The following is a 243,793-nucleotide window of genomic DNA, read 5'->3' as shown; positions in this document are numbered from 1 at the left end:
AAGTCGTTTGTGAAAGTATTTGTATGGGGTGTAGCAATGTATGGAAGTGAAACATGGACAATAAACAGTTTGGACAGGAAGAGAATAGAAGCTTTCGAAATGTGGTGCTACAGAAGAATGCTGAAGATTAGATGGGTAGATCACATAACTAATGAGGAGGTATTGAATAGAATTGGGGAGAAGAGGAGATTGTGGCACAACTTGACGAGAAGAAGGGACCGGATGGCAGGACATGTTCTGAGGCATCAAGGGATCACAAATTTAGCATTGGAGGGCAGTGTGGGGGGTAAAAATCATAGAGGGAGACCAAGAGATGAATACACTAAGCAGATTCAGAAAGATGTAGGTTGTAGTAGGTACTGGGAGATGATGAAACTTGCACAGGATAGGGTAGCGTGGAGAGCTGCATCAAACCAGTCTCTGGACTGAAGACCACAACAACAACAACAACATGAAATTTGTTCTGACTCAGCATCCGGGATTTCCATTGTACGTTGGAATGACAACAATGTCGTTACTGTAGCCACCAACTTTGACAGAGTGCAACCACTACGGTCTGTAGCAAGATTTTCCAGGGAACAAAAGAAAGGGATTAGCGTACTTCAACCTAACTTATTACACTCCTACAATACCCATATGGGAGGCATAGATCGAACTGACCAAAATGAATCCCTATATAGATGCTCTATAAGAGGGAAAAAGTGGAATTTCCCGATCATTGCACATTTTATAGACATTGCAGAGCAAAATGCCTGGGATCTTTACGAGCACAACGAATAACCCATAGATCATGACATTTCGTCGTCGAATTGTCACTGCAATTCTTGAAAGTAACACAAGAGTCGCTACCAGCAGAGGACGTCCTAGTAAGAGGGCAAAACTAGATTCAAGATTTGATGGAAGAGAATATTATGTTGCTGAATTACCAACAGACGAGATAACAAAAAAGAAGAAACTACTACTAAGTGCGTAAATTGTGACGAACCACTTCATGTTTGTTGCTTTTTGTCTTATCATAATAGTGCATAATATGTGTGTATAGGTTATTTGTATTTATTAGCTGTTTTAGCCCATAATTCAAATTTATTTATGTTTATTTGAAAGTATAAAAACCAAAACAAGTTAATTGTGCAATGTCATATACTTTAAAAACATGTTCCTTTATTGTCCTGACGTCCTTCTGGAAGGACGCACATTTTTGGAAATACTAAATAAAAATAAATACTGAAAATTGTTTTTACTTTCCTCCTTACTACCTTGTGAATGAATGTAGATGAGATATAAATCAGTTTTGAAAAACAAATAATTTAGGACTATCTGGGTTAAGTAGATAGAACAGTGTGTACGTGGACTGGGAAGTTTTTCATCCAGGAGAAAACTGGGAATTTTTTTTAGAATTCCGTGAATTTTTCATTAGTTTAGTCTTCAGTTTTTTTTTTTTAAATTTTGACTGATAAGAGCTGATAAACAGCAAAATGGGAGACAAGCATTGAAGACTATGAAATATTTCACAACAATGAACTGCTGCCGATGACCGTGACATCACAACTGTTTACATTAAGTTCGTTTGAGCCGTTGCCAGTAGGGTCACGCGCATGCCCGGTTGAGTTGGGTATGGGCAGAGCCTTTCCCCACTAACGGCTGCTGGAAGTATGGCTGTTGCCTGTATCAGCAGTAGTAACAAGTAGCCAAATGCTACCGGGAAAAATTTTTCTCGCGGTCAAAGCTACCAGATTCGCGCATGCTCAGAGCAGTCTGGATTGTAGTGGGGAGTTCCCACGTGAGCCGTGTTTACGTTTAGCGATTTTGCTCTTTTCTCCTCGTTTATAGCTGTCATGTCAAATGAAAACAAAATGAATATTTGTGGCTGGAGCTGTCAACTGAATTAAAGTACATTTACATAATTACAGAAGGCTAAAATATGTTATTAGTTTGTTTTCCGATTCATTAATTGCCTTGCAAAGTGATGCTGTTTTTGTGGGTTTGCTAAAGAAATGCAACATTTATTAATCTTATCTGCAGAGGTAGTCAATTTATTAGAAACTAAATGTTTTATTCCACACTATTGGCTAGTTTCAACTGTCCCATGAATTTCAAGTGCACATTTTTCATCTTCTGCCACGTGTTTCATTATGCCATACCTAATTCAACATTTCGCGGGAAAATATTGTGAATGACGTTTTGAAAGGCGTTGCTTTCAAAGTAAATTTATTTTCATGCAAGATGAATTATACTACTTCTGAGAATGTGCAATGAATTTCTTAAATTACAGAACTTTTGACTCTCACTTAAAACTGAACACATTGAGGACCAGCCACATTAAAGAATTTCGAGCCCAGAAGACCAGACATTGCCATTATTTAAAATTTTACAGGCACAGTTGTGTGGTGCATCTTAAAGTGTAACACATACAAAAAGACCAATATTATAGTTGAGAGCTTAGCTTTTCTTGTAGCTACACTAGGGTCATTAATTTAAACCATTAACTTTTCCTATTTGTGTGTTAATGCTACTTAACAGTGATGGCTGACTACATCACGTGTCATATGCTCTGAATATCTGCTGTCATTGGCTGGTGAGATCACATGACATGAGCTATGATTGTCTTACAAAAACGCATTTCAATGCTTCCGAAATTAACGTGCTGGGTTTCGTGGAATTCGAATCTGTACTTTCGTAATACGAATATAAAAATATGCAGCGTAAATGTTACTGCACATCAAGGTTTTCAAGACTAATTTTGTTGTCTGAAGTGCCGGGAAGTTTCACACTGGTGTATGAAACCTTTACCATTCGAAGGACTGATATTTTTACAGCTCCGAGGGAAAGTATACTGTCACCTATCAAGGAAAAAGTGTATTTTCACGTGGGAAATTGCCTTTTTTAACCAGGAAATCCGGGAACTTTTTTTCCTTGTCCGCTTGTACACACTGTAGAATCGTTTTTCATCAGGATCTCTGACGTCATAATATCCGAGCTTCTCTTGGAGGATGGTATGAACAACACAGACACATACTTCTTACACAATATGATTGGTCTTAGACCCCTCCCCCAAATAATTGCTTCGATTCATGGTGATGGAAGACATTTTGATTGTCAGTAGTTAGGTATCAACGGGAGGAGAAGTGATAACATAAAATTCTTAGCAGCAGGTTGGTGTACCAATCTCCTCATTTACATCCATAACATCTCCTGAGCATCTCATAAAGCGAGGGCATGTGACACTATTCAGTGTACCATCCACTGGATGAGGACATTAAGCTCGGTCGATCCCGATGGTGCTACTTCAGAGGAGTAAGCTATGAGCTAACATCAGGTTTTGGGTTCTCACTTTGCTTATAATCAACACCACCACCAACTCATTTAGCAACACATTTACAGTTGACACATCTTCCAGAATGGTATGAACATTTCACCAGGCTGTTAGTCAGACAGAATCTGTAATCCCAAACTAAGAGCTCATTCTGCAGAGTTATGGACATCTAACTGGTGACCTCTGCTGATTAATATAGTCTGTCAGACATTACACTGCTGAGGACAATTCCTTTTTAATTTCATCTTCAAGCATTTTGTATGCTTTTGATGTTAATAGTTCGTACAAACTGAATAATATGTAATGATACATATAATAATAATAATGATAATAATAAAGAAATCAATTAAATCATGTAGATTTGCATACAAACATACAAGTTAAGGTTTTAGAACTTCTTTTGCACAGTCAAAAATATCCCTCTACAGCAAAAGAAAGCCTTTTAAAGCAAGTTTTGTTGAACATTCCTGAAGGTTTTAAATGGGATAGTGTGTTCTTCTGGTGGCAGTGCATTGAACAGTTTTACTCAAATGTACGTTTAGCTATTGTGAGTCTTATTCGGTCTTGTAATGCTTTGGTCAAACTTTTCTTTGTGACATGTATTGTGACAATGGACTGATTGTTTTAATTTGTAGCTCTCTTGATTTTATTGTGTGTAGTCTGGGCAACTATAGTAAATATAAATAACTATTATCTTCGGTCTATCATAATGCCCAGCAGCCTACAGGATATGTTGATTTTCAAAACACTCGCTACACATCTGATAGTCTTTTTCTGCCACATAAAAACTCTTTTTGCCCCAGTGGAGCTCGCCCAACGCAGTATGCATATTTTTTCAATCACACATGCTCTTATGTAACAGGTATATAACTCTTGGTAATTTAGTGCATACAGAATCCGTATGGAGATTCCAAGTTAATTTGTACACATACAATTTGCTGTTGGTTTTGCATAAACAAAAATTACATTTTCAGTTTTATTACAGTTGATTACTGTTTTTAAAACAAATACTCAAAATACTTAGGTCAGCTCTGCTTTGTTCCTTTAGGTCCTCTATGTCATTTCATTTGCAGTAAAAGTTGTATCATCAGCATACAGAACTGATTTCCGTGGCATGATTCTAGGTAGGTCATATTATACATTATAAACATCATAATTATGTCCCAGCTCAGAACCTTGAGGCACACCTCTTGAAACATCTAGCAACCCAGAGCACATATCTTTACAGTGTACCTTCTGTGTCCTACTGTCAAGATACATTTCGGTAAGAGTGAGTGTTGGATCTTGATTGCCATAGCACCTATGTTTATCCATTAGGATCCGATGACTCGAGTCAAATGCATTGCTCAGTAGGGCATCAACAGATGATTTTGCTTCAAAGGCACTGAGTACTGTTGAAACATTTTCAACAGCTTTCAGTGTAGATGAATTTTCGCAGAAGCCTTATACTGAGTTTTCCCTTGCAGGTGAAGTGTATATAAATTTGTTGACACATGCAATCTTACACTATTTTTGAAAGTATTGGTTCAAGAGAAATGGGATAGTATTTATCAACACATGAATTGTCTCCTTTTTTATATACAAGGACAACTGACTGCTATCTTTAAGCAGGCTGGAAAAGAGCAACTCACAAAAATCTAATTTACTGGTATACAATTTGTTTGCAGTATGTTGTTCGCCATCTTGTTAACAACAAAATTTGACAGACCATACAAGTCTTCTGATTCTGAGTTGCTGAATTGTGCTATAGCTACTGCAAATGTCAGTGACAGCAACTTGTGCCTGCTTGAATGTAGACGTTTCAGGTTTGTTGCACAGCATGAATAACTTTGTTGCTTCTAGATGTTTATTAATGCCTGATTTATAGACATCGCTTTTTAAGCTGGGTTCCTTTGTAAAAGGAATTAATAAAGAAATTATTCATTTCATCATGTGTGATATTAGTAGCAGTATCAAAAGTGATTCTGTTAGTATTTCCCAGTTCCGACTTGATAACTTTCCAAGCCAGTGGTGGATACAGATGGGGGTGTGCGCGCCCCTATTTGCGGGGCCACCCGTGCCTCTCCTGCCAGTTAGCCCGCATGCTATTTGTTTGTTTCTTTCATCAGTTGACTCAAATGAATCGAGTTGTTGTACTTTCCAATGCAGCACGCATGTTCATGTCATCGAATTTTATACATTTCTATCTGGCACATAGATAGCTAATACACACCTACGAGAAAAGTCGTAGACATTCTAGCGATCTTGATATGTTATTCTGTCTGGCATTTGTTTCAGAAAAGTCACGAATATTCTACTGTTTTCTTATACAGAGAACCTTCAATATGTAGCATTATAAATACAGACTATTCGCTGAGTAGGAAGCTAGTTTATATTCAGAAGCAGAAATATTAAGACTGAATAAGAAAACGTCCAAGTGCAAGTGTGAAGATTAGTCAAGAGTGAGTGTGATCAGTTGATTAAGAAGTATTAAGTCTCAAGTGACTTGATTGTTTTTTTAATACAGTAAAAGTAAAGGCAGCTCAAGATATATTTAGTGCCCCCTCCTTGAGGTTTTTCTGTACCTGTCAGTGGTCCAAGCAGCCTTACATTTGTTTTGTGATTGCTGAATACAGTTGTCATGTGCCATTCATTTCTGCTTTATAATTTCTGATCTGTACCTCTTCTTTAGATGAAGGCACTGAAGTCCATATTCTTCACTGTTTTTTGATCCGTTACTCAGAATGACAATCTGTATTCTTAATTTCTTGAGGTCAGGTGTGAACCATCAAAGTAAAGTTGTCTAATTACTTTTGCTTGTTTTCCGTTGTCTATGTATCAAAAAGTACAGCTAAGAGAATGGTGGAACAAAAAGTATTTATTTTACTCTATCAGGTTCTTAGATGCTAGATTGACAAAACTGCCAAAGATTCATCAACATTTGTGAATAGAGACGGGAAGCTGAACTATTCTATCACACACAACTGTAATTTGAAAGTAGTGATACGCATATCATAAACAATTCTAAAGTATATGCATCATACACATTGCTCTGTGGGATTTTTTTTATCATTAGTTTTAACCTTGTCCCTTCATGATCTGATAGATTTGTAGTATTTAAAATCCCTTTGTCACACACATTTCTTTCTATATTTATTATAACATTATCCAGGCATAACTGGCTTGTTATTTGCACGTAACATATTGTGTAACCCGAGGATGTTGTAACCCTGATGTCAATGTTAATAACCCCAAAGAGTAAAATTTAATTTTGAGTGTATTTTCGCAAGTGGGAGATTTTTCTATCTAGTACCTCTATACAGACATCAGTGTTGCTGTCAGAGGTACAGTACATAGGCACTACAATTAGTTTGGGACCAGGTAATAATACAGCAGCTGCCTCAAATACACTCTCAGTGCAGAAATTACTAATGTCAAGATTAGGGCATTTTGCTGAAAGAGCATTACTGAGATATATGTGTAGTTCATTCTCATTTAGCCACTGTTCACTACTACATAGAACAGAATTTTTGCTTTCTCCTAGTTGAACATTAAGATCTGATGCTGACATGCTACAGTACTTTGAAGTTCACGAGATAGAAGGAGATATGACCTGTTTGAATGCAGTTCACTTTGAACTTTGTCAACACCATCAGTCTCCACATTTAACCTAAAAAAGATTATTGGTGAGACTGTTGATCCCAACCTAACATTACTTTCTGAGTATTTAGTGTGTGAGACTTGTTTACTATTATCTAAAGCACTTGCTTGGTTACTAGATTACACCCAGTTCATTTAAATGTGAATCATGGCAAGTATGAAATCTGCTTCAAGTTAATTTACATTTGTCATGCTAACATTTTTTAAATTAATGGTATGAATATAATAGAGGGAAAAACTCCACGTGGGAAAAATATATATAAAAAACAACGATGCTGTGACTTACCAAACGAGAAAGCGCTGGTAGATAGACACAATAAAAAACACACAAACACACACACAAATTTCAAGCTTTCGCAATCCAAGGTTGCTTCATCAGGAAAGAGGGAAGGAGACGGAAAGACGAAAGGATGTGGGTTTTAAGAGAGAGGGTAAGGAGTCATTCCAATCCCGGGAGCGGAAAGACTTACCTTAGGATTCTGTATATGTGCGGATGGATGTGTGTGTGTGTGTGTGTGTGTGTGTGTGTGTGTGCGCGCGCGCGCATGCGCGCGAGAGTGTATACCTGTCCTTTTTTCCCCCAAGGTAAATCTTTCCGCTCCCTTAAAACCCACATCCTTTCGTCTTTCCCTCTCCTTCCCTCTTTCCTGATGAAGCAACCTTGGGTTGCGAAAGCTTGAAATTTGTGTGTGTGTGTTTTTTATTGTGTCTATCTACCAGCACTTTCTCGTTTGGTAAGTCACAGCATTTTTGTTTTTTATAACATTTTTTTAACGTTTACGTATATTTTCAAACTGTTGGTTAACAGAGGACTACCATGGCAGATCATAGCCATATGGAATGTTGAAAACTAGGACATTGGTGTGTGTCAGCAGACCCAAACATTGCTTCAAATCCTGAGTGGCTATGGAGATTTCATTCTTATAATCATCATGTGAGTCTCCAAAAAGTACAATGAAATCATTGGAAGACAACTTACCTGTTTCTGACAGTTCTGTAAGTTTATTAATTCCTGCAAGTGACACACCACGCTTAATAAATGCTGCTGCAGGCACAATAACATGTTGCAAGTATGCGGAAAGAATTGCTGCGATCACGGCTGTCCCCAAGGATGATTACTTAGTTCTGTAGTTTTGACTTATGGTTGGACTGAGACTGGGGAACAGAAGTAGTGTCCTGTTGTAATTACATACCTTCATTACCAAGCCATATGGGAACATTATTGAGAGTAGCGTCAATGAACATTTCAGCAAACCTTAAGGTCACCACATTTTGGTTGACCACATTCACATTTGATTTCTTATCTGTCTGTTTTTTGGAATGAGTTGAACTGGGCAACACCTACTAAGTGATTACAGTAAAAAACTATTTCCTTAACAGTATGACTAGAATGGAAAGCTATTTCTGTAAGAGTAACAAATGTTTGATATCTACCTAGTTTCACAGAGGAAAATTACATACATATTACTCCCTTTCATTTTTTGCCATTCAGCTGTCTTTATTATTTTCCCATTTAAATACTATCAATTTCAATATCACAAGCATTCATCTAAAGGCACAAGGACAAAGAAGATGGTGTATTTCAGGAACATATATTATATGATGACGAACACAAGGAAACTGCTAATTATCCATGTATCAAAAAGTACAGCAAAGAGAATGATGTAATAAAAAGTATTTATTTTACTCTAACAGATTCTTAGATATTTAGCTACAAGAATATCTAGTTAAGTATCTGAGGAAAAAAATGAAGGTGCAGATGGAAACCACAGTCTCCTGGAGACTACTCACCATCTAGAAGGTTGAGAAAATTGTTCACAAAAGCCATTACTATGAAAATGATTGCCTTTTAATGCAGATATGTTTGTCTTCAGGAGAGCATGCATAGTAGAAAACATTTAAATCACCTGGATACAGTGTACAATATTCCGAGCAAGGTTATAAAGATCAGGCAGCCCAAAGTGGCATCCCCATAGACTTAAATAGCATACTAGTCCAAAAACAGAATATCAATTGGGGGGACTTCTGCTAGGTAAGGAAAGTACTTAAATTCACATTGTGTATACTGTGCCAGGATAATATATACAAACATAAAAGAAATTGGCGTCATGTACAGTGATACAATACTTTTCTTTACATAGCTAAAATGACAGTTACTGTTTATGTTGCTATACTGACCACATTTTGTAAACAATAACAATGGAAATTAGTGACAGCAAACTTTTAAATTTTGATTGCACTGTTATCATTTTGCAGATCTAGATTAAAAGTAAGTCACTTGCAACACTCAGTTTTTTTCCCATAATTTCACTCTTATTTCTGAAATAAAAAAGTTCTTACATGTATTTACATTTTTGTACAAATGATTAACGTTTTTGGTGAATTGAGAAATTCACCAGCTAAACAGTTTATGTCAACCGAGGTGGTGCTCATCTTGTGGCACAGATGATTCAAGTTTCACAGACTGCTGACCTTGTGTCACGAACACAGATTTCACTCCAAGGTTTGAGCTAGCCTGAAATTAAACAACCAACTGTATTAGTAATAATAAGTCTGCAACAAAATAAAAATTAGAGAAAATTTGACATTTTCACATTAATTGAAAAATTCACCTCAGTTTTTTAATACATAAAAGTACTTCACAACTGTAAACAGAAAAAAGTAAAATCAATCTGACAGAATTGTTATGTCTTGGTTAAATAAATGCTACCTTGCTATAGAGTTGACATTGACAAATTAAGCTCACACATATGAGAACAAATTGAAGGAACAGCAACATCTCGAGACAAAGTTATTTCGACTCTTCAATGGAGTACAGACTGTGGTGAATATCTGTTACAGCTGAAAGAGAGTATTCCTGGCCAAGAGAAGTCTATTTAGGGGACTTTAACCTAGATCCTTGTTTTCACAGGCAGAGATAACAATTGTGCCATACATCTTGTGCATGACTAAAAGTGACAACTTGCTTTTTCCTTTTTGTTTTTTCTTCTGACTGGTTTGTTGCAGCCTGCAATAACCTCTTCAACTCATAATAGTAGCCTATGTGCACACTATGTCCAATTATTTGGTGGATGTGTTCCAATTTCTCTCTTCCCCTGCAATGTTTTCCTCTACAGCTGCATCTAGTACAATGACAGTTATTCCCTGATGTCTTAACACATATCCTCTCAAACTGCCCCTTCACCTTGTCAGTGTTTCCCATATGTTTTGTAGCACCACATCTCGAACACTTAGTTTCTCTTCACTTCTGGTTTTCCCAATGTCCATGATTCACTACCATATAATGCTATGTTCCAATCATACATTCTCAGAAACTTCTTCCTCAAATTGAGGCCCATATTTGATACAAGTAGACTTCTCTTGGCCAGGAATACTATCTTTTCCTGTGCTAGCCTGCTTTTAGTGTCACCCTTGCTGCATCTGTCATTGTTTATTTTGTTTGCAAGGTAGCCGAATTCCTTAGCTTCATCTACTCTGTGATCACCAATTCTGATGTTAAGTTTCTTGTAATTCTCATTACATTTCTTCCTTTTGTTTACTCTTAGTCCATACTCTGTACTCATTAGACTGTTCGTTCCACTCAACAAATCCTGTAACACTTCACTTTCACTGAGGATAGCAATGTGATCAGCAAATCCTACCACTGTTATCCTTTCACCACGAATTTTAGTCTCACTCTTGAATCTTTCTTTTATTTCTGTCATTGCTTCTTCAATGTACAGACTGAACAATATGTGCAAAAGATTGCATCCCTGTTTCACACCCCATTTTAATGTTAGCACTTCTTCCCTGATCTTCCAGTGTTACTTCCCTGATCTTCTGCCGTTATTGACCACCCTTGGTTCTTGTATGAGGGTTGTCTGAAAAGTAATGCCTCCACCTTCGTAACTCTTCAACAGCTGGCAGTATTGGTATGCAACAGGTACTGGCTTGTCCCGTAGCATCTTCTCTACAGCTCCAGTTGGCAGGAAGCCTTAGAATTGAACTGTTGTGATGTTACAGTGTAAAGTATGGAACCCTGCGCAGACGGTCGGTCAATGCGATTTAAGCAACATTCAGTCACTGAATTCTTGACAGCAGAAGGTGTCACCCCAAAGGAGATTCATCAGAGAATGAAAGCAGTTTATGGTGATTGTGTTGATGTGAGTACTGTGTGTCATTGGGTGAGTAAGTCTGTAGATGTTGAGGTGAGAACATCTGACCTGCATGACAAACAAAGAGTTGGACATCCTGTGACAGCAAGCACCAAGTTTCACAAGGAAAAATGTTGACAGATTGATTCAGGATGATTGTCGTATCACTCAGAGAGAAATTGCAAGCACAATCAGCATTTCACAAGAAGGTTTGGGTCACGTTATTGCTTTGTTTGGCTATTGGAAGATCTGTGCATGTTGGGTACTCCGGACGCTGACTCCTAAATGAAAGCGCACAGACTTGAAATTTGCCAGAAACTCCTCTCGAGTTATGAAAAAGGAGGTGACGCCTTTCTCCATTCAATTGTGACAGTAGACGAAACGTGGGTACACCATTACAACCTGGAGACGAAGAGTCAGTCTATGGAATATCGACACAAAGACTCGCCCCAGAAAAAGAAATTCAAGATGCAGCCCTCAGCAGGAAAAATCATAGCTACAGTGTCCTGGGACATAGATGGTGTCATCCATGTTGATTTCCTTGATCGTGGAACAACAATAAATTCAGAGTGTTACATGACAATGCTGCAAACTCTGAAATGATTGCTAACAAGGGTTCGAAAGGAAAAGGGCAATGTTTTCCTGTAGCATGACAATGCCAAACCACACACTTCACGTGCAAACCCAGCAAAACTGCAGAGACTGAATCTCACCAACGTACGGAATTCTCCATACAGTCCAGATTTAACACCATCTGGCTTCCATCTGTTCCTGATCATGAAAGACAATTTGCGGGGACATCATTATCCTTCTGGTGAAGACAGTGAGAGAACTGTGAGACTGTGGTTGCAGAAACAGTGTCGACTTCTTCCATGATGGCTTCAGAAAACTTGTTCATCGTTAGCAGAAATGTATCCAATTGGCTGCTGATTATGTGGAAAAGTGAATATTGTTAATTAAAGATCTCTTTCCAAGGATTATTTCTGCGTATGATTTATTAAAATATTTCCATCCAAACCCAATTAACAAAGGTGGAGGTATTACTTTTCATTCAACCTTCATATATGTTGTATATTACCCGTCTTTTCCTTTAGCTTACCCCTATTTTTCTCAGAATTTCAAACATCTTGCATCATTTTACATGTCAAATGCTTTTTCCAGTTCAACAAATCCTATGATTGTGTCTCAATTTTTCTTCAGTCTTGCTTCCACTACCAAGTGTGTGTGAGGACTGCCTCTCCGGTGTCCTTACCTTTCCTAGAGTGAAACTGATTGTCATCTAACAGAATCTCAATTTTCTTCCATTTTTCTGTATAGTATTGTTGTGAGAAGCTTGGATGCATGGGCTGTTAAGCTGATTGTGTATTTCTCACACTTATCTGCAATTGCTATCTTCAAAATTGTATGGATGATATTTTTCCAAAAGTTTGATGGTACGTTACCAGTCTCACAGATTCTACACAAGAAGTTGAATAGCTGTTTGTTTACCACTTCTCCTGACGATTTTAGAAATTCTAATAGAATGTTATACATCTATTCTGTCGTATATGACCTCACAGAGTCCTTTTAAATTCTGACTCTAATACTGGATCCCCTACGTCTTCCATATCAACTCCAATTTCTTCTTCTATCATGCCACCATAAAAGACCTCCCACTCACAGAGACCTTCAATGTACTCTCATTCCACCTATCCTCTCTTCAGCATTTAACAGTGGAATTCCAATTGCACTCTTAATGTTATTACCCTACCTGTTAATTTCATCGAAAGTTGTTTTGGCCTTTCTATATGATGAGTCAGTCCTCCTGACCATCATTTCTTTTCCGATTTCTCCACATCTGCCCTGCACTTCCCATTTATTTCATTTCTAAGGTGATCTATGAGGGTAATCCCACAAGTAAGGTCTCCTATTTTTTTTAAGTACATAGACCTGTTCATTTCTACAATGGTTTACATCAGTTTACAGCTTCAACATTTAGCTATTTTCCGACATAATCACCATTTCTGTCGATGCATTTTTGTAGATGCTGTGGCAGTTTTTGTATGCCCATGTCATACCAGCTCGCCGCTATGCTGTTCACAAAGTTATGAACCTCTTCTTTCACCTCGTCATTAGAGCTGAATCACTTTCCGGCCAAATGTTCTTTTAACCTAGGGAACAGGTGACAGTCCCTGGGCGCCAAGTCAGGACTATAGGGTAGGTGAGTGATTATGTTCCACTGAAACTGTTGCAGGAGAGCAACGGTTTACCAAGCGAAGTGTGGGCGAGTGTTGTCATGGAGAATGTGTACACCCTTGCTCAACATTCCTCTTCTCGGGTTCTGAATTGCCCATTTGAGTTTTTTCAGAGTCTCTCAGTACCTGTCACCGTTAATTGTGGTCCCAGCGAATCAGCTCCATTGATGAGGTGAAAGGAGAGGTTCATAACTTTCTGAACAGCATGGCGGCGAGCTGGTATGACATGGGCATATAGAACTGCCACAGCGTCTACAAAAATTCATCGACAGAAATTGTGATTATGTCGAAAAATAGCTAAATGTTCAAGCTGTAAACCATTGTAGAAATGAACAGGTATATGTACTTATATGACAGTTCATCCCTATGAAATCCCCAAACCACCTTCCCTACCCTCTGGCTCCTACCCTTGTAATCGTGCCCGGTGTAAAACCTGTCCCATGCACCCTCCCACCACCACCTACTCCAGTCCTGTAACCCGGAAGGTGTACACGATCAAAGGCAGAGCCACGTGTGAAAGCACCCACGTGATCTACCAACTGACCTGCCTACACTGTGACACATTCTATGTGGGAATGACCAGCAACAAACTGTCCATTTGCATGAATGGATGAATGGACACAGGCAGACCGTGTTTGTTGGTAATGAGGATCACCCTGTGGCTAAGCATGCCTTGGTGCATGGCCAGCACATCTTGGCACAGTGTTACACCGTCCGGGTTATCTGGATACTTCCCACTAACACCAACCTATCCGAACTCTGGAGATGGGAACTTGCTCTTCAATATATCCTCTCTTCCCGTTATCCACCAGGCCTCAATATCCGCTAATTTAAAGTTGCCGCCACTCATACCTCACCTGTCATTCAACAACATCATTGCCTCTGCACTTCCGTCTAGACTGACATCTCTGCCCAACCTCTTTGCCTCTGTATATGTCTGCTTGTGTCTGTATATGTGTGGATGGATATGTGTGTGTGTGTGTGTGTGCGCGAGTGTATACCCGTCCTTTTTGCCCCCTAAGGTAAGTCTTTCCGCTCCCGGGATTGGAATGACTCCTTACCCTCCCCCTTAAAACACAAATCCTTTCGTCTTTCCCTCTCCTTCCCTCTTTCCTGATGAGGCAACCGTTGTTCCACGTAGGAAAAATGTATCTAAAAACAAAGATGATGTGACTTACCAAATGAAAGTGCTGGCAGGTCGACAGACACACAAACAAACACAAACATACACACAAAATTCAAGCTTTCGCAACAAACTGTTGCCTCATCAGGAAAGAGGGAAGGAGAGGGAAAGACGAAAGGATGTGGGTTTTGAGGGAGAGGGTAAGGAGTCATTCCAATCCCGGGAGTGGAAAGACTTACCTTAGGGGGAAAAAAGGACGGGTATACACTCGCGCGCACACACACACACACACACACACATATCCATCCACACATATACAGACACAAGCAGACATATTTAGACAAAGAGTTTGGGCAGAGATGTCAGTCGAGGCAGAAGTGCAGAGGCAAAGATGTTGTTGAATGACACGTGAAGTGTGAGTGGCGGCAACTTGAAATTAGCAGAGATTGAGGCCTGGTGGATAACGGGAAGAGAGGATATACTGAAGAGCAAGTTCCCATCTTCGTAGCTCGGACAGGTTGGTGTTGGTGGGAAGTATCCAGATAACCCGGACGGTGTAACACTGTGCCAAGATGTGCTGGCCGTGCACCAAGGCATGTTTAGCCACAGGGTGATCCTCATTACCAACAAACACTGTCTGCCTGTGTCCATTCATGCAAATGGACAGTTTGTTGCTGGTCATTCCCACATAGAATGCGTCACAGTGTAGGCAGGTCAGTTGGTAAATCACGTGGGTGCTTTCACAAGTGGCTCTGCCTTTGATCGTGTACACCTTCCGGGTTACAGGACTGGAGTAGGTGGTGGTGGAAGGGTGCATGGGACAGGTTTTACACTGGGGGCAGTTACAAAGGTAGGAGCCAGAGGGTAGGGAAGGTGGTTTGGGGATTTCATAGGGATGAACTAAGAGGTTGCGAAGGTTAGGTGGACGGCGGAAAGACACTCTTGGTGGAGTGGGGAAGATTTCATGAAGGATGGATCTCATTTCAGGGCAGGATTTGAGGAAGTCGTATCCCTGCTGGAGAGCCACATTCAGAATCTGATCCAGTCCCGGAAAGTATCCTGTCACATGTGGGGCACTTTTGTGGTTCTTCTGTGGGAGGTTCTGGGTTTGAGAGGATGAGGAAGTGGCTCTGGTTATTTGCTTCTGTACCAGGTCGGGAGGGTAGTTGCGGGATGCGAAAGCTGTTGTCAGGTTGTTGGTGTAATGCTTCAGGGATTCCGGACTGGAGCAGATTCGTTTGCCATGAAGACCTAGGCTGTAGGGAAGGGACCGTTTGATGTGGAATGGGTGGCAGCTGTCGTAATGGAGGTACTGTTGCTTGTTGGTGGGTTTGATGTGGACGGACGTGTGAAGCTGGCCACACACACACACACACACACACACACACACACACACACACACACACACATATATATATGTGTGTAAAAACAAAGATGATGTGACTTACCGAACGAAAGCGCTGGCGGGTCGATAGACACACAAACAAACACAAACACACACAGACACAATTCAAGCTTTCGCAACAAACTGTTGCCTCATCAGGAAAGAGGGGAAGGAGAGGGAAAGACGAAAGGATGTGGGTTTTAAGGGAGAGGGTAAGGAGTCATTCCAATCCCGGGAGCGGAAAGACTTACCTTAGGGGGAAAAAAGGACGGGTATACACTCGCACACACACACATATCCATCCACACATATACAGACACAAGCAGACATCTCACAAGCAGACATATTTAAATATGTCTGCTTGTGTCTGTATATGTGTGGATGGATATGTGTGTGTGTGCGAGTGTATACCTGTCCGTCTTTCCCCCTAAGGTAAGTCTTTCCGCTCCCGGGATTGGAATGACTCCTTACCCTCTCCCTTAAAACCCACATCCTTTCGTCTTTCCCTCTCCTTCCCTCTTTCCTGATGAGGCAACAGTTTGTTGCGAAAGCTTGAATTTTGTGTGTATATTTGTGTTTGTTTGTGTGTCTATCGACCTGCCAGCGCTTTTGTTTGGTAAGTCTCATCATCTTTCTTTTTATATATATATATATATATATATATATATATATATATATATATATATAGAGGGAAACATATATATATAAAAGAGACCTTACTATTGGGATTACCCTCGTATATTGCTGTAATCCTGTTGTTCCATGAACATTTTTCTACTTCCTTCTTTCATTGATCAGTTAAAGAATATACAAAGATATTAATGATTAGTTTGTAGTTCTGATTCAGTTCATGGTGTGCCTACAAACCAGTGGCCGAACACCACAATGGCAATGTATATTTCATTTGCCAAAAGGCTAGTGCCTTCTGGGGAGCAAAAGAGGTTCTTCTAACCAGCTATTAATGCAAAGGTAAAACAATAGCTGGTAACTAGGTGGTACTTTGAGAGTGCATTCAGTCATTACTTACTTTCACGAGCGATATTTCATCTAAACATCTGCCTGACACTTTCAGGTGTGCTGTCAGTCTGACAGGAGCTACTCATATTGCAAAATTTATTAATGCCTTGTATGTAATTCATGCGAGGTCATGTTTGTAACTGAACATATTGATGGGATCACCATGGAAAGCCCAGTCGCTTCAACTTTTTGTGGTGGATTTTGAGGAATGGGGATGGGACAGTCTTAAAACAACTTTTCTATGTATGTTGATAAAACTTAGAGTGTGTAACCCCATGGAAAGGAAAGGACAAATTAATGGTGTTTTTGCACCATTTCAAATCCATTCATAAGAACATCAAAGTTATCACAGAAACAGGAAAGTTGTTTCTATCACTCTTGGGTGTTCTAGGTCATTAAGTTCATTGTAAGCCCACTCACTAGGATTTATATTTAGCGTCTTCAAGTTTTCATCACCTCTCACAAACCATGAGTATGCCTAAGACACTTGAACTCAGAGCTTGACATTCTGAGAGTAGGGTATTATCATCTAACACAAGAAGCTAGCCATTGGACACACAGAATTGTATACCTCTTTCAAGATAGGCAAGATCCTCAAGAAATTTTAAATTAAAGTGCTTTCCTGTCTGCCACCTAAAACTGTAGACTTCAATTGCTGAAGGATGATTTATTATACCAGAAGGCCGGAGTATATAAATGTCCTTGCCACTGTGGCATGCCTTATATAGGTCAAACTGCACACACACTGTGGGATGACTTTCCACATAAAATCAACACTGTATTCTCCTATTATAACTCATGAAGCCCACCATTTCTGAATATTTTGCATCCACCGGGCATTATTGAATACAACAACACAACAATTTTACTTACTTTTAATTCATTTTGGGATTCCATTATTAAAGAGTGCATGGAGATTTGCATGACAGAAAATCTTATTGACCAGGACAATACCTATAAAATGGATATTGCGTGGAATCCTATTATTTCCACAGTCTTTTCAGCAAAGACAACAGAGTATGCCAAAGACCACAGAAACTGACAACCCACCAGACAGCTAAGATAAGCAGTCTGCCATTGAGGTCTTGCACTTACATTAAGAGCACAAGCACAAAACCCATACTGCTCACTTACATATTGTGCGATGTTGGTAAAGAATGTCAGTCATTGACAGCTCAACTGGAACTGTCTCACAGGTGCCCAGAGCAAATATTGAGCACAGTAGAACAGTAAATGATGATCAGTTGCACTCCCATAAAATCAAGTATTCAGCACACTGGGAAAATTTCTAGAGTCACAATAACTGGTAAATAATACTCTCCTAGTCTTCTCTTAAATACATTTCTCATGTGTCAGTCAAGAAAATGATTGCATTACATTCCGTTAAGGGAATCACACATTAGAAAATCATATGTCTGTATCTATGAGAAGAATGTGTGAAAATTTCTTGACCCAACAGTGAAAAGATTTGTTTTGTCATACAAAAATGCACTTACTCAAATAGTATCTGAGAAGAGCCCTGAATTATGTACAAAGTGAAAAATTATATCTTTCTTCAGATCACTGCACCTAACCACAAATTGTTGAAATGTCTATACTCTTCACTAGATTTGGCACAACACATATTCCTACATCTGAAGAAATTGTCACTGGAAAACATTTGCCATGCAATGAAGAACATTTACCATACAATGAAGATGTGGCAGCTACAAATACGTATTTTTCAGACATGCAAGAATTTAATGTCAGTGGTGTAATCAAGTATCTGAAAAATTGTTGGACAAAGTTCAACACAAAAACCACAACTGCACTAAAAATTAAGTGCAGTTTTGTATGACAAAACAAATCTTTTCACTGTTGGGTCGAGAAATTTTCACACATTCTTCTCACAGATACACACATGATTTTCTAATGTGAGATTCCCTTAAGGGAATGTAATGCAATCATTTTCTTGACTGACACATGAGAAATGTATTTAATTGTAAAACTTCACATCTCTGTGCTTCAAGAATGTGGTAGTACCCCATAGTCAATTATTAGAGAACTGTTGTCAGTGCAAAGTGGAAGATATGCTAAAGAAGTGCACCAGATTAGAAGTGTGCACAGTAGCTGAATGATTTTGGTGGGACAAAGGACTATCCACAGAGGATATCCATTTTGAAATGCATACTGTATATGGTAAAAACTGGATTTTACAGAAAGATATAGTATGGGGAAGGGGCAATAAAAAGAGACTCAGTAGTAGTTCATGCAGCTTCCATCAACAGATAAAGTTATGGTTACTCTGTTTTGGGACATGCAGGGAGTCATATTGCTCAAATTCTGTCAGTATTCATCTTACTGTAACACTTTGTGGGAACTACAACCGGGCATACACTGCAATAAACCTGGTTCTACTAACAGCACGCCCTCACATAACAAGACAAAATCACGCTACTGCAAACATTCAATAGAGAACATTGGGAATGTCCACACCATACAGCCACAGTTTGGCTACCAGTGCTTTTCAGGTGTCTGGGGCCCCGAACAACCATCTAATAGAGTAACACTTTGAAGACAATGAGGTTATAGCCCAAGCGGTCACTGTTATGCAACAGGTGGTACAGCATAGGATTTCAAGGTTTTGTCAGATGATGGGATAACTGTTTACATGTGCAGGGGAGTGTGTTGAAAGAAAATATATTTCAGGCTGGTATCCTTAGTGCTGATGTCACTATCCCTGTAATCCAACTTATTTATTGAGTCACCTTTATACAAATAAGTTAATTACAATGAAGGCTTCCAACTTCTCAGTACTCTGACAGCTAAGGAAATGTGTTCAGATTTTAAGAGTTTAGATAATGTAACAAGGATTACCTGTGTCACAAGAGTTGAGCTGTTACTTGAAGTTTGTCCAGAATTTGTCATTGAAACTACAACCAACTTTGTCATCTGAGAACTTCCTGCTGATGCAGTAACCACCTTCTGTGTAGTTACTGCTTGTGCTGATGTCACAAACTTAACTACTGTGGCTCCAGGATTGGAAGGTGCTCCGCAGGTCTGTAAAGTCTATTGTGAAAAGAATAAAATCATTAAGCGAATCAGAGAGTGTGATTCCAAATGACAATATACTTGGTAACTGTGATGTCTGAAAAGTCAGTTATACAGTTTACCCATTTTTTAAAATATTGTACCAATACAGAACAATGAGAAACTTCAGTGAAAATCATTCACACAAGCACAGTTTACTGTTTGATGAAATAAAAAATAATTATTACAAGTGACGAGACAAGATGTAAGTTAAAGTAAAATCTAGAGAAAATGGAGTCTAAACTGTCAATAAAATGATTGTGTTCCATACGCTTGAAGGCCTCGGCTATAAACAAAGATAAGAGGCAAGTTGATTGTTTTGAGAAATTGTACAGTAAAGTTTCAATAAATTCTGATAAATGAGACATTTTAAGTGCATACTTTGTGATATTTTATTCGTATAAGTCATTGTTTTCAAATATTTATAGGGTAAAGATACATTTTTAAAATCATCAATCGATTAATATCTTCTTCAACATTCTTTATTTCTTCCTAAAATTTGGGATTGACATTCAGGGCTGATCTCTTGTGTACTCAGTCCAACATTTCTGGCTGCCATAAACTGCTGCATCTCTTCTCTTACCAACTTGTTTTCGAAGAGAGGCAAGGTCACGGTGATCTCCCACAACTGCATAGGGACCATACTCAGGAGTTGGTCATACCTCTTTTGACTATCTCTCCTTTTCTATTGTTGGATTTCCTCCATAAGCTGACAGCATTTGATGAATTCCTTTGTTGTAAGGAAGGAAGGTCAGGATTTAATGTCCTGTCAACAATGATGTCATTACAGATGGTCTGTAGTGTCATCATTTACCAGAAGAGCTTGCTACATGTTTTTTGTGACTCCTGTTATTAACCATGAGATCCTCTCAGCTTCTGTCATATTCAGATGCACAATGTGGCTTAGGGCCAAAACATGCTGCATGTACACCTGAATCCACAACTGAGGTCCCTAGAGTACTCCTGTGTGGTGGTACTCAACTCAGTGGCATGAAGTTCCTGATCACTAGTCTTTGTACTGAAACCATGGATTATATCCCAAACCGGTTCTCAGTCTTTCATAAAGTGAGGGCATGTGACACTGTTTATGTTGATCCATCCATCAGATGGGGACGTTAAGCTCAGCAGCTCAATTTATGTTCTTCAACAGCAGTAAGGTATGTGCCGGCACTGTATTTTACTCTCTCACTTCTCTCATTATCGTGTCGTCATCTGCATACCCATAAGGGAAAGGGACCAATGGGTGTCTCCCAAGGTGATGGGCCCTGCCAGTTCTTCTATTGTTATTCTTGTTGCTGCTGATTGTTACCAAATGTTTCCTTCAATTTAGCCTGGAATTTGTCCCAGATATCAAACTTCCCTTTGCTGTTCTTGAACCATTGCCAGCCTGTGCCATCCAAGAAAAAGTACAATTTGAAAAACACATCACGTCATCCCATATGCTATATTTGACGACTCAGTTGAATCCTTTCAGCCATTTCATCAGGTCCTGACTAGTGCCTCCAGAAAACCCTGATGGGTGCCTGACGTGCAGCCAACTTGCTGCTGTCTTAGAATCAACTGGTCTCCGACCTCCCACAATCAAGTCTAAATCCTAAAGCAGAGTCATCAATGAAGTTCACCATTTATGACTGAAAGCATGTTTATTGTGGGCACCACTGTAAAACATAACAGACCCGCCTCCTGGGGGAGAAGACTGCTATTTATACAAATGTCAAATATGCTACAGTACACAAACTTACGAAATACTGAGAACCTTCCAGAAATGATAAATATGAGATAAAAAATATTTCTTGGTGATTGTATTGGAGCTGGCAACATGCAGCCATCCAGCCAGTGATGCTAACTGCTATGTCATACTGCACGCAGCACAGCTCACAGTAATATTATCTGTGGATTAATGATGGTGCTCACAGGTGACAAGGAATTAGGTAGCTGCATTTCACTAAAAAAGTCAGGACACTGGGTGGTTGCTTGCTCTGTTACATATAAACAATACATTGTGGTCTGTGGTGCAACAGATGGCAGAGTGCAATGGTAGGGAGATACAAATGTGTTTAACTACAATGCTCATAATACACAGATATAATTACAAATGTTTCCTGGCAGATGACCCATGCATTTTGAACATTTAACTGCCAGTTTACGTGAAATTTAATATGTGTAATTTCTCTTTAGCCAATTATGACCAAATAAAAGTAATTCATTGACTGATTTCTACAATGAAGTTGTGCTGCAAAATGTCTACTTACGACTTCTGCTGAATAAGTGTATGACAGACGCGTATGGAGTATTATTTTTGAAGGCTTAGTAGTGTATCATATTTTTTTATAGCCACTTATATTTGGTTAGTAGTTATCTACCATCAAATACTTTAAGAGTTTAATTATGTCAATGATAACCCTCTTCATATTCCTCTTTTTAGATTGGTTTTAATGTTGATTACAATGTTACAAAATGTTACACTGTGTCGTATGAATCAGTCAACCAGAAATTAAATCATAGTGGCAGGTGACATGCTCTCCCCGTCTACAAAGATGTCATTCTGGTACATTTAGAATTAGTAAGAAACAAGTGGTGAGTCTCAAAGTACTCAACTGGAAGTGCTTCAAATGCCATCAATACCACTGGGCCATCACACGTACCAAACACATTGCCAGAAAGCATTGCCATTGGAAAAACTCTGATAAAGTATTAGAAGTGATGCTGGATATAAATGCCTCTTATCACAGAAATACCAGTCAGTTCAACCACGTCAATATTTTTCGTAGTCACAGGCATTGGGACCCTAGTCATGTTTACTTAAAGGCTATGCTGGACCAATTTTGGGAAGCTACTGGTTGAATGTCAATAGATGCATTTTCTAAATTTTCATACGTGATGCAGATGTCGTCTATAATGTCTCTGAAAACAATCCAAGCTTTGTCTAGAATATTCTTGATCAAAGGGTTGCTGAAATCATTAGTTACGGACAATGGCACTCAATTTTTGTGACAAGCGTTCCAACTTTTCTGTGCACAAAATGGGATATCACATTTCAAATTGCACCATTGCACCTTTGTCACATGACAAAGATAACACATCAGTACAATAGAGATAATGCGTTCTTAATTTTTCTTTCACAGTACAGCGGCACTCTGCATGATACAAAACCACCAGCCAAAAAATAGCAAGAAAGACTGTAATGTACATTACTGTAAATGTACTTCTGCATCCACAGACCAAACATACACAACATGCAAGAACGAAGTTTTGCAACCGTCAAGCTCTCATTACCATACTGTAAAGGTATCATGGGTTCCAGTCAAAGTGATACAACACTTAGAAACAAAGTACAGTCTCCAAATTAATAATAATGTCATAATGTGACACAGAAACCAAATGAAGCCACACTGTGCCCATGCATATATAGATGGAACTCCTGGGTTTCTTTCTTTTATAGGCTCATACGACTAAGATCTGCCAACGGTCTTGAGGACGTATAGTTGCAGCCAGCAGTTGCTCTTGATTTTGCGACATGCAGTGGGAGGGGGGGGGGGGGGGCAGCTGCAGCAAATAAATGATGTCACAGTGGAGATCCACTTCGCACCTCACCCTACAGACACAGACATGGGTGTCGATGTGGCAAATTAGTTTGACCAACTGCCCCATCACCCAAGTTTTGGGTATGGTTTTTCTTAGGCAAATGTCAGAGGGAGTAACATGAGTGCACCTACCGTAACTCACACTTTGACAACCACTGGGAAGCATGAAGCTAATGAAAAATGCCCAGGGTAGGGTTGGTGTGTCCTCCAGAAGGTATGAAATAGCTATATATGTGGACATACATCCTCAAATACAGATATGAGAAGATTCATGGCTCCACTCAGTCAATATACAACAGTACCACCAGTACCTCAAGACGGCATCAGAACCACATCTACAGAAGGGTCAAACTAGACATCCTACATGTGACAGTAGTTATCGATCACTGGAGTCACGGCTCGACCACGGTTGAAGACAGATCAATGCAAGTGAACAATGATTTCTTGCCAAACACTGTCTTCATACTACAGTTACAGTTTAAATTTTCTATTAATTATTGCTAATCTGTGTAGCCATCTTTTTGCCATAGATGTTGCCTAACCCTCTTTAGCCCTGTGCCGAGCAAGCCAACTCATAACTGCTGCTTTCAATGGTATATGAGTGTCTTCTAGCAGCATTTATGTTGACACAAAGTGTATTTGATGAATACAACAAATACCTTTTATTTATAATAAATAATTTTCTGCTACTGCAATGCACTCTTGGTAAGCAATCTCTAGATATCTAAAGCAGAACTTTGGCTCTCATCTTTCTCCGCTTGTCTAGTGGTTTATTGCCTTTTAAAAATTGAAAGTTATTTTAGAAGTTTCCATTCTTTTCTGGGACAATACTTGTAAGAAGATGTAAAGAAAAATTCCAAGCATAAACACTAGATAAAAAAATTGTGCGCAGAAATATGTTGCTATTTGACAAACTCATTTTCAAAGCAATAATATTGATTTGCAGTTGTCTTGGTAATGAAAGCAGTTTACAAAATTGACACAATATGATGAGAATACAAATAATGTTCTTTTCCAAGATGATGTATTAACATTCAGTTTGGATCACAAAAAAATTGCAGCACTGGCAAATGAAGGTGGAAAGCCACAGTGAAATAACTAAAAACAAAACTACGTGAACACAGATGCATACCAACAGGATAACCTACTACAGGTACATATTTTGTTTATAGTCTTTAAGGTATTTGCATCTTTTTAATGTCTTCAATTACCTGACTTGGTGTTGGTGGACGGGATGTCACAATGACATATTTTGAACCAGTGTTAGGAGTTACAACAGGTCTGTTTGCAGACGCTCCACCCACCACAAATGTTCTACCTTGCTGTGTGTTTCCTGAAACATTAAATGTAGTTATTGAATTAACAAATCACACACACAATATTGTGATAAGGTTAGATTGTTACACACAACATAGTGGAAATCTTGAGTTGCAGACAGGCACAACAAAAAGGCTGCTAAACATGCGACCTTTCAGCCAAAAGGCCTTTTTCTAAAGCACACACACACACACACACACACACACACACACACACACACACACAAAAGCACAACTCTCACACTTACACTACTGGTCATTAAAATTGCTACAACAAGAAGAAATGCGATGATAAACAGGTATTCATTGGACAAATATATTATACTAGAACTGACATGTGATTACATTTTCACGCAATTTGGGTGCAGAGATCCTGAGAAATCAGTACCCAGAACAACCACCTCTGGCCATAATAACGGCCTTGATACGCCTGGGCATTGAGTCAAACAGAGCTTGGACGGTGTGTACAGGTACAGCTGTCCATGCAGCTTCAACATGATACCACAGTTCATCAAGAGTAGTGACTGGCGTATTGTGATGAGCCAGTTGCTCGGCCACCATTGACCAGATGTTTTCAATTGGTGAGAGATCTGGAGAATGTGCTCTCTGAGCACTATGGGACTTAACATCTATGGTCATCAGTCGGAGAATGTGCTGGCCAGGGCAGCAGTCGAACATTTTCTGTATCCAGAAAGGCCCGTACAGGACCTGCAACATGCGGTTGTGCATTATCCTGCTGAAATGTAGGGTTTCGCACGGATCGAATGGAGGGTAGAGCCCCGGGTCGTAATACATCTGAAATGTAACATCCACTGTTCAAAGTGCCGTCAATGCGAACAAGAGGTGACCGAGATGTGTAACCAATGGCACCCCATACTATCATGCTGGGTGATGCGCCAGTATGGTGTTTTGCCATTCGTGCACCCAGGTTCATCGTTGAGTACACCATCGCAAGCGTTCCTGTCTGTGATGCACCGTCAAGGGTAACCACAGCCATGGTCTCCGATCAGATAGTCCGTGCTGCTGCAAACGTTGTCGAACTGTTCGTGCAGATGCTTGTTGTCTTGCAAACATCCCCATCTGTTGACTCAGGGATCGAGACGTGGCTGCACGATCCGTTACAGCCATGCGGATAAGATGCCTGTCATCTCGACTGCTAGTGATACGAGGCCGTTGGGATCCAGCACGGCGTTCCGTATTACCCTCCTGAACCCACCGATTCCATATTCTGCTAACAGTCATTGGATCTCGACCAACGTGAGCAGCAATGTCGCGATACGATAAACCGCAATCGCAATAGGCTACAATCCGACCTTTATCAAAGTCGGAAACATGATGGTACGCATTTCTCCTCCTTACACGAGGCATCACAACGTTTTGCCAGGCAACACCGGTCAACTGCTGTTTGTGTATGAGAAATCGGTTGGAAACTTTCCTCGTGTCAGCACATTGTAGGTGTCGTCACCAACACCAACCTTGTGTGAATGCTCTGAAAAGCTAATCATTTGCATATCACAACATCTTCTTCCTGTCGGTTAAATTTCGCATCTGTAGCACGTCATCTTCGTGTTGTAGCAATTTTAATGGCCAGTAGTGTATGACCATTGTCTCTGTTCACTGAGGCCAGAATGTGAGCAAACCAGAGTGCAAGCAACTGCGCATGATGGGAGAAGCAATCTGGGTGGGGGATAAGAAAGAGGCTGTGGGAGAGGAGAAAGAGGAATACCATGGTAGGTGTATGGGACAGTTAAGAGCTGTTGTGCTGTTTATAGGAGGAACATGCTGGGGACAGGGTAGTGCAGCAAGGTGCAGTCGGGATGTTAGACAGAGGGGGCATATGCACCTGACTGATTTGGGCAGAAAGCACATCCATAATGGTAACAAATTGTTGCTGCACTTAAATGTGATTGGCTGTAGCACAGAGTCTGTCCACTGATCACTAATGGACCTAAAGTAATGTATAATGTGTAATCTGTTATCACAAACTGTCTAGCTACATGATTTGCTCCCCCACCCCCATCCCCCCACTAAAAAAAAAAAATTATATATATATATATATATATAACAGAGGGAAACATTCCACGTGGAAAAATATATCTAAAAAGAAAGATGATGAGACTTACCAAACAAAAGCGCTGGCAGGTCGATAGACACACAAACAAACACAAATATACACACAAAATTCAAGCTTTCGCAACAAACTGTTGCCTCATCAGGAAAGAGGGGAAGGAGAGGGAAAGACGAAAGGATGTGGGTTTTAAGGGAGGGGGTAAGGAGTCATTCCAATCCCGGGAGCGGAAAGACTTACCTTAGGGGGAAAAAAGGACAGGTATACACTCGCACACACACACATATCCATCCACAAGTCTTTCCGCTCCCGGGATTGGAATGACTCCTTACCCCCTCCCTTAAAACCCACATCCTTTCGTCTTTCCCTCTCCTTCCCCTCTTTCCTGATGAGGCAACAGTTTGTTGCGAAAGCTTGAATTTTGTGTGTATATTTGTGTTTGTTTGTGTGTCTATCGACCTGCCAGCGCTTTTGTTTGGTAAGTCTCATCATCTTTCTTTTTAGATATATATATATATATATATATATATATATATATATATATATATATATATATATATATATATATATATATATATATATATATATATATATAAAAACAAAGATGATGTGACTTACCGAACGAGAGAGCTGGCAGGTCGATAGACACACAAACAAACACAAACTCACACACAAAATTCAAGCTTTCGCAACAAACTGTTGCCTCATCAGGAAAGAGGGAAGGAGAGGGAAAGACGAAAGGATGTGGGTTTTAAGGGAGAGGGTAAGGAGTCATTCCAATCTCAGGAGTGGAAAGACTTACCTTAGTGGGGAAAAAGGATGGGTATACACTCGCACGCACACACACACATATACAGACACAAGCAGACATATTTAAAGACATAGAGTTTGGGCAGAGATGTCAGTCGAGGCGGAAGTGAAGAGGCAAAGATGATGTTGAATGACAGGTGAGGTATGAGTGGCGGAAACTTGAAATTAGCGGAGATTGAGGCCTGGTGGGTAACGGGAAGAGAGGATATATTGAAGAGCAAGTTCCCATCTCCAGAGTTCGGATAGGTTGGTGTTGGTGGGAAGTATCCAGATAAGCCGGCCGGTGTAACACTGTGCCAAGGTGTGCTGGCCGTGCACAAAGGCATGTTTAGCCACAGGGTGATCCTCATTACCAACAAACACTGTCTGCCTGTGTCCATTCATGCGAATGGACAGTTTGTTGCTGGTCATTCCCACATAGAATGCATCACAGTGTAGGCAGGTCAGTTGGTAAATCACGTGGGTGCTTTCACATGTGACTCTGCCTTTGATCGTGTACACCTTCCGGGTTACAGGACTGGAGTAGGTGGTGGTGGGAGGGTGCATGGGACAGGTTTTACACCGGGGGCGGTTACAAGGATAGGAGCCAGATGGTAGGGAAGGGTGGTTTGGGGATTTCATAGGGATGAATTAACAGGTTACGAAGGTTAGGTGGACGGCGGAAAGACACTCTTGGTGGAGTGGGGAGGATTTCATGAACGATGGATCTCATTTCAGGGCAGGATTTGAGGAAGTCGTATCCCTGCTGGAGAGCCACATTCAGAGTCTGGTCCAGTCCCGAAAAGTATCCTGTCACATGTGGGGCACTTTTGTGGTTCTTCTGTGGGAGGTTCTGGGTTTGAGAGGATGAGGAAGTGGCTCTGGTTATTTGCTTCTGTACCAGGTCGGGAGGGTAGTTGCGGGATGCGAAAGCTGTTGTCAGGTTGTTGGTGTAATGGTTCAGGGATTCTGGACTGGAGCAGATTCGTTTGCCACGAAGACCTAGGCTGTAGGGAAGGGACCGTTTGATGTGGAATGGGTGGCAGCTGTCATAATGGAGGTACTGTTGCTTGTTGGTGGGTTTGATGTGGACGGACGTGTGAAGCTGGCCATTGGACAGGTGGAGGTCAACGTCAAGGAAAGTGGCATGGGATTTGGAGTAGGACCAGGTGAAACTGATGGAACCAAAGGAGTTGAGGTTGGAGAGGAAATTCTGAAGTTCTTCTTCACTGTGAGTCCAGATCATGAAGATGTCATCAATAAATCTGTACCAAACTTTGGGTTGGCAGGCCTGGTTAACCAAGAAGGCTACCTCTAAGCGACCCATGAATAGGTTGGCGTACGAGGGGGCCATCCTGGCACCCATGGCTGTTCCCTTTAATTGTTGGTATGTCTGGCCTTCAAAAGTGAAGAAGTTGTGGGTCAGGATGAAGCTGGCTAAGGTGATGAGGAAAGAGGTTTTAGGTAGGGTGGCAGGTGATCGGCATGAAAGGAAGTGCTCCATCGCAGCGAGGCCCTGGGCTTGCGGAATATTTGTGTATAAGGAAGTGGCATCAATGGTTACAAGGATGGTTTCCGGGGGTAACAGATTGGGTAAGGATTCCAGGCGTTCGAGAAAGTGGTTGGTGTCTTTGATGAAGGATGGGAGACTGCATGTAATGGGTTGAAGGTGTTGATCTACGTAGGCAGAGATCCGTTCTGTGGGGGCTTGGTAACCAGCTACAATGGGGCAGCCGGGATGATTGGGTTTGTGGATTTTAGGAAGAAGGTAGAAGGTAGGGGTGCGGGGTGTCGGTGGGGTCAGGAGGTTGATGGAGTCAGGTGAAAGGTTTTGCAGGGGGCCTAAGGTTCTGAGGATTCCTTGAAGCTCTGCCTGGACATCGGGAATGGGGTTACCTTGGCAACCTTTGGATGTTGTTTTGTCTGAAAGCTGACGCAGTCCCTCAGCCACATACTCCCGACGATCAAGTACCACGGTCGTGGAACTCTTGTCCGCCGGAAGAATGACGATGGATCGGTCAGCCTTCAGATTACGGATAGCCTGGGCTTCAGCAGTGGTGATGTTGGGAGTGGGATCAAGGTTTTTTAAGAAGGATTGAGATGCAAGGCTGGAAGTCAGAAATTCCTGGAAGGTTTGGAGAGGGTGATTTTGAGGAAGAGGAGGTGGGTCCCACTGTGACGGAGGACGGAACTGTTCCAGGCAGGGTTCAATATGGATGGTGTCTTGGGGAGTTGGATCATTAGGAGTAGGATTAGGATCATTTTTCTTCGTGGCAAAGTGATATTTCCAGCAGAGAGTACGAGTGTAGGACAGTAAATCTTTGACGAGGGCTGTTTGGTTGAATCTGGGAGTGGGGCTGAAGGTGAGGCCTTTGGATAGGACAGAGGTTTCGGATTGGGAGAGAGGTTTGGAGGAAAGGTTAACTACTGAATTAGGGTGTTGTGGTTCCAGGTTGTGTTGATTGGAATTTTGAGGTTTTGGAGGGAGTGGAGCTGGAAGTGGGAGACTGAGTAGATGGGAGAGACTGGGTTGGTGTGCAATGAGAGGAGGTTGAGGTTTGCTGGAAAGGTTGTGAAGGGTGAGTGAGTTGCCTTTCCGGAGGTGGGAAACCAGGAGATTGGATAGTTTTTTGAGGTGGAGGGTGGCATGCTGTTCTAATTTACGGTTGGCCTGTAGGAGGATGCTCTGAACAGCCGATGTGGATGTGGGAGAGGAAAGATTAAGGACTTTTATTAAGGATAGGAGTTGACAGGTGTGTTCTTTGGCTGAGTTGATGTGTAGGTGAAGGATTAGGTGGGTGAGGGCAATGGATTGTTCAGTTTGGAACTGGTATAGGGACTGATGGAAAGAAGGGTTGCAGCCAGAGATGGGAACTTTAAGTGTGAGGCCTTTGGGGGTAATGCCAAATGTCAGACAAGCCTGAGAAAATAGAATATGGGAGCGTAATCTGGATAGGGCGAAGGCATGTTTGCGGAGGGAATGTAAATAAAACTTAATGGGGTCGTTGTGGGGGTGTTGTGAGGGTGACATGGTATTAGAAGGTGGAAAGTGTAACATGAGGCTGAAATGAAAATAAAAATATATGGGGAGAGATAAAGGTGGACTGGAAAGTAACTGGAGATCTGGTGTGAAGAAAGGTGAGAAGGTGTTGGTTACAGCTGGGCTATGTTGGACTTGGGTTGGTAGATAAGAAGAACTTCAGAATTTCCTCTCCAACCTCAACTCCTTTGGTTCCCTCAGATTCACCTGGTCCTACTCCAAATCCCATGCCACTTTCCTTGACGTTGACCTCCACCTGTCCAATGGCCAGCTTCACACGTCCGTCCACATCAAACCCACCAACAAGCAACAGTACCTCCATTATGACAGCTGCCACCCATTCCACATCAAACGGTCCCTTCCCTACAGCCTAGGTCTTCGTGGCAAACGAATCTGCTCCAGTCCAGAATCCCTGAACCATTACACCAACAACCTGACAACAGCTTTCGCATCTTGCAACTACCCTCCCGACCTGGTACAGAAGCAAATAACCAGAGCCACTTCCTCATCCCCTCGAACCCAGAATCCCCCACAGAAGAACCACAAAAGTGGCCCACTTGTGACAGGATACTTTCCGGGACTGGACCAGCCTCTGAATGTGGCTCTCCAGCAGGGATACGACTTCCTCAAATCCTGCCCTGAAATGAGATCCATCGTTCATGAAATCCTCCCCACTCCACCAAGAGTGTCTTTTCGCCGTCCACCTAACCTTCGTAACCTGTTAGTTCATCCCTATGAAATCCCCAAACCACCTTCCCGACCCTCTGGCTCCTATCCTTGTAACCGCCCCCGGTGTAAAACCTGTCCCATGCACCCTCCCACCACCACCTACTCCAGTCCTGTAACCCGGAAGGTGTACACGATCAAAGGCAGAGCCACATGTGAAAGCACCCACGTGATTTACCAACTGACCTGCCTACACTGTGATGCATTCTATGTGGGAATGACCAGCAACAAACTGTCCATTCGCATGAATGGACACAGGCAGACAGTGTTTGTTGGTAATGAGGATCACCCTGTGGCTAAACATGCCTTGGTGCACGGCCAGCACACCTTGGCACAGTGTTACACCGGCCAGCTTATCTGGATACTTCCCACCAACACCAACCTATCCGAACTCCGGAGATGGGAACTTGCTCTTCAATATATCCTCTCTTCCCGTTACCCATCAGGCCTCAATCTCCGCTAATTTCAAGTTTCCGCCACTCATACCTCACCTGTCATTCAACATCATCTTTGCCTCTTCACTTCCGCCTCGACTGACATCTCTGCCCAAACTCTATGTCTTTAAATATGTCTGCTTGTGTCTGTATATGTTTGTTGCGAAAGCTTGAATTTTGTGTGTATGTTTGTGTTTGTTTGTGTGTCTGTCGACCTGCCAGGACTTTCATTTGGTAAGTCACATCATCTTTGTTTTTAGATATATTTTTCCTACGTGGAATGTTTCCCTCTACTATAACCATATATATATAGTTTTTTTGATGATGTGACTTACCAAACGAAAGCGCTGGCACGTCGATAGACACACAAACAAACACAAACATACACACAAAATTCAAGCTTTCGCAACAAACTGTTGCCTCATCAGAAAAGAGGGAAGGAGAGGGAAAGACGAAAGGATGTGGGTTTTAAGGGAGAGGGTAAGGAGTCATTCCAATCCCGGGAGCGGAAAGACTTACCTTAGGGGGAAAAAAGGACGGGTATACACTCGCACACACACACATATCCATCCACACATATCATGGGAAATTGAGTCACTTTCCTCCCAGATATGAGTATAGTAGTGAACTGTAATAGCTCCCAATAAGATGAGGGAACTGAACTTAAAAGGTACCAATGGTAATGGGTCTGTTTTGATGTCACAATGTTCACCTCATCCACAAGGCAGCATATTGTAAATGTTTTACACATCATGCATTATCTGGCTAATTTTGCACTGTGAGAATAGAAGCTTGTATATTTAAGTAACACACCTTTGCACAAGTTATCAAATCAGAACAATAGCAGCAACAACTTCATATACTATCAACAGGTACTAAACAAATGAAGTAATGTTTATAAAAATCAATAAACCGTACAATTTCAATGGAAAAGTATCTGATATTGTGTCAGTGTTGTATGTTTATGCGATTTTATCTAATTACTCAACAAAGCAAACCATAAACTTGGGTGTAGCAGGATAAAATTTGGTCATATGACCAGGTACAGCCGTATTACAGTTCAAAGTAATGCATGTTGTTATCTCACAGTGCAGCATTGAAATTGATCATGGAAAATGTCTTTTGAGGGCAGGGAAGGTGGCTTACTTTTACCATTTTTAAAGTAATTGACAATGAGAAGGAGCAAATCATTAATTGAAATGGCAATGGAATATGTCAGCAAACTGTGAAAGTAAGTTAATGTTGGGCATATTATGAAAGAAAGGACAAGATCCTTGACATTAATTTGTGTAGTATTTTAGAACATATTCTTAATTCAAACAATGAGAAATCTCGAAGAGAATGACCTCCTCCATGCCAACCAGCATGGATTTTGAAAACACTGACCATGTGATACCCAACTCACATTTTTCTCACATGACATCCTGAAAGCCATAGATCATGGCAGTCAGGTAGATGCAGTATTTCTTGATTTCTGAAAAGCATGTGACTCAGTACCATACCTATGCTCATTATCAAAAGTACAATCATATGGGGTATCAGACGAAATATGTGACTGCACTGAAGATTTCTTGGTAGCAAGGATGCAGCATGTTATCTTGGATGGAGAGCCATCAACAGATGTAGAGGTAACTTTGGGTCTATCCCATGGAAATGTGTTGGGTCACTTGCTGTTCATGTTGTACATTAAAGATGTTGCAGAAAACATTAACAGTAATGTCAGACTTTTTCCAAATGATTTAGTTATCTACAACAAAGTACAGTCTGAACAAAGCTGTCAAATATTCAGTCAGTCAGACGTTGAAAAGATTTCAAAGTGGTGCAATGACTGGCAGCTTGCTTTAAATGTTCAAAAATGTGAAATTGTGCACTTCACTGGAAGCAGCTTTGGTTTATTGATAGAATACTAGGGATATGCAATCAGTCTACAAAGGAGATTGCTTACACATCACTCAAGCGACCCATCCTAGAATATTGCTCATGTGTGTGGGACCCGTACCAAATAGGACTAGTGGGGGATATTGAACGTATACAGAGAATGGCAGCACAAATGGTCACAGTTTGTCTGACCTGCCAGAGTGTGTCACAGAGTCAAAAGAACTGAACTGGCAGACCCTTGAAGATAGATGGAAACTATCCTGAGAAAGTCTGCTAACAAAGTTTCAGGAACTGGCTTTAAATGATGACTGCTAGTAAATTACTAAAACCGGGTACATGCTGCTCCCAAATGGATCAAAAGGGTAAGATTAGATTAATTACAGCACACATTTAAACAATTGTTTTTCCCACACTCCATATGTGAGTGGAACATGAAAAAGACCTAATAACTGGTACAGTGGGACGTACCCTCTGCCATACACCTCACAGTGGTACAGATGTAAATGTAAATGAAGATGCCAAACAGAGTGGGATTCAGGTATCTACGTCAAAGAAGAATAAGCAAACTGCATATAATATATATTCCACTGATGATGTGAATAAATATAAGGCTGCAATATTTGAAAGATTATAAACAATACAATGACATTCTAACTTTGCAAAAATGTCACAGCTTTAGACACGCAGAAATGGACTTCCAAAGCTTGCAAGAAAACTGATCACAATGTTCTGTTTGTGGAATTTTGTTTCAAGAGGTGCCAGAATGCTAGTCCAAGTGAAAATTAGAGAAAATGTTTGCAAAAAAGGGCATATTACATTAGACTCTCATTTTAAAAAATAAGCACTAACATTAAAGCGGTCAGTGCTTAATTAAAAGAATTTTGGATTAATATACTTTACACAATGAATAAATGTTGGTAAAGTGACAGTCAGTGAAGCATATCGCTAAACTAAAGTGGTGGTCAACGTTTAATTATTGTGCATCCAGGTAGTGATACGCATTTTGTCCTGGAAGTCACACCTCACAAATGACTCAAAAATCAAAATTCCAGGCTATCATTCACAAATGGACAGCAATTTTTTTAAATACATAAAGATGTAACTTGTTCCAGGATTAACTCCTAAAAGTATAGCCTTTCCTGAAAATGTTCCGTATCACAACAAAGCAATAATAACATACATTATCACACAGGTTTAAGACAAACAAAACTTTTGTCATTGATTAAGGAGCACCAACATTTCGTTCCCCTCTGTCTGTCACTATACTCGTGCGCGCGCACCCACCCACCCACACACACACACACACACACACACACACACACACACACACACACACACACAAAAGGGAAATATAAACATTGTGTAAGAAACAGATATGATGCCTTTGTTGCTGTAACATTAAAAAACTGTCACATTAAAAAGTATTTGATGGATGAAAAAATTGAAAATATAATACTATCAGCTTGCACGGATTCAAATGAAGCAGTATCATATTCACCTGTGACTGAAATGGGAACTGACAATCAACAGACTCAGCAGAAGAAGGGAGCAATATCATTGTGGAAGATAGTTCTATGGATACTGTCAGAAAAGCATTGTGCAACAGCTGATATAAGAAAAATATACTGAACATCTGAAGCCTTTTCTAGCATGTATGACAGCATTCAACTTATAAGACTACTGGAGACTATTACCTCTTCCTCTCTTTTTCTCGGTCATAACATAAAAGTATTGCCACTCTGGTCACATCTTCAGTTTTCTTTGCCTGATAATACGGTCATCTTGGAACTGGTTTAACATTACCTGCTTGAACCAGTGCTGGTGTAGGACGAGGAGGCTGCAAACTACCAGGGGTTGCTGTAGTAACAGCAGTGGAAGTTGTGAGACATGGCTGTGGCTGCGTCCTCGCTTTGGTAACAGCTGCATGTAGGGCAGGCCCTAGGTATCCAAATTCTGCCCGATATTCATCTAGTACATCAGGAGGCTGCCTGAGTCCCTTAAGAAGTGGTGTCAGCACTTTCTGTACACACAAATTAAAATACTAGAGTATATGACACACACATGAAAGAAACAAGAGCTCATGTAAAACACAGACTATTAACTCTATCAGACTGCTTGAGCTTCGTAGAAAGTGACAATATAACTAAGAAAAGGAATGCTTTCTTGACATTCAGCAATTATTTACAGTTGAACCTGATTTATGCATAACTCTGTTCTGTGAAAGTCGTATTTATACATTAAGTTTTGTCAGTTCTGGCAAAATATAACTGAAAAAGGTATTACTTGAATCATTATATATATGAAATGCATTTTTACATAATTCATTATTATACGTATCAAATTCCAGTGAAATAAACTGAGTTTTGCCTAAATGTAATGAGCATTGTCATTTGAAAAGACAGGCGGCACCATAAAGACAAGGGACAGAGGCAAATTAGCCAAAGTGGGCAGCATGGAAACAAAGACAATCCTAGCACTGCTGTTTTCAATAGGAGAGTTCCTTTCATAATATCAATGATAAGTTAAAAGTTATCAGCTGATTTGTGTTGTTGAACAGTGTTTCTATCATTGAGTCACTTTCAATCAGCCATGGGGAACAGAAGAAGCAAAAGTTACTCGCTAGATCAGAAAGTAAAATTCATACAAGAGGTGGATGCTAATACACACAATACAAAATCTGAACTTGCTGCCAACTCAGGAACTGCCTACACCACACTATGTACAGACATCAGCCAAAAACACAGTATGAATGAATTTTTAAAATTCGGTGCAAAACTGATAAAACATAGCCATCAGCAAGAAGTGAGATACATAGATTTGGAAAATGCAATTTTTACATGGTTCCAGAAAAAATGCGCTGCAGCTCTACCGATCACTGGCGACTTGCTGAAAGCAAAAGTGATAGACTTAGCTAGAAATATGAACATCACAGCTGATTTCAAGGCTCCATCAGGATGGTTAAAAGTATTTCAAGATCATTGTGGTATAACAGGGAGAACAATTTCTGGTGAATCAAAAGCTGTGTACGAGGTTACAGTGCAACACTGGATTGAGGAGGTTCTGCCAGGTATCTTAAGGGATTATCAGCCTCAAATATTTCACAACTTTGACAAGGCCGGTCTATTCTACAATCTGCTTTCTAGTACAGCAGCTGAAAAGGGTGACACATGCCATGGAGAGAAGAAAGTTAAAATTCATATGACACTTCTCCTCGCCACACATACAGATGGACCTGATAAACCCCCCCCACTTGTGATGGGAAAATCTTAACAATCCGAGGTGTTTAAAAGGTGTAAATATGAAATCGATGGAATACAAACGCAATAAAAACTCTTGGATGACTATGATATTAATGGAACAATGGTTAAAAAACTGGTCATTGGAGGGGGGGAAAAAAAAAGAGGACCCATCTTCTTATGGATCGATGAGCAGTACATCCACCCACTAGCTTTTGGAAAATGTTTGAGTGGAATGTTTCCCTCTAAACTATGCCAGTGTTCTACAGCCAGTTGATTTGGGCATTAAAGAAAATTTTAAAGTTCATTATAGAAAAAAAAAAAAAACACTTGTTCAATATTTGATAGAACTGACTCATGCAGGAAACAAAAATCTCTCCATTAACTTACATCAAGCCATGGAATTTACTTTGGCTGCCTGGCAGCTGGTGTCATCCTCCGTAATCAACAACTGTTCCTGTGAAGCTGGTACCTTAGTGGAAGGGCCTGCCACTGATGATGATGATGATGATGATGATGATGATGATGCTGGTGGTGGTGGTGGTGGCAAAGTCTTGTCTGGTAATGGACTAGCTCTATTAAAGGGTGCATATTTCAACAGTTTTGAACATTTTGATCATAATCTCACCATATGTGCAGAACTACAGGATGTGCGTTAACAATGTGGTGATGATCAAGAAGGCGGGCCAACTTCAAGTGCCAGTGATGACTTGAATCTGAAAACATCTAAACTGAGTGAAGTGCAATTGATGTGTGCAGGCATTACATCAATGTGGAAACTTGCAGTGAAAAAGATCCGAAATCAAAAATAAGTTTGCAAAATGAGGTTTATACATTTAATGCACGAAAAGTGAAACAAGGCAAATTATCTGATTTTTTTAAAGCAGGGGCAAGTTCAAAATAATGTATTTTACCTTTAATACTGTGTCTTTGTTGTTTCTACAGTGCAAAGTACCAAATTACAATACAGTACTTAATTTTTCTAAAGCAGGATCAAATATTGTAATTTTTTTTTCTTTTAATACTGTTATCTTTCTTTGTCATTTATAAAATTAACACATGTACATCCACTGTACTTATTTTCCTAGCTCTAGTGAAAAATATCATGCCTATTACTGTATCTGTATCTGACTTCTAAGTAATTCTGAATTACATGTAATCTTTCTTCTTCTTCTTCTTCTTCTTTGATATACATATAAATCAGGTTCAACTGTATTTTCTCAAAAACTGGTTTTTGGCTTCTTACGCTATCAAAGAGTGACAATTGAGATATGGAGCTTGTCGTAGATGAAATTAAAAGACAAATGATCACAGAGGATTAAAACTAATATCATTTGACATCACTAGCTCATTTGCAACTGTTCCAATTGATGAGTGTAGAAACATATAAAGAGACCTTTTGCACAGAAGCTATGGGTTACCATCTCAGACCCCTACTATGTGAAATTTTCATGGTTAATTTTAAACAATTTTTCTTACATGAAGAGTCCCTATTCACAAAATTACATATTGTATCAGGTATGTGCTTTGTTTATCAACTGGTACTATTCGATATAGAGGATGTTTATAAATGAATGGTGCAGTTTTAAAAATTAATAACAAATCGATTTATTATTTTATAAGGGCAAACATTACAGTATAAGCAGCAGCTGTCCCAAGTTTTTAATGTGTTATCCGATTTTCACTTGTCATGCTTACTGCGCAGGTGTAGTATCTCTTTCCAAGATGGTGTCGCAACAGGAAAAGGCTTTCTGTGTGCTCTGTTTTGAGGTGTCCATATCTGGGGTTATAGTGCAGTATGAGTTTTGTACATGGGTTAGGAAAGACCTGCCACACAAGAATAACAAAGGTAGGTCGTACTGACAGTGTGTTGAAGCTGGATGCCTCAGTAAGAGGAATATTCCCAATCGACCTCATGCATCTGATGCAAACGTCAATAGAATGCACAGGGCATCTCAGCAAAGTCCTCGCAAGTCACTTAATAATGTAAGCAGCGAACTGTTCATGTCAAAGATTATGATGTGGAAAGTGTTGTGTAAGTGGCTTTTTTTTTTTTTTTTTCCGTACAGAGTGGGATTAGGATGAACCTTACATCAGCAGACAAAGTGAAAAGGAGTGACTTTATGAAGAGCTGCAGTTAGAAATGGAGGACGCTAGTTTTGTAGAAAGACTTATCTGCTGCGATGAAGGCAGTTTCCATGTACGTGGAGAGGTGAATACACACAATGTTTGTATCTGCAGAAGTGAGAAATCACATACCCTGATAGAACATCACTGTGACTCTCCAAGACTGAAAGTCAACAGCCCAATTTTCTTTAAACAACAAACGATGTTGAGTAGCTCATTCCTAGACAGGTTGTAAATTACCCTGGCTGAACACCACTTATGATGATTATATTTTGCAACTGGACAGTGCTCTGTCCCATTTTCACAGGAATGCATGAGAGCTTCTTAATTGTGTTCTTTACCAGCACTAGATTGGATATGCTGCAATAGCAGACAATTACCTTCTCCACTGGCCATCCAGTTCACCAGATCTGACACCCAGAGATTTCTTTCTGTGGGGATTTGTGAAAGACTGATTTTATGTACTGCTAATGCTCGTGTCTCTTGAGGATGTGTGTGATTGGATGAAGCATGCACTGCAGACAATCATGGAGGACATGCTTCAATGAGAAGGGGAAGAATTTGATTACTGTGTAGATGTGTGTTTTGTGACCAATCATGCATGTATTGAAGGAGTGTGATTTGGAAGAATGAGATTTCCGCTCAGAACATTACAGGGTTAATCAACACAAAATCAGATCTAAAACTATTCTCTGCAAACTATAGTGAAGGGCATGGCAGAGAGTACTCCCAATTGGACCGGTTATTAGGGATTTTTCCATGATCCATTCAGTTATGGATATCAGGATGAATGACAGCTTAAACACCCCTGTGCACAATGTAATTAGCTTAATCTCATCTTCTCGATCCTGTGGGAATAATATGAGGATGGTTTGGTAAGTCTGATAAATTTCCATAAAAGAATGGAACATTTTTGTTGCACCTTCATGGTTGGTATGCTTGATTATTCCACAGATCATATAAAGAATTTCAACAATGTACAGCATACACTTCATCATTGACAGCTGTCTGAATGGGGAAGTGTGTCAACTGCAACTGAAAATGGAGAAAACTCAGTTTCACTGCCTCGAAATATAACTGGATGCAGTTCATGCAAATTCTGCACCATCATTAACGACCATTTGCTTTGGGACTGATGAATTTAAACATTGTCAGAAAAGCGCCAAAGATGAAGCATGCTCCGGCTGTCCAATTGAGGTCACCACAAAGGAAGCCATTGACGAAATCTGTGGTGTGGTAATGTAAGACAGCTTAACAAAAATTTGTGAGATTGCTGAGACTGCAGGAATTTCAACTGAGCAAGTTGCATAGTATCATGCATGGAGAATTGGCTATGAAGAAGCTGTGTGCGAGGTGGGTGCAATTGCTCACAATCTACCAAAAGTGCTTCCAACAAATTTCATCATAATGTCTGATGATATTTAATCGCAATCCAGAAGGTTTTCTGCACTGATTTGTGACTGTTGATGAAACCTGGATCCATCACCACACACACCAGAGTCAAAATGACAGTCAAAACAAAAGACATTGGCTGCTGAAGGTAGACTAAAGAAGGCAAATACCATTTTGTCAGCTGGTAAGATGATGGCCATTATTTTTTGGTACTCTCAATGAGTAATCTTCTGAGATTAAGTGGAAAATGGCATAACCATAACTGGAGCCTATTATGCTTCATTGTTTGATCATTTGAAACTTGTGTTGGCTGAAAAAGAGACAAGGCTGGCACGCAAAAAAATGCTCTTTCACCAGGATAATGCACCATCCCACATATCAATGATAACAATGGCGAATGTGCATGGTTTGGGCTTTGATTTGGTTCCTCATCAACCCTGTTTACTGCATTAGCTGTAAGTGGCTTCTTCCTATTCCCCAACTTGAAACTTCGGCATGCTGGGAAAAAATTTTCATCAAATTAGGAAATTATAGTTACAATTATAGTTACAGTCAACGAATATTTTGCATAGTTTGACATAACATATTTTTCTGATGGGATGAAAATGCTGGATGATTGCTGGATCAAGTGTATATCCCAAACTGGAGACTATTTCAAGAAGTACGGTGAGTTGTTTATGAAACATACATTTTTTCTTGCTTCTTTACCAGACTTATCAAACCACACCTGTATATAAGAGGCTGTAATATATTGCTAGATTCATCACTTTTCTCTGCTCTTCTTTGCATAAGTTCAATACCCCTGTTAGTTCTAGTTCTATTTGGTACGGGTCCCACACACCTGAGCCTCATTCTAGCATGAGTCGCAAGAGAGTTTTGTAGGTAATCCTTAGTATTCTATTATTCTATCAATAAACTGTGTCTGTCACCTGCTTTACCTATGACTGAGCATTTGTGGTCATTCCATTTCATATTCCTAAAATTTGTAACACACAGGTATTTGTGGAGCTGACTGATTCCAACTATGCCTAATTTACACTGTAATCAAACAGAGGCAATAAAGAAGTAGATCTAATAATGAACAAGGGAACAGATAAGTGGGTGAATTACTATGAACAGCATAATGAATGGATCATCAAAGCCAAAATGAACACAAAACCATGACTGACTGCAGTAGTACAAGCATATATTGTCTGTAGTTCTGCAGAGTGAAAGTAAGTATGATAGGAAGAAAAAAAATCAGTTTGTTGAAGGAGAAGAAAATTTAATTATGATGTGGGACTGGAATATGGTAATAGGAAAAGGAAGAGACGATAAAACAGTAGGACAACATGCACTGGGGAAATGGCATGAAAAGGGAATCTACCAAGCAGAATTTTCCACAGAGCACAATTTAATCATTGCTAACATGTGGTTTGAATGCATGTGGTTTGAATGTCCAGAAAAAGATGTATACTTGAATGAGATCTGAAGACAACAAATCGTTTAAGATAGATTATATAATGGCAAAACAATGATTTAGAAATAGGTACCAAATCGCAAATCATTTCCATGAGCAAATGTGGACTCTGACTAATTTATTAGTCATGAACTTAAAAAGAGGAGATGTCAATAAGTTGAAGCAAATAGATCATTACACAACAACAGGACTGAAATACAACAAGAGATTAAAAGGTAGCTACAAGAGCTGTAGTAGTGAAGGCACAAAAGAAATGACTAAGCAAAAAGACAAGGCCCAGAAGAAACCCTTGGATAACATATGGGATATAATATTAAAGATGACAGACAAAAGGAGAAAATATAACAAAGCAGTGGGTGAAGCAATCAAAAAGTCTAAAAAATGAGTCTGACAGAAAGTGCAAAATGGCAAAGCAGAAATAGCTAGTGGTGAAATTTAAAGCCTTAGAAGCATACAAGAGAAGAGAAGAAAAAAGATGCCTATAGGAAAACTGAAGAAACTTTTTGAGATCACAAAATCAGCTGTGTGAACATGAAGAGCTTACATGGTAAGCTAAAACTAAGCAAAGAATAGAAGGCTGCAGTATGAAAGGAATATATAGAAGGGTTATATAAACTTCATGACAGTGTTTTAGCTTATTCTCTGTGGTATTCAATCTGTATATATAGCCACATCAGAAGAGAAACCAAGGAGTAATTCGATAAAGGAAATAAATTTCACTAATAATAAATTAATTTTTAAAGGTTTCAAGGCAACATTGGAATTATGTTGGAGATGGAAAAGGACTTCCAAGATCAGTCAAACAAAACAGTCAGTATCTTACAAATAAAAGACACTAGGAAATGAGAAAAACAACAAAAGTGAAACCATGGTAATCACATGTAGTCATATTGAATCAGGTATTGCTAAAGGAATTTAACCAGGAAATGAGACACTAATTGTAGTAGAAAAGTTTTGCTATTTGTGTAGAAAAATAATTGATGAAGACAGCAGCAAAAGGGATGTAAAATAAAGACTGGCAATAAGGCTGGATAATGGAAACAAAAGTTCTGAAACAGATTGCTCACATTTGCAGAGGACTTTTGCTATGCTTCCTGTAAATGTGACACCTGTTGCAACACAAGTGAAGTGTTTAGAAGAAATAGCCAGCAGTACTGGCATAAGAATTTCTGCAGAGTAAGAATTTATACATCTTGGGGAGACAATCCAAGAAAATGGTTGGAAAAAGCTGTTATTAAAGAAAGGATACATAGAATGAGAAGGGCGTGTGGTGTAACTTAAGAACTTTACAATAAAAATGACTGTCTAAAAATGTAAAAATGAGGTACTACAATACAATAGTTTAACCAGTATATTTAAAAGATCCCATGTCTACCATTAAATTACAATTTAGATAAATCAGAAATGTTAGAAAGGTGAATTGTTAGAATTAGAAAATACCGTATTAGGACTTTGAAAACTACAAAAGGTTGGAAACTGCGGAGTAGTGATGAAATTTATTGAAACATAGAAAACATATCAGAAGTAATGTGATAAAGAAGACTGGTATTTTTTAGACTTTATTCAAATCAAGACAGCAGATTAAACAAAAAGATCTTTAGATATGTCTTGTTGCATAAGAAGTCAACCATGCTGGTCCCACAAAGGAAAGAGAGAGAGAGAGAGAGAGAGAGAGAGAGAGAGAGAGAGAGAGAGAGAGACTGGCAATAGCAAGAAAGGCTTTTTCTGAAAAATAAATTGAAGATATAACAAATCAAAGCACAGAATAGAAATTTATGGCAAAACTTAACCAAAGTACGGTTAGATTTATAGGAAACCTCCTGAGATGTCAAGGAATATTTTATTTAGGAATGGAAGGAAGCATGAGGATTAAAAATTGTAAAGAGAGACCAAGCTTGGCTACAGTAAACAGGTTGAAGTGGGTTTCGTTTGAAGCAGTTACGCAAAGATGAAAATACTTGTGGAGGACTGTCTAGATGGAGAACTACATTGAACCAGTCTTCAGACTGAAAACCACAACCAGTCAATAATTAAATGCATTATTTGAACACTTTCACTTCCAATATAATAAAATTCCATTCACATTTGAGTTGAATTTCTTCAATAAATTTGTAGTGTCTTAATACAGTCATTAGCACTAACAGAAAGGCTGCAACTATCCGTACTGTGATCCCTACACAATTCTGGAACTCACACAGTCACAAATGTGTAGATTTTCACTCCAAAGTACATGGCTTTTTATCAGTTCCATTAACAGAATCTGCCTCTTACTTAAATTTAAACACAAGGAAATGCGTAAGTTACAACAATGACTATGTTTAACCTGACAGACACGTTCTATGGGGAAAAAATGGCATAAAATTATACTACTTATGTACAATGGGCATAAGGATGTCAGCAGTGACAAAAATTGGTCCATTATCCCATATGTTGGTAATACTTTATACAGCTTTTTAAAAAGTTAAAATCTCACAACTACAGTTCTTCATTTTCCAACAACAATAATAATATAGCTAAGATATTAATCATTACCAATGATACAATCAATCTTTTGGTATAAAATGACGTTTATAAGATTGCTGCAGGATCTGTGGAACAGTGTGCATTGGTCATTCAGGTAGAGTTGTGGCAATTAGGTTGTCAAAACCTTACATCAGCTGGAGACTAGAAAAACAGAGTCCATCTTTGCAGCACACATTTTAGTACAGAAAATCATCTGTATGTACACTAGTGGAAACACTTGAAATCAATAAATATATGGACTAGAATGATACTTAGTTTCAAATGAACAAACTTTGTGTTAAATTAAGTTTCAATTATGCCTGTTGTTGTTGTCTTCAGTCGTGAGACTGGTTTAATGCAGCTCTCCATGCTACTCTATCCTGTGCAAGTTTCTTCATCTCCCAGTACTTACTGCAACCTACGTCCTTCTGAATCTGCTTAGTGTATTCATCTCTTGGTCTTCCTCTACGATTTTTACCCTCCACGCTGCCCTCCAATGCTAAATTTGTGATTCCTTGATGCCTCAAAACATGTCCTACCAACCGATCCCTTCTTCTAGTCAAGTTGTGCCACAAACTTCTCTTCTCCCCAATCCTATTCAATACCTCCTCATTAGTTACGTGATCTACCCACCTTATCTTCAGCATTCTTCTGTAGCACCGCATTTCGAAAGCTTCTATTCTCTTCTTGTCCAAACTAGTTATTGTCCATGTTTCGCTTCCATACATGGCTACACTCCATACAAATACTTTCAGAAACAACTTCCTGACACTTAAATCTATACTCGATGTTAACAAATTTCTCTTCTTCAGAAACGCTTTCCTTGCCATTGACAGTCTACATTATATCCTCTCTACTTCGACCATCATCAGTTATTTTGCTCCGCAAATAGCAAAACTCCTTTACTACTTTAAGTGTCTCATTTCCTAATCTAATTCCCTCAGCATCACCCGACTTAATTCGACTACATTCCATTATCCTCATTTTGCTTTTGTTGATTTTCATCTTATATCCTCCTTTCAAGACACTGTCCATTCCGTTCAACTGCTCTTCCAAGTCCTTTGCTGTCTCTGACAGAATTACAATGTCATCGGCGAACCTCAACGTTTTTATTTCTTCTCCATGGACTTTAATACCTACTCCGAATTTTTCTTTTGTTTCCTTTACTGCTTGCTCAATACACAGATTGAATAACATCGGGGAGAGGCTACAACCCTGTCTCATTCCTTTCCCAACTGTTGCTTCCCTTTCATGCCCCTCGACTTTTATAACTGCCATCTGGTTTCTGTACAAATTGTAAATAGCCTTTTGCTCCCTGTATTTTACCCCTGCCACCTTTAGAATTTGAAAGAGAGTATCCCAGTCAACATTGTCAAAAGCTTTCTCTAAGTCTACAAAGCTAGAAATGTACGTTTGCCTTTCCTTAATCTATTTTCTAAGATAAGTCGTAGGGTCAGTATTGCCTCCCGTGTTCCAACATTTCTGCAGAATCCAAACTGATTTTCGCCGAGGTCAGCTTCTACCAGTTTTTCCATTCATCTGTAAAGAATTCGCTTTAGTATTTTCAGCTGTGACTTATTAAACTGATAGTTCGGTAATTTTCACATCTGTCAACACCTGCTTTCTTTGGGATTGGAATTATTATATTCTTCTTGAAGTCTGAGGGTATTTCACCTGTCTCATACATCTTGCTCACCAGATGGTAGAGTTTTGTCAGGACTGGCTCTCCCAAGGCCGTCAGTAGTTCCAATGGAATGTTGTCTACTCCCGGGGCCTTGTTTCGACTCAGGTCTTTCAGTGCTCTGTCAAACTCTTCACGCAGTATCGTATCTCCCATTTCATTTTCATCTACATCCTCTTCCATTTCCATAATATTGTCCTCAAGTACATCGCCCTTGTATAGACCCTCTATATACTCCTTCCACCTTTCTGCTTTCCCTTCTTTGCTTAGAACTGGGTTTCCATCTGAGCTCTTGATATTCATGCAAGTGGTTCTCCTTTCTCCAAAGGTCTCTTTAATTTTCCTGTAGGCAGCATCTATCTTACCCCTAGTGAGACAGGCCTCTACATCCTTACATTTGTCCTCTAGCCATCCCTGCTTATCCATTTTGCACTTCCTGTCGATCTCATTTTTGAGACGTTTGTATTCCGTTTTGCCTGCTTCATTTACTGCGTTTTTATATTTTCTCCTTTCATCAATTAAATTCAGTATTTCAATTATGCCTACATAATAGAATTTTTTACTGTAAGATCTCCTTAGTATTTTTTTTTTTTTAGTGTGATGCTTCCCTTTACAAGACCAGCTTATCTGCATCACTAATATCTCTGTAGCTTACACATCATTTTACCTGGTATTATAATGTTCAGTTGTTACCACCCGATGGCCCAAAAAGCCAACAACAAGTTTGTGAGCAAATAAGTGTGTCAGGTTCCAGGCCAATGTGGCAAAACATATATTGGACAAACAGTATGTACCATTGAAGATTGAAGTCGAGAACACCAACAGCAAAGCCAACTAACATATCCCAACAAATCAGCAGTCACAGAGCATTGTTTATCCTAGACTCATGCATACCAGGATTTTAGCACAAACTTCGAACTACTGGGACAGTCTCATTCTCTAATGCCTTCGAGGTGTGCACCAGAGACAATCTCATCAACTAGGACTGCAGCTATAATCTCAGCAAGATTTAGGTAAGTCAGCCATGCACTGTCAGGAGGTTAGTTCATCAGCACACCCGATGATGGAAATGTGTCTGAGAGCCAAATTATTGTGCCCGTTGGACACTAGGGACCAGTAGAACACAAGTGGACTATTCGCTACAAGATTTTAATTTAGTATAGAGTGTTAAATTCCATAGTTGCCTATTAGTAAAAGAGAATTTAATGTTTCCCATTTTAGAAGTAATGAAAAATGTAATTACGAAAACAAAGAGTGGAATGTAAGTACTTACCACTAACAGATGCTTTATGTGACCAGCAGCAATCTTATCAGTATTACTTAATACAGGCCCTTCCAAAGCAGCCTCTATGCGATCAGCTACTTGCTTGACTCGGGGCAATATAAACACCTTGCTAACCTCAGTCCCAAGTTCTGAAAGACCTGATTAAAAAACAGTACTATTTAAAAAGTAAGTTGGAAAAATGAGCACAGTATTTCATTTAGGATCTATTTTTCATGGGAGAAGATAATGTATAGAATGAGAGACTGCATAATTTGATTCCAATAAATCTCTGACAATTTTTATAAGCACTGTATGGAATTTTTGCAACAAATTTTGTTCCTCATCAAGTACTTAACTTCATACAGAAAGTGTCATAATTTACATGCATTCTGTTCTCTTAATGATTATCACATTCTGAAGAAGAGCAAGGATGACTGGCAATAGAGTTATACAATACTTTCGAGCCACCAAGAAGAAGAAAAGGATACAAAACTGTTACAGTTACATGTATTTGTGTGTTGTGGTGGAAGACTGACAGTTCTTATTTTATTTATTAGTCCTGCTTGTTCTTACCTGTTGATCCTATCATAGTAATTAACCATATAGTGGAGATGTTGTGTCGCTAAGCAAGTAAGGTTTTGGCCAGAAGGTCTTCTGAATTAGACAAAACACACACACACACACACACACACACACACACACACACACAACCACACACACACACACACACACACACCACATTGAGGGGGGGGGGGGGCAGGAGGGGAGTGTCTAATTCAAAAGAAGGCCTTTTGGCCAAAAGCTAACTTGTTCAGCATTCTTTTTGCTGTGCCTGTCTGTAATTCAACATCTCCACTATATGGTGAGCAGTAATCTATTCTTTTCATAATGCCGTCATTACTCCATCCTGGATTTTCCACTGTTTGATTTAGTCTTACTAATTCAAAATAACAAGGAGACAGAATGACTGACCAGTACTTCCATTCAAGAGGGAAAATTCCAAATACTATTGATAAAGACAGTTAAAAACAGAAGAAACTGTGTTTAGCTTTTGGAACTGTTAGAAATTAGTTTCTTCCTCAGGGAGGCAACAGAGATGTCATTATTTATTATATTATTATATATTTATTATTATTATATATTTATTAGTCAATAATAAAATATAAAAAGAAAGAAATATATATAATAAACAAACATACTTATATTAGTTTATCATTTTTATTAATTACTCATTCATTTATGATTATATCAATTATTTACTCTTCAGTTATTTTATCTTTATATATTCACTCTCACCCTATCTTTAGTTTTTCCTTGTCTTCTTTTCTGCTTTCTTAATTGCAGGTTTCATTCCATTTTTAAACCGTCTTTACATTCTTATATTATCTTTAGACTGAAGCAAGCACAGTGATTACCAACGCACTATGAATGGAAACTGTTGGGATGCGAGTCTATGATGCCAAAAGCTATGGTTTTGTCTCATAATCGTGAGAGGGAATTGGAATTGGAAGGTAAGTTTCTTGTGAAAGGCCATAGATATTCTGTGGTACAGCTCAGGTAGTGTGAAATACTGATATACAGTTGGAAATAATTCTTGTATTTAAAATGCCAATTTTTTTACATTACATTTTTAACAAAATTCTGAATTCTGTGTGATTTTTGTCACCAGTGTTTTGTCAAATTTCCACAATGTTCATTTGCACTGTTCTATCTTGAAGTTATTATCCTGGCTGGAGGATTCTCTGAATTAATTATGCATTATGAATGTGTCTGAGTCTGCATTATCCATTGGTTTTTAATTTAAACGATTGCCTCATTATTATGTGTGTGGCTCCAACATTAGGTTGACATTAATTATGGAGCAATTAGCCAGTTGTTGTACAAACAAAGTTTTCTATTTTGAAAAACGGTTCGTCTGCATATCCCTAAACACTACCATTGTGATACCAGACATGAGAGGGCCACAGGGAAAAGGGACATTATCATTTAATTTTTGCTGCATGGGGAAAGTGGAGTTCAAATTAATTATCTGATCTTGAGAGAGAACATTGACAGATTATTTTGGAAGTACATTGTCATATAAAAAAAATTATCCACACTGATTTTATAGCTTACACTACAGCTCTCCAAGAAAAGTGGTGTACTACATGCCAAGGAACCTTTTACAATACGTTAACATCTATAACTGTATTCCACATATCATATTACAGTGTATGGCAGAAGGTACATAGTGTAGTAGTATCATTGTTCTTATGAGCTATGTAAGCTCTTTGCTGCTGATTTAACAATGTTTTGCCAAAGCTGCTTTTCATTACAAAGTTATCCAAATAACCTAAATATTTCATTCTTGTATGGCCTGGTGGTCTTCTTCCTTCTGTGGATACCTCTACCACAATCACGAAGAATCTGTCACCTTCTGATCTTGGATCTTGATAGAAGACCAATCTCCTTAATTCTTTTAGATTTTACATTCATTACAATGTCAGGTATTTAATATAGGGTGTCCAAAAAAATGTGAAATACTTTGAGAGGTGGTAGTACTTAATGAAACGAGAAAAATACGTTCAATACACATGGGTCCGGAAATGAATACTTTCTGAGATAAGGTCAATAAACATGAGTCTGGAAATGATAACCTTCTGTGACAAACACGTTTACAGGAGGTGTTTAACATAGCATCTGCTCATGACAAAGCACCCCTCTGGTGTAAGGAATGATGCACCCTTTGAAGTATATCTGGTTATTGTTGTACCTGCTGGGACGCATTGAAGACATGACCCTGTAGTGTCTGCACACCATTGATTGGAGTGGCGTAGACAAATTCCTTCAAGTGTCCCCATGACCAAAAGTCTAGGGGATTGAGGTCTGGGGAACAAGCGGGCCAAGGTGTGCCTGCTCCCCCCCCCCCCCCCCCCCCCTCCCCCAAACAAGCCAGCGGTCCTAAAATGTCTGCGTCAAATGTTCGCGCACATTGTGATGAAAATGTGCTGGCACACCATCATAAATGAATAACATGTCTATTCATTGCTGCAATGGCACGACCTCCAGAAAGGTAGCCAATACATGAATGAGAAAGTCCTGATAATGCACCCCAGTTAACCTTGGTAGTTGCACGTATGGCCCTAGTAATCTATCACCAACAACGGCTGCCCATAGGTTAATTGAGAATCAGTGTTGATTGGCCCCCTTTCTTGAATTGCTTGGGGATTTATTTCTGCCCATACATGCTGGTTATGGAAGTTCACAACATCATCTCTTGTGAACCCTGCCTCATCGGTAGATAAAATCTTGTATGTGAACACAGGAACTGAGTGCTGCAGAGCGTTAAAATCACCTGATAGACCGCATTTGAAATTTAGGTATGCAGAGTTCTCTCTGTCACTGACCTAAAAGGCACTAGTTTCATATAAATCAGGAAGATCTGCTAATTGATTTAATAAAATCAGTTGTCAGTTGCACAATTGAAATATTTTATTGCACTTTACCGATTCTGACAGATTAATCTGTCATCTTTGAAAGTTCAGTAGACTTGTAACTTGTCCCCAAACCTAATTTGGCACTGCTTATTAATGTCATAAGCCAGTACTGAATTTCTGAAGATGACAGATTAATATGTTGAAATTGGTTAAGTGCAATAAAATATTTCAATTGTGCAGCTGGTGGCTGATTTTTTGATGGCTATGAAAAACAACAAATACCATGTTCCAATATGAAATTGTTCACCCTATGCTTAAACTTTAGCACAGGTTTGTCTCTAAACACTACTTGGTTCTTGCAACCCAGCAGATTAATGACAAGGGTTGGCGTGCAGGCCAGCCTGGATGTGGATTTTAGCATTTCCCACCTCCGACTAGGCAGATATCAGGTTTGCATCCAAGTCCTGCCTCAATTTTAAAACATTTAAAAAAATATTCACACACTTTCACATTATACACAGAGAGTTTACGGTATAAATATTCTGCCCCGGAGGTGGGGGTAATGGGATGGTGACAGGAGGGGCATTCAGCCAGCCCTTAAGCCGTCGAACGTCAACGTTGAGTGTGCTGAGTTCAACGTGCTGCTGAACGCTCAGGAACGATGCGACTTGTGCATACAGTACGTGGGCCCCAACTTGGTATACGTGATCGCAACGCACTCCAGCGGCAGTTGTGGGACGTTTCTAGTTCGTAAATCACACCATTCACGAAACTGGTGTGCGTACAATTTCCACGTTAGCTCTATTATAACACATATTTCCTCCACTGTCCGTATCCTAGTCACATTGTTCTATATGTAATGTACACAAATAAAAACTTCAATATCTATGTACGTGTTTTAAGACAAAAAGGAAAGTACCATATCATATGAATAAGGACACAGGCTTATAAAAGTTCCATTACAAACAGTAAAACACAAATTTACCATAGTTCTCCACATAAGATAAACATTATTTTATCATTTCCACATTTTAGTAAAACCTTAAGGTCATTCTAACTTGATCACTGTTCCTACCCAGTAGCAGAATCTTTACAACATGTGAATTACAAAATTTAAAAGAAAAAGGAACAAAATATCTTTATACAAGTAGCATAAGCTGTCTTGTGGATTAAGCCAATCGAACAAACTCACTCCCTAAAAAAAGGTGAACTTATATTTACACAACATCAAATATTGTAATACATACTTACTTTAAACTAATAATAAAGCATCAGAACCTATTAAAAACGCGAATGTTAGGGAAAAAAAATTTAAACATGAGGAGACGCGAACCCCCATCACAGCATGCGTCTCAGTGTGAATCCATAATACTACCCTCCCCCCCCCCCCCACCCCACCCCCCACCCAAGGCTAATCAGACAACAAATCAGGGACGGCCAATCCTAACATGTTACCACTTGATAAAAGCTTTAATGGTAGCTATGTTACTAATTGAAATTTAATTATAACAAATTGTACCAAGAACAATGTGTGTTTGGTGGATCCTCAGTGTGTCGCTGCCTTCAAATGGCATACTCTCATAATATGCAAGTTACAATAATTCTTTTGCTATGAATATGATGTTTCCCATTATTTTATTGCAACAAATCACACAGTTAACAATGTGTTTTCGAGCGATTCTCAATTTGCTGGTGTTCCGAAACAGCACATATACATATAGGCTTGAACTGAATGCCAATACGGTGCATCACAGTTCTGTGCTGAAGGGAGACGGCATGCATGTGACATAGGTGGCATTGTGCCATCTGACTGGTCAACGCTCAGACGCACACTCAGAATATCTGACATGCCAGATATCGCTCTGCACGTTCGGAAAGACTCCCAAATGTGCTATTCCACGCTATGACGTCAGAAACTCAGCACGCTCAACGTTTGGATGCAAGGTCTGTGTGCCAACGGCTTTAAAATTAAGCATGCCAAATTGAATAGTAACCTTGCTGACCTCATGTGGATGTAGAACAAAGACACCAGAAAAAGACTTTCAGGTTTTGAGTTCAGTCCTACAAAATAAAGTTCTAGCCCCAAAATACAGAAGATTAAAATATTGGAATGAGAATGGTTTATTATCAAAGAAATAGTTTCCCATAAATTGACATCAATAGTCTTTCCATTAATAATTTTCAACTCTTTTCCTACTATCACTCTATCACAACACGATTATTCATAGGAGGAAGAGACAACAAATCTGTTGTAAAAGTCTATTTATTTACGTAATTCTTGTAAGTGAGACAACATAATATTGAAACCCTATTTTCTTTTGTTCTTTTTATGTTATTTAGAATCGCACATGAAAAGATGGACACACTCAATAATGACTGTTGAGATTTGGTCCACATTCATTCTGTTCTTGGGAAACAGATGGCTCCAGTAACCTCCGTAAGATAGTGTATTAGGTATTTAGTAGCAAAGAGCTGTTAAGTGGGTATTAGGAAGACTTTTTATGTGTGATAATATGATGAATAAACTTTACAAGGAAGAGCAGTTTTTTTGTCAGTTTACTGTGGTGAATATAAGTTTAAATTTGGACGTGTGCAGTCCAATTGCTGAGCCCCACAGACAACGTTTGTCATTTCAGTGTGGATCAAAGTTAAAGGTTAAGTGAAAAGAGGCACTTATTATATTATTTCCTTTTCATTAGTTTCACATAGCATTTTGTTCAAACTATGACAATGTATGTGATTTGAACTGAGTAAGCTGGTCTGCCAAAAGATGAGAAATCTGTTAATTCTTTCTTTACTTATAAAGAATATGAAAAGTAATATTCCGATATTCTGATTAAAAAAAAAAATCTCCTATGAGAGAAGTGTATGTGCTTTGAAGGAAAGAATGATTACGGTTTGCTCATAGTTGGAGCCATTTGCATGTGATGCTGCTGTATTTTGATGAAAATAAAATAAAAGGAATTTCAATACAAAACATTTTGAGAGAGAACGATACTAGAAAATTTAAAGAACTGAAATCAGTGCAATCTGAGAGCATGCAGGTAACAGCCATAATTTTTGCTTAACTTTGGATTCAGTATGACCATCTGCTACACAGGTAAGTGATACATCCTGATTATTATTAGGTTTCTTACTGTACGTCTACCAACTATTTACCAAAAATTTATCTGAGACTTACAAACCATAAGCCAAAACATATAATGTTCCTGGTGTGTAAATGCAAGGCTTTAACCACAATATTACTGTTGTACTAGTTTTAAGACATTCTATCATTATTGCACTTTGGAACTCAAACCCATGAAAAAGGTGGGTGGGAAATTCACACATTGCAACAGTCAGGCAGCCTATGTTTACTCTCACTTGTTTTAAGCTCCTGGTTTTCAACAGACTATGGAACATCTGTCTGCAGGGAAGTGCATCCTGCATACAAGAGCTCAAAGACTTTCTCAAGTGCATGCGAAATATAAATGATCTAATGATCAAATACACTGTTAGATAAAAAAGCATATCACATTTAGAGGAATTATCCAAAGACACAGTCATAAGGTAGTTTTTCATACATTTCAGAAAAGTGGTTTTCATGCATCTCAAAACAGTCTCTCCTTATTAAAGCATGTTACTTGACAAACAAAACAATAATGAGAAATTGAAAAACTGACATAATGTAATGAGAACTTATGAGAAACATTTTTATGATGTGTTATCTGAAAACAAACACATATGCCTGACTGGTTGAAAAATGTACTTTAGGTGTCTGGTCCAAACCTTCAATGGCTCCATATAATGAAGACAGTTGAGTCTTCTCATTCCGCAGAGCTGTGCTGAACATACGAGTGACACGAGTTTGCACATTGTTGGTCGATGTATTGAAATTTTTACAGATTTGTGCCATTAGTCGTGATGCAAAGTCTCTGAGAGCCCAATGGTTATCAAGCTCTGGCCGCATACACAGCTGTTTGCTGACAATGCATGTCGCTACTGAAGGAATCAGCTCATGTAACTGCAACAAAATACAGATTGTTTCTGATCATTGACAATAAAGACACAACTTCTATTTATAAAGTTTAAATAGTAAATGCAAATTAAAAAAACAAAAATCAAACTATTGGGGAAAAACTGTACTTACTGGAGTGGCAAATTTTATTAAGTATGACAGAAAGTAGAATAAATATTGAGAATTTGAAAGTAGGCTTTTCTTTTTCAACTCAGGGAGAAGAGAAATGTAGGATATTAGTAAATATATTATATAAAAGTGGAGTACATTTGGCAAGTGGGACACTACAGAAAAGTGCCTGGCAATGAAAAATAAGTTTTTTTTTCTATATAAGTGGTAGCGTCCCCCCCATGAATCATAGACCTTGCCGTTGGTGGGGAGGCTTGCGTGCCTCAGCGATACAGATGGCCGTACCGTAGGTGCAACCACAACGGAGGGGTATCTGTTGAGAGGCCAGACAAACGTGTGGTTCCTGAAGAGGGGCAGCAGCCTTTTCAGTAGTTGCAGGGGCAACAGTCTGGATGATTGACTGATCTGGCCTTGTAACATTAACCAAAACGGCCTTGCTGTGCTGGTACTGCGAACGGCTGAAAGCAAGGGGAAACTACAGCCGTAATTTTTCCCGAGGACATGCAGCTTTACTGTATGATTAAATGATGATGGCGTCCTCTTGGGTAAAATATTCCGGAGGTAAAATAGTCCCCCATTCGGCTCTCCGGGAGGGGACTACTCAAGAGGACGTCGTTATCAGGAGAAAGAAAACTGGCATTCTACGGATCGGAGCGTGGAATGTCAGATCCCTTAATTGGGCAGGTAGGTTAGAAAATTTAAAAAGGGAAATGGATAGGTTAAAGTTAGATATAGTGGGAATTAGTGAAGTTCGGTGGCAGGAGGAACAAGACTTTTGGTCAGGTGATTACAGGGTTATAAATACAAAATCAAATAGGGGTAATGCAGGAGTAGGTTTAATAATGAATAAAAAAATAGGAGTGCGGGTTAGCTACTACAAACAGCATAGTGAACACATTATTGTGGCCAAGATAGACACAAAGCCCATGCCTACTACAGTAGTACAAGTTTATATGCCAACTAGCTCTGCAGAGATGAAGAAATTGATGAAATGTATGACGAGATAAAAGAAATTATTCAGATAGTGAAGGGAGACGAAAATTTAATAGTCATGGGTGACTGGAATTCGCCAGTAGGAAAAGGGAGAGAAGGAAACGTAGTAGGTGAATATGGATTGGGGGGAAGAAATGAAAGAGGAAGCCGCCTTGTAGAATTTTGCACAGAGCATAACTTAATCATAGCTAACACTTGGTTCAAGAATCATAAAAGAAGGTTGTATACCTGGAAGAACCCTGGAGATACTAAAAGGTATCAGATAGATTATATAATGGTAAGACAGAGATTTAGGAACCAGGTTTTAAATTGTAAGACATTTCCAGGGGCAGATATGGATTCTGACCACAATCTCTTGGTTATGAACTGCAGATTGAAACTGAAGAAACTGCAAAAAGGTGGGAATTTAAGGAGATGGGACTTGGATAAACTGAAAGAACGAGAGGTTGTAGAGAGTTTCAGGAAGAGCATAAGGGAACAATTGACAGGAATGGGGGAAAGAAATACAGTAGAAGAAGAATGGGTAGCTCTGAGGGATGAAGTAGTGAAAGCAGCAGACGATCAAGTAGGTAAAAAGACGAGGGCTAATAGAAATCCTTGGGTAACAGAAGAAATACTCAATTTAATTGATGAAAGGAGAAAATATAAAAATGCAGTAAATGAAGCAGGCAAAAAGGAATACAAACGTCTCAAAAATGAGATCGACAGGAAGTGCAAAATGGCTAAGCAGGGATGGCTAGAGGACAAATGTAAGGATGTAGAGGCTTGTCTCACTAGGGGTAAGATAGATACTGCCTACAGGAAAATTAAAGAGACCTTTGGAGAACAGAGAACCACTTGTATGAATATCAAGAGCTCAGATGGCAACCCAGTTCTAAGCAAAGAAGGGAAGGCAGAAAGGTGGAAGGAGTATATAGAGAGTTTATACAAGGGCGATGTACTTGAGGACAATATTATGGAAATGGAAGAGGATGTAGATGAAGATGAAATGGGAGATACGATACTGCGTGAAGAGTTTGACAGAGCACTGAAAGACCTGAGTCGAAACAAGGCCCCGGGAGTAGACAACATTCCATTAGAACTACTGACGGCCTTGGGAGAGCCAGTCCTGACAAAACTCAACCATCTGGTGAGCAAGATGTATGAGACAGGTGAAATACCCTCAGACTTCAAGAAGAATATAATAATTCCAATCCCAACGAAAGCAGGTATTGACAGATGTGAAAATTACCGAACTATCAGTTTAATAAGTCACAGCTGCAAAATACTAACGTGAATTCTTTACAGACGAATGGAAAAACTGGTAGAAGCGGACCTCGGGGAAGATCAGTTTGGATTCCGTAGAAATGTTGGAACATGTGAGGCAATACTAACCTTACGACTTATCTTAGAAGAAAGATTAAGAAAAGGCAAACCTACGTTTCTAGCATTTGTAGACTTAGAGAAAGCTTTTGACAATGTTGACTGGAATACTCTCTTTCGCATTTTAAAGGTGGCAGGGGTAAAATACAAGGAACGAAAGGCTATTTACAATTTGTACAGAAACCAGATGGCAGTTATAAGAGTCGAGGGGCATGAAAGGGAAGCAGTGGTTGGGAAAGGAGTGAAACAGGGTTGTAGCCTCTCCCCGATGTTATTCAATCTGTATATTGAGCAAGCAGTAAAGGAAACAAAAGAAAAATTCGGAGTAGGTATTAAAATTCATGGAGAAGAAGTAAAAACTTTGAGGTTCGCCGATGACATTGTAATTCTGTCAGAGACAGCAAAGGACTTGGAAGAGCAGTTGAACAGAATGGACAGTGTCTTGAAAGGAGGATATAAGATGAACATCAACAAAAGCAAAACGAGGATAATGGAATGTAGTCAAATTAAATCGGGTGATGCTGAGGGAATTAGATTAGGAAATGAGACACTTAAAGTAGTAAAGGAGTTTTGCTATTTGGGGAGTAAAATAACTGATGATGGTCGAAGGAGAGAGGATATAAAATGTAGACTGGCAATGGAAAGGAAATCGTTTCTGAAGAAGAGACATTTGTTAACATCGAGTATAGATTTAAGTGTCAGGAAGTCATTTCTGAAAGTATTTGTATGGAGTGTAGCCATGTATGGAAGTGAAACATGGACGATAACTAGTATGGACAAGAAGAGAATAGAAGCTTTCGAAATGTGGTGCTACAGAAGAATGCTGAAGATAAGGTGGGTAGATCACGTAACTAATGAGGAGGTATTGAATAGGATTGGGGAGAAGAGAAGTTTGTGGCACAACTTGACTAGAAGAAGGGATTGGTTGGTAGGACATGTTTTGTGGCATCAAGGGATCACAAATTTAGCATTGGAGGGCAGCGTGGAGGGTAAAAATCGTAGAGGGAGACCAAGAGATGAATACACTAAGCAGATTCAGAAGGATGTAGGTTGCAGTGGGTACTGGGAGATGAAGAAGCTTGTACAGGATAGAGTAGCATGGAGAGCTGCATCAAACCAGTCTCAGGACTGAAGACCACAGCAGCAGCAGCGGTAGTGTCCTAATATTAAAATGTGCAGAAGTTATGAATGCAATGTGGCAGCAATAGTATTGTGTCAGAAAGAAATACTGTAAGCAAGAAAAAATTAAACAAATATTTCATCCAACTCTCTTATATTTAACCCTAGTAATACAAAGGCACTTTCCATGGCGGCGCATACCTGGGGAGAAGGGGGGGGGGGGTGTACTTTATGTCCACCCTAAAGATTTTTTTTACTAAATTGGAATTTTTTAATTGTTGTTGAATTTTATTAACAACATACTTTTTAAACAGGTACTGATGTGCAAGTAGACTCCAGAACCTGAAAATACCTTTTAGCACACTCTTAGCAATATCAATGCACTTCCAATAACATGTACTGACTTTATGACAATGACTTGTTGTTGACGACTTTTATTCTCAACAAACTTCTTAAAGAGATATTGATGTGTATGTAAGGTCCTCAACCTGGAAGTATTGAATATGATATTCAATGGGGAAAGGGACACCTACTATTGAGACCTACATTTTTTGGTTAAGTTTAACTGAAAAATTTAAAACATAAATGGAATATGGTATAAGAATTCATTAGAAACAATAAATATTCAAAATATAAAGGGACTGATTACATTACAATATTTTCAGAATGGGGTATAAAGTATATTTATTTTATATTTTCATATACACTGCTACACATTGATCTTGCCAAAAGCCGAGAAGTGATTCTTCTTGGTGTTTTAGCTCACTGGGTCACCCTGGGATGTTCTCTGGGCTACTCTGGGATGTTCTCTGGGGCACTCCCCCTAGCCCAGTATTGTGAAGACTGAGATAAGTACCAGTTTAATAGAAAAACAAAAAGTCTTAATATTTTTGGGATTTTCATCATCAGACAGCTAATGTTTATGAGGCTGCAGCGAGATTTTCACTGACTGTCAATGAATGTTTCCCATTGCTTTTAAACAGTTAAACAGTCAAACAGTGATAACAAGATAAGCGATAAGAATCAGTAGTTCCTGCATCTGAAGTGGTCATCGACGACTTGAGTAATTCAAACACCAGGGGTATGAGGTAAAGGTATTTTGAAATCCATCTGGCCATTATTTGTGTTTTGTAACACTATCTCTATTGCAATGCCATCAAGGCAATGATACAGGGCAGTGCATTAAACCTGAACTACTTCAATGGATCATAATTTCCCTCTGAAAGCTTGTAGATGTTCTGACAAAAGGCAGCAGTTTTATAGACTGCAAAGAAGCTGGCGACAACAGGTGTACTAAACAGTGATACAGGTAAACATAGACCGTAACTAAGTGCACAGATTGTTGATAGTGTTCAACGATGCTTGGAGAACTCTCCAAGGAAATCTTGGCGACTGAGCCAGGAGACAGGCATTTCATATGGCACCTGTCTGAGGGCTGCACAGAAATCGGCAATGTGACATTACAGAGTGCACATGGTGCAAGCATTTCAAGAAACAGATCTGAGTAAAGAATGAGTTATATGTTATATCTCTTGTTTGTTGTGCTCAGTCTTGATGGGAGTGTCATTATAAATGGAGCTATTGTGCTTCTGTAGAACTGCTGAAGGCAGATGTATTTTGTGTTACTAGTTCACACTGTGAAATATTGCTGAAAATACCTATTTCAAAATTTAGAAACTTTATTTCAGCCAACAATCTTTGGAAGCCATCTGAATATCACAATGCTTTCATCATTTAATATTTCTTCCTACGAGGATGGGATCCACGACCAGCATCATGCCCTACAGAGCACAATAAGATAATCAGCTAAGTAATAACTTCAATAAATTTTACATGTGATGTGCAGTTTGATGCAGCTTACTTAAAAATAATGATCAACATCTGGTCTGAAGGCAGATCACTGAATATTAAGCACTGGAGAGGTGCACAACATTTATATTATGACTAAGAGCTCATTTTTTACAAAATTGTTTTTCTGTGAGAGCAGCAGCGAGAAACACATCTTTTGAAAAAGGGAAAACAGAGCTTATAGCACAACAAATGAAACTGATACATTTGGTACAGATTATGTGGCTTTTTTCATTTTTCTTTCATTTTTTGTTTCTTTCCCTACTTCATCAATTGGGTAAGTGCTTATGAGAAGAGAGAGAACAATTCTGCAATACGCCGGAAGAATTGAGAAAAACTATATGTAACTCTTTTACCAATTTCTTCCAAATGATGAATAGAGATATTTCACTTTAAGTTACTAATGAGACTGATATTGTATTTGGATGGTTTATGACTCGCCTGGAGACACAGCACTGTACCAGAATAAATTCTGAAGAATGTGTTATAGTGAATGACTTTATCAGGCTTATAGACTCCAGCTTTGAAATCAAGAATGTGGACTGAAAGATTGATGTACTATGCAAAGAAATGAACATTAAACTCTAATGTCTTGTTGACAATGAGTTCATTAAAGAAGAAGTACAAGCTTGGATTGGGGATGGATGGTAAAGGACATTGGTTGTATTCTTCTTAAGGGAATTATCTTGTAATCTTTCTTAAACAATTTAGCGAAATGATTGAAAACCTAAATCTGTATTGCCTGATGTGGACTTAAACTGCCATTCCCCCAAATACAAGTCACATGTCTTATCACTGGGCCACCTGTATGTTGATGATATGTGAAGGGTCATCTAGGAAAGCAAGAAGGTGTCAAGTGACTGTGGTAATATTTATTTGTCACAAGAAAGTCTTGCCATGACCATGGGAGTATGCATTTGTGTGTCTGTGTGAATGTGTGTGTGAATTTGTGTACTTTTGATATAATATAAGAACAAGAGCTCGAAAGATAGTGGTAATGCTGCTTCCTGTTATGAGTTTCTGCTCTCCAGGCATCAGTCCAGGAGGATGAATCATGAGGTCTTGAACCTCAATCTTCCACAGGATCTCTGTGGCAAGGGGTTGGCAGTGGGGCTGGCATAGGGATGGGCCAAGATCTTGTGTGGTTGTATGGGTGCCAGAATACAATTTTAGGAGTGGCTGGGTACGATGTCTCATTTCTGGGCATGATGATAGCTAATCAAAGCACGCTAGTGCCAGATATTTTGCAGTTGCTCCACTCCCAGATGATACTGGATGACAAAGTAATGTTCTTTTGCAGCTGATTATTGGGTGTTGTGTGATGATTAGGGATGTGTGAGGGGCAGGGAGAGCGCGTAATGCCTGTCTGTGAAGGTATTAGTGATTATACCGTCAGAATATTGGGAAAAGGAATTCTTGTCACTACAGATATGCCATCCATGGATGGCAAGGCTATAAGGGAGCAATTTTTGTTGTGGAAGGGGTGACAGCTGTCAAAATAAAGGTACTGTTGGTGGTTAGTGGATTTAATGCAGACAGAGGTGTGGATGGAGCCATTAAAGAGGTATAGGTCAACATGCTGCAAGGTGGAAGGTTGGTTTGAGGAGAATCGAGTACAGTAGTTGGGAGACAAGGTGTTGAGGTTGTGGAGGAATGAGGATAGGCTATCTTGGCCCTGAGTCGAGATAATGAAGATACCATCAATAAACCTGCACCAGACAAGATTTGGGTTTCGGTAGGCTGGGAAGATTTTCTCTAGATGACCCTTAAACTTGTGACAGAAGGACATTAGAAGAGGTAGTGTTTGAAAGCAGGAAGTTCATTGGCATGAGGGATACTGGTGTATAGGCAGGTAGCATTAACAGTGACGAGTAGGAAATAGAGTAATAATGGGGTGCTGGTTGAGAGTTGGTGAAGAAAGTGATTAATATCTTTGATATGAGAGGCTACGCTCAGGCAATTGGCTCATGGCACTGGTCAGCACGAGTAGTGATTCCTTCAATTGAGCATGGTAATTAGCTACAATATTATGTCAGGGATTCATTGTTATACAAACAAACCTGTGGCATAGCTGTGATCACCCGCTTGGCACCTGTCTATGCCAAATTTTTTATTGGTCATCTAAAGGAAATCTTTATAGCCTCTCAAAACCCCAAACCCATTGTCTGGTTCAGGTATATTGATGATATCTTCATGATCGGGACTCAAGGTCATGATATCCTATCATCACTCCTCCATAACCTCAACACATTCTCTCCCATTCACTTCAGCTGGTCCTCATCAGACAACATGCCATTTTCCTGGATGTTTACCTCTGACTTTCTGATGGCTCCATTCACAACTCTGTTGATATTAAAACTGTTAACGATCAACAGTACCTTATTTTGACAGCCATCACCCCTTCCACACCAGAAAATTCCTCCCATATAGACCAGCCATCAGTGGATTGTATATCTGAAGTGACCAGAATTACTTTTCTCGGTATGTTGAAGGCCTCACTAAGGCCTTCACAGACAGGCACTACTCTCACCCCCTAGCCAAACCTAGTTCGCAAATGGATCTTCCATGCAATATCTCCACGAACCCCTAATCCTCCGACCATTTCCTATTATCAGGAACATATGAATGCCCCAATATCTGAACAATATCCTTCATCAGGGTTTGATTATGAATTATCATGCCTCTTTATTAAGGATGTACTACCGAAAATCTTTTGAGCCCTCCTAAAATGGTATTCTGCTGACTGCCCAACCTACACAACATCCTGGTCCATCTCTATGCCACCCCCACTCCCAACCTCTTGTCACAGGAGCCCTATCCTGTGGAAGCACCAGGTGCACCACTTGTCCAATCCACCCATCCAGCACACCCTGCTCCAGTTGATGGCTGGAGTGCTGACATCACAGTTACAGATAGTCTGCATAAACCAGTTACGTTGGCCACTGATGCAACGTATATGTGGATCATGATAACCTCCTCAGCATCAACTAAGGCCTGAAATGGTACATTGAAGTGCCAAAACAGGGAGCTAAGGTTTCATTTTCTTACAATAGTGAACTGCTGTGGCCCCCAAGACCTCCAATTAAAAGGATGGACATGTAAAAACTGCCCCAGTCCTGTCACAGGCTTATACTGCCCCAGCAGAGGCAGAGCTGCAAAAGAGCTGTATCACATACCAGCTGTGCTGCACACACTGCACAGCATTCTATGTGGGTTTAGTATTTGTACGAGGTGTGATAATGCTGCAAACCGTAACTGTAAACATGAATGTAAACTATATGAACCAACGCTTGTTCAACAACAAGCTGAAAGTCCTGAAGACAGAACTAAACTTGACATATGGGTCAACCTACGGGAAAGTAGAGTGTCTGAACACCGTGTGGGGATGAAGCATGGAAATAAATACAATCTCAACCATTGTGAACAACTTATCACTAGCATTTGAAAAACAGATCATGGCGTGAGACAACGAACTGGCCTTTCACCACTGACAGCTAAACACCTGCGTCAGTGGTTCTGTCCATGCCACATGCCATCCAGACAGCCTTCTGTACTATTTTGCTTTGATAACCATGCCAGCTTATCTACATACATCTCAATTTCTGCTGGCGGGGATACTAAATAACCCCCCCCCCCCCAATAAAAAAGGCCATGCAGGACCAAAAATAGCCTTGATGCTTTTTCTGCAAACATTGTCACGTAATCAGTATGGGCGGGATATTCCTCAGCCGGACATCAATCACTGAAAGAGGCAACGCCGATGCAGCTAGCTCTGGCAGATGGGCACAAGATTGTGGATACTGGGGTGACTGTTGGTCCACCAGCATTGGTGGGGATAGACACTCAACCACTGGGGATTGGAAAAGAGGACAGAGGGCAGGTAAAATTCCATGGGCTCCACATCGGCAGTCACGGGAGTAATGCCTGCCACTGCCCCAGCTCTCTGTCGAAGGTAGGACGGCGGAAGACATGTAAGGAGGTATGCATGGTGTTGCAATTCAGGGCCTTCCACTGGGCCAATGCCACGACTGACCCCATCGCCCCACCAGCTCAGAAATCGCAACAGTGTGGCACTACAGGACACGAGTGTGAGGAATTTCCATGAGAGGTCCACTGTTCCCAATCAACATCCATCAGAAACAAATGCTGATCTTTGTGGGCCACCATTACATCCAGGGAATGTAACTCGTGTGTACCAAGTCCAAAAGACCTGTGGCAGCTTTCACATAAATGTTCCACCAGACTGTGCTGGTTAATTGTCATCACTCAGTAGGTAGCAAGAAAACTATGCAGTATTCAGTCACAAGATGAGACAAACATACACTTTCTCATTGGAATTTTAAATGTCCATGCGAAACACCTCACTTGCATGGTGGGTGAAATGGAGTGGTGGTGAGATGCTGGGTACCACTGTGTATGCAAAAATCAACAAACTCTTGAGACACGAATTGGCAACTGTTATCAGAGACGAGTGTCCGAGGACAGCCCTCGACGGCAAAAATGACCGATATTTGAACAATGGCTGTCAAGATGCAGGATAGTCTGTCAACAATAGAAAATTTACAATGCATTGAGCACCAGCAACCACATGCTACCCAAAAAAAACCTGCACAACTAATGTTCACCCTGTCCTGAGAGTGCTCCAGAACTAGCCAGGGAGAAAACTGAGATGGTGGCGCAGCTAGATCCCGTGCAAAGGCCATGCAAGCCTGTACATGGTGCTCAATAATGCAATAGATCACCAGCCAGTAGAAGACACCATGCCAAAGGCTTCAAGCAAGATGTAACCCAGTGCGACTTATGCTGCAACTGGAGTATGCAAGGATGAAACATCGGAGAGACGATCACTCGACAGCTTGGTGTCTCCATGCAAGCATGAGGGGTCCCTACACAACACTGAACCAATCCGTAGCAGAAAAACATATTCCACAGTGAATCTGTTCCTGAAGGACCATGCTTGAGCCAACCCGTCTGGACAGCTGAAACGATTTTCCAGAAAAGTCACTGTGGCAGCCACAACCTCCTGTGCTGTCAGAGGAAAATTCAGCAATGTTTGCTGTAGGGTGTCATCAAAGCAATAACTAGAGCCTCCTGTTGAATGAACTCTGGATTTGGACCAGTCGGCAACTTCAGCAGTGCATCTGCATCAGTTTGCTGGGCAGTGGAGCAGTAATGAGTGCCTAACCATAATTACTGGGGAAGAGGGTCCACCACTGTAAAATGTGAAACTTTTTAATGAAGTAAATTATAGCCAGGACTTCCTTTTCCATGTGGGTAGTTATGTTGCACCACAGAACGCGTCTTTGATGCATAAGTGATGGGTTGCTCATTGCCATCTTCATTTTGAAGGGACAGGACAGCACTAGTACCTTACCGGGATGCATCAGGGGCCAGGGTTAACTATTTACCAATATGAAGGAAGCCAAACAAGGAGCAGAATGCAAACACTGCTTGAGAGACTGAAAAGCATGTTGACAGGATGCAGACCACACAAACTTGGTGCCCTTTTGGCAAAGCTGATGACAGGGTGGCAAATGTGTACAGACCTCCTTCAAGATTTCGGCTTTGAAATTCTTATCCATAGGGTCAACGCCATCTTTGCTAAGTACATGTCCCAAAAGATGCATCTTCATGGGTGGGCAGGGGGTGGGGCAGGAGGTGGGGGGGGGGGGGGGAGGAGGAGGGAGAGGGAAGGACACTGCACTTTGTCAGCTTGCAACAAAGTGGTGGTGGTGTGGTGGTGGTTAGTGTTTAACGTCCCGTCGACAACGAGGTCATTAGAGACGGAGCGCAAGCTCGGGTTAGGGAAGGATTGGGAAGGAAATCGGCCGTGCCCTTTCAAAGGAACCATCCCGGCATTTGCCTGAAACGATTTAGGGAAATCACGGAAAACCTAAATCAGGATGGCCGGAGACGGGATTGAACCGTCGTCCTCCCGAATGCGAGTCCAGTGTGCTAACCACTGCGCCACCTCGCTCGGTGCCTTGCAACAAAGGTCTTTTCCAGAAGGCAGTGGAAAACTGCCTGCAGATTTCGTAAACACTCCTATTATGTAGAGCCCGTCACCCAGACATCATCAAGGTAGTTTAAGCAACAGGTATACATCATTGAGGTAGTTTTCGCAATAGGTAATGTCCTGAATCAACTGCTCCAAATATCATTGGTAAATTCCCAGATGAGCTTGCAAAAGGCAAGCAATTAAACTGATGAAGCCCAAAATACCAAGAAATTCGAAGAAGTTGCATCAAATAGCAACTGCAAGTACACATTGCCCAAGCAATGCATGAAAAACACTGGCCCCCTGGAAACTTCACCAAAAACGTCTCTCGGCACAGAATTGGATACGAATCTGTGATACATTACACGTTATATGTCTAAATTCACCACAATGGCACACAGCACTGTTTGGTTTCTAAACATTCCACGTGGGAAAAAAATATCTAAAAACAAAGATGATGTGACTTACCAAACGAAAGTGCTGGCAGGTCGATGGACACACAAACAAACACAAACATTCACACAAAATTCAAGCTTTCGCAACCAACAGTTGCTTCATCAGGAAAGAGGGAAGGAGAGGGGAAGATGAAAGGATGTGGGTTTTAAGGGAGAGGGTAAGGAGTCATTCCAATCCCGGGAGTGGAAAGACTTACCTTAGGGGGGAAAAAAGGACAGGTATACACTCGCCCACACACACATATCCATCTGCACATACACAGACACAAGCAGACATTTGTAAAGGCAAAGAGTTTGGGCAGAGATGTCAGTCGAGGCGGAAGTACAGAGGCAAAGATGTTGTTGAAAGACAGGTGAGGTATGAGCGGCGGCAAATTGAAATTAGCAGAGATTGAGGCCTGGCGGTAACGAGAAGAGAGGATATATTGAAGGCAAGTTCCCATCTCTGGAGTTCTGACCGGTTGGTGTTAGTGGGAAGTATCCAGATAACCCGGACAGTGTAACACTGTGCCAAGATGTGCTGGCCGTGCACCAAGGCATGTTTAGCCACAGGGTGATCCTCATTACCAACAAACACTGTCTGCCTGTGTCCATTCATGCGAATGGACAGTTTGTTGCTGGTCATTCCCACATAGAAAGCTTCACAGTGTAGGCAGGTCAGTTGGTAAATCACGTGGGTGCTTTCACACGTGGCTCTGCCTTTGATCGTGTTCACCTTCCGGGTTACAGGACTGGAGTAGGCGGTGGTGGGAGGGTGCATGGGACAGGTTTTACAGCGGGGGCGGTTACAAGGGTAGGAGCCAGAGGGTAGGGAAGGTGGTTTGGGCATTTCATAGGGACGAACTAAGAGGTTACGAAGGTTAGGTGGACAGTGGAAAGACACTCTTGGTGGAGTGGGGAGGATTTCATGAAGGATGGATCTCATTTCAGGGCAGGATTTGAGGAAGTCGTATCCCTGCTGGAGAGCCACATTCAGAGTCTGATCCAGTCCCGGAAAGTATCCTGGCACAAGTATCTTTCCGCCGTCCACTAACCTTCGTAACCTCTTAGTTCATCCCTATGAAATCCCCAAACCACCTTCCCTACCCTCTGGCTTCTACCCTTGTAACCGCCCCCGGTGTAAAACCTGTCCCATGCACCCTCCCACCACCACCTACTCCAGTCCTGTAACCCGGAAGGTGTACACGATCAAAGGCAGAGCCACGTGTGAAAGCACCCACGTGATTTACCAACTGACCTGCCTACACTGTGAAGCTTTCTATGTGGGAATGACCAGCAACAAACTGTCCATTCGCATGAATGGACACAGGCAGACAGTGTTTGTTGGTAATGAGGATCACCCTGTGGCTAAACATGCCTTGGTGCACGGCCAGCACATCTTGGCACAGTGTTACACCGTCCGGGTTATCTGGATACTTCCCACTAACACCAACCTGTCAGAACTCCGGAGATGGGAACTTGCCCTTCAGTATATCCTCTCTTCTCGTTATCCGCCAGGCCTCAATCTCCGCTAATTTCAAATTGCCGCCGCTCATACCTCACCTGTCTTTTAACAACATCTTTGCCTCTGTACTTCCACCTCGACTGACATCTCTGCCCAAACTCTTTGCCTTTACAAATGTCTGCTTGTGTCTGTGTATGTGCGGATGGATATGTGTGTGTGTGTGTGCGCGAGTGTATACCTGTCCTTTTTTCCCCCTAAGGTAAGTCTTTCCGCTCCCGGGATTGGAATGACTCCTTACCCTCTCCCTTAAAACCCACATCCTTTCGCCTTTCCCTCTCCTTCCCTCATTCCTGATGAAGCAACCGTTGGTTGCGAAAGCTTGAATTTTGTGTGTATGTTTGTGTGTCTATAGACCTGCCAGCGCTTTTGTTTGGTAAGTCACATCAACTTTGTTTTTAGATATATTTTTCCCACGTGGAATGTTTCCCTCTATTATATATATATAAACCAAAAATATTTTGCATCAACAATGAATTTACCACTAACAACATGAGTTGCGGTTCCACATTCTTATAATGTGCAGAGACGGAGAATTGCCCCTCTAAGGAATTCACTGTTTACTGTAAGGCACAACTTGACTTAGTGATTATGACAACACAGGGCAGCCCTAGAGCCTGTATGTATCAAGAACATGCATGTATCTAACTTAATTACATTGTCCATTGCTTCTGTGTCTGCCTGAAACAGGGTGTATATGAGGACAAGGGGAAAAAAATTCCCGGGGTTTTTCCTGGTTAAAAATAAATTTTTTCCCAGGTGGAAACACACATTTCTCCTGGCGAAAAGACAATTTTCCCCGGGTCAAAAAAACACTTGTTCCATGTTAAGTGACAGTATACTTTCCCTGAACTGTAAAACTTATCAATCCTTTGAATGGTAAACGTTTTACATCTGGCATAAAACTTCCAGGAACTTTAGGAAAAAGTGTTTTGGAAAGATCTTTGACTCGCAGCAACATGTACACAGCATATTTTTGTATTACAAAAGTATAAATACGAATTCCACAAACACATCACTTTAGTTTCTGAAGCACTGAAATCGAGATTGCAATGCAATTTTTTCAGCCATCATAGCTCACGTCATGTGATCTCACCAGCCAATGACAACAGATATTCAGAGTACAGGACATGTGATGTAATCAGTCAATAGCATCACTGTTAAATAGTAGAACACACAAATAAGAAAAGTTAATGGTTTAAATTAATGTACATATAGTACAACTACATATTGGTCTTTTTTGCATTTTTTACCCTTTACAATGTATCAAACACAAATTTGCCTGCAAAATTTTAAATAATGACATAAATGTCCGGTCTTCTGAGCCCGAAATTTTTCTAAGTGGCAGGTCCTCAGTGTGTTAAGTTGTGAATGAGAGTCAGAGACTCTGTGTTTTAAGAAATTCATCACGCATTCTCTTGTATAACATGATTCACCTTGTATAAAAGGAAATTTAGACTGAAACTAATGCTTCTTAATCCTCCATCTGCAATATTTTCCCAAGACCTGTTAAAAATTTAAAAGTTGTGACATCACGCTCACTGAAAGCAGTTTGTTGCTACAAAGTATGGCCTAGTCTTCAGCCTAAAGCTTTTGACACATTTTCTGTTGGCCGATGCTTGCATATCCACTGTGTTTGGTTATTGTAAATGGTGTATTTTCTTTGCAACTTAAGTTTTATTTAGGTGTTTTTCTCTCATTATATTTTATTTCTGCAGTAGAGGGCTAAAATTGAATTATTAGTAAGATTTCAGTTTTTACCAGTCAAAATTACAAAAATTTAACTGAAAACTAAAACAAAGAAAAATTCTCAGAATTTTAAAAAGGTCCTCCTGGTTTTCTCTCTGATGAAAAAAATTCCTGGGTTTTTCCTCCAAGTCCTAGGGCATATACATCCTGTGAAACAAAACTAGTTGCCCATCCACTATCAAAAAAAGCAGAATATGCTGGGGTAACCACAGAAAATATGAAGGTCTTTGATGATCATATGAGGCTCGCCGCCTAAATGTCCTACTTTGTGGTGAGCAGTCCTGTCGAACATGCACCATGTGACAATCGGGACAGAACCTCCAGCTCACCCACTGAGCAGGAACAGTTGTGGCAAGAAAGCGACCCAAAAACCCAAAAAATGTTGAGTGTGGGGATGACAATGCCTCAATTACGCATACCCACTGAGTCCAACGCAGGTGAAGATGAGAAATGCCATGATGTCACTTCACTAGAAACACAAAACACTGTGACTCAGTGGAAGGCAAGACTGCCTGGCTCACCACATGGGCCACCAAGAGCTATTACCACACACATCTAACTTTCCCCCCTGCCAATTCTCAAAAAGTACGACCCTTGCCACTGCGTAAGTTCATATGATTCAGTAATCTTAGTGACTTCAGCTAAAGAAGGTCAGCCCTAGTCTGGACCTCAGTGTTGGGTGTTAGCCTAATTAGCAAGTCCCCATATGATGGAGCACAATGCGGACACTCAAATTGACACTCGTGTGAGAGACCTTGCACATTAGTGATCCATACAACTACCATAGGTGCTTGTGATGTTGGTTAAAATGTTATCATGCCACTGTCGCATGGGTTTGATGACCAAAACACAGCGCCATCAACTGACAAAGCTCATCAAAATAAGCTTCTCAGAGTTGGTAGAGAGTTTCAAATTATGTTTGATTTCGTATAATCCTGTACTTCTGGCCAACAACAAGGCAGCCTTATCAGCTGCATCAATGATAAGCCCTACCTGGCAGTGAAGCAAGTACCGATGTAAGTATTTCTCCCACCTTTCTGTAGCCTCGTTGAAACCAGCAATCAGTGTCGAGCGAAAAAACTTCTCTGTCGGCACCTGGCCATCTGTCTGCACAGCACGCTTACAGAGCAATTTTGCATTTGTCTGAATGCATCTGCTTCTGCTGTAGCTTTTGTTGCTGTTCCAAAAGGCACAAGGGCTCCTTCCAGCATTGCAAAAATGATGGATCCATGGTGAGCACAATTTAATGTCATTAGAGGGGTGGGGGAGAGAGAAAAGAGCATCACACACCTAAGTATGTCTGGTGTCCCCACTTTAGTATCCACAAGGTGTGACAATGCTGCAAACTGTCACTGCCAGCATAAATATAAACTGACAACAAGCCAGGAGCCGAACCCTGGAAGACGGAAAGAAACAAGACACATGCTTAAGTCTATAAGGGAACAGTGTGTCATACACCATGTAGAGATGAAGCACAGAGATTAACACAAATTTGACCAATGCAAACAACTATCACTTGTATACGGAAAGCAGAGTACAGAGTGATGTGAGGAACTGATCCAAGATAGTTAAAATCAGCTTAAGAACTGCTGGGTCAGGCCTATTGCTGCCAACTGATAAAAACCTGAATCAGTGGCTCTGCCCAAACCACACTTCGCTTGCACCTTCTGTGACAGCATTCTGTACTATTCCACTTCAATAGCCACATCAGCTCATCCACATCCAACTTTAAGTCTGCTGGTGGGGATACTAAAGTGAGCATGACCATCAACCAATGTCCATCAGAACGCATGACAACTGCCAAACTGTGGCCACGAACAAAACATAGTTGACCACCCAGTGGCACAACAAGCAGATTATCACATGTTCAAGTCCTATGGCTGCTTCATAAGCTGCGCCATCTCGATCCTTTGTTCCAACACTAGCTCTTGTGAACTATGTAGATGGGAGTTATTCTTGAAACACATCCTTTGCTCCTGTAATCCTCCTTGTCTCAACCTTGACTAACTCACTGCCCCCACACCTTCTACCCACAATTTTCCCTCCTTCTGTTCTGTCACCCAATCCACCATTATCTTCATTGTTCACTGCACATCGCCAGCTCCAGCACCTGGTTGTCACATGGCTAGCACATGCACCTGCCACCCCTCCCTCCCACATTCCCATCTTGCACCCCTATTGCCTCCTCCCAAGCTGCTAGCTATCCATTCCCAACCCCTCTTCCTACTTCCCGCCTCTTTCTCCTTCTATCCTACCCGACACAACCCCAGCCCAGTCCACCTGCTGAACTGCAATCACAGCAGTGTGTATCCAGCTGGTACAATGTAGGAGGAATTTTTTATTCTCTTTTGTGTATGCCTCAACACCTCAGCTATATTCCCAATATGCAAGCTACAGTCATGGACAGTCCTTTACAAAATGTCAGTTAATAACACATTAACTAATTTATTTCATGCCACGAACTCATAACTCATAAAAATAAAATATGTATACTAACACAGTTAAACAAGTAAGGCACAAAACAATGGAAAGTCCATGATGGAATAACAACAATACGGAAAGGATAAACTGCTACTCACTACACATGGCCGCATGTGTATGTTGTGCTTGTGTTAAATGTTGAAGGACGACTTGGTCTGAATGCTTAAACATTTCTAGCTTTCTTTTTCACTACACGTGTCAGTGACTCAATGTCTCCTCAATGTGGAGAGCAGCACTACGTCCTTTCCATATTGTTGTCATGAAACATTACATAGTACAGTCCCATCCACAAACAATGGGGGTTCATGCAGCTCGAGAAACAGACGGGGACTGCATTGTTGCTGGTTACAAGCGACTTTTGTGGTAAGCCCACAAATGTGCATTGTGTTTGAATAAAATGTGTGTACTGCAAATTATGTCTCTTGCTTGCTTGTACATGGTTTGCTCCATACCATCACCATCCCATCATCAGCAGTGACAAATCACAACAAATGAAATAAAAATTCAATAAATGAATGCACAGAACAAACCTAAACTCGGCCACCATCATTCATGACTGCAACTATAGTAAACTTACTGACAAATTTATATAACAGAGATAGATAGATAATGTCAGCCAAGTATTTCGTAACATTGTATGTATTGTTTCCCACTGTTAGGCATTAGTTGAACATGTCGGCCCTAGGGGCAATTGTTGGAGAGGCACCCGTTTGGATTTTGCTGCAGTCACACATGTTGCTGCTATCAGTTTCAAGGAATCTCTATTTTATTATGATGCCTTTGCTTCACACCACTCTTTATCTGATTTGGCTGATACAACATCCGTGTCTTCCATTGCTCCTCTGCACCTCCTACTAGCTTTTCTTGAGGCTGGATCCACCCCTGAGTGTCATTCAAATGTGCAGCCTTGCTGTTTTGATTGTGGTAGTGATGTCAATGGCCTGATTCTACGATTTAATGCACTGTCTTGCTGGTTGTTTATGGCAGAGTAAACAGGTTGAGTTTTGGCACGGTTTTGTATACTCCATATCTGCTGTAGCCTCTCTGTGATATCTAGTGGTGCTATGACAGCCAGTATATATAAGCTGTCAAACGGAAAGGGGCGTAACCATGCTGTCACGATGCGGAAGGTAGAGTTAGTGCTGTGTCTAGTTGTTTGGCACATACAATGCAACTCCAAACCAGACTTGTGTTTTCTGCCACTGAACAGCATGAGGACAAGAGTGGACCTGCACAGGAAGGAAGGGGTCATGCCTCATGATGAGGTAGTTTTCTAAGGAGGTTGTTATGTGTCTGTTGTTCTGAAAACATGATTTGAAAGAGATATTTTATCTAGTGAACTCTTAGTTGGTGCATATTGTTGCATGGTTCCAAATCCATTCCATTATAGTTGATTTTTAGGAATGAAGGAACTCCAGATAGTGCCCCCTACACAACAATACAGAGTGCTCTTACATGACCTACCTCATTTGATGTATACATACACGCAATCACTTTCATTTGCCACTGGAACCCAGCAATGAGCAAGTTCTCCTTGTCAAAACCAACCATTACGTTGGTCATTGCGAACATTATAACTAGATTTCTCATAGTGGATGCTCATTTTTTGAAATGCTCCAATGCTGCTTCATTTCTGAAAAAAATCACCATGCACAGTTTATGGGCATGTTTTACTGCCTTGCTCTTTGCCATCTTCCATAGTGCATCCATCTCTGAAACTGGCAGCATATGCCAAGAACAATGACCCCACTCCACACTATACATAGCTTCCTGCACAGCTTATGTCCACGTTTTACTGCCTTGCTCTTTGCCATCATACATAGTGCATCCATTTCTAAACTGGCAGCATATACCAAAAACAATGAACCCCCTCCAGATGTTCCTCATGTATAACTAGACTATTATCCAACAACTATCCTGAATTACTATTTGTACTACAGCTGATCTAATTTCCAAGATCCCCCTTTCCTCTTCACTAAAGAAAACCTCATTTTATTTAGTTCAGTTTTTCAAATTGAACCTTCAAGTGTCTTAATTCTTTCAGAAAACCTCACATTCAATGTTCCAGATCATCAAACAATATATTTATTTACGGTTTATGTAATCCGTAGATCTGTATGTGCAAGCAATGTTCTCGGAAAAAAAGAAGCGAATACATATAAATGTCAACACACAGGACAAAAAATGATAATGATTACAACAATAATAATGGCACAGTATAATAATAAACAAGGAGTAGTGTGTTCCACTTTATTTTCCTTTTACCTCCTTAGATTAAAATACATCACTGAGGTGACAAAAGTTATGGGATTGCAATATGCACATATACACTTGGTATCATGTACACAAGGTATAAAAGGGCAGTGCATTGGCAGAGCTGTAATTTATGAACAGGTGATTAATGTGAAAATGATTACAATGTAATTATGACCATCACATGTGGTTGATGGCCTTCACTTAATGACTGATAGCAGTGGTGTTTGAGTAGAGGTGTAAGTGCTAACAGATAAACAGGACTGCATTAAATAACCATAGAAATCAATGTGGGATGTATGACGGACATATCCATTAGACAATGTGGTGAAATTTGGCATTAATAGGCTACAGCAGAAGATGACTGAAGCGAGTGCCTTTGCTAACAGCACGACACTGCCTGCAACACTTCTCCTGGGCTTGTGATTGTATCAATTGGATCCTAGACGACTAGAAAATCATAGTCTGGTCAGATGAGACCTGATTTCAGCTGGTAAGAGCTGATGGCAGAGTTCAAGTGTGTCATAGACCCCACAAAGCCATGGACCCATGTTTGTCAGGAAGGCACTACGCAAGCTGGCGTTGTCTCCATAATGGTTTGGGCTATGTTTACATGGAATGTACTGGGTCCCTTGGGCATTCCAGTACTTCGAGACATTTGCAGCCATTCATCGATGTCATGTTCCCAACAATGTCTGGATTTTTATGGATGACAATGCGCCATGTAACTGGGCAATAATTGTTCACGATTGTTTTGAAGACCGTTCTGGACAGTTCGAGTGAATGGTCTGGCCACCCAGATCACCCACTATAAATCCCATCGAACATTTATAAGACATAATTGAGAGGTCAGTTCGTATACAAAATCCTGCAACAGCAACACTTCCGCAATTGTGGATGAATAGAGACAGCATGTCTCAGTATTTATGCTGGGGATTTCCAATGACTTTTGAGCCCATGCCACATTGAGTTGCTCCACTATGCCAGGCAAAAGGAGGTCCGACACAATATTACGAGGTATCCCATGACTTTTGTCGTCTCAGGATATGTCACAGAAGGTTATCAATACAACTGATGCAGTATTGTAGTCAATGGGAATATATGTTTAGGACTTTATAATATTAACACAAAAAACTACTTCTGCAATTCTGAGTACAGATGAAAGGAGTCACATAACAGATTTTATTTATACAAAAGAAGTCTTCAACAGAATACAATTCTAATGACAAACAGGCACTTCCATAAGTTATTTTTAAATAATGACATATTATTTGTTGTGCATTCAATATTAGGCTGTAAAACAAATATTATAGCACCAGTGTACTATATCTCATTTTGTATAAGCACTACAAGTGTCATGGCAGAATAGAGTTCATCTTTCCTGATAGTGTTACACAGACAATTTGTTTTGCGGTAAACAGGTTTACTTACAAAATACGTGTACTAAGGTGCTGTAATCATTATGTGACTTTCATTTTGGTTTTGGGTGGGGGTGGGGGTGGGGAGGTGGTGGAAGGAGGGAGATGGCAGCTCAAACCTTTGTCCGACCATCAAGATATAGGTTTTCCGTGGTTCTCTAAATCAAATAACATAAATTTTGGGAGGGTTCCTTGCAAAGGGCATGGCCAATTACTTCCCCATTCTTCCTCTGTCAAAGCTTATCTCCCATCTATAACGACCTAACGAACAGTGGGACACTGTACCTGAACTTACTTTCTTTCATGTACAGAAGCTATCTGATGATAGCTGTACATGCTTATAAATGGTTCATAGATAACTGTTTAAGTATTAATCTCATGAAACAAGCAATAATGAGCTTTTAGCACCAGAAGTAGGCATTAATTGTCATACAGTGAACAAAGTACAGTGTGTGAAATTCCTTGGGGTCCAACAGGATAACAAGTTAAAATGGAGGCAACTCATGGATAAAGTAATCAAGAAGTATATTCCAGTGTTTGATGTCCTTAGAAGCATATCCCATTGTGTTGACTGAAAGAACAGTGGTGTCGTCTCATTTCTCATATCTGTACTCCTTGTTTTGAATGGAGCACTGCACTTAAAGTATAAAATGAACTGAGTAGTACCAATATTGTGAAAAATAGATAATTGTATATCTTCCAGAAGCCTTTTTCAAGGATCTTGGAATTCTTGCACTCACTCCTCGATAAATTTACTCCTCAATGTTTTTTATTGCTGACAATACAAATGAGTTTCAACTGAACTGTGACATACACAGTCATAATGGAAGAATAATTTTTCTGCAGGCTTTGCCTCATTGTCCAGTCTTCAGACTGAAGTTACTGTATATATTCTGGAGGAACGACATTCAACTAACTTCTGTCTAACATAAAAGAAGAAATTCTGAATCACTACTCATTCGAAAGAAAATTAAAAACATGTCTAATTAGCCACCCTTTCTACAAATTATTTGAACACTGAGATTCGCAAATTTAAAGGTTTAATTAGCTATGTAGGAAGTAGCAGTGTTTGCTCTAAAGTGTATTATAAATTAGTCCCTCAGCATGGTTTCTGTCTGTATGCTTGGGCTAATCTAAGGAACTGCAGTTGTGATTTTGAGAAAGTGATGACAATTACGTAACACTGTTCCCTGAATTTTAATCATAACTCTATGCAGTGGCCCATAAACAGACAACATTATGCCAGACAAGTCATCCAACTGTAAATGTTTAGTGTTACCCATATAAAATCGTGTACTATAAAATAGGACTTCGTACTTAAACATGTGAAAATATTTTCTTCGAGGGGGGGAAAAAAAACATTGTAATCTAGTACATGTTAAGCTACTAATCTACATAAATAAAAATTAATTGCCACATGTACGAAAGATCATCACTTGAGAACAGTTTGATCGATTTATAGATTGAGTTCATAGATACTTTGCTTCATGTTAATGTGTATCTTGAATTGTTCCACATCCCTGAAGATTCTCCTTCTTGATGGGAGTCACAGAACGTGATGACTGGATAGTTGAATGAATGAATGAATGAATGAATGAATGAATGAATGGGTGGATGGATGTATGAATGAAAAGATTCATAAGGAGGTAGCCACATATGAGTAAAACTGCTTCTTCTTGTGCAGGGAATATTTTTTTAATTGTTGTATACTGCCTCATAAGATTATGGCATAGCAGTTTGCTAAATAAATAGAGCCACAGTATGCTAAATCTGAGATACTGCTGTCACCAAGAGAATGTTGCTAATGACAACTGTTTTAATGTCTAAAGAACATACTGCTTACTGGTCAAGACTGCTGAGTACACCAGTATTGAACCTCCCAACCCCTTTCCTATTCCATTTCAGTAGCCCTCTGTAAGACTCAACTTATCATTAAGTTTAGCAGTGTGGTCATTATGTGAGATTTATGTTGCAGGAGGTACAATGGTGTTGTTGTTTTGGAATGTAGGCCCACGAAATTTTGCAAGGGCCCACGAAATTTTGCGAGTAAGGCTGATTGCAATATAAAATGTCTCTCTTGTAGCATCTTCCACTACAGTTTGTTCAATATCTCTGTTACATGTGCTGACTAAACAAATTCATGACAAATAGTGCAATTCGTCTTCAAATCTTTCCCATCTTTTTCATTAATGCAACTTGCTAAGGCTCCCACACAAACGAATAACACTCAAAAAATATTCAAACGAGAGTTCTGTAAGCAATCTCTTTAATGTGGGAAGATTTTTCAAAAAACTCTTAAGTCTGGCATTAACCTCCACAGTCGCTAGATCTATGTTATCACATCTTAATTCCCTCTGGACAGACACACCCAGACATTTGAAAGATGTTACTGATCACTGATGGCATAGTCAAATGAGATCAGATCTTTCAGTATATTTACAAGCACCATATTTATTTTTGTAACAAATTTCTAGCAATACCAAGTCCCTGTAAAGATATGCACTGTTTGTGAACAACCTTAAAGAAATACTGACATTATTCACCAATCGCTTATGTACATTACAAACAGCAGCAGCCCTCTTATATAACCATGGGGTATGGCACACATTGCCTTCACTTCTGTGAATGTCTACCCACTATGAATGGCATACCGAGTTTCGTTTGTTAGGATTTCCAACATAATCACAAGTCCGTTTAGAATTCCCTATGCATGTATTTTGTTTACTTGGCAAAAATTTGGTCTGTGATAAAGGCTCTCTGGAAGTCAAGCAATACAGCATCAATTTCATCTCTGTCATATACCGACTTCTGAATCTCATGCTTGGATGGAAACCATGTTGACTCCTTCACAGCAGTGACAACAAAATATGTTCCATAACTGTATAAGAAGTGTACTTAAGTGAGATTGGTCTATAGTTTTGTACATTGGTCTATGAACCTTCCAATTGATTCGCAAGTTTTGTACTTTTTCTGATGTGGTGTTCTATGTTGTTCAAACTAACTACAGTACACTGATGCTAGAATAGGGCCAGTTATATAGTACATCAACATAGAATCCAATAGGCATCCCACTTGATACTGTGGCCTTTCTTCTATCTAGTAATAAGAGCTGTTTTCAATTCTAAGCTTATTTCTAAATTTATATTTGTGCATGACGGCTGAATGTAGGAAATGAAGCACCCGCTTGCTGAAGCCTAGTGACCAGCACTCACTATCCACACAGAATGACATCGCTCACTTTCAGCAGGAAAACACTCGCCGAGGAAATATGGCAGTTAGCATGTCCACAATACGAAGCAAGGTATGCAGAAGAGCCAAAATGCAAAGTGAGGCATTCAGAAGAGCACTGAGTAACTTTGCACCCTATGTGCATCTACATGCTGTCCACGTATACACGCAAGCAGCTGTGTCATTAGGCGAGGTAGTATCATTTTTTTTTTTTTTTTTTTTTTTTTTTGACTAAAGTTCAGTCTTGATCACTCATGTATGTTTTAATGATATAGGTAACCGGTTTCGGTTCTTTCTACAAAACCATCATCAGACCTGTGGATAAATTTTAAGAAATACTAGATACCAATCTTTAAATAAAATGAAAGTGTCTAATGATGTCAAATTTAACAAGATAAAATAAAATTAATTATACCATGTAGGCGACTCGGTATAATCGATATATACCACAACGCCAAGGACTTTCACATCTTTGATGTAACCGGCACTGTAATAGTATTAAGGTTGCCCATAGAGGGCACAACTATTACACATCGTAGTTCACTGTTTTTATCCAAAATATAAATAAGCTGTAGACATACTATCTGTTAATCAGACATTTAAATGAATCAATTTTATGTTATTAGTGTATTTCCTACTTTTATACTTTGACGATGGCGTAATATTATGAACGCTGATTGGCAGTTGTGAAGTAGTGTGACAGGAAGTAGGCGGAGCCTCTGCATATTTAAGCTCGTGCTCAGCACTCATAACCATCAGTTGACTGCCTAGCAGCGAGAAGAGCTCCGCCTACCATCCTAAGGGAGCCATGGGTATAATTAATTTTATTTTATCTTGTTAAATTTGACATCATTAGACACTTTCATTTTATTTAAAGATTGGTATCTAGTATTTCTTAAAATTTATCCACAGGTCTGATGATGGTTTTGTAGAAAGAACCAAAACCGGTTACCTATATCATTAAAACATACATGAGTGATCAAGACTGAACTTTAGTCAAAATATAACAATTAATTGATCACTGCTTTCCAAAAATGTTTACCAAAGTTGAGGTAGTATCAGTCATCTTCGGCAACTGCCGCCAAGCTGCATTAAGTATACTTGCTCTCTCTTGCACATTCCAGCTGAGTGAACTCCATGCAGAAAGGATAGGCACTTGCTGTGCTCTAGTAGGCATAACATTGTGACTTAATTTGATGAAAGTTTCAAAAACAGAATTTAGTATTTCAGACTGCATTTTACCACCTTCCAGTTCAATACCTTATTGCGAAAGAGCATTTGATAAATGGCTTTATTAAACTGACTGATGTTAAGTAGAACCAAAACTTTTTAGGATTTTCTGACAATTCAATAAATTTTGCTTTTAAATTCACTGAGTTTTTCTTAAACAACTGTCCTTACACTTGTTTGAACTTTGTTCAAGTTTTTCTATGTCAACAAGTGTTTGTGTTCTCTTAAATATGCTATACAGTTCTTTCTGTTTTCATAGCAGTTTCCCAATACAAGGTACAGTAGTGTGATAGGGTGACTATTGATCACAACATACAGTATAGACTCATTAACATGAATCTGCAGGTACCGAAAAATCAAGAATTCATGTTAAAAAAATTCTTTTAAGTGAATAACACAGATTTTAATATGTATACATGTACAGCTGTACAGAATGTGTAATACACTACAGTAGCAGTCACTTTACATTACTGTAGTCTTGTAACACTATAAAGTGACTGTACAAGTACTCCTAAATTACACTATTTTCTTGGAAAAAATTCAAGCATGGTTTGCTGACATTTACGGGAATGAAAATATCTTGTAATTTCACAACCAACTGTAACTACAGCGTTTGTAAACCCAGCAGTGACATTGGCTGCTGAAGTAATTGTTCTAAACTGTCCATGGCTGCAAATATCTCCAGATGGGTACGTGAAATGGTATCTGTATTCTCCTCTGCCTCATTTTCTTCTGATGACTCTCCTTGCACCTAGGTCACAGCTTTTGGCACATCAGATTCCACAGAAGCACATACAGCAACACTTTCGTCTGTACTAATGAATTTCTCAAAACTAATCCCTGGGTTTGCAACATCTTGCAGAACTGTCCCATCCATCAGGTGAAGTGGCATTTTCTAATGCGTGCAGGTGAAGTGGCATCGTCTAACTTCTGGACATCTTCTGTGTTGCTATGTCTCCAGGCTCTGTTAAAGCACTTCTGTATATGATATGGCAACATGGAGTTCCAGGCTGCTGTGATGGCTTTTATTGCAGAACTGTCCCATCCATCAGGTGAAGTGGCATTTTCTAATGTGTGCAGGTGAAGTGGCATCGTCTAACTTCTGGACATCTTCTGTGTTGCTATGTCTCCAGGCTCTGTTAAAGCGCTTCTGTATATGATATGGCAACATGGAGTTCCAGGCTGCTGTGATGGCTTTTATTGCATCAAGCACATTCTAATTTGGGATTAGAGTATTGTTTTCAGCAGCACGCACTGCATCTCTTACAAGTTGCTTGCAATAAGCTCTCTTGATCAGAGAAATGATGCCTTTGTCCAAGGGGTGAAGGTGGCTTGTCACATTTGCTGGCAAAAACTGAATCTTTATGTTGGTTAGGTTCAGATCCTGTATGTTATGGGCAGAACATCTGACCAATGTAAGAAGAACATGTCTGTTTTGAGCAACCATCAGACCGTCAAATAGAAGAAGCCACTTGCAAAATGATGTGCCACCAATCCAAGCTTTCTTATGGGGAGAGTAGATGCAAGGTAAAGTGTCCATATTTATTTTTTTAAAACAACACAGATTCTCGGACTTATCGATAACTCAGGGGCAAAACTTTTCACTGCTGTCTGCATTACACACAAGGGCAACAGTTACACGTTTGCCGTGTGCTCCACTGTGAAACCTATCACCTTTTCTCACCATGGAGTGATTGTCCACACTGAACACATCACATGAGGCATATTTTTCTCTCACTTGCTCAAATTCATGCAATCAGCTGGTCACACTTTCTTCACCAATTTTATTTGATTCACCACAAATTTGTACAGATGATACTGAATGTCTCTTTTGAAACTGATACAGCACCCAGCAGAAGTCTTCTATGCCTATAGTTCTGGCAATCTCATTTGCTTCTGACTGAATCTCAGGGGCACTTAAAGGTACTTTGATTCAGTCATATGCTTGAATCTATTCTAGCAGTAATGTCTCAATGCCAATGCACTTAGTGCTACAAAGTCGTTTAGATTTGTTTCCGGAACCTGACACAGCAGTGTTAATGATTTTTTCTTGATTCCTAATTATCGTGGATAAAGTAGACTTTGGGATTCCAAACAATTCTGCAATTGCTGTTTTCTTTTTACCATACTTCATCTGAATCTTAAGATTTACCTGCATATTTGGAGCTGTCTGTTCCCTCTTTGGCATGTTTGCGTGCTACTGCATGTAGATTTTTGTTTAGTATTCTAACTCGATATGGCTATGACTAAAAGAACACCTGGGATTAAATACATTTCTAAATTTTAGTGCACACATTACTGAATTTATTTAAATGTACTGTACATGCCAGCCTACAATATGACAGAAACAAGTCAACAATGGATAGTTAGATATGTAGTTACATTTCTTGAAAGCATTTCAGAAAAAAAAATTACTACTTAAAAATGTTGTAACATTGAAAGTTGGTTACAAAGGGACTGAAAACAAGTTCATAATTTGCCTCAACCAAAATTTATGTTAACCAATAAAACCTCCCGGAGCCAATATTTTTTTCGCGTCAACTGTGAGGTCATCTTAAGCGAGTTTGCACTAATGAGGTTATTGTTGGATAAAGTCTCGACACCTGTGACACTGTTTGTAGATGAAAGAGGTTAGTTACAAAATGGTTGTTCATTCTATTCTTGAGACCTATTCATCAGTCTGAGATCCTTACCAAATTAAGTTCACAGCTGGTGTAGAAAAATTTAAAGAAGAGCTTTACAATTTGTCATGGGTTTGTTTAGTCATCATGAGAATGTCAAAGAAATTTCAAACAGACTGCAGTGGAAGTCGCTGTAAGAAAGACGTTGTGTACTGCAAAGAGAGCTATTTACAAAATTTTTGAGATCTGGCATTCCAAAACAAGTCAGAAGCATATTGCTTTTTTTAAATATAAATGTTCTGTTATGACCACAATGTTAATATTAGAGAATTTTGGGATCATACAAAAAGAAAATGCAATCTTCCTTCCCATATGCCATCTAGAATGGAACAGTGAGGGAGAAAAATTATACTGGTGCACTGAGCACCCTCCACCACACACCATACAGTGGCTTGTGAAGTAAAGACATACATGTATTTGAGAATCTTCCTTTCCTCCATTGTCTCTCTGTATAATGTGAACTATATCAATATAAAGCCAAATTTCTCTGCAGAAATTTGTTTCACAGTGCGAACTGAGTAACTTTGTATCAAAACCAATTATATTCTCTCAGGAAGGTTAGTCATATGACAGCCTCTGACACAACTGATAATCACTGGATGCAAATCAAATATAACATAGAAGAGAAGAGAAATGTCTGCACATTTGCTGTGCAATCTGTTGACTGGAGGCTGAGTAACTGCTTGAGGTGGTGGATAATTTTTCTTTTCTTCTGTCTTATTCTCTTCTGACTCCTGGAATGGCAAAAATAATTTTTAGTTTTCATTATTTATGAATGTCATATGTATTTCAGTCTGATCACTAAAATCCAGCTAATTAAATGCAGAAAATTTCAAATTATTACCTGGTACATTCTTAATATTCTCCAAACTTCTTGTCTTCTGGCTTGTGCCAAAAACCAAATGCTTGAAAGTTCACTGAGCAGCAACTCTATTTGTACAAAGTGATATAGTTTCTTGCCACTTCTTCTTCTTGCTTCCACTGCTTTTTACATTTCTGAAAGACAGTGCCTATTCCAAGGAAAGAAAAATTTCATCTGAAGAATTACTCTGTAATATAAAATTTAGTTGATCAAACCTGAGGTCCTCTGTCACTATGTCTTTTTTTTTTCTCTCTCTTTCTTTCCTGTCTTGAGATGTATTCTGTTGTAGCCTACGTAAAAAATGTTAAATACAAAACCTGTTTGTAAAAACGATAATGGATTTCTGTTAAAACCACTTCAATGTTATAATATTTGTATTACAGAAAACATTCTTTTCATTAGTACAAAAACACTGATTCATGACAGTTGTCCTTTTAAAAAGGCTCATGATTTGAACACAATAATGACTATTAACCATTTACATAAATTTTTATGGTATTGTGGTTAGGTCACGCAAATTTAAGAAAGGACAAGGAATAACTTTTTGCTTTCTAAACTTCTGATGTATAATGCATACAAAAGTATTTTGACTCGGATTTAATTACCTGTGATGCAACACAGTCATGGATAAGGTACAGTTATCCAGAAATAAATAATACTGTCTTTTTATTTTCAGTTACTGATAACAAAACTTTAACAGTCAATTAATTACAGTTTGCAATGACTATCTTCAGACCTAGAAATAAGGCAAACTGGGATCATATATACAATAAACTAGATTACAAAACAACCAAAATCACGAAAAGATTATTACATGTAAGTGACACATTGTTACAACTGAGTGCAGGCAAGAGTGCCATTACATCCAAATACCATAAATGAATACAAAACATTCAAAGAATAGTAAGAAGTAAACAAGGGTATATCATTTGGGGTAAAAAGCAAAGTTGCACATACAACACGGTATAATAGGAGACATGCTAGAATCATGTAATGTTACATTACAGACTGAGGTGCAGGGATGATGGAGCTATGAACAGCCAGACACACTAGATGTAATTTTAATATAACATAGTGGGTTATATTGATGATATGTTTGTAAAGTTACAACTTACGGTCATAACTACTGAAACATATTCAGCATAATTTTCTGTAGCCTATTTGCTCAACACTGGGAAATGAAATGAAGTTGTGTTACAAATTGTTATTACATCCTGCACACTGTTAAATGTTAGCCGTGTAGTTTGTATTATCAAAAGTACATAATGTCTAATCATGTTAACATACTTTACTTCTCTATGGAATAAGCACTGCAGTGACTTGTGTGCTTGTAAATATACAGGGTGATCCAAAAGTCCGTTAACATTTGAAAACTCAATAGTTCATGGAATACTGTAGGTAGAGTAACACGCATACTTGAAATAATGTATAATTTTACTGGGAAAAAAAGACCACACACAAACTGACCAAAAGTTGGTGCTTCATATGATACAAAAGCCATTATTAGCATAACAATTCATTTTTCGTAAAGACAAAGTTCTCTAGAACAAATGCTCAAGTCAGCCATCATTCATCAACAATACCAGTAGTTGTGGGACAATATTGTGAACAGCACTGTACAGCATATCATTATGTATGGTGATAAATCGCTTTTGTATGTTTCTTTTAGAATACCTGGTGAGGTCGGATGATTGTGGTAAACTTGTGACTTGTGGCTTAAGGTAACCACAGCCAATAAACACATGGACTGTGATCTGGGAACCTGTGAGGCCAAGCATTATGCAAACCTCACCAAAGGATGTGCGCAAGATATCTTTCACCCATGTAGAAATATAGGGTGGAGCGACATGCTGCATAAAAGTCGTACCTTCCAGTATGTTTTTATCGGCCAGGATAGGGATGATGTGATTCTGTAACATACTGGCATACCTTGCACCCCTCATGCTTACAGTTTGAAAAACAGCAACCCATGTTTACTCAAAGAAAAAGGGTCTGATCATGACTGATGTGATAAATCCACATCACAATGTGACTTTCTTGTCATGCAACAGGGTTTCCATGGCAGTTCTAGGATTTTCTGCAGCCCAAAGTCTCTGTTGTGAGTGTTGACGCACCCTTGGAGTTTGAAATGGGTTTCATTGGTACACAACATGTTCGACAACGATCAGCCTCTTCCACCATTTTTTGAAGTATCCACACATCAAATATGCTCTGCATCACAAAAACTGTGGCTAACAGTTCATGTGACACCAGATTTTGTACAGATAACATTTGGATGGTCAATCTTAATACTCTCCAAACAGTAGTGTGATGAATGCTGGTGCAATGTGCTATTTCACAAGCATTGACTTCACCATGTGGAGATGAACTCACTAAAGTATCTATTTCTTCCTGAACTGTCCAAGCAGCAGTAACACTGTGTACATTCGCCCACTACAGGTCCAATCATCTAAACAAACCCATGGCTTCAAACTTCGTGATCATTTTCTTCACAGCAACACTTGGCACATGACCTTTGCCTGTTCTTATGGCGATAGGATCGTAAAGATGCAGTAGCAGATTCTCAGTTCTGATAGTAAAGCTCCACTAACAATGGCTTTTCTGGTACAGTCCACATACCACGACTGTTGGTGTATCTGACTCCCTCTCTCACTACAGCTCATTTTATACATAATTCGCATGCGCCATCACTGACGTGTTGCTGTCCAGTGCCAACCATTGCCTGGTTTTTGCACTCATTTTTAGTTTCAATAAAACCCCGTGTCATTTCAGGCATTTGTGTCAAGTTTTATCCCTCTCCCTACATTATTCTGTGAAATAATGCATTTTCAAATATTATCAGGGTTTTGGGTCACCCTGCATTGGAAAATAGACACAAGTTGTAATATTGATAATGCCTTTTAATTGAAATTAATTATTATTGCTGATATCCTCAGATACAACTGCAGATATCCACACTAGCATAGGTTTTTATCCACGAAGTCAATATTACTGCAGATAAATCTGTGCAGAGCTCCAGGTGTAATTATCTCTACAGGAGATGTAAACTGAGTGTCCTCAATGTATATGGGCCCATCATCTCTGCATCTCAGTCTGTAACATAATGTTGTATAATTCTGACATGTTTCTTATACAGTGTTGTAGGTGCAACTTTGTTTTTCATACAAGATGACATAGCATTTTTGACTTGCTTCTATTTTCGGACTGTACATTCTCCTGTATGTTACCAGCCTTCCTGCACTCAAGTATGGCAGATATCACTTGCACATATAATACTGATTTTTGGTTATGTTTTGTTTTGTAATCTGGTGTGCTATACAGATGATCATGTTCTGTTTTAGGATGCCTCTTTGCCATGTCTTAGATCTGTAAATGGTCTGTATGGACCGAAATTAATTGCCTGTTTATGTTCTTTGATAAATAATTGGAAATAAAAAGAGAATATAACTATATTTAATTAGTAAGTTGCCATTTTTCATTTGTTTCTAGATTCAATTGTACTTTTTAAACATTTTGTAGATTTATGTATACTGCACTTAGATGGTGCTACCTCAGTACAATATAAATGTTTTCACTATACCACGTTTTGCAGCTCTCAAATATTGAAGAATGTCATTTCTCAAATGTTTAACGTCAGTAAATAAACAGCAGCTTTGGTGTCAAACACTAAAAGAGTCTTTTTTTTTCATGTGCAATAGAGAGTAATAAAGACCGTAGAAACTTACCAACTTTTAGAGATTTTTATTTAGGAACAAATAATTACAGAACTTGACAATCTCAGCAAAATGTTACAACTCATTTTCCAGATTCTGAACTACCTTCAGTCTATAGAGGTACTTCATACTCATCGCTGCCCTGTGGTGTCATCATTACTAGTTTTGTTTGGAATTACTGACTTTGCTTTCGCACATTTGCACAGCTTTGGTACGGTGAACTTCAACGATGAAGACGTAGCAGCATATAAATGAGATAAATAACTGCTTGTTGTCCTTTTCACAGATAGAAATTTGTAAAACATAAAACATCTGCCTTTATTCATAATCATGGCTTCTGTAGGGGTCACCCACTCCCAGGCTGGAAATCTTTACCATTTCGTCAGGACAGAGATCGAGAGACTGTGTGGCGTCACTGGATGCAATGAAATAAGATTAAATATTAGTTCTTTTTTCCTCAAAACGCATCCTGTCAGCATGTCTTCTGTGGCGGCTGGTGGCTTCATAAGCCAGAGTGGAATCTACTGAATCCAGAGCAGAGTCAAAGCTGCCGAAGATCACTGCATCTGCTCCAAGCACAGGCCTTTGACTCAGATTGTGGCGGGTTGTCTGTCCATTTGTTCAGAAAGCATTTCCCATTGGCTGATCTACTAATAGATGGACCACAATTCGAATTCTCTGTTCAATACCCATAATCAGTGTCGTATGCCAACTTACAGTTGTTTTTGTTATCCTGGCTTTTTCTTTTATCATCCCTAGCACATTATTTCAATTCACAATATCATCATTAACTGCTGTCCCAAATATTGTTTTCAACAGCTTTTTACTAGTGTCTACCTAACCTCTCTTCTTTTGCACTAAAGGTATCATCCCTGCAACTGAGCCCTTAGTTTCTCTTTGGAAAACTTCAATTCCTAATATTCGTCTCTACATCTGTTTAGCATAACCCCTTCGATTGCTTCAGAGATAAATTTATGAACATATCCTCTAATCATTCCTTATTCCCAGAAGTCAAATGGGAGTTTTAATGGTGACCTGTGGTTCGTGAGAAGAATGTCCAGTTGCCATGAGATCCATTTCCCAAGGGTTGATTCTTAACTACCTCTACCTTACATACATGTATGACCACTATGCTCACGATAACACGTTTTATCATCATCTTCGGCACCACCTATGAGAAAGGATTTATCATGAATCCCCTCCTTCCTAAGGACGAAAGTATATCTCAGTGAAAACTACATATACTATAGCAAACTACATAACCAAACCTAACCTAAATAACCCAATACGAAATTAAACACATACAATTCGAAACTCTATTACTTATCCCTGGGCCTAAGTCCATATGGTACATTCTGTGCTAGTTTTGTTCCGTTTGGTAACTTCTTCTCTTGCAGTAATGGTGAAGCTATTTGCGATAATGCATCAATGATACCCTTAAAAGGTTTTATCTGGCTAACATGCACTATTGACATTTTCATTGGCATCTGCAACTTGACACTGACCAGTGAAGTCTTTTCCACTACTTCACAAGGTCCTTGAAACTTCATCAAGAATTTCTTACTTTTCCCCTTGGGGTAAAGGGTTCACCAGTAGGACCCGTTGCCCTGATCTGCGCTGAGGTAACTTGCACCTCATCCTAAGAGTTCTTGACACTACAATGATTTTGAACTACACATTTTACCTGTTGCCATAGATATTTCAACATTTTTTGCGAATTGCTTCACATGTTCACCCAATGTACATAACTTGAGCTAGATCGCATCAAAAGGTGAAGGCATCTTTTGCCCATATACCACTTCATAAGGTGAAAGGCCTGTTCCTGTTTGTATTTTAGAATTGTATACACTTGCGACATAACATTGATGTTCCAATCTAAGTGTTAGCTATCTACATAATAACAACATTTTTGCTATGGTATGGTGGACCCTCTCCATATGATCATTTGCTTGTGGGTGAAATGGACTAGTATGCAACTTCTTCACTTTCAACAGGTGCCACAACTGCTTCAAAACATATCAGACATAAAATGAGTTCCTTGATCTGTGACTATAATTTCTGGTACTCCAAAATTAAGTACCCTGTTTTTAAATGTGGCCTGAGCTGCAGTGCTTGCTTTTTGATCTGGTATCACTATCATTACTAGATATCTCCAAAAATGGTTGATCATAGGAAAAATACATGTATTCCCTGCTGAACTCCTATTAAATAGTCCTTGAATGTCAATTCCTACCATGTGAAATGGCTTCTCTGATTCTCGAAATCTCCGTAACTGTACTTTCTGGTGCTTGAAGTCTGTTCGCTGAGCACCTGGGATGCAATTTTTAACATATTGCTACATGTCAGCATATCATATTCTCCACCAAAAGCTCTCTGCAATTAATCTGTCAACGGCTCCTTTATTTCCATATCCTGACAGTACATGGACATGTGCCTGTCGCAACACTTCGGTTTGGAGTAGTGCAGGGACAAAGGTACATAGTACACATTTTGCTGATCTACACAATAAACCTTAGTGCATAAGAAATGGTGGTTGCTTGCTGTCCAATTGGCATTCTTTGTCCATTGTTTGTGCCCTCTTCCAGTCTGTTACGCTTAATCCAGATACTTGTGACACCACAATTTTCTTACTAAGTGTGTCCACATTTGTTTGCTTAACACCAGGCTTGTTGATTACCTCATACTGAAGCTCCTTTAACTTCAGGGCCCATCTTGTTAGTTGACTTTAAAGTTCTTTTAGCCACAATAACCACTTCAAAGATGCATGATCCGTAACAACCTTAAATTTACAACCATATAGGTAATAAGGGATATACAAAATACCGTATATTTAAGCTAGCATCTCTTTTTTTGTACTCAAATAGTTGTGCATAGCCTTATTTAGCTGATGAGACTCTTATGCCACTAGATGCTACTTCCCATCTATATTTTGCCTTAAAATAGCACCTAAAGCAGTACTGGTTGCATCAAATGAAATATAAATTCTTTGGTAAAATAAGTATGCCCAAGGTAATTAACTTTCGAATGTACAAAATGACATTTGTCAATGGTCAGCATGAGATGAGTTGTCATAAACTATCAAATATTTCCCTTAGGCATTTTAAGTGTTCATCTAAATCCTTAGCAAAAACTATGATATCATCCAAACAGACCATACATTCTTTTAGGTTTCAAACCTTGAAAGCCACCATCTAACAAGCGCTGGAAAGTTGCGAGCATGTCCTTTAAATCCAAAGGCGCTCTACAGTATTGGTAATGACCATATGGTGCTGTAAACAGTGTCTTAGGCCTATCTTCTGGACATCTTAAATTTGGAAATTTGGTGATACCCACTCCTTAAATCTATGGTGGAAAAAAATTTACACAGTCCCAGGTCATCCAAAGTTTCAGTTATATTAAGAATCAGATATGCCCCGATTACTCTACTTTCAGTTAAATACCTGTAATCACAATGGAATCAATATGTTTTCGTTCCATCAGGTGACTTTTGGCACCACACCCGGCCATCTACATTCCTTGCATGTGCTACATTTACCCCACAAAGGTCCTATCAAACATAAAGCTTGCTGCAGTACATCGAGATCTACTGTAATCCAAATTATCTTCCCTGTACTTGCCAGTACAACTTTTAACACAACTGTACACAGTTTATTTGGTAGTACCTTAGCAAAAAGTGTATCTTATGACATAGAAACATGTGCAACAACTGTAACCATCGGAAATGAATTCCCTGTGAGTTCAACTGTTTCTTGCCCCACAGTTGGAAACACTTCCATCTCCTCACAAAAATGTGTTTCTTACCTTAAACCTGAGTTATTTTGTCCTACTGAATCTATCCTAGTGCACCCCACTATCAATTAAAAATCTATACTTTTTATTATTCACCCAAGCTATCAAGCAATAATCTCTCCCTGTGTACGTTTTTACTGTACTGCCATTTGTTGGGAACGCTTCCCAATGGAAGGGACATTCCCACTGCAATTTAACGCTTCTTCTTCCCCACTGTATTTGCCCCACTTTTTGGATCCACATGCCTGAAATGTTGATAACTGTAGAATGTCGTTGGCGGCACTGTGCCTTCAAATGCCCCTGCTGACCGCAACAGTAACATTTCATACCAAACGTCTACCATTGCACATTTTTGGTGCACTACCTATCCATTGCATATGTGTAGCAACGTAAAGTGCTGTAGCTCAATCCTCAGGATTTTCCATTTGCACCCCTGCCCTGAAAAACCTGGGGGAATCCCTCTCAGGAAAAAATCTAATGCCTTATTCACTGCTGCTCATAGCGTGACCCTATTTGCATCTGGCTTCTTGGGTCAGCTTGTAAATCAGAAAAGCCTCAACCATTACATTCGCTTTCTTAGTCAAGCTGCTGCGATTTTCCCTAAAATACCATGCACTGATTTGTTTTCTGCCTTTGCCATAAACGCCCTGCTAATTCTGCAAATGTGGACACCTTATTAAAACTTCATGACACATGATATATGTAATAGCCTCGCCCGTGATATGTAACTTTGTCATCTGCAAGCATGTTTAATCTGACCAGACACTTACCTCGGCCATGGCTAATACATTGTTTATAAATACAGCAACATCATCTGATGTTTTCCAGAGAAGGGGTTATGATATTGGCAGCTGCAAGATCAATGGCTGATGAAGAAATATTTACTACATTTTTAATTTTACTCGAACCTGATTGTAGCTACTGTTCTGCCAGTAAAACTTGTAACTTTTGATTTAACTGTTCATTGTGTGCATTCTGTTGTTCAGTGTCCTCTTAACAATTTAGAAACTTGATCCATAGGAGCTGTTATCAAATCACTAGGACTAGCTGCTTGCATCTGCACCATGTTTGTGCAATTTACTTTCCTCTTTTTTTCACTAAACTAGTACTACTTACAAGCACTAACTCAACAACTATAGTTGCAACCAAGGTACACCTTATCCATCAACACACTGAGCAATTACTGCTGTGTGTCCATATCTACTACATGAGAGCACGTATCACAGGCACAAAGTTTCACAAGGTGCACTATCATCCATTAAATTACAAATTTTACGTGTTGGAACAATGTACTCTTCCCAGCTCTTACCCTTAAATTCAGATAAATCAACTGGCTCACTTGGTCTACTAAAAGTAACTTTCCAGACTTTAAGTCCTATTCTGGACAGCAAAAAATACAAATTACCTGAGGAAAGTACAATGTTTCTTTCTGACTCATCCTATGCGACTGTGCAAACATTAGTGCGCCAGGTCGGAACCATTTCCCAAATCATTGTCCTCCTTAGACTTGGCCATCATTGCTTGTGCTCCAGTTTCAATTGGTGCTGGGCTTCAGCACTTCTGACATCCAACTTGTAGGGGTAGTCACTCCTGGGCTGGAAACCCCTACTGTTTTGTAAGGAAGGTGGCTGAGGTACCTGGGTGGTGTTGTCAGGTGCAATAAAAGAAAATTAAATATTACCTCTTTTATTCCTCAGTTTACATCTTGTTGCTGTATCTTCCATGGGGGCTGTTGGCTTCGTAAGCCGAAGTGGAATTTACCAAATCCAGAGGCAGACTCAGGGCTGCTGAAGATTGCTGCATCAGCCCTGTGTGCAAGCCGGTGACTTAGTGTGTGGCAGGTTGCCCACTTGTTTGTTTGGAAAGCCATTCCAGTTGGCTGGTCTGCTAAAGATGAGCATGCGATCGGTGTGTGTGTGTGTGTGTGTGTGTGTGTGTTTGGCTCAAAAGCCGTCCTGAGAGCGATGTCAGATGCCTTGCCGAATGGCAATCCTGGCCCTCTGTTTTGGTAAGCTGTCTGACCCGGTAAGCTGTCTGACCCGAACTGCTTCAGAGCAGTTGTTGCCCTGAAGTGGAACAGTGTTGGTACACTCAGGGACTACCCATCAGTGGCAGCTTTATTACTGGTAGCTGGTTCATAGTCATCCGAGGATATGGATCAGTTGTCATCACATCAGGCAATGAGCGTATGACCAACAGCTAAAAAATCTCACGCAAGATGTTACAATATAATGAACAGAGAATCGAATGCGGACAACATGAATGCCATCGACCCTGCTGATTGACTGACTCTAGGCTAGTGGTGTGGAGATTTCATGGCATTGAGGAGCAGCTCTGCTGAAGTCATTTGTAATGACTGAATCAGTCTCGCTCATTACAAGTCGTCAGTGGTCTTAAGTTTTGCTGAATTGGCTTAATCAATTTGCTTCAGTATCTTAACTGCTTCATCAAACCCCTTTTAGGTGTTTGATGCATCCTGCTTCGTACATTATGTTATAAGAGCAAGGGGAGCAGGTTGGTTTGCGCTGGTCAAGTGTTTCCATTGAGCTCGCTCACACTCATACTCAGAAGTGTTGATGTCATATTCTTGGTGGCCGACTAACGGTGTTGAAATGTTTTGTCTAGCAGCTGGCTCGTGCTGATACTACCGTGTGCTTGAGCAAAGCCAGATTGTAGGTGCTTCATAAAATTTTCTCACTGCCATTCCCTTACTACCCAGATGAGTAATATTTTTAAGAAAATTGTATTAACATAAACATTTGTACTAAAGTAGTTTAAAGATACTCCTGTTACAATGTACTTCTCCACAAACAAGATTAATCTTGGTCATCAATTGTGTCACACAGTAAACACTAACAATCCCCTAGTAGAATATAGTAGAGTATAAAAATTACAATGCTTTTAGACTTAGCCACTATAAAACATCTACAATAGCTAACCATTTGCAATGGAAGAGACATACTGAATCACATCCACACCAACCTCACTTACTTCACAAAACAGCTAATGAAAGAAGCTAAATCTCATAGAACAACTTGAAATATTTATGCAGAAAGAAAAATTTCCAAAGACTTTACAAATGATCTAACTGATTTCAACATCCATAATTTCTTAAATAAGTATACAGACTTTTTTTTCCAAAAAAGACCTAAATCTAACAATTTTAAGCATATACAGCATACAAGTCACTTCTACAATCCACAGAGTGCTATCAAACTACAGTGATGTCTTACAGTAAAAAATGTTTGTATACATTTACAATTTGATATGTTTATATTTTTGTATTGTACAGAGGTATTAAAAATGTTAACACATGAAAGAAAAACTGGAATAATGTGCCAGACCTTTGCATAAGGGGCACAGAGCCATGTGGAGAAAAGGTAAGTAAACTGTTTACTCAAAAGTAATCACCAAAGCTGTTAATACATTTATCCCACTGGGAGACAAGATGGCCAACGCCTTCATGGAAAAATGTATGCAGCAGCCTACAAAACCATAATTGTACCCAGGCATGCATCTCTTCGTCCAATGCAAATCAACAACTACAAACACCTTTCTTCAAGGTTGAAAAATATGGAAATTGCTTGGGGAGTAGTCAGGATTGTATACGGGATGTGTAAGGGCTTTCCAGCAAAACTTCTGCAGTGTAGTCAAAAAAATCTTGGTAACATGTAGGTGCGCCCACAAAGAGGCATATTACTAAAGATTACAGGTAATGTGACTTACATAAGTCACCAGTATTAATTAGCAATATTTTCTGTATCTGGATTTAAATAACTTCTTGTGAGGGAGGGGGGTGGTGTATAGCAGACCTCCCCCCTCCCCGTCTCTCCTCTCTCTCTCTCTCTCTCTCTCTCTCTCTCTCTCACACACACACACACACACACACACACACATACGCACACACATGTATGTGCTATGCCCCTACGCGATGTCAGCTGAAAGCACAATTCCAGTTCTGCAATTTGGCAGGTGGACTGTGTTGGGGATGGGGGTCGTGTTGGGTGGGATCCGTACAGGGAGGGGGAGGGGTTGTGGATGTCTGACTAGTGGCTCGGAGGGAGGTAGACAGTTTGCTGGCTAGGAATGCGGGACGGAAGGTGACATGTGCACATGCCATACATGCGATGCATGAGTGTTGGAGACAGCAGTGAATGGCAGGTAGGGACTTGAAGTTTAGAGGGAGATAAGGTGGAGGAAGGGGAACTGTCAGATGGAAGGTATGGGGGCAGTGGGTTATCGGAGACTGAGGCCAGGGCAATCACAGTGAGCAAAGGATGTGTTGCAAGGATAACTCACATCTGTGCAATTCAGAAAAGCTGGTAGAGGAGGGGAGGATGCAGATGGCCCAGATTCTGAAACAGCCGTTGAAATCAAGCATCCTATGTTCAGATGCATGATGTACCACATGGTGGTTCACTTTGCTCTTCATCACAGTTTGGCAGTGGCATTTCATCCTGGTTAACAGCTGGTTGGTAGTCAATACCAATATAAAACACTGTGTATGATTGCAGTAGAGCTGGTATGTGGCGGCTGCTTTCACAGGTGGCCCGGCCTCTTCTGGGGTAGGATAAGCCTGTTACATGACTGAACAGGAAGAGCTGAGTGGGTGGACAGAGCAGGTCTTCCATCAACGACTTCTATGTCTACATACATATTCCACAAACCTCGTATGGTGCACAGCGGAGGGTACCTTGTATCACTACTAGTCATTTCCTCTCCTACTGCACTCGTAAATAGAACCAGGGATGTCTAAAAGCCTCCATACAAGCCCTTATCTCTCACATCTTATCTTCATGATCCTTAAGCAAAATGTATGTTGATGGCAATAGAATCATTCTGCAGTCAGCCTCAAATGCCGCTTCTCTAAATCTGTGCACTAGTGCTTTGTGGAAAGATCATTATCTTCCCTCTGGAGATTCCCATTTGATTTCACAAAACTTGTACGCTGACCGAACCTATCAGTAACAAATCTAGCAGCTAACCTCTGAACTGCTTTGATGACTTCCTTTAATGCATTCTGGTGGGGATCCCAAACTCTCTAACAGTACTCAAGAATGGGGCACAGTAGCATTTGATATGCAAGTTACCTGTATGACATCAACTACAAATTTGGTCTTGTGCATTTATACAGTCACTCAATGATGACACCTTCCCATACACCATAGCATCATCATCAAATAGTCTAAATTGATGCTCACCCTGTCCATCCGGTTATTTAAGTGTACAGAGAATCTGTCAGTCTTTCCTGGAGCATCCTGATGTTTCTCTCGTCTCTGATGAACACTCACCACTGACGCACACATACTAGGTCCTATTACTTAAAATGTCTTTAAGCCACTCGTATATATGGGAACCTAAACCATACGCTCAGGCCTTCGTCAACAATTTACAGTGGGGCATTGTGTCAAATACTTTCCAGAAATCTAGGAATATGGGATCTGCCTATCCTCCAGCCATGGTTTACAGGATGTCATGTGAGAAAAGGGCAAGCTGTGTTTCTAAATCTGTGCTGATTTGTGGACAGAAGCTTTTCTGCCTCAAGGAATGATATGATCCCTGTGGTAAGTGATTGGGATTGGGAGTGGCATAGTGAGGGTCTCGGTTGCTGTGGAGGTTGTCTGGGCAACGGATCTCATGGTGGGGTGGGAAAGATCTGGGTGAGATGTACTCATTTCAGAACACAACAATAGATTATCAAACCCCTCACTAAGGATGTGGTGCAGTTGTTCCAGTTCAAGATAGTATTGGGTGATGAAGGGAGTGTTCCTTTGTAGGTGGTTCTTGGGTGTAGCGGAGGATTGGGGCGTGTGGGATATGGCACAGGAAATCTGTTTGTGGACTAGGTCTGGGAGATTATGCCTGTCTTGAAAGCTTCTATGAGACACTCAGCATATTGAGCAAAGGAGTTCTTATCACCACAGATATGCTTTTTCTGGGTGGCCAGGCTTTCTGGGAGAGATTCTTTGGTGTGGAAAGGATGGACGCTGTCAAAATGCAAGTACTGTTGGTGGTCAAAAAATAAATAGAGATGTGGATGGAGCCATCAGAGAGGAGGTCAGTGTCCAGGAAGGTGGTACACTGGGTTGAGGAGGACCAAGTGAAACAAATGAAACAGAAGATGTTGAGGTTGGAAGAAATGAGGACAGGATGTCTTGGTCCCGAGTCCAGATCACAAAGATATCATCAATGAACCAGAATCAGACCAGAGATTTGGGGTTTGGGGAGGCTAGGAAGGTCATGGTCCATAAACAGGTTAGCATAAGAGAGTGGCATGCCAGTGCCCATGGCTGTGCTGTGGATTTTGTTTTTTGGAAACTTTCCCTTCAAAGAAGAAGTAACTGTGTATTAGGATAAGTCAGTAAGATGTATGAGGAATGAGGTAGTTGGTTTGGTGTCTGAAGAACACTGGGACAGGTAGTGCTCAACAGTGGCAAGACCATGGGTATGAGAGACGTTGGTGTGTAGGAAAGTGGCCAAGACCATGGGCATGAGGGACGTTGGTATATAGGAAAGTGGCACTAACAGTGAGGAGTAGGGACATACAGGAGTGGGGATGATGAAGAGTTGGTAAAGGAAATGGCTGGTATCTTTGACATGGGAGGCTAGATTTTGGACAATTGGTTGGACCATGGTCAATGAGGACCAAAATCTTTCAGCGGGGGAACAATGAACAGATATGATGGAGCTTTCAGGATTGTTAGGTTTGTGGATTTTGGGGAGCATGTAGGAGATGGGTGTGCAGGGTGTCACAGGGGTAAGGAGAAAAAAGGATTTAGGGGAGAGGTTCTGGGCAAGGGCCTAAGGTTGCTGATTAGTAGCATAAGGATATCATATAGAACAAAACTGGAATTATATCAAAATGTTAAAGGTAGTCACAATCTAGCTACAGCAGCACATTACAAACAGTACTGTAAGGTGCTTAAAAATGTTATTAGGAAAGCAAAGAGTATGTGGTATGCAAATAGAATAGCTATTCACAGGATAACATTAAAACCATATGGTCAGTTGTGAAGGAAGTGTCTGGTCAGCAGCACAAGGACGATGATATAAAGTCAGTACAAATATTTCTGTTACTGATAAATCACCTATACATACAGTATTTAATAATCATTTTCTGAGCATTGATGAATTAAATAAAAAATTAGTTTCTACAGGGAATCATATAACTCTCTTGGCAAATGCCTTTCCAAGATTGATGTCCAAAATACTTCTCTGTGATACTGACAAGGGGGAGATTGAGTCAATAATTAAATTACTGAAGACTAAGGACTTTCACGGATATGATGGAGTGCCTAGTAGAATATTAAAGTACTGTGCTGCACATGTTAGCCCTGTACTTAGCCATATTTGTAATTTTTCCTTTAAGACTGGTCAGTTTTCTGAATGATTAAAGTACTCAGTGGTAGGGCCGCTTTATAAAATGGGACAACGTAGACAATTTTAGACCTATTTCTATGCCATCAGTGTTTGCTCAGTTACTGAAAAGCCTATGTATGTAAGGATAATGGATCATTTTATATCACATGATTTGCTATCAAATGTACAGTTCAGCTTTAGAAGTCGTTTAACAACTGAAAATGCTATATTCTCTTTTCTCTGTTAGGCACTGGATGGGTTAAACAAAAGGTTTCGAATGCTAGGCACATTTTTTGATTTAACTAAGGCGTTTGATTCTATTGATCACAAAATATTGTTCCAGAAGTTTGACCATTATGGAATAAGGGGAGTAGCTCACAGTTGGTTCACCTCTTACTTTAGCAACAGACAACAAAAGGTCATTATTCACAGTGCTGAGAATGCCTGTGATGTATGGGTCTGAGTGGGGTGCGGTCAAGTGTGGGGTACCCCAGTGATCAGTGTTGGGGCCACTTCTGTTCCTTATTTATAAAAATGATATGCCCTCTAGTATTATAGGTAACTCTAAAATATTTATGTTTGCTGATGACACTAGCTTGGTAGTAAAGGATGTTCTGTGCAACATAGGCTCGGTTTCAAATAGTGCAGTTCATGACATAAGTTCATGGCTTGTAGAGAATAAACTAAAGCTGAATAACAGTAAGACTCAGTTTTTACAGTTTCTAACACACAATTCAACAAAACCCGACATTTTAATGTCACAAACTGGGCATATGATTAGTGAAACTGAACAGTTCAAATTTCTAGGTTTTCAGATAGATAGTAAACTGTCATGAAGGGCCCACATTCAGGATCTTGTTCAAAGCTGCCGTTTTTACTATTCGAATGGTATCTGAAGTGAGTGATTGTTTGACACGGAAATTAGTTTACTTTGCTTATTTTCATTTGCTTATGTCACATGGTTTTATCTTTTGGGGTAACTCTTCCCATTCTAAAAGGATATTTTTGGCTCAGAAATGGGCGGTTCGGGCAATAAGTGGTGTAATTTCACAAACCTCATGTCAACCTGTTCATGAGTCTGGGTATTTTGACATTGGCCTCTCAATATATATATTCCTTACTGTCATTTCTTGTAACAACATTAGCTTATTCCAAGAACAAGCAGCTTTCACTCAGTTAATACTCAGCAGAAATCAAACCTGCATTTGGATTGGGCTTCCTTAACTCTTGTGCAGAAAGGTGTGTAGTATACTGCTGTAACCATTTTCAACAAGCTACCACTAGAAATCAAAAATCTTAGCAGTAATACACACACTTTCAAATCGAAACTGAAGAGTTTCCTCATGGGTCACTCCTTCTATTCTGTTGAGGAGTTCCTTGAAAAATTAAACTGATTCTTGCTATATTGTTGATTGCATTGAACTTATGGCTAGATTTTTTTCAGTTTCATAAACATTTTATTTTTATCTGTTATTACTTTTATGTTGTTATTTCATGTACTGACACATTCCATGACTTTGGAGATTTGCTCCTCAATTTGGTCCTACAGAACTTGACGTGTAAATAAATAAATAATGAGACAATATTCCACAAGTTGTGAAGGGATTTTATGGACAACCTGTATTTTATTCAAACATTATGAATTACCTCAAAGAAAATGCTCTATTGAAACACAGTCAGCACAGATTTAGAAGACATTATTCTTATGAAACTCAGCTAACTCTTTACTCACACAAAGTGATGAGTGCTGTCAATAAGGGATTTCAAATTGATTTCTAGATTTCTTTCGACAATCATAGGATTGCAAACCTCTTGTGAGATACATTGTCGAAAGAAATCTAGAAATCAATTTGAAATCCCTTATTGACAGCACTCATCACTTTGTGTGAGTAAAGAGTTAGCTGAGTTTCATAAGAATAATGTCTTCTAAATCTGTGCTGACTGTGTTTCAATAGAGCATTTTCTTTGAGGTAATTCATAATGTTTGAATAAAATACAGGTTGTCCATAAAATCCCTTCACAACTTCAAAATTTTATTACAGTGGCAGGTGTTGATATATTTTAACAAAATTTCTTTTATTAAATAAATGTTGTGTGACTAGGGCCTCCCATTGGGTAAACCATTTGCCAGGTGCAAGTCTTTCGATTTGACGCCACTTCGGCGACTTGCGTTTCAATTTGTAATCACTGCTTACTAAAGTTTTTATATATAATTAAATTTTGTGTTTCAGATGTTTTGTTGATGGAAGGAACTGAATCTCTATAAAATGGCAACTTCTCACGACAATGTGTGTCCTAGTTTATTGAAACAAAACCGGATGTTCAGACTTAACGAAACTTCAGAACGAAGTTTGGAAGAGCTCCATCATCGCGCCCTTCAATCTGTGCGTGGCACAAAAAATTTATGGAGACAGGGACAGTGTTGGATAAAGGGAGGAGCAAGCAACTGAGAACGTCTGAGGAAAACATCGACAATGTTTTAAACAAATTGACTTGTTCACTTACGAAGTCCATGTTTTTGGTGAATGCGTGATAGATGTCACTGGGCTTAACACCCCCAATTGATGGGCAAATCACCATCTACAGTGCCACATGCCCTCACTTCACGAGACACTGTGGAGAGGTTTGGGATTAAATCTGGGAGACTGGCAAAAAGTCTGGTGATCAAGAATTTTACGCCACCATTTCTCCTACCCTTGCTGGTTGACTTTCTTTCACCAGCAGGATTCAAATCGGATAACCTTCGAGTTGAGTGCCACTACACATTCATGCATTAGCAACTTCCTCTCCGGAGGCAGGTTGATTGGACGATGTTTTTGATATATTGACTATGTAACTGGATGTACTGACTTTGAACTTCATGACATTACTTGTCAGGTATGTAGTAATCTATGGAGCAAGTAATAAATCACATTCGCGTTTCAGCCAACAGTTGTTCACTGGTGTTGGTCCACCATCATTTGATACAGGATATTTTTTCTACTTTTGTTGCAGTTTCACGTTGCAAATGCTTTCCATTATAAATGTAATAGTAGTAATAGTGCATTGTCAATCAATAAATATGCTATTATCTGTCAACAAATAACTAATTACAATGTATGATAATGCAATTCAACTTTCTTATGCCACAATTTTAACTGATAGACAAACAGAAAAATGTGAAAATGTACTTACATATTTTTCCAAATATAGTGACTGGTTATCAAGAAGAGCCTTCACCATTCTCATGAGGTATATGAGAAGTGCAAGGTTATTCTGCACGACATTGACTTTAACACCTTCAGAAATGAAAGTGCACATACGTGGCAGCATTTCATGCAAACCAGGATCCGATGCTAAGCTTTGCAATGCTTCCTGAAATATTATGCACAGATATTGAATGCATATGAACTTAGAAGAGTTAATGAAATTATATTTTAATAAATTTGCATTATTATCATTGATATTATTTTTTAGAACACAAGAACGGCTAAGAAACTGGTAAAATATGTATTTCTGCAGTGGAGTGTGCTGTGTGTCTTGACACCTAACGTTATACGATGCCCGTGTGAAAATTATTTTTTATTCAGTTTAGCAACCAATGTTAGTATCAGAGCAGACAAAGAAAGAGAAGAAAATAAATAAATCACAAGCCTCTAATGGTAATTACATAAATGATCTGCATAAAAAATCTGAAACAGCCATACTTTAAACACTTTTCAAGAGGTGAAGTAGTCCGGCACATGTCTCATTGTTAAAACTGATATACAAAGTTTTCATTAGAAGGTAGTTTGTACTCTTGAAAGGGAAGACAATATTTAAATATTGACTTACTGCTCGTCTTGTTTCATCTGAACCAACACAAGCTTCTGTGATTTCTTTGTAGTACAACTGTTGCTCGACAGATAGTTCATGAGTAGCCAACTGCTTCACATGAACAGTTTCAACATTACGAAGTTTCTGCACACTGAAAGATTAAATATTAGTAACATTATTAGTTCAAAATCATTAAAAACAGACTTTCAAAACTAGAGATTATATTGGAAATATTCTGCATTATTGATTATTAAGCATCTCTGAATAGTTGTACATAAAACACATTAATAATAAATTTCAATGGTCTTTCCAAAAATTAATTGATGCTGTATGATCATACAATGTAGGCTTTCACGGCCGGTGTTGTCTTCAGTTAAAACTTCCAGGCTGAGAGGCCGTGGTCAATGTATAAAATTTCTACCTAACGTTTTGTCTCCATCTATGGGAGACATCTTCTGAGGTCGGCAGTAGCCAGACGACCTCAGAAGATGTCTCCCGCAGATGGAGATGAAATGTTAGGTTGAAATTTTATACATTGACCACGGCCTCTCAGCCCGAAAGGTTTAACTGAAGAATGATGCTGTATGGTTTTATGTAATAGATTCTATATGGATAACAACAAAGCACTCAATTTTTTGCCACAGTGTCTTAGAGCATGACATATTTCAACAAATGAGTGATGAAAATCACATATTTTAGGATGTTATGCTGCATACACTCAAAGAAAGCTACGTTTTTTTCCGTATGAGTGTATGTTTTGCAAAACTTGGTTAATCTGTCAGACTGAGTTAATCAGAACATGTTATATGTCATGCCACAAAGGCAATGTTTTGCTGGAAAATTTCACTCTGTGTAGCCTCATAAAAGCACAGCAATGAGTTACGATATCTGTCAGCAAACAAAAATGTCAACAAAAGAACACATAATTGTCTGACACTATAATAAATAGGTGTTTTGTCTGGTGACATATACATAAGCATATGTAAATACTTTGTACATCAATGTATACTCCATGACAGAGGCTACCTTGTGACAGTATTCGTCCCATCATTTCCAACTCCATCAAAGAAATGCAAATGAGAAAAAAAAAATTGCATTTTTCTGTAGGTGTACTAAACTCTTATCATCTTGTTTGTGTGATCAATCCAGAAGATATACAATGAAAGCAGATGAACTGTATCATCTGCCTTCAATACTGGCTTCTCAAACTTCAGTGACTTGCAAAACCAATGTTCTTTCTCTTTCTCTCTCTCTCTCTCTCTCTCTCTCTCTCTCTCTCTCTCACACACACTCACTCTCTCTCATGTACAATTCTTGATCCATTCTGTAATATTCTAGATGTGCACTTCTGAATTCTTTCATTCTTCTCCTTTAATCTCACTTTCTAGGGATCTCAAACACTTGAGAAATATTGAAGAGCAAGTCAGAAAGAGGCAACTCTTTTCCCAAACTCTCCCAATAAAATGAAGTTGTTCATTTGTCCTCTCTACGCATGATTTTTAGTTATTCATCAACATCATACCATTACTACCAGATATATTTATTGATATGACTGAATGCTGCAACAAAATGAATTCAGAATGCTTTATTCAAAACTTATTAGGTTTTTCACTCCTGCTCATTATATATTATCTGCTTTTATGCACAATTAAAGGAAGTTTCCATTCATCATAACTAGAGGACGTCCTGTTTAAAATGTCCTGAATTTCTCTACTATTATTTGAGGGTGAAACATTCCTGCACACAACAGTTTTCAATATAAATGACTTTAAAATCAGATACAAGCCCTTTTTTTTATTAATACTAAGCCAAAACACTAATAAGTTATTCCTTAAAGGTTAAGTAACTACATGGAACATGATGTGAGAAGAGCTGGAAATATTACCCTGGTGCTGTCAGTTTCCCTGCTGCATCTGTTTTGTTTTTGTTTGGCTTCTTGAGTTTACTAACAGGATCAATGCTTTCCACTTTCTGTACTTCTTTTGAAACTGGTGGTGGATTCTCAGGAATAGTTGGCTGGACTCCCTCTATGCACAGCCAGTGGGCTGAAACACAGGGGAAGATAAGACAAAATACAAATTAAAACAATGCATAAACACATATTGGTCTTAAGAGATTTCTTCATTAAACAATAAAAAGTGATTTTTTTTTCATTTTTCATGCTCCTATTGGTTGTAAGGTAGCATTTACAATCAATATGAGCACTTATATGTCCATCTAAAACACTGTATTTGAGTCATTTCATTGGTGTAACCAGTTTCATTAGACACAGTGCCACCTGTGCCATCTAACTCACTACAAATTTCTGCATGAGTTTTTATATAAAAATGATAAACAGTTATTTGTATACCCATATGAAGGCCCACTGCTGAACAGTAGCTTTGGCAAGTTTGGCCACCCAGCTGTTGGCGCATGATTTGGTACAACATGGCCAGCTTCAATGGCTGCTTCATAATAAACACAGTATTTGATTTCTATGTTTATATGATAACAAACCAATAGACAAATGAATCAAAGACCAGGGTAGCAGCAGAAGTTCCATGATTACCAGCCTGAAATTAGTTTTTCTTCTTAATTTATTCACCATATTATATTTAAATGCATGTTCAATTATTTGATAAGGGCTTCAATGCTTGCAACAAGGAGTTCATGTAGCACTGTCTCATCCGAATGCCCTCTCAGGCTAGGGCCTGTTATTAAAATGCCCTCCACCCAGATGATTTTTAAGGGGATCCAACTGACGAAAATCACTGGGTTCTATCAAGGATGTATGGAAGGTGTTCCAAGAATCCCCAACTAAACATGTCTAGTAACCTTTTTTTTTTTTTTTTAAGCTACTGAGTGTCTCTCCTGCAGAGTCTTCCACTGGAGTTTATCTATCATCTCCGTAACGCTTTCGCGATTACTAAATGATCCTGTAACGAAGCGCGCTGCTCTCCGTTGGATCTTCTCTATCTCTTCTAGCCACCCTATCTGGTACGGATCCCACACTGCTGAGCAGTATTTAAGCAGTGGGCGAACAAGCGTACTGTAACATACTTCCTTTGTTTTCGGATTGCATTGCCTTAGGATTCTTCCAATGAATCTCAGTCTGGCATCTGCTTTACCGACAATCAACTTTATATGATCATTCCATTTTAAATCACTCCTAATGCGTACTCCCAGATAATTTATGAAATTAACTGCTTCCAGTTGCTGACCTGCTATTTTGTAGCTAAATGATAAGGGATCTATCTTTCTATGTATTCACAGCACATTACACTTGTCTACATTCAGATTCAATTGCCATTCCCTGCACTATGCGTCAATACGCTGCAGATCCTCCTGCATTTCAGTACAATTTTACATTGTTACAACCTCTCGATACACAACTGCATCATCTGCAAAAAGCCTCAGTGAACTTCCGATGTCATCCACAAGGTCATTTATGTATATTGTGAATAGCAACGGTCCTATGACACTCCCCTGCAGCACACCTGAAATCACTCTTACTTCGGAAGACTTCTCTCCATTGAGAATGACATGCTGCGTTCTGTTATCTAGGAACTCTTCAATCCAGTCACACAATTGGTCTGATAGTCCATATGCTCTTACTTTGTTCAATAAACGACTGTGGGGAACTGTATCGAACACCTTGCGGATGTCAAGAAACACTGCCAGGAGTCCATGTAGTTCGCAGCAAATGGCTTGTCACAGTTCAGTTCAGCGTGGCTACTCAAATGTTGGAAAAAACTGATAATTCCAGGTGTGAGGAAGAAGATAGTGTCACGAGGAAGAAGATAGTGTCAAGAAGCTCCTGATTTTAAATTAATGATGAGCAGAGGAGGGGGTGGGGGTGGGGGTGGGGGGGCGGGGGGAGCAGAATGCTGCAGTAATGACTTTTGTTTCCTCTCAGCAGTAGTTTAACTGCAGTTTTTAAACACTGATATTTTATATGGAATAATATTCATATAATTAACACATTTTGAAATATTACATATTTTAAAATTTGTGGTTTATGAAACTCAATAAAATTCAATTTCAATGCCAGGTTAAAAAAACAGAATTCCCTGAGATTTTATGAAATTCCATGATTTTTCCAGGTAAAATGTAATTTCCTGAGAATTCCAGGCTTCCCTGAAGAATCACCACCCTGCAGTTTACCATAAGGCTGGAATTTCAATATGTTACCTTTCCATGGAGGATCACTTTCGATCAGGATGATAGTGATCATCCTATGACTACAACTAAATGTAAAGAAGTTGTCTCATTCTTCTATGTAACACATGAGACATTGCATAGAAATGTCGAACCTCTTCTATTTCAACTCTGGAGCCAACTGGTGGGGAACCCAAGTTCATAAACTGTATGACAATTCTATCCCTTATGTATTATGATGCGTGTAATTGTATAAGACCAATCCAAGGCAGCCCCCTTGTCATTCATTGTCATACAGAGATATTTATGGATCATTATTTCCATAATTTGCAAAGTGGTTCCAGCTGGGAAATTCCGCAGGGTGGTCAGGGATGCTCACTGTTCATGATTCTTTCTTGAACTCCTGTTTTCAGTCGAACATAGCTTTCCGTGAAATACAGTTATCACCAAATATGAGACGTATTTCATGATGAATATTATCTTTGGTCAGACTCTTGAAAAACTATACTCTGTCCAAACAGGTCATGAAGGCCCACAGCCATCACTGGAAGTAGATATGGAGGGGCTTGTGGACAGCACACTGGTCTCCCAGCCATAATGTCAGTTTCTGGGGCCAAAGCCACTACTTCTCAATCAACTAACTCCTCAGTTTGCCTCACAAGGGCTGAGTGCAACCTGCTTGCCAACAGGACTCAGCAAACTGGATGGTCATCCATCCAAGGTCTAGCCCAGCCCGACAGTGGTCAACTTCGATGATCTGACGGGAAGATGCGTTACCACTGCAGTAAGGCCAGACTCTTGGCACACAGAAATCACTCTATTTTATGCTGTTCTATCCACGTACACTCCTGTAATACACTTGTCATTTTGCAGTGACTACAGTTCACCAACTGTAGAATACTACGAATCAGCTACATACCATAAGATATGGCCTTACAGTCTAGAAATACAATGATGTGAAATTTAATATGATAAGCAGTATTCTATGGTTTGCGGCTTATTTAACTATTCGCCTTCATTGGTCTATGCATCTTCCTCCATACTGTTTTTCAGCTTGTTCTTTTCTCACGATACCCTGCGAACCATGGATGAAGGGCAATAGTCAGATTCCATATTCCTTGATTTCTGGAAAGTGTTTAAGACAATGCCCCCCCCCCCGCCCCCCGCCCCCCGCCCCCCGCCCACTGCCCATTAACAATGGTCCAAGCACACAGAAATGGTTCCAGATACGTCAATGGTTTGAAGGCTCCTTAACCAAGTATGTTGCCCTCCGTAGTGAGTGTTAGTCAGAGACAACAGAATTATCAGGAGTGTCTCGGGGAAGTGCAGCAGGACTGCTCTTGATCTCTACATACATAAATGATCTGATGGGTAGGGTGAGTAGCAATCTGAAGCTACTTGCTGATGATGCTGTAATATACAGGAAAGCATATGAATGAAAGCTTGCTCTAATGCAGAAAAATGGTAACTTAATGCAGATGAGTAGGAAAAACTATCCTGCAATATTCAAATACAGTATCAGTGCCGTTCTGCATGACACAGACATGTTGCTTAAATATCTAGGCATAATGTTGCAAAGTGTTATAAAATGGAATGAGTACATAAGGAGGGATGGCGAATGGTCGACTTCAGTTTGTTGGGAGAATTTTAGGAAAGTGTAGCTCATCTACAAATGAGGCTGTGTACAGTGCACCAGAACAACACATTCTTGAGACCCACTTGAGTGTTTGGGATCCACACGAGATCAGATTCAAGGATGACAATGAAGTAATTCATAGGCATACTGCTAGATTTGTTCTTGGTAGATTCGATCAACATGTGAGTATTACGGGAATGCTTTGTGAACTCAAGTGGGAATCCCTGGAGGGAACAGGATGTTCTTCTCATGAAACACTATTGACAAAATTTAGTGAATAGGTATTGGCATCTTACTGTAGAACGATTCTACTGCTGCCAACGTCCATTTTGTGTAAGGACTGCAAAGCCAGGGTAAGAGAAATTGGGACTCATAGAGAGGTGTGTGGATCGTTGTTTTTCCCCTCATTATATTTGAGTGGAACAGGAAAAGAAATGACTAATAGTGGTACAAGGTATCCCCTGCCATGCACCATACAGTAGTTTGTGGAGTATACACTACAAGTGAAAAGTTCTCCAACACCCATAATAAAAACTATATCTTTATTTCAATGCCGAAACACATCGTACAAACTAAATAGACCCACAAAATAAATATTTTCTCTGTCATGAAGTTTAATACAATATGCGTTAGATTTTAGCCTCCTCAAAGTATCAAAGTCGTGTTCTTCAGTTCCTCACATTTCTCTTTCCTACTGTCACCCTCTGCAGAAGTCAGAAGCATGGTTGGGTTCATTTTTCTGCTGCAGAACAAACTCATGATGCACAAGTCTTTTGCCAGATGGAACTGCATTGTTTACCAGTATCCTGTGATTTCTTTAATATTCCCGTTAATTCTTCTTAGATCGTTGGCTTTATCACCTGCAAAACGTACCAACACCATGACTGATGCTCCACCGTACTTCACCATTGGCATCACACACTAACTCTTCATTTGTTCTGCACAAGATCAATGAACAAACATTCAAAGATTGCTACCGAATAATTCAGACTTAGATCTGTCTATGAACAACACCATGAACCATTGCTGTGCACTCCAGTTTTTATGTTGCTGGGCTACTGTAATCGTTTCCCCTTACTCTGTTTGCCTAATAAAGGATTTGCCTTCGAGATGAGCCCCTTTAAACCCTGTTCACAAAGATGGCAATGCACAGTTAAGACAGAGATTGAGGGAGCTCACATGTATTTACTACTTTGTGAATTTCAGGTGCAGTAGAAGTCCTCTGACATTTACTCTGCTGATCTTCCTGTATGATGCTACTTTCGGGTTTTCCAGGGAACATTAGCTTTGGCACAAGATTACTTGAACCACTGCAATGTATACACCACTGCAGATTGGACTAATCCAACTTTTGTTGCTATTGTCTACTAGAATATCTGTCCCAGTGCATATCTACAATTATGTTTTCCAATTACAATCTCCTGCTTCCATCCCATTAGGAGGTACCATGGTAAAAACCAGATCAGATATACAAATCACTGCTAGATGCACAAAATGTATTGTAAACTAATGCAAACTGATTGCTACAAAGACAGCTGAAGTAATGGGGCCTATCCGAATGGAACCATCTTAGGTAAAGGCAAGTCAATTTGTTGTGGACACATGCCCCCCTTCCATGAACCATGGTCCTTGCCATTGGTGGGGAAGCTTGCGTGCCTCGGCAATACAGATAGTTGTTCCGTAGGTACAACCACAATGGAGGGTTATCTGTTGAGAGGCAAGACAAACGATTGGTTCCTGAAGAGGGGCAACAGCCTTATCAGTATTTGCAGGGGCTACAGTCTGGATGACTGACTGATCTGGCCTCGTAACATTAACCAAAATGGCCTTGCTGTGCTGGTACTGCGAACAACTGAAAGCAAGGGGAAGCTACAGCCGTAACTTTTCCTGAGGGCATGCAGCTTTACTGTATGGCTAAACGACGATGACATTCTCTTGGGTAAAATATTCTGGAGGTAAAATAGTCCCCCACTCGGATCTCCGGGCGGGGACTACTCAGGAAGGTGTTGTTATCAGGAGAAAGAAAACTGGCATTCTACCTATCGGAGTGTGTAATGTCAGTTCCCTTAATTGGACAGGTAGGTTAGAAAATTTAAAAAGGGAAATGGATAGTTTAAAGTTAGATATAGTGAGAATTAGTGAAGTTCGGTCGCAGGAGGAACAACACTACTGGTCAGGTGAATACAGGATTGTAAATAAAAAATCAAATAGGGGTAATGCAGGAGTAGGTTTAATAATGAATAAAAAAATAGTGTGTGGGTAAGCTACTACGAACAGCATAGTGAATGCATTATTGTAGCCAAGATAGATACGAAGCCCACCCCTACCACAGCAGTACAAGTTTATATGCCAACTAGCTCCGCAGATGATGAAGAGATTGATCAAATGTATGATGAGATAAAAGAAATTATTCAGGTAGTGATGGGAGATGAAAATTTAATAGTCATGGGTGACTAGAATTCGAGAATAGGAAAAGGAAGAGAAGGAAAAGTAGCAGGTGAATTTGGAATGGGGGTAAGAAATGAAAGAGGAAACTGCCTGGTAGAATTTTGCACAGGGCATAACTTCATCATACTTAACACTTGGTTCAAGAATCATGAAAGAATGTTGTATACAAGGAAGAGGCCTGAAGATACTGGAAGGTTTCAGATAGATTATATAATGGTAAAACAGAGCTTTAGGAACCAGGTTTTAAATTGTAAGACATTTCCAGAGCAGGTGTGGACTCTGACCACAATCGATTGGTTATGAACTGTAGATTAAAACTGATGAAACTGCAAAGAGGTAGCAATTTAAGGAGATGGGACCTGGATAAACTGAAATAACCAAAGGTTGTAGAGAGTTTCAGGGAGAGCATAAGGGAACGATTGACAAGAATGGGGGACAGAAATACAGCAGAAGAAGAATGGGTAGCTTTGAGACATGAAATAGTGAAGGCAGAAGAGTATAAAGTAGGTAAAAAGACGAGGACTAGTAGAAATCCTTGGTTAACAGAAGAAATATTGAATTTAATTGATGAAACGAGAAAATATAAAAATTTAGTAAATGAAGCAGGCAACAAGTAATACAAATGTCTCAAAAAAGATATTGACAGGATGGAAACCCAGTTTTAAGCAAAGAAGAAAAATACAGGTGGAAGGTGTATATAGAGGGTCTATACAAGAGTGATGTACTTGAGAGCAATATTATGGAAACAGAAGAGGATGTAGATGAAGACGAAATGGGAGATACGATACTGAGTGAAGAGTTTGACACAGCACTGAAAGACCTAAGTCAAAACAAGGTCCCGGGAGTAGACAACATTCCATTAGAACTACTGATAGCCTTGGGAAAGCCAACCCTGACAAAACACTACCATCTAGTGAGCAAGATGTATGAGACAGGCAAAATACCCTCAGGCTTCAAGAAGAATATAATAATTCAAACAAAGCAGGTGTTGCAATATGTGAAAATTACCGAACTATCACTTTAATAAGTCACAGCTGCAAAATACTAACACGAATTCTTTACAGACGAATGGGAAAACTGGTAGAAACCGACCTCGGGGAAGATCAATTTGGATTCCGTAGAAATGTTGGAACACGTGAGGCAATACTGACCCTACGACTCATCTTAGAAGATAGATTAAGAAAAGGCAAACCTACGTTTCTCGCATTTGTAGACTTACAGAAAGCTTTTGACAATGTTGATTGGATTACTCTCTTTTAAATTCTGAAGGTGGCAGGGGCTAAATATAAGGAGCAAACAGCTATTTACAAATTGTACAGAAACCAGATGGCAGTTATAAAAGTCGAGGGGCATGAAAGGGAAGCAGTGCTCGGAAAGGGAGTGAGACAGGGTTGTAGCCTATCCCCGATGTTATTCAATCTGTATATTGAGCAAGCAGAAAAGGAAACAAAAGAAAAATTCGGAGTAGGAATTAAAATCAATGGAGAAGAAATAAAAACTTTGAGGCTTGCTGATGACATTGTTATTTTGTCAGAGGCAGCAAAGGACCTGGAAGAGCAGCTGAACGGAATGGACATTGTCTTGATAGGAGGATATAAGATGAACATCAACAAAAGCAAAATGACAATAATGGAATGTAGTCAAATTGGATGATGCTGAGAGAATTAGATTAGAAAATGAGACACTCAAAGTAGCAAAGGAGTTTTGCTATTTGGGGAGCAAAATAACTGATGGCGGTCAAAGTAGTGAGGATATAAAATGTAGACTGGCAATGGCAAGCAACGTGTTTTTGAAGAAGAGAAATTTGTTAGCATCGAGTATAGATTTAAGTGTCGGGAAGTCATTTCTGAAAACATTTGTATGGAAGTGAAAATGGACAATAAATAGTTTAGACAAGAAGAGAACAGAAGCTTTCGAAATGTGATGCTACAGAAGAATGCTGAAGATTAGATGGGTAGATCACAGCTAAAGAGGAGGTACTGAATAGAATTGGGGAGAAAACAAAGGTGCTTAGTCTTTACATTTTTATACTTGTTTCAGAATGAGGATATGATAGGATTTTCAAAACAAAATCCCTTGTGACAGATATTCACAAAGCTTCAACCAGTAGTCTATAGGTAGATGTAATAGCCGCCTTCTATCCTGCTCCCCCTTCCCAATTCTCCAGACACCTTCCCCTGAATGAAATTTTCACTCTACAGCAGAGTGTGTGCTGGTATGAAACTTCCTGGCAGATTAAAACAGGGTGCCAAACCGAGACTCGGAACTCGGGACCTTCGCCTTTCACCGGCAAGAGCTCTACCACTTGCCCACGAAAGGCAAAGATCCCGAGTTCGAGTCTCAGTCTGGCACACAGTTTTAATCTGCCACAAAGTTTCATATGAGCACACACACTGCTGCCGAGTGAAATTTTCATTCTGGAAACATCCCCCAGGCTGTGGCTAAGCTATGTCTCTGCAGGTCCTTTCTTCCAGGAGTGCTAGTTGTGTAAGATCAGCAGGAGAGCTTCTGTGAAGTTTGGAAGGTAGGAGATGAGGTACTGGTGGAATTAAAACTGAGGACGGGTCGTGTGTTGTGCTTGGGTAGCTCTGATGGTAGAGCACTTGCCCGCGAAAGGCAAAGGTCCCAAGATCAAGTCTCGATCCGGCACACAGTTTTAATCTACCAGGAAGTTTTACTCCCCTGATTTTTTCTGCCTTCAAATTTCAGTCCTCTTCCCCAATCATAATTCTTTGCCTTTTTCTCACCATTCTGTACCTTCCCACCTTCACTTCATCTACTCAGTTCAACAAACTCTTGCCCCAGTAAGGCTATGGTGGCAGGAGAATTTAGCTACACACGTGTGCCCGAGTACTGCAAGTGTGTGTTGGAAGGAAGAATGAATGTTTGAAAGATGCAGGACGATATTCAGCTGCTCAACACTTCATCCATGTGGTGAGTGATTGGGTTTTCACATACGACTGCTTATGTGAACAGTGGCATTTTATACCATCTAAAAACTGATCCTGACCTTATAATCCTACTTGCAGACAAAGGCTCCACCACCATTCCTTTGAACCGCAAGGATTACCTGGTGGAAGCAATCCATCAGCTGTCAGATACTTCCACCTACAAACCTTGCCACAGTGATCCCATTCCAGTAATTCAGCAGGATCTCCAGTCACTACTCAAATCCTTAGGCCCATCCCAGAACTCTCCCCAGAGTCCATCGCTCTCTCTACTTACTCCTACCACTACCTGCACTCCCACCTTCAACACGGTTCCTAAAGTCCATAAATCCAACCACCTTGGATGACCCATTGTGGCCATTTACTGTGCCCCCACTGAGAGAATCTCTGCTCTCGTAGACCAACACCTTCAATCTATTACCCGGAACCTATCCTTGTATATAAAAGATACCAACCATTTCCTCCACCGACTCTCTACAGTTCCTGTCTCTTTACCACATATAGTGCCCTGCTCATCACTATTGATGCCACCTCTTTACACTAACATTCCTAATGCCCATGGCCTTACTGCTATTAAACACCATCTTTCCAGATGCCCTATGGACTCCAAACCAACAACCTTCTTCTTAGTCACCATGACCGTAGTCCTCACTCACAACTACGAGGGTAATCCCAAAAGTAAGGTCTCCTATTTTTTTATAAGTACATGAACCTGTTTATTTCTACAATGGTCTACATCAGTTTACAGCTTGAACATTTGCCTACTTTTCGACGTAATCACCATTTCTGTAGATGCATTTTTGTAGACGCTGTGGCAGTTTTTGTAAGCCCATGTCATATCAGCTCGCTGCCATGCTGTTCAGAAAGTTATGAATCTCTTCTTTCACCTCGTCATCGGAGGTGAATCGCTGGGACCACAATTAATGCTGACAGGTACTGTGAGACTCTGAAAAAACTCAAATGGGCAATTCAGAACCAGAGAAGAGGAATGTTGAGCAAAGGCGTACACATTCTCCATGACAACGCTCGCCCACACATTGCTCAGAAAAAAATGTTGATCTCCTGCAACAGTTTCAGTGGAACATAATCACCCACCCACCCTATAGTCCTGACTTGGTGCCCAGTGACTATCACCTGTTTCCTGGGTTAAAAGAACATTTGGCCAGAAAGCGATTCAGCTCCGACAACGAGGTGAAAGAAGAGGTTCACAACTTTCTGAACAGCATGGCAGTGAGCTGCCACAGCATCTACAAAAGCTGCCACAGCGTCTACAAAAATGCATCAATAGAAATGGTGATTCTGTCGAAAAATAGCTAAATGTTCAAGCTGTAAACTGATGTAAACCACTGTAGAAATAAACAGGTCTATGAACTTATAAAAAAATAGGAGACCTTACTTTTGGGATTACCCTCGTATTTCTTCTTTGAAGGCATTACCTACAAACAAATCCGGGGTACGGGTATGGGTACCCACGTGGCACCATCCTATGCCAACCTATTCACGGGCCATCTAGAGGAATCCTTCCTAAAAACCCAGAATCCTAAATCCTAAACCCCTCACCTGGTTCAGATACATTGATGACATCTTTGCTATCTGGACTGAAGGTGAGGACACCCTACCCACATTCCTCCAGAACCCCAACAACTTCTCCCCCATTTGCTTCACCTGGTCCTACTCAACCCAACAAGCCACCTTCCTAGATGTTGACCTCCACCTCAGTGGTGGATACATCAGTACATCTGTCCATATCAAATCTACTAACCACCAGCAATACTACCTCCACTTTGACAGTTGGCACCCATTCCATAGCAAGAAATCCTTTCCGTACAGCCTAGCCACCAGTGGTTGTCGCATCTGCAATGACAAGCAGACCCTCTCAAAATGTACCGAGGGTGTCATTGAAGCCTTGACTGACTGTAATTATCCTCCCAACCTTGTTCAAAAACAAATCTACCATGCCTTATCGTTCCAGTCTCCCACCAACTCCCAAAGTCACACAGTCCGGCCACAGAGTAGCATTCCCCTCATAATTCAGTACCAACCGGGATTGGAGCAACTGAATTACATTCTCCGCCAGGATTTCGATTACCTCTCATGCCCTGAGATGAGAAATGTCCTGCCCATTATCCTTCCGACCCCTCCTACAGTGGTATTCCGCCGTCCACTGAACCTACACAATATACTCGTCCATCCTTACACAACCCATTCCTACCCCTCCTACAGAGGTATTCCGCCGTCCACCAAACCTACACAATATACTCGTCCATCCTTACACAACCCCTGCTCCCAGTCCCTTACATCATGGCTCATACCCCTGTAATAGACTCAGATACAAGACCTGTCCCATACATCCTCCTACAACTGCCTACTCCAGTCCGGTCACATCACCTATCCCATCAAAGGCAGAGCTACCTATGAAACCAGTCATGTGATTTACAAGCTAAGCTGCAACCACTGTGCTGCATTCTATGTAGGCATGACAACCAACAAGCCGTCTGTCTGGATGAATGGGCACTGACAAACTGTGGCTAAAAAACAAGAGGACCACCCTGTTGCTGAACACATTGCCAAACATAATATCCCTTGTTTCAATGACTGCTTCACTGTCTTTGCCATATAGATCCTTCCCACCAACACCAGCTTTTCTGAATTGCGCAGGTGGGAACAATACATCCTGCAATACATCCTATGTTCCTGTAACCCTCCTGGCCTCAACCTTTGTTAGTCACTGTCCTCACCCATCCAGCCCCCTCCCTGTTCCTATTCCAGCACTAAACAGCTGTCATTTCACCATCACACCCAGTGTTTTAATTTCTTTTCATTTCTCTCCTTTCTGCAACTTACCCCCCCCCCCCCCCCACCTTCTCTCCTGCCCTCCGTCTAAACTGTAGCACTTCACTTTCCGCCACCCCCACCATACTATCCCTCCCCCTCCCCACCTCAGCCTCCTCCTTACCCCCACCCAGTCACCACTCCCATCATGCACTGGTGCTGCTGCTCGCAGTGTGGTTTCAGTTGTCTGAGACTGCAGACGTGTGCGCAAGTTGCGTTAGTGTGTGTGTGTGTGTGTGTGTGTGTGTGTGTGTGTGTGTGTGTTGCTGACAATGGCCTTAATGGCCAAAAGCTATAATTGTGTGAATGTTTTTGTTGTGCCTATCGCGACTCAGCATCTCTGCTATATGGTGAGTAGCAACTTTCCCTCTCTATTATTATTGTTTATCTTGTTGAGACCTGGCTCAGTCAAAATCATGTCAGAAGCACACCTGTCATTCAATGTGGTTCAAAAATAACTGGCATCTATCATGCAAAATCTAACAATTGGAAAATTCAGAATAGAATGTAACAGTATTATGAAAAGAATAGTTGCTACTCATGATACAACGGAGATGCTGAGTCACAGATAGGCACAATAAAAAGACTGTCAGAAAGTGATTTTTCAGCCAACAAGGCCTTTGTTGAAATCACGAAATCACACACACACACACACACACACACACACACACACACACACACACACACACACACACACCTGTCTCCATAAATTGTGCTCATTCTACTCGAAAGTAGGGAGACAGGTGTGTGTGTGTGTGTGTGTGTGTGTGTGTGTGTGTGTGTGCGCGCGGCGCGCGCGCGCTTTTCTCCCACAGCTAGAGAAAGGAATTTCATTCCGAAAGTTAGCAAACTTTTGTTTGTGTATCTGTCAATGACACAGCACTTCTGCTTTCAGTGAGGCATCTCTTTATTCCTAATTAATTTATTATTCTCAACCACCTTTCTGTGCATTATTATCGCAATAAATAGAAATTTCAAGTAGTATTGTACTTACATAAAAATCAGACTATAGTACAAAGCTCACGAAAGTGAGCACACAGACTGAATACAACAAAAATCTCATCTCATGTAGGCATATTTTACAGTTCCGTGTTTTCAAATAGAACTAGTGCCAAACTGAGTGTGGCGATTAAACTATCAAAGAAGTAGATGAAGGCCAGTAGGTGGCACTAGCATTGACCATAGAAATATTGTCAAAGAGTAACTTACAAACCTGACAAAAATATTTATACTACTACGGCTTGATTTTTATGTAAGTATGATACTAATTGAAATCTCTCTATATTACAATACTGAGATGCATACTTATGCAAATTTTCTATCATTAATTTCTCGTACACTTCATTCCACAGGTTCTGTCTGATGATGAAATTCTGAAACACGCAACACTTAATAAAGAATTTTGCGATCAAGACCTTTTTTTTTCTAAGTACTGTCAATAAAGTCAGGTCTGTCTGCAGCCATTAGATCTAAAATAGTTCTGCTATGTGTGGGCTGACAAACCAGTTGCTCAAGTTGAGTTTCAAAGAAAGTACTAAGAACTACTTTTCAATGCTACCTGTCCATTTATGGTTGAATGCATACATTTCACAGTCTGTATCTGGCAGGTTACTCATGTGGAGAGTTCAATTTAAAAAATCTGTTCTCTTAACCAAGCCGGTTCACTGGTCTGCTCACGCAAGCTGGCTCACTCTCACACCTCAGCAGTGAGCAACCAGCTGATTCACAGTGAGTAATGGAAGGGGAAGAGGAAAGGAGGAGACAGTAGAGGAGGGGAGGGAAGGTGATGGCAGGGGGAGGGTATGGGATGGGGTGAGTGGGGAGGGGAGGGGAGGAGGAATCTGAAAAAGGTATGTCACACTCAGCACGATTAACTAATGTTAATAAGTCTATTCTATGGCCACTAATAGTTATATGGAGGAGTATCATTTCACGCTGGCTATCTAATGACTTTTGTGGCAAATTTATTTCCTAAAACTGTAACACTGATGAAAAATGGCAATGAAATGAAACCTCTCAGTTTTTTAAATTTCTATTTGCAAAGAACTTGGGGCAGCTAAATACGAAACATTATATTTGATACGACTGATGCAGCCTTATGATTAATATCTTTTTCGGATGAAGCTTATATTGACAACCACTTGAATTTTGTAACTATCTTATTCATACGTTACACACTGAAGTACTGCATATCAATGACTACTACTTACTTTGAATATAATAGAGGGAAACATTCCACGCGGGAAAAATATATATAAAAACAAAGATGATGTGACTTACCATACGAAAGTGCTGGCAGGTCGATAGACACACAAACATACACACAAATTTCAAGCTTTCACAACCAATGGTTGCTTCATCAGGAAAGAGGGAAGGAGAGGGAAAGACGAAAGGATGTGGGTTTTAAGGGAGAGGGTAAGGAGTCATTCCAATCCTGGGAGCGGAAAGACTTACCTTAGGGGGAAAAAGGGACACGTATACACTTGCACACACACACATATCCATCCGCACATACACAGACACAAGCAGACATTTGTAAAGGCAAAGAGTTTGGGCAGAGATGTCAGTCGAAGCGGAAGTACAGAGGCAAAGATGTTGTTGAAAGACAGGTGAGGTATGAGTGGCGGCAACTTGAAATTAGCGGAGGTTGAGGCCTAGCGGATAACGAGAAGAGAGGATATACTGAAGGGCAAGTCCCCATCTCCGGAGTTCTGACAGGTTGGTGTTAGTGGGAAGTATCCAGATAACCCGGATGGTGTAACACTGTGCCAAGATGTGCTGGCCATGCACCAAGGCATGTTTAACCACAGGGTGATCCTCATTACCAACAAACACTGTCTGCCTGTGTCCATTCATGCGAATGGACAGTTTGTTGCTGGTCATTCCCACATAGAAAGCTTCACAGTGTAGGCAGGTCAGTTGGTAAATCACGTGGGTGCTTTTACACGTGGCTCTGCCTTTGATCGTGTACACCTTCCGGGTTACAGGACTGGAGTAGGTGGTGATGGGAGGGTGCATTGGACAGGTTTTACACCGGGGGCAGTTACAAGGGTAGGAGCCAGAGGGGGAAGGTGGTTTGGGGATTTCACAGGGATGAACGAAGGTTAGGTGGACGGCGGAAAGACACTCTTGGTGGAGTGGGGAGGATTTCATGAAGGATGGATCTCATTTCAGAACAGGATTTGAGGAAGTCGTATCCCTGCTGGAGAGCCACATTCAGAGTCTGATCCAGTCCCGGAAAGTATCCTGTCACAAGTGGGGCACTTTTGTTGTTCTTCTGTGGGAGGTTCTGGGTTTGAGGGGATGAGGAAGTGGCTCTGGTTATTTGCTTCTGTACCAGGTCGGGAAAGCTGTTTTCAGGTTGTTGGTGTAATGGTTCAGGGATTCCGGACTGGAGCAAATTCGTTTGCCATGAAGACCTAGGCTGTAGGGAAGGGACCGTTTGATGTGGAATGGGTGGCAGATGTCATAATGGAGGTAGTGTTGCTTGTTGGTGGGTTTGATGTGGACAGACGTGTGAAGCTGGCCATTGGACAGATGGAGGTCAACGTCAAGGAAAGTGGCATGGGATTTGGAGTAGGACCAGGTGAATCTGATGGAACCAAAGGAGTTGAGGTTGGAGAGGAAATTCTGGAGTTCTTCTTCACTGTGAGTCCAGATCATGAAGATGTCATCAATAAATCTGTACCAAACTTTGGGTTGGCAGGCCTGGGTAACCAAGAAGGCTTCCTCTAAGTGACCCATGAATAGGTTGGCGTACGAGGGTGCCATCCTGGTACCCATGGCTGTTCCCTTTAGTTGTTGGTATGTCTGGCCTTCAAAAGTGAAGAAGTTGTGGGTCAGGATGAAGCTGGCTAAGGTAATGAGGAAAGAGGTTTTAGGTAGGGCGGCAGGTGATCGGTGTGAAAGGAAGTGCTCCATCGCAGCGAGGCCCTGGACGTGCAGAATATTTGTGTATAAGGAAGTGGCATCTATGGTTGCAAGGATGATTTCTGGGGGTAACAGATTGGGTAAGGATTCCAGGCGTTCGAGGAAGTGGTTGGTGTCTTTGATGAAGGATGGGAGACTGCATGTAATGGGTTGAAGGTGTTGATCTACGTAGGCAGAGATACGTTCTGTGGGGGCTTGGTAACCAGCTACAATGGGGCGGCCGGGATGATTGGGTTTGTGAATTTTAGGAACAAGGTAGAAGGTAGGGGTGCGGTGTGTCGGTGGGGTCAGGAGGTTGATGGAGTCAGATGAAAGGTTTTGTAGGGGGCCTAAGGTTCTGAGGATTCCTTGAAGCTCCGCCTGGACGTCAGGAATGGGATTACCTTGGCAAACTTTGTATGTGGTGTTGTCTGAAAGCTGACGCAGTCCCTCAGCCACACACTCCCGACGATCAAGTACCACGGTTGTGGAACCCTTGTCCGCCAGAAGAATGACGATGGATCGGTCAGCCTTCAGATCACGGATAGCTTGGGCTTCAGCAGTGGTGATGTTGGGAGTAAGATTAAGGTTTCTTAAGAAGGATTGAGAAGCAAGGCTGGAAGTCAGAAATTCCTGGAAGGTTTGGAGAGGGTGATTTTGAGGAAGAGGAGGTGGGTCCCGCTGTGACGGAGGACGGAACTGTTCCAGGCAGGGTTCAATTTGAAAAGTGTCTTGGGGAGTTGGATCATTAGGAGTAGGATTAGGATCATTTTTCTTCGTGGCAAAGTGATATTTTCAGCAGAGAGTACGAGTGTAGGACAGTAAATCTTTGACGAGGGGTGTTTGGTTGAATCTGGGAGTGGGGCTGAAGGTGAGGCCTTCGGATAGGACAGAGGTTTCGGATTGGGAGAGAGGTTTGGAGGAAAGGTTAACTACTGAATTAGGATGTTGTGGTTCCAGATTTTGTTGATTGGAATTTTGAGGTTTTGGAGGGAGTGGAGCTGGAAGTGGGAGATTGAGTAGATGGGAGAGAGTGGGTTTGTGTGCAATGAGAGGAGGTTAAGGTTTGCTGGAAAGGTTGTGAAGGGTGAGTGAGTTGCCTTTCCGGAGGTGGGAAACCAGGAGATTGGATGGTTTTTTGAGGTGGAGGGTGGCGTGCTGTTCTAATTTGCGGTTGGCCTGTAGAAGGATGCTCTGAACTGCCGGTGTGGATGTGGGAGAGGAAAGATTGAGGACTTTTATTAAGGATAGGAGTTGATGGGTGTGTTCATTGGCTGAGTTGATGTGTAGGTGAAGGATTAGGCGGGTGAGGGCAATGGATTGTTCAGTTTGGAACTGATATAGGGACTGATGGAAAGAAGGGTTGCAGCCAGAGATGGGAACTTTAAGTGTGAGGCCTTTGGGGGTAATGCCAAATGTCAGACAAGCCTGAGAAAATAAAATATGGGAGCGTAATCTGGCTAGGGCGAAGGTATGTTTGCGGAGGGAATGTAAATAAAACTTAATGGGGTCGTTGTGGGGGTGTTGTGAGGGTGACATGGTATTAGAAGGTGGAAAGTGTAACATGAGGCTGAAATGAAAATGAAAATATATGGGGAGAGATAAAGGTGAACTAGAAAGCAACTGGAGATCTGGTGTGAAAAAAGGCGAAAAAGTGTTGGTTAAAGCTGGGCTGTGTTGATCCTGTGGTGAACTTTGGTTGGTAGACAACGATGTGCATAAAGGTTAGGTGGTTGTGTTGCTGCCAAAACACGTTAAAGGGTGGAGAAATTCGGGAAAATTTCGAAAAAACTACGTGTAAATGTATTAAAAGGAGTGGTTTTGTGGTGGCAGATTATGAGAATGAGGCTAACAATTGTCTAACGAAGAAATAATGACGTTAAAACCTGTGGGAAGCGGCTAAAAATGATTAATGATGTGGGAAAAACGGAAATGGAAATAAAGCGAAAGTTATTAGAACTAGCCGAAATGGTTGTTTAATAGGTGAAAGGAACTGTTTGTGAACTAGAAACGGCGGATTTTATAGCAGCGGTAGTGTTGAAATCAGGAAAAAAAAAAAAATATTTTTGGTTATGGTTTGGAAGTGGGTTACGTATTATTGAGTATATATAGGCGGGATAAAATTGTATAGTAGATTATGGTAAAAAGGAGAAGGTGAATACAAAGTGAACCTACTGGCAAAAACCCACGTGATTTACCAACTGACCTGCCTACACTGTGAAGCTTTCTATGTAGAAATGACCAGCAACAAACTGTCCATTCGCATGAATGGACACAGGCAGACAGTGTTTGTTGGTAATGAGGATCACCTTGTGGTTAAACATGCCTTGGTGCACGGCCAGCACATCTTGGCACAGTGTTACACCGTCCGGGTTATCTGGATACTTCCCACTAACACCAACCTGTCAGAACTCCGGAGATGGGAACTTGCCCTTCAGTATATCCTCTCTTCTCGTTATCCGCCAGGCCTCAACCTCCGCTAATTTCAAGTTGCCGCCGCTCATACCTCACCTGTCTTTCAACAACATATTTGCCTCTGTACTTCCGCCTCGACTGACATCTCTGCCCAAACTCTTTGCCTTTACAAATGTCTGCTTGTGTCTGTGTATGTGCGGATGGATATGTGTGTGTGTGTGTGTGTGCGAGTGTATACGTGTCCCTTTTTCCCCCTAAGGTAAGTCTTTCCGCTCCCGGGATTGGAATGACTCCTTACCCTCTCCCTTAAAACCCACATCCTTTCGTCTTTCCCTCTCCTTCCCTCTTTCCTGATGAAGCAACCGTTGGTTGTGATAGCTTGAATTTTGTGTGTATGTTTGTGTTTGTTTGTGTGTCTATCGACCTGCCAGCGCTTTCGTATGGTAAGTCACTACTACTTATTTTGTTTTTCACTAAAGTATCAATGTCTTGTGCTACTTTCTGAGCACTGCTAATTTGAGGACACACTTTTAAATTGAAGTCAGTCTTCTGTAGGTAGATTTCATTCTCTTAACTGCTGCAAAAAGTTGCTTGCACAAATTTGTAGGGCCAAATATGAACATAATCTTAGTTGCAAACTTGTGAAGCTATGAAAATTTATATTAAAGACAATTTTTTACAAGTCTAACAGATTTATTTTATTATTAAACTTATCACTCAGCTGTCCGTCATACAGCAGGTCCATAATATCTTACTGGAGCTAGGCACCCTGAACTGACATGTTATAAATTGATGCTAGTGTGACTGACCTTTGCTTTGACGTTCCTAACCTGACCATACTGGTGCTTTTCATTGATTTTAGAAGAGCTACTCTCCACATTAAGCACTGGGCCATTAAGTATATATGCTTGTATTTAAAACTACGGTGAACTTAACACAATGTCATTCCTCTGCTGAAGACAGCACAGTTTTGTACTTCCCCTGCACTATATAATGATGCCTGACAGCCACATTTTACTGTGAGCGGTGAACACTCACTATTCAGGTAGTGAACGAGCATGAGCACTTGTGCTCATCTGTACGCCTCCTGAACAGGCATGCCATAAACCGTATAAAATATAGTTCACCAACAAGTTGAGTAAGCATCCCAAAACATACCTTCTGCACCGAAATACAAGAACTATAAGAAGTGGATGGGATAACTGGCAAGTTAGGAGTTCAGTGATATGACTACATTTACAAGGAAAAGTCTACATTTAATGCCAGCCAGCATCTGAGATGTACATTGATGTGGTTCATAAGAAAGAAACTCCTGACTAGACCCCGGACTTTTAGTTAAAAACTTTTTCTTTTCCTGAGTTCATAATTGCAAATAAATTGTACTTATGCATTTCATGACTAATTAAACTCAAAACCATTAATTTTATAGTACCTAGAACAGACTTTTATGACATTAATGCCTATTTTTGCTTATTTCAGCTATAAAATCCTAAAAGATACCTACTTCTTTAATTTAACTTAAAATTCTTGTATTTTTGTTAGATTAGATTTGCTTACAAGACTGGCAAGCATTCAACAAAGACGTTAGTTGTTATGTTTGTATGCTTCTTAGATTTTAGTGCCAGTTTGGAATTGTGATATTTGGGAAAAAAATGTCTGTAGCTCATATAGCCCTGATCTACTGCCTGTTTCCACACAGAAAGTAATTCATAGACCTTGAACTGACATCAGATAAAAGAAAAACAACAACAACAGAGAGGAGACTTAAAGCTGCGTAGCCACTGAAGTAAAAAGGTTCACCTCACTCCTTAGTTACACACACTCATTGTAGACAAGTGAGGCCATTGTTGAATTTCTGTTATCCAACAACCAAATTGAACTAGTATGGAGTGTACAGATGGATGCTTGAAGTGTAAGATGTTCATTGTTCAAAACCCATTCTTTCAGTGCGCAAATAGTTCAACAGAGGAAAATGCCGAAATCTGCTAGTTGAAAGTCTAGTTGTATAAGACTGTGGCTACCAGAGTTTCCACACTATACAACAGATGGAAAAACTATATTCTGCCAAGCATGCAACAAAGGGGTTAGCTGTTAAGTTTTTATGCTTCTTAGGTTTTCCCGCCACTTCAAAATTGCAAATTTCTTCTCATACCTTTCGACACCAGTGCATTTGTGAAGCAGATTAATATATAAATATAGTTCAAAATTAGAGTATGAGACACTGGGACTCAACTGTTCACTTTGATTATTATTTTTAAGTAGCAGTGTTCAATTTTGACAAAAAGGAAAAGTAAACAATTTTTAAATGCCATACCTGTACGACAAAGCATACATGTTTTTAAAATGATGCACCAAGTTCTGATCTCTTTTTTTAAAGTTTTGAGTTGTGACAAAAATCTGTTCAGTGACAGGATAGTTGGAAACCCTTAAATCAAAAACTGTATTGTAAGTTTTTTTTAATTTTATTTTGATCAAATTAAGTGGCAGTGTCACTTTAAAAATATCAAATGCTTTTATATGCAATTCTATATAGCATCTAGTTTCCTTCTTTTATTAGTTTTGAATGAAAAAGTCCCACTTAGCTGAGATGGAATATTACACAAGGCAAATGTTGAACTAAAATCAAAACTGAAGCAAACACATTTCACAATGACATCTGATGACTACACCAAAAAGAACGAACTCTGCAGTTGACCTGTGTCATGCTATTGTGGCAGCAAACATCCCCTTTCGAAAACTAAGAAAATCCTATTTTATAAGCTTTCCTTGAGAAGTGCTGCCATCAGTCTGTTTTTCATCAACCTTATTTTTAATGACTAATAGTATGCTCACATGTCAACAATGTGCATTTTACATTATGTTTAGTTTTTCTGCGGAATACTTTTTAGGGCCTATTTCAGGTTTTATATAGCCTAGACAAGGTACTGAAAGGGCCTATTTTAAGCGGCTAAAATGCTTTCTTAGTGACCTAAAAATCCAGTCTACTCATGACTTATATGAGTTTTGTACAATGAGAAGATGGAAAAGTGTATCGGTAATTCTTTTTCACACAGGCTAGTATCACTGACCTTGTTTACTTGGACATATTAATAGCCACTTTCAGGGACTAGTATGCTTACTACGAAGACAGGTGTGAAGCTCATAGATAACAGACTCATTAAGATCACTGTACATCATTGTGGATCAATATGTCTTTACAATAAAGTGTCAGTAAGAATAGGTCAGACTTAGTTTCCTACCATCCTTTTTGAATAAATTAGCATTAATGAAAATTGTAGCAGTCAATCTCCTCAAAAACAGCAATAGTCCTTCTACTTCATTCAAATGGGGCAATTCTGTTTCTCTGATAACATGAAATGTGGTAAATACTCGATGGTTTGTAAGTGCTTGTGAATCTTAGCACATGATCAGTTCACATTTCTTTATTTCTGGAAGTCACTAACCATAAAAAGTCAGTAATTTTTGCTTCTATTTTGCTATTTCTTGTTTGAGCTGCAAAGTATTTATCAAAATATTAACAATGGGATTTCAATTTTTCCCAGTATATATTATGTCTTCTCTTCCATTTTTGATTGCATACAGTTTAACGTCCATGCATAAAACCAAGAAAATTCAAAACAACTACATGCAATAATCATTTTGAATAAAGCAAAACATAAACAAAAGACATACCTCGTAATGACACTTCCAGAGGTAATTTTGGCAGGGGTAAATTGACGACATCATTCAGTTCAACCTCCTTTTCTTCTATGAAATGAAGTTCCCTACCCCCACCAGATGCAAATCGGAAAGGAATGTGGTCTGGTGCATATATTCCATAAAGTGGCTGAAAAATGAGTTTACCTTGATTAATAAAGGATGCTGAATGGAAAGCAAAGAGTATTGCTAAATTCAGGATGTACAACCATTGACCATAAAACAAATGAGATTACAATGATATCCACTTAATACCTTCTTGTCTGCTCAGAGGACAACAACAAATGTTAGTCCTCTTACTGAAATTTACCATGGACTTCAGCATGCACATGTAGACCCAGGTATATATGCAACCTGCACTACATGTCATTTACACCAGAGCGCATGAAAGAAGCAAGCAAGCATGACAGAACAGTTAACAAATGTTCAGCATCATCAACTTGCATACACCCTAGAACAAAGGTCTATACTGGTGGGATGGAAGACAGCATGAGAGAATGAGCATCCATCATTAGAACAGTACGAGCTCCGAACTCTGCATTATTGTCACTCCCCCCCCACACACACACTGGAATCATCCACATACACATTTCATTCAATTACACTACTTACTGCCAAGATGAAAAACTTGTTTTGGTTTTGCTTTAGGGCACAAAAAAAAACAACTGGGGTCATATATGCCCAAGTCAAAACTATAGAACATTAACACAGAGAGGAGTTCCAATTGACAGAATAGAAGACAGCTAAAAACAGGCATGTGGGAAAAGAGCTAAAAAAGACACCATACAGAAATGGAGGTCCAAAATTAAAAATTAAATGGCCTTCGCCATATTGCTTTGGCGGATAAAAAGGAAAACGCGGTCGACAGGCCGTGCGTCATTTGCTAAAACGCCCGATAACACAGATGGCAAACCCAAGAAGGAATGTAAACGGTTAAAAAATGGGCTTTCCATCAGGAAGTGGCAGACAGACAAAACTTGGGCACAATGAGTACAAAGTGGTGGGGTAGCACCACTTAGCAAATGACGATGACTAAAAACGCAGTGCCCAGTACACAGCCTAGTTAAAATGACCTCCTCCCAGTGCAATGGCTGAGAGGAGGTCGTTGCTGGGAGAGGCTTAATACATCACAGCTTATTCTCGTGAAGGGAGGACCATTGGCGATGCCAAAGAGACACCACCTCCTGGCAGACAAACACAGAGATCATCTGAGGGAATATAGGTACTCAGGGGCTCAGGTACAAGGACTGCAGCTTTGGCAGCAGCCTCATTTCCTGGCAGACCGATATGACCAGGAACCCCAGAAATAGCACACTGGCTCCACCAAGAGTGAGCAGTTGACAGTTTTCCTGGACCTGCTGCACTAAGGGATGGGCAGTGTACAGTGCACGTAGACTTTGAAGGGCACTGAGTGAGTCTGAGCAGAGGACACAATTCAAAAGGCTGTGTCGCTGGATGTACTCCTTGGCCTGATATGAGGCGAGAGCTCGGCTGTAAATGCTGAGGAGTGTGCTGGAAGCCGATATCGAAAGACATGGGTGCCAACAACAAAGGCACACCTGACCCCATGGTCAGTCTGAGAGCCATCAGTGTATACAAAGGTAATATTGCGAAGATTGTGAAACTGAAGGCAATAGACCGAGACTTAGACTGAGACTGGACTAGTGTCCTTAGGAAACAAGTGAAGGCCAAGGTCAACACTGGCCGCTTCACAAAGTCAATGTGGTGAAGGGTTCACACCCACCGGGAAAGGTGCAGGTAGTGTGAAGTTAAGCCCTGTAGCAAGTGCTGAAAGCGGTGATGAAAAACTGTTTTATTTGCATGGAATTATTTTTTCTATCAAACACACTGTTGGCAATGAAGCAACCTAACTGCGAATGCTCTCTGTGTGAATGTACCGAGGTGAAGAATGTGTGAATTTCCTTTGACAATTCACTGGAAGGTCAGCAACCAGCTGAATATCAGCAGCAGCAGCAAATGTGAATTGCCTAGCTTGAGCTCACCTACCATTTACACCAAAGAGAATCCTTTGTTTATTAGTGCTCATTCACTTGTGTTCCCTCCAGGATAAACTAGGCTTTAGGCAATTGGTAAAATATTTTCATGGCAGATACATAATCATCAGTTTTGTGGTCGTCAGCCTCAGACTGCAAACATATCACACTGAATAACAGTGGCAATCCAATGTGAATAAAGCTATTGTAACAACTTAATGTAAAAGACATTGTGGCAATGAAGTGACTGTATCATTACATTTCCAAAAAGCTAACAACTTCATCTTGGGGTTGAAGCTCACTTTTTGTCTGTGTTTGCTTTCAAATATACAGGGTAATTCCATGATGATGTTACTAACTTTCAGTGAGGATGGAGAAGGGTAAATGTGTCAATCTGAGGTAAGAGAACCAGGTCCGGAAACAATAAAGTCGAGAGGTATAAGGGAAACTTGTTCTGAAACCTCTGACAGCAGAATACATGTAACGGTAATGCTATTGCTAAGACTGTAGGGTAGGGGACTTCCAGAGGTGATAGTTTGGAACAGAGAAGGAAGAAAATGCCCAATAAACATGGAGCCTAAAATGCATACATTAAGAGCTATGAGCACTTGTTCTTCTTCTGTACTGTGAAATACATCTCTTCTACTGCAAGCTCCTTGGTTTTCCATATTTTTGGAGGAGGTAGTATGGACTGAAACAAGGAAAAAATTTCCAGTATGTATGGGCTCAAAAGAGCTAAGCCCCTTGTTCAGTAGAAGAGATGTGTTTAACAGTGATGAAAATGAACAAGTGCTCATAGTTTTTAAGGTATGCATATTACAGCCCATGTTTACTGGACATTTTTGTTGTTGTTTTGGTCCATACTACAACCTCTGAAAAGTTGCCTACCCTACCAGTCTTAGCAACAACAGTACCTGCACATGTATACCAATGTTAGAGGTATCAGAATGGTTTCCACTTATAACTTTAGATTCAGTCATTTCCAGACCAGGTCCCTTACCTCAAATTGATACATTTATTCTTCTGCCTCATCCCTGAAAGTTTGCAGCATCTTCACAGAATCACCCTATATACAGTAATTATGAAAATAGGGTTCTGCTTGGGCAAACTCAACTTTCTTCTTTAACAGTTATTAATTGATTTAAAGTGAGATTTAAGCATTATGTGAATATCTCAACACCATATCAGGCATTTCTGAGAAAATAAATGAACACAATATCAAAAGTGAAACTTCACTGGAACAAGTTTTGATGCTAAGGAATAAAATTAAGTTTGCTCAGTGCAGAACACATATTTCCATAACAATGAAGACAACATAAATAATTAGACATCATTTCTCTGTTTTCTTCAAGATTTGAAGATGAAGTGATCAGTCTCCAGTCCACAGACTCACTTGAGGCAGATCTCCATGCTAGTGATCTACACCAATCTAAATCTACTTACTGCACTCATCACTAGGCCTTTCTCTACAATTTAACCCCCCCACCCCCTTGCCTTCCCACAATCACCAAACTAACAATGATACAGATCTCCCCATATGAACCACACACCTTGCTGTTGGTGGGGAGGTTGTGTGCCTCAGCAATACAGATAGCCGCAATGGAGGTGCGACCACAATGGAGAGGTGTCTGTTGAGAAGCCAGACAAACATGTGGTTCCTGAAGAGGGGCAAGCAGCCTTTTCAATAATTGCAGGGGCAACAGGTTGGATGATTGGTTGATCTGGCCTTGTAACATAAACCAAGATGGCCTTGCTGTACTGGTGTCGTGAATGACTGAAAACAAGTGGAAACTGCACTCATAATTTTTCCCAAGGGCATGCAACTCTACTGCATGGTTAAATGATGATGGCATCGTCTTGGGTAAAATAGTCTCCCATTAGGATCTCTGGGCAGGGACTACTCACAAGGATGTCATCATCAGGAGAAACAAAACTGACATTCCACAGACTGCAGCATGAAATGTTAGGTCCCTTAATTAGACAGGTAGGTTAGAAAATTTAGAAGGGAAATGTATAGGTTAAAGTTAGACACAATGGGAATCAGTGAAGTTCGGTAGCAGGAGGAACAGGACTTCTGGTCAGGAGAATACAGCACTATATATAAAAGATAAAAAATGGAGGTAATGCAAGGGTGGGTTTAATAATGGATGAGAAAGTAAGAATGCGGGTAAGCTATTATGAACAGCATTGTGAATGCGTTACTGTAGCCAAGATAGACATGAAGACCACACACACCACAGTAGTAAAAGTTTATATGCCAATTAGCTCCACAGATGATGAAGATACTGAAGAAATGTATGATGAAAAAATTATTCAGATAGTTAAGGGAGAATAAAATTAAATTCTAATGTGGGACTGGAATTTGATGGAGGGAAAAGGAAGAGAAGAAAAAATTGTAGGTGAATATGGACTGGGGGGAAAAGATGAAATTGGAAACTACCTGGCAAAATTTTGCACACAGCATAATTTAATCAGTGCTAACACTCCATTTAAGAATCATGAAAGAAGATTGTGCACATGGAAAACTGTACAATGGAAACACCAGAAGGTTTCATACTGTACTGATGGTAAGATAGAGATTTCAGAGCCAAATTTTAAATGGTAAAACATTTCCAGGGGCAGATGTGAATTCTCGACCATAACTGATTGGTTATGAACTATAGATTCAAACTGAAGAAAGTAGGAAACTGAGGAGATGGGACCTAGATAAGTTAAAGAACCAGAATTTGTGGAGAGTTTCAGTTGGAGTGGAGCATTAGGCAACAGTTGACTAAAACAGGGGAAAGGATACAGTAGAAGGTGAATAGGTAGCTTTAAGAGATGAAATAGTGAAGCCAGCAGAGGATCAAATACATAAAAAGACAATCCCTAGTAGAAGTCCTTGAATAACACAGGAGATATTGAATTTAACTGATGGAAGGAGAAAATATAAAACAGCAGAAAATGAAGTATGTGAAAGGGAATACAAATACATAAAAAATGAAACTGATAAGAAGTGCAAAATGGCTAAGCCGGAACAGCTAGAGGACAAATGTAAGGACTGAGAAGCGAATTTCACTTGGAGGAAAATAGATACTACCTACAGGAAAATTTAAGAGGCCTTTGAAGAAAAGAGAAGTAATTGTATGAATATTAAGAGCTCACATGGAAAATCAGTTCTAAGCAAACAAGGTGAAGCTGAAAGGTGGAAGGAGTATATAGAGGGTCTTTACAAGGGAGATGTACTTAAGGGCAATATTATATTAATGGAAGAGCAAGTAGGTGAAGATGACATGGGAGTTATGATACTGTGAGAAGAATTTGACACAGAACTATTGACAGCCTTGGGAGAGCTAGCCGTTACAAAACTCTTCCATCCGGTGTGAAAGATGTGTGAGACAAGCAAAATACCATCAGACTTCAAGAAAAATGTAATAATTCCAATTCCAAAGAAAGCAGGTGCTGACATGTGTCAATATTACTGAACTACCAGTTTAATAAGTCATAGTTGCAAAATACTAACTCAAATTCTTTACAGAAGAATTGAAGAACTGTTAAAAGCCGACCTTGGTGAAGATCAGTTTGGATTCTGGAGAGATTTAGGGACATGTGAGGCAACATTGACCCTATGACTTCTCTCAGAAGATAGGTTAAAGAAAGATAAACCTATGTTTATAGCATTTGTAGACTTACAGAAAGATTTTGGCAATGTTGACTGCAATACTCTCTTTAACATTCTCAAGGTGGCAGGGGCAAAATACAGGGAGCAAAATGATTTTTAGAACTTGTACAGAAACCAGTTGGCAGTTATAAAAGTCTGGGGCCACAAAAGAAAAGCTACAGTTGAGAAGGGAGTGAGACATGGATCTAGCCTACCCTGATGATGTTCAATCCGTACACTGATCAAGCAAAAAAATTGGAGTGGGAATTAAAGTCCAGGGAGAAGAAAGAAAAACTTTTGAGGTTTGACAATGATGCTGTAATTCTGTTATAGACAGCAAAGAACTTGGAAGATCAGCTGAACAGAATGGACAGTGTCTTGAAAGGAGGATACAATATGAACATCAACAAAAGCAAAACAAAGATAATGGAATGTAGTCGAATTAAATCAGGTGATGCTGAGCAAATTAGATTAGGAAATGAGACACTTCAAGTAGTAGGTGAGTTTTCCTATTTGGAGATTAATGTTTAATGTCCTATTGACAATGAGATCATTACAGACAGAGCATAAGCTCAAATTAGCGAAGGATGAGGAAGTCGGCTGTGCCCTTTCAAAGGAACGATGCCGGCATTTGCCTGAAGCAATTTAGGGAAATCATGGAAAATCTAAATCAGGATGGCCAGATTGTGGGTGTGAACTGTCGTCGTCCAGAATGTGAGTCCAGTGTGCTAACCACTGAGTTTACTGTTTGGGCAGTGAAAGAACTGATGATGGCCAATGTAGATAGGATATATAATGTAGACTGGTGAGACAAAAAAAGAATTTCTTAATGAGAAGAACTGGTTAATTTTAAACATAGATTTAATTCCCGAATGAGCACTTGCCCGCGAAAGGCAAAGGTCCCGAGTTCGAGTCTCGGTCGGACACACAGTTTTAATCTGCCAGGAAGTTTCATAGATTTAATTGTCAGAAAGTCTTTTCTGAAAGTATTGGTATGGAGTGTAGGCATGTATAAAGTAAGACACAGATAATAAAGAGTTTAGACAAGAAGAGAACAGAAGCTTTTGAAACGTGGTGCTACAGAAGAATGCTGAAGATTAGAAGGCTAGATCACATAACTAATGAGAAGGTACTGAATAGAATTTGGGGAAATGAAATCTGTGGCACAACCTGACTAGAAGGAGGAATCAGTTGATAGGGAAGATTCCAAGACATCAAGGCATTACCAATTTAGAATGGGGTGAAGTGTGTGGGGTAAAAATCATAGAGGGAGACCACAACATGGATAGAGTAAGCATTCAGAAGGATGTAGGTTGCAGTTGTTATTAGGAGATGAAGAGGCTTGCACAGGATAGAGTAGTGTGGACAGTTGTGTCAAACCAGTCTTCAGACTGAAGACTGCAACATCATAGAGGATTAAATATGGTCATATCATTACAAAGTGAAATCGAACAATGTTAAGCTTTCTTCAAAGTTGTGGAATTGTGCTTCAAAGCTTTCTTCAAGACTGAGGAATTATGCATTGAGTTTTTTAATCCTGAAGAAGTTACATAAACTTTTTGTTACTTCAAATCTCTTTGTGTGTTTCATTATGTGTATATGTGATCAATGCACTGCAAAAATGATTGTTCTGTTGTATAACAAATAATTTCAGAGAGAACTGAGGCAATAAAGTATGCAAACTCACAGCCTCGGAATACCGTTACCTAACTACCTCTATTTGGATATGCAACACATCACACTTAAGTGCCTGGCAGAGGGTTCATCAAAACACCTCCATAAAATTCTCTATTATTTCAATCTCGAGCAGTGCACAGAAATAATGAACACCTGTATCTTTCCTTGTGAGCTCTGACTTCCCTTATTTGATGACGACGATGATGGTTTCTCCCTCTGTAGATCGGCATAAACAAAATATTTTCACATTAGGAGGAGAAAGTAGGTTATTTAAAGTTTGTGTAAGATTCTGCCACAATGGAACGCCTTTGTTTTCATGATGTCCACCCCAAATCCTGTATCGGGTCCATGATACTCCCTCCCCTATTTCTCGATAATACAAAATGTGCTGCCCTTCTTTCAACTTTCTCGATATACTCCACTAACCCTACCCAGTAAGGATCCCATACCACACAGTAGTCTCCAAAAGAGGATGGACAAGCACAGTGTGAGCAGTTTCTTTAGTACATCTTTTGCATCTTCTAAGTGTTCTGACAAAATACGCAGTCTTTGGTTCACCTTCCCCACAACATTTTCTGTGTGTTTTTCCCAGTTACTGTTTGCTAACACTACAGAGGTGGGGGGGAAAAAAAAAAAAAAAAAAAAAAAAAAAAAAGAGAGAGAGAGAGAGAGAGAGAGAGAGAGGAAAAAAAAAAGAGCTGACACACAGAAAGCAGCATTTCAATTTCTTTACAAAGTGAGTACAGAATCCTGTCACAAAGTGAATTTGAAACTACAGAATCGCTCAAAAACTATTTGCAGAAATGGTCATTTTACTGACAATGGGACGAACAGTTATAAATGAAGAAGGAACACTATTCAAACATTCATAGCTTTTATAGTCTTACTTCTCATAAATTTCTTGATCAACATACATTTTTACACTCTCCCTCAAACAACAAACTGCACACTTTAATTCCAAAACTATTGTAATTTATGGGGCATAGTTGATAACAAGTGCATTTCAATGCAATATTAAAAATTACACTTTGGTGTTTAAGAAGCATCAGCAGTCAACTGAAGGTTGAGGGAAAGAGGGAGGGAAAGAGATGAGGGGAAGAGTACGACAGATAATTTACAGTTTCATCATCAATGACAAAATCTGCTACAGTTGTAAAAGTTATTTACTTCTAAAAAGGAACAAACAACCCAGTTTCAGGACTTATCCCATCTTCAGGTGCATCTGCAAAATTAGAAATCAATTACAACACCTAGCCACAATGTTAACATAAGCCACACAGAATCAACAGAAATGCTTAGAAAAAACATCTGTATAGTATTAAATGTGAGTCCATAAGGGACGCATATCTGAAATTGAAATGTGTTAAAATAGTGCACCCCTGATACAACGTGTGAGACAAGATATCCTCTTCAACCCTAGGTCTGCCAGAAAACCTATCTCAAAGGAGGACCTACACAAAAGGATGAAGATTCCCTATTAAAAGAGCAGAACCACTGTTAAATGCAATCAAAAACAGAGTAAATATTAATGGTCTGACATCCTGGTTCACCACTACAAAACTTAACATCGGTCTGGGTTTAAGGGTGTGTCACACATGAACCTGCATGAAGGCAGGTAGATTTTCCCCATGTCCGGAAGAACAAACACAATTTTGATCCCAAAGCCATTATGAATCAAGACACAAAGGAATTTATGACATTAGCTGCCAGTGGGCACTGATTTAATACTAGAACAGCAGAAGGGGTCAATTTGACCCCACTGTAATTTCTCTTCCGAATATAAGTAAATCATCCCACAATACAATGGTGACAGTGAATAGTAATGCACAGCAGTTGCTCCTCATTGTTGCAACTTGGCACATGTACATTTCAGACCGCCACAGCTTATGTTGTGTCACTCAGGCAGTCTTTGTCCATTAAACATGTTTTCGAACATGTATCGTCAGTGTGGGCTTTCTGATGAAGAAGTCTTACATCTCCTAGAGAATTCCAAAGTTGAATCGGAAATTGACTTTACTGATGAAGATGATGATTACATACTTGACACAAGTGAAGATGAAGGCATTGTGAACGAGAGGCGATAAGTGGAAGAGGATTCAGATGCTGATATACATCAATCACCACCTCTTTCATCACAGCAGGTACAGTTGGAAGTGTCTACATAGATGATTGCAAAGGGATGGAACAGTGTGATAGATTGGAAATTATTCACCTTCTGGAAGGCTGTCAGCTGTGAATGTTCTGAAGGAGAGGACGAGGTCCCACAGCTTATGTTTGCCAACGAGTAGACAGCTCTGTCATTAGTGCCTTCCGTCTTATTTTTGATGAAGCAATGCTACATCTCATGAAGAAACACACAGAATCAAATGCTCGAAAATTACTAAAACACAATAACTGGACTGCGTCACTCGAGGAACTAGAGAAACTGACAGCCATCATGTGTGTTTGGGGTGTATTGTGCACAAAATGTATGTTGGCGGATGATATCCGATCGCACTCTTGGGGGCCTGCTTCTATCAAGGAGATTATGCCAAGGGACAGATTTCAGGAGCTTCTCAGATTTCTCAATTTTGATGAAAAATCAACCCGGGCAGAACATCTGGCAGTCAACAAATTCACTCTTGCATATGAAATTTGGGGAAAGTTAATTGAAAACCGTATTTGTGCTTACCGCTCTGGAAAAAATATAACCATTGATGAGCAACTGTTACCAAGCAAAGCAAGATGCAGGTTTACTCAATTCATGTCCAACAAACCAGATAAATATGGTCTCAAATTCTCGTTGGCTGTTGATGTAATGACAAAGTATATATGTAATGCTTTCCCTTACCTCAGCAAAGAGGACACACATAGAGAGAAACAACCACTTGCAGAGTAGGTCCTTCAGCATCTTAAGGGGCGATTTGTAAATCAAGAAAGTAATGTGACCACAGACATGTCGCTTCAACTTGCTAAAAAACTTAAAGGAAAGAAAACTTCATTAGTTGGTACAATGAACAAGGTCTGCCGTGAAATCACCGATGAAGTAAGGAAGCCAAATGCTAAAATACACTCCACCACAATACTGCACAACAGTGGCAACACAGACTGCACCTTGACTGTATACCAAGGAAAGAAGAATAAAAACGTCATTCTTCTGAGTATGCTGCTTGCTGAAGTAGTAATAAGCAAGGAAGAAAAGAAAAAAAACCTGAAACCGTAATGTTCTACAATGCAACGAAGTACAGGATGGATGTGGTTGATCAAATGACCCATAAATATACTACAAAGGTTGCATGTAGGAGATGGCCAATGCATGTCTTCTACGAGATACTGGACATGGCGGCAATAAATGCATGGGTTGTCTATAACATAGTAACAAAGAAGAAAATGGAAAGGAAGAAGTTCACACTTCAACTGACAAATGAACTGAAGGGAATGAAAGAGTAAGAACATCAGGCAGAGAAAGAGGATATGGGACTAAAACCACCTAGAAAGCGGAGGAAGTGCCACATCAGCCTCTGCAAAGGCAACAAGATCAATGAAAACGGTGTACAGTGCCATAAAGCCGTGTGCGGAAAATTTGCGTGTAAAACAGAAATGACCTGTGCTAAGTGCGCCTAGCAGCTTCAAATGACTTCAGTGAAAAGTAATATAGAGCTGTTTGTAAAACACATGTGAGAGTAAAATGGACCAAATATACTAAATGAGTCTAGAAGGTTGTATGACTAGTTAATAAATTAAAATCTATAGATCAGAAACTTGTTAGCAGTAGCAACAATAAATTCGTATGATACATTGTTGTTCAAATAGATCAGTAATTATTATTTATAATTGTAAATAATTGTTATGATTACTAGAAATAAAACATGGATTAACAAACACGAAAAAAGTGCTTGTTTAAGTCAAATATGAAAATATTTTGTGTGGGGTCAAAATGACCCCTTTCCCCCATTTTAGGAATGTTAGAAAGTCCGGCGTTCTAGTGTTAAATGAGCAGGGAAAGTTGAAAATTATTAGTGATTTACAATTTTGTAACTGCACCTGAAGATGGGACACACATCCAAAAATGTTTTTTTTTTTGTGTTTCTTTTTAGAAATCAATAATTTTTACAACTGTAGGAGATTTTATCACTGATGATTAGTATCAACAGTTGCGTATGTCCCACCAAAGATAAAAAAGTGAATTTTTAGTTTACATTTTTACAGGCCAAAAGACTGCTTACCTCAACGTTTTTCACTTTCAGAGCATTGTCAATATCAGGTCCCAACATTTTTTGCCTTTTCCCATGGTGCATGAACTTCATTGCATCCTAAATCACAGAAAATCAAATTTCAAGACCAGCAACATTTTCAGCAGATCACAGTAGGTAGCAATGACAGTAGTAACTATGGTAGCCCTACATTTTACTTGAGCAATCATACATAATGTTTCAAATACTAACCTTAATACAAATTAATTTTAAAGTGCACTGAGTACTAATGACACAACATTAGCCATATATTACAAAAATTTGATTATTTAATAAATGCTGAGAGGAAATGTGACAAGTATGACTGAAAAGGAATGATTCTGTACAAGCTCGAGGATGACTAAGGGTTTCCCTGGAACTTAAAATTTAAGTTAAAGTTTATCAATAACAAGAATTGATAGGAGGCTAAGCAGTTTGTAAAGTCTATGTTGGTTATCTGTGGAAAGTGACACACACTGATGAGATGGGGAAAGAAGGCATAATGTACTTACGGCCCAAGGAGGGCATTTTGCAATGATGTCACGTGTACATTATAGAAAATTAGTCACTGTTCATTTTTTGATTGCCAGCCTTGTCACTATGTGCCCCTCAGAAGTTCACATTACAGCCTACCATCAATCCAGTTAAATGACAAGTAAGTCGGTGTTTCCAATTAGAACATACTCTCAGGAGGCACCAATAAAATTGCTGGTCAGCTGGAGGAAACTGAGCAGGCAATAATTTGGCCAGAGTACAGCTGACCAGTGGATGCAGTTACCTGGTGAGTGCATCAAAGCTCCCTGCTGGTGCACTGCTTCTATTCATCTACAGTTCTTGAGAAATAAATTAACAATGTGGTGTTCATTCACATAAGAAAGCACATCTGACACACAGGATTGTCAACTCCGGCAACTCAGGCTAGAGCCTTTTTGATTTCCATTGCAAATCCTAAATAATTCATCATTATTTATCTTTTTGTGTTCCAACCTTAAAGTTCTTTGTATTGTCCTTGTACCATTCCCTCATTATGCATTGAAGGACACAATTAAAAAGAAGTGATGACAGGCTGTCTCCCTGCCTTAAACCAGTTTTCACCAAGAATGATTCAGAAAGCTCCCCTCTGAACTTAATTTACGAATTTATATTTGTTAGGTAAGTTCTATCAGTTTAATTAATTTTGGGTGGAGTCCAAAATGCCTCAAAATTTTTAACAGTGAGGATCTATGGATAGAGTCATATGCTTTCTTAAAATCTATAAACATAATTGAGAGAGGCTTGTTTTGTTTGTGGTAATAAACCATGATTAATTTCAAAGTAATCATTTGTTCGGCACAGCTTCCCCAAGATCTGAAGTCTCCCTGGTATTCACTCAGTTTCTTGTTCTTTGATTCTATTGTGTAAAATCCTTGAAAAAAATTTACAGGTGCAGTCCAAGCATGACATTCCTCTGTAGTTGTCTGGATCACTTTTGTCTCCTTTTTTCATAAAAAAGTGTGTTAACGATAGCTGTGGTCCATTCTTCTGGGAATTTTTCTGTTGCCCAATTTTTTTGTAAAATTTGTTTTACCAACATACTTCCACATTTCCACAAACACTTTATTTTCACCACATGCTTTGTAATTTCTCATTTCTTTGAGTGCAATTTCTATTTCTTGCACTGTAGGTGGATTTACATTTTCTGATTTGGTTTTTACAGGGGTGCTTGGGTCTACTGTTAAAAGCTTTGCAGGTTCATTACAGTTCAAGACCTTACTGAATGCTTCTGCCAGGATTTATGTATCTTCCTTGTTATTATGGGCTACTTTCCATCTTTATTTCTCAGCAATAGTATGGGAGGGTTGTTAATTGTGTAATTGTTTATCAAAGGTTTTGAAACAATCTCAGGAATTGGTTTTGTAGTAGTTTTCTTTAAATGGAACTCAGTAGATCCTTTTGGTATTGCCACTTTGTCTTTCTGATAATTTCAAAGAATTTTTTCTGATGTTTTTGAGGTCAGTTGCATCTTCTTCTGTTTCGTGAGTTTGAAATTTTGTCCAAGCTTGATGTCTTTCATCATGAATTTCATCACATTCCACAGTCCATCATGCATGTTTTTTATGTGATTTACTGGGGCAGGTACTTCAAATATTTAAAAAAAAATGGTATTAGTTTCTCAAGATTATCTGTTATTATTACATTTTGGGTGTTTTTCTGATATTTGTCATTTTTGACTAATTTATGTGGGTCATACTTTCTTAAGATTTGCTGATGATCTCGCTCTTCTCGCGAACAACATTTAAGAAACCAAACAACAAATACAATCAATACAGGAAATAGCCCAGAGGGTTGGCTTTAAAATATCTTTTGAAGAAACAGAAATAATGCTAACAGAACCGCCACTGGCAAACAAAATTAGAATCGGAGAACACGACATGAAAACAAAACTGTTGAAAAGTTTAAATACTTGGGAGGAATACTAACACACAACCTGAATGAGAAACCACAAGGCAGAGAGAGAGAGAGAGAGAGAGAGAGAGAGAGAGAATAACTGATTAAAACATATCATGTTACCAAGAAAACATATAACAAAAAATGCCTCTCAATAGCCACAAAACTGAAAAACTACGAAAGTCACACAGCCACACATAAAACACACAAGCGAAACTATATTTAAAACTACCAACACTGTAGAAACAGATGGGTCACTGAAAATAGAAAGGAGGATAGTCATAACATGTGTAAATAGAAAACTCCAAAAAGATGGGCATTTGGAAAATAGCTTCAAATGAAACAGTTTCTAAAGAAATAGAACCAGTGACAAGTAGAATGAAAAAGAAACTGATCTCTTTCCTAGGACATTTGACGAGGACAGCAGAAAACAGAAATAGCAGGAGAGTGATTGAAAAGTTATGGAATAGAAAGAGCAGCATTAGATGGATTGCAGAGATCAAGGAGGACATGATGAAATTATATATTACGATGGAAGACTTGAAAGGCAAGAAAGAAGCTCTCAAGACAAACATATCACACCACTAATAAATGTAAAAGAAAGAAACATTCCACATGGGAAAAATATATTAAAAAAAGATGCTGTGACTTACCAAACGAGAAAGTGCTGACAAAAAACACACACACACAAATTTCAAGCTTTCACAACCCAAGGTTGCTTCATCAGGAAAGAGGGAAGGAGAGGGAAAGGCGAAAGGATGTGGGTTTTAAGGGAGAGGGTAAGGAGTCATTCCAATCCCAGGAGCGGAAAGACTTAGGGGGAAAAAGGGACAGGTATACACTTGCACACAAACACATATCCATCCGCACATATACAGACACAAGAAGACATATGTAAAGGCAAAGAGTTAAAAAAACTCTTCAAGTACACACACACACACACACACACACACACACACACACACACCAGAAATACTTTGCTACAAAACAAAAGTTTTAAAAATAAGTGACTAAAAAGACAATTTTCAAGATTTTAGTGGTGTGGTGTAATATAACATTCTTTGCTCAGTGCCACATATATTTGCAGTTATATCACACTACTTAATGATAAAGTAGTGGATAAGTTGAAAGCTATTAATGCAGAATATTTATCTTCAAGCTCCAACTGGTAAGACAATTTTTACCCTGCCATTAAATAAGATATTCAGCTGTAACAAAGTTAAAAATTGTTCAGTTGCATCAAATTTCAAACTCTACAGGAAAGTGATGTTCCACTACAATCCAAAACCATCTGCACACCAAGAATATGTTTTAAATTCTTGTATTAGGTTCATACATCTAACTGTGATGCCATCCTGTTATACCATCCTGTGTCACCTGGTGTTTCACCAGTATAAATTTTCCTCTTGTATTTACAGAAGAGGACATTTGCTACAACTGTTTGAAATGTGTCACAGAACTCCAGAATCCTGTCTCCTCTCATGTTTCTTGTTTTCCAACACACGTTCTCCAATAATATGGCTTTCCTTGCCCTCTGTAGTTTGTACTGTGGGCTCTTTTATGATGGTTGATGGGAACAAGATACATTGTCTGAAAGGGTACAAAACTGACAAAGGTAAAGGTAATTTCAGGAGTGTCCCAAGGCAGTGTTATAGCCTATCGTTTGCACTGACCTAGTAGACAATGTGAGTCTGTTTGCAGGTACTGCTGTTGTCTATAGGAAGGCTACAATGGCAGAAGACTACAGTGAAATACAGGAAGACCTGTAGAGGATTGACAATTGGTGCAGGTGCTAGCAGTTGACCCTGAATGTAAATAATTGCACTGTATTGTATATAAATAGCAAAGAGATCCATCACTGCTCAGTTACACTAAGATAATAAACCAACAAAAACAGTAATTACTGTAAAATACCCAGCAGTATCCACCTAGAGTGACCTAACATGAAATGACCACATAGAAAAAATTATAGGGAAGACAGTAGGAAATCTGAAATTCATTGGAAGAATCTTAAAGAAAAGATATTTAACCATGGAAGAATTGACTTACAAAACATTTCTTGGGCCAATTCCTGAATTCTGCTTATCAGTCTGGTACCGCTACTAGGTTGTTTAATGGAAGAAATAGAAACACTCCGATGAAGAGTGACACATTTTGTCACAAGAAATTACTGTAAGTATGAGAGCATTAAAGAGATCCTCAACAAACTCTTGTGGCAGATGATGTAATAGAGGTACTGTACATCATGGAAAGGTTGAAATTCCAGGCACCTATGTTCTAAAACGTGTTCGCCAGCGTGTCAGTTCCTCTCATACATCTCGCAAAATGACCAAGCCGAGGAAACTGGAGCTCATACGAAGGTTTACTAACAACCATTCATGCCATACACCTTTCATAAAACCAACAGAAAAGGGAAACATGAGAGTAGAACTAGAAGTAACCTCCACTACAGATTGTAAGGTGATATGTTGACTACAGATGTAGCCTAGATGTAAATGAAGCATCATGTCTTCACTGTGTGTTCTGATGAACATGCAATAAGGAATTAACACACTGACAAGATGAGGAAAATCTTCAGTTGGGGTTGATTCATTCTCACTACAATGAAATGTAGATTAAAATGCTATTGTAGTTACTTCAGACACAGAAACTTCTGTTGTCCTCTGGAATTATTTTTAAGTGTAAGCATGAAGAGTGCACATGTGAGTGATAAAAATATTGTGGAAAGGAGATAGGAACTAAATATTGCAGAGGTCTCTTCAAAGGCTTTGCAATTTTTACACTCAGGTGCATGTTGCAAATCTGGCTAAGCTGTAAACATGCAAAGGCCAAATAAAATATTTTTTTTTTTAAATATTTTTTTAAGACAAAAAATTTCTCTTGAGTGTGATTTACATCACAGTCTGGAGTAAATGGTAATTACGCTTTAGCATTCAAACTGCAAGCAATAGATTTAGGTAATTAAGATCCTGTAGAAATTCAGAAATAAATTGGAAGCATCCATTATTATCCACTTTTTGTACAAATTATCAACTATTTAACTATCTTGATTCAGGGACTGGAAATAACATTGACAATATGTTATGTGAAAATGCTTACAACCGAGTAAATATTCCACCACTTTTGTAGTACAAAGATAATAATTAGTCTTTCTAATCACATAAATAGTAAGTAGGCAGTAAGACATCAATAGCAGCCTAATTACATTATTACCAAACAAAATACCCTTAAATCTTTTCTTGAGCACTAAAGTCTCTAGTTTTCAATTAGCAGAAGTCACGGGACTTTGGGTCAGTACTGTTTCATGCCTGGCCACATAACATACAACATGGAAAGTGACAGAACCAAGAGAGGAACTCCCTCTGCATTGCTCTTCCTTGTGCACCAGTTTGTATGCTGGGTAGGGCTTGGTTCCTCCCCTCACCTATTATTTATTTAGAAAAATAATGTGAGTAACTTTTATGTTTTAATCAGAATGGAGTAAAAACAATTATCATTTACAATAGTTACAAATAATCTGTATAATTAGTGACAGTTACTTCTCACTGTTCACACATGTCTTGACTCACCTGAAACCTTTTTTCAGGATGAGATCTATGGTGTATGCTGCTGTATAGTGTATCATTTGTGCTTAATCCACATGATCTATGAATCAGTTAAGCCCAACTGATTTGCAACTTTATATTTCATTTCAAATCAACTTGACACATGACAAATTAACAGTAACTATCATACAAACTGAAGACTATATCACAAAAAGGTGTCATTACAAATATACCAATTAAATTATACTCTTTCAAAGATCTTCCAACACCCTTCACTTGATGAGAAATGTTGCCTGCCTCAAATGTGAGCTATTTTAGCAAATTTTCTTGGCTATAAATTAGTGGCAATTAAATAATAATCAGTTAACAATGAGATACCTCTCCACAGACTAATGATCTCATCAAAATGATAGTGATCATGGCCTTAAGAAACAACAAATGGTTGACATCACTAACATGAAAACACTACCAAAACAAAATCTGACACAGTACTGTTAATCTCCAGTGGAATAGTGTGTTCTGGGTCAAGAATGGCGTTGTTATTAATGTTTCAAAGATATTAAAAACTTGAAATTAACAGATCACACTGGAAAAACAGGGTTTTAATCAGGGAAGTATATATAACTATGGGATGCCCAACACACACAAAAAAAATATTGTCATGACACAGGCTTTGGCTTCTTGCCAACTCACAACCAAACTGTCACCTTCCAACATAAACTAAGTCTTGTTTATGCTTCAGATTAGTCATCACAAATTTCATTTAACTTCACTGGATTCGATAATTCACAGCCAATCACCTTCCAATGTGACCAAGACATCGGGCACTGTACACTTCAGTCTTTCACAGGAAACTCAAAAAGTTTAAGCGTCCGATCCCACCCGTCGGCTTTGACCCGTGACGTAAGGCTGTTGTGGTGTATGACATCATGATGGCACGGAGTTTGGTTTGTGAGTGAGGTGTCTTTGTAGGTGTCATCGTGTTGCGGTTCGTGGTGCCCTCTGGTGGTGTGTTAAGGGGTTTCGTGTTGTGTGGTGTATTGGGTTCACTTTGGTGTTACTGATTCTAGTGGCTGGTTCTCGTTTCGGCTGTGTTTCGTGTGGAACTGGTTTCAGTGAGTTAACGATTTAGTGGTTTTGTGTGAAAGTAATTGTTGTGCTGTTCACTGTAGGTAGTGTGTTAATGTTAGTAAATTAATTTGTTGTAGCTCTTGTTAGGTATGGATATGACCGATAAAATAAATAGTGTGCAACTCCATGTTATGATGGGCGCGACTCAGTTGGAACTGATCAAATTTCTACAGCTTTTTGGGTTGATTGCGGAGGTGGTTAAGTGCGCTGTCTGTCTGAAGGAAAAAACATTGGCAAAAGTTCCGGTGTCTAGGAGCAGGGGCAGTTATATGTGGCAGTGCCACAGGGATAACCTATGGCGCTCCATACGTCGCGGTTCCTGGTTCGAGAAGTCTAGGTTGGACATGCACGAGATTGTGTTGTTGACGTATTTCTTTTGTTATAGAACCTCTCAAAGTTTTTGCGCGCATGAGACTGGCGTGAGTGAGAGGAGTGTGCTTGACTGGTTTTCGTTTTGCCGTGAAATATGTTCCGAGTTTATTAAGTACAGGAGTAAGTTGGGTGGGCCTGGGGTTTTGGTGGAGATGGATGAGTCGCAGTTGCAAAAAGGAAGTATGGGAGGGGTAAGTCTGTGGATGGTCTCTGGGTGCGGGGGGCTGTTGTAACGGGGGAGGGGGGGAGGGGAAGAGGGGGGGATGTGTTTTTAGGGTTGTGGAGGGGCGGTCTAAGGTGGAATTAGTGGGGTTAATTGAGGAGTTTATAGAACCGGGTTCCACTGTAGTTTCCGATGCTTTTTCTTCTTATAGGGGATTGAATGAGAGGGGGTACAATCATTTAGTTGTTAACCATAGTTTAGAGTTTAAAAATTATGAGACGGGGGCTTGTACGAATACTATAGAGGGGATTTGGGGGGCCGTTAAGTCAGTAATTGGGAGGGGGAAGAGACGCTCTTCCAACCTTCAGTCTTATTTAGATGAGTACTGTTGGCGGAAGAGCATCCCTAAGGGCTATTGTTTTTTTTTTTTTTTTTTTTCGGGGCTATTAGTAAGATGTAAAGGCTGAAGGTGGTTAGTTAGCGTTGTTTGGGTGGGTGGGTCACTGCGGCTCTGGGGGGGGGGGGGGGGTGTTAGATTTTGGTACTATTTGTGAGGGGGGGGGTGTTGGTTAGTGATTTAGTTGTGGAGGATCTATTTTGTTGCAGTTTTTGTTGAGGTATTTTTTTTATTTTTTTGTCTGGTTTTTGTTTATGGGTATTTGATTTTGGGGTGAGGGGAGGGAGGTTGGGTTGGGCTGTGGGTGGGTTGGGTCTCTCTTCTGGTTGTGTATTTTTTCATTGGTTTGTGGTTTTGTGTGTGTGTGTTGGTTGGTTGCTTGGAGGTGGAGACCAGACAGCGAGGTCATCGGTCTCATCGGATTAGGGAGGGATGGGGAAGGAAGTCAGTCGTGCCCTTTCAAAGGAACCATCCTGGCATTTGCCTGAAGCGATTCAGGAAAATCACGGAAAACCTAAATCAGGATGGCCAGACGCGGGATTGAACCATCATCCTCCCGAATGCGAGGGGTGTGTGTGTGTGTGTGTGTGTGTGTGTGTGTCCGCGCCTGTGTGTGATTGTAGTGGCCAACCTACGTTGTGGCACCGGAACTTTGTTGTGGTAAGTTTTTATTTTTCTTGCTCTTAGTGTATTTGTTGTGGGGTGGGGTCGAGGGCGGTGTTCCATTACAATGTGTGGTTGTGGCTGTGGGTGTTCTGGTGTTGGGAGTTGCTGTTGAGCTATATAGGTCAAGGGAAGTGTTCGATTCCAATTTGTGGTTGTGTCTGTTCCGGAATCGGGAGTTGCTGTTGAGCTATATAGGTCAAGGGAAGTGCTCGATTCCAATTTGTGGTTGTGTGTGTTCCGGAATCAGGAGTTGTTGTTGAGCCACATAGGTCAAGGGAAGTGTCCAATTCTAATTTGTCATTGTGGGTGTTCTGGTGTCGGGAGTTGTTATTATGCTACATAGGTCAAGGGAAGTGTTCAATTCTACTTTGTTGTTGTGGCTGTGGGTGGTTCAGTATCGGTACTTGCTGTTGAGCTATGTACGCCAAAGGAAGTGTTTGATTCCAATTTGTGGGATTGGGAGTTGCTGTGGAGCTATATAGGTCAAGGGAAGCGTCCGATTCCAGAGGATATTGTGTTTAGTGGAATTAGGAGAATTTTGTGTCGTCGGTTTTTTCGTCGTTTTGTGTGGTTTTGAATGGTGGTGTGTGTCTAACCACCAATTTCCCACGCTTGTCCCTTTAGTGTCATTCGGTTTTTTGTGGAATGTGTGGGTGTTTTTCGATGATTCTTTCGTGTTTGTTGTCATGTTTACGTAATGACGTCATAGGCGCCATATTGGCGTCGTGGTGTATGGTCGTTTCCGCCATATTTGTGACATCATGGGTCAAAGCAGACGGGTGGAATCGGACGCTTCTGTATTTCCACAACAAAATCCCTCAATGTATAGGCATCTCCATTAAACTTAAAGGCTATGGCTCTGGTGAACAATACTATCCAAACCTCAACACACAGGAAATAAATGACATGCTATACCCAAATCATACCATTGATGTCTACAATTGGAAGATACAACTAAAAACACGACAGGCGCTACTGATGATGTATTTACAGCTCAGGCTGTTCACTAAACCCATTTAATCTAGTAGAAGATAATAATGTCCTATCAAAATCAAGCACATTTACAGTTCAGAATTGTGGCCATATTACTGTCTTCAGGCTTTTTAATTTAAACACTTCAAACGAAATTGAGTATTAATATATGGAATAAATGGGATATTTGGGAGGAGTAAACAAAAATATCACAGCACATGAAGGAAGAAATGAATAATGTTGAGGTAAATATGACACATAAAAATTTCTCTGGCAGCGTTTTGATTGAATGAGACTCTTACTTTTAACTTCATTCCTCAGACAGTGCTTTCTAGGATTTCTGGTTTAATGATACTCTTTAGTTTTAACTTAACTGCTATAAAATAATGAACTTTAAATGCTACAGTAAATGATCAGGTACATTAAAAACCTGGCAATGACCTTGGCAGGTGCTTGGTAACGTTATATTGTTAACAATGATGCAAGAATGGGCGTGGTACACCCGACTCGGAAAGGAACGATGAACCGAATTTCATAAATTGGTTTCTGCTCTCGCCAAGTCTTGGTTTCATCCAACATGCTTAAAGCTGCAAGAGGCATTAAACTGAAATGCAGTGTGCTTGAAGAAAATGTGATGCAAACAAGTGGACACAATGAATATGTCTTTGAGACGTCTGCGACCCGCAATAAGGTTCTAAATTATAGTGGAACAAATGCCAATATTAACAGTATACATCACAAGGATTTTGGAATCACTTGTGTTGCACAAGAAACGTAGGCTGTTCATAATTATTGGTAGTTAGTAATAATAACTCAACGTCAAATAACCCAATTTTTGCTATAGTTCTTCAATTAATGGTAGGTACTGGTCTCTCCCAATGAAATTTAAATTTAAAACTGCGCTGCACAGTTTAGCAGTAACATTTTTTTGGTTTATGAATAAATAAAGCCAAGAACATAACCTCACTTACTTGGATAACTAGTTTTAACCTGTAAGAAACATCGTCTGCTAATTCCTTCGCTGCATCGTCCGGAAGATTGCCTATTCCTATACTCTCTGCAATAGTTTTTACTGAGTCCAACCCTAATGACGTTCCATAATACAAATCACCGTCACTCATTCTTCTCTGTTGTCACAAAATTCCAAAGCCATTAACACTAACATTAGAAATTGTGAAGATACACCACAGCAAAGTTTCGCTTTATTTCATCGGTTTAGCAGTAAATTATCTGAGGAACCTTACTGGAATATCTTTATAATTGGTAAACAAGAGAGTAGAATGTTAGAATCTAAATGTTGTGAAGTGTCATGTTGAGTCGTGGTAGAGGGAGATTGGCAGTAAATGAGGCAATAAGGGCAGTGGTGTAATGCACCGTGTAAGTCATTATTTCGGAGATTTGCTGAAGGCGTGAGTGAATATCATGGAAAGTTTGTATCACCAGACATATAAGCTAGTGCAAGAAACGCAACATGCTTTCGTAGGACTGGAAAGGTTTATTGGTGAAAATTCTGAAGAAATTGAAAAGGAGCTCCAGGATAAAATCAACGTAATAGCAAGGTATGTTCTTTCATGATGATTAATCATACTGTTGATCTGTAGCGTCGTTGTTGTTACGTGATGCTGTTGCATAACATATGGATTTGTGCTGAATTATAAATGGTATGCGGCCTTTTGGACATACGTTTCTCCACTTGTAATGATCAATGGCAAACTCCGTCTCTGTTTATCTGAGTGAAGCGCCGTGGTTATGGTGTAGCTCGGTTGAAAATATCTAGATTTGATAATATTTCGTGCACAAGACGCGCGATAATTGTGAAAGGTAGTAATGTGTACAATTTAAGGCTGTAAATGACACTTGTTACAGAACCATACATTAGAGTCCAGAGATATGCAATATCAAACATAATTGGAAAAAGAAAATCTGGGGAAGTTATGCGGAACGGCCACAAGTATTGAGAACATCTGTAAATAGTATACATTTCAGATGTTAGTTGCAGAACCCATATTGCAGTGTAAGTTTTTAGGTATGCTAGAAATTCGATTTACGAAGACACACTTTATGATTATCCAGTTCACTTCACAAAAGACGAAAAGTTACCTTTTGATATTGTTAGAAAGGGTCCATTAAATGAGTTTCGATTAGAGTGTACAACTTTGAGGACCTGTAATTCACCTGCGATAACTGGAACAACACTGGAAGACTTAAACTATACCTGCCAAACAGAGATGTGTGACTGCAGTATTTCTTCATTGTGCCCAGTCAGCCCTCAACACCAAGCCATGAAGCAAACTAAATGGTGCTCAACACAGGGCAGACATTTCAGGGGGATGGTATTAAAATCCCCATCCAAATGCCCCATTTTAATTTCTGCAGACTGATTAAGTCAGTTCCTATTAAAAAGATCATGTCTGATTTACATTCCTATCCTTGCCCCATGTAAGATTGTATTCAATCTCTAAAGACCTCAGATGTTAAACCGTAATTAATAATTCTTCCTCTTCTGCAGAAACTGTTTATAGAATACATTGATAATTGCTGGATGACATAGAGTATAACTTGAAATGAAAATGGATATTAGTGCACTTCCTTACTATTCACTCAAATTAATGTATCTGAAGGATTAAAACATTTTACGTGAAAATTTGAAGTGCCATTTTTGTACTTTAGCACCAACTGTTTATAATCCTCTAGTAGTTGGTTCAGTGTGCATACAGACAGAAGATATTTGTGTAAACCAAAGAACATTGTATAATAGTGACCAGCCAAATGAGGCACTGCAGCTGTTAAGGCACTGAGCTCATATTTGGGAGGATGGGCTTCACAGTGTCTGGCCATCATGATTTGGGTTTTCCTAGATCACTTCAGGCAAATTTGGTGTCGTTCATTCATAAAGACCACAGCTGAAAACATGTCGTTTTCTTATAGAACATGCTTAAGTATTCTATGTATATCCATATTTTGAGCTATTGAGTTCATTCATAAAGACCACAGCTGAAAACATGTCGTTTTCTTATAGAACATGCTTAAGTATTCTATGTATATCCATATTTTGAGCTATTGAGTTTTGTTGTATTACTGTGCCAGTGCCTACATCATTGCGAGATGATCCTTGGATGAAATAAGTAAATACATGTTCCCTTCATGTCTTGTGTAAAGTAAAAGTTAAATGGCTTTTGCCATTTCTTACTACCTGATTTATCTAACCTGACTTTGCAAAAGAAACTTTTGAGATAAGTATTTATTATACTTCTGTCAATCATAACGCTGCCACTTCTTTGAGGTTAAGTTAGACTACACACAACATATTTTGGTCTCAAATACACACCATATGCCATATTGTCAAGTTTACTGCGGTGATACTATTTGTATGATTGCTTCTTAAAACTGTTGCTGTGGGCAAAATGTAGGTGTAATTGAGGTCATAATATTATGAGAACAGCACAATTGATCTGCAGGCACCAAGCAGTTACTCTTTCCTTCTCACACTGTTCAGTAGGTCTCCCCTGATCCAGGGTTCTGGGTGGCTTTTCCATAACTCTACCAATTTCCTAAAATTTCCCAGTCATTTTCCTCCATCCCTCTTCTTATCTCTTCAACTCTCCTCTCAGGAGGAGGAGGAGGAGTCACTGGGTCCAGAAGTTTGTGCAGTTCCATATATTTTATGCGTGTTTTCAGCTGCTGCCACTATATTGTCAAACATAGATTGTTTTTGTTAATATATATAAACTGTGTGATTAAGGGGCATAATCTGTATCACTTCAGGCAGGGAGGTTACCTTCATAGTCTCGTATGCTATTTGGATATGTTAAAAATCAGGAGTAAGTAAGAAACATGTATTTTTTTTTTCCTCCAAAAAAAAATGTCTGCCCCAAGATACAGGTTGTTGTAGTTTCTTTGTTGCGGTTGTTCATTGCAGGTTTCTGTATTGTAGTTGTTCAGTGCTAATTTGTTTACTGAAGAAGCTTCTAATCTGAGACCATCCAGTGAGTTCTGTGTTTTTGTGAGGAATTTGCCAGTTGACACAGTTCCAGTGTGTTTTGTGAAAAGGACTGTTTGAAATGTCTTCTGATTGGGACCACAGGAAAGTGAAGTGTGCTGACTATTTGCATATCCATAAGAGAGTGATATATAAGTTTCCAGTGACAACTTTTTGTATTCTAAATGTTTTCACAGAATAACAACAATGATAGTATCTGAACAAGGTGAAACCTCCCATGCTGCAGATTTTGCATCAATAGAGGAAGAATTAGATACCCTCAGTCAGTCAACTACAGAGGTAGATGTTAGCCATGTTAAGAAACAGTGGTCAGTGAAGTCAAGTCATAAGCTATATGTATCAAGAAAAATGCATAGAAATTACTAAAGCTATGGATGAGTACACTACAGCAAAACTGACCACACTCTTCAAAGGAGAAATTCCATGTTCAGAAAAAAATCAACCAAAGTGCTCGCGCCCCTCTTGCCAGGAATGTTTCACAAATATCAGTTCAGCTGTTGAATATTGTGCATCCTACAGTGAAAACGTGCAAGTTTTTACTATTATCCCAGAGACATTTTCAAAGAAAACAATTTTGAACTGTGTTCCATCAGTATCAAAGTACATGGTACACAAATCAAGAAATGTGAGGTCTGTAAAAGGAGTCTTTGGAAGACCAGATCCATATTATGGTCATCTTGTAGAAGCAACTCAAGTTCAAATAGTGCAGTCATTTTACCTGGAAGATAAATGGAACTGTTCTCACCAGAGCGCCAACAAAAAAGACACTATAACTGTAACAGTTGAAGGTCAAATAGTTGTGACAGTGAAGAGTTACATGACTCGCAGTATTAAAGAAACTTTTGCAATTTTGTAAGAGCAACTATACAACTTCACATATTGGAAGATCAAAATTGTATGCACCCACCTAGAGATGTCTGTTTATGTGTGTACTGTGCCAATTTTGAACATTGTGTGGTAATAAATAGTATTCATGGGTTTGCCGCCGGATCACGTTGTGCAAATTCCTCAATATTTCCTCGGAGCAATTGTCCGACATCTTCAGGTGGTTCAACCGCGCTCGTGGCTAGGTACGACTGACTGTATCCACACACCGATGCCCCATTTTTAGAACACATGCGCGAAGAATGCGCAGCCATGAACATCACGCATATCCAGTGATTTGCCATATTCAAACTCCCTCTGCCAAAAATCACAGAGCAGCTCTCCCGCACGTGCGCTGTATGCTGCATTTGTCAAGTGCGGCCAGACGTTACTCACCAACGGCTGCACTAGGCCAGTGTTACGATGGGTCTGTTATTGAAGAATCTTGATTTTTGCGTCGTGATTTAATAGCAGCCAATGCAGGGTTCCAGGCTGGCTGTGCTCAGTTGAAATCCCATATCCTTGTTGATGAGATTATCGGCTGTACGGATATGTATTGCTTCCTTAATGATGCAGTCCCAGAAAGATGATACTGGGGATAAAACTTCTGTCTTTTCATAAATCATATGATGTCCTGCATTCGGGCAGTGTTCCGCAATTGCTGACTTTTCCGGTTGACAAAGGCGTGTATGACACCAATGTTCATCGCAGCATTCTTGTACTGTACGGCATGTCTGGCCTATATATGCTGCCCCAGACTGACAAGGAATCTTGTACACACCACATTTCCTCAGTTCAAGGTCATCCTTAACTGAACCCAACAGTTTTCTCAGTTTTGCAGATAGTTGAAAAACACACTTAATTCCGTATCTTCCGATTCTTGACGACATGGCACCAAAATACAGCAAAAAGCCAAAGTGGTGGGTGTCTTCGTATCTTAATTCTGTTCCATAGACTGAACTCGCCTTGGCCTGTATGCATTACATCTCTCAGAATAACCGTTTTGTCGGAACACTGTCTTCAAATGTTGTATTTCACTCGACAGGCTCTCAGGATCAGATACACATGTGCTCTATGAACTAACATACGTAATGCACTACCGCATTATGCAGGATGATCACAGCTCTTGTGGCCTCGCAGATATAGATCTGTATGCGTTGGCTTGCGGTAAACGCTGTGTCCCAAGGTTCCATCTGCTTTCCCTCATACCAAGACATCAATAAAAGGTAAAGTACCATATTTTTCCACTTCTATTGTGATGTTTATATTCGGATGTAATTTATCTCCAAGATAAGACTAACAATCATGGCAGGGCAATGACCTCATATTATGCTAATATTTATGTTATTGAACACACATCTTTCTCAAAACTTGTGATTATTTTTCCTCATTTCCAATTCAAACTATGAAGGTAGCTGAGTTTTTTTTTTTTCTTTCACCAGTATCTTCTTTCTCTAATTTTGACCTGGTTGATGGTTGAGCTGATGGCAGTCAATCACTAAAGGTATGTAAATACATAAAACTGCAACCAGTCACTGGTTGCAGTTTTGTGTGTTTACATTCAGTTAACAGTCACAGGTTCTAAAATACCTATAATAGATAAGCATAATCACTAAAGGTATATTAAACAATTGGTTCACTTCATAAGAATGAAATGTCATCTACATCTATTCTCTGCAAGCCACCTTATGGTTTGTAGTGGAGAGTATGTCTGGTCCACTATCTTCTCCCAACTATTCCTGTTCTACATTCTGTTCCACTCAAGAATGGTGCATGAGAAGAATGATGATTTGTAAAGCTCGGCAAGAGCACTAATTTCTCCAATCATTGTGTGAGTGATTTGTGGAAGTAATATGTTCTTCAAATCTTCCAGAATGTACGCTCTCTGAATTTTAGAAGTAAACCTCTCTGTGATGCACACTTCTCTTGTAGTGTCTGCCAGTGGAGTTTGTTGAGCAGCCCCATAATGCTCTTGTGCCTACTAAACAATCCCCACCATTCTTTGTTGGAGCGTCTCCATCTCTTCTACTGAACCCCTACTTGGTAAAGGGTCTACTGATGAACAGTACTCAAGAATGAACTGAATGAATATTTTGTAAGCCACTTCTTTTCTGGATGACTTACATTTCCTGAAAATTCTCCCAATGAAACTCAGCCTGGCATCTCCTTTTCCTACTGGCCATTTTATGTGATCATTCAACTTAAGGCCACTCTTGGTGGATACTTCTAGGTATTCTATAGTACTTACTGTTTCCAGTGACTTGTTACCAATAGTGTAATCAACCAATATTGGATCTCTTCACCTATTGATGTACAGTATGTTACATTTATTTGTGTTCAGGATTAACAGCCAGTTCCTGCACTAACTGTCGATCTTTCGCAGCTCGTTTCACATTTCACTACAGTGTACTGGATCTGAAACCTTCCTATAGACAACAACATCATCCAGTGAATAGCCTTATGAATCCTTTAACATTATCCACCAATGTGTTGAGTTGTGTCTTAAAGGAAGTCCTGAATCCAGTCAAAAAATCTGGTCTGATACTCAGCAAGTTTGTTTCTTGTTCACCAAACAATGCAGAACTGTTTTGAATGGTCTCTGGAATTCAAGGAACACAGCATCAACATGAGCTCCTTTGTCTATGGTGCTGTGGATCTCATAAACAAACAGAATGAGCTGAGTTGCCCCTGTTGAATTTTATAGAGGAAACTGTCATTCTCCAAAAATGTCATACTCAGGAGCATACAACATGTTCCATAATTCAACAACACATTTTTTCTTTGTGTATATATTCAATATCTCCTTTAGTTTTATTTGCTAGGGGTCTCTCACACTTCAACAGTATTCTAGGATGTATTGCATGAGTGTTTTGCATGCAGTCTACTTTGTAGACTGATTGCATCACCCTAATATTCTACCAGTGAACCACAGGCTGCCGTCTGATTTACCTATGACTGAGCCTGTGTGATTATTACATTTCATATCCCTACAAATTGTTAAACCTAGGTGTTCGTATGGGTTGACACATTCCATCTATGACTTCCTTGATAATATAGTCACAGGATACTACACTTTCCCATTTTGTGAAGAGCACAATTTTACGTTTCTGAACATTTAAAGCAAGTTATCAGTCTTTGCACCACTTTGAAATCTTACCAAGATCTGACTGAATGTTTATGCAGTTTCTTTGGACAGTACCTCATTACAGATAATGGCATCATTTGCTTCTTTTATGCCAGCATCTGTATTATTGAACAGCAGTCCTCCTCAAAATTTGTGATTATTGTAACTCATTTTTGAACTTCATTTTAGGTTCAAGCTAATCTTACACATTGTTCAATTTTATCAGTTTTAGTTGTTTCTCAATACCACTCATACATTACAAGTTCCTGTGCCACCCACAAGTGTCTGAACACTAAAAGCCATTACACATTTGTGAGAGGCCTTTCGATAACATTCTACTATGGTAGTTATTGAAGGTTTCACGTATTGCACTCCTGGCAGACAAACCCATTTTATTCGCATCTCTCTTATCTATAGCACTATGCTTTGTTTTACACCTATTATGCATTATTCTCTGTTTCGTTAGAAGTTTCTTTAAAGTATCTGTATAGTATGGACTGTCTTCCAGTCATGAACTGTTCTACTGTGTATAGACCTATCCTGTGCATGGTTAACCATTCTTTTAAACTTGACATAGTTCCTCTACATGCTTATGTCCTGAGCTAAAAGATTGACGTTCCTCATTGAGATATGAGACTACTGCCCGCTTTATCTTGTTTACTGATCATATAAATTGTTCAGCTTGGTTTAGTTGTCCTTTGTATTTCAGTAATCATTGTTGCTACAATGGCCTCTGGTTACTGATGCCATTTTCAATGTGAACATCCTCAAAGAATTTGGCTATTTCCGTTGCCATTAGGTCCACTATATTTCCATCATAAGTAGGTTTATGAACAGTCTGTTATAGGTAGTTTTCAGAGAAGGCATTTAGTAATGTTATGCAGAATGTTTTATCATGCCGCCACTTACAAAACTGTCTATATCCGGATCCCACTTCATCTATTGCCGGGTCAGGGTGCTGATGGGTCCTCTCCATTTGGCTTGGTCCTCCCACCACTTTTCTTCCTCCACTTGCTGCTGCCAGGTCACACCTCTCCTTTCCACAGATGTTCTCACTCATTGTTCTTGGGCACCCTCTAGGTCTTTTTCCCTCCATGTTTAGTTCTTCCATAATTTTGGGGAGTCTCTGCCCATGCATCCTCTTGACATGCCCGTACCATCTTAATCTTTTTTTTTTCAGTTCCTTCTCTCATACTTTCTTGTTTAAGGTCCTTTCTAATATCTGCATTCCTTACTCTGTCCATTCTTGTTTTTCCCTTAACTGCTCTGAGAAATTTCATTTCCCCTGCTTGCAGTCTGTTCCATTCCCTTTCTGTCATTGCCCATGTTTCTCCTTCATAGGTGACAATAGGGAAGTAATAACTCGTATACATAAGGAGTTTTGCTTTTTCTGAAACTTCCTTATTCCAAATCAGGTGTTTTATTGTTTGGTAGAAATTGCCTCCTTTCTGTAACCTCCTATTAATTTCATTGGTTATTCTTCCATCACTAGATATTTCACTCCCTAAATAGTTGAAACTGTCTACCACTTTGAGGGGTTTTCCATTCAAAGTAATATTTCCGTTGCTCCCTCTGTCTCTTCCAAATACTATTACTTCACTCTTATCTTTATTTATTTTTAATCCATACCTTCTCATTATTTCCTTCCACGCATAAAGTTGTAACTGTACATCTACCTCTTTATTGACCCATATTACCATATCATCTGCAAAAATAATCTTTTTGTCTTTTTCTTTTACTATATCTTTAACAGCCCTATTCATTCCCTTCATAACAACATTAAAAAGTGCAGGGGATAGAATACTTCCTTGTTTAAGTCCTTGTCTTATTTTGAAGTATTCAGAGTTCCCCAGTGGTGTTATTTATTTATTTACATGTCAAGTTCCGTAGGACCAAATTGAGGAGAAAATCTCCAAGGTCATGGAACGTGTCAGTACATGAACTTACAAAATAAAAGTAATAACAGATAAAAATAAATGTTCATGAACCTGGAAGAAAATCAGTCCATAAGTTCAAGCAAACACTATCAGCATTACAATGAGAATCAGCTTAATTTTTCAAGGAACTCCTCGACAGAATAGAAGGAGTGGCCCATGAGGAAACTCTTCAGTTTCGATTTGAAAGCGCGTGGATTGCTGCTAAGATTTTTGAATTCGAGTGGCAGCTTATTGAAAATGGATGCAGCAGTATACTGCACACCCTTTTGCACAAGAGTTAAGGAAGTCCGATCCAAATGGAGGTTTGATTTCTGCCGAGTATTAACCGAGTGAAAGCTGCTTATTGTTGGAAATAAACTAATATTGGTAACAAGAAACGACAATAAGGAATATACATATTGAGAGGCCAATGTCAAAATACCCAGACTCGTGAACAGAGGTCGACAAGAGGTTCGTGAACTCACACCACTTATTGTTCGAACCGCCCGTCTCTGAGCCAAAAATATCCTTCTAGAATGGGAAGAGTTACCCCAAAACATAATACCATACGACATAAGTGAATGAAAATAAGCAAAGTAGACTAATTTACGTGTCGAAGTATCACTCACTTTCGATACCGTTCGAATAGTGAAAATGGCAGTATTAAGTCTTTGAACAAGATCCTGAACGTGGGCTTTCCACGACAGCTTACTATCTATCTGAACACCTAGGAATTTGAACTGTTCAGTTTCACTAATCATATGCCCGTTCTGTGAGATTAAAACGTCGGGTTTTGTTGAATTGTGTGTTAGAAACTGTAAAAACTGAGTCTTACTGTGATTTAATGTTAGTTTATTTTCTACAAGCCATGAACTGAGGTCATGTACTGCACTACTTGAAACCGAGTCAATGTTGCACACAACATCCTTTACTATCAAGCTAGTGTCATCAGCAAACAGAAATATTTTAGAGTTACCCATAATACTAGAGGGCATATCACTTATATAAATACGGAACAGGAGCGGCCCCCACTTGACAGTACACCACTCAGATCCCACATCACAGCCGTTATCAACATTGTGAATAATGACCTTTTGCTGCCTGTTGCTAAAGTAAGAGGTGAACCAATTATGAGCTACTCCCCTTATTCCGCAATGATCCAACTTCTGGAGCAATATAGTGAGATCAACACAGTCAAATGCCTTAGTTAAATCAAAAAATACGCCAAGCGTTCAAAACTTTTTGTTTAGCCCATCCAGTAACTCACAGAGAAAAGAGAATATAGCATTTTCAGTTGTCAAACGACTTCTAAAGCCGAACTGTACATCTGATAGCAAATCATGTGATATAAAATGATCAATTAACCTTACATACACAGCCTTTTCGATAACTTTTGCAAACACTGATGGCATAGAAATAGGTCTAAAATTATCTACATTATCCCTTTCTCCCTTTTTATAAAGCGGCTTTACCACTGAGTACTTTAATCGCTTAGGAAACTGACCATTCCTAAAGGAAAAATTACAAATATGGCTAAATACAGGGCTAACATGTGCAGCACAGTACTTTAATATTCTACTAGACACTCCATCATAACCATGAGAGTCCTTAGTCTTCAGTGATTTAATTATTGACTCAATCTCCCTCTTGTCTGTATCACAGAGGAGTTTTTCAGACGTCAATCTCGGAAAGGCATTTGGTAAGAAATTTATATGATTTCCTTTAGAAACTAAATATTTATTTAATTCACCAGCAATGCTCAGAAAATGGTTGTTAAATACTGTACATATATCTGATTTATCAGTAACAGAAATATTATTACTGTGAACTGACTTTACATCATCAACCTTGTGCTGCTGACCAGACACTTCCTTCACAACTGAGCATATGGCTTTAATTTTATCCTGTGAATTAGCTATTCTATTTGCATACCACATTCTTTTTGCCTTGCTAATAACATTTTTAAGCACCTTACAATACTGTTTGTAATGGGCCACCGTAGCTTGATTGTGACTACTTCTAACATTTTGATATAATTCCCGCTTTGTTCTACATGATATCCTTATCCCACTAGTCAGCCAACCGGGCTGTCCATTACTGCTAGTACCCCGTTTAGAATGTTCTAATGGAAAGCAACTCTCAAAGAGCATGAGAAATGTGTTACGGAAAGCATTGTATTTATCATTTATATTATCGGCACTATAAACATCTTGCCACTCTTGTTCCTTGACAAGTTTTGAAAAACTCTCTATTGCTGTTGGATTAACTTTCCTATGTAGTTTGTAATTAAATACGACGTTGGTTTGAGTACAAAAACCTTTTTAATGTTAAAATTTCTGCATCATGGTCTGAAAGGCCATTGACCCTTTTACTAACACTTTTACTAACAGAATGGCCATCTAGTAATGAAGAATGAATAAAAATATTGTCTATGATTGTGCTACTATTCCCCTGCACCCTAGTTGGAAAAAACCACAGTTTGCATCAGATCGTATGAATTTAGGAGATCGACCAACATCCTTTTCCTTGCACAATCATGTAAAAAATTAATATTGAAGTCACCACATATAACTACTTTCTGGTACTTCCTACAAAGTGAATCAAGAATCCTCTCTAGCTTAAGCAAAAATGCTCTGAAGTCAGAGTTAGGGGACCTATAAACAACACCAATTAGAAGTTTAGTTTCACTAAATTCAACTAATGCTGCACAACTTTCAAATATCTGTTCAGTGCAGTGTCATGATACATCTATGTACTCAAATGAAATACTGTTTTTTACGTACAGAGCCACTCCCCCAACCCGCAAGGAACTCGTTGAGAAACAGCCAGCTAATCTGTAGCCTGGTAAAGGAAGCCTCTGAATTATCAAATTATTTAAGTGGTGCTCTGATATACCAATAATTTCAGAGTTAACATCTATTAGCAGTTCACTAACTTTATCTCTACTACCTCTTATATTTTGATGAAATATGCTAATTCCTTCTCTACTTGGAAACATTGCATCCTCTGGAGGGGAGCCCTTAGTTAGAGACACTTCTTTTAAGCAGGTATACCTCTCAGCTGACTTCAGTCTAAAAAAGGTGCAGCTCTAACACCAACTACTACAGGAATTTTTCCATGAGTGATACCACCACCACCACCCCCCATTACACTGTCACCTATAAGCTTAGCCAGCCTCCCCTTCCCATACCTATTGAGGTGCAGGCCATGCCTAGTGAAACACCATCTACTGATAGACCCAACTGGCACCACTGAGATGTGATCCATGCCCTCCGCCATCAGTGCCCTCCCCAGCCCCACATTAACGCGCCTAACAGCCGCATTAAGGTGAGGCCGATCAAGACGCTGAAACAGTTGCACGAAATGCACATTAGTGCCACCAGTTTGAGTAGCTATCTTAACCAAGTCACCACTGACATCATATTCCCCGTCCCTATCGAGACTGTTCCCTGCTCCACCCACTATCACTACCTGATCCTCTTTCGTAAAATTCTTACATAACTCCCCTATGCTTTCAGTCACCTGAGCCAATCCTGCACTAGGCTTCACAATGCTGGTGACCTGGTACTCACTCCCCAACACTTCCTGCAACTGCTGGCCCACACCTCTACCGTGGGAACTACCTAGCAGCAGAACCTTCTTTCTGCTAGACTTTGCAACTAACCTAGGCCTCCTAATTGCTGAGGACTGCTGCAAGTTACGTACATCTACGGCCACACGAGGCTCGTCTCCGCTCAACTCTGACAGTTGGTCATATCTATTGCATGTATGCAAAGTAAAACTGTCTGAATACCTCCTCTTCCTAGCTACTTCTTGCCAACTGCCAGTTTCCATTCCCCACCACCATTCACCCTCCTCAACCTATCTAGTTCCTCCTTTGCGCATTGTAACTGTACCTGAAGGTCACAGATCTTGCGCTCCAGCTCCTCTATTAACTTGTTTCTACTACAGATTCTACATTCCCAGGGGAGGATCTCCCTAAAATGACCACTGGTTTCCCCACTGCATTCCCCCAATGAAAATATTTTGAACAAGTCCCACACTGTAATCCACTACTAACAAACCTACGACAGAGCCCACACTTTTCACTCATGGTAAAAATTTTACAGTTACTCAAAAAAACTATACGTCTACATTACCAAAGTTAGTTACACCAGTAGAACTATTTAAGAACTAACAATAATGGTCTAGAAATCCTCTGCCTATGAAGAAAGCAGCTACTTGTATTAATACTACTACAACACAGCCGATACCAATACCAGCAAAACTTCACAAAATTATTAGCTAAAACCAAAAAATTAAAACGACCACTGTAACACTAAGCGAAGTTAAAAAACTAAATGAAAATTTTACTGAAATATTTCACTATAAAGAATAATAAATGTCAATTGAAAACTAAAGCAAGAAATTTACTAACGACTTCAACACACTGAAAACTATAAAACACAGCTAGCGAACGATTACAAAAGTTTATTAAGGCGTTATTTCGCCACAAACGGCACGCAACACTGCTGAAATCTATTAAATTTAATAACTGTATTACAGAGCACAAATAAGTTTGTCAGTACTTAGCTTATATCCGCTACAGCTGCAGTGCAAGCCGCAAAATGTAAACACACTACTGAGGCACGAGGCTTAGACGAACGACGAAAGCAGACTCACAAATAATAGACCACTCGAGTCAGTAACACAGGAAGAAAGACTGAGATTAATGAAAATCCACTAATAAGTTACTTTAACGGCAAGTCGAAGTCCCCATTGGTGTTCTAATTCTACAATTGTGTCCTCTGTACATTATCTTTATTGCATTAATGTATCCATCTTCTTACAAAACTGTAATCTTTCCCAATTGATTTTTGGCGATAAGAACTCGATACTAGTGAACTGAGGTTTTCTCTTAAGTTTTTTGTTTCTAGCAGAATATTAAAAAACTTGTGCTAACTTGATAGGTATGCCCTTAAACTACCTTTGTAATCTATCAATGGCTCAGGTCATCTTTATTAACAACTTGAGAGGTAAAACAGAGCCAACAAAAAGCTAAACTAATAAAGTTGCTTGGCCCATTATATTTTACTCTTAGAAGTCTCTCCTAATGTTGATCTGAAAAACAAGAGTTTTGCTCATTTTCACTCCTTATTGTCTTATTGAATTATCTTCTCGGGCTATGCATCTAAAGTAATTTCTGTATAAACAGAAGTAAGCAGTAAGAATACTGTGTGAAGTATTGTTGACAATATAGCCAAAACCATTCAGTATGTGCATCTGCATCTACATCTGTACTCTGAAAACTACTGAGAAGTGCATGGCAGAGGGTATGTCCCATAGTACCACGTATTAGGGTTTCTTGCTGTTTCATTCACATAAGGAGCAACAGACGAATGTTTGAATGAATCTGTGCATGTAGTAATTATTTTAATCTTATCCTCACAGTCCCTAAGTGAGTGATACATAGGGGGTTGCAGTGTGTTCCTAGAGTCATCATTTAAACCCAGTCTATCTTCAAGAGTGTGCCATTCAGTTTGTTCAACATCTCAGTGACACTCTCTCATGGCTCAAACAAATCTGTGACCATTTGTGATGCTTTTCTCTGTATATGTTGAATATCCCCTACTAGTTGTATTTGGTATGGGCTAGTGACTTGGGTCAGGCAAATGCCCAGTGGGCAGGACATTTAAAAATGGGCATTTGGCCCAAGCAGTTTTAAATGCCCAAAATCTGAGCTGGCATGTTTTTCTTGATGATGGATGTGTTCTTAAGTGTTAAACTGCTTTCAGTGGGAGAAAAAGGTTAATTGTCAGATGTAGCAACATTTTAAGCATACTGTAGTTTTCTGTTCTGCTTCTTCCTTTATCTTCTTTCATGTGACTGCACTCCTGTGAAAATCAAATGAGAACACTAACATAAAAAAGATTTACGAAGAATGAATTGATGCCCAACATGCAATTGTTAGATATGAAGCTAAAGTCTCTTTATACAAGTCTGCTCATTTACTAAATAAAAGTGAGAGCATGCCGCACTAAACATATACGTAATATGTACATCCTATTCGATGCAATTTATAATTGTTGATACTGTGGTGCAGTGGAATTTTACTTAAAAATAAAACTAATTCTAATTGCAACATATTGCTGAGATCATTTTGTAAGATGTGGCAAAATAGTGTTTGACAGAAACTAATCTCTATGCATTTCTGATGCTCAGTGCTGGTAGGCTACAACATTATAGGACCATTACAGTGGAGAAGACAGCTTTACAAACTTTGGAAGACTAACGAGATACAAATACTTGCAGATTAGTTGTACACCATTATCACAGTTATCTTCATAAAGAACATACGTAAGGGCCGAACCTAGGCCTTGATTTTAAGTGCTGAAGAATATTCTGAGGTTGGGTTTTGAATCACCACATCACAGATCCATAATTTCTCAGCAGAGTACAAGCAAAGCACAAACTAATTTACTAGAAATGCCACTTCAACTTTCACAGTTACTGTAGTAACACTGTTCACGTTTACGTTGCACTTCACTTAGCGTAGACCGGGACTGTGTCCTAGGCATGCCCGATGTTGACTGACTGGGCACGGCCCGTGCTGCTGGAGTTGTTGTTGTTGTTGTTGTTCTTGTTGTTACGCCGGCAGAGGTCGCGTCCGAATTCTCGCGTGCCCTCTGGTGGACGGGACTCTACTCGCGGCAACTACCGCCCGTGACGCGCCGTGCCAATGTGCGCCTCCCGCGATCTTTCTGGTGGCTACTACACTCCTCCTCCTTCGGGGGGTGAAGCCACTGTGATCCACTGCGTCGGAAGGTGGAGCGTCGGGCAGGAGCGATGACCTCCACATCCATTGGATGGCCGGAGTCGAGGGGATCTACCAACCCTCGAGCTGGAACCTTCGAATACGGCTGGAAGTGACCCACACGAAGAGGCCCCCGTCGTCCCACAACCGGAGCTCGGGACAGAACGGGTGACAAGCTGTCGAACTCCGGATCCCGTTCCACCTCGGGAGGGGCGAGACCCAGTGGTGGGGACGAAGGGGAAGGGACAACCACAGGTGAACTAGCCCCCTGAGAAACCGAACCTGCTAGGGGGGCCGGCTCTCGCTGGGGCATCTCGAATGATGGCGATGCCGGTGCTGGAGCTACTGGAGGCTGCCAAGGCTGAGAACCATCGCAGTGAGGCAGAGTCACAGCGGGGAGAGGAGGTAACGTCCCCTGTGAAACCAATACAGGTGCCGGCAATGGGGAAGCCGGTGTCCGAGAGGTCGGAGGGTGGGTGCCCGAACGTGGACGTAGCTGATTTTGGTGACGACGTACCACCCGATCCCCCGCCTGCAAGTTATAGAGCCGGCGGCCATTTCGGCGCAGGATCACCGCTGGTATCCAACGTGGATTGCGACCAAACCCACGGGCCCAGACCGACATATCCAGTGGAAAGCCAGGTACTTCGTTTTGTGAAGACTGGCGAGGACCAGGCCGGAGGAGGTGCAGCAGAGTCCTAGGTTGACGCCCATGGAGGAGCTCTGCGGGGCTGCGGTCGCCCATTGGTGTGGTCCGGTATGCCGTCAAGAAAAACGTCAAGGCTTCCTCTGCAGGAAATTCGTGCACATACTTTTTCATCTGCGTCTTAAATGTGCGCACCATGCGCTCGGCTTCCCCATTCGATTGTGGATGGAAGGAGGGAGAGCAAACATGCCGAATACCGAAGCGCCTACAAAAATCCTGGAAGGTCTGCGAAATAAACTGCGGTCCATTGTCTGAGACCAGGGTGATTGGCAGACCTTCCACAGAAAAGATTTTTGCTAGTGCCTGGATGGCAACTTCTGAAGTGGTTGAGGAGCAGCGAACCACATATGGGAATTGGGAATAAGCATCAATGACAATGAGCCAAAAGCCATTGAGAAATGGGCCCGCAAAATCGATGTGAACACGTTCCCATGCTTGTGTTGCTGGCGGCCATGAAGAGAACGCTGCCCTGGGAGATGCTTGTTGGCTCGCACACTGGGAACAGGCGGCCACCAAGTGCTCAATTTCTGTGTCAATACCGGGCCAGTACACATGTCTGCGAGCCAAGGTTTTAGTACGGGAAACACCCCAGTGCCCCGCATGTAATAACGTGAGGACCTCCCTTCGTAAACCTGCTGGAACAACCACGCGAGGAGCTGTATCATCGGTAGCCAGAAGGAGAACTCCTTCCAAGACCGAGAGGCGGTCTCGTAGAAGAAAATAATTACGAAGAGGGTCCGAGGCCCGGCCCGGAGGGTGGGAGGACCACCCCTGCTGAATGAGGCGAACTACTTGCCGGAGAACCGGGTCAGCCGCCGTTTCCCTGGCGACTCGAGAACTAGTGATCGGAAAGCCATCAACTGCTTGGCGGGAGGCCACATCCAAATGAAAACACATAATCTCTTCTCGATCGAACGTAGGATCCGGGCCCACCGGAAGACGGGAAAGAGCGTCTGCGTTGGCATGCTGTCCTGTAGGGCGAAAATGAATGTCATAATGGTACTTAGAGAGGAACAAGGCCCAGCGCTGTAGTCTGTGGGCCGCCCTATCCGGAATCTGAGAGGCGGGGCCAAATAACGATATTAACGGCTTATGGTCAGTGATTAACTGAAACTTCGTGCCGTACAAGAAAGGGTGAAACTTGGTAACAGCGTAGACAATGGCCAAAGCATCTTTTTCCACCTGGGAGTAATGGGCCTGCGCGGGACTAAGCGTTTTAGACGCAAACGCCAGTGGTTGCTCGGAACCGTCTGCGTTGCGATGGGCCAGGACCGCCCCCACCCCATACTGCGAAGCATCTGTAGCCAGGGCCAACGGCTTACGGGGATCAAAAGTAGCCAAACAAGGGGCTGAAGTGAGGAGGCCCTTCAACGAGGTGAACGCTCGCTCGCATGCAGGCGACCAATCAAAAGGAACACCCTTGTGCAGAAGGCAGTACAGGGGGTGGGCTATAGTGGAAGCCCTGGGAATGAACCGGTGGTAATAGGCTATCTTGCCTAAAAAAGCTTGTAACTCTTTCAGCGAAGTGGGACGAGGAAGGTTGACGATACCTTGGACCAAACTTCCTAGTGGCTGTATGCCATGCCGAGAGATGGTGTAGCCCACATACTCAATGGACGGTTGGAAGAAGGTTGACTTGTGCAGGTTGCAACGCAAGCCCACAGACCTGAATTTGAGAAAGAGGGTGCGAAGGTTGTGCAAGTGTTCCTTCGTGCTGCGGCCTGTGACAATTATGTCATCCAGGTAATTAATACAATGAGGGATTGTCGACATGACATGCTCAAGATAACGCTGGAATATCGCCGGGGCACTGGATATTCCAAAAGCCAACCGCTGGTATTGGCAAAGGCCAAACGGGGTGTTGACGACCGCCAGCCGTTTGGAGTCCTCATCAAGAGGTATCTGATGATAAGCCTCCGACAGATCGATTTTCGAAAAATATTGGCCACCCGCCACGGCGGAGAACAATTCAACAGCACGAGGCAAAGGATAGGTGTCCACCACCAATTGGGAATTAATGGTGGCCTTGAAATCGCCACAAAGACGTAAGTTTCCTGAGGGCTTCTTGACAATAACGAGGGGCGAAGCCCACTCACTGGAAGAAACGGGAAGAACGACCCCTAGGGCTGTCAGCCGGTCTAGCTCTTCCTTTACCTGAGGGCGGAGAGCCAAGGGGATCTGTCTCGCGCGTAGAAAACTCGGGCGAGCCGACGCCTTCAACGTTAAGTGAGCTTCAAAATCGGAAACACGCCCCAGGCCCTCCTCAAAAATATCTGGAAAGTCTGAGATCAAAGATTCCAATGAGTGATAGGGAACGTCTTCGGAGACCAACTGTATGGTGTCAGCAATAGAAAAACCGAAAGCTTGAAAGGCATCCAGGCCAAAAAGGTTAGCGGAGCTCGCATCACTGACAACAATAAAAGTAATAGGCCGAGTGACTGATTTGTAAGTCACGTCGGTAGTGAATTGACCCAGTAGGGGAATGAACTGTTTACCATAACCGCGTAGACGCCGGTAAACTGGCGCCAACAGGGGCGATCCAAGGTCGGAATAAGTTTGTGCATTCAACAACGAAACTGCCGCCCCCGTATCTACTTGCAGTTGTAACCGGCGCGACAGAACCGACACCTCGATAAAGAGTTTGTGGGCCGATGCGTCGGGAGCCTGGCCCGATGAAACTTCCTGAATGTCAACGGCCATGTCCTCTGTACTTGCTTCCTTCGATGCCTTTGAGGCTGAGCGGCAAACTTTAGCAATGTGACCTTTTTTATTACATTTGCGACAAACGGCCCAACGCTGGGGGCACTCTGACCGATCGTGATGTATGTAGCACGACGCACAGGACGGCAACAGGGGCCGGCGGCCGGAATTCTGTTTACGCGCCGTGCGGGAGCGGCCGTAACGGCCAGATTGTACCGCTCACACGTTGTACACCCCGGACACAGTGGACGCGGCCGCACCACCCTGAACCTCCGCGACGTCGCACCACTCTTCCAGCTGTTGACCTGCCGCGTGAGAGACTTCATACGATTGAGCAATGGACAGAACTTCCTCGAGGGAAGGGTCTTCTAACTGCAGGGCCCGTTGCTGGACCTCCCTATCAGGGGCCGAACGAACAATGACGTCGCGTACCATAACGTGGGCATACGACTGCTCCGTGACAAAATGACACTTGCGACTAAGACCCTGCAGGGTAGCGGCCCACGCCCGGTAAGACTGATGGGGCTGTTTCTTGCATTGATAGAACTCGACCCTAGCCGCCACAACATGCGTGCGGCGGCGATAATATGAAGACAGCAACGAACACAATGCGTCAAAAGACAAGGACGAGGGTTCCTGCAACGGCGCTAGCTGCCGCAAAACTTGATACAGCGAGGGAGATATCCAGGACAAGAAGAGAGCACGACATACCTCCGCATCGGCAACATGAAACGCCTGGAAATGCTGCCGAAGGCGATGTTCATATGCGTCCCAATCCTCCGCCGTCTCGTCATACGGGGGAAAGGGAGGAGGGAACTGCACCGGAGCAGACGGCGTGGAGAGCAACGCCGGAAGCACTTGTTTCATGGTGGCCATGAGTTCCGTCTGCTGCGCAACCGAAACTCGCACCAAATCCTCCATGCCGTGGAGAAACTGCGAAACCGGAACAACGACGCAACACGCGAAAGAACGACCCTACTCGTCGCCAATTGTGTAGTAACACTGTTCACGTTTACGTCGCACTTCACTTAGCGTAGACCGGGACTGTGTCCTAGGCATGCTCGATGTTGACTGACTGGGCACGGCCCGTGCTGCTGGAGTTGTTGTTGTTGTTGTTCTTGTTGTTACGCCGGCAGAGGTCGCGTCCGAATTCTCGCGTGCCCTCTGGTGGACGGGACTCTACTCGCGGCAACTACCGCCCGTGATGCGCCGTGCCAATGTGCGCCTCCCGCGATCTTTCTGGTGGCTACTACAGTTACCATATCTGGGCTAACACAATTCCGGTTGCTATAATGAAGGTCCATTTTCAGTATTAGCTCTTCATCATTGTTTGGACAGGAATCATTATTATTGTCCTTGCACACTTTCAGCATCCAGTGAATCACTATCTCAATGAACATTATAGCAGACATTGGACTGAATGCAACAGACTTGTTGTTTTGCCATCTCAAATCCTGTGACTTCTGGTTTTGGGACACACAAAAGGGCTTGTGCTCTCCCAACTGCCTAAGACAAGAGAACATCTGTGGACTGTAAAAGTGTCTACTGCAAATAGGTGTTGAGGTGCGCTATAATTTTTCTGGTGTTTGTGTAACACCCATTTCACCACTTTGTAGACAACAACGGCAAATAAACTTGTAAATTTATCATTTTGTAAGTGTTACAATCTACACACATTCTCTGAAATAGAACAAAATACACTATGTTAGCTGTAGAATACTTTTGAAATTATAAATTTGTGAAGTTAGCAAAGTGTCTTGTGATAGCTACATGACCATAATCTGAAATAATTGTATTGATGTAAAATAGTTATTTAATAAATTTTAATCAGTTTACTACTAGTGTATCCTTTTGTTACACTTTATTGCATTGCATATTATCTAAAATGAATTACGTAATGAAGCTGCAGAGTGCAGTTCCTGGTGAGTAGAATATGGTTGTGTGACTTAGTACCGTTCTTTGTCACTGCTGGTTTTTTTGTGTTGTTACGTTAGTTAATATTTATAAAAATGCATTGCTGCGATCCAATAAAACAGCCCAAACCTTAAGGTTGCTTATCACGTTAATGTTTGTTGCTCTAGCAGAGAATTAATTTATTTGCAGGAACTGTGAGCGTTTAGATCTTTTGGTGTATAAAGAGCCAATTCAAAAACGTCAGAGTGCCAAGCTTAGAGTGGATCAACTGAAATATGATAACCAACATTTACAGGTATGTAAGCATCCAACATTAAAACATAATATTTGTCAAGTCATCCTTGTTTATTGGGCTCTTTTGATCCCACAAGGTAAGAAGACTGCAGTTCTAAGAGTTGAAGGCACGAAAGGAAGTCATTAATTGAGAAGGGAAGTGTGACTGGGTTCTAATCTATCCCTCGTGTATTCTGTTCTGTACATGGAGTAAACTGTAAAGGAAAGTAGGGAGAAATTCGGGAAAGCAGCTATGGTTAGGAAGAAAAAGTGAAAGCTTTGAGGTTTGCCGATGACACTGTAATTGTCAGAGATGGCAGAGGACTTGGAAGATAAGTTGAATGGATAATTTCTTGAAAAGAAGTTATAAGATAAATACCAACAAAAGTAATACAAGGACAATGGAGTGTACTCATATTATATTAGGTGATGCCGAGGGAGTCATATTAGAAAATTAACACTAGAAGTAACAGATGAGCTTTGTTTTTTGCAACGGGAAAAAAATACAAAAAACCGACAACAGAAGTATAATTACAGGAACGAAAGTCCTGGTGTAATGTAAATAATTTAAGAGTAAAGGTACGAACTCACTTCGCTATTCAGTGAGTTGTTACCTTTACACTCAAACTATTTAATGTCAGATGTATAGTTGATATTAAATGTAAACTGGCTATAGTAAGAAAAGCTTTCCTGAAAATTTAGTAATGCTGCAAGTGTTAGCTAGGAAGTATTTTCTGAAAGTATTTGGAGTGTAGCATTTTGTAGAAGCAAAGTGTGGACATCATATTGTATGGAATGAAGAGAATCAAAGCTTTCAAAATGTGGTGCTTAAAAAAAAAAACCTCCTTTGACCAGTACTTCACTATTGCTCATTAGTCTGAGACCTGCACAAAATATGATTGTTAGGGGAGATAGAGAGGATTTATAAGAGAACAGCATGTTTCATTACTGGTTCATTTAATAAGTGCGAAAGGATCACAGAGATTCTCGGTCATTTCAATGGCAGGTGCTGCAAGAGAGGAGTTCTGCACCAAGATTATGGTTAAAGTTCTGAGAGCATACTATTTCTAGAAGATTGAGCCAATATGTTGCTTCCTCCTACGTATATCTCGCAAAAAGGACCACGAAGGTGAAAATAGAGAGATTTGAGCTGTCAGGAAAGGGGGAGAAGTGACAGTGGCACACTAAGTATTCTCCACCACTCACCATAAGGTAGCTTGTGGAGTATAGATTTAGATGTGAAGAATTCTGAAGATTATGGGTAGATCAGATAACTAATGAAGCGATAATGAATGGAATTGTGGGGAAAAGAGCTGTTTCACGCAACTTGATGAAGTGAAGGATTGGGTTGGTAGGATAATCCCTGAGGCACCAAGGAATAGTCTGTTTGGTAATAGAGGGAAGTGTGTGAGAGAAAAAATATATGGGGAGATCAAGATTGGAATGCAGTGAACAGGTTTAAATGGATGTAGGGTGCAGTAGGTATGCAGATATGAAAAGACTTGAATGAGATAGACTAGTGTGGAGAGCTGCACCAAATTAGTACTTTGATTGATGACTGCAACAAGAGCTGTAGTTTTCAGTATGTCTTCTGTCATCGTAGTGTTTCAACAAATAGAAGTCATGACTGAAAAAAGTCAGTTTAAGCAGCCTCACAGGACTAAATGCCAGGAACTTGGTGAGGGTGGAACTAAAATGGTACATGCACGCAATCCAGGATGGAATGTAAAAGTATTATGAAAGGGGTAGTTGCTACTCACCATATAGTGGAGATGCTGAGTCACAGATAGGCAGAACAAAAAGGTTGTCAGAAAATGAGCTTTCAGCCAACAAGGCCTTCATCAGAAATACACACACACACACACACACACACACACACACACACACACACACACACACACACACACACACTGAGATCTTGTTTGGATTGGATACAGTTTACTCCACCACACACACACACACACACACACACACACACACACACACACACAGATCTTGTTTGGATTGGATACAGTTTACTCCACCCCGACCAATGCACTCTTTGTTGAAGCACATGAACTTTCAGTCCATCTATGCCAGTGTGTCTCTGTGCCAAATTTCTGTTTGAAAGGAATCAGTATGATCCAACAATGTGAGAGTGAGTGGCTCAAACCTGACCATACAGTGCTTAACTGGACACTTCTAGATCACTAGAACTCTTTCTCCTCTAGTCCAAGTGTGTGTAGACACTAGAGATATTTCAAGGAAGACCTTTAGAGCACCTAGAATAAACAGTTTTAGTGTCCCATTTCCACGAAACTGGGCCAAGGTGAACAAAACTTCGGCACATTTTTTTAGGATGTCTATACCGACGAGTTCAAAAACAGCGAATGTTTGGAATCATGTATTGCGTACCATGTATGCCGAAGTCTGGGCTATTCAGATTACTAACACAGGCAAGTTTCACGACTGTGGAACTTGTTGTGACACTAGAAGCACTTTGTTTCTGCTCAGAGATGACAGCACCTCTATACTTCCTACCAGTGGCTGTTTGTAGGGTCTGAAAGATCTTAAAAATTTTAGCACCTGTGTGACTGAAAGCCCCATGTATACAGGATTATCGAAGTGCTGCAGTTTATGCATTAAGAAGGACTTTCCATTAATTTCGCTTAGGAGAAATCACACTGTGGGATCACTGATAATGAAGCTGTTAACCACTTTACCAAAGAAGTTACTGTAACAGGATGTACCACCTGGACTGCAGTCCCAAATACAGGTTACTGATATGTCCAAATAATGGCTGGTACGTCCTACACAGATGCATGATAGAAGACTTGGTTGGGAATGGGAGGAAACAAGAGACAAAGGCAAGAAGTACACAATAATTCCCCAGTCAGCTGCTGTTCCACGAAATCTCATACAAATTTGATGCTTGGGCCCCTCGCCCCTCTAATAGACTCATATTCAACCACATTTGTTTCCATAAACATCTTCACAGGCTGTGCATCACAGAGACATGTTTCTGCTCTTTCGGAGAAGAAGACGACGCAGGTCACTTTTTGTGTTTGGCTGCCCCAAACAATGTGAAAGAACTTTTGCAGCTTGGTCAACCATTGACAACTTGCCTGATGGCTTTATTAGCAACACAGGATCACAGACTTTTCTACGTGATGTACTGATTCACTGTTGCCACATCTAAGCCCAACGTATCACTGACGGTGGACTGCACAAAAGTGTTCCATAACTAGTGGTCTGTCAATATGCGTGTTCTGTCCAAGTGTGTGTGCGTGCAAATGAACAAATATTTCCAACATGGATTCTTTATCAGTACCTGTATATTTTATGTATGTATGTATGAGCTCGCTGTATGGTGTATCTTGTGGCTAATTAATTCAATTAAGAAGGGGAAAAACTAACACAATAGACTAAATGCAATAAATCTTGCGCTAACAAGTAAAATTTTGTGTAATGGAAAATGTGAAATCGAAATTTACGTTTTATGCATTAAATGCTAAGAGAACACTACCATAAAGATGCAGCAGAAATCCAGTTTTTCATTTTTTGCAATACTGCACCATAAATTTGTAGCCTCTGTGAAAATCCGATAAGATCCATGCTAAAAAGTCCCTGATTCCATGTTTCTTCCTAGTAAAGTTTACCTTAGTTCTACATTCTTGCACAACGTCTCGCTTGTCTTCGTCTCAATTTCTTCGTATTGGCATTTGATGCGACTGACTGACTCATAAGTGGCACAAAAGACACAGTTCACACTATGGGTGGTGGCAGAGTTACAGGAATATTTTAGGCCATTGCAGAGAGAGGAGACTTGAGAGAAGAAATGCTGACGTAATTCACAATCGGCATTGTCAACACAACCTGCAATGTTTAGCTTCACCACTCAGTTATGATATAACTACTGTTAGGTTGTGGCAGCAATGAGGAAAAATGGGACAGTCGACATGAAGTGTTCTGGACCAAGCCAATACATGAAGAAGGGGCCCAGCCACCACCTTTTCTTGTGCCATGTGTAACTCAGTCTCATCTTTACGCATGTATTTCCCGTGTACTCTATTCAGCAACACTATTGATCGTCAACCTTCTAAATTAACCTTCTATATTGAAAAACTGAGTCTTGAAAAATATGCTTGGTCAGATTCAAGGAAACATCAGCTGTTTCGGGCCAGTGAGCCCTTATTGGCTGGCAACTTTTACCCCACCCAACTGCCAGCACAGCCACCACACCACACTAACACACACAATAAGTTTACAAACCTTATTCTACAAAACATCCCAAATTCGTAAAGTACTGGATTATAAAGTATAAACAGCCACAGAAGCTATAAATCAAAGTCGGTGCGAGAACCCCATTCTTCTCCTCCTAGGTAGTAATTTTACCAGCACTCATAATGTCAAATGATGTAACCTGTTAGGGTATGTTATTGAAAAGACTATCACTTTTGCTAATGATGTACGAGGTCATTGAGTCATTTCCCAACACACTAATGCCACAAATAATACCTTAAAACATGCAGTTTTGAGGGTTCTTTAATTTTGTGTTCACCTTAGAAATAGCAAAATATTATAGGCTACGTGGTGAAATAAACTGAAAACTGTGAAATATGCCAGTAGCTGTGTAGCATGGTGACATTACGCTAATGCAGTGGCTTCCAGCGTATAGAGTGATAAACAGCAAGTTTACTTGGCGGCTTGTTCCAAAGTATGGCTGATGTGATTGATGTATAGCAAATGGAGTGACTACACATTCCACTTACTTTTAATTTGTTCAATTATACCTTGTACGCCCTTCACTACTGTGAATCAGTTACAGTAGTTCTGTGTGAAGCCTGTTGATAGAATCCAGAATGTATTGTGCTTCTGCTGACTGCAGCCAATTTAAGCAACTCCATTTGCTATGTGCGGCAGCACATTACAGGATGTGTTCAGTGAACTCTTGTGCAATGGCTTGTTCAACTTTGTTGCGGTTTTCAGTGGTGTTTAACGCATTGTGGCGGCAGACAGATTGTTATAAATGTGGCTTGCTGGGACAGAGAAATACTGAAATCATTGGTATAAATAAGTGCCACATGTGAAGGAAAACTTGTGTGTGTGTGTGTGTGTGTGTGTGTGTGTGTGTATACGTGCTTTTACAGTACAGCAAGTGACGAGTTTGAAGTGCAAATGACGCACGTTGGCAATACCAAAGAATGCTCCACTTCGACTACTCAGCACAGTAAACAAGGAAAAGTTTGCAAGCAATACACTAGAGGTCACTGCGCTCACAACACCAGAGTATGCTGCACTGCCATTGGCTATAGAAGGAAAACACATGCCCCCAACATGTTAGATTCCAATGCCCTCCACCATGGTTTACAGCTTTGGGTTTAATTCACTATGTTCATCAATTTTTGCTTTTTTCTGAGTGAGCTTAAGGGAATGATCTCTTAAAAATGCTGTTTTGACAGTGTGGTCAGAAAATAGCTCGATCATGTTGTACCCAGATACCAATTTCAATTTTTTGGCAAGCTTTCAGTTGGTGTTACACATCTATCTGATGAAATTCAGTACCACAAATTATTGTATAAACATTGTATTGCACACTTAATTTTACTCACTTATACATATTTTATACAGTGTATTGGAGAGTATTACAATTTTAATCATATATGCCAATTACATATGTATGGGGGTTTTAACATTTTCCTCAGTTCTGCATTTTCCTCAATTTTGTGTTTTTCAAGTCTGGAGTGCACAAAAATGTAAAATATGGGTTTCACCGTATTCACTGTCTGTACATAAAACTATGCACAGTTCATTTTGTTCCACGGTTGCTTTTGTGTTCGCTATCTTCTTAGTAACAACACACTTACCTGGTGAAAAAGGATAGCAGCAGGTTAGATATTTTCATTGTGCTTTGTAGCTTAAGATATTGACGTGTCCTGTGCTAATGGAAGAATGAAGCAGTGCTTTTCCTCCCTAACTCTTCTCTATTTGTAACAACAATATGAAAAGGATAAATTTTTACTCACCGTGTAGACGAAGCAATGAATGGAGAGAGACACAGTGAAAAAATTATATTACTGTGTGGTGTCCTGAAGCAACTGACATTGATAAGTCCCTTCCCTTCCCTTCCCTTTCTCCTCCTTCCACCTTCAGTTTACATACAATGGAGAAAAAAAAGAAAAAAAAAGACTGCTAGATTTATTAGCTGTTGGACTAAGCCCTCACCAGATGTAGAACACACGCATGGCCACTGTCGACACCATTGTTTATAAGTTGTATGCTCATCACATAGAGGTGGTGCTGGGCAGCAGACGGGCACATTTAAAAGTAGACTGTTGCATATATGACAGCCTCCTTTTAAATGTGTCTGTCTACAGTTCAATGCCTTCTCTATGTTGTGACTAGATCTGTCCTGTTATTCCAGCCCAAATTGCTTAAAATTAAGATGATCACTTTTTGTTGGATGATTATCATCAGACACCATGTAACTGGATCCACGTTGCTCATTCATCCATTTGTAGTCTGTTAATCTCATATTTTCCTTTGTGTGACACTACTAACATTTTTTGAGAATTAAATGTTGTTTGAAGGCCAAGATTGTAAACAAGAGCCTAGAAATATCTCCCAATTTTCTTAACAATACACTGATAAGTGTCAATACTTAGGTAACACATAATTATTCAATAAGACACAAATTCAAATTATAATGAATATTTGAACAATATGTTCTTTAATGGTGGATCTGATTTGTCCTCTCTTTCTTCAGAAATGTTCTGTGCCCAAATTTCATAATCCCCCACATAGTAAATATTGATTTGTGTTTAAATCATCAGTTCAATAGCAAGAAGCAGACTTTTACAAATGGTCCCTTTCTCCTTCCAGATTAGACACATAATGCTGTTATCTTTCTTTTTGAATTAAAATTTACATAAAAAGAACATGTCGGCAGGTTACATGTTCTCGACAGAAAACTGATGTTAATAGTGTAGGAGGAGTAAATTAGTGTTTAACGTTCCGTCGACAACGAGGTCATTAGAGACGGAGCACAACCTCAGATTAGGGAAGGATGGGGAAGGAAATCGGCTGTGCCCTTTCAAAGGAATCAGCCCGGCATTTGCCCAAAGTGATCTAGGGAAATCAAGGAAAACCTAAATCAGGATGGCCAGACACGGGATTGAACAGTCGTCCTTCCGAATGCGAGTCCAGTGTGCTAACCATTGCGCCACCTCACTTGGTTGAGTAGTAGTAGTAGTAGTAGTAGTAGTAGTAGTAGTAGTAGCAGCAGCAGCAGCAGCAGCAGCAGTGAGACATATCTCCAGATAGTAAATAGTAATGGTGGGAACTACACTTGAAAAGTCTATTAAGGAAGTAACACGTTAGACTATTAGGAAAATATTTGACTAGGGAAAGTAAATTTATTAAAATATGCTAATTTCATATCTATATTATCACAGTTGAGAGTTAAACATTTTCTGTGTCTTGTAGTGTTGACAAATTCTGTCCGCATAACATTGTTGCACAAGGGTACAGACAGCTCTTTAAATGCTTCATTGCAGTCAAAGGATTGGGAGCCAAGCCACATTTCCAGGTGCTCGAAGGGGTGTAAATCACATTTACTCTTCACTTTTGTGTACTACTCGTAAAACATTGCTTGGGAGTCAGAGCCAGGTATGCAGTAATTCAAATACCATCTAACAATAGAAATTCTGTGTCCCTTCAAGTCTGCGAGAGCATAAACATGAGAAGTGATAAAAAAAATGGAAGAGGACCCATTAATTGGTCCTAATTAATAAAGCAGATTTCAGGCAGGGGTGATACACCCTCACTTGACCTTGTTGAGAAAGAGTCTTGGTGGATGCAGCTAAAGACATGGCTCACATTTTAACTGAAAACTTTTTTACTGTCACTGCATCATCCAGACAACCTTCTGAGCTTCAGATGTTCCTTAGGACTATGGAAATAAGGCAGTTCCATTTCTTCTCTTGTAATGAGGTGGTCTTCAACAACCCAGTCTGCATGTGGAAATTGGAACCACCTCTGTCTGCAACCATAAACACTGCTCCAGGACTGGAACACATTCATCATGCCATGCTCTGTTATCTGTGCCTGGAGCCCAAAGGCAGCTCCTATTTTGTTTCAGTCAGATCTGATTTGATGGATAGCATCCCACCACTTGGAAGAGGGCAATATTAATTCCATTGTGGATACCAGGCAGGGACTGTACAAACCCTAACAGGTACCAGAGTGGGCCCGTACCAGCTGTATGCATAAGATTCTCAAACATGTGCTCAGTTGCTGCCTCATCTGGCTCCTCGAATCCTGAGGTCAGCTGTGCTGCTCCCACTGTGGTTTCAGGTGCTACCATTCCATTTTTGACAGTTTAATTCTACTGCAGACGGCAACAGAGGAGTCTGTCTTATGCTGAAACCATTCAGTCATTGTGCTTTTTGACCTTCAACAAGTTTACGACACCACTCAGAAGTACAGCATCCTTCACCAGCTTCTTGAACGGGGACTATGTGGACATCTGCTGCTTCTTATCCAGTCCTTTCTCGAGGACAGGTGCTTTTCGTATTGTGTTGATGATACGTTGTTTGACAGCTTGTTCAAGAAAATGGGGTCCTCTAAAGCAGTGTACTCAGTGTCACAATGTTTGTAATCACTATCAATAGCATCTCAGCCAAGAGGCCTGTTAAACGCTCCTTGTTTGTGGATGACTTCGTGATCTTCTGCCCTTCTTCCAATCTTAAAATGACAATGAGGCAACTACAGCTGGTCATAAGGACATTGGAAGCTTGGGCCAAAGAAATTGGTTTTAGGTTCTCGCTGGGGGATTACTTGTGTGAATTTTAACTAGGCTTGTAAAAGTTTTAACCTACCAGAGTTTACAATGGGGGACAGTATTTTAAATTTTAAGAACAATGAGCACTTTTTGAGGCTAGGCACAAAATTAACCAGGCTCCCATACTGGAATGACCCATGAACAAATAGCATCAAATCATTAAATATTTTGAAATACCTCAGCGGAAAGGCATGGAGAGCTGATTGTTTCTACTTCCTGCAGTTATATAGGGCATTTGTCAGATCATGATGAGATTATGGCAGCATCGTTTATGGACCAACATCCTACTCCATGATGTTAGACTCTGTCCACCATGTTGGCATGGGTGGAAGCCTGAGAACATTTTAATTAATTCATTGTTATCCACAGTTAAAATCTGTAAAGATTGGCAGTGTGGAGCACGGCCCCCTCACCCTCACACTTCCCCATTACTCATTCTCTTTGCGCAGATCATCTGCAGACATAATGCACACTATAGATCTACAAAGGTATTGGAAGCGATCCAGAGGAAGTTAGGCAAGCTTTCACGAGCACCATCACCACCACTTCTCCTTGCACAGACCTATTACACAGAGTTTTCTCTCTTAATCTTGAGGTGCCTCTTGCTTCACTGGGAAGTGTGCTGTTCAACCAGATCCAACTTTTCATAACCTCTTGGGCATTAATAGCCAGGTTACAGACCTTATATATGTGACTAGACCATTGCAACATGTGCATCTCTGCTAAATGCAGGTTTTGCTCATGTTACCTTCACAGCCGTTAACCCTCTGCCATAGTTCATGGCTATTTTGTATAAATTACCTTTGGTTCAAACAGGAATTTTTCTGTCACATGAGACACTAAAAATATTTACTATTTATTCCAAGTTCCAAGATTTTTCTTCTTCTTTTTGGTAGCATTTGCACCTGCAGCTTGGTCAGTTGATATTAATAATCATAGATATTTGAAGCTGCTAATCCTTAGTTATTTTTGTTCTTCTTGATGGACATAGTCATTGGGTAGGCTGTGTGTAGTGGTATCAAAATTCTGTTTGAGATTTGTTTATTTATTTATTTACACGTCTAGTTCCGTAGGATCAAATTGAGGAGCAAATCTCCAAGGTCATGGAATGTGTCAGTACATGAAATTACAACATAAAAGTAATTACAGATAAAATAAAATGCTTATTAACCCAAAAAAATCAAGCCATAAGTTTAAGTAAACCCAATCAACAATACAACATAAGAATCAGCTTAATTCTTCAAGGAACTCAACAGAAGAGGAGGAGTGACCCATGAGGAAGCTCTTCAGTTTCAATTTGAAAGCACGTGGACAATTGCTAAGATTTTTGAATTCTTGTGGTAGCTTATTGAAAATGGATGCAGCAGTATACTGCACACCTTTCTGCACAAGAGTTAAGGAAGTGCGATCCAAATGCAGATTGGATTTCTGCCAAGTATTAAGTGAGTGAAAGCTGCTAATTCATGGGAATAAGCTAATATTGTTAACAAGAAACGTCAGTAAAGAATAAGATATATTGAGAGGGCAATGTCAAAATACCAAGACTAGTGAATAGAGGTCGACAAAAGGTTCGTGAACTTGTACCACTTATTGCCTGAACTGCCAGTTTGTGAGCCAAAAATATCCATTTAGAATGGGAAGAGTTAAAACAAAATAAATACCATACAACATAAGTGAATGAAATTAAGCAAAGTAGAATAGTTTTTGTGTCGAATGATCACTTACTTCAGATACCCTTCAAATAGTAAAAATGGAAGCATTAAGTCTTTGAACAAGATCCTGAATGTGGGCTTTCCACGAGTTTACTATCTATCGGAAAACCTAGAAATTTGAACTGTTCGGTTTAACTAGCCATAAGCCCATTCTGTGAAATTAAAACGTTAGGTTTTGTTGAATTGTGTTAGAAACTGTAAAAACTAATTTTTACTGTGATTTAATGTTTGTTTATTTCCTTTAAGCCATGAAATTGTCATGAACTGCTATGTGAAACAGAGCACACCACATCCTTTACGCATCCCCCATTTGGCCGTACCCCACTCAGACCTTACACCACAGTCATTCTCAACACTGTGAATAATGAGCTTTTGCTGTCTTTTTAAAGTAAGAGGTGAACCAGATGTGAGCTACTCCCCGTATTCCGTAATGATCCAACATCTGGAGCAATATTTTTTGAACAACACAATCAAACGCCTTAGTTAAATCAAAAAATGTGCCTAGCATTTGAAACCTTTTGTTTACTCCATCCAGTACCTCACAGAGAAAAGAGAATATAGCATTTTCAGTTGTTTAACAACTTCTAAAGCCAAACTGTACATTTGATAGCAAATAATGTGACATAAAATGATGAATTATCCTTACATACACAGCCTTTTCAACAACTTTAGCAAACACTGATGGCATAGAAATAGGTCTAAAATTGTCTGCATTATCCCTTTCTCCCTTTTTATAAAGCAGCTTTACTACTGAGTACTTTAATTGTTCAGGAAACTGACCATTCCTAAAGGAAAAATTACAAATATGGCTAAGTACAGGGGTAACACGTGCAATGCAGCACAGTACTTTAATATTCTACTAGGCACTGCGGTGGCCTGGTGTAATGTTAAGCTCTCTCTATACAGCTTAAGCCTTTTTGTGGACTTAATTGTTGAAGAATGCTGGTTCTGCCATCTTGCAGCGCCGATGTCTTCTGCTAGCACCGGACGCTTCTCTGAAGATTTCACTGCTAGGAAGGGGAAATTTTTCACTCTCTCTTCTTATTTAAAAAATACGCTACTCATTGAATATCATTCAATGCACCAAAACATATATATTTCCACTTTGTACAAAAAAAAAAAAAAAAAACAACTAAACTTTATGACGTAAGCCCCCACATTACTGGGCACCCAGAATCAGTTAATTACACATTTTTTAACACAATTAATACATAAGCTTTTATCGTGGCTGACTTTCCATGTACTCTCAACAGCAGTTCAACGTCTAATAAACAGTCACTATTTCGAGTCTCTCCATTTGTTTTTTAACAGTACAATGCTACATTACTCTTTGCAGCCGGCCACGGAGCTTCCGGGCCGTATTTGCTTATTCTTGGCAGGTCGTGTTGAACACTTGCCAGCGCTGACAAATTATCTCCCTTCCAGTTTCGCCTGCACAAACAATAAATGGGTGCAGTATCCCATGCTCATCCTTACGCCCTGCTTTAAAATAACACGTGTTCGAAACGGCTGGAACACAAGTGTCTCCAGACTTCCGTAAAATTCTGGGGGCACTACAGCACTCCATCATATCCATGAAAGTGATTTAATTATTCACTTAATCTCCCCCTTGTCAGTATCACAAAAAACCATTTCGGACATCAGTCTTGGAAGGCATTATCCAAGAGAGTTAAATGATTCTCTGTAGAAACTTAAGTTTTTATTTATTTCACCAGCAATGCTCAGAAAATGATTGTTAAATACTGTACGTATATCTGACTCATCAGTAAAAGAATTATTTTCACTACGAACTGACTTTATATTGACCACCTTATGCTGCTGACCAGACACTTCCTTCACAACTGACCATATGGTTTTAATTTCATCCTGTGAATTAGCTATTCTATTTCTGTACCATATACTCTTTGCCTTCCTAATAACATTTTTAAGCATCTTACAATACTGTTTGTAATGGACTACTGTAGCTTGAATATGACTGCTTCTAACATTTTGATATAATTGCTGCTTTGTTCTACATGATATTCTTATCCCATTAATCATCCATCCAGGCTACCTTTTAGTGCTGCTACCCTGTTTAGAATGTCCTAATGGAAAGCAACTCTCAAAGAGCATGAGAAATGTGTTAAGGGAAGCATTGTATTTATCATTTATGTTATTGGCACTACAAACATCCTGCCACTCTTGTTCCTCAGCGTGGTTTAAAAAACACTATTGCCACTGGATTAGCTTTCCTACATTGTTTGTAATGTGACATTTGTTTGAGTACAAAAGCCTTTTAGTGGTAAATTTTGTGCATCATGGTCTGAAAGGTCAATCACACCTTTACTAACATAATGCCAATCTAGTAATGAAGTATGAATAAAAATATTGTCTATGGCTGTGCCCCTGCACCCTAGTTATAAAAAACCCAAACTGCATCAGATCCTATGAATTTAGGAGATCTACCAGCACCTTTTTTCTTGCACATTCATATACAAAATTAATATTGAAGTCACAATATATAACTAATTTCTGGTACTTCGTATAAAGTAAACCAAGAACCCTCTCTGGCTTGAGCAGAAATCCTCTGAAGTCACATTTAGGGGACCTATAATCAACAACAATTAGAAGTTTAGTTTCACTAAATTCAACTGCCCCTGCACAATATTCAAGTATCTGATCAGTGCAGCGCCGTGATATGTCTATGGACTCAAATGGGATACTGTTTTTTTTATGTTCATGGGCACTCCACAAGGAACTCCTTGAAAAACAGCCAGCTAATCTGCATCCTGGTAAAGGAAGCTTCTGAATTGTCAAGTTATTTATGTAGTGCTCTGATATACCAATAATTTCAGAGTCAACATCTATAAGCAGTTCACTAACTTTACCTCAATACCTCTTATATTCTGATGAAATATGTTACCCAATTACTCTACTTGGAAACATGACAACCTCTGAAGGTGATCCCTTAGTTAGAGGGACTTCCTTTAAGCAGGTATACCTGTCAGCTGACTTCAGTCTAAAAAGGTGCAGCTCTAACACAAACTACCACAGGAATTTTTTCTTGAGTGATCCCACTATCCACTACACTGTCACCTGTAAGCTTTGCCAGCCTCCCCTTCCCGTAACTATTGAGGTGCAGGCCATGTTTAGTGAAACCAAATCTACTGATAGACTCAACTGGCACCAATGCAATGTGACCCATGCCCAGTGCCTTCCCAGTCCCATGTTAATGTGCCTAACAGCTGCATTAAGATGAGGCTGATCATGACACTGAAACTGTTGCAGGAAATGCACATTACAGCCATCAGTTTGAGTAGCTACATCATATTCCCCATCCTTACCAAGACCATTCCCTGCTCCACCCTCATCACTACCTGATACTCTTTTGTAAAATTCCTACACAACTCCACTATGCTGTCAGTAACCTGGGCCAAACCTGCACTAGACTTCACAATGCTGGTGACCTGGTATTCACTCCCCAACACTTCCTGCACTGCTGGCCCACACATCTACTGTGTGAACTACCTAGCAGCAGAACCTTCTTCTTTCTGTTAAATTTTGCAACTGGCTTAGGCCTCCTAACTACTAGGTCTACTGATATGCATGCCAACACTCACTAATGCATCTCTAGTGCCCATTAAATTTCTTGTTTATCTTCTGATATCAATACTGCACCACAAGCATACAAAAGATTCCAAGGGATGGGTTTCTATATTGATACTGAGCATAGTGGTGCAGTGGTAAAACACTGAACTCACATTTGGGTGGACATCAGTTCAAACCCCCAATCCAGCCATCCAGATTGGGTTTTCCTATGGTTTCCCTAAATCGCTTAAGGCAAATCCCAAGATGATTCCTCAACAGCTACATTGTCACTCTTTCAGATTTCCCTGGTGGGCTTCTGAGGCCTCTCTAGGCATGGTTGGTTGGTTGGTTGGTTTGTGGGATTGAAGGGACCAGACTGCTAGGGCCATCGGTCCCGTGTTCCAAAAACACTCACAAAGAATAAAAACAAACAATGGAGATGACAAGAGACGACACATGACAAGAAAGACTCAGTCAGAGACCAGACAAAAGGAATTAAAATCACACAGTGTGTGACAGTGGTTGGCCAACCATAGAGACAAAAACAAAAAGCCAACCACCTAGAAACACACTAAAAAACCCAGTCTAAAATCGTAGGCCAAAGGCCAGACTCAACACAAAAAAACGACAAACACTTAGATCAAGTGATAAAAGCCCCCTGCCCGAATAAAACACAAAACTAAGCCTGCCATGGCAGTGTCATCTGTTAAAAGGGCAGGGAGCATATCAGGCAGTGCAAATGTTTGCCTGAGCACAGTTAAAAGGGGACAGGTCAACAAAATGTGGACCACCGTCAAAGCCGAGCTGCAGCGACATAGAGGCGGGTCCTCATGACGCAGTAAATAGCTGCGCGTCATCTGGGTGTGGCCAATGCGGAGCCGACGAAGGACAACTGATTCCCTGCGAGTGGCTTGCATGGATGACCGCCACACCTTCTTCGTCTCCTTGATAGCACGGAGTTTGCGTGGTGTGGTCAGGTTGCGCCATTCAGTGTCCCAAATCGCAAAAGCTTTGCGGCGGAAGACTGCTCGAAAATCGGTCTCCGGATGGCCAATGTCCAGAGATGGTTAACTGGTGGCCTGTTTGGCCAGGCGGTCAACATGTTAATTGCTCAGTATCCCAACATGGCCTGGGATCCAGATGAAGGTCACTGAGTGTCCCACTACTGTAGGGGACATAAAGAGACTCCTGGATTAACCATACCAAAGGATGCCTAGGGAAGCACTGGTCGAGGGCTTGTAGGCTGCTTAAGGAGTCACTACAAATGACGTAGGACACACTGAAGCAAGAGCGGATATGTTCAAGAGCACGATAGATGGCACCAGCTCTGCAATGAATATGCTGCAGCCAACCAGCAAGGAGCGTTATTCTGTATGGTCAATGTGAGCGTAAGCAAAGCCAACAAGACCGTCGACCAGTGAGCCATCAGTGTAGATGATGTCTGAGCCCCAGACTCGCCAAGAACAGATAGAAAATTCCGGCGGAGGACCTCAGGTGGGACTGAGCCTTTGGGGCCAAGCAATAGGTCCAGCCAAAGCTGCGGCCGAGATATTGACCATGGAGGGGTACGGAAACGAGTCTGCAGGAAAGGTGGTAGGGGGGAAGTGTCAAGGTCATGAAGAAGTGACTGGACATGGACAGTGAAGGGAGTCCCAATTCTGGGCTGCCGTTGCAGGAGATGGACCACTGAGTTGGGGAAAAGAAGATGATAATTTGGGTGGCGAGGTGAACTATGGATGTGTGCAGTATGGTTTGCGAGCAATAGTTGCCACCGGAGCCGCAATGGAGGAACGCCCATACACCATGCTTCTGTAATCAAAACGGGACTGTTCAACGGCTTGGTACAGCTGCAGTAGTGTACTACAATCAGCACCCCAGTCGGTGTGGCTCAGGCATCGAAGTAGATTGAGATGCTGCCAGCACTTGTCTTTAATCTGACGAATATGGGGAAGCCAACTTAAGCGGGCATCGAATACCAGTCCCAGGAAGCAGTAAGTCTCAACTACATCTAGTAGTTGGTCATCGAGGTAAAGCTCGGGATGGGGGTGGACGGTACAACGGTGACAGAAGTGCAGTACACAAGTTATGGCGGCTGAAAACCAGAAGTCGTGATTGAGGGCTCATGACTGCGCCTTCCGTATAGCTCCCTGCAGACGGCGTTCAGCTACAACAGTAGAAGAGGAGCAGAAAGAAATACAAAAATCATCTGCATAGAAGAGGGGAGAGACTGACGATCCTACTGCGAGCGCAAGACCATTGATGGCAATTAGAAAGAGTGGGACGCTCAGGACAGAGCCCTGCGGGACCCCATTCTCTTGTGGATGGGGTGCGCTATGGGAAGCATCAACGCGAACTCGGAAAATGCGGTAGGATAAAAAGTTCTGTATAAAAATCGGGAGTGGTCCCCGAAGACCCCACTCATGCAGAATAGCGAGAATGTGGTGTCGCCAAGTAGTATCATAGGCCTTCGTGAAATCGAAAAAGATGGCGATGAGGTGGGGGAAAAGGCTAACTCCAGGTACACAAGTTGTCGATGGTGGAGCGTCCTTGGCGAAAACCGCTCTGGGACAGAGCCAGGAGGTCACCATGCGTTCGAGCAACTTGCAAAGAATGTTGGTGAGGCTAATGGGGCGGTAGCTGTCCACCTCCAGTGGGTTCTTGCCAGGTTTCAGAACGCAGATTACGATGCTTTCCTGCCATTGCGACGGGAACTCGCCCTCAACCCAGATACGGTTGTAAAGGTCTAGGAGGTGCCGCTGGCAGTCCACTGAAAGGCATTTGAGCATCTGACAGTGGATGCGATCTGGCCCGGGAGCCATATCAGGGCAAGCAGCTAGGGCACTTTGCAATTCCCACTCACTGAATGGAACATTGTACAATTCAGGGTGGCGCATGTGAAATGAAATGCTCCGACGTTTCAGTCGCTCTTTCAGGGAGTGGAACGCCAGTGGGTAGTTCGCAGAAGCAGAACTCTGAGCTAAATGCTCTGCTGAGCAGTTTGCAGTGGTGTCTGATTCAGTACAGATTGCTCCATTCAGTGAAAGCACAAGGTCTCTAGGCATGGTTTCCCATTTCTGCAACAATAACATAATATTCATGCACAGTGTGCTCTGAGAGACTGTCTTTAGATACAGCTAACAACACTGGGAATGCAGTTGATCATTTTTCCTGTAATACTTGAATTAGGTGTTGTTTGTAGCTCAGCAGACTGCGCCAGACAACAGTAGTGTCCAGTACAACATGTCCGTTTAATATAATCTCCAGACAGAGAAGCCAACAATTTAGTCATTCTTACTTCCTGATACTGAGTTGATATAAGTAATTTTAATCTGCCTTTAGATAGTGCATTGTTCTCGGAATACAGGATCCTTCTATCATGTGAAGACCAACCAGTATGCAGATTTCTTTATACCACACTTAACAGAATGAAGCAAAGTAAGGTTGAGGTTGGAATATCAACAATATTATGGAAAGGACAGATTGCTATTTACCATAAAGATGACACATTGAGTTGCAGGCATGCACAGCAAGAAGACAGTTACATATTGACCTTTCAGCCAAAGCCTTCTTCACAGACTAAAAGAGAAACACACACACACATTCACACAAAGAAGTCCACCTCATGCAAACAGCCACTATCTCCGGCCATTTTGGTAAAAATGCACAGTGTTGCACTAACTCGCTCCCCCCCCCCCCCCCTCTACATATACTCTGCCCTCCCCTTTCCCCGCCCCACCTCAGATTGTCCCTTCCACTCGATGTGACACAGTGCATTCTGACTGAAGTGGCTAGAGATGGCAGTCGTGTGTGTGTGTGTGTGTGTTTACTTTCTTAAGAAAACTGTGGCCAAAAGCTCAATGTGTATCAGTCTTTTGAGTGTGCCTATGTGCGCAACTAAATGTTTCATCTTTAAAATATCAATCCATGCTTTTATAATATTATTGACACTGTAACAGAATGTGTCTTGTCTTGATGGGAACAGCAGCCAGTTTTGCATCTGATCTGCCTACTATTTCAGGTGGTAGTGATGTGAATGTGGTACATATTTCAAGCTTTTGTGTTATTTCTGAACTATATAAGTTGTTAGGTAGAAGGCTTCAGTGTGTTTAAAGGAAGGCTGGCTCATCCCTTTTCTCCTCAGTGAACCACACCCCACTTTTAGATTATTTTTTCTACTGTACTGTTATTCTGCTTGTATTTTAACATGAAATTTTCATAAGCTTGTGTTTGAATAAGTTGTTGTTCTGGTCTTCAGTCCTGAGACTGGTTTGATGCAACTCTACATGCTAATCTATCCTGTGCAAGCTTCTTCATCTCCCAGTACCTACTGCAGCCTACATCCTTCTGAATCTGCTTAGTGTGTCCATCTCTTGGTCTCCCTCTTCGGTTTTACCCTCCAATACTAAATTGGTGATCCCTTGATGTCTCAGAACATGTCCTACCAACCGATCCCTTCTTCTAGTCAAGTTATGCCACAAGCTCCTCTTCTCCCCAATTCTATTCAACACCTCCTCAATAGTTATGTGATCTACCCATCTAATCTTCAGCATTCTTCTGTAGCACCACATTTTGAAAGCTTCTATTCTCTTCTTGTCTAAACTATTTATCGTCCACGTTTTACTTCCAAACATGGCTACACTCCGTACAAATACTTTCAGAAACGACTTCCTGACATTTAAATCTATACTCAATGTTAACAAATCATCAGTTATTTTGCTCCCCAAATAGCAAAGCTCCTTTACTACTTTGAGTATCTCATTTCCTAATCTAATTCCCTCAGCATCACCTGATTTAATTCGACTACATTCCATTATACTCGTTTTGCTTTTGTTGATGTTCATCTTATACCCTCCTTTCAAGACACTGTCCATTCCGTTCAACTGCTCTTCAAAGTCCTTTGCTGTCTCTGACAGAATTACAATGTCATCAGCGAACCTCAAACTTTTTATTTCTTCTCCATGGATTTTAATACCTACTCCGAACTTTTCTTTTGCTTCCTTTACTGCTTGCTCAATATACAGATTGAATAACATTGGGAATAGACTACAACCCTGTCTCACTCCCTTCCCAACCGCTGCTTCCCTTTCATGCCCCTGGACTCTTACAACTGCCATCTGGTTTCTGTACAAATTGTAAATAGCCTTTCGCTCCCTGTATTTTACCCCTGCCACCTTCAGAATTTGAAAGAGAGTATTCCAGTTAACATTGTCAAAAGCTTTCTCTAAGTCTACAAATGCTAGAAACGTGGGTTTGCCTTTTCTTAATCTTTCTTCTAAGATAAGTCGTAAGGTCAGTATTGCCTCACGTGTTCCAACATTTCTACAGAATCCAAACTGATCTTCCCCGAGGTCCGCTTCTACCAGTTTTTCCATTCATCTGTAAAGAATTCGCGTTAGTATTTTGCAGCTGTGACTTATTAAACTGATAGTTCGGTAATTTTCACATCTGTCAACACCTGCTTTCTTTGGGATTTGAATTATTATATTTTTCTTGAAGTCTGAGGGTATTTCGCCTGTCTCATACATCTTGCTTACCAGATGGTAGAGTTTTATCAGGACTGGCTCTCCCAAGGCTGTTAGTAGTTCTAAGAATGTTGTCTACCCCGGGGGCCTTGTTTCGACTCAGGTCTTTCAATGCCCTGTCAAACTCTTCACGCAGTATTATTGTATCTCCCATTTCATATTCATCTACATCCTCTTCCATTTCCATAATATTGTCTTCAAGTACATTGCCCTTGTATAGACCTTCTATATACTCCTTCCACCTTTCTGCTTTCCCTTCTTGGCTTAAAACTGGATTTCCATCAAAGCTCTTGATATTCATGCAAGTGGTTCTCCTTTCTCCAAAGATCTCTTTAATTTTCCTGTAGGCAGTATCTATCTTACCCCTAGTGAGATAAGCCTCTACATCCTTACATTTGTCCTCTAGCCATCCCTGCTTAGCCATTTTGCACTTCCTGTCGATCTCATTTTTGAGATGTTTGAATATGGTTGTGCAAATTCGACAGAGAGGTTTGGATCTCAGCTCAGTACTTTGCCTCTTAAAACATAAATTTAAATGTTTTCACTAGAATCATTTTAAAATATTTTAGTAAGAGTACTGATACCACAATGTTGCATGCCCAAATACAACAACAACAACAACAACAACAACAAGTAGTCAGTCCAAGAGAGCTTTTCTTTATTAAGATTTTCTGTAACTTATCTAGAACTAAATTTAATGTGTGAACTCTTACGTATTCTTAAACAGTTTCAATAAAGCAACATTATAATGACCTTCTGATGTGTTGCAGGCTGGACTACAGATGTTTCAGCAACGGCAGCGGCAGCGTGCACAAGAAGAAAGGGAGAGAGAAGAATTGTTGAGCAGAAGATTTACACAAAATTCTAGTGAAGCAGACACTTCTATATTTATTGACTATTCAGTTCAGCACAATATGTCTCTTCAGGTAGCAGAGATCTCTTGATTCATACTTTTTTCCCCAAAAAACTCATTCTATAATGTTCAGGAACGAACAAACTATTCATATATGCTTGCATAATATAATGCTCCTTACTGCTGCCAATATTTAATGCCTCCTTTCACCTCATTTGGATGAAGTACATTGCTGATTGACTAGTGGATTTTCCTGATATTCATTACTTGATACTGAAAATGAATATTTTCTGTTCTTTCCACAGAATTCCAATCGAGGTGTGGATGACATGCTGAGAACTGGCTCTGTGATTCTTGAGAATTTAAAAGATCAGAGGTCAACATTGAAAGGTGCCCAGAAACGCTTATTTGACATTGCCAATACCCTCGGACTTTCAAATACAACAATGAGGTTAATTGAACGACGAGTGTCACAGGATAAAGTTATTCTTGTAGGCGGCATGGTGTTTACTGTTATTGTTATTATTATTGTTATATTCTATTTTCTGTGAATTTTGTTTGACAAAGCCCACCGCTTGATTTTAGTTACACTTTTTTGAGAAAGTAGGCACACATGCTCCGTGCATATTAGAATTTATTTTTCCATCCATTCAAGTTACCAGCTATTCTCATTTTATGTTTAGTTCAGGATCACATAAGTGGGGCCAGGTAGAAAAAAAGACTATGTTTCAGAGAGAATGGTAATATTTGCATTTAAATATGTGTGCTGGATGTTCCTTTGTACAGTGATATATATTCATACTTGCCTAGGGAACATATGTACTGGAGGGGGGAGTTCATTATTAATTATTTTATGAATCAGAATTTTTTTTACAAAATAAAAACAATATTTTTGAATATTTTAGTTCTGTGTATGTTTGCCAGTGTGTGTGAATCCAACCCTTACATGCCACATGTATTTCATCATCATTGTGGCATGGATGGCTGAGATGTTGGTGAAGATACTAAAAAGAGTGATAAAGTGAAGCAAACTTGTTAATTATTGGTTCCTTGATCTATCAGACATTGGTTCTCTCTCTCTCTCTCTACCCCTCCTTCCTGTGTGTGGTGAGTAACAATATCTCCTAATTGTCTAATTAATATTGTTATTCCTTACCAGATTTTCTGTTATTTGATTAGGTACTTTCAATGTGATTAAAGTAAATGTCAGTAATGATCATCAGTTGTAGGAAATTTACTACGGCTGCAATTCTTTTTTTGAGCACACTTTAAGTCAGCTGGAGGTAATCGGATACATCAGCAGGCAAGATCTAGAACTTGTCCACTCCTAGAGTAAGTGCATAGACAATAGAGTATACCTAGTAAATTGCCTGTAGCAGAACTCAAATTGCAAGCAAATGGATGGGCACAAGATGAAGCCAGGAAGTGTACACATTAGGCTGAAAGGACAATGATGCTGTTCTTGCCGTGTCTGGCTGCAACCTTCCTTTTCCTCTCCCCACCCCACTCCCTTCTAGGCTCGGTGTACTAGGCAGGAGTTGGTTGGTTGACTGATTAGAGGGAGGGGACAAACAGCGAGGTCATCGGTCCCATCAGATTAGGAAAGGAAGTCGGCTGTGCCCTGTCAAAGAAACCATCCTGGCATTTGCCTGAAGCAATTTAGGGAAATGACACAAAATCTGAATCAGGATAGCTGGATGCAGGTTTGAACCATCGTCCAGTGTGCTAACCACTGCGCCATCTCACTCAGTCTAGGCAAGAGTACTCATGCTGTCATGGCTGTAAGTAATGTGCTGCTACATACTCCTAGTAGATTTAACTATTCTCACAGGAGCACCAAGTAAGCAGGGACCTACAATTGGCTCTCATTAGATGCTCCAGTCATCCAGAATGCCACTCAGTCGACGGGACACCACAATAATACTGGATATGTTGACAACTCTATTTCCCTAGGTGTTATAGTACAAAAACAAAAGTGCATGTCATTCCAGGTGTTTATACTAAGCTATTGATATTTTTATGTACACACCTGAACACTTAAGTGGCCTCATTTGAGCAAAATGTTTTACCTAAATCCTTTTCTTCTTGCTTAGGAACAAGAAGAAATTGCAAGGAGCTAGATCTGGGTGTGGCAGCAGTTTCATTACATAATTCATGCAGTTCTGTCTCTCAACAACTTCAGATGAATGTGCAGGCATGTTGTCACATGAAACAGTACTTACTTACTTGGTCAAATAGGGCTAGGTTTTCTTTAGTTCTTGTCAAAGAGGTCCAGTGTGGATCAATGTTTGTTCCTTTTTTCCCCGACTTAACAGATTGCTGCACATGAAGGTAACACAAACTTATGTTAGAGTGAAACAGGGGTACTTACTGAATTGTCCTCATAATGGCTGCAATGTATTAGGGCTGCTATAGATGCTTCCTCAGCATCCCACCTTTCCCTCTGTCAGCCAGTTTGTAGGATGGTGCTGCCTTCCTCCAATAGTAGCAATCCCCTCTCACTGTTGAACTCAAGCTTCAAACTTGCTATATTTCCGTGATCAGTTAAAAAAGACCTTTTGTATACGTGACCAGTCTTTTGGCTACTACTGGAAGTGGTTAATGGACTTGTATTTGTATGAAAGGCACTCGCAATGGTGGCCAAAATATTGATCCTCCAGATTATAACATGACACCCAACATGTCTAGAATAACTTTATTGCAAAAAATGGATGATAGCTCTTGTGCAGAAAAGAAGCACATCTAAAATATAGTAATTGATTCAATTAAAGGTAGACATCATCATTTTTCTTCTTTAAATTTATAATAAATAAAAATAGTGGCAGAAGTTCTCAAAACAGTCAGTATAACAAAGATAGAAAATTGCAGCTATTAGATTTCTGTGCATTCAGTTTAACTGCTAATGAACATCACTTGATACTGGTAAGTCTTTTGATACTGGTTTCTTCATTAATGAGTGTTTCACTGTCATTGTTTCTCTTCTGATCATGTCCAGCAATACTTTGGAACTCTCCAATATCTAAAAACAGACATATTATAATGGTAAATAAAGGTATGTGTAAAGTGTCACTTTGCACAAAAAAAGCCTGGACAGAGAGAATTAACACATGTACAAATTTGTTTACACAGCTCTTTTGAAAAAAAAAAAAAAAAAAAAAAAGTATCTTAAGATATGATTTCCCTACTGCAGCAAGAAACCTCACTGCAAATGTGGTACAGCAATTAGTTATATTACATAAATCCAGATGAAGTGCAAACTCAGTAATGTAATGCACTATTTATGCTAAACTGGAGAAATTATGTATATACGTATTATGTATATACATATGACTAGCTTCATGAGCTTGCAACATTAATTCATGATTGACTGAGATAAGCATTGAATATGTTAGCAGTGCCAGATTATGGAAAATTATTGATGTGTTCTTGGGTGTCTGCTCCTTCTGTCTGCACTAAGTTTCTGTTCATGATCTGGTTGTATGTATTTTAGCAACTAATCTGAAGCTCATATTGACTTAGGTATAATTTCAAACCAAAAACTGTAATGAGTTATTAAATAAACAGGGAATACTAGCAGTGATTACTGAAAAGGGTATCCTCATAACACATCACTACTTGAACATTTAACATACCACCACAATGAAACAACTGTGATGTATTTAGATTTTACCGGTTGTGCTTGGGTATTTGCTCATAATATTTCATCAGATTCTTAACATAATTATTTTCCTTGCTATAGCAAATGAAATAATACGCCATTCAGGATAGGCAATTATAAATATCAAGACCATCTCCTTGCAATGAAATATGTACATTCTTGTGAGATGATAGCCTACAGTAGTTACAGCATCACACACAAAGAAAAAATAATGTATCAAAAGTTAGGACAACAAAAACATTTCAAACTAAAAATTTATACAGGCATTTATCACTTGTGAATCATTGTGTTCTCTCCAATGTTATGTAGCAGCTCTTTTGAAGGTTCAGATGTATTAACTTTGTTGCAACACAGGACAAAAATATTGGCTTTAAGCTGCATTCCTCATCTTGACCAGAAGAGTCCTCTGGTACTTCTATTTTCTCAATAACTGACCAAAAGGCTACAAATACACCATACATGACACCTACACAATATACCAGCAAGTAATACTTCCATGACAAATATTATATTTAAAAAAAAAAAGTTTTGTAGCATAAAAATATTACTCACATGACCTGTGTGACAGGCAACAAAAAAGTAAATAAGTTATTATGGTTCCTGCAGTGCAAAAATTGCTACACATTCACAGATTATCTTCCCAACATTTATTTCTTATTAAATCTTTATAAAACCCAATTCTGTATGTTTGGAAACACTTTTCTCGAATTCACACTTAGCTAATGACATAAGACTGTTCCATACATTATGGTACATTTTACATGTAATGACACGAATGTAGCTTTTCCAACCACATTTTCATGGAAACTTAAAAAAAAGTCATTAAAAACAGTAAACATGCTTAGCAATAACTAAAAACAAGTATTAATTATTTCAAAGCCAGAACATCTACAGTGCTTGAAGGAACTTGAGAGACTGAAGCAAGCGAGTTCAAATGTCACGTCCTGTTGTGTATAAATCTGAACACAAGATGGTATCACAGCTCACAGAGGACCTATGAGATTGATTTGTAGAATAATTAAGCGAACGAGTATACATCCTATAGGGGTTCTACTGGTGATTTAGATATTGTCATAGTTCTATCTGCCTTTGAATATAACCCTGATAAAACCCCTATCGTGGAAGAAAACACCAACTATCTGTTGGATAACAGACCTACCTACTCTGCTTGCACTGGCAAAGGCAGTCAAATACACAAATATTTGTAAAAATTCCAATACCCAGAAAGAAAGGGAAAGGGAAAGAAAAAAAAAAAAAAACACAAAACAGAACAGGAATCAAAAACCTTGGAGAATACGTAGAAGGCCCTCACGTGCAATTGGAGAAGTCAGCTTTACACCCAGCTTGAACTGTAAGGCACAGTCAAATAAAGTGAAAACATGGAAGCAGATGCCAATAAGCCTCCTCAGCATCAAAGGGTGCAATAACAGAATGGCAATCCAAACAGATTTGAGAGTGATCAGTCACTCAGAAATGGGTTTGTTGCAACATTACATTTTTGTTTGTACAGGGCATCTCTGGCACAGCAAATCGTCCTGCGTGAATGGAAAAACATGCAAGTTACATCTATACACAAAAAATAACAAATGCACAGAATTACTGATCAATATCATCTATGTCAATCTCTTGCAGGACCCTTGAGCGTATTCTACATTCAAATGTTATGACAGTACACAGGGAAAGAAGTTTCTCTCAAAGAATTGGCATGTATTTAGTTAAAACTGATTATGTGAAAAACAGCTTACTTTATTACTGCAGAATATTTTAAAAATAGTACTTGCAGGCAAACAGGTAGTCTTCTGAGATTTCTGAAAGGTGTTTGACGCTGTACCACAGTGTTGACCAATAACCAAGAAACTATCATCTGGAGTGATGCGACAGACTCGAATTTTTGGACTAACCGAACTTAGTATGTTATACTGTGAATGTTCAACAGAAATTAAAGTAGCATCAGGTATGTCCCAAAGAAGCATAACTCTGTTTTCATTAAACATAAACAGTTTACAAGATGGGGTCAACTGCACTATCAGACTGTTTGTCAACAGTGTTGTTGGCTGCAGGATAGTATTGCCATAGAACAAATTCTGGAAGACTTGGACAAAAATTTCAATTTATTTAGTGAAGGGCAACTATCTTCAACTGTGGATAAATGTAAAATAAATACCAGAGAGAGAGAGAGAGAGAGAGAGAGAGAGAGAGAGAGAACCCAACAGTATTCAATTACAAAATCGGTTGTAAGCATGTGGGGCATTTCATATCATTGTAATATTCAGGAATAATAATAGGGAGCAATATAAAATGTGACAAACAGGTAAAATTGTTAATAGACAAGGTGAACGAAAACTTATGATTTGTAGGAGGGGCTTTGTGAAAGAGCAGTGTATCTGTGAAGAAAATCACATACAAAACACTAGCATGAACAATTTTGTAGTATTGCTGTAGTGTTTAGTGGCAGACCAATATTAACCCTTTATTTGGCAAATGGTGAAAATAAAAACAATTTTTTTCAGTTCTTATATTTATTTATTATGCTTAAAGAAATACAATTCAGTCAGTTTTAGAAATTTTTTATGAAAATTATGAAATGTTGCTTGCAAGCAACATTGCCAGCAGTAGACTACATTTATACATATTTTTCTTGTTTGCCAATAACCTCAAGCATAAGGTTTCCTGTACATGAATAATTTATAAACACATTTATGCATTCCTGCTGTGTAATAGAACTGTTTCATTTTCCCTTCTAGTTCTTTTTGCAATGGAATTTTTGGATACAGTTCCTCTTTGGAATGAAGCACAATACTATACTGCATTTTGAACACATGACTGTAGACTACCCTGAAGGACAATAACGACCACGACCTTTGGGGCCGTATACAGGCCAATGCTCCATATTATCAAATTGGACATCTTGTGTAACAGTTGGAGCTGTTGGCTTCCTCCTCTTCTTTTGTGATGGTGTTATGTCTATTGAGGGCCTTCCTACTTTCCTTTCCCTGAAAACATCAAACCATTGGCAATACATGCCCTGAATGACTTCAGTGAGGTCTTCTTGTCCGAGATTCTCTTCGAAATACCAGCCAGGCATTTACAACACTCAGCCGGCCGGTGTGGCCATGCGGTTCTAGGCGCTTCAGTCTGGAACCACGCGACCGCTACGGTCACAGGTTTGAATCCTGCCTCGGGCATGGATGTGTGTGATGTCCTTAGGTTAGTTAGGTTTAAGTAGTTCTAAGTTCTAGGGGACTGATGATCTCAGAAGTTAAGTCCCATAGTGCTCAGAGCCATTTGAACCATTTACAACACTCAGATATAGCATAAATCCAAACAATCTCATGTAACAACGCCTAGTTTTCATTGGTACTCTGTAGAGTTCTATCAGCATACCAGCAAGATCAACTTCTCCCATATGCTTGTTGTACTGACGTACAATACTGGAACAGGGCACATCAATTTTTTTTCCCCCCTCATTGCTGTCCCATTGTTTTACTGTTGAGAGTGGTTGGACACCTCAAAATGAGCTTGCAAGTGTCACGATTTTATTGTCTGCCCACCTTACTAAAATGAGGGCTGAGTGACTGTCCTTCCTGTAGTCATAGCTGCCTCGTCCTTGTTTCAGTAACTGCTTCTCGTCTTGTAGAGGACAGTTCTTTATTCGGTTCTTCCTTATGGTGCCCATGGACTCAATGTTTTGATTTTTTTTAAGTATGTTATAAGTTCAAGGCTGGAAAAGAAATTGTCAAAATAAACTCTGGGAGAAATATCTCTTGGAATACTTTTGCAAAGTGCAACCACAACTTGTCCTCAATTCCATACACTTTCTCATCATCAGCAAGATCAGTTATCATCCCCTTGCCAGTATGGGGGGGGGGGGACACCATAGACAACTGCAGACACACCATCACGAATAAAAATCTTAAAAACCCACTTGTGTGGCTTGTTTTGAATGTATTGGCACAAATTACCTGCTCTTGTATCTTTATATGGAACCAATATCTCATCTGTAGAAATTTCTGACTCTTGTTTCCGCTCATGGCAGTTCTTTACAATTGACTCAAGAACAGGTCTTATTTTGAAAAGTCTGTCAGAAGAGTTCACAGCATTCTCATTGTTCGTAAAATGCAGGTATCGGCAGAGTTTCTGAAAGTGCTTCAAACTGAAAATGCTGGTGATTTTTTCACAATTCATTGACTGAGACCAATAGTCAGTGTACGAAGGCATAGAAACAAGACCCATGTATATCAGAACACCGAAAAATTGTTCCATTTCATTTATATTGGTGTTTACTGACATGATAGTGTGTTGCACAGAGTATAAGTTTGTTTCCTGCACAATTTTGTCAATTAGTTCTGAATCAAAGAATCTTCTGAAATAACCCAGTGGAGTATTGCCTTCATCAGAAAACTCAGGAGAGAGACTTTCTACCCTAGCAGTTATATCTTCCTTTACCCACATGTAAGTGACTGCTTTTGTAATTTTCCTTTTCACTTGACTGGCACTTGCACTAGAAGGATTCACTGCACAATGTCCTTGCACATGTTCAGCTTCTGAGATTTCACTTCCTGAATCAGAATCAGTTTTTGGTATAACTAGGTTATGGAACTGAGATTAACGCTCTAGAATATAGTCTGGATCATCATCATCATCACTACAGCCTGCCAAAACTTCGAGTTCAGAGTATTCAGATTCGCTTAGATCAGACGAAGCCGGGTTTTCTGGTGGAACTACTATTACTCTCCCTTTTTTTATTTCATAAAATATTCTGGAATCCATAGCTAAAAAGCCCCTGAAAATAAAAATGTCTGCTCTGTCACGCCGTAAGCATAGGTAATATACTAATGGCACATGTCTCAAGTATGGGCAATGTTGCTCATAGGCAACATAAAAGTTTTATACTATTTACATAATTCAAAACACTATTTCTGCTGTAAACTCGCCTCTGGGCATTTCTTGAAGAAAATCTGCTAAGATTACTGCCAATTTATTGAAATCCACTCTTTCAGAACCAAAATAAGACACCCCTGTTGCTCACACGAGGAGATCTCTGTAACACCACTGCACAAACTGCCATTCCGTGTGGGAAACCTTGAACTATTACAACAACTGGCATTTGCAGTGTGTAAAGGAACGTTGCCTGGAGGCAACAATGCCAGTAAAAGGCACTGGGAAGTGTTCGTTGTCCCATAAGGTCAACGTAAATTTGATGTTGCTTGAGAGCAAAACTGCCAAATAAAGGGTTAAGGAAAGAAAGGGAAGGCTGAAAGGTGGAAGGAATACATAGAGGCATCCCATGGAACTCACACCACTCTTTGGTGAGTTCGTACTTAGCTACCACAGGACCCCAGACTTTGCAGCATCTCTTCCCTTTCCGTGCTGCTATCCTTTTATCCCATCCCTTGAGTAATATGTCTTGGATAGTTTTGGGAATGCATTCAAAGTTTTGATAGCACAGCATTGTAACCACTCATGTGTTTTTTCTTTGTTCTCCATCTCGTCCCCTTCCTCTGCTTTGGAGTTTGAGGTTTCTCTTCATTTCTTCTTCCTCCCTGTATGGGCTCGACTGCGAAATGCGCCTTTTGGCTCCTCTCTCTGGCTACAATATGCTGTTGTCCACACTGAGGGGGCTCCCAGTTGGAAGGAGCACGCCACTGGAGATGCTGGCAATCAAGAGGGATATTTTCTTTTTGCAATGAGCCAGTCGGCATCTCAGTCTACATCTACTAAATGTAAATGGAATGAGGGTAAAGATTCAAAGACTTTCCCAGCTGCACCTTAGTTCCTCGTGGTATCACGTACTGCAGGAGGTCAGTCCTTTGCTACAGTTAATCCATTTATTATTCAGGAAGGTGTTGATGCAATTGCAGGCCGTGTGAAAGCCTGCTCTCATTTACATAATGGAACTTTGCTTTTGGAGACCAATCGCGATTTCCAAGCCCAACAACTGCTTGCAGCTTCGCTCCTCCACAGGTGTCCTATTAGTTTCGAGGCCCATCGTATGCTGAATTCTTCACATGGTCTTTCTTACACAATTGCTTGATGATCTGACTGAGGACATCTCTCTGATCAGGGCATCACTGTGGTCCATTGGGTAATAAAAAAGGTTGATGCAGACTTGGTGCCTACATGCAGTCTTTTTCTGACATTTGATGGAGTAGTGCTTCCATTGAAGTTTGAGGCAGGCTATGAAATCATCACAGCCTGACCGTACATCGCAAACCCGATGTGTTGCTACTGCTGTCAAGGTTATAACCAAATTTGCGTGTCCTGTCAAAACATGGCCAAATGTGTTACTTGTGGTAGAAACTCTGAAGAGGGCGACTGCCTGCCTCCTCCCCCCTGCTGTATCAATTGTAATAGCAACCATGCTGCCTAATCCCGTGAATGCCTCATGTATCTCAATAAGCAGGCAATTCAGGAGATCGGGGTGAAGGAAAAATTACCCTATTCTGTCACTCACAAGTAGTTGGCTAGTTGAAAGCCCTGCATTTTACCATCCAGCACTTACAATACCGTTCTTGCCAAGCCTTGTTCCACAAAAGACTTAGCCACACAGAATTGACCTCCAATTCAGTAGCGCAGTTGTGAAATCACTCAGTATCAAGGTAGCATCCCTGTCTCCTCCTGCAGCTGTGCAACAAACTGTCAAATCTTCGTCCCTGCAGCGAAATCACCTACTACACAACCAGCGGGCCGGAAAGGACAAAAGGAATACTCCTACAAGGACTTTTTATGTCCCTACAGCTGACAAATGTCTCCATCTTCGTCTGCCAAGTGTAAAGGTTGTAAGAAATCAAACAAAGGCAATCCGTCTTCTCCTTCCCTGACTCACATCACTGCATAATACCCTTACCTGGCTGACCTTCATTTTGCTGGTGCGCACTGCCAACCATTTTTCTGCCCTGGAATCCATAGGCCAGGGAGAATGCCACTTCCTCTATACATTTCTCGGAACAGTACCCTCCGGCCTCTGTAGCAGTGTATCTTCAAAGGCTGTCAAACAGCAGCCGCTGAGGTGAGTACCCTTTATTCGTCCTCCCCCACCCCATTATGATTCTTCTCCAATGGAATGTCCATATCATTAGATCAAAACGATGAGGAATTATGGTTGCTCTTGGAATCACAGTGTCCACTTGTTTTCTGTGTCCAAGAAACAAAGTTGCATCCTTGCAACTGCTTTGACCTGTTGTGTTTCCTTCAAGTCCACTTTGGCCATTGTCACCTTTTACACTAGTCCAGTTGACAGTTTCGATACAGAAGCTGTTGAACTACACTGTCTTATGGATATGATGTCTTGCTCAGCGGATATGCATGCGGTTTCTGTGCTATCCGTGGCCCACCCATACTAGGCACTCTTTTTCGATGATTCCATTGACTGCCAATATGGGGCGCACTGTTCTTCTGTTACCTCCGGAGTTCACTCTCGGCTACTGCTCCGGCACTTAGCTTCATGTTATCTGCCACGTTCCTAATGGGAGTGAGCCCTTCACTGCCTTGGCTTCGTGTGGTGGCTCATGTTAATCTTGGACTTCATTCCCTTCCTAAGGACACTACTCTGGATTTGGTCTATTGCTTTTAGCTTCTCAACCGTCGCACACAACTTCGTCCTGCACACTGATGACTCTAAGACTGACTATGGTGTTGGGTGTACCTTCATCATTGGCACCAACCATTTTTGGTATCAGCTTCCAGAACACTGTTCGATTTTTATAGTAACTCTTCACCTTCTATCAGGCTACCCAGCACATAAAGTGAAACAGGCTTTTTTTGTGTCGCATGCTGTGATTCTCTCAGTGCCCTTCAGAGCCTTTGTGTGCTGTACAATGTCCATCCCCTAGCGTAATGGGTCCAAGAGAGCTTCTGAAGCAAATTTAACCTTCTTCACTCAACACTTCCTAGATCTAGCAGAAATACCATGACGATACTCACTCTTGTTTGTTGTTGTTGGGAACCACTGTGATGTTCATCTTGGTACCTAGTCACTTCAGTGTGATGGGAAATGAGGCTGCTGATGCTGCTGCCAAGGCTACAGTCCTCCTACCTCAGCCTGCTAGCTATTCCATTACTTGGGATGATCTCCGTGTTGCTGTCTGTCGGTAGATGGTGTCACTCTAGCATCACCATAGGTCTTCTCTTCATGGGAGCAAACACTGGCTTGAGACCTCCACTGTCTCTACGGCATATTTTGCGGACCTTTCTCCAAAGGGAAGTCCTTGTTTTTAGCTCTTTCCTTTTGTCAACTGGGCTTAATGTGTAATCACATTTAACTCCTTTTACTTACTAATATTCTAAGGTTATGACATAGGCAATTATGACCTCACTTGAAACTTCCTGGCAGATTAAAACTGTGTGCCCGACCGAGACTCGAACTCGGGACCTTTGCCTTTCGCGGGCAAGTGCTCTACCAACTGAGCTACCGAAGCACGACTCACGCCCGGTACTCACAGCTTTACTTCTGCCAGTACCTCGTCTCCTACCTTCCAAACTTTACAGAAGCTCTCCTGCGAACCATGCAGAACTAGCACTCCTGAAAGAAAGGATATTGCGGAGACATGGCTTAGCCACAGCCTGGGGGATGTTTCCAGAATGAGATTTTCACTCTGCAGCGGAGTGTGCGCTGATATGAAACTTCCTGGCAGATTAAAACTGTGTGCCCGACCGAGACTTGAACTCGGGACCTTTGCCTTTCGCGGGCAAGTGCTCTACCAACTGAGCTACCGAAGCACGACTCACGCCCGGTACTCACAGCTTTACTTCTGCCAGTACCTCGTCTCCTACCTTCCAAACTTTACAGAAGCTCTCCTGCGAACCATGCAGAACTAGCACTCCTGAAAGAAAGGATATTGCGGAGACATGGCTTAGCCACAGCCTTCTGTAAAGTTTGGAAGGTAGGAGACGAGGTACTGGCAGAAGTAAAGCTGTGAGTACCGGGCGTGAGTCGTGCTTCGGTAGCTCAGTTGGTAGAGCACTTGCCCGCGAAAGGCAAAGGTCCCGAGTTCGAGTCTCGGTCGGGCACACAGTTTTAATCTGCCAGGAAGTTTCATATCAGCGCACACTCCGCTGCAGAGTGAAAATCTCATTCTGATGACCTCACTTGTTTTTGCGCAAGCAAAGCCTATATAAGGGAAACAATTATTATAGAAAGAAATGAGGAAGTAGTTGATGATGAGATGGAAGATATGATACTGTGAGAAGAATTCATCAGAGCTCCGATAGACCTAAGTTGAACCAAGATCCCTGGAGTAGATGACATTACCTCAGAATAACTGAAACACTTTGGAGAGCCAGTCATGACAAAGCTATTCCACCTTATATGCAACATATATGAGACAGGTGAAATACCCGCAGACTTCAAGAAGAATGTAACAACTCCTGTTCCAAAGAAGGCAGGTGCTGACAGATGTGAATATTGCTGAACAATCAACAAATTATTTGCAGAAGAATGGAGAAACAGGTCGAGGCTGATCTCTGGGGAAGATCTGTTTACTCGGGACCCAAATGTAGGAACACATGGGGATTGTCTTAGATGATAGACTGGAGAAAAGAAAACCTATGTGTATGACATTTGTACAGAAACCTTTTGATTATGTCGACTGTGAACATCGCAGGGGTGAAACGCAAAGAGCAAAAGGTTATCTATAACCTGTACATAAACCAGACTGCAGAAAAGAAAATGGTGGTTGACAAGGGAGAGAGACAACGGTGTAGCCTTTCCTCAATGCAATCTATACACAGAGAAGACTGTGAAGGAAACCAAGAACAGATTTGGAAAGTGAATCAAAGTTCAGGAAGAAGAAATAAAAGCTTTGTGGTTTACCAATGACACTGTAATTCTGTCAAAGATGGCAAAGGACTTGCAAGCGCAGTTGAAAGTAATAAATAGTGTCTTGAAAAGTGGTGTATGGTGGTATGAGGGGTATTTTAATAGTCTGTGCAAAGTCCGAGAGATGACACCACCCGCATGTATTGAGGTCATGTTTAGTTAATAGCATCTTTGGAAAGAACGCACACCAAGTTTCAGCCATATTGGTGTATTTCTTTGTGTTTGGCATTCATGTGAAGCAAGGAAGCCGAGTGAGTGTCAAAAAACGGACGAAAAAGAATTTCGTGTGGTGATTAAACATTACTTTATGAAAGGTAAAACGCCTCAGGAGACTAAAGAGAAGCTTGATAAACATTACAGTGACTCTGCACCTTCGATTAGAACCGTTTATAAGGAGTTTCAAAATTTTCAGAGCGGCCATATGGGCACAAGTGATGCTGAACGTTCTAGACGCACTGTGGAGGTTACAACTCCAGAAATCAGTGATAAAATCCATGATATGGTGATGGATGATAGAAGAGTTAAGGTGTGTGAGATTGCTAGTGCTGTGCATCTCTAATGAATGGGTACATAATATTTTGCATAAACATTTGGACATGAAAAGCAATCCGCAAGATGGGTTCCACGATTGCTCACGCTTGACGAAAAACGGAATCGTCTGAAGTGTTGCAAGGATGGTTTGCAGCTGATCAAGAAGAATCTGCGGGACTTTAAGCGTCATTTCATCACTGTGGATGAAACATTACTATACTCCTGAGACCAACGAACAATCCAAACAGTGGGTTACCAAGTGAGAATCTGCATCAAGAAAGGCAAAGACCATTCCTTCGGCCGGACAGGTTATGGCGACTGTCTTTTGGGATCCCCAAGGGATAATCCTCATTGACTATCTGGAAAACGGTAAAACTATTACAGGTGCATATTATTCATCGTTACTGGACCTTCGTTTGAAAACCAAGCTGCAAGAAAAACACCAGCGATTGGACCGCAAAAAAGTCCTTTTCCATCACGACAATGTATCAGCACACACCTCAGAAGTTGTGGTCACAAAATTAATGGAAATAGGATTCCAACTCATTTCACATCCTCCCTATGCTCCGGACTTGGCTCCCTCGGACTACTGTTTGTTCCCAAATTTGAGAAATGGCTGGCGGGATAATGATTTTATTCAAATGAGGAGGTGATTGCAGCAACTAATAGCTATTCTGCAGACTTGGACAATTCGTATTATTCGGAAGGGATCAACAAATTAGAACATCACTGGATGAAGTGTTAAGTCTAAAAGGAGACTATGTCGAAAAATAAAAAAAGTTGACCCCAAACACGTACGTAGCACGGACTTTTCAAATGCCCCTCGTATGTATCACTCTTGGGGAACAATGTACACCCTCACATCTTCTTACCAATGAATTTTTCTTGCAGCCAATTTACATTGGATTTAGATTTAAAGTTATAGGTATTCTGCAGGGTTGTTATTTTTATTTTGCATGTGGTGAGCTATATCAAGGGGCAACACATCTTCAACATGAGATGGCAATTGTAACAGTTTTGCAAGAAGAAATATCTGCCTCAACATGGAAATAAATACTCTGTCATTCGCCAGTGTGGCTTGGAGATGTGTGGATATATGAGCACTAGAAGCCGGTTACCATACATTAAATGAAATTTGTTTTTCATTCATATTCTGAACAGTGAACCAAGCAAGTTAATGTAATCTGGTTAATGTATGCATTGGTGAAGAAAATATACAAGCTGGTAGCTCAACAGGATTCTCACAAGTTATTGTGCAGAAATGTGGTATAGTAAGTCTGTATTTTAAAGCAATTATAATAGGAGAATAAGTTTGAGAAGGGTCTAAGGGCACAACAGTCACACATAAAGGCAAGGAATATACTTATAACTGTGAATATTATGCTTCAGATTACAAGATGAATATAAAAAAAGTAACAAAAAGGTAATGGAATGTTGACAAATTAAATCAGGTGACACTTATAGAATCCTATTGGGAAGTGAGACAGTGAAGAAAGTTAATGAAGTTTGCTATTTTCCCAGCAAATTAACTGATAGCAAAAGTAAAGAAGACATACAACACAGACTTGCAGTAGCAAGAGAATTGTTTCTGAAAAATATACATTTATTAATATCAAATATAAATTTAAGTGCTAGGAAGTATTTTCTGAAGGTATCTGTATAGATTGTAGTATTGTACAAAAGCTTTGAAATGTGGTATTACAGAAGAATGCTGAAAATTAGATGGGAAGACTGAATAATTAATGAGATATGAAATGAACCAAAGAAAAAATAAATTTATGGCACAATTTGAATAAAAAGGAGTTTGGCTGGTGACACATTCTGAGGCATCATCACCACTGATACAACAGTCCTTTGTGAGCCTTGGCCTTCTGATTAGTGCTGAACTCTACCAATTATGAAATCCAGTTTTCCTTACGTCTTCTCCCACCCTAGCTTCGGTTCCTTCAGGCACTGCGTTGAGGATCTTCATCATTCTTTCATTTGCTCTCGGTACATATTCTGCCCATTCTGGCCTTTTAATCTTAGTGTAACTGACAATATCTGGTTCATTATATAGACTATATAATCCGTAGTTGAATTTCCTCCTCAAGACACTATTTACTTCCATTGGCCCAAAAATTTATCCCAAGATCTTTGTTTCAAATATGTGAAGTTACTTTTCACTGAATTTTGTTGATGTTTATGTTTCGCAACTAAAATTTTATATATCATAACTGTAATTTTCCTGAAAAGCAATTTACATTTCAGATGTATTCTGCAACAGTAGTACGCATGTTAAGTGCTGCTAGATTGTTTTAAAACTGATTTGAAGTTTAAAGTTTTACAATATAGACTGGAAATATTAGAAGTCAGACTAAAGTAGGATCATCTTTACCGTTTGGACAAATAACCGGATTTTGATGTATGCGACAGAAGAGTGAATCGTATGATTACCGATTTGTGATGGGACTTAGCCTTCGTGATACTTAATAGTCACTAACATAAAAGGAGACAGAAAGAGACTGATCGCCGACATAAACTCGATTATTAGTCTTGAGTAGGCCACAACTAAACACAATCACGAAGAAATTACAATTTTGCTGTGTTGTCAGAAGTTAACATCAAGATCAGAATTACTGATGTTAACACATGCAGTTCCTTGAATGACATATCGGTGTGTGTGCTCAGCGTAGGGACAGACAATAATTACGAAGAACAATAAACCTTAATTCAACTTTAATTTTCCGTGTCGCCTACATCATTTCATGGACATTTAAAGTGTATCCGTGAAATTAACTGATTATTCTGACAACATAAAAGTGCTAAGTGAATTAGTGATAATTTAAATGTGAACAGCAATAACTTAACACCAAAATTACGAAGCATTCTGAACACTGCTCAAGGGTATGTTATCTCTGGAGTTACGTCGTGCAGTTGTTGAATACACGACGTAGCGACTCCTTGGCGACGGAATAATAATTAACAACTTAACGTCCTTGCAAAATTCATAATGTGGCCTCGGCTTGGGTGATGATTCAAGACACTATTTGTTAATGTTTGAATAACCATTCTCAAACCGGGCATAAGAACTGTCATCAGCAAGTTCGCGCAAACCGAAGTGTCTGTCGTGAACACGCAAGGGGCTTTTGGTTATTTCAGGTCAATGGAGGCATTGCATTATCAAGTGGTGCACTCACTACATTTGTAATGTGAAGAAGATCGACAGACAATGAACACAATTGCTTTCATTACAAGCAAGGGCGGCGCAAACACTCCGGTGTGCTGCTCCATCGAGACAGTGATATCATTTTAGAGATACAGTATCTGAAAGTAACCAAACCACGCGAGGAGTTTTTTGTTGTTGTTGTTGTGACTGACGGATGCCGTTCCACATCATCTCGACTGGGACACCCATCACCATCGAGCCGAGAGAGAGCAGTGCCACAGTGCAGCTGTGGCAGAGATATATATTTATGAAATCAGTAAACAGAAGATAACTATGTGCAGTTACAAGCAGACACTGGACCATCCAATGCTATCACCATAAAGTTCTCTCCAGTGTTGGCACAACACTGCTACACCCCACTGGGTGGGGTGCTGTCTACATTAATAGTTTCACAGTCTGCTGTGGGTGACACTATGGTCACTGCATCAGAAACCATAGTCACCTCCAACTACAGCGAGCACAGGAATTCTATTCTGGCAAGCCATGTGGCAAAATATGAGGCCTGTTGTCTTAAGCAAGAGCTGATTTTATACCAAAGAAACACAATTGCATTTAAAAAAATAAATAAATAAATAAATTTTTGCTATTACATAAAAGCCCATACCTCAATCTACTATTCAACATAATTCTGACCAAAGTTTTAAGACAATAATCATAATGAGCAACAAACTTCTGAATTCCTTTTGTAACGCCGGAAATGCATATCCTCCTATTTCCATCTATTGTACTATAAATTTGTTCTGCTTATTTTTGTTAACTGAATATATGACATTTCTGTGTCTTTACATATTGTACTTGTTTTACTATTTGTATACATATATTTATGCATTTATGTCGATGTATAATTGGTTTGTTTCGTAAATATTATTTGTATTTTTACGCTGGGTCTTGCCTAGGGCAAACTGCTATCGAACGATTACATCGATAGGTCGTGTGAAGAATCAAAGTGTGTAGGATCTTTGGTAGTGTTAACTCTGCCTCGTGGAGCGCGGGCAGAGCAAAGAGAGTGTCTGGCGGGAGTAGCGAGTGGAGGAGGTGTGTGTGTGACGCCCCCCGCGAGTTGCCGCGCTTTCGGCGTTTGGCAGCATGTAATTGCGCTCGACTTGCGATGATAGTTTCTGACATGGTGTCGCGGACGGGAAGCATTAGCTGGCGCACATCAAGAGCCCGTTTCGTCTGGTGACCGTGTCGAAAAAAAGGCGCGCCAGCATCCAGCTTCTGCAACAGCGACGGCCGACAATGAGTGACTGTCGCCACCTCCTCGATCGACGACTTCAAACCTTCAATCAACCAACAAGGAAGACTAAAAGCACGTAAAGTTTCAGAACTGTATGGCAGACCTCAACTTTTCAAACTGTTCCATTTGCCTCGCAAAATTACAGCAACTTAGCATGAACCTTTGTTGCTCATTGTCCCAATTGCATTACCAAGCAGGGTCCCTTCCTTTTCCGAAATGAACCCGAGTGTCGTTGAAATTCAGACGCCAGCATTAAAGTACAATCATTCCATTTCACTGCTTTAATTTCAAAGTTCCGTTTAAGTATTCATAGCTGGCTACAATATTTAGATTACACAAGCACAAATTAAGAGTGCGAGTTTTGTTACCGTATTTTAGCTTACCTGTGACTGCAGCTCAGCTTGGTACGTACTAAATTTTACTATTGTTAATTGTTCAGAATCATTTAATTCAAGTTCAAAGCTAAATCTCTTATTTCTAAATTGCGTAGATTCAAGTAGCTTTTGAAATGATTGTTGAGGTAGTCCAAGACTAACCGTATTTTACTGAATTTCGATGTGCTTAAGAAAGAAAGCTTCTTATTAATTTCAGTCACTAAATTAACTTTCAATTTTCCGGTTTTATTAATTCTTTTGCTAAATTAAGTCAGAGTGCAGCAAAATTTATTACTTCTGACAAACCTTCAGTTGCCACGCTTCTAGTGCTAATTATATGTGTAATTACCTTTCTTTTTCAGTTACTATAGTAATTGTCCTTAGGACTGGCGACCGTAATTTCCCCCAAATCTCAAATATCTAATTACCGCTAGTTAATTGTTAACGTAACGGCCGCACATTTACTTTCTTTATTAACTTTACCCCTTTTCAAAATTATTTTCCACCAGTTTCATTTGCATTTTTCCTTTCATTTAGATGTAACCCTTTCCTCCCTCTTTACCGACAGATTAACTTCGGTGACGATTGCTTTTCCCAAATTTCCATTAGGTACACGCGGTTTAATTTTTCACTGTCATTAAGGTCGATAAGTGAGGGGGAGGTTACACTTTCTCACAAAAATCTCACATCTGATTTTCCAGCCACTACTGATAGCTGTTGTATCACCATCATAATAACTGCCTAAATGTTTTTTCAAGTGTAGCAGCAAGTGATTGTCACTGGGTACTAGGTCACAGCTATACCAAGGACAATCAATTCCAAACACAGTCTACTTGCTCAGTTTTACATGCTTTTGCATGCATGAGCATGAGCTTCTGTCATTCATACTGTTTTCTCCATGAAATTCTCTCGTCTGCCAATGAATTTCTGTAGGTGAATCACTGTGTATTTCAAGCTAAGCGAGATTTTCAATTAACTGGGGAATCTTAAATAAGAACAAACAGCTGTTAACTCGGACAGATGCTTCATTTATGGCGTCTGTAGGTACCCAACAAATGTGAGTATTCAGCACACATGCACAGATCATCAATTGCAGCACAGCAGCGGGAGGGGGGAGCCAAAAGCCAGTAACACAAAGTATGATGGATGATGGTTTGGGCCCCACTGGATACAATGCATTTTCTCAACTCCAATTTATTCAATTTATTGAGGGATGTTTGAGCAGTAACTGCTACTTCATATTCTGCCATATTTCATTAGGACAATGTTGAGCCACAAGGGGGCAATGAATGTGCAAACAGTATTTGAAGAATGACAGGTACAATTGTTCCTCTAGCCGGCAAGTTTGCCTGAGACCTATCGAACATGTTATTTATCAGTAATTTCTTGGTCATGATTCTCCACCAGTTACTGTTGGACTCTCATAAAAACCATATGAAGATACAGATGTCATGAAAAGCTTATAGTTTTTTGATTTCACACCATGATATTTAAGTATGATGATATTACATAAAATAAATAGTGAAAAGGATAGTTGAAATTGATGTAACGCACTGATTGCCACAAGGGCACCTCCGGCCACCGCAGAGCATCACACCTGCTGCAGTGTGTCAGGTGAAACATCCATCACTATGGATGCGGAAGTCAACATGTTAAAAATAATAAAGCATGAGGGGTGTCCAGAAATTAGCCTCCTTCAGGCTATAAAAAAAATACTGGCATAGTTCAATAAAATTTCATTATTTATTTACAGAAGCTTGCAATTTTGATTCTCAGCCAACAATACAACAATAACTTTGTCGTAGTCCTTCTTGGAGGGGGAGGGGGAGTAAGGAGACAGACACAAATGGGAAAAAAATATAGAAGACTGGACTGAATGCATGGATTTAAAACAAATACATAACACAAAGTTGCCCTTTTCCATTAGCAGTGGCCAAAGTAGGAGGGGTTACAACCTGAATAATATTTTTGCCTCTGAATATATTGCTCAACAAACCAAGAAGCATATTGCAGAACCATTCCCTTGAACACAACACTGAGCTCTCATACATACTGTAAAAGCAGTTGTAAGACCAGAAAATCGTATTCAGAGTAACAGTTCAACTTCAAAAACAGCTTATCGTGATCATTTTTCTCAGAACTTGAAGTCATAATAGTCAGGTCTGATCCGGAGAATTATGAGTTTGTGAATTTTTAAAGAGTATCTCATAAACACATCCTAGGAGGCTGTAGGACTGGATAATTGTGTGGACTTGATAATGATTCAAACATGCTCCTTGAGAGCTACGAACATCTCCTTGAAAACGATCCATGCTTGAAAAAGATAATACAAACACGACAACTTACCCAAGCCATATCAACATCACGAACAGAAAAATGGTGTCATCTTCTTGAAAGTTCTAACCTTGAACATAGTAATCGACAAGCCTGGAAATTATCAATACACCTTAAGTGGTCCTACAGTTTCACCCTCAGGAGTGAGGAGGGTCACCCCTGACCAAACAGCACACCAACTGCTGTTGAATGACAAAAAGAACAAGTAACAAAACCTTAACGATGCAAAGAGGAGAATGAAAATCTTTGTACTCCATTCACAGGTGAAGAACTGAGAACCACTGTTCATCAGGTGAAAAGTAATGAAGCTGCAGCCTTGTATGACATGAGACTGGAGCAAATAAATAACTTTTGCCCCGTAACTATGAATTGGATATAAAGCAAAAGTTGTGACACTGTTTAAAACAGGCAAAGAACTGAATAACTCAAAGAACTACAATTATGTATCACTTCTGTGCCATCTGTTTAATATTTTGGAGAGAATGAATTTCTGAGTCTGTTGACAGGAACATCATTAAAGATTAGGTAAGTCATGTACTAGCCAGATACTTCATTTAACCCAGTACATTGAGGAAGAGTATGAGGGAAAGCAGATTACAAGAGTTGCCTTTATTGATCTTACTGCTGCTTATGATACCATGAATCATAAGAAACAAACAACGAAGCTATGCACAACAACAATTAAGAACTACTGGCTGACACAGTTTATTCAGTGTTTACAGCAAACGGCAATGTTTTGTCAATCTAAATGACAAAATGAGCCGATGGAGAATGCAGAAGAATGGCCTTCCCCAGGGAAGTGCGCTGGTTCCGATATTATATAACATATGCACCAATGTTCAGCATTTGAAGAAACAGATTACAAGCTAACATCTGATCTTGAAGAATTTTCTATCTATTATGACAACAACTGCTTGAAACCCAATCTGGATAAAACTCAAGTGTGCACACCCCACCTATGCAATAAGGAGGCAAGAAGAAAGCTTAACATCACCTGAAAAGGACACAGTTTAAATGACTGTTCTCCCCCAGCACATAGGGTTAAAACTAGAGATCATGCCATAACTAACAAACAAAACTGTATAGAAACCAAGCAGAAGGTATGCACCAGGAACAATTTCTTCCACAAACTGACAGACAACATGGGGAGCACCGTTGAGTGTCCTCCACACTTTCAGTCTTGTTCTGTGTTTCTCTGCTGTGGAACATGCAGCACAGGTTTGGAGGAACTCTGCACATGCTGATCAAGTTGATACGACTCTTCATGGGACAACCACATAATGAAAGGTTGCCTATGACCAACACCATACATTAAGATATTTCCACTCATTGAGTAGCACCTTCATATGTAATAAGCCAGTCTGCAGCAGCAAGTGAGAAGAAGAAGCAAAAAAAATCCATTGCTTGGAATTCATTCTTATCCGTCACAATTGGAATCCAGGAAAATCTTCCTCCTCACTACAGCACCAACACCAGCTCCAATTTCAGCAGAAGCTCACTGAACTGAGCTGTGGCGAAAAAAGCCTCCTGGAGGATAATGGACAGCAAAAGAGAAGTTGCCGTCAGGCTGCCATCTCCAGTACAGGACTTGAAAGACCCTAAACAAATTGAGAACAGGAGTGAAAGATTCAAGACTAATTTGAAGTGGGGTATCAGCAATGATGAGCTTTGTGAGTGAGAGACAAGGCAGGGCTCTGAACAGTTGTTAGTTTGCAATAATCTGAGCAAACCCTGAGGCATGGAAGACTCGTTTGCAGCAAATGATTATGCCGTTTTGGCTGTTGAAAATTGGACTCATGAAGTGTGAAATTCACTGTCATTAATATTAGATTACATTGTATTTTAGCATTTTTAATTTTTACTCAGACAAATAAGAGCAAATTTTTTGGAAACATTTACTTTACTGCAGATTCAGACATATGTATTTATCACATTTATTAACAAGTTGACAAATGCACTATGCATAAAATTCTGTCGTATGGAAGTTTTGGAACCTAACAACCAAACAACTTGTGGTACTATGAATGTTTTGTGATAATCTTATGCAAAACACTTTGAAAAAGTGTGGAAATTTGCCCAACAATTTAGATATCACAAAATATCAGTTTTCTGTACCAATTTGTTGCTGTTAGCAGATGGTCAGCCACTTTTGTTTAATCATGGACTGTCCACTGGCACACAATATTTTCACTCATCATATTTGGTCAGTATACAGCACACATTCCATGATGAATGTCACTAGCTTCAGTAATTTTGTCCACTGAAAACCATGTTATGTAACAGATTTCACTTTTGGGGAGATTTTCAGTTGCAACATTCATTTTGCACAGCTACTTCAGGGAATGAAAAGAAATGTGGCTTGCTCACTATCACAACTCTTAGCACACTGACATACTGCATGAGTCATTGTAGTGACTGTTCTATTCCCCCACCACTTCACATGGTATATGAAAATGGAGGTTACTTTTGCTTGGGCCTCATGGTGGACACTTAAGTGCAGTTGATGCAAGGGGTTGGTGATATCCATTTTTAATTACCCATGGGTAAAGTATTGCTGTGGCAGAAACAGCTGTATGATTCCATACTACACATATTTGCACATACCACCCCTACTAACTTGTAGCACTGTAGTAGCCTTATTACTTTTCTGCAAACTTTAGCTATTTGCTTAAGACATTCTGTAGTGTAAAATGAATATGCAACATAGTGAGACAGATCACATAATGAAAATGAATTATAACAGTTATGGTAATGGCCACTGATAAGTGGCATATAATATAGAGAGATATAATGACAATGGACATTACAGAATGCAAGCCCAAGTTAAAACTCTGACTGGTTGTTGCTACTGTAGCTGTTCAATAAATAAATAACAGTCAGTTACTTTAATATTCTGATACAGGGAAATTTTATGTGGACTACAGAAATTTGTGATGAGTCCCACAGCTCTTCTTAGGCTCTACCCCCTCCCCCCTCCTGTTCTCTCTCTTCCTCTTCTTTTGCATTAATTCGACCTGGTATGGGTCCCTTACCTGACTGCTGTTGCAGTCCACAACACAGAATTATTTTGTGGAAATTGAACTCTTTGCTGATAAATTACCTGCACAGACAGTACTAATATGGTTCTGAAATGTAGAAGTATCCCACATATTGCTTTATTTCCTCCTTTCAGCCTCTTTTTCTAATATTAAAACTATCTTCAACATTTAAACCAAGATTTTACCCATTATGGCAGACCGATATACTTGTAATTTTCCCAGTAAAATGATAAACAAAGCATTTTTAAACCATTCTTGTCAGCGGGAATTCTTAGGCAGTGAGCTGTATCAAATAAGATTAGATTAGACTAGGTGTACTTTCTCTTCCATATATTCATAATCAGGAGATTCTCAAGGAAATTGTAGAACACATCATAAAACAAGAAAACATAATACTTACATGTATATCTGACATATTCCAGCAAGCTGTCTTGATATTTGCTTTTTATATGTACAATACAATGTCAATGTCAGAACTCTGTCGTTGGATTTACACATGTCTGTCAAATCATTCAGCTGTGCAGTACAGTGAACAACAGAATAGGAGTACATAGGAAAGATATATTGTGCAAACCCATTTTATGTTCACACAAGTAAAGAACACACTACTGACAGACACATTTATTTCAGGGGATGTAAAGCTGTCTCACTATCTGACAATGTTTGAAGCATTTAAAATCAAGTAGTCACAGCAAAAAGCTCTATTGGCATTGAGGTACATACACCTGACTGACTTGAATTGAAATCTGGACATGAACTGACATATGGATGATGGAAGATAAGAGTTCTATGATTCTGGAACCATTATAAATTGTAGGCCCTGCACATAAACTGCAGAAATAGGATAACTGACTGGAATATAGCAAACATATAGTATTAACATAAAACATAATAAAAGTGATATGATGGATTCACAAACATGATACAAATGAATGAATTTAGAAAAATTACTGCACTTATGGGATTATGATATTTGTCATACAAGTAGAGAAGTGATGATGAAAGTTCAGTTTGGAAATGTAATAAAAAAACAACAGAAAGAACCATAAGAAATATCAACATAATCCACAATACAGGTTACAGCTGGAATTGTGAAATGTGAATGCATTTCACATAATAGTGACCAATACATGGTTGTGGCAATGAAGATTACCAAAGTACAAAGGACAACTGAAACAAGCAGAAAGAAATGTCTGTTCAGTAAACCAGATCAGTAACAATCAGTAGTGTCATATCTTAATGCAGAACTTGAAACTTTCAGCACAGGGCAGGAGCATGTAGAGGAACTATGGCTCAAGTTTACAAGAATAATTGACCATATGTTGGATAAATATGTCCAATTAGAACAGTCCACGGTATACAGTCACTGCAAAGAAACCTCTAAAGAAACAGAGATTACTGCATGATAGATGTAAAACAAAGCACGTGACTACAGATAGAGTGAAGCTGAATGAAATGCGTTTGGCTGTCGAGAGAAATGCGTGATGCCTGCAATGACTACCATAGCAGAAAATTAACAAATGATTTTTTCACAGAACCCAGATAGTCTGGTCATTTGCAAAAGCTGCTAGTGGCACCAAAGTTAGTGCCCAGCCCTAGTGAATGTGACAGGAACTGCCCCAATTTAATACTTGCACCACTGAAAAGATCAACGAAATAAGTATTAGTGTCAGTGGTGTTGAGAAACAGCTGAAATTGTTATGACTGAACAAAGCTCCAGGGCCCAATGAAATCCCTGTTAGATTTTGTATCAAGTTTGTGGCTGAGATTGGCCCTCTTCTAACTATAATCTATCATAGGTCCCTCAAGCAAAAAAAAACTTGCTCAGTTCTTGGGAAAAAAGTACAGGTCACACCCATCTACAAGAAGGGTAGTGGAAGTGATCCACAAAACTACCATTCACTATCCTATCTTATAACATATTCTCAGCTCAAATATAATGAGGTATCTTGAACAGAATCACTTCCTCCAAGCCAACCAGACCTGACTCCGAAAACATCGATCATGTGAAACCCGACTTGTGTTTTTCTCAAGCCTCACTGAAATCTTTGGTTCAAGGCAGTCAGATAGGTGCATTATTTCTTGATTTCCTAAAAGCATTTGACTCAGTACCACCCCTATGTTTACTGTCAAAAGTGCAATCATAAGGACTATCAAGTGAAATTCGTGACTGGATTGAGAACTTTTTGGTAGGGAGGACACAACATGTTACCTTGGATGGAGAGCCATCGTCAGATGTAGAAGTAACTTTGGGTATTATCATCCCCCCCCCCCCCCCCCCCCCCCCCGCCCGGAAAGTGTGTTGGGACCTTTGCTGTTCATGTTGTATATTAATGACCTTGCAGACAATATTAACAGTAATATTAAGCATTTTGCAGATGATGCAGTTATCTATAATGAACTACTATCTGCAAGAAGCTGCATAAATATTCAGTCAGATCTTTATAAGATTTCAAATTGATGCGGAGCTTGGCAACTTGCTCTACGTATTCAGAAACGTTAAATTTAGCATTTCACAAAACAAAAAAATAAATGTGGTATCCTATGACTATAACATCAATGAGTCAATGCTAGAATCAGCCAACTCATACAAAAACTTGGGTGTAACACTTTGTGGGGATATGAAATGGAATGACCACATAGGCTCAGTTGGGGTAAAGCAGGTGGTAGACTTTGATTTCTTGGTAGAATAGTGGGGAAGTGCAATCAGTCTACAAATGAGATTGCTTGCAAATCACTGGTGCGACCCATCCTAGAATATTGCTCAAGTGTGCGGGACCTATACCAAATAGGACTAACAGGGGATATTGAACATATGCAGAGAAGGGCAGCACGAATTGTCACAGGTTTGTTTAATGTGTGGGAAAGTGTCACATAGATACTAAATGAACTGAATTAGTAGACTGTTGAAGTAAACTATCCTAAGAAAGTCTGTTAACAAATGTTCAAAAATTGGATTTAATAGATGACACTAGGAATGTACTACAATTGCCTACATGTTGCTCAAAGAGAGATCATGTGTATAAGATTAGAACAATTACTGCATGCACAGAGGCATTCAATCATTTTTCCTGCACTCCATATGTGAATGGAATGGGAAGAAACCCTAATAGCTGGAACTATGGGATGTACCGTCTGCCATACACCTCACGGGGATTTGTAGAATATAGATATATAGACAGGGTGATGCATCAGAAGTTTCGGATGAGATTATCTCGAAAATTATACATCAGGTGAAAACAGTGCGTAAGACTAGTTCATATTCTCAAAGGGGGACATCGAATGATACTACATGTGACCCCCAGCCCCCGCCTCCTTGGATGGGGCGTGGGGCAACTTGTAAATCTTAAATGAAAACCCCCCATTTTTTATTGCAGATTTGGATTCTCCATAAAAAAAGTAGTTAAGTTTTGTCTGAAACATTTTTTTAAAACCATTGACAGATGGCACTTAAATCAAGAAACATAAAATTGTGGAAGAATACCAATTTATTTAGAATGGTCCGAGAAGGACGCATCAAATCGATACAAAATGTGCACCAATGCTTTCATTATGCCAAATTAAGCTTGCCCTTTTTTTTTTTTTTTTTACAAAATATATCCTACCCGCCACAGTTTTTGATGGAGGGAGGCAGAATGGTATTAAAATCTCGTTAGGGAACTCTTCACAATTGCATTATTCACTCGACTGTGGCCAAACTGCAAACTATGGCTCAGTATAAAGGTTGGTGCAATGCAATCAGATGTCACTTCACTTTCAGATTGTGAACCATAGACATCAACTGATGAAAGTAAATTATTCTTTAGTGAAACATGGCTCACTATCCTCCTACAGAGGTTGTTGATATGATGTTAATTTTAGGTGAATGCCATAACAATTATGCTGCAGCTGCACAATTGTATGCGGATCATTTCCCAAACAGACGACATCCAAGCGAAAACATTATTTGAAAGTGCACTCAATGAGCTCAAAATGGACACATGCACCATCCACCTCGTCATCGCGAATACAATGAAAATGACGCTCGTACCCTTACCGTTCTCGCCTGTGTTCAACTGGATCCCGAAATTAGTAGTCTCGCAATTCAGAGACAAACTGGAATACTGAAATAAACTGTTTCGAGGATTTTTAAGGCACATAAATATCGTGCATATCATATCACACTGACACAGGCATTAATGCCGAAAGATATGCAAATACACATGGCGAATTAAATCGTCATGATTGTCATTATTGGTCCCCTGTCAATCCACACTGGCACAGACCCGTTGACAATCAACACAAATGGTCGTTAATGGTCTGGTGTGGAATTTTAAATGGTTACTTGATAGGACCGTATTTTTTTGACCAAAATGTTACTGGGGAAACTTATTTATAACTTCTCCGTGATGATTTGTTGGAGCTGATGGAAGATGTTGTTTTAGAAACTAGGCAATTAATGTGGTTCCAACAGGATGGAGCAGCTCCCCATTATGCTAAAAATGTGCAGAACATTTTAAATTTATGGTACCCTGGTCGGTAGATAGGACGCGGTGGACCAATTCAGTGGCCTCCACGTTCACCAGACCTAACATCTCTCGATTTTTTTCTTGTGGGGATATTTAAAAATTATTGCTTATGAAAGACAGCCCACAACCCGAAACGATATGGAGCAACGCATTCGAAGAGCATGTGCAGCCATACCACGTGATGTGCTGCTCAAAACTGTGGACAACTTTCGCAGACAATTGATTTTATGCAGTGAAGCAAATGGGGATAATTTTGAACAATTTCTTCACGGCTAATTTCTTTAATTAAGCACCCCAAATTGTGAGAGGCAAGGGTACTCACACTAAGGAAGCACCCCAACATGTGAGAGGCAAGGGGACTCACACTAATGAAGCACTCCATGGCAATATGACTCTACTACGTTCATGCCATTGTTCCTGGGTAACGCTAAAAGTAGGATACAGAACATTTTGTACAAAAATAGCTTAATTTGGCATAACGAAAGAATTGGTGCACACTTTTCATTGATTTGATGCGTCTTTCTCGTATAATTCTTAATAAATCAGAGTCCTTCCCCAATTTCACTTTTTTCTCGATTTCAGTGCTATCTGTCAATGATTTAAAAAAATGTTTCAGACAAAACTCGATTACTTTTTTTATGGAGAATCTGAATCTGACATAAAAAATGGGTGCTTCCATTTAAGATTTAAAAGTTGCCCCCCACCCCACCCACAGGGGCGGGTCATGTGTAGTATCATTTGATGTCCCCCTTTGAGCTGACGAACTTGTCTTACCCACTATTTTTACCCGATGTATAGTTTGTGAGATAATCTCATCCGAAACTTCAGATGGACCACCCCGTAGATGTAGATGGAGCTGTAGATGCAAGACGTGTGGGTTCGTAGAATTCCACATATTTCTGACGTTACTCAAGTTCTCTCTCTTTTTCTAACAAGTATCACATATGGCCAAATTTAATTTCAAATTAAACATTGCTTGTGAAATAAATAAATAAAAATAAACCCGACGCCAAAAATTATAGTATTTGTGTGATGAGTCACTAATGTGTTGCAGCATATATGTGCAATGCTCGATTTTATCAGTATCTTATCCATAGATTTTAATCTATTTAATGCACACTGCACTGTTTGTAAAATTTTACTTAAATTGAATTTCTGGCCCACCACAAAAATTCTGAACTGTACCTACAAAATTAAATATACAGAAATTATGAGAATTTACAAAAATTGTCACTTACTTTAACATATGCACCTTCCGTTTCACTTATTGTTTTGTCAAGTGCATTTCTCTTTGCTATTTTGTCATCTAGCACTTGATTTATTCGTGAAAGATCAGAAGATAACTTCTTTATTTCTTTTTCTTTTAAACATTTTTCCTCTTCTGCCTTGTCTATTTGTAACTGGAGCTCCCCTCTAGTTCTCTTCAATTCTTCTAAGCCTTTAACAAACATGCAGGTACTGTAATTTTTTGTATCTATAATATTAGCATTGTTTTAAAATTTTAATATGCAATCTTCAATAATTTTGCAGCTTGTTATACTGACAATAGCCTAAAATATTTGTAACTGGTTAAAAAATACCATTTTCATCTCTTAGTTAAAACCATCTTCTCTAAAACCGCTTACACATCTCTCTGCCTTCATATGACAAATTACTGTATAAAGAAAACTGATTAAATACTGGTACATAAACAAATACTGGTACACACCCATCATCAGTTTCATGAGAATCCAATACTTAAACACAGTCTGTTTACAACAAGAATGTGACTGATCAAGGAATCACATAATTCGGATTCCTTTTTATGAAATTACTCATGTCATATCTCTCTTTGTGACAAACATCACATATACTGATGAAGGAGGTGGAGGTGGTGGAGAACCAAAAGAAAACAGAATGTTTCATGAAAAAAAATTATGATAAGTTAGCAATGTTTCAAGAATAAGATTAATCAACATCTACATATCTACTCACCCAATATAGTGTTTTGTGACTTTCTCCTGTTGTCATAGATAAGAGATCATTGAAAGGTAAATGAAAGTCGGATTGCAGTAGTATCTGAAAGCTGTATTACATAGTGCCTTTTACAAACATGTTTTTGCAGTCAAAGAGCTGCTGACATATGTAACGTTTAGCAGCAATCTATCCAAGTTGATTGAAAGTAATGTTGCACATCAGGTATAACTTGTTAGTGTAACCCTGACCTTGGCAATACAAGTATGAGGTAATGAGAAAAAGGCAGGAAAGAAATATCAGCAGCAGTCCTCCCAATGAAAAGTCCAATGTCCTCCTAGTGTGCCATCTTGCTCAGTCCTGAGATGATGGTGAGGTAATGTTTGATAAGGCCAACTACATGAGAAGCAACAATCTGCAGGTAGTTTTTTTTTTTTTTTTTAAATTGTGAAAGATTCAGTTGAAGTAGAGTGCACAAGTGAATGTTCAGAGATATAGGGAACATTGCACAGAGCATAGAAACATCTCTAAATGATAGATATCTTTCATCATTCAGCCATGCTGATAAGGCATTTTCAGGGCAATATGTATGTGCAACAACATAACAACACTACTAATGCCATATGGAGCATGTTGTTATGAATGGCAACAGGAGTTATCTGCTTCTCTTGACAAAGCAGCTCCATTATTCACATGGTAAAGTGTATGATACTGTGCATGGATGATACACATTTCAAATGTCAATGCCTGTTCAAATTTGAAAACACTGACAAATGGCTAAAAACAGCAGAAGTTAACTTAAGCTATTACATGGGATTTGATTGAGACTTTCTGAAAGGGGGCAATGACTGTTAATAGTCCTGAGCATACCATTAAGCACTATATTAATACAAATTACCTACAGAAGAATGGAAACCAAGGAGAAACTGACCTGGTGGAGGATCTATTTAAGTTCCTGAGAAATGTAGGAACACCTGGATAAATACTAAGCCGATGACTATGCTAGAATATAGTTTGAAGCATGGCATACCCACATTTACAGTATTTGTAGGTTTAGTAAAAGATTTTGAATACTGACTGTAACAAGGTGATCAGGAATAAAATGTAAAGAGTAAAAAGTTATCAACAACTTGTGCAGGAATCAGGCATTGTAGTTTTGTCAGAGATTATATGGATATTATCTTGGAAACATGTTATAAAATTAATACAAATAAATAAAACAAGAACGGTGGAGTGTATCAGAACTGAATCAGGTGATGCTGAGGATATTAGATTAAGCAATGAGATGTTGAGATTAGTAGGTGATTTTGCTATTCCGGCAGCAAAATAATTGATGATGTCAGAAGCAGAGAGAATGTGTATGAAATGTAGACTGGGGAAAAAATAAAATAAAAAAAGCTTTCCTGAAAAAGAGAAATTCATTGTCACTGAACACAAATTTAAGTGTTAGGAAGCCATTTGTGAAAGTTAGTGAGCTCTTTTTTGTGTAACCTTATGTGGATATGGATAATACACAGTAAAGACAAACAGAGAACAGATGATTTTTAGCACTAGAATAACAAGGTGGGGTAAGAAATTACCCCAGTCGCTATAATTTTTTATCCTATGTTGGTACCACTGGCTTCTCGGACGGGAGTCATTTTTTACCTTTCCAGTCAGTATTGTTTTTCATGTTGGGGAGGCTATAATCTCTCAGTCTTTATTTTCCATGCTCCTTTAACAGGTAAAGTGTGAAATTTTGTGTTCGGGGTAAAAAAATCACCCCACCTTGTTATTTACATTAATTTTTTTGTTTATAAAATAGGTGGTACTTTCTTTTGCAGGCGTAGAAAATGTCTTCTCATGAACTTTCAAGAACTCCAGAGGAAATAATAAGAGAATTTGAACAAGAAGAGGCTGAAAATGTATATTACAGTGAATCAGACGAAGATGTGAGTAAACCTGAAGACGGTCATATCACAGACGACCAGGAGGATGACAAATTCGATGTACCGCCATTTGAGGTTGATTCATCAGATGAAGGAGATAGCCAAGTAATGAAAATTTTATATGGCAGAAATGGGCATTGTTGGAACACACATCCCTTCCGCAAAAAAGTGTCGAGAGTGCCAGCAAAGAATATAGTGGTACATGCCCTTGGTGCAGTAGACAAACGTCTCCCCTGAAATTATTTGAACTGTTATTTACTAGTGACATGGTTTCACTAATAGTTGCATACACAAACCAAAAAATTGCTAATTCAAGGGAAAAATTCACATCACCACAGTGGTATACTGGAGATACCAACCAAAACGAAATAAAAGCTTTATTTGGTATACTTTTTATGAGTGGAGCTCTAAAAATGCGCATCTGAATTGTACTGATGCATGGTCTGTAGTATACGGGTCCCCATTTTTCTGAGGAGTTACGACGAAAAATCGATTTGAGTTTTTGATCAATAATCTAAGATTTGATGAACAACATACCAGACTGAACAGAAGAACGGCAGACAAGTTCGCTGCATTTCGTGATTTATGGTGATGTTTGTCATAGTCAAGAATTGTACACTCCCTCTGCCCTCCTAACCATTGACGAGCCACTCCTTAGCTTCCGTGGCAGATGGTCATTCAAAATGTACCTGCCAAGCATGCCGAACAAAATAATTTGATTATGTGACGCGAAGACATTATTTTTATGCAAGAATTCCATATTTGGGGAAAGAGACTAGGGACAAATGTGTTTCAGTTACTACATATTATGTGATGCAATTATGTGAACCTGTATATGGAACCAACCGGAACATTACAATGGACAACTGGTTTGCTTCTTGTGAAGTAGCCGACAAACTGGCTGACAAAAAGTTGACAATAGTTGGCACCTTACACAAGAATAAACCTGAAATACCTGAATCTCTGCTTCAAACCAAGAATAGGCCAGTTTCTTCATCTGTATTCATTTACAGGAGAGAAAAAATGTTGGAGTCATACATTCCAAAGATAAATAAAAACATTCTTTTGTCAACGATGTATGAGATAGGTGAAATAGATGAGAAGACAAAGAAATCGAACATAGTACTTTTCTACAATGATAACAAAGGGGGAATCGATGTATTTGATTTACTATGCCACACCAAGACCACATCACGAAACACCAGGTGCTGGACAATGTGATACATGTATGGGCTTTTAGATGCATCAGGAATAAATGGCTTAGTTTGGTATAAGGATAATGGTGGCACAAACAGCCGAAGCAATTTTCTCAAGTCATTGGCATTCGGGCTGTTAGAAGCAGAAATGAAGGACAGACTCACGAGAAAAAATTTACCCAAAGAGCTTCGCATAACCATGGAACAGATTTTGACACATTTTGGGAGCGATATTCCAAGATCAGCAGCACAACCAGAAACGATCTCAAAAAAAAAAAGTGGACGATGCTTTTTTTTCAGTCGAAAAGACAACCGGAAAAGTTCCTTTGAATGCTGTGTCTGTTCGAAACGAGTGTGCAAGGACCATCGGAAAAATATCTGTCAAAGTTGCCATAACAGTTTAGTTTGAAAATGTTTGGTATATTCAAAATATCATCAAATTTTGAAAATAATTTATAAAATCTGTGTTTCCTTTCACATGAGGAACTATTTTTTCACCGAGCGAGGTGGCGGTGTTTAGACACTGGACTCGCATTCGGGAGGACGACGGTTCAATCCCGCGTCCGGCCATCCTCATTTAGGTTTTCCATGATTTCCCTAAATCGCTCCAGGCAAATGCTGGGATGGTTCCTTTGAAAGGGCACGGCCGACTTCCTTCCCCATCCTTCCCTAATCTGATGAGACCGATGACTTCGCTGTCTGGTCTCCTTCCCCAAACAACCCAAACCCAACCATTTTTTCGTTGTTCAAATGGCTCTGAGCACTATGCGACTTAACTTCTGAGGTCACCAGTCGCCTTGAACTTAGAACTAATTAAACCTAACTACCCTAAGGACATCACATACATCCATGCCCTATGTAGGATTTGAACCTGCGACCGTAGTGATCGCTCGGTTCCAGACAGTAGCGCCTAGAACCGCACGGCCACTCTGGCCGGGCGTAGTTGTTAGCTTTATACTTTTCACCAATTTACATGCTATTTCCTTCAACGATTCTTATGCGTTTTGATTTATTCTATTGTATTTTGCAATGTCATAACACAAAGGGTAACTGAATGCAATAGATAAGTGCAGTGTCATATTTCTGTATATGACAACCATGATACAATAAAATGCATTTATATTATAGTTATGATTTGCTTTGTCATATTATAAAACACGACTATATTTTGTAATAAATGCTTCATATAGTGTGATTATTACTTTATGTTACTCCAGAACCTCTTCTGTGAAACAAATAATTAAGAAAAACATGGGGTAAATTTTTACCCCATCTTGTTATTTATGTCTCGGGATTAGCATCTTGTTTCTCTAGGGTTAACAGCGGTGTTACAGAAGAATGTTGAAGATTAGATGGGTAGACTGAGTAACTAAAGAACCTGGAAGAATGTATGACGGGATCAGTGGCGCCAGCAGGGACGGCTGGGCCAGCTGCAGGGTATTCACGGAGGAGGTGGCAGTGGGTGCAGAGGAGGGCAGCCAGGGACAGTGTCATGAGAGCTGGTGGCAATAGTCAGTGATAACTGGGAGGAGATCACATGGATGGCCTCAGAGGTGGTTGCAACAATGGCAACTGGTGGGCTGGCTGCAACAGGGCCAGTGAGGGAGAAAGTGTTGACATTGACAGAGCTGGTGAGGGCTGGAGAGTCGGGCATGCCAGCGTTTGTTGTGATAGGAGGGCCGGCGATGAGGGTCGGCCGCAGCAGGGCTGACAAGAAAAGGAATGACATCCAAAGACCTCACATGCAAGGGCCTTTGTAGTCTGGTCCCTTAAACCCCCACACACCAATCAACTGAACAAATTTACTTGTATAATAATCTTTGCTTCTCTGGATGTTCTGGAAAACTACTATAGATACATGTTTGGGACATGTTTTCTTAGATTCACCAGACCAATAAATGGAAATCTTGCTTTACTTTAACCTCATACAGTTTTGCGATGGCTTAATATTAGCGAATTTGCTAAATTTCAGGCAAAATCTTTTATTAGCTGTAACTCCGTAACTAAACATTTGCGGACATATGTTTATATGGACTTTTTTCTTTAGTTTTACTTGTAGAATAACATATTAAAATATTTGCATATGTTCGTGAATCACCCTGTATATATAACATCAAAGCTGAGGAGAAACTACCTAGTGGAGCACAAAGCACTGGGGGAGAAGGCCTAGAAATAAGCCAGTCGCCTTTGAGATGAGAGTGGTACAGAAAAAAGAAACTCCCCATTCTCACTGCCAACTGAAGTATCCTCCTCCAAGTGGTGTGCCAAAGGTGTGATTGATGTTCCCGCATTGAAATAACAATTATATGTTTATTCATCATACCACCAGGAGAGCAGTTTGCTAAACACATGCCCTCCATAGCCACATCCAGTGACGTTTATTGGCAGAGGATGACATGGTAGTCAGTTGGTACCATTGAGCCTCAAGAATCCTGTTTAGACAGAAAGTTTGTTTATTTACCGAGAACTAAACACAGTATAGCTTTAGAGAACAAAGGTTCAAACATAAATACAACTTAAGAGTTCTTCTGTAATGGTGTGTAGCAGTTGACACTACGGCAAAGCCTACAATTGCCGGTTGTGGCAATACACTGAGGATGCGGTGCCTTCCAGAGTGGCTGACATGCTGGCAATGGCTGTGGTCCTGGGGAAGGTGCAATATAGCACTGTTGGAGAGTAGCAGCAGCAGGCATCATAGTCCAGCCTAGGTTCGAGTGCGGCAGTCAGTCAGTCAGAAACGAAGAGCCAAAATGGCTGTTGAGGAGCTGCGCTGCAATGTAAGTACCTGCCCATGGAGGAATACCAGCACAGTGCCATGTGGACATATGATGGTAAGAATGCAAATAGGTATCTGCAATTGATGTGCTGTTTACTGCGATATGCTTGCCACATATCAGTGTGGCTTGTGCTGCCAGACATCGAGGAGGCTTGGCGGTAAACAGCACACAGACTCTTTTATTGACAAACAACTTACAGGGGCCACGCATGGCCTGTGAAGTATATTCACGAGTGTGGTGGCTGAATATGCAGGGGCCCAGCCCTGCATATACTAAAGGTAGATTATCAAAGAATTTTATAGCTGTGCATTTCACTCGTATAAACATAAATTCACAAGTCGGTAGCATATATAATTTTTCTCTTTATTGTTGTGTTTGTGAATATCTTAATTACTGTGCAACTCTTAACAGGTTGTTGACAAAATATTTCACCAGTCAACAGACGTATTGTGTGACTGTAGGTGATATCCCCAACTGCTTATACAGAATTCGTCAAGATGTACAGGAGGGGACCAAACACACAATTGTAATTATCTTCTATTGTGCGATGAACACTGTTCATTTAAATGAACAATTGCCCTGTCGAGCATCAATGATTGAAAACATCCAGAGTATGTTAACTCACTCACTTCTTTGTCTTCACAGTTAAGAGTTATTTTTATGAAAGTTGTAGCTGAACCTCAATGTTTTAGGTCTTTTGTATGCTTTTTATAGTTTCAATTTTGTCATCATGCATGGTAAATAACTGAGAATTTTCTTCCAACGTCTTTATTATTTCTAGTTTGTACATGTCATCAACTGGAAGTACCAAACTGGATGAGTCATATTGGTTTTCAGGGTTTAATGCTAGCTCATAATTTACTGTTTTCTCTGTTAATGTGTATTTTATTTGTCTGACAACACTACTTACAAATTCACATTCAGAAAGGATTAAGTCTGCATGCTGATCAAAATAAAAGGACAGAGCATTAACACGGGCCAAAAACAGTAATGGGCCAATGTTCCCACATTGTGGAACCCACACTGTAATTACTCTCCATGCAGATTGCGTGGTATCTTCCTGTGAATCACTTCAACATCCTATTCTATCTGCTTGAATCATGTTTCTTAAATAACTAGTTCAGGCATGTACTGAACCACATATTCCACTTTCTCAAAAATCTCTACCAAAATTTTAAGATTAGCACAGTCAAATTCCTGCAATAAATTGCAGAAGATCGCAACTGGTAATTTTTTATTTTACAGTCAGAAATATACAAATAGTGGATGAGAAAATCCAGAGAGGATGTATACAATTTGTCACGAGTTTGTGTTGCTCAACAATTTGTAGAGTCGGACACAACAATGTAGTTTTCCCACATAGAATGTAAAAGCACATGTTGAAAACGAGTAAAAAGCAAGATCTCACATGCATTATGTGTGACAGTTGTAATAGCAAAATTAGAGAAATCTGGCAGTCTACAAAGGTAGACCAATGTTCATCCTCCACACCAACTCTGTCTTCTCGCTTTTATTTCTTAAACAATGGTTGAGCGCCGTATCAGTTCAAAACATCCCTGGTTCTTCCTTGTTCAACCACTCACATCTCATTCTATGCTAAACAGCTTCCTTGAGATTGTGTGCGTTTTTTTTTTTCTCCAAATACCAACAGTTTCTAAACACCTGCTTTTATGGTACTAAGTGTCTATGGTTGCCTGTAACACCACTAGAACTAATATTGGTTTTGCTGCGTACTGTGTGGTGTGGCCATATCTTTCATGCTGAAATGTTCTGGGTAAATTAATAATCTAGTACCTCCAGTTTTAAGTTGTTAAAACAGCTTCCCCAATTCTCAAATTTTGCTGCCTTAACCAAATTCTGATATCCTGCTGCTCCTCTGGATAGTTCCATCACTTTCATCTTCTCGGCTTTGATTTTAAGACCGACTGTGCTTGCATTTTGGGCTAGACCCCCAAAATGTCGTCTCAGCGTCCAAGGTTGTAAGTCATCAGCAGGTGCTAACAAATATGTTCTCCCATTTAGATCGGTAACTTTATCATTGCTGTCCACTTCTCGGATGACTTTCTCGAGAACTATGTTAAACAGCATGGATGAGATAGGATTATCTTGTCACAAAATTACTGCAGAATGATGAGTGAATACGGATCATGAGTGACCCGGCAGACATCAATACGGTAACTGAATTCTTGCCATACCCGTTTCAGCATGGCATCATTGACTGTGGCAGTCGCTTTCCGTACTCCCTCCAGGAGCTCTGCTACATCACGTGGCAGAGGCGGTACATACACCAGATCTTTAATGTGTCTCCACAGAAAAGTCACACAGAGTGCGATCTGATCGGGGACGCCATTTCATGAAACAGCTGCCCCCCTCTGTAGCACGGCTAATCCATCGATGTGGCAGTTTCGTGTTCAGGCACCCATGAACTTCACGATGAAAATGGGGTGGAGCCCCATCCTGCTGAAAGACGAACGGAGAGTCTGATTGCATTTGAGGCATCAGCCATTACTGCAACATGTCCAAGTAGAAATATCCAGCGACAGTGCTCTCGGCGAAGAAGAATGGCCCGTACAGTTTTAATGTGACTAGGCATAAAAAACATTTACCTTTGGAGATTCATGCTCAGATTCAATGCATTCATGTGGATGCTTTGTACCCCAGATTTGACAGCTGTAGCACACTTGTTTTTGTCGAACTCCAACACACAGAAAGCTCGCTCTGCAACTGAACTCGCCATGTTTGTGACTAGCGCTGACTATCGGCAAATTACCAGACTACACAGTGGCGGTATACACAAAAAAACTTTCAGGGTTTCTCTTCAAAATTACATACATATTATATCTGTACAATGTTTGGTTCTTGTGCAATAAATAATTGAAAGTGTTCCCGGACTTTATGTACAACCTGTATATTGACACAAGCAGCAAATGGTAATATAAGTAGTTTAGTAAAATACTGCATGATAAGGTTACAAAAGCACACATCTTTATTAAGATTGTGGAAATATTTTTAATTTACAGGAAGTAATCATTTTACCCTGTGCAAAGCACATGTCACAAGTAAGAACTGTTGGCCTAGCTGGGATACAAAACCGGAATTCTGATACTTTTGTTGGAGTATGCTACCAATTAAATCATACAAGCACTACCAATTAAATCATACAAGCACACCCGATGTGGCCCTCCAGTTTTCCCTGGTATAACTGAGGACAAAATAATTCACAAGTGTTTGCTGGATCTGTGTGTCCAACAGCCACAGTAATTGATCACATCACCAATATCAAGTCTGCTGAGGAACTGACCAACATGTGGTGGGATAGGTGAGGGCAATAGGGGGGGGGGGGGGGAGGTGTCATCTATATATATCTCTCTCATTCAGTCCTACTGCTCATTGCACCATCCTTGTTTCACGTCAGAGGCCCCTTATGCTCTGCCTGCCCACCCTCGATGTCACTTTGTCACAGATGCAGTGTCTCGCTCCTCACCTTAATCAATATGCAGGTTACTAAGGTTGTAGTCAGTCACAGAAGATCAGCTGGTCCCCTACTCATATCTTGATGGATTATTTAGTGACACAGTTCCAGTATTTTGATGTGTGTGACAGAATCTTAGTGGAGATGATAGCAATGTGTATGCAACTATCACTGCACGGCAGGTTGAAATTCATTGTATCCAAAACCACTACATTTTGCAACTCAGCATGCCGTAGTTGGACTACTTTTTTTGCTTTGTGATAGATGGCGCTGTTATAGTCACAAACATATGGCTCACAATTTCAGATGAACAGTTGGTAACAGGTAGGTTTTTTAAATTAAAATACAGAACGTGGGTACGTTTGAACATTTTATTTCCGTTGTTCCAATGTGATACATGTACCTTTGTGAACTTATCATTTCTGAGAATGCAATGCTTGTTACAGCATGATTGCCTGTAAATATCACATTAATTCAATAAATGCTCAAAATGATGTTCGTCAACCTCAATGCATTTGGCAATACGTGTAATGACATTCCTCTCAACAGCGAGTGGTTCGCCTTCCGTAATGTTCGCGCATGCATTGACAATGCGCCAGGCGTTGTCCGTGGATCACGATAGCAAATATCCTTCAACTTTCCCCACAGAAAGAAATCCGGAGACATCAGATCCGGTGAATGTGCGGGCCATGGTATGGTGCTTCGACGACCAATCCACGTGTCATGAAATATGCTATTCAATACCGCTTCAACCGCACACAAGCTATGTGCCGGACATCCATCATGTTGGAAGTACATAGCCATTCTGTCATGCAGTGAAACATCTTGTAGTAACATCGTAGAACATTACGTAGGAAATCAGCATACACTGCACCATTTAGATTGCCATCCATAAAATGGGGGCCAATTATCCTTCCTTCCATAATACCGCACCATACATTAACCCGCCAAGGTTGCTGATGTTACACTTGCCGCAGACATCGTGGATTTTCTGTTGCCCAATAGTGCATATTATGCCGGTTTATGTTACCACTGTTGGTGAATGACGCTTCGTCGCTAAATAGAACGCGTGCGAAAAATCTGTCATCGTCCCATAATTTCTCTTGTGCCCAGTGGCAGAACTGTACACGATGTTCAAAGTCGTTGCCATGCAATTCCTGGTGCATAGAAATATGGTACAGGTGCAATCAATGTTGATGCAGCATTCTCAACACTGATGTTTTTGAGATTCCCGATTCTCGAGCAATTTGTCTGCTACTAATGTGCGGATTAGCCGCGACAGCAGCTAAAACACCTACTTCGGCATCATCATTTGTTGCAGGTCGTGGTTGACGTTTCACATGTGGCTGAACACATCCCGTTTCCTTAAATAATGTAACTATCCAGCGAACGGTCCAGACACTTGGATGATGTCGTCCAGGATACCAAGCAGCATTGACTCCTTAAATTTGGAGTCCATTTCGCACTTCAACGGCAGTGATGCGACTGTGGTGGAGAACTTGAAGTTGTAGGAAGTGGTCATCTCTTGCCAATGTTGCTCTTCTCAGGACTGATCATAATTTCCTTGCATAGCCATCAGTGTCCCTGTCACTTCTTATGGTTCTGGAAATCGTGAAAGGTGTAGCTCTCAACACTTCTGCAATGTAACACTGTGTGACCATCACAATTATTTATGCCAAAAAACTGATTACAATAATTAAATAAAGATCCTACAGACACATGAGCTGGGCAGGGGAACAATAAAAGAAACAGAAATAAAAGCTATAAGACCAAAAAAAAAAAAACATTAATGCCACTGATGTGTTTTTCAGGTAGTGTGAGAAAAAACAAGGCTAGTGCAATAAAAAATTTCTGCTTCATTGTTTGCCGGAAAAGCAATGCCAATAACATATCAATAATATACCCACTCTAAAAATATAGCATAAATGCTACTTTGATTACGTACATAATTACACACCATTTATTATGTGTTGCAGTCATGTACAGACAAGAACACTACATGCGAGAAGGAAGGAGAACAATGTAAAAAGCAATTGCCATTGTGAGATGAACACATAACAATAATGGAGATATATCAAAAATATAGAATTGATACATCTTGTCAAAGTGCCCCACACAGTGTCAAACTGAATACAATGACAAATAACTGAGATAACAACAAATGGCCTCCTGGCAGTCCTACAGTCACATTACGAGTAGCAAACCAGATGGACATTAAACAAATGTCATTAATGACAAGCTCAAGTGACACAAAAATATTTGATGATTATGAAAAACAAGATATTACATCTCCATTCTTCACAGTATAAGGGTTTTGGTTTTTTTTTTCTTTTTTAAACATTTTTTTTATCCTACAACAATCACATCTGGTTCTTTTATTGTAATAACGAATGTGTCTATCAAATTACAGTTATTTCTTCAATCTCTGTCACAAACATACCTGTCTTAAGAAAATACAATAGGAACTCCACAGTTGAGAGTATTGTATGTTGATTTTACTGTTAGTATTTTACCTTCGCTCTCATAATACAGTTTAGCACATTGTATTCTACATCGGAAATTTAGTGTGATTCCTCCTACACTTTAAGTTCCTAATTTAGATAGAAATACCAAACGATGCACAGATCAAATGTCTTAAGCAAATATATAAAAGTCCCAAAGACTTTCTTTTATCCAGTCTGTTTAGCGGTTCATGGAAAAAAATTGCTATATTGCAGACTGCATTTTTTGGAAGCTGTGCTATGAGTTGTTTAGGAGATAGTAGTTACAGAAGCAAGATTCCATTTGGTCTAGAATTTGCCAAATATGGAAGTGAATGAAACTGAGCTGTAATTATTTATGTCAGTGGTTGCTCCCTTCTTATAGACTGGTTTATCTCAGTAATGTAGACGATATGTCATACCAGGAATTAGATTTAAAGTTTTGAGATTATTTTTGTTTTCTCATGTTGTTCGACAATTCTTACAAAACATGAGTAAATCATTATAACCGAGTTTATTTCCAGGTCTGATTCATAAATTCTTCACTCTATGCACGAATGTAAGTCAGGTTTTATTGTTGTTGGTGACAAATTTATATTGATATGATTATAGCACTGTAACAAGTCACAGTACCTAAAATAATTTACATCACAGCTTAAAGAGTTACGTTGTGACTGTCATACCGAGTTACCCTTATGGATAATATCTGTAATTAATACACTATGTGATCAAAAATATCTGGACACCTGGATGAAAATAACTTACAAGTTCGTGGCGCCCTCCATCGGTAATGGTGGAATTCAGTATGGTGTTGGCCCACCCTTAGCCTTGATGACAATTTCCACTCTTGCAGGCATACGTTCAATCAGGTGCTGGAAGGTTTCTAGGGGAATGGCAGCCCATTCTTCATGGACTGCTGCACTGGGGAGAGGTATCGATGTCGGTCGGTGAGGCCTGGCACGAAGTCGGCACTCCAAAACATCCCAAAGGTGTTCTATAGGATTCAGGTCAGGACTCTATGCAGGCCGTCCATTACATGGATGTTATCGTCATGTAACCACTCTGACACAGGCGGTGCATTATGAACAGGTGCTCAATCGCATTGAAAGAAGCAGTCGCCATTCGTGAATTGATCTTCAACAGTGGGAAGTAAGAAGGTGCTTAAAACATCAATGTATGCCTGTGCTGTGATGGTGCCATGCAAAACAGGGGGTGCAAGCCCCCTCCATGAAAAACACGACCACATCATTACACCACCAACTCCGAATTTTACTGTTGGCACTACATATGGTGGCAGATAACGTTCACTGGGAATTCGCAATACCCACACTTTACCATCAGATCAGCACATTGTGTAACATGATTCTTCACTCCACACAACATTTTTCCTCTGTTCAATCGCCCACTGTTTATGCTCCTTACACCAATCAAGCCGTTGTTTGGCATTTACCGGCGTGATGTGTGGCTTATGAGCAGCCGCTCAACCATGAGATCCAAGTTTTCTCACCTCCCTTCTAACTGTCATAGTACTTGCAGTGGATGCTGATGCAGTTTGGAATTCCTGTGTGAAGGTCTGGATAGATATCTACCTATTACACATTACAACCCTGTTCAACTGTCGGCGGTCTCTGTCAGTCAACAGACGAGGTCGGCCTGTACGCTTTTGTGCTGTATGTGTCCCTTCATGTTTCCACTTCACTACCACATCGGAAACAGTGGACCTAGGGATATTTAGAAGTGTGGAAATCTCATAATTACAGCGGTATCCTTTTCACATGAACCACTTGAGTACATATGACAGCTCCATCAATGCATCGACATTTTATACCTTGTGTATGCGATACTGCCACCTTCTGTATATGTGCATATCACTATCTCACGACTTTAGTCACCTCAGTGTATAATGAATTATGCATTTTTAAGCAAAGAAATTATGAGTAAACTACCTTTATTGTTCTTACTATTTCACACTGAGCAAATGGTTTATGTTACAGTTGAAGGACAAGGCAATGCAGAGGTACACATATTCAAGTATGTTCTGTCTTTGTTACTGTTAATGTTGACATACAATGTTCAGATAAATCTTGATACAGAAATAGTTTATGGCTAACTGAAAAAACAAAAAAGCAGAAGGGAGAAAATTCAAAGCATGTGCTCTATTTCCTGAATTCAGACACATGTAACATGTATGTAAACGATCTTTAGAAGAAGAAATTTGGAAGTGGGTACAAAAACAATTGCATTTATTTGAAAACTTACCTAGGGATAATATGTAACACTAACCTTAAATGAAATACAACTTAACAGCAAACAAAATAAACCCTTCCACCTAATTTTTCAGAAATGGAAGGAAATGATCATACGAAATTACTGGACAGGAGACCCCATCTGGGTTCGTTCAGCCGCCTGGTGCAAGTCCTATTTGACACTACTTCAGCAGCTTGTGCATCGGTAAAGATGATAAGAAATTATTAGGAAAACACACACACTCAGTTTCCAAGTTTTATATTTGCAATGTATCATAGATCATTAATTTCCTACATTGTTTCAGAGCTAATAACTGCTCAATGCAAGCAATATTATTTGACAAATTTTAATCGACATGTATTGCTGTCACCAAATACAAACATTTTCATCCTAGTTTCTTTGGCCATATCTGAGAAACTAAATCATAGTCCTTCAATGAAGATCAAGTTGTTAAGCAGCAATACCTTTTGGGTCATGTCAAGTTTATTCTTTCGTTTTTAAACTTTTGTTTTGATTCGAGAAGTACAGGACACTGTTTCCAGTGACGTCCACTAGCATTGTGTGTTTAAGAGCATTATGATCTAATGTTTTGCTTGTTTAGAATTTTTATACAACAAACATATTTTCTATTTTGTTTTCTTCATGTACTGATCTCATGTAAGGAAAGATTAAACTCATTCTCTTGATTTCTATGGTACAGGCTTGGATCACAACCTTTTGAGTTTGTCTATCTAACATCCATTTTGCTCCTCACTTAATGCCACTTTTGCCCTCACCCAATGACACTGACACTTGTGATTAATTCTGTGCAGAAGTGCATTGTATTGTTTCTTTAGCTTTGAATATCCCACAGTTCCTCAAACACTGTACATAATGTTTAATCTTTTATCTATTGCATCTGTTTTAATATCATTTACTGAATTACTATTTTCAAGAGTAACAATGCAATTGAAGATGGAGTTGCTTTCTTAGGCATAACTGCAGGTAAAATAAACAAGCTTTTGTTCACTATGAGACATTTTGAGCCTACTGCTTGGTGTGCAGCTTATCTTCTTCTGTTGTTTGTAAAATGTGATCTAGATCAGATTAGAATATTCAAACATTGACCAAGTATTAAGAATTAGCACAGCATTTAATTCTGAACACATTCATAAATTTCACAGGAAATACAGCAACTTACGCTTCTCTTATAGTCTTGCCAATATTTTTGCGAAAGACTACAATCACATGGAAAAAGTTAATACATGCTGTAAATACAAAAAAAGTGCGACTAATCACAACAAATAATAAAACAGAAAATAAAATTTTTAAAGTCATTTATTGATACAATGACCTTGAATTTTTTATGATTACCTGGTTAAAAATTAAATATTTTGATACCTCCACCCTTAGGAAATCCCTTTTTTTTATTTTCAAAATCGTACTTTTTGCAGAGTTTTATACAGGAGTGCAGTTATTAATCCCCCTGTTGTTGCTCCGGAGAAAATGAAATTCTTGTCACAGCTGTTTACCAGCAACTATACAAATGTTAACTTAAATTTGTCACTCAGTGTTTGCCATCTACCCTCAGTTTGTATGATCCACAACTCTACACCAGAGCTTTAAAATAAAAAGTACTGGTATCATAAGGTTTTTAAAACTTTATTTACAACCAACACGGGTCAGGAAAATCATAAACATATGAAGAGCATGATTAAAAATATATAAAAATGTTAATTCCATACTCAAGCAAGATACTGTAAAAATAAAGAAAAGTATTCATGGGTAAGGCGACTTGCCAATAAAAGGAAATAAAAAATTTTGTTTTTAATGTTGTATTATTACAACACAAGATTTCAAAATACTCTTATTGTGGCAGCAGGAGGGAGCTTTTTATGTTGGTGCAATAATTTTTAGCAAATCACCAAAATATTTAAAACCACACATATAAATAGTCTAAACATTGTGTTAGCAACTGGAGTGTGTATTTGCAAATTACAATGTTAACATTGTATGGAATAATGAGGTTATTAAGAACAAGAAGAACTTGTTTCCAATAGGCAGCATACTCATACACAACCAAAATGTTCTGTATGTAAAAGTTTGCAAGCAGCAACTTATTAATACAGCTCTGAAAGCAGTATTTTGTATTTGGACTTAAAAAGTTTCTGTTATGTATTTAAATTAATATGCCTTACGTTCATTTAGTGCCATTTCAGGTGTTAGTGACAAACACCCTTAATTAACATCGCAGTATGAGAATCACTCAAACTTGTCTGTCACTATGTTATTTTCCTTGTTGGAATGTAGTGTGTGGAAATGGTAGCGTTCTTAACCTTCCTACCACAAGGCGGTGTCAACCAACACGTCGTTAGTGTGGGAAACAGCGCTAGCGTCTGTCACATAGGTCAACAACGTGAAACCGATTCGTAAGAGGGGGGGGGGGGGGGGGGGGGAAGACTTTTCTGACTACGTGTCGTATAAGATACGACCTTGTGACACGTGTCCTGATATTCCACGTTGTGAGAGAAAAGTTAATTTCATATCAACCGTTTGACTTCCTATTCGATTGTTTATCTGCTGTTACTAGCAAAATAACCGAAGCATTCGATTTTTTATTATTTGTGGTAGATTCAGTTTGGTGACTCAAACAAATCAATTGATATCATGTTAATGGCGAATTTCTGTAACTTACACAGCTAGTTGTGTAATTGAGCGAGCGACCGTTAATGGGCTGGCAATCTGTTAAATATTAGACTGAAAACTTCTTTTCCACCGCCATATATTTGCAATGAAACCACGAACTGTCACCTGTGGCAAGCAGCAATTGAACAGAAGCGTATAGTATGTTATTAATCAGGATCAATAAATAATATCTATCGGCACAACCAACAACCACTGTGCTTCCAAAATGCACTGTTTAATGGAAAACCGCTGGCGTTATTCACACCCAAACGCACTTACATACGTACATTTCACCAGTTCCTGATTATATGTTTGGAGTAATGCACCGTGTTGAGCCATAAATACACCTAATAAAACATACACGTCCTAATCACAAACAGACAATGTTTGTTGTCAGCAATCAAAACTAATTCAAATATGCCACTACGTCAAAGATTCTATTGAGAGATATTCCTTCTTGTTGCACATACCGAAAACCAGTCTGAGAGTGCAATAACGATATCGAGAAAGTCTGCTGGGATCGATATGTTGGCAGTAGAACCTTCGACCATAAATGTAATAGACTGGCCCTGACGTCATTTTCGTGGCTCCAACATCTCCGGGCTAAAGTCACGTGAATGTTGGCAAAACATGGTTGTTTCGTGTTGCGCTTATGGCTGTACTCAGCGTTTTGTCGGGCGAAATGGCATTACATTTCACGTGTAAGTGTTTCTATGATAGTGCAGATGCATTTATTGAAATCTGCTGAAGTGACTTTTATACGTTTTTTACACTTGAAATAGAGTATCACGTAAATTAAAGTGTTGAAAGTGAAGCCTGTAAAGTCAGACTCATATTACATTTTGGAAAGTATCTGTGATAATTCGGTTACAGAAGTATTTATAATTGTTTCTCGTTCCTACCCATAGCTTCCCTAAGGATGAAAACCGATGGCAGCTTTGGATACAGCCCCAGAAACGGAAAAACTTTAAACCATCTGCACATACGCGCCTTTGCTCGAAGCACTTTGCGGAGAAGTGTTTTGATAGGTTAGTTATTATTTACAATGTATATTTATAATTTATATTTACAGTGTCTGTCATTTTTAAACCTAGGCTCCAAAATTATTTTCTGAAACTTCAGAGTCTCACCTTTTATCTAAAATATAATTTTTTCAAAACTGATAGTTTAAACTATTGTAAAAATAGTGAGAACTGAACCTTTGAAGTCCACCTAAAATTGATATTCTAAAATGGACGTGGTCCTAAAGTCAACAATTTCGGCACCTGTAGTTGACATAATTCCCATATCCCATTTTCTTTTATAAGTGACTCGAGCTCAAAATGCGGCGAATCCAATGATTAAAGTTTTGACACGAGCCCACTCTTACTGTTTAAAAGAATTTTAACGACATTTTACTTTAATTGATAGTTTATAGTAATTTCGTCCCGCTGCCCACCACAGTGGCGTTCGATGTATTTGGCAGATTTTACAAATGGTACTGTGAACAAATCCAGGTCAATTGTAGTTCTGGCATAATTTATCACAAATAAAAAAGTAATTTTTGTTGGAAGCGTTTGGCAGCCAGTTGAGAAATGTGGGGAAAATACGATACAAACATAGGATGCCAGACCGTTGATTTGAAATCAAGCCACGTTTTGCCAACAGTCACGTGGTTTATGTTGGAGCCACACCAGCTCTATAGCTTCTGCACAGCAAGGCCAGTCTACTAGTATCTATGTTCGAAGAGTAGAACAGTCCAACATAACAGTTGCGGCTCTTTGCCTCGATTTTATTGCCTACCGCCCCAGCAGCGCCCTAAGCGACCAGTAACTTAAACTATAAGTATAATGATTTGTTTTAGGAGCAGAAAATAGCTAATCAATAGCAGACGAGAAGACATGAAAAAAGACCTAGTTAACCAGTATAATAATATTAGGTTTTGTTCCCTAAATTTCGAACGCAGACAATAATAAACTCGTGTGGAATGCAGTACCCACACTGTTTGGCATCCCAAATAAGCCACCTCAACTGACGATGAAGAAGAAAGTGCCACAAAGATTCGACAATCCATATAAAGCTGTAAAACAGTCCTATGACTCAGAAGCAGCCAGTTCATCTCTCCATGTATCAGTGCCGGTTTTGTGTGAATCGTCAACACTGACCTGCTTTGACGATGAAGTGGTTAGATTAAGTGCAGTTATTCGTGTATTATGAGAGCGTAATGTTTGGTATGTCTTTCATTCACTTCTGTTGTTACTCACTTAATTTTCCTTGCTTCCTTTGTGTGATGATATTATTTTGTTGGCACCTTGGTCACTGACAGATTGTTTGAAAATTATTCAAACATTTGGTTTTGCGTGAAATGTTATGTAATCAGCTCATTATAATGTTTTCAACATATTTCTCACACTATTTGGCAGTTGCTTGACCCACTTAGAATAATATAACGATGAAGGTCGTACTTGTGGCAACAGGCAACAATGACAAACATAGTAGGCCTACAGAACGATAAATGAGCTGTCGATCGCTTTTGCATGTTGAGGTACGTGTCTGTGCTTCCTACTTGCGAATCTGTGTGTTTATATTCTTTTGAAATCAACGTGGTAAGCTGCAATTCTGTCCAACATCACAAGTGTTTCTTCACGAATGTGTTGTAGCTTGCCACTCGATTCATGGTTTTTGTCCATACTTGCGCTTATTTTAGAATCATTTTTAGAAATATATATGCCATCTGATACTACACAAACCCTTGGAGGCAAGAAAATAACTCAAATATTTCGTAAATTAGGTAGGAAATGGATGCAAAGCAAACATTATGCTTACGACAAGTCTGACGTTCACCTTCCTCGCCGCTTGGAGCGCTAGTGTCGCTCCATCTGTCAATTGGCAACAACTATTACAGCAGTGAGTGCTGCGAATGCTATGTTAGACTGTGGTAGTAGCTAGAGGGTGATTTTATCTCATACAGGTCACGTCAACTCGTGGTCATGAATTTCTCTGGAAAAAAAAAGTATTAGACCTGTATATCATAAGTGTTAAGAAATAATGTATTTTAGTTTTACCGTATTTTTTGTAAATGGTATGGCACTTTGAAAAATGTACATTTTGTAAATAAACTTATAATAATACAGTACGTATATAACCAATGAACAAAAAGTACTGGAGACCAGGCAGATATTTTGCGTTAAAGCTTTCTCTTAGTGTGTTGAAATTTAGTTGACATCCGACACTTATGGGCTTCCTTTAACTTTCAAATTTAAGGCGAAAATGCGAATTTTTCCGAGTAAAAAACTTTTTCTGCTTATTTGGAAAGTCACAGAACGCTATCTTTTCTGTCATATTTACCATATATTACTGATGCAGTTATAAACTGTATATTGCTGTTCCAGCTATATGTATTGTGTAAATATTTATTAGTAAAAATATAAGTAATTGCGTTTTTACGAATTATTTACTCGAAAAACCCCATTCAAAAAATTTTTGAGAATCACACAAAATATTGTTCGGTTCATATGTTAGTGGTCACTGCAGACATGGGGGGCAATATTTTTCTGTGTAAAGTGTTAAAATTTTTCAACACTCTGCATATTTACCATCACTGAATTTCTAGTGTAAAATATGCATGTTGGCAACACTATTTCCAGTGCTCTCCTGTTTATAAAAAACGAGTGATAACTTGCACATAAACCATTCTGTATCGAGTTTTGTGTTTGGTTTGAACTTTTTGTTAGATACAATATCAGTGAGGAAATTCAGGAGTGAAAGAGTGAGATGTGTGGCCTATGGAAAAAAAACACAAGATGATGGCGTTTAAGAAAAGTGAAAAACACATCATAGTTGTTGGAAATCTGTCAGAAATACTGCAGATACTGATGCTTTAAAAGTTTTCATTTCTGCTGTACCCTGTACTGTATCCCCACTTACAGGTCCAAGAAAGGTAAAAAGCACAAGAAGAAAACACAATGTAGAAAGAAAATGTGTAGAAACTGTAACATATTTTACACAAATAACATCTTCAAAACTTTGTGAAGTGTATAATGTAGATGCACTTGGTGCAGAATCTGAAAGTAGTAATATGTGCAGAAAATGTGATGTGTGGTTTCAAAACCTGAGTACTGTTATCTCAGCAGCCACCTATACTGAGAAGGTACAGTTACTGACACTGAAACACAGGTTGCTACTCTAAGCAGCAGATACAGAAATACATACCCACTTCCTCACATTATTCAATTTCAAACGCTCATAAAATAAAGAATGGGAAAGGTATTTGCATGTGCCCAGATTCTTACAGTGGGAACCTGTTGCAAGATGATATGCTTACTGTTGCTCTGGAATATTACCTAAGTGATGGCACAGATTGCAGGAGACAATGTCCTAACCAGGCTGACATCTCTGTTAGTGAGAATGGTGAACAAGGTAAAAAGATATATGACAAGATCAATAAGAGAAGCATATCTCCTAATGAAAAGAAGAAGACAAATTTAAAAACTGGTCTCACAAGATTCTTCTCCTTACGACTGAAATGGGTAAAATTTCAGCTAGCGAAGGAAGTATGCACATTATTTACTGCACTAATCTGAAACTTTCTTATTTTGCCATAAGCAGTGCCACAAAATAAATGTTGGTTGCACGAGTGTACAGTGTGTCCTTGTGCTGAAGTGATGACTGTTGAAGCATTTCACCTTCAGGATACTGACAATGATGTAACATATGCATAGTTGGAGGGAGGAGAGTTGGTGAAGAAGATAGGTAAAGCCAGAGAAGTTTGTTGCGGAGGTTAGGTATTGAGTCATGAAGGGAACAGCTCACCATCATATCCAGAGGATTCAGAGACAGTCCATAGCAGAAGTAAAATCAGCCACATCCCAGAATACTGACACCTTAGTTCTTCATTTTGACTTTTCTGGGAACTGGTCTGTTGATTTGCAGATCGAAACTCAAAAGTCACTAATGGCACAAATAACAGGTGTCAATACTCACATGTGGTGTTCACTTCCTTGGAACATCAAGCTGTTTTGCTTTTGCCAGTGATGTGTCATTCATGACAATGCACATGCAAGCTATGCTGTTAACATGATAATTGATGACATAGCATCTAGAGGCCATGCATCTCCTAAACATGTGTTTGTGATTGATGGTGTAGCATCTCATTATAAAAACCACTTTCAGCTTTATGAGCTTGGTCAACACTGTAGTACAGGAATTAAGACAAAAAACGGATATTTTCCGCAACAGGTCGTGGTAAAAGCGCATGTGATGGGGTAGGAAGTCTCGGTAAACATCCTGTAACAAGATTTCATCTCCAGCATGAGGCTGCTGATGCTATAAGAGATGCTACTGGATTTGCATATAAAAAATCACCATTAATAACAAATATGAAATTCTTAATTCTAAATGAAAGTACAGTAAGGGAATTCCGTGTAAAAAAGAAGAAGATTGGTCCACTATGAAGCCTATGGTAGGAATTCAATCGTGTCACTACTGGGTCGCATCCCAGAATGGCACATACATTGTAAAAATGGTTCCCCATTAGATGCGGCCCGTTTCTGTGTGTGAAGTGCAGAGACCACAGTAGACATTAGAAGACTTTGTAGTGAGCCACTTCGTTTCTTGTGCGTATGACA

At 39.9% G+C, this 243,793-nt stretch overlaps 3 protein-coding genes across 4 annotated transcripts; 1 reads left to right on the top strand and 2 right to left on the bottom strand.

Moving 5' to 3' along the window:
* Positions 1 to 8,610: 8,610 nt before the first annotated feature.
* LOC126263741 (transcription initiation factor TFIID subunit 6) lies at positions 8,611 to 149,167 on the bottom strand. Its single transcript, XM_049960924.1, has 12 exons — positions 148,972 to 149,167; positions 138,322 to 138,408; positions 126,782 to 126,935; positions 104,670 to 104,829; positions 102,803 to 102,935; positions 102,164 to 102,343; positions 54,593 to 54,827; positions 47,418 to 47,566; positions 35,551 to 35,767; positions 24,708 to 24,829; positions 19,700 to 19,891; positions 8,611 to 9,467 (listed from the first exon to the last, which is right to left on the bottom strand). The coding sequence occupies exons 1-12, from the start codon at positions 149,119 to 149,121 to the stop codon at positions 9,366 to 9,368; spliced, it is 1,881 nt and encodes a 626-aa protein (XP_049816881.1). The 5' UTR covers positions 149,122 to 149,167; the 3' UTR covers positions 8,611 to 9,365.
* Positions 149,168 to 149,259: 92 nt separating this feature from the next.
* Positions 149,260 to 191,669, top strand: LOC126263742 (probable Golgi SNAP receptor complex member 2). The gene is made up of 4 exons (XM_049960925.1): positions 149,260 to 149,559; positions 170,207 to 170,312; positions 190,683 to 190,838; positions 191,071 to 191,669. The coding sequence occupies exons 1-4, from the start codon at positions 149,423 to 149,425 to the stop codon at positions 191,314 to 191,316; spliced, it is 645 nt and encodes a 214-aa protein (XP_049816882.1). The 5' UTR covers positions 149,260 to 149,422; the 3' UTR covers positions 191,317 to 191,669.
* A 1,793-nt stretch (positions 191,670 to 193,462) lies between these two features.
* On the bottom strand, positions 193,463 to 238,635 carry LOC126263740 (Sjoegren syndrome nuclear autoantigen 1 homolog). Of its 2 annotated transcripts, none has more exons than XM_049960922.1 (3): positions 238,467 to 238,603; positions 220,709 to 220,908; positions 193,463 to 193,784 (listed from the first exon to the last, which is right to left on the bottom strand). In XM_049960922.1, exons 1-3 carry the CDS (start codon positions 238,474 to 238,476, stop codon positions 193,665 to 193,667), a joined length of 330 nt encoding a protein of 109 aa, XP_049816879.1. In that variant the 5' UTR covers positions 238,477 to 238,603; the 3' UTR covers positions 193,463 to 193,664. The 2 variants fall into 2 exon arrangements, with proteins under 2 accessions (XP_049816879.1, XP_049816878.1); XM_049960921.1 differs by having other exon boundaries at positions 193,473 to 193,784; positions 238,475 to 238,635.
* Positions 238,636 to 243,793: the final 5,158 nt, after the last annotated feature.

Source organism: Schistocerca nitens, chromosome 6 (genome assembly GCF_023898315.1).
Source record: "Schistocerca nitens isolate TAMUIC-IGC-003100 chromosome 6, iqSchNite1.1, whole genome shotgun sequence".
Lineage (NCBI taxonomy): Eukaryota > Metazoa > Arthropoda > Insecta > Orthoptera > Acrididae > Schistocerca > Schistocerca nitens.
Note: the sequence above shows the minus strand (reverse complement) of the source record. Positions and strands in the feature narration are given on the sequence as shown.

Excerpts from the sequence above, each read along its gene's own strand:
- LOC126263742 (XM_049960925.1), top strand. The coding sequence starts at position 149,423 with ATGGAAAGTTTGTATCACCAGACATATAAGCTAGTGCAAGAAACGCAA. Across the intron at positions 149,560-170,206 it reads AAAATCAACGTAATAGCAAG|GAACTGTGAGCGTTTAGATC; the intron begins GTATGTTCTTTC and ends ATTTATTTGCAG. Across the intron at positions 170,313-190,682 it reads ATGATAACCAACATTTACAG|GCTGGACTACAGATGTTTCA; the intron begins GTATGTAAGCAT and ends GATGTGTTGCAG.
- LOC126263740 (XM_049960921.1), bottom strand. The coding sequence starts at position 238,526 with ATGGCTCAACACGGTGCATTACTCCAAACATATAATCAGGAACTGGTG. Across the intron at positions 220,909-238,474 it reads TAATCAGGAACTGGTGAAAT|GCTTAGAAGAATTGAAGAGA; the intron begins GTACGTATGTAA and ends TGTTTGTTAAAG. Across the intron at positions 193,785-220,708 it reads CGGAAGGTGCATATGTTAAA|ATATTGGAGAGTTCCAAAGT; the intron begins GTAAGTGACAAT and ends GTCTGTTTTTAG.
- LOC126263741 (XM_049960924.1), bottom strand. The coding sequence starts at position 149,121 with ATGAGTGACGGTGATTTGTATTATGGAACGTCATTAGGGTTGGACTCA. Across the intron at positions 126,936-138,321 it reads TGAAAGTGAAAAACGTTGAG|CCACTTTATGGAATATATGC; the intron begins GTAAGCAGTCTT and ends CTCATTTTTCAG. Across the intron at positions 102,936-104,669 it reads GGGAAACTGACAGCACCAGG|TGTGCAGAAACTTCGTAATG; the intron begins GTAATATTTCCA and ends TTAATCTTTCAG.